The sequence below is a fragment of the Telopea speciosissima genome, chromosome 1 (assembly GCF_018873765.1).
Source record: "Telopea speciosissima isolate NSW1024214 ecotype Mountain lineage chromosome 1, Tspe_v1, whole genome shotgun sequence".
Taxonomy (NCBI): Eukaryota; Viridiplantae; Streptophyta; class Magnoliopsida; order Proteales; family Proteaceae; genus Telopea; species Telopea speciosissima.
Window position 1 is genome coordinate 78,898,362 of NC_057916.1, and position 244,453 is coordinate 79,142,814.

General features: G+C 39.0%; 15 protein-coding genes, 3 long non-coding RNA genes, 1 other non-coding gene and 1 pseudogene across 23 annotated transcripts; 12 read left to right on the plus strand and 8 right to left on the minus strand.

Moving 5' to 3' along the window:
• The first annotated feature begins 4,589 nt into the window (after nt 1-4,589).
• Nucleotides 4,590-17,983, plus strand: LOC122661010. Its single transcript, XR_006332815.1, has 3 exons — nt 4,590-4,600; nt 10,745-10,749; nt 17,754-17,983. It is a non-coding gene; the product is annotated as an uncharacterized LOC122661010 (long non-coding RNA).
• On the plus strand, nt 4,729-5,502 carry LOC122661004 (dehydration-responsive element-binding protein 1B-like). The gene has a single exon (XM_043856295.1). The coding sequence runs from the start codon at nt 4,754-4,756 to the stop codon at nt 5,462-5,464; it is 711 nt and encodes a 236-aa protein (XP_043712230.1). The 5' UTR covers nt 4,729-4,753; the 3' UTR covers nt 5,465-5,502.
• Nucleotides 17,984-25,089: 7,106 nt separating the features above from the next.
• On the plus strand, nt 25,090-25,704 carry LOC122655189 (ethylene-responsive transcription factor ERF025-like). The gene has a single exon (XM_043849407.1). It carries the CDS (start codon nt 25,090-25,092, stop codon nt 25,702-25,704), a length of 615 nt encoding a protein of 204 aa, XP_043705342.1.
• Nucleotides 25,705-36,788: 11,084 nt separating this feature from the next.
• LOC122660780 (dehydration-responsive element-binding protein 1B-like) lies at nt 36,789-50,177 on the plus strand. Of its 2 annotated transcripts, XM_043856016.1 has the most exons (3): nt 36,789-37,363; nt 38,282-38,289; nt 49,945-50,177. In XM_043856016.1, the coding sequence occupies exons 1-3, from the start codon at nt 36,825-36,827 to the stop codon at nt 50,115-50,117; spliced, it is 720 nt and encodes a 239-aa protein (XP_043711951.1). In that variant the 5' UTR covers nt 36,789-36,824; the 3' UTR covers nt 50,118-50,177. The 2 variants fall into 2 exon arrangements, with proteins under 2 accessions (XP_043711951.1, XP_043711956.1); XM_043856021.1 differs by lacking the exon at nt 38,282-38,289 and having other exon boundaries at nt 36,789-37,345; nt 49,958-50,177.
• A 784-nt stretch (nt 50,178-50,961) lies between these two features.
• LOC122649080 (flap endonuclease GEN-like 1) lies at nt 50,962-59,925 on the minus strand. The gene is made up of 8 exons (XM_043842443.1): nt 59,664-59,925; nt 59,373-59,549; nt 58,902-59,072; nt 56,205-56,386; nt 55,827-56,076; nt 55,487-55,622; nt 53,141-53,613; nt 50,962-51,444 (listed from the first exon to the last, which is right to left on the minus strand). The coding sequence occupies exons 1-8, from the start codon at nt 59,856-59,858 to the stop codon at nt 51,181-51,183; spliced, it is 1,848 nt and encodes a 615-aa protein (XP_043698378.1). The 5' UTR covers nt 59,859-59,925; the 3' UTR covers nt 50,962-51,180.
• Nucleotides 59,926-64,487: 4,562 nt separating this feature from the next.
• Nucleotides 64,488-67,270, minus strand: LOC122655196. Its single transcript, XM_043849414.1, has 4 exons — nt 66,750-67,270; nt 65,926-66,694; nt 64,847-65,812; nt 64,488-64,697 (listed from the first exon to the last, which is right to left on the minus strand). Exons 1-4 carry the CDS (start codon nt 67,268-67,270, stop codon nt 64,488-64,490), a joined length of 2,466 nt encoding a protein of 821 aa, XP_043705349.1.
• Nucleotides 67,271-83,967: 16,697 nt separating this feature from the next.
• LOC122658833 (UDP-galactose/UDP-glucose transporter 2-like) lies at nt 83,968-86,587 on the plus strand. The gene is made up of 7 exons (XM_043853964.1): nt 83,968-84,290; nt 84,608-84,636; nt 84,745-84,946; nt 85,074-85,316; nt 85,429-85,530; nt 86,127-86,234; nt 86,336-86,587. Exons 1-7 carry the CDS (start codon nt 84,165-84,167, stop codon nt 86,579-86,581), a joined length of 1,056 nt encoding a protein of 351 aa, XP_043709899.1. The 5' UTR covers nt 83,968-84,164; the 3' UTR covers nt 86,582-86,587.
• Nucleotides 86,588-90,462: 3,875 nt separating this feature from the next.
• Nucleotides 90,463-107,515, minus strand: LOC122648962 (post-GPI attachment to proteins factor 3-like). Its single transcript, XM_043842293.1, has 6 exons — nt 107,499-107,515; nt 107,271-107,458; nt 92,433-92,694; nt 92,150-92,346; nt 91,375-91,562; nt 90,463-90,904 (listed from the first exon to the last, which is right to left on the minus strand). Exons 2-6 carry the CDS (start codon nt 107,417-107,419, stop codon nt 90,618-90,620), a joined length of 1,083 nt encoding a protein of 360 aa, XP_043698228.1. The 5' UTR covers nt 107,420-107,458; nt 107,499-107,515; the 3' UTR covers nt 90,463-90,617.
• A 4,294-nt stretch (nt 107,516-111,809) lies between these two features.
• Nucleotides 111,810-112,973, plus strand: LOC122655203 (probable aspartic protease At2g35615). Its single transcript, XM_043849420.1, has one exon. The coding sequence runs from the start codon at nt 111,810-111,812 to the stop codon at nt 112,971-112,973; it is 1,164 nt and encodes a 387-aa protein (XP_043705355.1).
• Nucleotides 112,974-119,914: 6,941 nt separating this feature from the next.
• On the plus strand, nt 119,915-121,144 carry LOC122655207 (putative F-box protein At5g55150). Its single transcript, XM_043849423.1, has one exon. The coding sequence runs from the start codon at nt 119,953-119,955 to the stop codon at nt 121,111-121,113; it is 1,161 nt and encodes a 386-aa protein (XP_043705358.1). The 5' UTR covers nt 119,915-119,952; the 3' UTR covers nt 121,114-121,144.
• A 6,688-nt stretch (nt 121,145-127,832) lies between these two features.
• LOC122664445 (ABC transporter B family member 28-like) lies at nt 127,833-135,750 on the plus strand. The gene is made up of 17 exons (XM_043860259.1): nt 127,833-128,262; nt 128,697-128,884; nt 129,744-129,767; nt 131,161-131,262; nt 131,538-131,628; nt 132,107-132,207; nt 132,383-132,433; nt 132,520-132,648; nt 132,840-132,902; nt 132,984-133,263; nt 134,205-134,353; nt 134,444-134,533; nt 134,716-134,850; nt 134,991-135,047; nt 135,127-135,183; nt 135,263-135,534; nt 135,654-135,750. The coding sequence occupies exons 1-16, from the start codon at nt 127,851-127,853 to the stop codon at nt 135,497-135,499; spliced, it is 2,166 nt and encodes a 721-aa protein (XP_043716194.1). The 5' UTR covers nt 127,833-127,850; the 3' UTR covers nt 135,500-135,534; nt 135,654-135,750.
• Nucleotides 135,751-138,284: 2,534 nt separating this feature from the next.
• On the minus strand, nt 138,285-139,508 carry LOC122655214 (F-box protein At2g26160-like). The gene has a single exon (XM_043849427.1). The coding sequence runs from the start codon at nt 139,506-139,508 to the stop codon at nt 138,285-138,287; it is 1,224 nt and encodes a 407-aa protein (XP_043705362.1).
• Nucleotides 139,509-140,297: 789 nt separating this feature from the next.
• LOC122664464 lies at nt 140,298-147,026 on the plus strand. The gene is made up of 3 exons (XR_006333339.1): nt 140,298-140,458; nt 141,718-141,724; nt 147,016-147,026. It is a non-coding gene; the product is annotated as an uncharacterized LOC122664464 (long non-coding RNA).
• A 10,657-nt stretch (nt 147,027-157,683) lies between these two features.
• Nucleotides 157,684-162,765, minus strand: LOC122655218 (annotated as a pseudogene).
• An 822-nt stretch (nt 162,766-163,587) lies between these two features.
• LOC122664454 (ABC transporter B family member 28-like) lies at nt 163,588-169,829 on the plus strand. Of its 2 annotated transcripts, none has more exons than XM_043860280.1 (15): nt 163,588-163,627; nt 165,017-165,118; nt 165,396-165,486; nt 165,971-166,071; nt 166,247-166,297; nt 166,384-166,512; nt 166,702-166,764; nt 166,846-167,125; nt 168,070-168,218; nt 168,309-168,398; nt 168,581-168,715; nt 168,856-168,912; nt 168,992-169,048; nt 169,128-169,399; nt 169,520-169,829. In XM_043860280.1, the coding sequence occupies exons 1-14, from the start codon at nt 163,604-163,606 to the stop codon at nt 169,362-169,364; spliced, it is 1,566 nt and encodes a 521-aa protein (XP_043716215.1). In that variant the 5' UTR covers nt 163,588-163,603; the 3' UTR covers nt 169,365-169,399; nt 169,520-169,829. The 2 variants fall into 2 exon arrangements, with proteins under 2 accessions (XP_043716215.1, XP_043716207.1); XM_043860272.1 differs by having other exon boundaries at nt 169,128-169,382; nt 169,519-169,829.
• Nucleotides 169,830-172,113: 2,284 nt separating this feature from the next.
• On the minus strand, nt 172,114-173,209 carry LOC122655222 (putative F-box protein At5g55150). Its single transcript, XM_043849434.1, has one exon. The coding sequence runs from the start codon at nt 173,131-173,133 to the stop codon at nt 172,114-172,116; it is 1,020 nt and encodes a 339-aa protein (XP_043705369.1). The 5' UTR covers nt 173,134-173,209.
• Nucleotides 173,210-180,635: 7,426 nt separating this feature from the next.
• LOC122669031 lies at nt 180,636-218,631 on the plus strand. 2 transcript variants are annotated; one of them, XM_043865650.1, is made up of 9 exons: nt 180,636-180,745; nt 181,295-181,446; nt 185,886-185,973; nt 188,850-189,078; nt 189,397-189,450; nt 207,178-207,275; nt 214,808-214,933; nt 216,057-216,146; nt 218,197-218,631. In XM_043865650.1, the coding sequence occupies exons 1-9, from the start codon at nt 180,686-180,688 to the stop codon at nt 218,323-218,325; spliced, it is 1,026 nt and encodes a 341-aa protein (XP_043721585.1). In that variant the 5' UTR covers nt 180,636-180,685; the 3' UTR covers nt 218,326-218,631. The 2 variants fall into 2 exon arrangements, with proteins under 2 accessions (XP_043721585.1, XP_043721592.1); XM_043865657.1 differs by lacking the exon at nt 189,397-189,450.
• Nucleotides 217,768-232,867, minus strand: LOC122669043. Its single transcript, XR_006333956.1, has 3 exons — nt 232,839-232,867; nt 232,155-232,156; nt 217,768-217,881 (listed from the first exon to the last, which is right to left on the minus strand). It is a non-coding gene; the product is annotated as an uncharacterized LOC122669043 (long non-coding RNA).
• On the plus strand, nt 223,188-223,259 carry TRNAG-UCC. The gene has a single exon. It is a non-coding gene; the product is annotated as a tRNA-Gly (tRNA).
• On the minus strand, nt 224,714-229,854 carry LOC122669017 (calcium-dependent protein kinase 26-like). 2 transcript variants are annotated; one of them, XM_043865637.1, is made up of 5 exons: nt 229,698-229,854; nt 228,193-229,060; nt 227,797-228,093; nt 225,148-225,567; nt 224,714-225,066 (listed from the first exon to the last, which is right to left on the minus strand). In XM_043865637.1, the coding sequence occupies exons 2-5, from the start codon at nt 228,779-228,781 to the stop codon at nt 224,795-224,797; spliced, it is 1,578 nt and encodes a 525-aa protein (XP_043721572.1). In that variant the 5' UTR covers nt 228,782-229,060; nt 229,698-229,854; the 3' UTR covers nt 224,714-224,794. The 2 variants fall into 2 exon arrangements, with proteins under 2 accessions (XP_043721572.1, XP_043721564.1); XM_043865629.1 differs by lacking the exon at nt 229,698-229,854 and having other exon boundaries at nt 228,193-229,103.
• Nucleotides 232,868-244,453: the final 11,586 nt, after the last annotated feature.

Consider the following 244,453-nt stretch of genomic DNA (forward strand, 5'->3'; position numbering starts at 1 on the left):
AGACAGCCTGGGGCCGCGGCTTCTTACCGTTATTACTAATAGCTAATCCGATCCTCCCTTCCCTTTTGAACCTGCTGATGAAATCCCTTCCAGAGGGGTAGTGGCGGTTTAAGGAGCATGTCTTTCTATTTGGGTAGTTGTGGGTAGAGTGGAAGGTCCGGGGTGGATTCTAAAACGTAGATAGTAGCAGTTTTGTTGGTTGGTTCATTAATGGGTACAATGAACGGGTGTAAAGATATGGTTAAGTATCAAATTTTATTATTTTATTTTTTGATAATTCATGTGTTATTTTATTCTCCCTTGTGTTTTGAGTCATCCAATATTTTTAATAGATTGAGTTTCAATGAATTCTTAGATTCCAACTTTTTTTTTCTTTTTTTTCTTTTTTTTGGTAGAATAAATTCCAACTTTTCACATGGAGAACAATTATGTATCTGTAGCTTTTTAAAATTATTATTATTATTTTATTTATTTATTATGTATGGGAAAGAGATCATTGTCGGTTGTGTGGCTCCTATGCTGAGATATAGGAGTGCATTCATTTATCCCGTGAAATAAAAAATACATCTTTGTTGATGACCATGCGGGTATGCGGGTACTCTCATTGGACCCCGCATTGGTACGAAACCATACAACGAGGCAATGATCTCATGCCCATTATGTACTTAACAAAAGGGTTGTGATGTTTGCCTGTCCATAAATTAGGCACCAGTTGGGTTGCCTATGGCTCAAAATAGACCCACAAGCAGGTAATCCACTCAAAAAACAAAAATCCCTTGTGAAAACATGTTCTTTTTAAGGAAAAATGAAATACTTTCAAAACAAGAAAAGAAAAAGTATATATAATAATACAAAAATGATTGATTGTATCTCTCTCTCATCAAATTCAAAGATTCTTTTCTTTTCTTTTATTTTCTTGACTTCCTAACATATGAAGTTAATTAATTATAAAAAGAATCACGTGTCAATTTATATGCCAAATTGATCATCAATTTGGACCAATAGCAAGAAATTTAGAATGTTAATTAATTATATGGGAGTTAAATAATAAATTAAAAAATTTAATAAGAGAAGCAGTAAGGAAGTAGCCACAAAAGTTATAGGCCCCACCCCAATTAAACTAAGAGAAGCAAGTAAAATTAATGTAAAAAATGCATTACCCTCTCTCATCTGACTATCTGAGGGTATTTTTGGCTTGAGTCTTTGGCATTTGATTTGTCAATTCAATTAATTTAAGATTTAGAAGAAGTTGTGAAGGAGTTTAGATCAGTTCCTTGTACATGAAGGCTTCACATATGTTTTTGTGATAACATGTGTTATTTTGTTTTCACAAATGCTTCATTATTTGTAGAAGAAAAAGAACATATATCGTCACAAAATCATACATAAAACATAGTAACACAAAAAACATGAACAATCATTGATTTGTGTGTTTATCTCTTTCCCCAATTTTATTTATTTAATTTTTTGTTTGAATTTTTTTTGGGCTATACATACGAGGAGCTGATCTGAACTTATGGAAAACCAGTTGAATTTTTCCTTAAGATTTGCTGATATTGTCAATTTTTTATTTTTCATTAAAAACAAAAGGAATGAACACAATGCCCTTGTAAGATAAACTAGAGAGCAGCCCAAGTTATCGTACAAGAACCATTCTTGTATGACTTGAGTCGTATAGATGGAATCCAAGAGAAATGGGTCCCACTTCTCTTGAATTCCATATATGGGGCTTGGACCCATACAAGAATGCTTCTTGTATGAGAACCTAAACCAACCTCAATAAACTAGTGGGTAACATCAATGAGAACATGGATCATCTGAATGTACATCTTAGAATTAATCACATGTTTATTTTTGTTTCCATAAATACCCTTATTCCCCTTGTAAATGACAAAAATATGATAGATAGGTGGTTGCCTCTCATATGTACATGCAAAGGAATCGAACTCAATCAATGATGGCTTAGGAGTTAAGATACAACATCATAGAGGGGAGCTGGGCTTCGGTGCCCAGGGGGCATCCAAGGGCTGGACTGTGCTGCACACATCTCGATGCATACCCAGTCAACCATTGGGATGTGTGCGTCAGAGCCCAATAGCTGGATGCATGGTTCTAAGTATCAGTATCGTATCGTCCATATTGGGCGATACGTACCAGTACATACCAATTTTGCAAGTCACCACTATCGATATCGTGTTGATACCATTTCAATAGCACAATACGGACAAAAGGTAAAATGGTCAAAAAACTCATTTTTTTAAAAAAATTTTGAGGTAGTTTTGTCTAATCCAAACTATATCCAAATCATATCAATTTTATGTATTATTGATACTCGTTCTAATACCGTGCACTAAAACCATGGCTGAATGCCTATTGGACAATCCTAGGGTGTAGAAGAACTCAATCCTCCCAGAAGGGGTCTTGTACGATACATGAATTTGAGCACGTTTAGAACGCGTTTACGCGTATAATTCCCCCGCACGGATTGAGAAAACACCAAACCCAGGAGGTGGCAACGCAGGGCAACTCCCCAAAGGAATTTCTCTTTTCAATCATCCAAGACTATTTTATTAACTGACTTGACATGGGGTCCAGAGGCCTAAAAAGGCGACACATCTTGCATATCTTCTTCAATTCCCATTATTTTTTCATAAAATCTTATCCGGTTGTTTTTTTATAAATAAAATCTTATCCCTTCGTGCGAGTGGAGACCGGGTTTCCATTTCACCCAAAACAAAAAAGGAGTCTGGGTTTCCTGCGACCTCCTTTCCATCCTTCCTACAGTTAGGGAGTGGACTTTCCCTTCCTGTGGGCAATTGGCACCTATGATCTAATCATATACTTAATGTTCAAAATTCTCTATAGTGCATTAATCTAACGGTGCATTACGATGCGGCCCCGCAAGCTCAACACGTGGATGATGCAACATTCAACGATGCCAAACTCAAAAAGAAAAAATAAAATAAAATGCAATCGAGCTTGTACCATTGGATGTTGTATTATCTAGATGTCGAGCTCACAAGACCGCACCGCAGTGCACCGCTAGATTTGTACATTGCAGAGGATTTTTTTCCTTAATCGACTCGCTTCAATTTAGATGAAGGTATGATGGATAGAAGTCAGAATCAAATTTGTTTATGAAATACCTCCAATAACTCAAATCGAAACTAGCGCTCCTATGTGTCTCTCTCTCCTCCTTTGTGTGAAAAGACAACCCTACCCATCGTTTTGGGAAAGAGAAAGAAATATACAAGAAGTGCTGGTGTAAACCGCACTCCCCGATAGAGAACCACTTCCCTAAAGAAATATGATGTTGTTGGATTTGAACAATGGCATCTAAGCTTAAATTGTAACTTAAGAAATAAAAAACAGTTTAAATTAATTTACATGATATAAATTTACTATAAAACACTAATGAGCATAAATAAAAGGTCAAAGATTTCATATACGGTAGTGCAAGCATTTACGGTCGTGTCCTCTCTCACAAAGAATTGGAAAAGTCACAAACCCCCCACCCATATTTAATGCCTCGAAACTCCCACCCTCTCACATACAGTACTTACACAGTCGTGTATGAAAACTGTCCCCTAAATAAAATACCAGGACCAACTAATTTTTCAATTGATGTAGTCTGTATAATTGGTTCAATAGTGTACAAGTTCTAATTGATATTAATCAATTCAAAACTAAATCACACCATTCAATTAAACGGTTACATTTTTTAAAACTAGAATCAAAACGATTAGTAAACGATTTCCATTTAAATGAACTCCTTATGGGAGGAAGAACGCTACCTGGGCTTATGTGGTGCACTACCCTACGCTTAAACAAAGGGACATGTTAAATGACCGTCGCATCCCCATGAAAAGGTAAAATTTCTCGTTTACATGTCGTTGTGTCTAGGGGCAGGGGTAGCGTATTACAGGTGCCGAGGTAACGTTCTCATTCCCACTCATTACACATTGAAATTGCCTTAGTCAATGTCATTTCCACTCGATCGATTCCGGTCTGAGTTTATATGAAAGGTACCAACTACCAACATCATTTGACCCCTCTCTCTCTCTCTCTCTCTCTCCAAAAGTTCAATCCAATCCAATTTCAATCCTACCCAAACATGTCATACAAGCCCACGTCATTCCAAAAAGAAACACGTGTAAAAAATCCAAAGGCGGCAAACTATTTTTTTATTTTGGAATTGGAGGGTTTTAATAAGGGAGGGGATGGGGATAGGCCTCAAGGTGGTTTGAACTCATGCAATTCAGATCATTTATGACGCAATTACCCGTAGCAATCTATGCGTAATGGTCTGTGCGGCATAGATTGGGCAGCATGTGCAATGACCGCCTTACACCCGCTCGGGCAAGGCATTTGGGCAAGGATAAAGAGATCTTTACGTGCATGACTCAGTCTGTGCCGCTCAAGCCGCTATGAGCAATGCACCGTAGAGAATCTGGATCTTGACCTTTTATTTGAGGAGTTGGTCGTTGCCAACTGAACTGACCCTTGGCGGCAAACTATTGCGTCCAATCCGTGGGAACACAACCTGTCTACTCTGTTGTCTTTCTCTCTTCCTCGGTCTTCACCTCACTCTCCCAATTCCGTTTGCGCGTCTGAACCGTAGTCATCATCAGTTAACATTCAATTCAGTCCCCACCCCGACTCTTATATATACTTTTCAGACCCGTAAAATGATAAACCCCAAATCAAGTACTTACCAATTACGAACTTATTTCCTTCTCACTCTCAACTAAAAATGGAAATCTTCTCATTATGGAGTTCAGATTCTCTTTCACTTGACCTGCCGAGGACGCCTTCGACGTCTTATAGCAACACCACCACTGCCCGGCCAACCACCTCCTTCGATGAAGAAGTCTTATTAGCTTCGAGTCTACCAAAACGACGTGCCGGACGGAAAAAGTTCAGGGAAACCCGACACCCAATATACAGGGGAGTTCGGCGGAGGAACTCTGATAGGTGGGTCTGCGAGGTGAGAGAGCCCAAGAAGAAATCTAGGATTTGGCTTGGTACCTTTCCCACTGCGGAAATGGCTGCAAGGGCTCACGATGTTGCTGCAATGACACTCAGGGGGCGCTCTGCTTGTCTCAATTTCGCGGACTCTGTGTCAAGATTACGGCTGCCGGAAACTGCGGATGCAAAAGATATACAGAGAGCGGCTGCTGAGGCTGCAGAGGCGTTTCGGCCTACGAAGACTCATGAGGAAATGTGTTGCAATGAAACGAGGGTGGAGAAGAATGAGACGACTTCACCGGATACTACGACTACTACCAGTACTTCCTTTAGTACAACCTCCTTGTTTCTCATGGACGAAGAGGAGGTGGATTATGGAATGCCGAGATTGCTTGAAGACATGGCATTACTCTCTCCAACTCATCTTGGAGGTGGCTTCTATTGGGACGATGTGGAATTTGATGCTGACATGGCCTTATGGAGTCACTCCATTTGACTTGATTTGATTTATTTATTTATTTTTTCTTTTGTTATTGTAAACATTAATCAAGGAGAGCCCAGATGATTTTTCCCCTTTTCAGAAAATTTTGGGAGAGTCATTTTACTATCAATTCGCCTAATTTGTTCTTTTGACTTACTCATTTGTTTCTGACCAAAAAAAAAAAATAAAGACTTACTCATTTGTTGATAGAATAGTATTTGACAATATGCACTTAAACCCATTTTGATTTGATAAAAGTGTGCTATGGCACCTGTGAATATGTATTGTAATAGATTAAGTTTCCTTTTGCCCATGATAAATCTATGTTCTGTTTTTTTTTAATTTTTTTTTCGTCCTTTACTTGACATTCAAAGGTGATTTGACGTTATAGTTGAATTCTTAAAACTAATACATAAATCTCTTTACCTAATTAATGTGATTTGACTTTGGGATTGGATTTTTGGAAGAGTGACTATCATCATTAATTCTCATCCTTACCTACGAAGTTTTGAAATATTTTTGAACGCGAATCATGTGCTTGTTGTACAAGTACTATTCAAGGCTCTCCTGGGTCTTGGCCAATCACATGGAATCTCTGTCAGTAAATTTGTCAATAAATTGGTGATAACTCTTAATTAACAACTCGGTTTGGGATGTTCCAAATTTGAAATTTGAGATTTGAGATAACGAAAAGAACTATAACTTTGATGAAGAAAGATTTCTCTAATTCTCAGTGGAGGATATTCGAATTTGTGTCGCAAGTGATGGCAATTGCAAGGGCATGAAAGTAACTTGGATGAAGTAAAGGATAGAGTGACTTACTTCTCTTCTAGGATGCAAATCAACTTTACTGGTAACCTACAACTATTATAGGGTATAGGTGAAAAACAAAACGCATACTCTTCTCGGAAAGAGAAAAACTTCTTCAATGTTTCATTGTTGAACTCTTCTAGATTCAAAGGAAATAATACATCATGGTTCTAACAAATGCTCAAAGCAAATTTTCATTCATCAAATTCTAGTTCGTTACAAACAAGATAGATAGACATTTTATATAGCAAAAGAAATCTTAAAAGTTCCTATGATACCTTAGCCATTGATTTTCAAATCAGGTTCCAATGGTTGAGATTGCATCTTGATTTTGGAAAACTCTAAAGCTTTTTCTCCATTTTCTTGTTTGTTCCTTCAACCATAAATACTATGTCTTGATTCTTGTTTCTAAGTGTTTTGGTTATTGTTTTGAGGAGTTTTGATGTTGTCTTCAAGAGTCTTAATGTTGTCTTCAAGAAAGTGGGTGTCACATAGGGATGTAAATGGATAACCGAAATCCAAATCCGAATCTGCATCCGTGTCCGTTTAGGGGCATCCGTATTTGTTTAGAGATATCCGGGAAATAATCCGAATACTCCGATTAAAATCCGTCCGAAAAAAAATCCGAATACTTAATAATAAAAAATTAAATAAATAATGATTTTGACGGTTTTGAAGATTCAATAGGTTCTAGAATATGATGAAAAGAGAATCATGATCTAAGAGATATGGATTGAGAGTGAATTGTATCACTAGGGGAGGAAGGTCCGGGTTACACAAGGCGGAGATGTAAGCGGATGGTCAAAAATCCGAATCCGATCCGCATCCGAATCCATTTAGAGGTATCCGAATTGGCGGGGAATATCGACTCCGATCACATCCGATCCGTATCCGATCCGAATCCGATCCGTTTACATCCCTAGTGTCACATCATCATCCACTAAAAAGCTTTTTACATCATCAATCCACTAGGGTACATCAAGAGACATTGTAGAGATTCTCCACTAAAAAGGTTCTTTTTGATCCAGTGTTCTTGGATTTGAATTGGTCTTAGTTAAGAACCAGTTTTGTTTGGGCTAGTTTTGTGACAAGATCTTCAAGATGTGGACTAAGCCTACATCATTATGTGTTGTCACTTGTCAGTCCAATTGGACATCGCTACTCCTCAAGATGATGGCTCAAAGGTGCTAATTGGTGTAGCGGGTAAGGGATTCTAAGCCAGGTTTGGGATTGAATCCCGCCTTAGTTGTAGGTTGGACATATATATGTTTTATCTTATCAAGCAAAAAAAAATTAAAAAATTCTTAGAAAATGACAATGAATGTCCACCGATGGAACTTAAGTTTACCATATTAAATGTCAGAGAGTTATAGAGATAGAATCTCACATCCCTTGAAGGTTTTTAATATACCTTGAGCCATCTCGAGCTAATAGCAACTCCCATCCCCACCTGAAAAAAAAAATAAAGATAAAATAAAAAGAAGAAAGGGAGGGGGGGTGATAGGAAAACAAAATTTACTTCTCCAATAGGTTATTGGCTATGTGACTCACATTTTACTTGAAATTAGCATTTTAGTCCTAATAGAAATTTACTAAGCTATTTCGTTAAGATTTAGTATTTTTTTTCCATATGTTTTTACTTTTTTAATTTGTTATTTGATTTTGATATATTGAGGTAATAATCCCACATCCGCAGTGGGTGCTCAGACTATCAAGTATAAATGCCACAAGAGGCCATCCCATTTTGAACCGATTAGTTTTAAGATGGAAGTTTAATATGGTGTGAGAGCGAGTACGTTGGGCCTCTGTCAATGATGGGCCCTACTCCGCCCACAAAGACAGAGCCCAGGAGATGTTAATCTATTGTTAGTGGTTGACGGGAAAAGTCATTTTTACCCTTATCAGCTATTCAATTGAAAATTGTGATACTGAAATTACCATCTTACCCTTTCAATGTTTTATAAGCGACTTCCAGAACCTCGACCTCTCTCAAACCCTTTCCCTCACTCAGACCCCTATTGAACGCCAAAGGTACTATCTTCTTCACCGGCGTTGGCAAATCCAGTTTCGTTGCTCAGAAGATCTCTCAGAACCTCATCTCTCTCGGCGTTCGATCGAATTTCTTGTCCCCTCTCGATGCTCTCCATGGAGATATCAGCAGTTTATCCAATTCAGATCTCTAGGTTCTCTTTAGTAAGTCTGGGAACACTGAGGAGCTCCTTAAGTTGGTTCCCTGCGCCAAGGCGAAAGGAGTATTCTTGATCTCCATTACATCTTCAGAGGGGAATTTGTTGGTCAGTCTTTGTGATTTTAATGTACATTTACCTTTGGAGAGAGAATTGTGCCCATTTGATCCGCCACCGCTGACTTCTACTGCGATTCAGATGGTTTTTGGGGACACCGTGGCTATTGATCTGATGGCTGCAAGGAATTTAAGCAAGGATGAGTATGTGACGAATCATCCAGCTGGGAAGATCGGCCAGTGCTTAATCGTCAAGGTAAGAATGGCTTGCGTTCAAGTGACGATAAGATTTAGCCTTCTTCCTACTTTTGCTCTTCCTTTCTGTTTTATTTTAAGAGTGTAAAGTTAGATCTGGTGGAATTCATTTGAGAATTGATTATGCAATAACGTTGCTTTCCTTCAATTACTAGCTTTTTCTAATGCTTCATTAGTATTTTAGATATGAGCTCCTTTGGTTTAATCACAATATATAGTATTAAACCCGGTTGTTTGGCTGTCCTCGCTGTCCATTTCTACCTTTGTCGGAGAGAGGGGTTTTAACAAGGGTTTATGGGAAGGGTTGGGAGTTTTTTAATGGCCAACGGTAGGATCACAAGCATTGAGGCCTGAGGGTTCCATTCAAGGTTTGCTTCGTCTTCTCAGACGACTAAAAATCACCACAGCAGCAAAGTGGAGGATGGAAGATTTGTTCAACGATAAAAAAACAGAAGGGTACCCTATACTAAGGCCGAAAGGTAAATCAATCATTTCACTACCTTTAAAGGATAGTTTGGGCATTTACATTTTTTTTAACCCATGACATCCACTAAATGGTGACTTTAAAGGGAAAATTATCACCCCAGTACTATTGGGGTGCTGTCGCATCGTGCGGCGCAGCACGCCCATGTGTGCAGTGGACCTCACCGTGCACACATGGGCGTCGCGCGCACCTGCGCCTACAGCTCCCGATAATCTTGGGGGCGATAAAGGTTCGACTTTAAAGTTAAGCGGATGGTGGCTACTTGTAATAAGTCGTAAAATGCAAGGGGTGCTCAAATAATTTTGGGTAATTTACACATACCACCCCTGAGGTTTGACGACGAAAGGATATTTTCACCCCCCAGTTTTGGAAAATGCTGCGTACCCCCTGAGGTTTGCAAACGGTAACAAATAAGCCCATTCCGTCAACTCATGACTAACACTGTTAAAAATTAGACTTGAATTGACGGAATTGCCCTTTTAAGAAGAACCCAAAAAAATAAGAGATGAATGGACAAAATTACCCTTACAAAGAAAAAAAAAAAAAAAAAACCTGCAACTCATCGATTGGGGAAGATGAGTTGCAGGTTTCAAAACCCTTTCAACCCTTAAGGGGCTTGCAGAATTTCAAATTCCTTCCAAACCCATCAATTAATGATGAACAACTTAAGCATTTTAGGCATTAGTCTAGATCAGCTTAAATACGAAAGCTGAGGCATGCTTTGATATTAGAGGGCAACCACAGAGACAAAGGGTTTACAACCATAAGGGTTTTTCTTTTGTTTCTGTAATTATGATTAAGAGAAAAAAAAGGAGTGGGTTTTAAACTGGAAAACCCTAGGCAATTGTGTTTCAAAACACTTTTCAACCGTTTAGAAGTTTAGGGTTTGAAATTGGGGAAAAATCCCAAATCCCCTTTCGCACCTGCAACTCGTCTTCATCCCCAATCGTAATAGAAACTGTTCATATGACTCTGTTGTTCCATCAATACTTGTGGATATCTCGTCATCCACTACCAACTGGGGAGGGGCAAGAGCGAGATCCAAATCGAAATTTCCATCCATCTCCATCATCGGATGTTCATGTTCATCGCCAGTAGTACTCCACATTCTCTCCTCAGACTTCCATGATGCTGTTGTCGCCATGAAATACGATATATCCAACTTAATTGCAGGGTATATACAGAGAGAGAAAGAAAAAGAGAGAAATTAAATGGATAGTGGAGAATCAATTCAAAGAGATAGAAGAGAGAGATGGGTTTTACAGTTGCAGGTGATTAAAAATAGATGTTAAGTTGTTTATATTTATAGGAACTTCTAGATAGATTTGAAGGGTAATAAGAGCTTCAACGTTGTTGGGTTTGGGAGTTGGGCGCGCTGTCCACCACCACCACCACCACGATGCAGAACCAGAATCATTCCATGGACTCACGCTCGAGCTCTTCTTCTTCTTTGTACTATTCGGATGCCATTGCTTTGTACGGGCATCAAAGGAAAGACAGGGAGTGATGGTGAACAAATCAGAGTTTAGGGTTAGGGTTTGAGGGTGGAGCAGAGAGTGATGGTGAAGATGGTGATGATTCGGTTCAGGCAAAGAGGTTGAAGAGGAGTGATTGAGTGGCAAACGTCGAATCAATGGGGCGCTGGGATGGTTGCAACTCATCTTCCCCAATCGATTTTGGGGAAGATGAGTTGCAGGTTTTGTTTTGTTTTGTTTTTTTTTTTTTTGGGTTCTTCTTAGAAGGGCAATTCCTTCAGTTCAAGTCTAATTTTTAACAGTGTTAGTTATGAACTGAAGGAATGGGCTTATTTGCTACCGTTTGCAAACCTTAGGGGGGTACGTAGAATTTTCCAAAACTGGGGGTGAAAATATCCTTTCGTCAAACCTCAGGGGTGGTATGTGTAAATTACCCAATAATTTTTTGAAAAATTAGGGTATAAGCAATCGCGCCATAATGCTGGGGTTGTATAAATAATTTTCCCTGACACTTTTTTCACAGCTCTCTGTCTCTCTATATCCTTTGATTACAATTCTCGTGGAACCTGCAACTCCGAGTCGCTCATTACGGCAAATCATGGCACTCATCAAAAGAAAAAATACTTTCAATTGGAAAGTCGATGGTCTGGCATTCACCAAAAAACAAAAAAAAAAGATGATGGTCTGGCTATAGATAGTGATAGAACAATCATGGTGTGTTCAGCTCGCTTCAACGGTGCTTAATTTTTTTCCCCCTCTCTCTCTCTCATTTGTTAACACTTAGGGCAAATACTATCTGAATTCTCAATTGGTTCGTGCCTTTTTCATCCCCTTATTTTTTTTCCAAAGCATTAATTATTCTCATTCAGCGTACCAATTTGGTTCAATTTTTAAAACTCTAACTTGGTGTCCCTCTGTCGTATTTGCTTTTGTGATCAATTAATCTCTCGTTAGTTCTCTCTGTATTGTAGTTGACTTCCATCGATTTACCGTCTTAGGGTTTTAATTCCGATCAAGAGGTTCTGAACCGACCTTTCAGTTTTATTCGATATTAGGGTTTTTTTTTACTCAATTGGCAGGGTTTGATTTTACTGGGTACAAGCTCTGATTCGTGCTTTGTTTTGCACTTTTGCAGTAGAAAGACGACGCTATATTGGAAGGTGATACTTTTAGTTGCTTTTGAGCATGAGTTGTGGATTTTGTGACGTAGTATTTATGGGTCTCTCGGATTTGGTTAGCTTGATTCGCTAGACATGGACCAAATTTGGTTTTTTGTAATGATTTGGGAGTTACAGTTGCCTCCTTAGTCTGTTAACAATGACTATTCTCAGAGTTTCAATGTTTTCTCTTCTCTTATTACTTTGCTACTTATTAGTAGTTGCGGAAGCGGGGACTGACAGTACGGTTGAGAACCAGCCAGTCGAGGATCCTCGTCGAAAACTGTTTCAGCGAATGCAGTTTTAAGTATGATGAATGGGGGATCCCTACGGTGAGGGTTAGAAGTATTCTATCTCTTATTCTACATTGTGATTTGTTTTGTATGATTGCTACACATTTTCCTGTTTATGTCTTTGCTTGATGTGTATTGTCTTGTTCAATCATCAGTTAAGTGAAATGAGAAAGGAAATAAATTTTCTGAATGTCATTATGGTTTAGGTTATGAACTATACCCATTTGTGAAGAGATTTTAGAGCTTCCACTATGTGAAGTACTGAAGTCATACATAATGCAATATGAAACTATGAACGGCCTACATTAAACCTTAGATAAAAAACTAACTATAAAAATCCAATACGTTGAAAATAATACTAGAGGAGATTGAATTTTTTGTATGTGTAAGAGAACGCTACCTGATTGCGTGGCCCCTGCGCCAACATTGGGCCAATTAGATTGTGTGCGCAAGCATCATGGGGGACAAGATTTCTACCTTTCCATTGGGGCGGGGTGGTCATTTTTTGCCCCCTATGTCTAGGTGTTGGGGCTACGTGACCAGTTAGTGTTCTTTCCCCCTTTTTTAATCTATTAGGGGGATGTAGATCCTTTTGTGCTCAGAGTACTATCCATTGTGGGTGTATTGAGCAAATAAACCCCTAGGTTGCTAATTAGAATTTGGAGATACAAATATAATGTTAAATGAATTATTTTAATCCTATAAAAATCTTTGAGTGTGTTGCAAAATGTAGAACTGCATTATTCATTAGATATCCCAGTTCTCGTCTCCAATTTTTTTAATCGAACTTTATAATATCATTAAGTATATTTTGTGTGTGCGTGTGTGTGTGGTTTTGGAGAGAGGAATGAGGAGGTGGTCTCAATTTTAGATTTTGTTGTGGCTTTTGATTTATCCATTATAAACACTTACTTTGAAAAGAGAGATGAGCATTTAGTTACCTTCAAAAGTGGACATCATAGTAGCCAAATAGATTTCTTCCTAACTAGAAGGTCCGATAGATTGTTATGTAAGGATTGTAAGGTGATATCCAAGGTTTAAAATCTTGTTTCGTTTCAGTGTTTCGGTTTGATCGAAATTTCTGAGATACAGAAATTTTGTCGAAATATGGTATTTTTTCTGAGTTTTGCTTGGCCATTTGTGGGTGTAAAATTCCAAAATGACCGAGGTTTCCGAAATTTCTGAAACGAGATCGACCGAAATTACCGAGATTTCCAAAACGAGATGATCGAAATTTCCAAAATTTTCGAAATATTGCATTTTTTCAGTTCGATGTTGCATTTATTTTCGACTCGACCGAAATACTCGAAATATTCAAAATTTCGACCGAAACGAAACGAGATTTTGAACTATGGTGATACCAGGGGAGAGCCTAACCACACAATATAGATTAGTGGTCATGGATGTGTGTCTAACTATGCAGAATTGTAAGAAGGGTAAAGCTTATTTGCCCTAGGATAAGGTGGTGGAGCTTAAAAGGAGATGCTTTGCAATCATTTACTAATGAAGTGGACAAACAAGGAAAGTGGGACTTTAATGTAGGACTAGATTAGGGTTAACCTACCCCAAATAAACTCCCAAATCAAAGTAACAACAAAGCCAGAATTTAGAAGTTTTAGAATTCAAACCAAACCAGCGTGTAGAACAGTGTCAAACTCAGGTCGAGTGAAGATGGAGGTGAAGAGAATCATTCTCTCCAAATTTCAGCCATTTCCGGTGGCTAAAGGCTGAGATATGAAGACAACTCAAAATTAGAAGGTTATGGAATAACTTGCAATCCAGCACTGGGAGTGGGCTCCAAAGGAGATCGAGTTTCAGTTTTGATGGGATGAAGCTTTGCTGTAAGAATTCTGATGGCCAGAAGTGGAGATCTGAGGAAATCTGAGTTGGCCTTGCAAATAGAAAGGTTTGACTCAGAATTAGAAGGTGATGGCCTGCAGAGCAATCCAGCACTGAGAGTGGGCTCCAAAGGGGATCGAGTTTCAGTTTTGATGGGATGAAGCTTTGCTGTATGAATTCTGATGGCCAGAAGTGGAGATCTGAGGAAATTTGAGTTGGCCTTGCAAATAGAAGGATTGACTTAGAATTAGAAGGTGATGGCCTGCAGAGCAATCCAGCCAACAGAAGGGGCTGGAATTGGGTTCGAGTGGAGCCCCAACAGCAGTGGAGAATGCGTCCAATTCTTAGTCTGTTCTGATCACTGGATGTGGAGTTATGAGACACAGAAGCTGCAGCACTAAATCAGATCGCAGGGAGTAGCAGAAGTCTTCAATTGATGAGTAACAGCAACAGCAGCCTTTGGAATTGATTGGAGCCTTCATAGGATCTTCTCAGCACTTGCAGCAATCGCAGTATAACAGCAAAACAAGGGGATCAAATGGAGTGGAAGAGAAGATAAGAGAAGGTAAAGGGCGATAAGGAGATTCGGCTCTTACCAGCCAGGCCTCTCAGCCCTTCATGTCACACAATTGGACAATGATATTCTTTCTCAAAGCAACTAACTCAATTCAGTAAAATCGTGGGGGGTTGGGGGGGGGTGCCTCTATGGGCTCTACGTTATAAAGGCTCAAATATTGAGCTCCAAAATAGAAACTAAAAATTAGAAAGTCCCTTATATGGCTGAGACTGGGATTACAAGTAATGAAACTAAAATAGAAACTCTAAGTTGCAAGGTTCTAAAATAGAAACTATAAAATAGAAACCAACTCTAATTAAAAATAGAAACTTAAGCCTACTTTCTAAATCTGAAATTAGAAACTAAACTAAACTTTTAAATCCCCACGCATAGACAAAATCGACTCTTCTTAAAAAAAAAAAAATGGGAGTTTTACTTTACAAAATTTTAACCAGATTTGCTCATATGTTTTTGAAACAAGTTGAAGCATGGTCTTTAAAACATTAAATTGATGTTTTTTTAGTGCAAATTGACGGTACTAAGCATTGATTGTTATTGTAGATTCCTCCAAAAGTTAATAACCTTCGTGCTCAGGGTTGTTTGATTCCTGTTTTCCACTTCAGAAGATATACCTTCCAAAATCAGATGGTAAAATAATATTAGATTCTATCTTCATACCATCACTCTTATTTTAAGTGTAGAAAGTCTTTGCAGAGTGATGAAGCTCATTTATGGATAAAATCAATTGTCAAAATGTTCTTATATTTGAACCTTTTGGTTTCAACAGTTCTTCAAGTACTTTGGAAACCCCTTTTTCTTGATCACTCACGAAGGCGTGACTTAAGCGAAAATTAAAGTGCGTATACAGATTCAATTGCAGGTTCAATATGAGAAGTTTGTTGAGGTTTCTTTTTTTTTTTTTACTTGCTTTATATTTGTCGGAGGGATGTCTAGTGGATGCCGATCCAGATATTTTGGCTGTATCAACTTAGTGTTATCTGTCCACACGTCTTGTACCCCATTAGTGATGGACTAACGAGGGCCATGAAAGAGTAAAAGCTTTATGGTTAAAGGCTTGAGAGGAAGAGGTTCAACTCGATGGTTTCTCGAATCTAAGTATTAGACAGAACTCTATGAGTGGATGTTGAGGTGGCATATATGTTGATCCATTTTGATATCATTCTCACTTCTCAGTTGACATGTACAAGAAACTATGTATCACAAACCATCCTAACATTCTTGAGGTTGGGGGGTATTGCTACTTAGCGCCCCCCCCCCCCCTCTCCTTTTTGGTATGTAGGGGATGAAAGCTTAGTTGATCATAAATGATCTGATGGGTCTATAATATTCGAAAAATGATTTTCCTCTCAGTACATCTAATAAGTATTTGCTCTCTCTCTTGGTTCAGTGGAAGTTTGCGTTTATTCCATCCGGTAGCCCTATGTTTCTTCAAGCTCATGAAGATTGTGACGTTGTATCCAGTCATTTTCAGGTAGGAGCATTTGAAACAGTTATATCTAATGTACTTTGTTTTTGTCTTTCATTTTATTCCTTGTGACCTGATATGGTTTTGATCATGTCTTCAGATAATAGATTATGGAAATTGGAAGCAACATCTTGGACTAGAGCACTCTGACAGCCATCCTAACAGTTCTCATTCATTGTCATTTGTTTATACCGGCCGAAGCCCGCTGGGATACCCAATTGGAGATGGACCGGACTTTTAAGTTTTGTCAAGTTCTCTCTCGCTCTTTATCTCTCTGTCTCTGGTTTCTCTATCGTGTCACTATTCTATCTTCTGTTTTGACATTTTCTCAAATGCATGCATATGAAGCCCTCTTCACATATTTGTCTATTAGATCTAGCTTCATATTCTGTTCTGTTAGTTCCATATCCTATATTCTCTGTTCTGCGATTTTGTTTGTACTAGTCTCTACCCGGATTTTTTTTGGTTTGGAATTTTGTCTACAGTAGCAGTTGAGGTGACTAAACCCTGTTATGTGTTGAGTACTTGAATATGAATGTCCCTGCTCAACAGTAATAAATTTGGTAAATATGAATGAAAGGAATTGCTGCAGATCTGTTTCGTTCAGCTGCCAGCGTCTATAAATTCTGTACAGAGCTTTTGAGACCAGAGCATAATTTGTCTATTGATTTTAATTCTTGTCTGGTGAATGATTTCTGAATAACATCCTTGCAGAACTTTCTCCCACATGAAAATATATAGTACATATATGTTGCTGGCCGTTGCCATTGCAAGTTGGTAAGGTAGCTATGGTCTTTCTGTATAGCATATTGTAAAGCATAGTTTACTCTGCTCTGTTTTATTTTTGCATGCTTGTGGTAGTGCATGGCTATGCCTGTTTATTTGTATTATATGTTTCAAATCAAGTTAAAACACACTGAATTTTTAGTCTTGTGAGATCTGGACGTTGATATTTGTTGGAATGCTCCATGCTGGACTAGAACCCTTATTACGCCGGACCTGTTACAGGAACCTTGTTAAATTGAGAATATTTTTTGGATAATGTAACGATATGGAGTCCCAACTCCCATGGGTACAGGAAAGATCTAAAACCTAGATTTTTATCCTACTTGATTACTTGAAAAAATTTCAAGGATCTAAGGTAAGCCATTTTTTTTTTTCAAAAATAGTAATGTATTCTGAAACTTGCTCTGTTGATTTTCTTATTATGGGGGAGAGAACCACTGGGAAAGGATAAATGAGTGAATGGTAAAGTTTGGCTTTGGAGAAATTTTCTAATTATTTGTTTAAAGTCCCCACCCCAAAACCCCACACCACCAAACCCCAGACAAATTAAAAAAAGAAAAAAATGTGAGTTTTTTCAGATTTTCAACCAGATTTGCTCACCTGCTTTTGAAACATGTTACGCATGGTCTTTAAAACATTAAGTTGATGTTTTTTTAGTGCAAATTGACAGTGCTAAGTATTGATTGTTATTGTAGATTCCTCGAAGAGAGAAAAACCTTGGTGGTTTTATTCCTGTTTTCCACTTCAGAAGAGATACCTTCCAAAATCAGATGGTAAAAAAATATTAGATTCTATCTTCATACCTTCACTCTTATTTTAAGTGTAGAAAGTCTTTGCAGAGTGATGAAGCTCATTTATGGATAAAATCAATTGTCAAATTGTTCTTATATTCGAAACTTTTGGTTTGAACAGTTCTTGGAGTACTTTGGAGAGCCCTTTTTCTTGAACATTCACAAAGGCGAGACTTTAGCCAAAATTAAAGTGCGTATACAGATGAAATTGCAGGTTCCAGATGAGAAGTTTGTTAAGGTATCTTTTTTTTAAAACTTGCTTTTTATTTGTTGGAGGGATGTCTAGTGGATGCCGATCCAGATATTTTGGCTGTATTAACTTAGTGTTATCTGTCCACACGTCTTGTACCCCATTGGTGGTGGACTCATGAAGAGTAAAATCTCTACTAATAGAATTAACTGAAGACTTGAGAGGAAGAAGTTCAACTCGATGGTTTCTCGGATCTAAGTAGTAGACAGAACTCTATGAGTGGATGTTGAGGTGTCATATATATTGATCCATTTTGGTATCTTTCTCACTTCTCAGTAGACACGTACAAGAAACTATGTATCACAAACCATCATAACATTCTTGAGGTGGGGGTATTGCTACTTAGACCCCTCTCTCCTTTTTGGTAGGTAGGGGATGAAAGCGTAGTTTATCATAAATGGTTGCACAACAAATGATCTGATGGGTCTATAATATTTGAAAAACGATTTTCCTCTCAGTACATCTAAATAAGTATTTGCTCTCTCTGTTCAGTGGAAATTTGTATTTATTCCTTCACCTGGTCCTACATTTCTTGGAAGTTATTGAAGATTCTGACATTGTATCCAGTTATTTTGAGGGAGGTCCATTTGAAACTGTTATACTTTGTGTTCGTCTTTCATCCTATTCCTTGTCAACTGATATGGTTTTGATCCTGTCTTCAGATAATAGAATATGGATGTTGGAAGAGATATCTTGGAATAGATCACTCTGACAGTAAATCTGAAAGGACTTATGATGCAGGGACAATTGCTTGTATAGGCCGAAGCCCGCTGGGAAACCCAGATGGAGATGGATCAGGCACAAAGTTTCGTCGAGTTCTCTATCTTTCTGTCTCTTGTCTCACTCTCGCCTCACTTGTATCTTCTATTCTGACTTTCTCTTCCTTTTTCCTGTCTAGAATATTTGGCGTTTATATACAATGTGATGCATTAAATCATGCCTTTACATTAAAAAAAAAAACCTAAAAAAGGTTGAAGTACAACAACTCAGCCTTATCCCAATTAAATGAGGCCGGTTACATGGAAAATTATCCTCAGGTTCTTTGCTCGGTATAGTTCCTTAGTGTCTCTAATAAGAGAGGGGGGGTGGCAGTATGTTCGGGCAGGGGGTAAGGTGGTCATTTTTACCCCCTATGAGAGGAACTAGACAAACTGTATCGGGCAGGGAACCTGAGAGGATAAAGATCCTCGGTTACATGGATCCTTTCAAAACAAAGTAAAGAAAATATACAAATAAGAGTAAAAATGAAAAAATGGGATAAGAAAAGTGAGTAATGAAAAATGAAAAATGAAAAATGAAAAATAAGAGGAAAGAGGATCCAACTCGAACATTCCTAGCAAAGAATATTTTCCCTTTGAACCTCCATCCCTTACAAGTCCTATGAATACTTATAAGCTGTTTTTCACTCTTGTAGGTGAACAATGTGGGAATAAATATGATTCTATACCTTTGTGCATTCTACAAAGCAACATTTGAGTTGTTCGAGGTTACAAACTAAAACAACAAAACTTGAGAAAATGTTTTAAAAACAATTTTAAAACTTTGACGTCAAACATCTTAAATAAAACATTTAATACACCCCTAGCACACACAAAAAACATCAATTGTCAAATTCTTCTCTTTTTTTTTTTTTAAATTAAAAAAAAAATTTGTGACATTTTTTTGGGTAAATTACACGTCACCCCTGGTTTTCAAATGAAACTCAAATCACCCTTTGGTTTTTGAAAATACTCATCTGTCCCCCTCTACAAAAACGGTGTTAGTTTGCTATTAGTTATTGGTGTGAAAGGATTATTTTACCCTTGTACTAAAACATTAGAATTAAATTGATAAGGGTAAATTTGGAATTTTTAGTTACAATGGTAGAATCATAAATCAAAACTGGTAAAGGGTAGTTTAGGGATTTAACTTTATTTAAGTGGCTGACATCATCACTTAATAGCATAAAACTAACGGTAGGGACTAATTTGTCATATTGGGGTCTAATACAGGGGGTGATCTAAGTATTTTCAAAAACCAGGGGATGATTTGAGTTTCGTTTGAATCCTAGGGGTGACGTGTAATTCCCCCACACTTCAAGCCTCAAACAACGATTTCTTGACCAGAAAGCCCGAACCCCCCCTCCCCCCCGCCCCCTTTCAATAATGGCTGTGGTGTACATGCCATCTTCGATCCTACTGAGGACTCCTCGATGAAATAAGTTATGGTTTTGGAGGTCATTACTAGGATTAAATTTGATTGCAGATGCATGAAATCTCGGTTTCTAGGTGGAGATTTTGCTATAAGTTTTTTTGTGTTATGTTCCACCCCCTCCCCCATTTGATTTTTGTTTTGAGTTATGTTTTCCCCTTGGTGGCCGATCCTCGCCGGCATTTTGAAGCCTGACAGCCAAACTCTAATGTCTTCTCTAAGGATCATCGCATGGCATATATATATAGGGGTGTTGTTCTCTGTGCCGCAGCGAAGGCTGTGCCCAAGCACATGGGGGTGGGCACAATGACCACCTTGCCCCCTTGAGTGGCAGGCCCATGTGCCTGGGCGCAACCTGCGCTGGGGCACAGAGAACATTATATATATACACACACACATTCACTATAAGCTATTACCATGTGTGTTGGTGGCGTTGAAGAGCTATGACACATGATATGAATTTTAAGACAAACCAACAGAACCTACAACTATTACAAATTACAAAGGAAAGGCTAAGACAAATCAATAGAATCTACAACTACCAAAGGGGAGGGGGAGGGGGAGGAGGAGGGGGAGAAAGGAAAGGGAAAGGGTGCCTTTTTTTTAATGGCACAAATATGAACTTTACTTCACCTTTAATACAACCGCGTTACTTTGCTTGGATGTTTGCAAACTTGTTCACTCCTTCATCACATAGTCAGGCAGACCCTAAAGCTATATACTTTAATTAATACATATAAAAAGAAAAACTTATCCTTGGGAAAATGGCATAGAACCACTTTTTAGCAGATTTCGTTTAACCATGACACCTTTTTCTTTTTAGGGCTCTTTTTTCAACTTGACTTTGAAGGGAGAGAGATGCAAGATAATGGGCACCAATAAGAATAAACCCATCCCACTTTCCATCATTTCTATGGGAGTTGGGTTCTTACACATCCACATATGAACTATATTGCTCCTACTAGTCCTCTTGTAGCTAGGAATGAATATTGTAAATAGTAGAAGTGTAGATGAAGTGATTAGTCTCATCTCCCCTACCCCCGGCCCCTATATTAAACACAGGCTCGGCCTGGTCCTGTTCGGGCTCAGGGCAAGTTAGGGTGGGTTCGGACTGGTCGGGTTTTTTGACACTCCTAGTCGTCAGTCCATAGGATTATTGTGCCTGACGGATGTACTGCCAGATCCCCTATTAGTTGCCAGCCTTTCTCTGTTCTTCGGATGCAAATTCTCTAAGTAAACCCACAATGATGGGTTTCTATTGTTTCTGTTTAAATAAGGGGCGTACCCTGTACACGAGGCTTCTATCACTGCGGGGTCTGGGGAGGGTCATAATGTACGCAGCCTTACCTCTGTTTTCACAGAGAGACTGTTATTTCTAGACTCGAACCTATGAGCACTTGTTTCTGTCTAAATGACCAAGCTAAATTGGGTTGGATTGCAGTAGATCACATCTTCTCATCCTTAGTTATTGTCATTGAGGTCCAAGTAATCAAGTTGGGATTGAAGATGGCTCTCCTTGTCAGAGTTAGAATGGTATGTATCCACTTTGACTCCTAAGCTCTTGTCCATTAAATTAGAGAGAAATCTAGTGATCCATCGATTGATCTATGGTAATCAGTGACATAAGGTCAGTAAGTACAAGTTTTGAGTTTTGTGAATTTCGGTAGTTTTGTAGAGGTTTTAACTCTCATTCTCATGGATTTTAATCCTCTCCAATTCTCTAAACTGCGTAGTGCGAAAGTTCGGGGTGGAGATGTTTATATCTGGCAGCTTGGACATTCAACGGTTCGAGCTCATTGACTTCTGTTTTTTTTTTTTTTCTTTCCTTGATCGAGCTCAGCACTAATGGATGTCCGAGCTGCCTCGTGTCAACATCTCTATTCCGGATCGCACTGCACAATTTTAGGGAATTGGAGAGGGTTATTTTTTTTTACAAAAAAAAAAAAGATTCCTATTCTCATGGGTTAGTAAATTGGCCTTAAGCTTCCCCGGTTGAGGTTTTGAGACATCGCATTTCTAGCAGAGTTCATCCCTTTTAGTAAAAATTTTTGCAAAGCGGATTTGCACTAAAAAACAAAGCTAGTCCTCTTGTATTTAATGTAGCAAATATTTGGCTTTCAAGAAAACAATGGGAAATAGGATCCTCAACCCTCTCTATCAATTTCCGTCTCTAAGTAAAAATAGAAAAAAAGATGTATCCATTGCCCGAAGTTACAGGGTCTACGGAGGATCATAATGTACCCAATCTTACCTTTATTTTTCATAGAAAAAATGTTTTCTAACTCAAACCTGCGAACACTAGATCATAATGAAACAATCTTAACCGTTGCACCAAGGTCCGAACCTTTGGGTAAAATTCAAGCTAATTAATAAGGTGAACTAATAAAACTTTTGAAGTCCCACCCTCCCTCCATGTATATTTCAAAGCCTCGAAGTTCAATAAGATATCATTAAAAAGGTACCAGAGATCGAGAGACATGCAAAGCGTATCTTATTAAAATTCAGGGGAGACAAAGAAGATGAGTGCCACAGCCCACAGCCACCGACACCATGAGTGTTTGTATTGTTACTTAATAATCCACACTCACAGAATTCAGATTTGAATGGAATGTATAGCTACCACCTAAATGTTAGCTAAGTTTTATCCAAACAAACAGGATTAAATTGCTTCACTCCCCCTAATTTCTGTTTAGCGAAACTAAACATCCTTAATTTTCTTTTTCTCTGGGAATCCATTTTCCTTGTATGTCCAACCAAGTCATTTTGGAACATTTCCACTTTATAATGGGAAGCTGAGAGTTGGACACATATGGCCCTATCCACCAAAGTCAAAGAAGAGTCACCAGACTTGCTTTGGATCACCAACCCCACATAAGGGGGCAAGCTTTTGAAGAATCTCCAAAAGAAGAAAGATCTGATTCTTCTATCCAAAAGAATATTCCACGAACTGGTGCAACTATTCATGCATGTGGGTTTACTCACCAGATCTTTATCCCCTCAAGGTCCCTGTCCGGTCTAGTTCCCTAGTTCCTCTAACAAGGGGGGGGGGGGGGGGCTGCAATGACCGCCCTACCCCTGTTCGAAGACTTTGCCTGGGTGAGATCCAGTCCCCCCTTATTAGAGGCATTGGGGAACTAGGCCGGATAGAGAATTGGAGGAGATAATTTTTCGATTGACCACTGGATCAAAGTTTGAATTATAATAAGTCTAGGGGTGCAAGTTTGCTCTAGCCTACCTTGAGCCCGAACAGGGCATGGGTTGAGATACCTAGCCTTGAGGATGGGTCAGGGTTGGAAATTTTCAGTTCTGAGTCAAGGCCTGGCCAAGTCAGAGTTGAGGCCTCTGGCTGAGCCCGACCCGGCCTGGCCCAACCCGACTTGACCATATCTTCTTCTTATTCTTCTTGTTCTATCTTCTTGTTCTTTTTTCTTTTCTTTTTCTTCCTCGTGTTCTTTGTTCTTTTTTTTTTTTATAGTAACTTCTTTGTTCTTTTTTCTTCTTCCTAGCTTGGCCAACCCATGCATCTCCCTTCCCCCCCATGGTCAGGGTCAATCGATGGCCGCCTAACCTGACCCTAAGGGCGGGTCAGGGTTGGGCTTGGGTTTTAAAGACCCAGCCCAACCCGAACTTATTGCAGCACTAATGGTAACTATTCAAATTGTATGCTAATCCTCATTGTTGAACTAAGCTAGGCGAAATTGACTACAAAGGGCGTACCCAGTGCAACCTTGCCATTGTGTCCAAATTCAAAATTGACTATCTTAAAAAATTAATTAAGGGACTCTTACCCTTACGTACATATAGAAAACATCCCTTCCAAGTCTAATCAAATAGAGGGATTGTATTCAAATTTTGAAGCCAAAATCAATCATGAGTGCAATATGTATGCATTGAATCAGGCTACAGTTACCGACACCGTATAACAATGGAAGGTTATATTTTCGAAAATCACAAGATAAATTTGAGCCATCTATGTTTACCGACACCGTATAACATAGCCTGGCAACGATTCCCCTCCCTTATTATTATTAGTGGTACGTCTAGGCGTCACCATGCCTAATGAAAATATAACATTTCACTAGTTGCCATTTGATGGTACATGGATTAGTCATTGTGATAGAGGACCGGCATATAATTCTAGTCCAAAGTAAACAAGAAAAGTTGTTCAAATTATAAATCAAAGTTACCATCAAATGGAGATAAATATAGAATAAAAAAAATAGCATTTTATGCAATTTTAGCTACTTTCGCTACTCATTTTAAGTTGAAATTGTTCCAATGAGATGTTTGCCGGCCTAATGTTCTCTCATATGACAAATAATGAATAACTAAGCATAAGAAAAAAATATATATATTAAAGGGAACATGACGATAATTGTGACATGGCTTTTGTGTCACGTGACACTTTAAAGCATACTTAACAATTTTTTAGGGTAACAAAACTGTTTCTGTGGGATCTCCGTTTCTGTGATATATATATACATATTGAGAGAGCTTAGTAAAAGGTTTGGATACTTGACCATACCCCTCTCCCTCCCTTCCTGTCTTCTTCTTCTTCTTCTTCTTCGCCCAAAGCCTCAAAACCCAGACAATGCAGTCCGCAATTGGCCACACTTTCACCTTTTCAATCGTTTCTCCTCCTTAGAATTACATCATACCCGACACCATGCTCAGTGTACCTTCCCCTTCTCAGCTCCTTAATTCCCTTATCCTTTGCACTCGATCTCCCTGTTCTACCCTCATTACTAATCATCCATCCTACATGGTCGGTCTACCCTCCCAGGAGATCAACCACCACCACCACTCCCCTGAGCTCCTCCTCATCACCACCACTTCCACCACCACCACCAACCTAGTCCTTCACTACCTCAAAGCCTGCCCCTCCTTAGAGTAGGCCTAGGCTTAGGAGTGGTAGACCCAATTGCAATTGAGTCAATTGACAGGTTTCACGGTCTTCCCCCTGTTTCCCCCATCACAATTCTCACGTGTGAGTCACAACAACCACCACCATATATAGCTGATGACCATGACCTTCTCTTCTTCTTCTTCTTCCTCCCTTCGTGGATCATCCACCACACAACACTCCTCCACAGGTAAGCACCCAATCTACAGAGGAATCCGAAGCCGTAGCGGAAAGTGGGTATCAGAAATCTGTGAGCCACGTAAGAGTACCCGCATATGGCTCGGCACTTTCCCTACTCCCGAAATGGCCGCTGCTGCCTATGATGTCGCTGTCCTCGCTCTTAAGGGTGCCGATGCCATTCTCAACTTCCCTGACTGCGTACCTTTCTACGCTATTCCTGCCTCTGCTTCAACCTCCGATATACGTATTGCAGCCATAGCTGCTGCCGCTGCTAGGATGCCGAAGCCCGTTACCTTCGAAAGCCCAGTAATAAGAAGCAAGAACGCCTCAGAGGTTCTCCTCCATCGCACTGTAACAACTCCTACACCTTTACTATCACCTGGAGAAGAAGAAGAAGAAGAAGAATTCATGGATGAAGAGGCACTGTTTGACATGCCCAACTTGATTGACAACATGGCTGAGGGAATGCTGATGAGCCCACCAAGAATTAACTCGCCGTATTTTGATGACGACTCCAATGGATGTTTAGATTTAGATACTCTCTGGAATTACTATTAGGGCATGCATACTCAATGCACGAGGTTTCTGTCACTGCAAGGTCTGAAGAGGATCATAATGTACGCAGCTTTACCCCTACTTTTACAGAGAGATTGTTTTTAGATTCAAACCCGTCAACACTTGATCAAAATGAAGCAATCTTTACCATTGCACCAAAGCCCGCTCTCTTCCAAAAAAAATTTGATGTTTTTTTTTTTCAACTTCTTCGGAATTCTGGTTAGTTATGCTCTTGTAGTGTATATTTAGCAGCCAATGGAGTTGTCTCTATAGTATTCCTTTCTTCTTGTTCGTAATTTCTTATAGAGCAAAGCAAAGCTTTCATGGGATTGTCCGTGTAAGGGAGTTATAGCTGTGTTCCCCCCCGAATCGACATCCTCTACTTCCGCCTGCCCCTACTTCCATGTGCGGCGTCCTACACACAACGAGGTGAGTAAAGACCGCCTTAACCCCGCTCGGGCAAGGTGCTTGGGCAGGGGTAAGGTGGTCTTTGCGCATCCCATTGTGTGTAGGACGCACATGAAAGTAGGGGCAGGCGGAAGTAGAGGATCCAGACTCGTTCCCCCGACCCCCTAGGGCGCTCACTTGTCTTGTATTTGCTCCTCTTTGTATAGTGTGTGTTTTCCTCTTTGCAATAAAGTAAAAATATTACAAAAAATAATAATAATAATAATAATAATAATAAAAATAATAAAAGCTAAGACCGTAATGGGAAAGTTTCAAACATTCCAAAATGGAACTCTCTAGAGTCTAGACTTTACAATAGGATTTAGGGTTTTACGCAATTCACTTGTTTCTTTAATAATATATATATCTTGTCTTCTTGTGTTATGTCCTCCTGGTTTTGAACTTTTGAGCCTGAGTAGGTTCCACAGCCATGGCATTATCTTCCAATGCACTAATGATTTCAGGAATAAATATAGTTTTTAGAGAAGAGACACTTCAACAAGTTATGATCACCATGAACACCTCTAAGTACCAACTTGTATTTATTTATTTTTTTTTTTTTTTTTTTTTTTTTTTTTTTCATTTTAGATTTTCATTATAGAGCTTAAAGAGTTGCAGAGAATATGAATGGTGTTTTACTTCAACGTTAATTAGACCAAGGTAAATTTGCTTCCTTCTTTGGTAAGCCAAAAGGATTTAATGGTCTTTTAATTAGAAAGCACAAGGGATACAAAAGATGAAAAAAAAGTAATGTGAAGCCCTTCATTAATTTCTGTTATGTGGCATCCAAGTGGATCAATCTAAGCAATTGAAAGCGTTGGAAGGTCTAACTTAAAGCCTTAGTGCATTAAGTGGAGTGAGATCTTTAAGTATATTAACGCAGAGGACTTAAATAATAGAAAGAACTAAGAAACCATGTGCTCTTAAATCATTTTGAAGGATTCAATCCAAAATCTTAAGACATTAAGTAAAGAGAACTCATCAAATATATAAAAGCACCAAGGACTTGAATAAACCGATGAAAAACTTATTAACTCTATAATTCCAATACGAAGAATCTCATCGGAGACACCAAATGTTGTACATTTCATACTTAGAGCCAGAATTTAGTAGCATGACCCACCATATGTTGCACATTTCTCATATTTTCTTACCAGTCCAAAATTTTTCAATCATTTTGTTAGGTACTTGATCAATACACCAAAAACTCCAAAGCTGATGGAACACGTTAAATCAAGCCTTTTAACCTATCCCATACTAGGTTGGCTCAATCTAGCGCTCATACACTAGAGTGGGTCTCATTAGTCATATAATAGACCGCCACGCTTCCGCAGCCATCATCCTTGGTGGCTCTCACAATAGGTAGCTTTCACTCTGGCGGTAGATAGCCCTTTCGAAGTGGCTCCACTTTGCTCCAGAGTTTTTGCCTGGTGACAAGTAACCCTTTCTTGACGGCGTTCACTCTACTATAGGTAGCCCTTTCTGTGACTCGAACCCGTGATGTGGTGTCTGGCTCTGATACCAAATGTTAGGTATTTGACCGATCACCAAAAGCTCCAAAGTTGATGGAACACATTAAATCAAATCCTTTAACCTATCCCATACTAGGCTGACCCAATCTAACACTTATACACTAGAGTGAGCCTCATTAGGCGCATAACACATTTTTCATTGCTTTTAATACAACAAATGCTAGATCATATATGTTTAGGCTCAAATCTAATACTTGAATAGAAGAGGCTAATATTACTTTTCAGAGAAATTTGGGTGGCCTTAAATAATTCGCCACATGGTAGAAATCAAGAGGCATGAATTAACTTTGAAGACAAATAAAGGTGATGTATGCATGGTTGGTTACAATGCATTTTAAACATTGTTTTTTTTTTTGTCGTTTTCTGAATTGATCCCGATCATACATAAAAAAAAAAAAAAAGGGTAAAAAACACTAGAAGGTTTAAATGCATTTTGCCCTTTTTTTTTTTAAAAGAAAAATCACACTTTAAAAAGCATAATTGTTATATCTAAAAAATTAATGTAGTCTTATAAAAAATTATAACTTACATATTAAATATTAATATTTAGTTGGCAAGGGTTGGGCATGGGTGTCATTCACAAGGGGGGAGAGAAGCAAACACATTGTTGGGCAGTCCAGCAATATGCCCAGCCTTTTTCCAATTTAATTAATAAAACATTAGTTGGTTCCACAATTTAATTCCATTTTCAATTTTTTTTGTTATTTTCAAAATGTTTGATTGTATTTCTTATCATTCCATTCAAATTCTAAGTCATTTTAAATATATAGTACGAGACAATTTTTTTTGCCTTTTTGTTTTAAGTTACTATGGTTGAAGGTCAACCTTTCCCTTTCCTTTTTTTTTTTTTTTTTTTTTTTTTTTGTGTTTTAAAAATAGTTTCAAGGTGACAAGCATTATGTCAAAAAGAAATGTTGTTAAAAATGGACCCCAAAAAACAAAGGTGAGCATTGAAAATTTTTTATGGGATGCTCTGACCCCATCAAGTTGAATGGTTTATGAAATAATTGCCAAAGAGCACTCATTACAGTCTCTCCTTCATCATCTTCAAATTTTTATATTGCCAAAAGCTATCTAATTGAAATTCTGCCAAATCATTGTACTGAAGCAGTAAGTAATCACTGTATCAAATTTCAGAATTAGTCTCTAAGAGGCATTTTCTACCAAAAAAGAAAGTCTCTAAGAGGCATTTTAAAAGTTAGAGATCATGTCAAGGCATTAACATAAACAAAAATACAGTAGAGTTAGATGTAGCTTTTTTTTTTTTTTTTTTGTTAAAGATGAACAAGGAATATATTAGAAAAGAAAAAAAAAAAACAGTATTTGACGTCCAGGCATGTCCAGACAGATACAAGAACAAAAGGGACTAGCAAGGAATCCTACACTCCAAAGGAGAGGAGAGAACCCCACCCTACTGAAATCTACATCTTGATCTCCCTAGAACATCCTCAAGCAAGAGAGCATTAACCACTGAAGGGAAAACCGACAAAACAGGGGAATAAGAGCCACTTTTGGGAGCACACTTGGCAAGGTAGTCAGCCACCGGGTTAGCTTCCCGGAATCAGTGCGAAAATTTCCAAGTTAGATGTAGTTGGATATAGCGAAAATCTCAAATAGTGGAACACCTTCACAGTGTTTCGCTGCAAGAGCAATGGACCTAAGGGTGTCAAAACCAAACCAAAACTGAACCGATCCGTTTAAATCTAAACCATGAAAATGTTTAATAAATAGTTCGATTATGGATTTCAAATTAGCTATAATTTCAAAAATTGCACTGAGCCACTGAGTGAATGATCCAAATAATTAAGTATAAAATTTTGATCAGTACAGAAAACAAGTGTAGTTTAGTATTTCATCCTATTGGTATCCTGTTTCGTTATTTTCTCTTTACTCTCTACTCCCAAGGATTGGCCCTTGTAACCCCCAAGGATCAATTCATCTCAAAAAATGATGATGGGTATCAACCCATTTGTTTGAATGTGTCTTGTTTCCTCTATTGGTCTGTCAAACAAACTCTAGTTGATGGTCAAGCATCTAGAAGCATCTAGAAACATCGATACATACAATAGCATTTCTAATAGGCAGCCCAAAATGGGTCCATATGTTGGCCACTTCAGTAAGAGTAAATTTGTGGAAAATTTCGCCCTAAGGGTACTCAACATGTGCTAAAATAAAGCCTTCTTTCGTGGCTTTTCTGACGTAAAAAAAACATAGACCATTGATGTTTCTACAACTTTCTCATAATAAAATTATTTTTGCCAAAGCCACTTTATATTTTTGTCCTTTTAATAACCCAATCTAATCCCTGGTTAATGATTAGCAATAACATAAATATTGATGAATTTCTGCTCAAGGCAACTTTACCATGTGATAAAAACCATCTTTCATGGCTTTCGACCACTAATGTTAATGTTAGATTTTTTTTTTTTTTCTTTCTTTTCAAAATGAGGTAACTCTCCTAAAATACTATTATTTTCAATTCTCAAGATATTTTAGTGAAGAAGATTCTTTAGTTTCAATTAGATCACTTGAAAAAATCTCTAAAGACCACTATGTTATCCTTCTTTTACTATCATTAGAATTTTCTTATGGGGTGAAGGGGGGTGTTGGGGCCTTGGGGGGACAGGTTAATTTTGTTCAAGTTACCCTAGCTAGGGTTTCAATGTCCAATGGTGAGACTTGACTCTTGTATTTCAAGTCTTTTCACAAATATTTGTTTTTTCTCTCAATATTTTTAATTTGTCTAGTCGCGTGGAACCTGTATCGGATATGGGAGCACGTGAAATTACCACCCTATTTCTTTGAAAATAAAAAATCCCATCATTATTGATGCTTTGCATGTTTTCTCATTGACCCCCTATATCGACCAAATAACGATCTCATACCCTCTTTTAATATATTTTTTTGGTAAAATAAATTGGGAACTTTTTCATGCACGGTCATAAGATATGCCAAATATGGGGGATTTTCGGATTTGTAAAGTAAATTGAGAAGGCTTTCATGTATGATCGTAAGAGGAGGTGTGGATTACGATGTGTCAAATAGGGAAGATTTGTCTTTTCTGCCCTTCTTGTGAGAGGGGGACAAGTCCGTACATAGACCTTTTGCCAAAGTAATTAATTAATGTAATATATATATATATATGCTTACATTATTTTAAACAATCGGGGAAAACCGACAGATCCATTAATATATTAATAAGCCAAATTAAGACCCACCCCCTCTCTCTCTCTCTCTCTCTCTCTCTCTCTCTTGTTTTGCTCACTCTTTAATTAGTAGACACAATGAATAATTTATAATATATTATCATAAAAAAAATAGATACAACCATTGCGGTGGGCGACCTGGGACTGGGAGCTAGGGTTTCTTTAAAAACTACTCTCGATCTGCTTCCCTTAGTGAAGATAGTTATTATAAAAAAAAAAAAGAAAAGAGGATAACCTAAGAATGATTATGGTTTTTGAAACTTTCCAATTTCCATAATGGGGCATTATGGGAAAGGTGAGAAACCCACCTAGCAAAAACATTATAACTCTAATTACATTCCTGGTTTTTATAATACCAATTGAGAGAGAAAGAGAAGCTTCAGAGAAGCTTCATTGAATGGCTTTAAACATCCATTGCTTTGCTTGGTGTGCATAAAGAAGAAATACACTCCCCCCCGCCCCTCCTTCCCCCAAAAAAAAAAAAAAAAAAAAAACAAAAAAGGGAAAAGAGAAATAAAGGCAGGTAGAAGAAGAAGAAGAAGGGGACAAGCATTCATGTTCTGTCGGATTTCTTAATGAACATCATTCATTTTCTATTGATCCGAGGGTCCAGTGATGAACCCTACTGCTAGCATAGCTACTAGAGTGTATTATATATAATAGAGCATGGTTTAATGATTTCCATTACAAGTGGTTTTGGTTTGTGAATAAATAATATTATGGGAAAAAGTTCTTTGTTCGGGAGTGTGGCCTATTCCCATGAGTCTATCTCTCTCTTTCCCATATGAAAAGACACCTCTGCCCCCTTGTTTTAAGGAGGAGAGAGATAGACACATGGGAGTACTGGCATAGGCCACACTCCCGCAAAGAAAACTGCTAACGTAATATTATATAAAAAATCCCTAACCCTTCGTTTGGTTGCAAGGAGAATGAAAGGGAAGGGAAGGAAAAATTTTCAAACCTCAAAAAGAAACTTTTGTAATCATTATCCTATGTGATTGTATAAACTACTTATATTTTTTGTCATATTTAGTAATGATACATTTTATATGAAATATTTATTTGAAGTTAGTGATATTGTCACATGGGTAATGATTACAAAAATTTCTTTTTCAAGTATGAAATTTTCACTTCCCTTCTCTCTAATTCCCCTTGCAACCAAATGGAACATAAAGGAAAAGAAGAGATCCAAAAAGAGCAAATAGAAACCTAACAAAACAACAAAATATTGAAGTGTCAAACACCCAACCCCACATATGGCACGATATAATCCAGTTTAGGATGAGGTCCACATGGTTTTAAAACGCGTCATACCAAATAAGGAGACCACAACATATATCTATATTCTATGGCACATCCCAGGTGATGTGGGACTATTCCCTGGTTCCTTGGTTCTATATTCACGTTTTTACTATAACACTTCCCTGGCTCTGATACCACATCCGTGGTTCTACAAATATAACAATGCTAACCATATATCAAAGGCTAACCAAACCCGATCATGAGCCAGAATTATCTTTATAGGTTTTGGGTAGAAGGTTAATTCTGTTCTTACCTCCAAAATTTAATGATTGTTTCACACGAAAGCTGCTATAATATCGAAGATCTAATTTGATCAACTAGTGACAACCAACCCATATATACGAAACACTTCAAAAATAATCTTCAGATCTAATAGCCAAAATCATCGGATTGAATTTATTGTTCATTAGAGATAGTAGTTCTCATTGAGAATGAAAGAATAATTTTGATGAACATAGAAGCAACTTTTCATTTTTATTTTTTTATCACGTCACATCCATTTAATGATATGGATCATATTTTATGGGATTTTGTTATCTATGTCTTGGGATTGAATCTTGCCTTTCACCTTGGTGTTTTGATTAATTTTGGATCATATTAGTTATTGTTTGGGATGAAAAGTTTAAGTCATCTCATTAAGAGAAGCATCTCATTGGCACAATTTCAGTTTAAAATAAATAGAGAAAGTAGCTTAAATTATAAAAGACGTTATTTTGTATTTTATATTCATCGCCGTTTGATGACATTTTGGCAAATTTACTAAAATTTTGAGTCAGAATTTGAACAACTTTCATTGCTTATTGTGGACTAAAACTAGACCATTGTGATGTATGTGATGCCCTCTATCACATAAATTAACTTATGTATTATTAAATGGAAAATAGTGAAGCATTATATTTCACTAGGCATAGTGATCATAGAAGGACCTTTTTTTTTTTTTGACATTATGCTTAATGAGACGCTTGTCTAGTCTTTTATCATATGGACTAACCATTGTATTGGCATGTGACAAATAGTGACTTGTTATATTTCATTAGACATAGTGATGGCCCTAAAGGGGAAAACCCCCCCCCCCCCCCAAAAAAAAATGTGAGGGAGAATGTTCTCTGTGCCGCTCTCAGGGGGGCAGGGTGATCATTGCACCCACCCCCACGTGCCTGGGCACAGCCTGTGCTGCGGCACAGAGAACAGTGCCCCAAAATTTAATTAATAAAGTAATTTGGTAGAGAATAGAATGTGTTGGATATAGTACTAAAATAAGAACATAGTGGCCTAGTGGGTTATATAAATTTGTTTAACCCTAATATGAACCTTTCAGGTCTCTTATAAGGTCTCTTTCAATATAATGGAAAATAACCCACCACCTTTAATTTATATCAAAGCAATACTTTCTGTCCAAAATGAAAACAACAACCACGAACTCCACAACTTAAAAAAAAAAAAAAAAAGATGTAAAGGAAAAATTAATTAAAAGGGTGAGGAGGGATCACTGGTTGGCATTTTAGAAACAATATTTAAGAATGTAAAGGGGGGTGTTTCGTACTATATAAGAGGTAGATTACGACTTTCTTTAAAACCCCGCAATGGATGGAGTCTCGTGCATTGGATACACTTTTTGAAATATAATTGTTTTTAGTAAACTTTTAAGTATAATTGTTAAGTATGTGTTAACTTTGCATTACAACCCTATCATATTCGTGTTGGATTAATCACTTAAGAGATTTATACTTATTGTCAAGGAAATTTCTGCTAATCCATCTTTTAACTTATGGGAAAAGAATCGTCAAAAATGGCAATATATTATTTCTCTCTTAGATTGGGTTTTTTTTTTTATTATTCTCTCTCTCTCTCTCTCTCATTCATTCTTTGACCATGTGGGTCCCATGTGAATGAATGAATGAATATTGATACCATTCTTTGCACTCCCATTGGTGTTGTATATAAATTTTCCCTCCACCCTCTCCTCAACACAGTACATACACTGGCATCGTGGGGAGCCTTCCCCCTTAACTTAAGTTTGCCCAAATTCCTTTTTAAGTTTGAAAATTTTCCCTATCCTTACCTTCAATTTCTCTTGCAACCAAAAGGGGAGCCTACACAAATCCATTTTAAGAATGTATTGGCACTGCCATTTTTGGAACCATGACTCGATCTCCTCATATATCTAGTTATCTATCAAGAAAGCTAAATGGGGTAGAGAGAAATGCTAGTCCACAAGCCCAGTGAAAGAAGGGGTTAAATTCTGGGTTGGTTAAGACAGGCCCACACAGCAAAACTATATGGTGGCCCATTATGCCCCAAATCTCATTGGAACCCAAAAACGTAAATCTCAAACTGGACTTTTAAATAAAAAAATATCATTTGTGACATTAAATCCATTTTAAGCTCTTTCTTGCCCTGGAACATTGAATATACTAATGATCATGTCATGTTCAGTTATGTTAGAACTTGGAATTTTTGTAATGGTTCTCTCTCTTTTTTGGTAAAATTGTTATGGGCTCTTCTTGTTCGTTGTTTTTAATTGAAAACATATAAAAGATGGGCAAGAGATCTCTACTTGGTCGCACAGTAATCTCTATACAAGCGTCTAGGCCAATGGGTGAGCACACCTGGATATCTATTCAGGGGCAGAGGTGTCATCTCACTGTGCCTAATGAGATGGTGTAGGAGACACCCTCAAGTAGAGATTTTTTCCCACCCCTAAAAGATTTACCAAAAAAATGGAGCATATTAGTGTATGCAGTAGTTTAAATGTTGCTAGTGTGAAAACCGTTGTACCAAAACGCACAGCTAAACTACACGTTAGCACATTGTCTTAGATCAATTTAATGAAAGAATATATTTGAGATAAAATAAAATATTTAAAGAATACTTCGAATAAAACAAATGGTTCATAAATAGGCTTAAACTTATTGATCATTACCCGTATATTTAATTAATGTATCGGATCAATTTAAAACCTTCAAATATCAGTTGTACCGACACGGGATTAGAATTGACACCCCTAACTAGGTGCCAGTGTGACATCGATTATTTCAAATGGAGGAAGAGACAGATAGTCACCAAACAAAAATATCGTAGTCTTGAATAGTACATGAATTATAGTACGTTTAAAACGTGTTTACACGAACAACTGCCCTTGCACACAGGAAAGGACAGGAACAGCCAACCCAGGACTGTCAGGAGGTGGCAACGCCCGTCAACTCCCCAAACTCCTCACTCACCGTGGGGAATTAGCGGTTTATGTTATTAACTGTCAAGCCCCCCGTGTTTTGATTGTGTTGAATCTTTTACGTGGGGTTTACCGTTTACGTGGGGTCAAGAGGCCTAACAAAACCCAAAAAAATAAAAGCAAAAAACGAACCGGCATGAAATATCATGTTAGTTTTTAAAAAGTTTTTATGTGCCATGTCACATCATCTCTGTCCTCATCTTTCATCGTCTTCTTCAATTATTTTTTTGATAAAATCTTATCCGTTGGTACAAGTGGAGAGTGGAGACTGGGCAAGGCGTTCAGACAGGGGTAAGACCACTATGGGTAACACACCATATATGTGTGTTGTTCAGGCCAATCGTATACTTCATGCTTAATGTAAGTGAATTGATTCAGTTCTGGTAAATCAGTTTGCTTCAATTCAGATGAAGGTATGAAGGGTAGAAATCATAATCAAATTATTTATAAAACGATCAAATCAAATCAAAATTAATTAATAAATAGTTCCGATTAAATGGTTTTTATTGGTTTTGATATCAATTTTTTGCTAATTGGAGTTGATTGTTTTGGGATCCAATTCGAAGTGAATCTATTTTTTAAATTTAATAATAAAAAAATAAAATAAAAAACTCTGTCTGAAAATATGACCTACGTGTCAATGCTCTCGTATGTCTATCTTTATCCTCTTTGTGTAAAAAAACACCTCACCTTTGACCTTTGTTTCAGGGAACAGAAAGATAGACATAGGAAGCACTAGTGTACACTCTATTCCCGAGCAGAGAACCACTTCTCTAAACAAATATGATGTTAGTTGGATTTGAACAAAAGCCATTAGGCATAAATTGTGACTTAAGAAATATAAAAATAGTTTAGATTAATTTATGTAGTGGTATAAATGCATTATAAAACACTAATGAGGTATATAAAATACAAAGACCAACTAATTTTTTTAATCGATTGAGTATGATAATTGGTTAAATAATTGAAATTGCCTTAGTCGATGTCGATGTCGATGTGGAGTTGCCTCGGACGATTCCGGTCTGCAGTTTTATACCAATTAACTCAGTAAACATCATTTGGCCCCTCTCTCTGTCCAAAAGTCCAATCTTATAAAATTCCAGTTCTTCCCCACTGCTGACTGTCCTAACGTATGTCATAGAAGCCCACGTCATACCAGAAAGGAACACGTGTGAGAAATCCAATGGGCTAGAAAACACAGCCTGTCATTTACTCACTTACCTTACCTCTCTCCTTCCTCGGTCCTCAGTCAGTCTCACTCTCACTCTCACGCGTCTAAACCGTAGCCATCATCAGTTAAAATTCAATTCAGTCCCCAACCCGACTCTTATATATACTTTTCAGAGCCGCAAAATCAAATACTTACCCAAAACGAACTTATTTCCTTCTCACTCTCAAGCAAAAATGGAAATCTTCTCATTATGGAGTTCAAATTCTCTGTCACTTGACCCGCCGGGGACGCCTTCCAAGTCTTATAGCAACACCACCATTGCCCGGCCAGGGCCAGCCACCTCCTCCGACGAAGAGTTCTTATTAGCTTCGAGTCTACCAAAACGACGTGCCGGACGGAAAAAGTTCAGGGAAACCCGACACCCAATATACAGGGGTGTTCGGCGGAGGAACTCTGATAGGTGGGTGTGCGAGGTGAGAGAGCCCAAGAAGAAATCCAGGATTTGGCTTGGTACTTTTCCCACTGCGGAAATGGCTGCAAGGGCTCACGATGTTGCTGCAATGGCACTCAGGGGCCGCTCTGCCTGTCTCAATTTCGCGGATTCTGCGTCACGTTTACGGTTGCCGGAAACTGCGGATGCAAAGGATATACAGAGAGCGGCTGCTAAGGCTGCAGAGTCGTTTCGGCCTGCGGAGACTCGTGAGGAAATGTGTTGCAATGAAACGAGGGTGAAGAAGAATGAGACGACTTCACCGGATACTACTACTACTACCAGATCTTCCTTTAGTACAACAACAACAACAACCTTGTTTCCCATGGACGAAGAGGAGGAAGAGGAGGTCTATGGAATGCCGAGATTGCTTGAAGACATGGCATTACTCTCTCCAACTCATCTTGGATCAGGTGGCTTCCATTGGGATGACGTGGAATTTGATGATGACATGGCCTTATGGAGTCACTCCATTTGAACCTTTTTTTTTTTTTTTTTCTTGGGTTCTTACAAAAACATTAACAGAGTCGGGATGATTTTTTATTTTTGGGGGGCGGGTCCATTTTGCTATCAAATTAGCTTGATATGTTCAGTAATTTGACTACTCATTTGTTGATACAATAGAATAGTGTTTGACAATGTGCAGTTCCAGCTAAACCCCAAAAAGAGGAGATGTTTTAGATAGTAGTGTATCCTAGCTTGTATAACTCTACTTCCAAACAATCTAATTTTATGTTTGGAAAAAAAATGTGCACATAAGGGGGCCATGGCAGCTCTGTATATGTATTGCAATGGATCAAGTTTCCTTTCACCAACGTTGAAAGAAGAACCTCTCACTAGATTTGGTATGATTTCTATTTCAATTTCAAATCGATTTCATTAAAATTGTCAATCAACAAATTTTTGGTCAAGAAATTAAAATTGTTTTGATTGCATCAATCTAAAATATTTCAATAATAAGAAATCCATTTGATAGTTTGATTTTTGAGAATAAATTCTCTATATTTCTTTGAGAGAATAATCTAATTTTATATTCCATAAAAAAATGTGCAGTTTAGTGAAGGAGGTGACAGGGGTAATGGTGGTGGTGGTGATGACGATGGTGGTGGTAGCGAGGTGGTGCCAGTTGCATGGTAGTGGACTAGTGGTGAGACCATTAGGAGAAGAAGGGTCGGTGGTATTTTATTTTTAATATGAAATTACTACTTTGCCTACCAAATTAATCATGTGTTCGTTAAAGAGCAAAAGTGAAATCAATTTCAAATTAGAAATTGAAACAACTCCTCAGCTATTTCAGAATTTCTATTCCATTTAAAGATTTTTTCATTGGAATAAGGTGCAAAATCAAACCAAACAATTTCTGAAGTAAAAATCACCCCGTTAAAAAGAAATAGAAGTCATACCAAATCAAGCCGACCCACAGGATCTAACCCTGCCATTAGACAAAATGGAAAATATTTCAGACCTTTGTAGATGGGGTTGCATTTTAATGATGACATTCACTATTCTAGGAATCCAATCATAACGTCAAATGACATTGGATGAAGAGATTGATGATGATTTCTTTAGAGCATCACAGACGCTCGCACCCTGCCACAGATGATGTGTTGTTTTGAGAGAGGATATGAGCCGGTTGATAATGCCATGCGTTGGTCGCTACTCCATGTCTCTAAACTCTAAACACTTCCCTTTTAATGTGACTCCATTGCTAGAACCACAAGATCTGGTGGAACTTAGGCTGCTTCAAAGGGATTGCACATCGTATAAGTGCTCAGTTCAGGCCCTCAAGAATGGCTGCTATTTGATTTCACTGGCCCTCTTCATGGATCCCAGTTGGTTCCCATATACAAAGCTAATTTCAAGAGAAGTTCAGATGTTATGTGCAATAGTCCCACATCGGTCCCATAAGGGATTGGATGTGGGCATATATGATATTGGGTTCCCTCCCCTTGTAGACTGGTTTATGAGGATGAGTTCTTCCAATCGTAACATTGGTGCTTTCATTGACCCGTCCTTTACGATTGGCTACTTGGGAGGGGCGACCTGGTGCCAGAGTGCGAGCCACTAGGAACGGACTACCTACTGCAGAGAAAAGGTCCTGGAGCAGAGTGGAGCCGTCTAGAAAGGACTACCTGATCCAGAGTGGGCCGACGAGGACGTCGGCCGTTAAAGGGTGGAGTAATGTTATGTGCAATAGTCCCACATCGGTCCCATAAGGGATTGGATGTGGGCATATATGATATTGGGTTCCCTCCCCTTGTAGACCGGTTTATGAGGGTGAGTTCTTCCAAGCGTAACATCAGACTTGCTTAACAACAAAATTATACAAATTCAACCCGAAGCCCAGAAAGCAATTTCGTAGAAAACAGAAACACGCGGATGCGCACTCCTGCAAAGAAAACGCCTTACAAACAAGTTAGTCCTTTCAAGTGACCAGAGTATTCATCTTCTACGACTATACTACCTTAACCTCGTCAATCACATAATTCTCTTGCTCTACCCAATTTGCTCGACTAGAGACACAAAGTTTTTTTTCTTTTCTAATGGAATAGAAAAATATTTTGATTCCAAGACGATTTCTAAATTTAAAAAGCAAAATCTTCTAGACACAACCCTTCCAAGCGCAAAGAAAATTTGAAGATCCAAGAAAATCGCACAAGATTTGTATGATTTTTTTTTTTTCTGTTCTTTTCTAGACAACCAAACACAACCCGAATGGTAATTTTGCACACTACTGCATTTAGACGAAAAAACCATGCGACCAAGCAGTAATCTCTTTCCTTTAATTTTTTTAAAAAAACCGGACTCGTAATAGTGCATGTAAGTCTTAAATGGTACATGAATTAGAGCACATTTAGAACGTGTATACGCGTATAACTCCCCAGCACAGGACATGACAGGTTAGGAACAGCAGACACATGAGGTGGCAACACCCGGCAGCTCCCCAAACTCCTCTTCCAATCATCTTTCCTGGACTAAACTCACTGATAGTTGGGAATTAGCGGTCTTTGTTGTCAACTGTCAAAACCCCGTGTTTTGTTTATCCTTTTCATGGGGTCAGAGGCCAAAAGAGGGATCCATATCCTATATTGCCAAGCTGCCCGGCAGGATCGTGCTGTCCAGACACGGTGCTGCCTGCAATGACCGCCTTACCCCCACTCGGACAAGGCATTTGGACAGGGATAAGGCGGACATTGAGCGCAGCACCGTATCTGGGTAGCATAGTCCTGCCGGCAGCTCGGCAGTAGAAGATCCAAATTGCCAAAAGAGGCGGCATATCCTGATAGATTGTTAACTCTTGTCTTTTATATGCCACGTCACATCACCTCTTTCCTTTCTCCCATCATCTTCTTCAATTATTTTTTGATAAAAATCATGGGGACTCAAAACCTTATCCGTTTGTGCAAGTGGAGACTGGGTTTTCCCTACGAACCTCTCTGTAAGTACCGTGGTCCTCGGGACGAGGGTTCCTCACCCTTGTGGCGACAAGGATTGACTTCGATGAATAACGGCGTATCGTTCCGATATATCATCATGGGGATTAGGATCATGCTTTATAAAGAAATGGAGTCACCACCTAGGATTAGGGCCTAGGACCGAATGGGTGTAGCCCCATCCGGGGTTAGCGGAAAGGGTTACGTGATTCCATATGGTCTGGTCAGAGATTCAGGATAAGTAGTCAGGTTACGAGGGTGAGAAGGTGTTAGGCATCCACCTCGCCCGGATAAATCGATTTTTCTACTAGATGCTGGTTTTCGAATATTCTCCTTTGATAATATATTCTATACTAACATGTAAGGCTAAGTTATGATGCACTAATCATGACAAAGAAGGAAAAATCATTTATTATGTACACTAAAACGAGATAGTTTAATTGTCTACATTATGCCAAAAATAATGAGAGAGAAAGAGACAGATACCTGTCTAGAAATACAAGAAATAAATGAAAGTGCACCGAGGGCGAAATATGTGATGTCCCACGACTCAGGTGGAGACGGACGATCGACTTGTCTCTCTCTTGTCGGACAGAATGAGGCTATACGAGATGAGTTTTGTCACTCAGACTTCGGGCAGAGTAACGGCTGTATAGGATATTCTCGTTATCTGTATACAGACAGAATAAAGGCTGTGAAGGGGGTTTTTCATTATCCGTACATTGACGGGATAACAATACCTAAGAGCAGAATCGCTTTATGTTTGGATGGGTAATCGAAGGATCTACCCAGGTCGAAGAACTCCACTCACTCACATACTCATGAGGAAAAGACGAGGGAAAAGAGGGTGAAAAGGGGGCAAAACAAGCCCTGGAGGGTCTCCTTACCCGAGAAAAGCTTGAGAAATGAGGGAGGGGGACCCTCCTATTTATAGGGAGGGGGGACCCTCACACTTGGCCGGATAAGCCCTCCATGGCGTCGTGGGTGACATCAATAGGCTGATGTCACACCCCTTCATGGCGCCGTAGAAATCAAGTACATGTCCCCACGGTGTCGTGGGAAGGAGCCCACTGCGCCGTGGGGGAGGGTGCGCAGTACCTCCTTCAGCGTTTAGTAAAAGGGTCTGATAAGCCATTTTAGGGATGTTTAGGGTGATTTGGTTCAGATGTAGGGACAAGAGTCCTTTAGAGAGACACCGATGTCTGTCCGTGTTCTGTAGTCATCATCGCCGGGGGGTGACAAAATTCAGTTCCTACACTCTCCTTTCCATCCTCCATTCCCTCCTATAGTTTTGGAATGGACTTTTCCTTCTTGTGAAAACAGCCGGTCATTTAACTCACTTGCCAAAAAGGGAAAGGGGGAGTGAAGTCAGGAGGACCGAGGAGAGGAGAGTCCTCATCACCTCACTCTCCCTTTCCCTTTCTGGAAAAAAGGAAAAGAAATTAAAAGAGAGTCTGTGCGCGTCTAAAACGTAAGCTATCATTATCAGTCCCGACTTGTTTGCAAGGAAACAAGGGTGGAGGAGAATGGGACGACTTCACCAGATAGTACGAACTTCTCAAGCATTTCCTTGTCCTTGGGGAGCCGACTTGCGTCAAGCCACTCCTTGGCAGGCACGGCCGAGGTCAGGACGGAGTCCTCGGGGAAAAGACACCAGCTCGATCAAACTGGGACGTTATTGACCGAGGCCCTCCCCAAGACAAGCCGAGCAACATCGGGAGGCGAGGGGACCCTAGGGAGGTTTCCAGTAGTGAGGTTGATGGATATTTTTGGCCATTTCCCATCCCTCGACGGGCTCTTCTTGCCCCTCTGACCTTTCCCCTTCCTCGGTGACCCCGCCGGGTCCTTGCACTTCTCGGCCTCAAGGCCGACCACAGTGTCTGCTAGGCTCGGCAGCACAGAGTTCCCTTAGGCACCTTTGAAGACTCGCCCCGAGACTTCTTCTCGATAGTCTTTCTTTTCCTCTCCGCGATGGTCTCGACCCTGAGCCGAGCGGTGTCCATTGGGGGAATGTGGCCGACCACTGCAAGAAAAACAGCGTGTTAGAAACATGCCAAAAGAGAGAAAAGACCAAGTAAACGGGTAGGCTCGGATGCCCTAGCCAACCATAGCAGACTGAAAACAGCTCAGCTCAGACTCCTACCAGGGGTCATATGCCACCTTTGAACGAACCCCTCGTCTCGGAGCTGGAGGACATCGAAAGGCCGATGCTAGCGAATTAGGTCGAGCGAGGTCAGCTCGTTCTCGGTCAGGGTCAAGGCCCTGTTGACATAACCCAAGTGGATCTCCTTCCACTTAGCCTGGAAGGGGCAGTTCTGGATGGAAGCAAAGAAGAATCGAGGCTTCCAATTCTTATTTGAGGTCGGCATCCCGACCAGAAACTTGTGGCCGCTCAGGGCCGCGTTTTCCCAGTGCGGCGGGTGAAATAGTACCACCCCTTCTCTGGCGACTTCTTCAGGAAATAGAGCCGAGAAAAAAGAGCCACGCTCGCAGCTCGGCCTATCTCACAAAAAAGGACGTGGAAGCTGTACATGGACAGCCATGATTTCGGCACCAGCTGACCTGGAGGCAGGTGGAAATGGTCCAAGATCTGATCTACCAGGTCAAGCACGGGAAGCCTAAAGGCATACCTGAAGGGCATCTCGTACAAGGCCACCTCGCCAGGCCGAATGTAGCAAGCCATCTCCCTAGGGTTAGGAGCTCGGAGCTTGACGTCCTCGGAGATGGCATAAGTTGCCTTGACGCGTTCGAGGTCGGCATCAGTGACTGTGCTCTGGACGGTGCTGACACTCCCTTCTTCAGGCTAGGGAGCTTCAGCGGATGAGCTGACTGAGTGACCCCATCTCGGGAAGAACTCTCCTCACCCGACTCCTCGTCATCTGTCGAAGATGATCCAGAGCCCTCGGCTCAGTCTTCAGGGATTGGCAAGGGCTCAAGGCCGGACTCCATGGGCAGGGGAAGCTCGGCGACGTCGGCCTGACGTGGCTCCACTACGATAGGCTCGTCCGAGGTCGAGCCCAACAGGTCTATTGTAGGGGAGCGAGCAGGGAGCTCTCGGCTTGGACTTGTACCCTCAGCCGCCCCAGCGAACACCTCGCCCACGTGACAACTACCAAATGACATAATGGGCAGAGGGGGACTTACTAGTTGAAGAAGCTTCGGAGATGAGCTGAGCACGAACTAGAAAGCTGAGAGCGTCGAGCACTGGATGAGCTGAAGAATCTGAGCTAGTCGAGCACTCAAAAGCTTGAAATAATGAAGAATGAATGAAGAAGAGTCGCCCATTTATAGCCTCCGGGCCGAAGTGATCTGACGGTCAAGGAGAGTTTAGCATAATTCAACGATCCAGATTAAAAGACGATTCGAATTCCTGTGCACCATTATGAGGTCGAGTGACGTGGCACTGACACCCCAACTGTCAGACCGTACAATGTCAAATCGATGAAGGAAAAGAGCTTAGACTCGGCCTCAGAGGAGAATCGCCAGCAAAAGGAAAAGTCCTACTCATCATGGCCGAACCGACCCTTGATGAGTGGAGGGCCTGTGATGAGTCATAAATCACCCAACCAACCGGAGGTCGCCAGGTGGATGTGCTGAGACCAAGGCCTTGTGCTTAGCCGAGCACGAGCCAGATCGGGCCGAACAGTTTACCCGGAAGGAAGCAACACTTCATTTTCGACCTGGCCGAGCATATAGGCCCACCACTCAGCCCGTCGAGGACCAGGCCGAGCACCCGGTGTGCGGCTTCATAACTCATTCCAAGCGAGTAAATGATCTCCTCAGCATGGCCGAGGCTCAAGCCAGCTGAGCCACGAGCCAAGTCCATACAAGTCGGCCCAAGATCGGTCGCCATGATTCAACCGAGCTCCAGCGTGGTCTGGGAAACACCCAGCCACATATGCCAAGGCCACGACCGTTGGAGGCCGAGCCCTCCTCCACAGAAGCTATCATAACAACCCATCGGGGATCATGATGCCACATCAGCACCACCCGAGTATCGCGAGATAAGGATCAAGCCACGATCCCGTCACGATACCAAATCACACTCCAATAAGGACTCTTACCTTGGTGAGAGTCTGACCATGAAAATAACACTCCACTCCGCCCCGCGCGGAAGAGCCCTACCAACAGAGGACTCTTACCATACAAGGACTCCTCCAACCGCCTCACCTCATTTTATAAATACTCAGGTATGGAGCTCAAACGCTCATCTCACTTTTTACTAACTGTTACGCTGTTGCACTAGAGACCTGACTTGAGCGTTGGAGAATCCTTGGCCAGAGCCACACCGGCTCTCTCGTGCTCACTCTGTTTTTTGCAAGCTCATCCGTAGGCAAACCGGGGGACGGAGGTTTTCACACGCAACAATTAGTACAACAAGCTTGTTTCTCATGGATGAAGAGGAGGAGGTGGTCTATGGAATGCCCAGATTGTTTGAAGACATGGCATTAATCACTCTCTCCAATTCATCTTGGATCAGCTGGCTTCCATTGGGATGACGTGGAATTTGATGCTGACATGGCCTTATGGAGTTACTCCATTTGATTTTTCAGTTTTTTAATTATTTTATTCTTATAAACATTAACAGAGTCAGGATGGTTTTTCTTTTTGGAGTTCGGGTTCATTTTGCTATCAAATTCGCTTGATATGTTCATTTGACTTTTTACTCATTTTTTGATAGAACAGTGTTTGATAATGTGCTGTTAAACCCTTTTTCTTTTTGAATTGATAAAAGTGTTTTTATTAAGGAAAAAAAAATTTTTGACATAAGGGTGCCATGGCAGCTCTTTGTATGTATTGTAATGGATCAAGTTTCCTTCACCCATTATGAAAAAACAACCTCTGGCTAGATTTCTATTCAATTTTGGATTGATTTCATGAAAATAGTCAACAAACAGATTTTTTGTCAAGAAATTAAAGTTGTTTTGGTTTCATCAATCTGAAATATTTCATGAATAGGAAATCCATTTGGTAGTTTGATTTTTTAGAATAAACTCTCCATATTTCTTTGAGAGAGAGAGCAGTGGTAGTAGGGGTAGGGGCAGGGCCAGGAAGGGGGTCGTAGTGATGGTGGAGGAGGTAGCAGACTGGCAGTGGTGGTGGTGATGGTAGAGAGGTGGTGGTGGATGTGGCGGGAAGATGGTGATGATGGTGGCAGTGGCGAGGAGGAGGTGGCAATGGTGGTAGTGGTGGTGAGACCATAAGAAGAAGAAGAGTGCTGTTTTATTTTTAACACGAAATTATTGTATTGCCCATCAAATTAACCATGTGTTTATTAAAGAGAGGCCAGATTTTGTATGAGTTCTATTTCAATTTTGGAATGATTTCATGAATAGTCAACAAATAGATTTTTGGTCAAGAAGTTTAAATTGTTTTGTTTGCATCAATCTACAGTATTTTAAGAATAAGAAATCCAAATGATAGTCAATTACTGAGAATAAATTCTCTATATTGCATTGGGACAGCAGTGTTGGCGGGGGCAGGGCCAAGAAGATGGTGGTGGCGAGATGGTGGCAGAGTCAGAGGTGGAGGTGTTAGTGGTGGTGGGGGCATGATGGTCATGAAACCAAAGAAGAAGAAGAATAGTTTATTTGTATCATGCATTGTTTTGCTTTCAATTTGTGTTTTGTTTTTTTCGAAACTTCTTTTTGGTGTTTCTCAAAACCGTGCCACTATCATTTCTATTATTCAATTTGTTAAAAAACAAAAACAAACAAAAACACACAAAACAAACCAAACAACACATTCTAGAACTGTTCCATTTCTGCCCCTAGAAACTGGAGGAAAAAAAAATCATAAATAATTTTTTAGAAGATTATCATACAGATCCTTAGTTTCCTATGGGGTTTGCAAGTATTGTAAACGTGAATTTTCTCATAAACAAAAAAAAAAAAAAAAAAAAAACCCATTGTCTGATCATCTTATCCCTGTCCTTGTTAAATTATTATTCAAACCCCATAAAATAAAAAAACCTCAACCATATTGATGCCCGTCCATCTTTACGACCTCACTGATACCACGTTGATGCAAGCCATTTCCACGAGGCAACAGTCTCTTGATGAAACAAAAAAAAATTGTAATGATACGTGCAAGTCTTATCCAGTATATGAATTATAACACGTTTAGAACGAGTTTACGCGTATAACTCCCTCGGATAGGACATGAACAACCTACCAAGGTGGTGCCAACTCCCGCAACTCCCCAGACTTCTATTCCAAATCCAAGATTACTCACTCACAGTTGTGGATTAGCGGTTTTGGTTTTTTAAATGTCAAATCCCGTGTTTCTTTATGTTAAATCTTTTTCGTGGGGTTTTATCCAGGAATATATATATATATATATATATATATATATATATATATATATATATATATATATATATATAATTTTTAAAAAATTAATTCTTGTCTTTGTGTGTCATGTCACATTTCATCTTTTGTTTTTTTTTTGTGACCTTTTCCCTCTGCATCGAGTTCCTCTCCAAGGATTGCCCGAGGCATCCAACAGCTAGGTTGTACGGCACACATCCTGATGTCTTCCCTGACTGACACACATCAAGATGTGTGTGGATGCCCCTGAACACTCTTTTGATCCTCTCCTTCCACCCCTCCTACAGTTTGGGAGTGGAGTTCCCCTTCCCATGTTTGCCACTTATGACCTTAATGATTAATACTTAAGGGTTTTAATTGGTTCAACTCAAAGTAATCAATTTGTGTCCCCTCTTCTTGTATCCATCTTGCTTTGTAAGTCAACTGTTCCGTAACTTTGTTCCGTTGTTAATAAACTATTTTTATCAAAAAATAAAAATGATGAAGGATAGAGAATCAAAGCGTTTATAAAAAGGTTTCAATAACCCAAACAAAAATAATTAATAAAATTTTCCAATAGGATAGTTTCGATTAAATGGTTTTTATTGGCTTCAGTTTCAATTTTATTTTTAATTCAAATTAATTAATAGTTCTAGGCCAAATTAAAAATGAACCAATTTTAAAACCTAATAAATAAATTTGATGTTGTTGGACTTCAACCACTGACATCTAGACCTAAATTGTGGTTGAAGAAATAAAAGAACAGTTGAAATTAATTTACATGACATAAATCAAGTATCAAAACTATGATTTTTCTAATCGGTTTTAATCAGATCAAAACTGAAATACACCATTTAATAAATGGTCACATTTTTTTAAAATCGAGTCGTAAAAGATTTATCGATTTCGATTTAAATGATGTACTTTGATCTATCAAAAACAATTTTTATTTACAATTCCCTTTTATTTTGTAATAAGATATTTTTAGGGAAAAAGATCTCTACTTAATGGTGTTTCGTACGCCCTCCCACAAGGCACAGTGAAATGATGCCTCTGCCCCTGATAGATATTCAGACGTGCTCCCCCACTGGCCCAGATGTTTGTGTAGAGACCATGCAATCAAGTAGAGATCTCTTGCCAATATTTCTATTTACAATTCATGCTCTTGTAGACTCAATCAATATACATAAAAGAGGGTTTAATTGCTCATAAAAAAATAGTGAAAAAAAAAGGTTTAATTGAAATTGGGTTGGTCAATTTCAAGTCTGACTCAGTCTTGAAAAACAAATAATTTCTACTGGGCCTTTATCTTTTTTTTAGGTTCGTTAGGGTTCTTATTGGTTGGAACTTCCAGTTATTTTGGTAGGAATCTGATATCTTTATTTCCGTCTCAACAAATGATTTTTTTCTACAAGGGATTGTGATGTCTTTCTATGGTATTGCAGGTCTGTTCATTAGCTTCTATTTGTGGTGCACAATATCGTGGAATGTAGGTAGTGGTTATGATCGATTCGATAGAAAAGAAGGAATAGTGTGTATTTTTCGTTGGGGTTTTCCTGAAAAAAATCGTCGCATCTTCCTTCAATTCTTTATGAAAGATATACAGTCGATCAGAATCGAAGTTTATGAGTCTTTATCCTTGTCGTATTCTTTATATGGAAATCAGAGGCCACGGAGCCGTTCCCTTGACTCGTACTGATGAGAACATCGATTCTGCTATGATTTGTTTTTTTTTGGTAATGATTCTACTATGAATTTTACAATCCACATCATTTGAAGGATCAGGATCCTCTCCAATGAGGAGATCGCCCAATAAGTATCCAACCAAGCATCCAACGATTGAGCTGTTTGACACACATCCCGGTGTAAGCCCAGTTAGCGCGCCCAAGACGTTGGATGCTCAATGGGCGATGCCCGCATTGATGGACGGTGCCTCATTTGACCCATTTATCCTTATTAATCCACTACAATTCCAGTCCTACGGTCCCACCCTCACAGTGCAAACTCCAAACCTGTTTTATATGTCTACGTCATCCCAGATACGGACAGGAACACGTGTGAATAATCCAATGGCTGTGTAGAGTGTATCAGGCCAAGGAAACATTCATATGCGCGACAAATTCTGTTTCCAATCCGTGGGGAGTCAAAGTCGGATCTTAATCACCTCCAGTTTACTGACCGGCCCAGTTTCCCAGTTCCTCTAACAAAGGCGGGCTGAAATGACCTCTCTACCCATGCCCAAACACCCTACCCGGGTGGGGTCCACCATCCCCCTATTAGAGGAACTGGGGAACTGGGCCGATCACCAAACTGGAGGTGATAATTTTCCGTCAAAGTCACTACCTCCTCTCCTCTGAGTCTCCCCCCTAATTACTCAGTCTTTACACCTCACTCACTCTCAGTTTTTCCCTGTCGGGGAAAGAACTGAAAGAGAATCCGTGTGCGCGTCAAAAACGAAAGCCCAGCGCTTAAACATTCAATTCAATCCCCTTCATATATATATATATATATATATATACCTTTTGATCGAGAGCCGCAAAATCATAAATTCAAACAAACCCAAAGCACTCACTCTCAAGTCTCAACCAAAAAATGGACATCTTCTCATTATGGAGTTCAGATTCTCTGTCACTTGATCTGCCGGGGACTACTTCAACGTCTAACAACATCACCACCACCACCACCACTACCCAGCCAGCCGCCTCCTCCGATGAAGAGGTCTTATTAGCTTCGAGTCTCCCGAAACGACGTGCCGGACGGAAAAAGTTCAGAGAAACCCGACACCCAATATACAGGGGAGTTCGACGGAGGAACTCTGATAGGTGGGTCTGCGAGGTGAGAGAGCCCAAGAAGAAATCTAGGATTTGGCTTGGAACGTTTCCCACTGCGGAAATGGCTGCAAGGGCTCACGATGTTGCTGCAATGACACTCAGGGGGCGCTCTGCCTGTCTCAATTTTGCCGATTCTGTGTCACGATTACGGTTGCCGGAAACTGCGGATGCAAAAGATATACAGAGAGCGGCTGCTGAGGCTGCCGAGGCGTTTCGGGCTGCGGAGACTCATGAGGAAATGAGTTGCAATGAAAGGAGGGTGGAGGAGAAAGAGACGACTTCACTAGATACTACTATAAGTAGAACAACCTTGTTTCTCATGGACGAAGAGGAGGAGGACTATGGAATGCCGAGATTGCTTGAAGACATGGCATTACTCTCTCCAACTCATCTTGAAGGTGGCTTCTATTGGGACGACGTGGAATTTGATGCTGACATGGCCTTATGGAGTCACTCCATTTGATTTTTTTTTTTTTTTAATATTCTTTTGTTCTTATAAACATTAACAAACAGAGTCATTATCATTTTTCTTTTGGGGAAGCAGATCCACTTTGGCTATCAATTCGCTTGATTTTTTCATTTGACTTGCTCATTTGTTGATAGAATAGAGGACAAAATTTTGCAGGAATGTTCCTACTACCTTGCTTCCACTCAAAGAAACAGAATCTAGAAAGGTATTTTTTAAAATACTAGAACCTAGAAAGGTATTTATGAATCTAAAAGAGAAGTGAATTATTTGTTTCTTTTGGCTGCAAGGCCGGGTAGCAAGAACATTCCTGCAACTTGGGTGACAGCAAAAAAATATTTCATATAATAGTGTTTGACTATGTGCATTTAAGTACTTAATCCCTTTCTGAATTGATATAAGTGTTTTCATAAATAAAAACAAAAAAAGGGACAAAAGGGTGCTATGGCAGCTCTGTTCATGTGCTGTAATGGATCAAGTTTCCTTTCATCCATAGAATCTAACAAGTCAGGAAAAAATATTTCAGACCTTCAGATTGGATAAAAATTAATAATGACATTCACTAGAATCCAATCATAACGTCAAATCTTGAATGAAAAGATCTTTCTTCACCCACCCTGAGTGACAGAAAACTCTCCTATTGTAATTGTCTGATAATTATGGGACTCAAATAGTGAAAGGGCATTTTGGACCTTGAACATATAGGAGACAGGTAATTATGAGTGCTCCGGACGACATGTATTGGTACTTCGCTATGACAAACAGCAGATACAACACATAACACCATTCCATACAAAGGATAGAAGGAAAAAAAAAAATAAGGATATTAACATCTTCCCTATCTCATGAATTTTTCTCAGTTTATTAGAAAACAATCTCTCTCATAAATTTCCCTTTGGTTAATTACAAAAGAACTTCCCTCCACAGCTGGTCCTCTTACACAAAATGCAATTCTAGGCTAGAAAGACATAATTTACATTTAAGACTATCGTCCCTTGAACTAGCATTCTTAATTACATAAGGGTGATGTGAAACTGTTTAATGCATTAAGGGTCATGTCCTATTCAAACTCCAGGCGACGCCTTACAGACTTATTAGATAAGTTAGACCTAGACATCTTTCTCTCTCCTTCCAAAATTTCTGCTCCTCCATCAGAAGCAGAAATTTTGGATGGGTCTTCCCCCTGTTTTGACTGAACCAATACTTTCGTTGAGCGGTAAAACTCGGTAATACTGAGCTGAACACCACTTGATTTTGAATCAACCTTCCCTCCACCAGATTGCAAGCTGGATTTCTTTTTCCTTGATTTTGACTCTTTCATCACCTATAAAAGAATTCACAAAAACACACAAAAAAATATAATAATCATTATGTAACACATCAGTCTAGCATAGAAACATCTATATGATGACAGAATTAGCAATAGTACTGGCAATACTCCAATAGCCTGAATGCTGCTGAACTCTTAACATTACGGAAGCATTTGTTAATAGCAATAAAGATATAAAGAGGACCATTTCTCTTTCAAGCCAAAAGACATGGAATTTCCATTTCTCTTTCAAGCCAAAAGACATGGAATTTTTGCATAAATGAAAACATAACTAGCATACTGGAACTTTCTCCACATTTTCAGAAAGAAAAAAAAAAGAGAAACAAACATACAGATTCAGATTGATAAAGAATCTGTTGAGTGCGCTAATTTAATGATTTAAATTGTCAAATCAGGTTAATTTCCTTTATTTCCATTAAAGAAATGTGCCAGTTCTAGGCCACTAGGATAGCAGTTGTACACTTGGACCAAACTGTATGAAAGGTAAATAATTATCCTGATCATTTGTGAACCACAAAATCCCAAAGATGGACCCAGCCAAAAACTTGCACTTATCTAATTATCCCTCTTTGACTAATAGAAAAATATAAATGCTTAAAATGGCTGCTCCATTGTGACCAAGTGTTAGCGGGTTCGAGTGGAAACAGCCTCTCTGCGAAAACAGGGGTAAGGCTGCATACGTTATGACCCTCCCCAGACAATGCGGGAGTCCCATGCACTGGGTATGCCCTCTTTTATAAATGCTTAAAAAGGTACTCAAAAAATACATAAACCACCAGTACCCTACATCAGATGACTAGGATAATTGGCAAATTTCTGAGCCCCCCACTACCAATATAAGGACTTGTGAGTTCTGGTACAGTGAGTATTCACATGTAGAGCCCCAATGTCCCAGAGCGAGTATGACACAATTACTGCAAATGGTTCTGTTAACTTTTAAATAATAGAAAGCAAAGAACCCAAAATGAAGGGCAGCATCTTGGCCTTTCAAACCACCTGCATCATACTACCTTTTTAACTTTCTGTGGTTCAGGTACAGATATCACAACTTGCTTAATCGGGATGGATGGGATGGCAATGCCCATTACAAAAGTCCAAACCAGCTAATCTGCCTGGAACCAACCCAAACAGCCTTTTGCTGAAGAAACCTGCTTAGCATACCGTATCTTTTAACCCTTTTTTGCCTTGATGATTAAAAAAAATTAATTAAAGAATATAACAGTACAAGAAGGCCAAGAAGAGAAAAACTCATCCCAAATAACCAAATCCCAACAAACCAACAAGAGAAAAGAAGAAAGGGGGGCAAAAACAACAATACTATTTCAGAAAAGCAAGCTGTCCCCAACACATAATCTATGATAAACAGGTCCTTACTTGGCCAAATAATTGACGGTTTTAACAGGACAGGACTTTTTCCTTTTTCTCCCCCAGCCCCCCAACCCTGGGCAAGCACACAAGTTGATAGATTACCAAAGTGTTATTCAAATGAAAAAACAAGAGGCCAACATACATAATCAGGTACTGCACCGCATAAGCGGGCCAGGTCTTTTTGGTAAACTGGATGAGGAAATATTGACTTGCCCAGTACCAGGATGAGTAACAGAACATGACATGTTTAAATCTCTTAGTTAGCAGTCTCAAGCGACTTTTAGCCAGCAAGTAGGAAAAAAGTATAGATGAAGTAGCATACCTTCTCCTGCAAGAATGTCTCAACTTTTTCTGGAAATGCAGCCTGAACAAGCTCCATATTTTCATCAGTCATCAGAAACCAACAGTCATTAGCAACCAAAATCTCTGGGACATCAGGCTCATCCTCAACAGACTCACTCAGTCCATCCAACTCTACTGTTTCCTGGTCAGACTGTTCAGTTGGGACCATATGGATACAACTGCCCACAGCAACGTCAGCCTTCTTCCATTTGACCACATAAAATGGTTGGCCATATCTTATCTTCTCACGTTGAATAGAATTGAATTCATATTGTCCATACAACAACAAGCCTTCTGCCAGACTCGATGCCATATCTCTCAAGAAAATAGTGGATAGCAACGGAAGCATCCTCTGCCGTATGTATGATGGCTCCCAATGTTGGTGGTAACCTAGGAAGTCAACGAGTGTCTCAGTCCTGGGGTTTTCCCACTTTAAAGAAGGGCCCTCGTTTTCTGCAGAATAAGCAGAGGATGTGAACTATTAAAATTTATTAAGAATTTGAAGGCACTGTCTGAGTTGGATACTATCTGCACAACCTCTAAGAAATCTAAAGGGATCCATCAAAGTAACCAAAAAATAAAATATACATAAACCAATAAAAACTCAATCTGACCATTATCCAGGGCAGTTTGGTTTGCATTTTTAAGTTTGACAAACTGGTCACAATTGTGACATAGAGGCTTTGTAGAACTTTTGAAAATTTTAATATATCATATCACCCCTCCTAGGTGTTATATGCTTCAAACAGCCCTAGCTTTAAGCCTCAAGGTGAGGTGAAAAAGAAAAAGGTCCTTCGGCATAGGACTCTCCTATGAAGAGTCATGAACCTCAGCCTCAAGCCATGAACAAATAAAAGCTGTAACCTTCAGTGTCTAATCAAAAGAATGCTCTAGAATACTTGTTCTTTATTTATAAACTGAAGTGATATGGAAATAGAAATACCATAAGATGTCAACTTAAAAAATTCATAATATGTCTCATATAAAAGGCCATAGGCCTTTCTCAAACATTGGCAGACAAAGGTTTGTCATTCAGCTTCTCAGTGAAGTGCAACAAAATCTGGATTGATCTTAAAGTGAATTGACTTTAGGGGAAAAGTGATAATATACTTATGATAAGCTTAAGATAACTCATTATTCTGGTATTAGGGTGGACTGACTTGACCTAAAGGAATAATCTTTATGGTAAGCTTGAGGTAACTCATTCTCCCCGTCATCCATTGCACATTCCTATTCTGCCTTCTCATTTTTGCTGTGCCTCCAATTATGGGTATAATTATTGGGAAAATGGTACGAAGAATAAACCAAAAAGGGCATGGAAGGCTATCGATGATCTAGTCCAGAAGTATAGGAAAGACACTGAAGGATCCAAAACCAAAACAAACACTAGATACAAGTTTTGTCATGTCACTATTACTGCAGGTGTATGTAAATGTTCGTGCAGTTCTTGTACATTATCCCTCTTTTTTTACCCACATTGTACTTTGTCTTCTCCATCTTTCAATGATTATATTATCAAAGAGGGTTCTCTGACCAAGCAGAGCATAGGAGAGCGCACCAATGAGGTGCGACAAAATGGTGTCATACATAGGAGGGTAGCTCATATGAGGAGGAAAGAGATAGAGACAAAGATCCTAGTGTACCCTGCTCCGGCGGTTCAGAGAACCTTTTTCCCTTATATTATTTAACATTTCAAGGTTTATGGCATCATGTATCACCTCATCAGGCCTAATCAACTCAACTATACTTTAACCTTGGAGGATACTTCCAATTAGCTTCAGACATAATGCTTTCTATTTTTTCTGTAGATGCAGCAGCTACATAATCAATCAAAAACAACATATTCCCCCCCCCCCCCCAAGGTGGGTAACCCAAAAATCAATTGACGAGAATCACAGCAAAGTCTTCTCCATCATCTAAGACAGTAGTTACTCAAAGGTAAAAAGACAAGGCAAGGTATCAATGAGCTAAAAATTAATCAGGGAGTCAAAATTGTATGCTAAACCACAGTCAGAGCACTGATTAGAAACTTTGGACCTATTATTGCATAGGTGGTGCTGACTAAAAGAAGAATAAAAGAGTATGATTCTCACACTCTTGGATAAAAGCAATCAATTTATCATACATTTGAAAAGCTGGCAAGCTAAAATAATGCAGCATAAAAAAAAAATAAAGTTTCTGAATGCATAAGAATATTTTAAAAAATTCAGAATCCAGTCCACAGTTGAAAAAATAGAAACATTATCCATTCACAGAGAAATGCATGCAAGTATCCATCAGGACTATTTTGGCGAAATCCAACTTCTTATTTCAATCAGAGATATACCTGTGAAATTTCCATGCTGGTCACTTAAATACATTTCAATGATCTCATTGTTTGGAAAATTCTGCTCAATGGAAATTTTTCTGCAAACTTTGATTTGCCAATTTTCATGTTTCTTCAGTTCCTTGCTTTTCCGATCCTGCAATTCAAACCCCAAAAAGAGTTTTTAGAGGCATATAATCAAGAACTTAAGTGTGCACTGCAATGTTGAGATGTCCCATGGCAAGGACCTAGAAGTATTGTAAGATGCAACTAGCTGTAGTGAGTTAGATGTATCAACCAGCAGAAGTAAGCTAGTCATTTCAAACTCAACATAAAGAGTGATATCAGAGCTAAGATGTACCATATCACAAGAAGAGCATTCACATTTGAATCCCACTGGTTTTTGAATGCAATTCTCATTACCAGTAGCAGTGCAATACTCGCAAGCAAGCTTGAGATGAGATCTTTTGCTGCCTGGGTGCCCACAGTATGAACAATGAGGAGATTTCATCTTAGAAGAGCTCTTATTTGTACTCGGTCCGTAGCAATCACCAGTAGTTTTATTACCATCCTGAGACAATGGTATCTCCGCCTTGCCTGCTTCACGTAACCTGTACTAGACATATAAGTGTTTCTTACTACAATAAGCTAAATGAAGCTGAGTTACTATTGTAAAGAAGAAACATGAAAGCAGGTACTACATCTACAATACACACTAAAACCAAAAAAAAAATCATACTTGTTCAAAATTTCATCCTCAGGGTACATCTGAACAAAGTGTAGAGCTGTATCAAGCCCAATTCCTTGCACCCCTTTTAAGTCATGGTCATTTCCAACCAAAAGAGAGATGGCTACCAACTGTTTCCTCTTCAGCCCAAGACCAGCTTCAATATCTGACATATAGTAGCATTCAAATGGTTCCTTCATAAAATGTGATGCTCATGCCTGTTAGGGAGGTGAAAAACCAATTGAACTAGCAACTGTATCTGTGCATAATCATAACGGAAGACAATGGAAAGAGTAAAAAGAAGTCACTTGTGAACCGAGGCAAATAAAAGGGAAAGATGGGAGCAACGGTAATAAACCAAGAGAACAAAAAATCACAAATATGACAATGCCAGAAAGATGACACTAAGCTGCTTCGTTGAAACATTCCCATCATTCCTGGAGTTCCATGTAATGTGGGATCATCCATCGACAAGAGCTTCAAGATCTCAAGAATGCATCCCTAGAAAGTTCTCAAACTATCAGAGAAGATTATCGATTTCTATCCTGAGATTTTTTTATTTATTTATTTATTTTTTTTGGGGAGGGGGGGTAATGGCGTATAGAGGTTTGAAGCGTGGGGCCACCTTGTTCTATTTCTTCACTTTCCTTTTCCACAGACTAACGAAATACATTTATCCTTTTGTTTTACTGCCTCCACAATCCACAGTACTCATGTCTTATTGTATTCATGAGATGTACTGGATCAGGTATGGAAGGGATATTTCCGTCATCCATCTACACTAAAGTTTGATACCAGTATGATGCTTGACAACCACTGGATATCCCACATCTGACGTAGGACTACGGTTCTACAAAGAATCAGTATTTTAGTCCATATAAAGTGTAACCAATCCCAAAACACCCTGGAATAGCAATTAGATAGGCAAAGTTAGGAGAGGGAAAACTCACGCTTCAAGTGAGAAAAGGATTAAAACTAAAGTTAATCAATGTTTATAGCAAAACTAGGGTCATGACTTCCGTAGGGTGATGGGTGGAATATGCTAGGGTTTGGACAGTTCCCCCTTCCCTATTGCACTGTAGTGAACTCCATTACAAGTAAACAGAAGATAGGATGTATAGCTAGAACACTCAAGAGACTAGGTTATATCATGTGGTTACAGCTTAGGGCTTGGAAGGAGACTAATTAGGATAGTAATGGCAGGTTATGGATTGTAAGTAGTTAATGGTTTGGTGGAGAAAATATGGCAAAAACAGGACTGGTAAAGAGATGTACATACTACATACCAAGGAATCCACCAAGGGTCAAAGGCTCCAAATTCAAGTAATTGGACTCCACAGAGCAGCACTCAACTTGAAAGAAAACAAAAACTTAGTCAAATTTGTGCTTGAGGCACATTGATTCAAAAAGTTGCCCGCAAGGGCATAAAAAGGAAAATTACTTGCTGAAAACAACCACCGAAGGTACTTTTAGAAGCTAGACAAGTAGAAAACACTACTTTAGACCCCTAAAGCCCATAATACTTTAGACCTATAAACCTAAGTCATAACCAGGATGCCAAGGCTCATAAAACTATTAAAACCCCACGTGAAATTAACAAACTCTATCTAGTGACAACAAATGCCAACCCCAAAAACTGCTTTTGTGGGGCCCACATCTAAAAGCTCCAAAAAGACCTACTGCAACCACCCAAGGCACTTTTAGAAGCAATAGAAATAATAAAAAAAACACTATTTAGACCAGTATTTTTAGAATATTCTCCCTCTTATAAAAGAAGGCTAAGCCAAATGTACCTTGAAACAACAAATAGGGAAACGAAGTGAGACCAAATGGATGGTCCATGAACTCGAAATGGAAAAATAAATGCATAAGATCAGCTGATCAAAGCGCCCCCCCCCTTCAATATAAAGCACACATGAGGAGATAAGCATAATGTCTTTCCTCTCCTCTGCATCATTTTCCCTATGCTTCTCAGAGACAGAGAAGCTTTGACTTCTAACCGAATATCCCTTTATGAGCCGGAATATAGAACTTAGCATACCAATCTAGAGGAGAAAGCTTCAGTAGGAACATTTTTCTCAATGAATTGATTTAACTATTTAATCATGTCATCAAATTTCTAAACTCGTTGAGGGTTGGTCAATTGACCACTTCTGGTTTGTGTCAAAGAAAAGCATAATACATTGCAGGTAAGCTAACAATCCTCAATTATTTTTATTGGCATAGAGTAATGGTTATAATGTATGGGAAAATAATTTCTAAAGGAAAAAAAAAATTCATCAGCCAGTTCCCCCCAATACAAGTATGTACTAGGGAAGAGGCAACAACTTAATTTTAAAGATGCATCAGTTCCAAGAAAAATCAGCATTACCTAAAGCAAATTATGAAGCAGTAAGTGGAAGAAGAATTGATAATAAACTTCGATTTTTAACCCCGGATACAAACTGCTTTTCATCCCATGTATGTTATGGTGTGGCATAACCAATTTGACAGGGTGATCAAACAGAAAAGAAAGGTAAGGTCATTACTTTTATTTCTGATATTTTGATTGAAAAATATAAAAGGTATACACCCCTTCCTAGGATATTTTGCTTCTCATTTGCTACATTAAGAACAGAAACAGCCTCTAGTGACAGTCAAAACGCATAATCAATCTCTCCTAGTTTATTCTAATAGAAGATAGAATAACAGATCAAGTCTGGCACTTACTTTGGAATTAGGCCGCAGGCATTTTACCACACACTTGGCCCCAAAGAGGAAAGCATCACTGTCAGCCGTGATGCAAGCATCTACATGACCATCACTATTTAATTGAGCGCAGAGTGCTTCAGCTTCAGATTTTGCTGTTAGTACCGGCATTCCAAGGAGTTGGAGCAGTTCCTAAAACATCAAAACCAGCAGTGAAAGATAGTTACAATATATATTCCAAAATAAGAGAGACAATTAAACTAGTATCCTCTGCTTAGCATTAGTTAAAACCAATGATTCTAACCTAGATTTAATACTCCATGGTCAAAATTTGCACTTACACTAGTCATTTAGGGAAAAGAAAACTGAATTTGATACAAAGACCACGATTTCTAATCTTGAGAAAAAAAAAAGAAATTGAATTGCATAAGAGGGGTCGAGGGTTAAGGGTGGGGGTGGGGGAGGAAGAAAAGTTCCGGTTGAATTGCTCACCACGCACTCCCGAACGGATTTCGTAAAAGTCCGATTCCTTTCAACAGAAACTCCTTCCTCTGAATTCGGAATAGCCGTTACATCAATGCCGGAAGAACGGCAGAAGCGTTCGATTCTCGCCCGTGATTTCAACGGAGAAGGAATCCCGTCAACTACAAAGACCGGAAACGCTCCAAGCTGCAAACCCCACAAAGAAAGATAAAGATTATTTTTCTTCTCAGTGTCTAGAGACTGAAAACAAAAACGGAAGAGAGAATGCATCACAAGTAGCGAATTGGGGAAGCAGAGAACCTTGGAAAAGAGATTAATGGTTCTAAAGAAAGTGACTCTGAGATGAGGATTCCTTGCGTTCTTCCCAATGGCAGTCTCATGTTGAACGATCCAGAAAGAGAGGTCTACTGCCACTTTCTTGTTTCTCAGGAAATCGAAATCTTCGTTTCGCGCGTAGGGTTTTAGTAAATCCCAAAAGTTACCCCCAACGCCCATGCCTACTTTAATCCACTGCACGCCCAGAAGAACACTACGGATTCTCTAATTCTAACAAAAGAATAGTTCTTTCGACACTATTCCTGTGCGATCTCACCTCTGTCAATGCAATAACACACAACCAATACCATCACCATCACCATCACCACCACCACCACCACCACCGTTACCGGAAAGTCGAACCAGAGCTCCACTACTCTTCCTGCTTTAGCCTCTGCTATCTTGCGCGCGTACCTCAGCGGCCCAAAATAATGAGTAATAACTTAACGTTGAGTAAAAGCTAACCAAATTTAGGAATTTTATGTAGGCGATGATCAATGACCATCTGGCATGGCCAGTGTCCAGTATGATATCTCAGCCATAGAGTGGGTACTGATTCGTCATAATGGACCCAACGAGATGAAGGGAAACGGCATCGAACTAATTGAAAAGTGTTCTGGAAATGAAGCTCTGACAGTCATGGTTTTAGTGCACGGTATCGAAACGGATATCGACAACACAGAAAATTGATACGATATTGATACGGTATTGGTCTGGATCGGCTGTGTCGGACAAAATAACCCCTTGATTTCTTTAAAAATTGAGTTTTTTTTTATCATTTTACCCCTTGTTCGTACCGTGCTATTGATACAGTATCGTCACTATATCGGTATCGGTGACTAGTAAAACCGGTACATATCGCCTGATACGGGTGATACGATACCGACACTTAGAACCATGTTGACAGTACTGGAACAATTTCAGTAGAGATGCTTTTACCTTTCATCTGATTGGTACCACAATGCTAATCCCAGTTACGAGGCGTAGAGGATCTGTGGTGGGCTGCATCGGGCTCCTTTACGGCACAGGGGTGTGCTGGACATCTTCTAGCATAGTACCAAAGCTCGCCACGTGGACGAGCTCCCATTTGGACAACATGGATCAAGCTGGAAATCCAGATTTCAAAAATTAAGAAATCCTCTTGTTCATCGTATGTGCACCATGCTCAACTGTGTTTCATTGATCCGCATCATCCAAATGGGAGCTCGTCCACATGGTGAGCTCTGGTGCCGCTCCAGAAGATGTTCGACTAGTGCACCGTAAAGGAGATCGATCCTGATGGGCTCAGCCCAGAATGTATTAACGTTTCCTTCACTATTATCTGACCCTGAGGCTGGAATCTGTGAAGGATGAATTTTTTTTTTAGTTAATGAAGGATGAATGTTATTGTTAACTTCAACTTTCTATTCTGGTTTACCCAGAAGAAAAAAAACAATTAGTATGAGGTCCAAAATACTCTTCCCCAATCCAATTAGAAGATCAAATCTCATAATTGAAGAAATTCTCTCTTCACCATGGATGAAAAGAAATTGAGTCCCAATTGTAAATCTCGTCGGGCAAGGACAAATATGATTTTTTTTTTTTTAAATATGAATTTTTATCCTCTCAAGTGTGGTGCACTACCCAACACACCTCACTTTTACATCGACGATGACCATGAGACTAAGACAATGAACTTTAAAAGTGCATTGCCCAATGCACCATCGGATGCACAAATGAGATGCAATGCACTCGAGAGGATAAAGATCCGAACAAGTATAGGTTTGGCACGAATCCGAAGATAACTAAAGGATCTAAGAATTGTGCTTTAAATTTTGGGTAAAATACACGTAACCCCCTGTAATGCACCCAATATTCCTCGTACCCCCCTAAGTTTCTGATAAGTCTACGTACCACCCCTCAATATTCCACGTACCACCCCTGCTTTACCCCCTAATGCCATTTACGTCCACACCAAGTGTTAAATGCTAAAAAATGACCAAACTACCTTTTCTTCTATCTTTTCTAAAATTTTGAAAAGACCTAGTTACCCTGACCTATTTGCTAAAATTTGAAAATACCAAAATGCCCTCATCTTCCCCAAATCATTATCTTCTTTTACATACCCAATACCACCACCACCACCACCCACCATTAACACCATCACCATCGTGAAGCCCCACCTCCAGCACCACCGCCACCCACCACCATTAATACCACCAACCATCTTCTTCCCCAGATCGTTTCTCCAAAACATGAAACCCTAAACCCATTTTAGGGTTTCAAAACCCCACTGCCGCCTTTAGCAGCGGCCAAACCCGAGGCTCGGCCGCCAAATAGTGTTGATCTCAGGTAGCATTGAATGGTGAAGATGATATGGGAAAAATATGTCAATCCCACCATTGAGTAGTGCCAAGCTCACCATGGAGCTCTCCTGTAACCGTGGCAGATTGAGTATTCTCCATTAGAAAATATACTGAAATAATGACAGCAATACGTTGAAAACAAAAGAACTGAGAAACAGAACCGCAGTGAATGAGAAAGAGAAAAAGAAAGAGAAAGAGAAAGAGAAATAACCAAAGTGTAGAATATGAGTCTAGATTGAGTTACAATAGGATATCAATTAGAATTAGAGAGATGGAAGGCATGACGTAGAGATCCCTTCCGGTGGATCCCGCTAATAACAATTGGTACGAAATAGCAAGGGAACACATACATTAATAAAAGAGCAAATTACTCAGACCTCCCCTGGTCTTACTGACAATTCAGTGAACCACCCCTGCCCTTCTGACAACTACTCAGACCTCCCCTGATTTCCAAAATGGGCTTCACTTAGCCCCAGTCCATTAACAACGTTAAAAATATGCATTCACTGACCAAATTACCCTTAGTTATATAGCACCATTACACTTTCCTATTCTCATTGTCCACACCATCTGAATCGAGCAAAGGAGAGACAATAGGGGTTGAAGAAGAAGCGGGCGACTGGAAGTTCTTCTCCGACGATTGAAATTGATCTCAGTCCATCACCGACCGACAGGTAATCAGTCCGGCGACCTTGTTCTTACCTCCGGCGACTGCAACTTCACCTACATTGCTGCTTCACTCCCTTCTACTACCCTGTTGCTATTCATTCCATCTGAACTTCAACCCATATAGCTAAGAATCACCCCAACTTCAAGCTTGAACATTCTATTTTACCAATACATGCAGTCCATCACATTCCAGCAAGCTCCATTCCATTTTGTGAAGTCTGATTTAAAAAATCATGTTTGCATTTTCCTTATTAGTTATGAAACTAGGGGTTTTTTTTATCCGAAATTGATTTTTGAACATGTAAAATTCCTTTCAAATTGCAACATAGTGATGTTGAACTAGTACATCATCTGAGTTGCATGATTTATGCAGGTATGATGTCAAGAGCCAGTGTGAATGATAGCAGGTGTAGGCAAGGGAAATGTATAAACATCAAATGCAAATGTCAAAAAAGGGTTGCTGTGAAGATCTCTGAGTCAGCTAAAAACCCAAACAAGCTTTACTATGTATGTCCTGATGACATTTGTGGGTTTTTTTCATTGTGTATGCCCGTGGATTCACCAGGGGAATATGGTTTGACTATGGATGCTCGAGAGGAAAATGGTGTTACTAGGAATGCACCAAGAAATGTGGGAGAAGTTAGTCTAGAAGATTTCAAAAGTCTGAAGAGCAGAGTGAAGAAGCTGGAGATGTTTAATGAAACACTACAAATTTTTTGGAAGATCATGATAGTTTTGTTTGTTGTTATGGTTGTGGTCATTATTGTAAAAATTTGAAATAGGGAAGATTGGAACCTTGAACAAACTTTTGTTCATTGTCAGCTTTGTTAACTTTTTGTGGTTTAAAGGATGTAAGAACCCCTAATTTCTTAATGCAATGGTTCCTTGTTTGTGGTTAAAGAGTTACTCTTAGCTTTGTTTCTGAAATATGTGGCATGAATGGTGAGATCCAATGACATTAATCAATGGTTTATCTCATTAAAAAAAGAGATATTATTGGCTGCCATCAGTAAACATGGGATTCCATTTATAGAGCTACAGACCTCCTCGGATTTTGATCTATACTTATCACTCCCTTGCTGTATTCCTAAATTTTAGATGGCAGCAACCCAATTTAGATATAATATCAAACCCTTACTGCCCATGCAGAATCCCAGGTTACTTCTCCTCACGGACTCTCAAATCTGATTTTCTATATTTAAATACCATGCAAGAAGATTACCATTAAGGTCTGGAATCTTGCTGAAAAAATAAAAACTCCAGCAAAGAAACTTGCTAGACAGGCTGCACTAGTGTTCAAAGCTGCATATACTTCAATAACATGTGGCATCCAAATTCTAAAGATCCATGTGGCAGCAGCAACTCATGCACTACTTCTCCTTTTTATTTTAAAACAAACACCTGTTGTTCATGTGAATGTCCTACTCCAACTCAAATACATCCAAGCAGTGATAGTAACAATGGTATTGGACAATGAAGACCTGTGAAATACACATAAACTCCATACTGTTCCATTACTTCTCAAACACAAAGAAAACATCAAATTGTTTTGCACACGTCATCTATACTGTTCCATAAACAACCATAGAAGCCCAATAGTTTCACCAAATTAACTCAATAACAAAATAACAAAAAAACACAACGCAACAAGGTGGGTTGGCAGCAGTAGCAGGACCATCACCACCACAACAGAACAGCACCACCACCATCATAACAGCAATAGCACTATCACCATCATAAAAAGAATAAGAAGAAGAACCAGCAAGAACAACACCATCATCCTAACAAGAAGACATCAAGATCGGAAGTCGAATGGTCCAGGTTCATGAGGACCATGGGCAGCTTTCTCAACCCTCCTTGCCTTCTTCTTGGCTAACTTGGTAGCTATTTTTGCTAATCTATGCTCTTGCGCTGTGACAACTGGGGTTGTAGTAGATGCCATTGACCTTGTCACCCTTTGAGATGAGCTGGTTTCACAATATTGTTTATTACTCTTCTGCTTTCCCTGTAAAAATCCATTCTTAATAAGTTTCAACAACAAAATTCTAAGAGCTCAAATTCTAATCTACTGGAGCTCTTTGGTAGCCCCTGTTATATTACATACATAAAAACATAACCTGTCAGAGTATGTTTAAAAACTTTTAGGAATAATACCTTGGACCTTGATCTCTTCCTAGAAGAAGAACCCTTCTCAACTACTGGAGCTCTTTGACAACCCCTCCTATTGTGCCCTGTTTCCTTACAGAAATCACATTTGATACTTTTTTTGGACTTCCTAATATCTTGAGAGGATTGTTCACCAGGTTCCTTTCTTCTACTCTTGTGTGGTCTACCAGGTAACCTCCTCAATGGTGGAGGCTGCAAGACAAGATTGCCATCATTATCATCATCCAATAGGAGGCTTACATCTGGTAATGGGTGTATCATGGTCTGATGTGCTTCTATATATGTTTCTATTGTAAAATATACATCACAGTAATCTTCTATCTTTTTTCTCTTAAAATTAATTGATGCTGCACCATGTTTGCAAGGTAGTCCTGTAGCACCCCACACTCCACAATCACAATAACTATTCTCCAAATTGACTACAAACTTGTACCTCCCATCTTGTACCTCAAACTGATTTGTGGATGCAAGATAAACTGTACAAAATCTGGACTCACTTTGTACTATGTCCAATCTCTTCTTCATTTGTGGTGTCACCCTACCCACAAATGAGACACCCATTTCATATCTCTTATGTAACCTACCCATCAATCTCAACCTTATCTCATCAATCAAGGTAAGGATTGGTTTGCTTCTTGACTGTCCTATCCATTGGTTGAAAGACTCTGTCATATTGTTAGTGACATGGTCACTCTTAATCCTATGGCCAAATGCATGTCTAGCCCATGCTGATACTGGATTTTTCATCAACCAGTCATGGGCTTCCTTATTGAGAGACTTCATGCCATTCATTGACCTCTGGAACTGAATGGGATTGTAGGCTCTGACAGCAGCCCAAAAATGGCTCTTTAATAGTGCACCAGGATAATTCACTTTAAAGTTGTTGTACAGATGTCTGGAACAATGCCTGTGCTTGGCATATAGAAATATCTGTGCTATTGCTTGGGAGAGTCCCTATGAAACAACAAAATGAAGTTGATCAAAATTTATGTGATATCTAGTACAAGTCATAAACAAATTAGTTTCCAAAATTGATCTAAAAGCAAAGCAAATCTTACTCATCATACCTTTTGTTTATCAGTCATGAATGTGATAGGCAACTCCATTTCTGTATAAATTGAATCATGCAAGTGTTGTAAGAAGAAGATCCAGCTATCCTTGCATTTAGATTCAACAACACCAAAAGCAACAGGGAATAATCCATTATTCCCATCAACTGAAATTGCGGCCAATAACACACCACCATATGGTCCTTTATGGTGGCAGCCATCTAGGCCTATAAATGGCCTACACCCATTCAAGAATCCCTTCTTGCATGCTTCAAAGCAAATAAGCAGGCGCTTGAATACTCTTATTTCTTTCAATAGCACTGTTCTCAATTCAGATTCTATCACATAATTGCTCCCTGCATTTTTTTCTAATAACTTATTTCCATACTTTGGCAAAAGTGCATATGACTCAACATGTGATCCTTCAATCCACTCCCTTGCACGAAACCGAGCCCTATAATATTGCATTTTGTGAGGCTCAAGTTGCCATTTGTCTTTCAACAACTGCTTCATTGTCTCTTTTTTCAAATCTGGGTCACTCCTCAATTTGTCCTCAAGTTTTTTGGCCATCCATGTTGATGTTGCATTATTATTTGTGCTAACTCTGACACAAGTGTGCTCTGAGATATATGTTTTAATCATATAAGGGTCCACCTCATCAATAGGTGAAGCATGGCACCTCCACATACACCCATCACCTTTACAAATTACAGTAACCCTTGACTTTTCATTTTTTTGTCTCAGAAATTCAAATCCCTCTTGAATAGAATAATCAGCAAGAGCAGCCCTGAATGCATAAACATCAGTAAAAATTTGTCCAACTTGTAAGCTAATTCTTTCACCCTCCTGATTTACCCCCTTTAATCCTTCCTCTGTAATCAGACAACTCATCCTTACGTTCTACCTCCCCTGATTTACTATGTTCAGAATCTCCATCACTCTCACCATCACTACTATCTGTAGATGTTTCAATTTCATCCTCAGAACCCTCTTTCCATTCTTCATCATCTGGATTAGACATTTCAAAGCCCTCATCATCAGTAGCATCCTTGGTACTTGAATCATCTTCTCCACCCCCTTGAGCACTACTCTCCTGTATAGTAGCAGTTTGGCTACTTGAATCAACATGTCCACCCCCTTTAGCATTAGTATCCCCTATAGTGGTTGTACTCGACTTGACACCTTTACCACACCAACACCTCCAAAGACACTTGCTAGCAGATCGAACATGCTCAAAATCAGCAGAGAGATCACTAAGTTTAGCACAACTTCTACTTGATGATCTGATAGTAGAAGGAGTCTCAGTATTTGCACCAACTGTGCCAATACTCTTACTATTAAACCTCACAATATTATTACCCATGGTAGTGGCACCACCTCTCCTAACAGTAGACTTTTTAGGTCTTATGGTGCTAAGACCACCTCACTTTTGAATATCAGTTCTGGCTGTCTCCATAGTTGATAGAAACTCATCCTCTCTAATCGCAAACCGCTTACCTCATCCCTACCTACCACATCATCAGGATATCCATTAATGGTCCAAGTATTTGTTATTTCCTCACTAGCTTGCACATTGTATACAATTACTTCAACTGCATCCAATTGTTCAGCCACACAAAACATTTTTAAAACATCCATATCACACATCACTTCCATCTCTTGAATCATATCAGGTAACATGAATTTCATCTGGAAAGTCACTATTTTCCCCTTGGGGATATGTCTCAAGACTGAACTGTAGACATCATATACCATATCAAGGTATCCATATTTATCTGGGTCTACATATCTCTCTGTAGTCCTCCCATAGTAATGATAAACTATTTTGCATACAGTACCCATATTGTTTCAAACTAGTACTCAAATAGTGGCCTGTAATGGTTAAGATATACATATAACTCATCATAAATTACAGACATGATAGATTTTTGCGAATGCACAGTTAATTCACAATATTTTACTTGCACTAAAAATACACATGGATTAATAGCATCACATAGCATAAAAATGGGGGGGTGGGGGGATTTAACTTACGGCTGAGCTATTGGATTAATGACATTACATTAATATCATAACAGAGCATGACAGAGCATAAAAATGGGGTGGGAAGGGGGACTTTTACGGTTAATTTTTTATTCCATAACAGAGTATGGCATAGCATACTAATGGTGTGGGGGATTTAATTTACAATAAAGGGCTGAGCTATTATGGATGAGCTAAAAAATGATACGGGAAAGAGAAATTGATTTGTTTTTTTTTTGGTAGAAGGGAAGAGAAATTGATTCGATAAATCATAACAGAGCATAAAAATGGGGGTTTTTTACCTTACAGTAAGGGGCTAAGCTTGGGTTCTTGATTCAGGGATGAGTATCAACTCAAAACCAATGAGTGCTTCGATTGGGGTTTTCAGTCTGACAAGAGAGGGATGAGTATCAGTACATAGTAGCATAAATGAATGAATAAGATAGATTCATAAGGAGAACAAAATACCTTGGGGTTTTTGGCCAGAGAAGATGAGAATGGTTCAGTCCGAGAAGATGATTATCATTTCATGCCACCGTAAATCACTGAAATTGATGGGGTTTTTGGCTAGAGAAGATGACAATGTTTCAGTCCCAGAAGATGATGATGCTTCAGTCCGAGAAGGTGATCCACCCCTAAACCTCAGCGCACGATGGGAGGTGAGTGAATCGATCCATTGCAGGTTAGGGTTTCTGTTTCGTTGAGAGCTTGTGAAAGTTAGAGATGACGATGGGTTTGCTCTTTAGGTTATCTATTCATTAAGGGGTAATAGGGTAAATTCATATTAGGTAAAAACTTGTTTTTTTAGTTTTTGAGCAATTATCCGTTACCTATCGTTAAAAAACTAACGGACTAGGGCTAAGTGAAGCCTATTTTGGAAATCAGGGGAGGTCTGAGTAGTTGTCAGAAGGGCAGGGGTGGTTCACTGAATTGTTAGTAAGACCAGGGGAGGTCTGAGTAATTTGCTCTTAATAAAAACAAGGTAAAAATTGCAGATAAAGAAAGGATATGGTTAATGGTTTTTTAGAGATACCCGCGTAGTAGAATGGTTTTATGTGAATCTTCTTCTGCAACCACCAATCAAACCAGAGGGCCGGCCGCTGCTAAAGGCGGCAGTGGGGTTTTGAAACCCTAAAATGGGTTTAGGGTTTCATGTTTTGGAGAAACGATCTGGGGAAGAAGATGGTTGGTGGTATTAATGGTGGTGGGTGGCGGTGGTGCTGGAGGTGGGGCTTCACGGTGGTGATGGTGTTAATGGTGGGTGGTGGTGGTGGTGGGATTGGGTATGTAAAAGAAGATAATGATTTGGGGAAGATGAGGGCATTTTGGTATTTTTAAATTTTAGCAAATAGGTCAGGGCAATTAGGTCTTTTCAAATTTTAGAAAAGATAGAAGAAAGGGTAGTTTGGTCATTTCTTAGCATTTAACACTTGGTGTGGACTTAAATGGCATTTGGGGGATAAAGCAGGGGTGGTACGTGGACTTCTCATAAGTTTAGGGGGGTACGAGGAATATTGGGTGCATTACAGGGGGGTACGTGTATTTTACCCTTAAATTTTCTGAGACAGCACCCAATAAATTGATAACTAGGCCTCAAATGCGGAGATTGGGTTCCAAATTTCTCTCGGGACACCTAAGCCCAACCTACGCTGGATTGATTATCACTCTCAGCATGCAAGAGGTTCATATGGTTGCCACAATCACATCGAAGGAAAAGATGAAAGATGAAAGAAATGCATATGAGGGTTGTCTAGAATCTAGATAGAATAAAAACATTTGGGAGAAGGTTCTCTAAGCAAGCAGTGAGCAAGATAAAAGAAAACATTTCATGTGAGAAGTAGAGAGTGTGAGCTAGTGTACCTTCCATAGTGAGCTCAAAGAATCCTATCCCAAAACCTTTTGCTGAGAATTAAAGTTTAGAAGCAAACTTTTTCGAAAGGGAAAAGCCAAAAAAGTATCTTTGAGCAGTTAGTAGAGGGGTGTTAACTGGTCGGTTTCGATGGGGCCTAATTGGTCCTCACCAATTTAGAGCCTCGCACCATTACCATATTATTTTGTTAATCAGGCTTGATAGGACAAGAATGGACACGTTTATATTTGCTCAATCAGTTACAGGTTATAATCGAGCTATAATGGGTCTAGGATGAGCCAACAGAACCTACAACTACCAAGGAAAGGGGGAGAGGGAAAGAGTGCCTTTTTAAAGCCACAAGTGTGACCACGAGAGTCGAACCCTTGACTTCGGGGGGGGGGGGGGAGATATGCACTCCAACTACCAAGCCTTCAACCAACCAAACTAGGATATACCAAACGATTACTAGTCGACTCTCACCTTCACCAACAGATTACAAAGTCACGAATAAGAACTTGTTATCACAGAGGCTGTATGTAAATGATATTGGAAATAATTTCACATTGAAAATTTTTGGGACTTTGGATACCCTCATATATTAATTGGGTCTCTCAATCTAATAGCTTAAGTTTTTGGATTTGATACTTCAATGTAGTATCAATGCTGGTCAAGAATCAAGAGCCGTGGATCCGTGACCCTTCATTAGCTTGAGCAACTAAATTGTACGTGTATATATAACTTGAGAATGCAAAGTACAAACTTTCATTTACAGACAAAATTCATTTTTGGGACCAAAGAACAGCTCAACTTGTATGGAGTATTAACATCAGTGAGCGAACCCTCCAAAATTTAAACCATTCTTTGGTATCCACAATCAGGGGCCATCCGCCCATCTACCAGTCAGAATATGAAAAATTGAATAATCGTCTTAGATAAGACTGTAAATTGGTTTGGTTTTGGGTAATCGGTCTGGTTTTAATTGGTTTAGATTCTAAGGATTTAAGGGTTTAGAATCAAAACCGACCCATTTATCCAATCAGTTTCAAACTTTGAGATCCATGACCCTAACAAGAAGCATACAGGCTTGTGAGTGCCCACCTCTCTCTCTCTCACACATGGAGCCCAGTCGGGATGAAAATTTGCTGCTACCGGGGTTGCAGGAATGTTCCTGCTACCTGATTCACAGCAGAAGAAATGGATTTGGATCCTCCCCGGCGCAGCTGCCTTGTCCTGCCATGCTGCACAGACACAAGGCTGTGTGCTAAGACCGCCTTACCCTTGCCCGAGCGCCTTGCCCGAGTGGGGGTAGGGCAGTCTTTGCATGTGGCCCTGTGTTTGCGCAGCACAGCAGGACAGGGCAGCTGTGCCGTAGAGGATCTGGATCCTATTGGCTGTCAACAGCGTAGCAAAAACATTCCTGCTACACCCACCAAAAATTTTTCTCTTACCTGAGCCTGGAGGACTGGAAATCTTCACCTCAGAAACTGCCCAAAGGCCTTGCCCGAATGCGGGTAGGGCGGTCTTTGCATGTGGCCCTGTGTCTGCGCAACACGGCAGGATGGGGCAGCTGCGCCATAAAGGATCTGGATCCTATTCGCTGTCAGCAGGGTAGCAACATTCCTGCTACACCCACCAAAATTTTTTCCCTTACCTGGAGCCTGGAGGACTGGAAATCTTCACCTCAGAAACTTCCAGCTGTCTCTTTCATTTTTACCATTTTCATTTCAAATCCCTGCCTTTAAGTACTTCCTCTTTCAACTTATCTCTACTCCACTTTGGAAAATATCATCTCACTCTTAACTTTCAAAACCTTCACTTTCTGGAAGCTCCACTCTCTTAGGTTTGTTCTTCCTCTGTGCTTTCTGTTGCAGATCATTAAAGCTTCTATGTTTGCAAAAAGAGTTCTGAAGCCCCCCGAAATGTGAATTGATGGCGGTTTTATGTTCTTTCTCTTTCACAACTGATCCCTCTTTCATAAACGCTCCCTGCAATTCTGACCAGTCTCCAAATCGATAATCTTGGGCTCTCAGCCTTTCCTACCTACTCCGAATTTCTGTTCCAGCTGCCAGCTCTTTATTGCCTCTTTCGTCTTCTCCCCTTCTTCTTCTCCCCAGCTCCACATTCCTGCCGATCCGAAACACCATTACCGTTTTGGTAGGTTTTAGAGAGGTTCGTTCTGGTTTTCCAAAGCCATGGCTTCCTTAATTTCTAGTCCAGAAACCGATTCAAGACGGAGGAATCAGCCATTTCTAATCGAACGGAGGCCCCACATGCTTAAGGAATTTCTAATAGACGACTTCAGTTCATGTTCATCCAACGGTTTCCCTTCCTTCCCTCGCCGAGCATGTTGTACAACTGTTCGAAATCTGGTCCCAATGGATCTCAAAGTTAGAGATTACGCTAAGAAATTTCTCAGAAACCGTTCCAAGGCGGCTTCCAAGACGATCTCTGCATTTCATAAAGCATCAGAGGTTGTGATTAACGTTATCAAACACCTCCCCTTCTCCTCCATCAAGATTCCGTCACAAACACAGAGCAGAACGAAACAGGAAATCCGGCCAAGGAGTCTTTCAAGGAGGTTCAGACTAATTTGCTGGAAGAAAAGGGACTTCAAGGTATGGGCGATGGTTAAAGACATTATAAGGTGGAATTCGTTCAGAGATTTAATCGAAGAGAAGCAGAAGCAACCGCTAGATATCTCTTCTTCTCCTCTCCAGATCAGTAGCATCGCCGTCATCGCCACTGCCACCGCCACCTCTAGTGTCAGCAGCAGCGATGGTAACAGTAACATTAACAGTTGGTCTGATTGTGATTTCACATCGGAATATTTACAGTCATCTGGCTGTAGCTCTGAGTACCTAGATGAAAAAGAGGGTGAAGAAGGTAAAGAATGCTCGGTAGAGGAGAAGATGACCTGCAACAAAGGACGCAATACGGTCGGTGAGGATTCAATGGAGACAACGACCTACTCCGTTGTCCCAAAGGTGAGCTTCCTATTATTTAATGCTTCACCATTCGTAAAATTAAGATATATTATTTATACTCTTAGTTGGTGAGGGTTTCTTGGAGCTTGATGGGTTAGTTTCAAAAGTATTCAGTTTTCAGATTCGATTTGCAGAGTTCCATGTATTGGCCCTCTAGAAATTCATAATTTAATCATGTTTTAACTTGCTAAGGTTGGCCATTTTCACTGAAACTAGAGAAATTCCCTCCCGCACTACTCTGGTACGATACCCTCGCTTTCTGTGTTTTGAATTTTGATGTGGTTCACGTGTGGAGTATTTCTCATCTTTGGTAAAAGGGATTTGATGTTTATGGAGCTACCAAAATTAAAATTTTTTTTTGCACTTGTCCAACGCCAATGGGACCCGTTTTACCTAAATATTCCCTACTTTTATTTACCATTTTTAATTGACGAAAGAAGTTTCTATTATCTTGCTTGGTTGCTCTCAACTTCTGAAGCTTCAAATTAACACCACGGTTTTCTGGATTCCTGTGATTTTTCAATTCAGTTTTCCCTGTTTTTTAATTTCTTTTCAAGTTCTTCTTTTCTTAATTTCTTTCCCAAGTTGTTTAAGTTCTAATGGTCATCTACTATTTGAATTTAAAACAAAAAACAGGGAGAGTATCCGTACAAAGAAAAAGAGCAGTTTAGCCCAGTATCTGTACTTGATTATCCAGATGAAGAAGAAGAAGATGACGATGGAGATACAGAGGCGGCAGCGGTGGCGGCGGCGTCCTTCCACAAGAGCCTTGCCAACATGGAGAGTATGTGTCTTAGATTGGAGCTGGTGGAAACAAAGATGGCAGAAAAAAGGGCAATGGAGCTGCTTAAGCTAATGAAAGCAACAAGCCCATTTGAAAGCTGCAAAACAGGAATTCTGGATCGTGTGTTGATGGATTTTTTAAGAGAAAAAATCACGCCAAACAGCAGAGATGGTTATATTAAAACCACAGTATCGGAGAGCAATGGAAGTGATTACAAGGAGGTAGTGAAGGTGGCCAGAGATTGGATGAGTGGGAACCGGTTGTGTTTGGGGTTGGAGTACAATAGTGAAGTACATGCTAGAGAAATGGAGAGTGAAGGAGGGAGATGGAAGAAGTTTGAGAAGGAAGAAGGAGAACTAGCGGCAGAAGTGGAGAGTGGAGTGTTGCATTCTTTGGTAGACGAGCTGTTGATTGATCTATTCTTGTCTTGAGAAGATCTACAAACCTAAAATCGTCAACCATTCTTCATTTCATTGATAATATTTTTGATTGGATAACAAACTCGATTGGGGTGATTCTCGTCATTTGAAATTGAAACATGGAGCCAAAATGATAAAAAAAACAACCACTAGAAACAAGTAGAGAGAAGTTTAACGGGAGCACCTGTACCCATTACTTTTTTGCAGCTTTTTTCTTTGTATCAAATCTTTGTGGCCACTGTATTGACTTTGACATAACAATGATAGGAGAGAGAGAGAGAGAATGTTTTGGACCCGGTTTCACTTTACCACCCATGGGCCATGGCATGGCATAAGGAGAGAATCTGTTCACCATGAAGATCTGGAACCTTTGATTAGGTTAGAGGTGGGATTTAATAATGGAGAAGAGATTTTCTTTCTTGTCACTATGCCTAGTGAAGTATAATGCTTCAGTATTTGCCACATGGTAGTACATGGGCATCTGGTTTCTCTCCCTTGCGGGTAGGGATGTAAATAGATAATCAAAAATTTGAATCCGATTCCATTTAGGGATATATGTATTCGTTTAGAGATATTGGGAAAAAAATACTAATACTCCGATAAAAATCAGTTCGAAAAAAAATTTTGAATACTTAATAATAAAAAATTGAGTAAATAATGATCATGAGGGTTTTTGAAGATTCAACAGGTTCTAGAATATGAGAGAAAGATAATCATGATCTAAGAGATATGGATTGAGAGGTCCACTAGGGGGAGGAAGGTCCGAGTTATACAAAGCAGAGATGTAAATGGATGGTCGAAAATCTGAATCTGATCTGCGTCTGAATCCGTTTAGAGGTATCCATATTCGGCCAGGGAATATCCAAATCAGATCACATCCGATCCGTATCTGAGCCGAATCCAATCTGTTTACATCCCTGCTTACAGGTAACCCTCCCTCTCCATCTCACACCATCCATAGGGTGTGGACCCCACACCCCCAAGGTAGCCCTCAAATCGATGGATGGTGTGAGATGGGGTGAGGTAGTTACATGCACAGGAAGGGATCCAGACTTGTCCATGTGATAGAGGACAAGACAAGTATCTCACTAGTACAATTTCAATTTAAATTGAGTAGAGGAAATATTATTTTGATAATTTTACCATTTTGTATTTTGTATTTTGTATTCATATTCATCAATGGTATTTTGATAATTTTACTAAGACTTTGGATCACAGTTTGAGCAACTTTCCATGCTTACTTTGGACTAAAATTTAGCCTGAAATATATGTAGGGTCCTCTATCACATGGACTAAATCATGTATTATCAAATGGCAAATAGTGAAACGTTATACTTCATTAAGCATAGTAATGCCTAAAAGAACCATAACATAAGAGTTCAATCACAAAGTCATATCACAACAAAGAAAAGAGAACCCATGGAAGAAGAAAAACTTAATCATTATATTTTAAGGAGACAGTTTTCCTTCATTCAATTCCTTGACTGAGGGATTCATATAGTATGTAGAGGGCATCAGGAACTGTGGGGGTATTATCAAACTTTGTATAATAGGGGCCGAGCATTTATGACCCTAGATGAATGTACTTTTCCTTCCTTCGTGGTGAAAAAGTTTCGTCTATGTGATGTGATGTGATGTTAAGGTTGGACTCTTCATTCACATAAACCTTTACAAGATTCCCAAGTTTATTGAACCAAAAACTCTAGAAAAACACAGATTTTGATAAATTTTTGCTTATGCTTTCCGGATTCTAATGGGAGAGGGTTCGTCTAAGGTCTTCCCATTCCAAACCTTCATACAAAGAGAGGGGAGAGACCATTTGGGAGGGATTTATGACATATCTCCCACTCACATGACCAGCGATATGTGAGGGCCTGCAATTTTGTTTTTTGGATTGGCATTGGGGCAATCTTATGCCCGATTCTAATTTATAAGGTTTGTGCCCTGATGATTGGAAAATGAGTTACGTGTCAGGTGGGTCCCACATGTTATCCATTTCACCATATTCAATCTAGTTGATTAAGGAATTTTCCGTGTTGGAAATGTGTCACTCCAATGGTTGCTGAAGCATTTCTACCAAAAAAAATGGTTGCTGAAGCATCTCTGGGCCGGATAGTTGATATGAGTCAAGAGATCTCTCCACGAGAAAATGGGCTCAGGGCCCAAAAAAGGCTTAATCCATTTGCCAAAGGGCCAAATCAAAGGTAGAATGTCTTTAACTGGGATAAGCCTAACCCAGTTTAGACAAGGACCGCCCACACCCACTCCGAGCTCTCAATTGTGGGCTTTAGGTGCAATCAAAGCTTGACTTCTTTTTATTCATTAATATGTTGGCCCAAAACAATCTTGCGCAGGCCCATAAGACCCCAAACTTAATCATCATGGACCTCAGGCCTGCTACAAAATAGTTTTGATCTAATGGGCTTGGACTGAGTGGGAGCCAATCCAAGCAAGGCCCATTGGGTTATGAAATAAAAGAATGCACAATTCCTTATATTATGTGCTTGTTTGGCTAAGTTTCTCGGACTTTTATTTGTCTTTTGGTAATCAACTTCTACCGGATCATGTGGGTGTGACTAATGAAATATTTCGTTTGAAATCTTTGTTACCAGAAACAAAGGCAGAGTTGTTCTTTGGACTTCTCGATCTTTGAAGTGCAGTCTAAATCTCTTTTCAATGAATTTAACCTGAATTATTCTCTTTCCTAACTATTCCTTAATTGGAATTTGTCAAATATTTCTACAATATCATCTTTTTGCGGTAAAATTTACTAATATAAATAGCCCATATGAAATGTTCTCCTTTTAATGGGTCAATCAAGATATGCACGGTTCTAAGTATTGATATTGGATCGGGTGACCGTGTCTGATTCTGATATCTGTCCGATCTGAAGTCTATGCAATGGTTCTTATTAGAGCTAAACTTGTTTTACAATTAAAAATTTTATTAAAATTGAGGGCAAAACCGTTTGATTCAGCCGAGTATGATGGATCAAGGTTTCAGCCGAGACCGACCCATTACTGATAAATTTAAATAAAACCTGTCTTATATATGTGCCTTGCACCATGCACTAAAGTCCCGGTCACATAAACATATCTCACTAGAAAAACAAAGCAGAGTCCGGATCCTCTACTTCCGTCTGCCCCTACTTCCGTGTGCGTCCTATACACAACGGGGCGTGCAAAGACTGCCTTACCCCTGTCCGAACGGGGGTAAGGCAATCTTTGTGCACCTCGTTGTGTGCAAGGCACACATGAAAGTAGAGGCAAGCGGAAGTAAAGGATGTCGATTCAACAAAGCAAGGTCCTCTCTCACAACCTTACCACATGAGCATGTATTTATCTTGATCCTCTTCCAAACCCTCTTTCGATCACAAAGCTCATATCCTTTCCTCTTAATTCTTTCCCTAAAACTTCATTGGATTTCCGTCATCTGATTCTCTCTGTATTTTTTCCAATCTCATATTATTTTTCTTCTAATCCCATTAGATTCATATGAGTGGTGGGTCAAGTTCAATTGATGGTGGTTTGTGGGTCTAAGCCTTTGTTTGTCCATTGCATTGAATAGACATGGTCACTTAATAAGAAAAATAATGTAATGTAACGAGGAATAGTATAAGACTTATCTGTTTCGTAGAACAATTTGTGCGTCATACAAATATTCTTGTAGGAGTTGAAATAGGAATTGACAACATCAGTATATGACCTCTTGTATCATAGCAACAAATAGTAGTGGAGTTGAGTAGTATAATATATTATTCTTAAGGTTTCTAAACGCCCTAATTTGTGCAGACCGGATTGACATACTTTCACACCTCAAAGATAAAACAACTCTCAATCACATACGGTGCACACCGAAATGTGATGACGTAGGGATGTCCAAATGTAATACTCACTAACTAATTGACACAGACACTAACGATGGTGACGAAAACAATTTCAAAAAAAAAAAAACTAAAGAAAAAGGCAAGACCTCCTCTCTTTATATAGGGAAGGAAGAGACACAACCAAAGGGTGTCTCCAAAAGACACACCCAAGAGAAGGAGTGTCTCCAAAAGACATACCCAACAAAAATCAAATGTATTTTGAATATTTAATTTTAAAACATTAAAAATTCCGACACAATTTACTTGTTAAAGCTTCAATTTTCATTGTTCTTTCTCTTTTCTAAACACAAGGTGGATACATATATAATTGGAAAATGTTCTCTACGCAAAATGCACCGAGACACATGGGGGTAGGCGAAATGACCGCCCCACCCTCCTAAATGATCGAAAACGAAATGATCGTCTTGTCTTGCGCCCCCATCTGCTCTTGGGCAAAGAACATCACCCCTATATATATTATGGGAGAAAGTTCTCTAGGGGATTGTGCACCCTTTGCCTAGATACAAAAGAGGCAAAATGATCGCCCACCCCCATGAAAAACGGTAATGATTGTCCTGTTGATGCTATCGTGTGTGTGCAAGGGCCACGTTTTCTCATAGAAAACTCTCGTTCATATACTATATATAACTTATTTGGTGGAAGACTTGCTCCAAATGTAGGTATTGTCAAAGTTAAAAGGATTTGCAAAATGAGACAAGATCCAAGGCTTACTAATTAGGTAAATGGTAATAAATAACCTAAAAATACAAAATTATTTCATAATACATAATTTACCATTGACTCGCCTTCACTTACCACAATTAGAGAGTTGCCCATAAACTTTGACATGTTCCCATAGACGATCAATTCTCCTTTTTTGGTACAACATATACGATCAATTCAATATTTCATATAAAAACAAAAATTATCACCTACGGTATGGCTCCTAGTGCCTCTAATAAGAGAGGGTGGACCCCCATCTAGGTAGTATATTCGGGCAAAGGAAAGGTGGTCATTTCCATCTCCTATGAGAGGAATTGTAAGAATCGTACCAAATAGAGACTTGTAGGAGATAAAGATCCGCCAACCATCTCATATGAATGAGAAATCTCAAGGGAAAAAACACAAAAAGAATCGAAAACTCATGTGAGGCCAAGGGAGGATATAGAGGGACCAAGGGTGTAATAGTCATCTTCTTCTATACTTCTATTCCATACCCCACATGTGTATTTATGTGAACCTTAGAAAGGGAAACTTCTTAAAATCTTAGGACCACACCATCCTCCCAAGTCACAACCCTACTCCCATTCACCAATTGAATCATTTTATTATATAAAAATTCCTATTTGTTGACGTTTGACATCAATTAACAACCTTATAATAATTTTAAAATTATAATAATTTTTTATAATAATAAATAATTAGTTTAAGGATTAATAATAATTATTATTATTATTTATATAGGTGATAAAGATCCTCAACAACCTAATTGCAACGTTAAGTTGTTATTCTCCTAATGTTATCCAAGACGACAACACGCATGGTAGTGTCCTATTCTCCTAATTTTGTATTTTATATTTTATTTATGGGTTAACCCAAATAAACAACTCTTTATCATATTATTTTACTGTTCTTATGCCCCTTTCAAACTTTCCTTCTTTTATTTATTTATTTATATTTTTAATTTCTCTGAAAGTCAATAATTCTTATTTTTTTTTGTGAAGTGAGTGTAAATTACGAACAAGGAACAACTACGTTGCTTACTCATTGCTTCAAGGAAAGCCACATGTTAAGTCTGACTACAGCTGGTTCAGTAAAACTTGGTTATGGTCTTGGCTTCTAGAAGAAGGAAGAATAAGGTCACGTGTTAAAAATGGTTCCTTTTCCATTTGGCTTATTAACTTTTACCCATGGTTTTAGTGCACAGTATCGGAATGGGTATCGGTAATATGTAAAATCGATACGATATTGATACGGTATTGGCCTGGATTGATTATATTAGACAAAATTATCCCTGAATTTTTTTTAAAAATGAGGTTTCTGATCACTTTACCCCTTGTTCATACCGTAAATATCGGCACGTTATCAGTAGCGGCGACTAGCAAAACTGGTATACGATACCGATACTTAGAACCATGTCCTTACCAATCCTTGTATTGAGACTTGAGAGGGAATGAGCCCAGTGAAGGACTATATGTGTGGGCTTGGGGCCCATCTCACAATTCAGAAATCATTGGATGACGACAGAAAGAGAAACCAGACGACGAGTCACATGATTGGTTCACAATTCTTACCTAGATCTGGACTGGAGCATCAATTTAAGGTTATGGACCCGGCCATTGGTTCACATTTATTGGAATGTATCAGGCACTTTTACTTTCCACCATCTGAAAACTGGAAGCTTTCGTTCAGGCCCAGGACTAGGCCCATCCTTAGAATTTAATTTTTTATTTACATTTTTCTTTGACAAAAAGTTTCCCCAAGACGTTATCATACAGGAAAAAAAATGTCACCCGGTCGTGCGTCACCTACTCCTAGACACAACTGGGCACAAAATGATTGATTCACCCCTATCTTTCCATGAGGACAGGACGATCATTTTGAAGCATGACTGGGTGGCATTCCTTGTCCCTTGGTATGTTTATCAATCTTTCGTAAATTTTTTTTCAAGTTTTTTTTTTTTTTTGTTTTTTTTGTTTTTTGTTTTTTTTGGGGGGGGGGGTGTGGATTAAGTTTTCCTCCACCCATAGAGGACTGTTCACCCATCCCCTCCTAGGGTTTTTGTACATTCCAAAATACCCTCCTGATTCCCATTCTCATCTTCTCTCTCCCATTTACTGTGGGTGGAGGGAAACTCGATCCCTTTTTTTTTAAATTATTTTCTCTCTTTCAAAACAATGTGGGACCATGTAAATAACATCATTTTTCACACCACCATTGATGTGGCATGAGAGATTCCTACCACTAACTCTGTGGTGGGGAATCCTCTCTCATTATTTATTTAGAATTAATGTTGTTTCTATTTTTTCAGACACTGACATTTAAAAGCTTTCCAATAAACATAATTTAGAACTAACAATCATATTATTCCCATAATCAACAACTCACAGTTGAGAGATCATGAGTTCAAGTCCTGTTGGGGTTCTATCTATCAAAAATATAAAATTATTATCAGGGAAAACTGGAAAAGGCTGGGCATGCCGCCAGCTTGTGTCATTCTCTTTCATCCCTTTATGAAAAAGACTCATTTGCCCTCTTATATCCAATTTTATAATTCATTGAAAACTGACGGCATACCCAACCCTCTTCCTCCCTATAATATCTACGTCTATGATTATATTTGGTGACACTTACTTCAGATACCACCAGGACTCTCTACGAAATCATTGAATTATCTCCTAATAAAATAAATGAAGTGGGACCCACCTCATGAAAAGGATCCTCGGCTACCAGGTGGCATCAAAGTGACATTTGAAACGTTATAAGGGAATAATTTGAGGGATAGCGTTTCCTCTTTTTCACGCAATTCTCACTAGCAATGGGCGTTTTACTTCAATGTCTTCCCCGCGAAAGAAAGAATACTTCAGGTAAAAAAAGTTGGTTTTTTTGTTTTTTTGTTTTTTTTGGTAAAGATAAAAAAAAAAAGTTGGTTAGTTCCGATAAGAATATAGAAAAGGAGGGAATGTTATGATGTAGCACATAGCCATTATACTACCTGTTATTTTTGTTATAAAAGAAAAGAAATGTTTCTTAAATAATGTTTCACCCAAAAAATTTTGTTTCTTAATCAGGTCCAAGTATCCAAACACAGAGGCTGTGTTTTGTATGTATTTTTTTCATAATAGATTTTAGGTTTAGAATGGATTATGAAACTTGATCCTTCTCTATTTTCTTGGTTTAGAGGATCGTTCTGGATTTAGAATCTATTTCAAAAATACATACCAAACACAGCCTATAATATTTCTTACATAATTTCTTTTCAATTTACATAACTTGTTCTAAGTCGTCAAATAGATTTGCAAGAAATCGAAGAAAGAATAATGTCAACTATTCATATAATTATACCAACGGCCAAGTTTTCCATCAATGAGGTGGAAAAGAGAATCTCATCAAAACTGATGATTTGAGGTCATGATTGAATTCCTGAAAAAATATATCTCTTCACTAGTTATGTTTGGAAGTCAAGAAAATAAAATTTCAAAAAAAAAAATGAATTTGATGAGAAAGATAGACACATAAGTAAATCTATATCATCAATTATTTTTTTATCTTATTATATTTGTTTTTTGGGAGAAAGAACACCACTTGGTCACGGAGCGCACGCTGTCCCTACGCCAAATACAGGGAGCACGAAATGACTGTCGTATATACCCTGGTCATTTCCATCATTCCAAAAAGGTATGGTGGTCATTTCGTGTGCACCCTTGTGTCTAGGCGCTGGGGTGGCATGCACTACGTGACCAAGTGGCCATCCTTTTTTCTTTTCTTTTCATATGCCTTAGATGTTTTTTGTTTTCCTCAAAAGTTAGTATGTCATTCATAAGGTTGGAGGATCTGACCATATGAATGCACATTCTAACTTTTTAGAAATAAAAAATAAAAAACTATGGCACATAAACTAGGGATTTAAACGGATATTTGAATATTCGATTCGCATCCATATTCGTTTAGGGGTGTTTGAATTTTTATTCGAATAATCCAAAAAAAATTATTTGATCTGAATAGATATCCAACTAATAATAAAAAAATTAAGTAACTAATGATCTTGAGGGTTTTTGAAGACTCAACAAGTTTTAAAGAATGAAAATTACAATTAAAGGAAATGGATTGAGAATGAATCATATTTGTTGGGGGGAGGAAGGTCTAGATAGTTGAAAATCCAAATTTGATTCGTATTCCTATCCGTATAGAGATACCACATTCGGGCAAGGAATATTTGGATCCGATCACATCTAATCGGCTTACATCTCAAGTATAAACCTATCACCTGTTTTTTTTTAATAAGAGCATTTCATTAATGTGGGAACAACGTTCCCGAAACATCCGCAAACAACAAAGAGGAGATGAAAGGGGGAGGGATTGAAAGCCAGCACTTGTACTGTTGAGAACCCGCAGCCGAGGAGGCTAGCAGATCAGCTACACTGTTGGCCTCACGGAAAGCATGCACAAACAGAATACCATCAAAGAAAGAGCAAAGAGATCAACAATCTAAAATTATATCCGAGATCCTCCAAGGCGCCTCCCTGGTATGCCCAATGAGAAGATTGATGAGAAGTAAGTTGTCACTCTCAATGATAATGTGTCTCAAATTGAAATTTCGGGCTAGTGACATAGCTCTCCTATCAACTAAAGCTTCCGCCACTAGTGCAAAATTCCATCCAACGTCCTCCAAAAAAGCACAAATAAACCTTGCAAGACTATCGCAACAAACTCACCTTGGACAAATACTGGTGCTATTTTCATTCTTTTTGTCAATTAGGGCCACTGAAATATTTGAATATTGAATAGTTAAGAAAAATGAATTTTTTGGGCTAATCCTCACCGTCAATGACTCTAGATCAAAGTTCAACCACAGTTTCTCCCGCCCCATTTTTTTTTTTTTTTTTTTTTTTTTTGGAATTGGAGAGCTTTAATAGGGGGGATAGGGGATGGGGATAGGCCCCAATGTGGTTTGAACTCATGACCTCTTATTTGAGGAGTTGAGTTTGCCAACTGAGCTGACCCCTTAGGGTTCACCCCCTCTCTTAAACCACATTTGCATATTGGTTTTAAGATTAAAAAATATAGAAATTGACGGTCCAGATCAAACCAAGATGGTTTGAGATATAATAATGGTATAGGTTTGATGTATATGATACAGATAATATGATTGCTATTGACGTATCACGCGATAAATAAGTAAACGTAAATTATAATAATAAATTAAACCATAAATGAAGAGAGCAATTAAATCGTGACCTCTCCAGTTCTCCTCCAGTTTCCACCCTAATTCCCTCCCTCACTTCCCCCTATTAAAATTCCTATTTAACTTCCCTCGCAGCAGACTCTTTCTCTGTCAGCCAAATCTCTCTCTCTCTCTCTCTTTTTCTGGGAAAAAGCCATTACTTTTCTCTCTCTCTCTCTCCACAGAATAGGAAAAAAACCATTACTTCCTCGAATAGTTTTCTTGTTTCTTGAATCAAAAGAGCTGTTTCAGTTATATGGTTCGACATGGAACGGAAGCAGAAGCAACATATTCAACCTTCAAACAAGCTCGGATCCTAATTCTGTCATCTTCGGGATTGTTTATACGATTTACAGGAAGGTAGGGGAGGAGTCAATAGAGGTAGGGATGAAAAAGGAGGAACAAGCTCGGTCCCTCTTCGGGATTTCTCTTTCTGATAAACCCAAGTGGAAGCAATTCTTGCTCTGTTCTTCTGGTTTTTTCTTCGGTTACCTCGTTAATGGAGTCTGCGAGGTTTGTTTGTTCAACTTTCAACGCTTTCTATTTTTCTGTCAAATTTTCCGACCCTATGTTTTTTGGACAGTTTGACTGATACGTGGTTGTTTTAGGACTTTTCTTTGCCCTCTCAACCCTATTTTTAAGCAAACTATGTTCTTTTCTCTTCGGCTATATCCCAAATTTTTACGCTTTTATTCTCGAAGCGTTGAAGAGAGGAATCGAATCGTTCTTTAGTCGCTAATTTACTGTTCTTCGTTCCTCCTTCCCCTTTTCGCATCTGAGTTTTGAGTTTTTTGGTTGTTGTTTCTTATTAAATTCTCTCTCTGTTCCAGGAATACGTTTACAACCGTCTACAGTTCAGGTTTGTAAATTTATATCTTCTGAATTCTGCATTTAATCCATCAAGTCACGATTTGGAAACGACTGATCCCTGAAATGGACTTGGGCGGTGTTGTTGCTGTTGTTTCAGTTATGGATGGTACTTCACATTCGTACAGGGCTTCGTCTATCTGGCATTGTTATACTTACAGGGCTTTACCACCAAACAGATGGTGAACCCATGGAAGACCTATGTGAAGCTCTCCGCAGTTCTAATGGGATCTCATGGATTAACCAAGGGTTCTTTGGCTTTTCTCAACTACCCTGCTCAGCTCATGTTCAAATCCACAAAGGTCTGGTCGCTTTCAATTGGGATTTTCTAAACCAAAGTTGAAATTTTTATTTATTTTTATTTTTTTCTTTTTTAAATCTGTTTCTTCTGATTCTTGGTGGTGTTTGTTAATGGCTTTGGGAGTACAGGTGCTTCCGGTGATGGTAATGGGTGCTTTCATTCCAGGTCTTAGACGAAAGTATTCACCTCTGGAATACTTTTCTGCTGTGCTTCTTGTAGTGGGTCTGATCCTCTTCACCTTAGCCGATGCTAATTCCTCTCCTAACTTCAGTGTGATCGGTGTTATAATGGTGATTGGTGCTTTGGTCATGGATGCCTTCCTGGGTAATTTGCAGGAGGCAATATTTACCTTGAATCCCGAAACTACACAGGTGGTGCACGTTTCTTCTCATAATTTCAGCGTTCTGTGTTTTTAACGTGAAGAGAGAGAGATGGTTCCTAACGGTCTATCTGACTGTTCTTGTTTCATCATGTTTCTGACAGATGGAGATGCTTTTCTGCTCAACTGTAGTTGGGTTGCCTTTCTTGATTCCACCCATGGTTTTGACAGGGGAATTGTTCAAAGCCTGGAATTCATGCTGGCAGGTAAGGAAGATTGAAAGCAATTAACCATTTAGGACCTGTCATTGTATAAAATGAGGTTAGATCTATATATCTCATCGGAGAAATCAAAGTTTTGTAGTTTATTAGGGACCCAGCTTCTGTGTAGAATCAGAAATTTAATTCAATAAAGTAGGGGCCCTTTTTGGCTGTTTCACTTAATTCAAGGGAATTGTTAAGAGACCCTGAACCTGAATGGTAGGATTACCTGGCCTGGGGGCTTTAAAAAAGAAAGACCCACTACACCTTAGAGTTCATATTCCTTATCCTTTGTGGGGATTAGTTGCTTCAGTGTATTATTAAGAGCACACCCCTGTTTACTCTGTTTTTTTTTTTTTTTTAATATAAAGTTTAAGAAACGCCACCGGGTCGCACAGTGCATGCCACCACTACACCCTGACACAAGGGTATGCGAAATGACTGCCACACCCCCTGGAACCCGGAAATGATCAGGGGTGCGGCTGTCATTTTCCATGCCCGGGTGGTATTCTTTCTCCTATAAAGTAATCTTAAACTCTTCAATGGTTAATAGACTCCCCCCCTCACCCCATTTTTCTTTTGTTTGGTTGATGTTGATGCAGCATCCATATGTATATGGAGTGCTAGTGTTTGAAGCAATGGCAACCTTCGTTGGTCAAGTCTCAGTATTATCTCTCATTGCCATTTTTGGTGCTGCTACCACAGCCATGGTACAGTTGCATTCTCCTGCTCTTATACCTTAATCTGATTTTTGGGTTTTGCCATTAAAATATTTCTAAGTTGTTTGCTTCTGTCTCTTTCTTAAACGCAGGTGACGACTGCTAGAAAGGCTGTGACTCTACTGTTATCATACCTGATATTCACAAAGCCTTTAACTGAACAACATGGGACAGGGCTGTTGCTCATAGCTATGGGCATCATAATGAAGCTTTTGCCTGAGAACAACACCAAAGCTACTGCTTCCCCAGCCATTCCCAAGATGGGGAAGTATTCCTTCAAAGAAGGGGACCCTTCAAATAACAATCAAGAGGATGAAGAAAAGAGGTCTTTAGTATGAGAAACAGAAATAGACATTTTTCTTTTCTTTTGTTGTAATTTCTTAATTCTTCTGCATTTTTTCCTAATCTGAAAAATAATACAGGAAAAAAAAAAACAGGGTAAAAATTGGCAAGATTTGTGTCACCTTTTCTTGTTGCTTGTAATTGTAAATACAGGCATAGGTCCTATCTGTTTGTCGGAAGAGGGGTGGGGGATTCTTAATTATACCCTGATTTTATACCAAGAAGGAATTTTTCTAGGTGGTTTAAATATTTTTCATGTGGCAAAATGGGAGTATATATGATTGAATTGCAAACCCCATCAAGAGCCTTTAGCCTCCTCTTCTATAAAGGGATTGTAAGCTTCTTAGCAATTACTCAAATATCATCCATACATACGAATTGATATGTAATTCCTATAAAGGGATTGAGCGTTCCCATTGACGTGCATCTAGCAGAAATTGAATCTACGAATTTACCAATTATAAGTTAGACGCTTTAACCATTCAATCATGAATGCTTAACAAGGATCATCGTACATTGTGAAAAATCAAATTCCAATTGAAATGAAATCTCTAGAAAGAAGCAACGAAAGAACATCAATTCAAATCATGGATCTTTGAATTGAGAGAGATCATGAATTTTCACTATTTCTTAGATTCATGGATCAAATTTGATTCAGTGGGATCTTTCACTAACATATTTTCTACCAAAACCGTTTTATGAAACTCTTCAACTCCCGAATTTGGAGTATCCTACTTTCTTACGATCACAGGGTTCAACAAGCAATAGATATTTCATGATCAAAAGTGTAATACTACTTGTAGTAGTGGTCCTTCTATATCGTATTAAGAATTCAAATATGATCAAAAGAAAAAATCTCTATTTGATGGGCCTTCTTCCTATACCTATGAATTCCATTGGACCAGTATTGATACATTGGAAGAATCTTGTGGGTCTTCCAATATCAATAGGTTGATTGTTTTCAGTTAAGACAAAAGTAAAGTGGCAAATTATAGTTCAAAAAATTTATAAGGGTGGAGATTTTTTTATCAGGAGAGTTGCACCTCCCCAATGTGCACGTAGAAGCATCAACATGGATGGGATTTTCACCTTTCATGTAGGGTGGGACTGGTCATTTTGCCCTATCTTGTGTCTTAAGTGCAAGAGTCATGCTCTCGGACATTCCTTGTTTCCAATTTAGAAATATCAAAAGAATGTATGCCAATACATGAACGGCTATAATTGAACTTGACTTTTGAAATTTGAGAAATGACCAATCTATACCATGCCATTCCCAGTCCCGGATTCTCTCCTGTAAATAGTAACCACCCCCAACGGCCCAACCCATCTCACCCATGGATGGTGTGAGATGGGTTGGGGTAGTTTCCTCAGGGTTGAAGAACCTGATTCCACGACCAGCTTCCAAGTTCCAAGATAGAGCATAAAAATGAAAGGTACATGTATTTGTACCAAATCAAGAATGGAAGAAGAAGAAGAAGAGAGAGATGGAGTTTTGAAATTTGAAGTTTCTACTTTCAGCTGCATCGTTTCAAGTAGTTAACTTAATAATAATATCTGCACGACTGTCGATAAAGAAATAAATAACGTAGAGTGATTAAATGGCATTGCATTAATGTGTAGATAGAAAACCAAGAAGAAGAAGAAGATATAGAGACCCTAGTGGGTACTTTTGAAACTTTAAAAAGAAGAAATGCCCACAGGTACATGGTAAACGAGGAACCAGCATTAAACACAACAAAGGGTTGCAGGTTGTGCGGCGGCAGCAGAGGCCATGTGCATCATGTGGGGCCCACTATACCACATGGTCTTTGCAACATCGCACAATATGTTACAGCACCGTACTGTAACAGGAGAGGATAAAAATTCGATTGAACATGTCATGGACAGATATGGACTTACAAACTTCATCGACGGAGACACACTGCCTGATTTAGGCAGCAGAAGATGCAAATGTGCGGCTCAACTTTCGAAAGTTGAGACTCCTTAATAAATACAATATGATTATATTTGCTTGCTTGGCTCTCTTTCTCTTGATCCTAGGCATTGGTATCCTCTATCCATATCTCCGAAATTCTATATATCCTCCGTATAGAGAAAATGTTGAGTTGAGGTGGGGAGGATGCCACGCTATACATAGTAGAGGATGAAATGATCACCCCACCTCCATGAAAGGTAGAAATTCCGCCCTTGAGATACCAGTGTGTGCTCTTATTGATTGCTGCTCATGCATGACCCCTGCGCTCCCTCACAGAGAATTCTCCCATTGATATAATATCGATACATATTGAGTGTATCAATCAAAAATAGATTAACCCAAATCAAACGTAACGACCCAATAGATTTGAGGGATTTGGCTCCTCTCCAGCACACCCCCTGAGTTGGACGACATCCAGCGCGACAGCAAATGCCAACACATCTGCAAGCACGAGATCGAACGGCGAGGACGGATGTACGTCTGAGCGTGGTGCACATGCGATGGAAAGAAGTTGAATCCAAAGATGCAGTGACCGTTTGATCCCGTGCTTGCACAAGTATCAGCATCTGCCGCTACGCTGGGAGTCGTCGAGCTTGGGGTGCTCTAAAGAGGAAGATTTGAGACCGATAGACACATTACTTAAAGCTCCTCTCTCTCTTCTTTAGTCATCAATCCTCTATGTGAGAAAAACATTGAACTTTGCGGCTTTGAGGGATGAAGAACTTAAGGAAAAGGATTTCCACTGTTACGGTTCTCTCTCTCTCTTTCCCCTTTAGTCATTAATCTTCCATGTGAGAAAAACATATAAGAGGGAGATTTTGTTGGGATTGGTATGTTATATGTAAGATTTCCTTTTGGATGGGCTAGCATAGCACCCTTTTGGTTTTTCAAAACTAGATTAATAAGTGTCGATTGCTGCGGAGTTGATTAGCTCAGTCTAATAGTGAAAACAGTTGGTCTGCATGCAGGCATATGCATGCAAAATGACCCGCAGATCGGTGATTTTCCTTGTAATCTGCAAGGGAATAGTAATGAAACTTGTACCTGAGAAACATGGTCAATAGAAACGGATTTCAGGTTTGTTTTCGGCCTTTGACCCTCTCTGGAAGGGTCGCCGGACTGTTCCAAGAGTTTGCTGGTACTCATCACGGTCAGAGACTGACTGCTGTTGGGTCGATTAGAAAAGGTCAAAAAAAAAAACCACTGGTTTGCATAACGGACACCCCAGTTTCATGGTTTCCAGGCACCGGATCATCAGAGTAATGGTCACCAGAGCAAGGAGAATCTATGGATGTTTTCTCCATGGGTCAGCGGTAGCCCTTTTCCGCCACCTAAAATTGCGTTTTCTTATTTAAAAAAACCCAACCCCATAAATCGGGAGTAGAATAGGGACTTCAGCTACCTTCGTACATCTCTATTTCTGATCAAAGTATCCCTGTCTAAGGAACGCCGGAGCATGTGGAGCATTCACCGGATGGTATAGAGAGTCGCCGCTCTATTTGGCCACCTGTACCCCCTGAAAGCTATCAGTGTTAGTTAGATGTTAGTTGTGAAATATAAAAGACTGTTAGCGTTAAGTCTGTTACCAAGATCAGAGAATATTGTTAGAAAGTTTTGCTCAGATTAGTTAGAAAATTCTTGTAATAGCTCTGTGCCTCTATAAAAGCGGTGAGACTGTATTCTAAAGCAGAATGCTTTCCAGTGGGTAAATTGTCGCTTCGCCGCATGGATCAGTTGATTTGCAAAAGCCTGAAATCTGAATATAAACTTTCTGTCAAGATACAAAGTATTCCAGAAAACGTACCATCTCTCAAAAACACAATATCCACACAGAATCTATGATTCCAAAGGTTTCTCACAATAAAAATTCTCTTACAACCATTTGCTTGAAAATGCTGGAAGGGGCAAAAGGAAAAATATTCTTACCCAGTTAAAAAAAACAGAGAAAAAATATGTTCTAATTATTACAACAAAGCAAAGATGTCACCATGGCATAACAGGATACCATTCAGTGTTGATCTCTCATCACTGAATGCATCAGGTCAGGACAGCATTACCTATTTTGCCTTCTTCACGAGGTCCATAGTTCTGTACTCGGCATCATCTCTGATGAAGCTCCACCAAAGGTAGCTAAGGGGGATGGTGGAGGCATGCCATAGGGAATGGGCATCCAGGTGTCCCCAATAGGGAGGGAAATCATATATCTCCAATAACATGGCAAGCCCTCCTCCCACGACGACTACCCACAGCTTCCACCGCGAAGGATGGCGTGTGATTCCTGCCCAGATCGCCCACAGTAGAAGCTGGGCTACACCCATTACAATGCAGACCTTCATGTTCAGTCCTGCGAGATTCCCAGAAATTATCACGTCTACTTAACAGTATAAGAATAAAACATAATTAATATATTTTCCCAAGATAAACAGTCCATTTACTGAGAAGTTCAGTAGACTCGGGATCTGGATTTAAGCAATCATCCATTGATTGCAGTGGGCAGAAAATTTCAATCATTTTAGATAAAGAAGAATATTGGTACAATGCACACTACAAGTTGCAAACATGTGACAGGGACAAAGTAGCTGACAGATATCTGTCTCACTAGACAGGAATATGATCCATACATAATGGTATTTCCAGCTCTGAAAAACTTGCAGCTTCCTAATAGATGGTATGAGAACCACATGCATCATCCCAAAGATGCGAAGAGACCTTGTAAGTGTTGCACCAATTTTAGATTTCAAGACTCGAACTAAATTCCTTTAATAGCACATCTTCCAATATCTCAGAGCTTCAGCAGTAGCAGAAAATACTCACCGTAGTCAAATTTATAAAAGTTGAGATATAGTATGTGGGTTGTCACAAATGCAATTAGTGGAGCAGCAATCATCACTCTGGAAGACTCGTCCCTCACACTAAAAGTTCGTAGGATAGCCAGGATAAGTGTGTACCCTAGTAATGCCACCACGGAAGAGTAATCTAACTTTTCAGTTAGATCCACGTCTCTGTGCATGATAAAATATTCATCAAGGATGGAAAAAAAATAAAAGAAATAAAGAAAAACTCATAAACCAATGTCAATTCCTTGGCATCTCCTACCCATAGGAATGTATTAGAGTAGCAATTTTGATGGCTAAAACATGCAAATGCATATGGATAGCCCTTCAATGCAGTTGATTGAAGATGTTGAAGTGTGGAGGATAGAATCAATCAATCCACATTGAAATCAAAATCTTTGCTTTACTAAATATTGTTTTATAGAGAGCCAATGAGGTATCCAATTGTTTGGCTCGGAACAGCATACAAGGAAAAAATCCCACATCCTACTACTTTGGCTTCTCCTTCCAAATAAAAAAAGGGCTTATTCAGTGCACGAGGCTCCTGCCACTGCCAGGTCTGGGGAGGGTCAACTCATAATGTACACAGCCTTACCCCGCTTAGTGGAGAGGCTGTTTCTGACTCGAACCCATGACCACTAGATTGCAATGGAGCAACCTTACCGTTGTGCCGAGACCTGCCCTCTTTTGGCTTATCCTTCCAAATAGCGTACACAATTTGGGTTGGGGGAGAATGAGTAAAAAACGAACCTTACCGACTGTGAAAAACAGCACTCCAGAACCAGGAGTTCATTGACAGGAGTCCATAAATATGCCACAAGCCAGTATATTCATAGTATGTTTTCTTACTGTGTCTCAGAGGCAACTTGTAATACAACAGGATAAAAAAGGACACCCAACCATGAAACTGCACTGCAAGGTTCAAAGCAGAAAATGCCACAGAAGCAGGCTCCTAAAAACACCAAACAGATGGGCAATCAAGAAATCATTCCAGCCCCCTAGGTAGTAGTCAGATAATAACCTAGAAGCATGACAAACCTGTAACCCAAAGATACGGTTGAAGGGCCATTTCCCATGATATTTAACCGGTCTCTGGCCAGCCATCTCCCTTTCTTTCTCTCTATTAACCATGCAGTAATACCGACAGTCACTCTGGCAATCCCACTGCTTCCACTGCCTGTATAGCGGTTCCTGCATGTACCAGGAGCCATCAACAGGGACACCACTGGATGAAAATCTGCAGTGCTGAAAGCATTTGTCTGCCACACAACCAGTCTTCTCACACTGCACTACACAAGCCCTGGCATGCAAAGATACATTACCACATCAACACTATCATCATAAGCCCGAGAAACAATCCGATCATCACATGCAAATCCAGCTTATGGAGCCAGACAAAAGAACATAGAAATGTTTAATGAACAATACACAAATGCACATCAGTAATGAAATTGAGTAAACCTTTTTTCAAAATAAAGGCTTTCATGGCCAAAATATCAGCTCATAAACAAATAAATATTTACCAAGACAGGTAAATAAACAAATATACTTGCGTATTTAAATGAAGGGTTTTCTTCCACATCACTACGGAGAGTAAATTATATTGTTTCACTATTCTTATATTCTTCACTAAATTTTTTTGTTGAATTAGAGTAGAGGGTCAAAATTGGAAATTCACTTTCTTATTAAATCGTGTAGAGAAACAGTATCCAAAGGTTAAAACAGGATAAAAAGAAGAAAACCCTTCATGCCCTCCTCCCTCGCCGGTTCCGGGGCTGCTCCCCTGCCCTCTAAAATGTACGACCAATCGAAATCATCACCCCCAAAATGCTGTCCGGCTGTCTTACATCTCTCTTCTTTCTTCAAACGCTCTATATTTCGCCGAGGCATTCGTTTTTATTATTAAAAAAAAACAATGTATGAAACTCAAACTCATCGTGTAATCACACCCAAAAAACTCATATTAAAAAACCACAACAGAACAAGCCCATCTCGATTTAGGATCTAGAATACATAACTACTCACATCTGAAGGTGGGGGATTACAGAAAACTTGACGCTTTGCTTGAGCAAGCTGGTAATTTGGAGCAGCAGCCATGGAGATAGGTTTTCTGCTTCAGAAAATGGCGAGATGAAAAGCCAAGGCAGAGTGGGGCAGAGACGGGAGACCGGTGCGCGACGGGGCTCACGACAACCTTAAAGTTAGAGACAGAGAGGGCAGAGGGCGGAGGAGGAGCCGGAGCTGGGGCAATTTCAGATCAACTTCTGTTACGGTTTGATTCCAGCAGAGATACTGACCGTATATTCCTGCAGCGGGAGGTCGATGCTACTGGGTCGGGGAAGGTGCGACTGGGAGAAGGAGGAGAGGAATCTGCCGGAGAGGGAGGGGGTGAAGAGGGAATTTGGATCAGCTCCCCATCCAGCCATCTTATTGTTCAATACAAGCTGAAATTAATCGCACCGAACCTGTACCTAATTCACTCCCTTGGTTCGCCGGAAGGTACTCACTCCCCTTGCCTTCCCCTCACATTCACCTTCACCCTCCCTCTCCCGCTCACACTTCCCACACTCACTTCAACCTCCCTCTCCCTCTACCGCCGATCACAGGAGAATCGTACGCATCTCCGCCTCCCCACCGGTCTACGAAGTTCTCCACTAATCATTTCTTTTTGTCTATTTTACCCCTACGACTCCATTTTTCCATAAGATTCTATACAGGGTGAAGTTACAAATTGTGCCCCTCTATTCTAAATCAGACAAAACGCTTCTGAGGATAAATAAAAAGATAGTGAAACCAATTGAATTACTCTCCATCGTGACATATAGGAGGACCATTAAATGAATTAATCACAAACAAACAGATCCAACAAAGAGTACATCCCAGAGTATACGAAGCTACATGGTGGGTGGGTGGGTGGGTGGGTGGGTGGGTGGGTGGAAGAAGATCGCACAATCACTTGGCCACACAACCACTCAATAACAATTCACTATTCCATTGTTCAAATCTATTCTCACGTTAGTTACAATGCAAGTATTTAAGGGCGAAAACAAAAAAACCAAAGACTCAACGACTCCCTGTTAGACTCTAAAATTGAAACTGAAGTAACCTGCTATCTATCTCCTACGTTTCCTACCCATATTAAAAGTTCTTCTTACATAATTATCCCAATAAAAATAAATAAAAATCCTAAAAGTACCTACTAGACTACCATTTTTGGACCTGGTTCCCAAACGGGTTTGAGTCGGTCCAAAGTAATGCACCTACATAAATTCCCCCGGTGTTGAGAAAAGTAAGAAAACTCATCCATGAGTTTTGTAGAACGGAAGAATTAAAAGCTCACAAGCGGGGGCCATCTGTTCCATGTCTGCAACTTGAAGAAAATCCAAAATATGAAGCTTTGGGGGATGCATTCATGTCTGGGAAATCATGGGGAAGAACGAACTCATGATATGGAATAGCTTTGACTACACTGGATACCGACATTACCTGATCCACAATCTTCTCATCTTATTTTGCCACTATTTGCTGTTCTGGTTGAGGGCTTGAGGCTGCATCACTGGTGCTGTCTTTCTTGGCTTTGAGCACACTTCATCAACTAACCCATGAAGAATGAATTTCTGACGCATGTGAAAAGAATGTAGGGAGCACAAGTTTCTGTCACAATCAACGATGCCTTTTCATTCTTCCAACCATGCATAACACAATTTAATGCGCTGAGAACCAAACACTTCACAGTATGCACTGTCAAAATACTGAGAAATGGAGAATTCAACGCATATATAATCCTTAGACTTAATAATGATTTGGTTGGTCTTCGACAACATATCCACAACAGATCATGATACAAAATTGTAGCTTTGCCCTTCATCAATAAATAACATAGCAAGCTTTCCATTGGGCACTTGAACTCTGAACTAGAACACAAAAGAATCCATGGCCAGGGTTGTATTCGAAATCGGTATGGGTCCACACAAATAAGAGGGTACTCAAATCGTGAAGCTAATGGGTTGATAATAACAATGGCAGAATTGTAAATAATGTGAAAGGCGCAATTGGGTGGCAGTTCCGTAATTTAGAATTTAATTAGAAAAACACAAGAGGGTTCTAAAGTATAATGGGAGGGGCAAACTTGGAGGTGAAAAAAAAATGTCAAATTATAATGAGGATAGAGGTTGGGGGCAATTCTGGAAAACAAAAAAGTGTAAGAGTAATAAGTACAAGTAGAAAACGGAAGTGCACGCTAGCAGCGAAGGAAACTACATGTCGCTAACGTGCCCCAGCAAGAAAAGGCCTACTCTAATCATAAGGGTGGTCTATGATCAGCAGCAAGAAAAGCTGATCGTAGACCACCCTATATAAACGGGCTACCGCGGCACTAAGACTGGTAATCTTTCCCCCCGATGCTTGGGTGTACCGTTGCTGTTCCCATTCTCATGCTTCTGCGGTCGTTGGACCAATGGTTCAATAGTCCACTCCCTCTTGAATGCCCGGAGAGATTAAAAAAAAAAGATAATGGAGACTTATCGCAAGAGAGATTGGACTATTGGAGAGGTAAATGAGTCTCCTTCAAACTCTGGAGTTTCAGCGGAGAAACCAGCAGGAGGTTGACTCTGACAAGGGAAACTCCAGCTCACGACGATTGGAACACCGAGAAGGAGGGAGTCAAACCATGGTTACAGCTTCTGAAACCAGGTATGCTTTCTTCTTCTGGTTCGATACCTCTCGCACTATCTGCTCTTCTTCTTCTTCTTCTTTTGGTTCAATACCTCTAGCTCTCTGGGAATTGCGTAAGGGGTCGAAGGGGGTGTGTAAGTATGTTTGGGGTTTCAGCGGTAGTAGTAGGTTGGGAAAGGTTTTTGACTCTTTTTTCTTTTTGGATGGTGTGTTCGCTTGTCACAGCAGGAAAATCAAAAGGAGGTGTGGTATTGTTGGGGGAAAGGAAAGGGATAGTACAGAGGCAGGAGAATTGGTCACTGTTGATCTAATATTACAATAATCAGAGCAATATTCGTCAATAACCCAAGGTTGTCCTCTTCTCCTGATTGAGAATATTTCAAGAATTTCGTGTGTGTGTGTATAAAGGGTGTACCCAGTGCACGAGGCTCCTGCCACTGCAGGGCCTGGGAGGGTCATAATGTACAGAGCCTTACCCCTGCTTCGCAGAGAGGCTGTTTCCAGACTCGAACCCATGCCACTTGATCACAATGGAGCAAACTTACTGTTGCACCAAGGACCGCCCTCATATATATACATATATATATATATATGTGTGTATGTGTGTGTGTGTGTGTGTTTGTGGTTAATGGGTTCCCTTGGTTAATCTAATATGTAAAACAAGGGATTTTTTTATCTGATGAAGACTACTTTGCTGTGATGCTGATATGATTCATGGTTCCTACAAAATCATTGCAGGCGGTACTATGTTTTTCAAGGTTCTAGATTTGAAAAAGGGTTCTAAAAGATTTGATCATCCCACCAGTAGATTGAAGCAATATTTTGGGATTGTGTTCTTCTATTCCCAAGTCACATATCATTAAAATTTTGGTCAAATCTGTTGTACTGATTGGAAGTTCTGGGCTTCCATATTTTGTTCGATCTTGAGTTTCTATATTTCTATTTTAGCCCATATGACGCAGGTGGAAGGTTTAGATCTGTAATAGAGAGATCAGATCTAGTTCATAGGAAGGTTTCAAGATCAGATTCTGATCTTGGATGAAGAGAGAAGAAGAGACGGGGGGATGAGAGGAAGTATCGTGAGAGAGGATGACCTCAGGGCAGCTTGTGGATTTCATAGCTCGTATCCCTTAAGAGAACTACTCCCAGGGAGTGGGGGGCCTCTGTTACGGGTAAAATATCTCCACCACTCATAACAAGACACGTGGATACACAAAATGGGAAACATGATCCACCGGATCTCCGGCCCGACTTTCCCAAAATGTAAACCTTCGAAGAACTAAATACCAAGGCAGGGAAACGCACTCCAAATAGGAAATCAAGAAGTCCCACGCTTCTAGCTCCTAACTAAGGGAAGGAATCCTAGTGGATCTACAAGATATAGAAGCTTCCCTCAAACAGACTCTCCAAGAATAACCCCTACTCCTAAAAGGAAGCTACTAATTTGGAAAGAGTGCGTATCGGAGAAGGGCTCTCTCCCCCTACTCAAGCTACTGGTCAGCCAATATAAATAGAACCTCCCTCACAGGGCAAGGGATGATACAATTACCACACTACACTCTTGTGATATTGCTCTGTTATTCCCTTCAGTTGCGAGGAAGCTCATTTAACCATCGGAGAGTCTTTGCCGGACACAGCTCCGGCCCTCTCACGGTGTCTTCTTCTTTGTTTTCCACAGGAACCTCACATAGCACAGCTCATATCTGCGGAAAGTCAGTTTTCTGTTGCAACAGAAGCTAAATATCTTTCCTAGCACCCATAAAATGTGGTCTATTTTACCTGAAAGAGACCTAAACTAACAGGAAAAGGTGACTAACATCTCACACAACCAGGTCTTTTCAAATTTAGAAGAAAAATTGGACCAAAATTAGAAGAAAATTATATTACTGACCCAGCCATTTAGATATGACCACATTTGACCCATCCTATCACATTGATGTACTCCATGCATAGAAACTTTCTCTTTAACCTGACAGATATTCTCCTCCATCAAATCCACTTGTTCGAGAGATAAAAAAGAAAAGTTGTTTCCATGTCTGGGGTCCCACAGACTTTGCATGCAGATAAAACTGGTATGTTCCATGAGCAAGTACATAGTATCCAACTCCCTTCTAATAGTACCATAACCATTGAACTTATACGGAGCTTTTTTGGTTTCTCCACCATCAGCCTTGAAGGTATTGAGCTCCAGCATATCATTATCAGACTGCATGTTTAACAGTAGGATCTCGCTCTTACACCAATTTGATGCAGCACAATCCACAAACGTAATGGCCAAACTAGAAGTAGGTTCGTAAGCAAAATAACATAAATTATTGAAAGGAAATATGAGTACTGAACTGAATTAATGAAAAAAATTTATCTGGAAAGTAGAAACCGGAGTGGAAAAGGAAAAACAATCAGCAGAAAAGAACAGCGGAGGTTGAAGAAAAAAAATCGATCAGAGAGTAGAAACTGGAGAAGAAAAAAGACTACCATCAGCTGATAAGAACAGTGGAGGCTGACGAAAAGAGAGAAAATAGAACATTATTCACCATGAACAGCATAGTAGGTATGGCCATCAAACATTAGGATAGAAGACAAACATTACCATTCTGTATATCTAAAACAAAAGTCCAAGTCATAAACTGAAATAAATCTGACCCGACCCCACCCCCAATATTTATATTTGATTTAAACCAATAGACACCTACTGTGAACCTATTAAGAAACCTATCTTAAATAAGTAAAATTTGTATGGACGCTAAGCAGCTTCCCTAATACCGAAAGACTCTTGTTGCAACTCATATGACCAGACCTCTTTAAAAGTAAAGAAACTAACAAGTTTACCCCAATCATTAATCATAATCATACTATTGTATTCCCATGCATAAAAGGTGATCTCTTTACGTTGACAAAAACAAAAACCAAAGACTCAACGACTCCCTGTTAGAATCTAAAACTGAAACTGAAATAACTTGCTATCTCCTACATATCCTACCCAAATTAAAAGTTCTCCTTACATAATTATCCCAATAAAATAAATAAAAATCCTAAATATCTACTAGACTAAAACCCATATTTGGACCCGGTTCTCGGTTTGGGTTCCCAAACGGGTTTGGGTCGGTCCAAAGTAGTGCACCTGCATCACTACTATATGATTTACTTTAGGCAACAGTGTCATGATTTTTAAGTTTTTAACTGTTAACTTTTGAGAGGCTTTTTGTTTAAATTGAACAAAAAATAGATACATTCACTAGAATGAGTGATGAAAATGGAAAAGTACCCTTCAATAAATCTTTTTTTTACAAAATGAAGCTTAGAAGTGCCACCCAAAGATTCCGTGGGCCGGCAGAAGCCAACGGACATGGTGTCCTGATGCAGATCGATTGATAGAGGATGGGAGAGCGATCACAGGGAGTGGTTTGTGATTTTTTTTTAAAAAACCTGGTTCAATAATGAACCAGACCGAACCAAAAACAGACTCAGATCTGGACCAAACCAGCCCAACCCGCAGGATCTTATTTTCATCCTCTTCTTTCTGCTGGCAGAATACTGCATCACCCAGTCCTGCATTATGTCCATCTCAAAAGGTCCATGAGACGCTGATCATCTGTCAAATTTAGCAATCCAACTCAATCTTATCTCCTTGTATTACTATCTGTCCAGTACTTTTTCAACCTTTTTCCGTCAGATCCCCTTTCAACCCTCTGTCAAAATTCTGAATTCCATCTTTTCTTCTTCAAAAATTTATTCTACATCTTGGCAACACCATGTGAATTGATAGTGGCATGCACTACCTGTCCACAACATTGTTCTAAATCAAGTTTCGACCGAGATAACTCGATTTCGCAAGAAACTGAGACGAAACTATACCACTATACTACATTGTACCTGGTTTTGACCAGGTTTCGCCCATTTCAACCCAAATTACGGCGTTTTAGACTGTTTCGACCAATTTCGGTCCAAACTGGTTGAACCAGTTGCTAAAAGTACCTCATCTCAATTGAAATATCCCATATTTTGAACATTTCGACCAAGAGCTCTGAAGTATCACAGGTTTCAACTCCAACAACCTTATTTTGGCTAAAAACTGCCTTTTTTGCTCAAAATTGTTTATTCTTCACTTGGAGTTTGGATTTATCATCTCCAAACAACACATCTACACCTTGGATTAGAAGATTCAAGCTTGAAGGTAAACCCCAAATCCTTTTCTTTTTGTACATATACTAGTAAACATAGTAGATTTGTTTCAAGTTTTTATGTGCAATAGAATGACCTGATCCACCGACCACGGAGTCGGATTATTTATTTGTTTTGAATTATTTTTTTAGTTTTCTGTTTTAGAAAATGCATTTTCCTTCTACAAATTTTGGAAAAGTAGGGGTTATATATGATGGATGGAGTTCAATTTCATATATGTTAGACAATATTGGCTGATCTACGGCTTGACATCAAGGATGACACAGATAAGGAAGCCAACAGTAAAGATGAAGATGAGGCAAACTTTGTAAGGAAACTCACTAGAGGTAGAAGCAAGTACAAGGGCAAGCTCCTACTCAAATGCTTCAACTGTAGAGCAGTGGGATACTTTGCATCCAAGTGTCCCCACAAGAAAAAGAACCCCAGTGATGATGATGAAGAACCAAAGGAGAAAAGAAGAAATTGCCAAACTTGAGAGACAAGCTAGAGAAAAGAAGTCTTGTCACAAAGGACTGACACTTCAGATGTTGACTCAGTAGATGAGTCTGACAGTGGTTACAGTGAAGCTTTTTCGTGGCCTATCAAGAACAAGACAAGAAAAAGGAGGACAGTGACAAAGATTTTGGATGAGGATATATATATATCATAGTTGTCATGGCGTCCTGGCGCTGGAGAAGCCTGCATGGCGACCTACGCCATGGCATCCTTCTTTGATTTCTTCTTCCTATCTCTCTTTCCCTCTTCGATTTCTGCCTTCCCTATTCGATTTCTTCTTTATTTCTTCTTTATTTCTTCTTTCCTATCTCTCTTTCCCTCTTCGATTTCTTCTTCCTGTCTCTCTGTCTCTGTTTTGCAACTAAGAAGTCGCCAGATCTGATTCCAGGAATTAAATACTCCTTGCTTAGTTGATTTCTGTGATGAGTTCTTGCTGGAATTGATAGAACATGATGTGGCGATGCTTTGCTTGAAGGTTTAGACTGGACCGAGAAGAGTTGAAGGAGTTATCTCCTTCGTACTTTGCCTTTTCTGTCCCAAGCTGAAGTCATAAGGTTGAAGATAACCATAAATCCGATCGAGGGTTATTACAAACCCTTCTTTTTTCCTTTTTCCTAAAGTACCCTTCTCTTCTTTTATTCCCCTTTGTCCATACTTTACACATCCCTCCAAGTTTACCCTTAGTCATTAAATCAAAACCCTTTTATGCCCTTTCTTAGATTCTGCTTAATTACAAGATTGCCATCCTTAAAACTTGAGAAACAATAGAGAAAAAATAAAACATGGCTTGAATATACATCTATTAAACCATTAAAAATAGAGAAAATAAAAAATAAAACATGGTCGACATGCTCGCCATGGCAGGCGACATGTAGATATATCGAAATGACACCCCTCCACCGACTTGGATCGCCGTGACAACTATGATATATATATATATATATATATATATATATATATATGTACACTGAATTATTGATAATGGCATATTCCACACAACCTTTATTATTAGAACACATATAAGTAAAACAACTTAAATAAGCAATAGAAATGAAAAGACATCAAAATATAAACCATTTCATAAATCATACATCTAACATTCTTTGTTACATAGAGTTAAATATATTTTGAGTCAACATTCATGATTCAACAATATAAACCAACAACTACCAAGTCACCCCTATCCCTCCAAATGTGGTTGTTGAGCAATAAATCCTCTTGTTCCAAGCTTGTTTGGGTAAGTTTTGGAGCAAATAGGAGATTTGGGGAGGGGGGGGGTCTTCAGAAACTGGCGAAAACAATCGAGTCCACCAAGGTCAGGTCGAAATTTCGATCGAGAATAGTCAAGTCGTGGTATTTATAGAAGGCAGTTTGTAACATTGCAACCGATACAAAATTCCAGTGAGATACCAAAAATTAGAACGAAACATTGTTGTTTTCCTGTTTCGTGTGTGGTTCGACTCAGTTGTAGAAAAAAACAAGTACCGAGATCTTGCGAGACCTCGAACTATGAGGCATAGTACATTGCAGCTTCTACCAGTTGCACTCAAGTCCTGTGGATGAAAAAGATGATTAAGGACTTGAACGTAGAACAAAGTAAGCTAGTGACAATCTACTGTGACAATACAAGTGCAATCAACATTTCCAAGAACCCAATGATGCACTCTACGACCAAGTACATAGCTATCAGGTACCATTTATTAAGAGAAAAGGTCAATGCATGGGAGATCACGTTGGAGTTCATAAATCATAACCACAACAGAGAAGATTGCAGCCATTTTTACTAAACCATTACCCAGGGGGACCTTTGAGAGACTCAGGGAGAAGCTGGGTGTGGTTACCATTCCCAAGCACTGATGAGTGTATGGACATAGGGGGAGCTTACATATTCCCTCATAGGATTGGGAAGATGCAGTGGGCACTCCAATAGGGAAACTTCTCTGTAGGGGAAGTTTATGTTAGCCTTTGGTATTGTGCCAAAGGGGGAGAGAGGTCACTGTTGAGAATGTGTTGCCAAAAATACCAAAGGGGGAGATTGTTAGACATACGGCATTGTGGCAGTGTACAGTGTACAGTGTTCAGAGTGTATGTGTCGTCATTGTGGGCAGCAATACAGTGATTGAGGTCTTTCAGCAGTGATTTAGGTGCAGGCCTGTTTGGAGTGATTTGACAGCTCAGGGGCATTTTGGTTTAGTTGCAAAAGTGCTGGAATGGGCCTGGGAGTGGTTGGAGTATGCAGTTCATTGTTGGTAAGGTGATCTGACAAATACACTAAGTGTGGGCCCCACACATGGTTGGTGCAAAGAGATGAAGTGGCAAGTGGCAATCTATCTATGCCACATGGTAGCCAGCCACATGGCAGGTGATAGCACATGTGGCACCAAGGTGGACAGGTGGGCACCGTGGCTGCAGCCACAGCAGCACACCCATGCACACATGGTTGCTCCATGACTACCTATATGCACACCAAGGCAGCCTAGAGACCTCACAGCAGGCACATGGCAAGGCCCATGAAAGCACATGTGGGTGCCTTGCATGCAGGCCATTGGGGCCACAGCAACGTGGGTCAAGGCCAGGGGCATGGCCCTCATGGCGTGGCACAAGCAAGTGGCAGCCCCCCCCCACGTGCTGGGCGGCATGCCTGCGGAGGCCCCCGCATGCGGGTGTGCCATATCAGGCAATGCCACAATACTAGCAGGTCTTATGGCCACAAGGTCTAAGTTCGAAAAAAATTCTAAGTCCTTGGATTCAATTAAATGTCAAGGAGAAGAGCCAAGATACATAGCTCTTGGGAAGTTGGGGTTCTGAGAATGTGTTTTGTAATTTTTTATTCAGTTCTAGAATGTTTCGAAGCGTTGAATCGAAATAATTCCAATTGAAAGGGGCAGAGCGGATCGGACATTAATGATGCTTGCGCTAGATCTGTGGTTGGTCAGGAGTATGGGGTGCTATGGAACAGCGCTTCACTGAGAAAAAGCGGCAGAGTGAGATTCTGTTTCGGTGTCGCTGGGTGGTGCGCATAGATGCAGTCGTGTGCAGCCATTTACGAAGACATAAAGGGTGTGATTCACAAAAATTCAGTGTGTTGCGGGTATAGGTTGCGGTCATAGTTATCAAGGCGGGAAGGCGGCCATGGCGTTTTAGATGGTCAAAATTCAAGGCGACACCGCCATGGCGGCAAGGCGCCTGCCATGGCGCCCAAGGCGTCCAAGGCGACCAAGGAGCCTGGACGCCATGGCGACGCCTTGATAACTATGGTTGCGGTCGACTAAGATACCTTCGAAACGCCTAGATTTCGTCTGCAAGTGAGTGACAGATCTGAGGTCATCCGATGGCCAATATTTGGCCCGCGTTTTGGGTTAAGATCAGACTGCCCAAATTCTAACCGCCCGGACTCGTTACGCTGCGAACTGTAACTCCAACTGCCCATTTTGCCCCTAGTTCTTATTTTGGCCATAACTTGAATATTTTAGCTCAAAATTGAGTGGTTCAAGTTGGTGTGTGCTCACAAGGATGAGAAGAACACTGTTAGATAGTTGTTTTTGTCTGAAGAGAAGCCCAAATTCCCAAAATTTGAAGAGAAGCTTGCATTGCATGTTGGGGACATTGGGATCATTCCAAATTGATTGGTGAGCATTGTTTTGGCTAGTCTAGAGCCATTGGAGGTGAAATTGAGGATAGAAGTGCGATGTTCTTCAAGTGATTAATCCACTTTGGTCATCTCTAATCCCTTTGTTGAATTTGACCATGTATAAGTGATTTGAGTTGTAATACCTAGTTATGGACTGTAATTGAGTGGGAGGTTATATGTTAATCTTTATCATTGTAAGGGACCTTGGAGTGGGTGCTCACAAGGTGTTTGATAATTTGTCTAGTTGTAGCTAGACACTCATAGTAGTGGCTGTGGCTAGTGAGGGTTGGAGCACTTGTCTTTGTATGATCAAGGACAGAAGGGGAGGATTCCTAGCTGTTGTTGCAGTTGATATTCAATAGTCTATTGAGCATGTATGAAACCCTAAGGGGGTATTGCTCCATGGATGTAGGCAACTCGCCGAACCAAGTAAAAGTTGTGTGTTGTGGTTGTGTGTCTTGTATTCGAGTGTATTTGGTTTTGCAGGATGGGCATGCATCTCCTGGTAGGTCTGGCCATTTTTGGTTGAAGGCGAAAGTGCATGCGAACTGTAACTGGTAAAATTGAACAGCTCCAGCCAATGGTGAACACAGAATATTGCAATTCAGTGCACTCTGACAATGTTGGCTCAGGGAATCTAGTTTGGTGATAAAAATTTGAATACACTGATTCACCCCCTGCCTCTCAGTGTGTTGAACACAGTTCAACAAATATAGGGAACCGTCTCCCATAAGTGGTGTAAACTACCATCAGCAGATTGCACAATTTTTTTTTATTTTTTTTTTTTTGGGGGGAGGGGGGGGGGAGGGGGTGTGGGAGTGGAAGTTTCTTCTAATCAAGCCGCTAGCCTTTGAAGGAAGCTTGTCTCCTTACCTCTATGCAAAACTCAGGAACCTCCTGTCTACAAATATCATTTAATGAATGACTTACAAACTATTTTTTTCATCTCTCAATCAGTAACTGAACCAAAAACAACAATATTTCTGAGCAATGGCATAAACAGAAATGGAATCTAACCTATTATCAAGAAAATTAAGAGAAACAATAAGGATTTTTGCAGGACAGATCAACCTGTTTTCCCCAAATATAGTCAGCTAGTAAGAACACATAATTACATAAAGGCAACGACTATTGTCAATTAACAACCCCCCCCCAAGGCAAATTGACATCTGCTTGGATCACTTTGTAAGGCTCTACTGTAGCACACTCATCCATAACGTGAAAATAAAGATATCTGCTTCAATTCCGCTCTATGAATCTCCTCTTTTTCCGGTGAAAAGGCTATATTGCTGAATCTCATTCCATCCATATGTACAACTCTTCAGTTTGCATATTCAGTCAATTAATCAGCATACTCCACATGACAGCATCAGAATGCTGGATATGGATATCTACTTGAGATTTGACTACGACTCCATGCCTTGGCACCACTCTTCCCATCCATACAGAAAAAATCATTCTGTTTGCACCTGTGGTAAGAATAGAAACAATAATCCGCATGCCAGCAGCAGGGGTTTGAAATTTTACACCATTACTAGAATCAGTTATTCACTTATTCTTGAGATCCCCCTGAAGATTCCTTGATACGAGCCCCTAGCTCAAAGGTCTTCAAGACATGCAATCGAAGTGGAATTTGAGGCCAACAGAGTCAGAGATTGATGTTATGGTGGAACTTACTGTGCAAGTGTAAATTAAACCATCTTTTCAGATAGCTTATATAGATAAATATAGCCAAATATATCATATGGGTATTAAGCCAAAGAGTCAATTTGTGACTCTAAACAAATATATCACTTTGTAGCATCTATTCGGATAATCATACAAAGTTTTAAATAATTGTTACTTGTTTACACCTCCAATATTCAGAATCAGATCAGGTTCTCAACATCGTAATATAACTTGGTTCTGCTAGTAACTGAAAATCATAACACAAAACATACACAGAAAATGAACCATAGAAGATCCAGTCAGATTCACTCTTATCTGTACACAAAACTTGATCCTAAGTCTCAGAAAGCCCCATAGAAGTCACTGTATGTAGAATGTTCAAGCAATCGAGTTATGCCAAAAATACAACTTAAAAACACAATCATATGATACAGAAACATCATTAAAGATTCCTCATTCAGGAAGAAGTTAAGCAGACATGAAATGTATATTCAGTGATGTTATGTGATTTTTCAACCACATAAAGTGGACACACCAACACAAGCAAAGCCACTGTATCACTATTCCTATACGTTCAGCTAGCAACAAATCATAACAAGCGGAATGAACTTCAATGCCATGAAAAAAGGCCAAAGAATCAGTAAAACTGGTCGCTTCAGTTTCTTCTATTTCGCTTCACTTCATAATATAACCACCCACCTCTATTTTCCCTGGTTGTCTGATGCCCTAATGGTGCCAGCCAGTTGATCATCATTTAAAAGTCGGTTGACTTACCCCTCCATGTCATGTTGTATTCAGATCTTGAGAATGTTCTGAACATCAATGAATTTCAGCTTCAACTAGCTTATTTAAAGGTATCCAAACTAAACTTCATGGTTCTCATCGCAATCCGGCCGTTCAATGAATGGCGAAAACTATGACTTCCTTTGCTTAATGTAACCCATATTCTAACTCAAAAGTCAAAAACACACAAAAATTAAGAGCAATGACCAGGTTTTTACAGGTTTTATTCCCCTCTCACGCAACAAGTGTAGAGTTTGTTCGTTGATTTAGCTTGAAGTCCAGTATTCATAACAAATCTGAAACCCAAACCAGGTTCCGAGCAAGTACAGCACAAGAGTGACAAAACCAAACTAACTGAATCCAAAACTCACAAAACTAAATTATAAGCCATCAAGTGGGGAAAAAAATAAATACACGCACACACACTCACACACAAAGTCTACCTGTAAACTGGATCTGAGTCACCAGCGCTAGCGTTGAGAACTCCAATGAAACAATAAAACGCCGCGAAAAACACAATCCTGAAACGATCTGCCATCATAATCAAAAAGATATCTCGAAAACTAGAGAATCCAGAACACCAGAAGCGCATCAACAGCAGTAGAATGTGGCAAAAGATGAAGAGTGATTATTTTCTACGACATCAAGACCTAGTCAGCTGTAGTAAAAACTTCTCCGATTCCACTGTAATAGTAGAAGGGGGGGGGGGGGGAAAGGGTTTCATTTTAGGAATTGAATAAAGAACGAAGAAGAACTTGAAAAGAGCAAGAGACTCGAAGCCCTAAGAACGCAGATTAAGAAGAGGAACAATGGGGAGTTTTGTTCGCTTGGCATCAAATCAAAAGTTTCGTTCGAGGTTTGGGTTTCGAGCCCATGAGAAAAGCTGTGCTGTGCAGTTCAGCATCAGAGGTGTTTAGAGCTTCCTAGTACCCTGGACCAAAGGATAAGCCAACAATTGCACTTGCCAGTACGCGTGTCCTTTGGATTTTTGGCTCCACAAGAAAGCATCTCAGAGTGTTTGATTGACCTAATGTGGTTATTGGCCGGACCGGATTCCGATTCAATAAAGATTCGGACCAACCAGTGTCGATAAGAATTTAATTCAAATCTCAAACTCAATTGAAGGCACCATCTAGGGGTGTCAAACGGTCGGTTTGGCTTGGTTTCGATCAGGCAATGAGAGAGACCAAAACCAAACCGTTAGGGGACTTTCATTTTTGGTCAATTTCGATTTACCAGTTTCGTTTTAGTACCAGTTTAGATCAGCTTTTTTTCGGACTTGAACCATAATGAAACCTTATATTCTTAAACCTATAGTGACGAAAGATTTGGTAAAAGCACTTTAAATCATCTTCTCTAAGTCAAACAAGAAAATAACCAATTAGGAATAAGGAAATTAATTTGATATGTTCATGTTATAATCGGAACATAGATGAATAAATTGTAAAGGGAAGATAACCAATATCGAAATCGTAAATTGTAAGCAAAAGATCGATAAATAATATTGAGATTAATAGATAAATAGTGTTATAAATTAAATCATTGTTTATCATTGCAAGGGGAAGATAATTAATATTGAAATCAATAGGTAACTAATCACTGAGAAGATAGCAAATAATGATATCTCAAAACGAACCTTATTATCATATCATTCATTTAACTACCCAACTAATTTTGTATACTAAACAAGGAAATCAATGGAAGCATTGTTGCAAATCAATTTCTCTATTCATAATCTCATACTCATAGATTTGTAACAATTCCCCTTACAATCATAAATATTTTGCATTAATATTGAAATCAATGGATAATCAATTCATCTATTCATAAACTCATACTCAACGATTTTTCCATTGGTTTCATTCGATTTGGATACCGGTCAATTTGTTGCGGTTCAATTTTCAACTGGTCACGTCATACCCCAATTCGATAAGGATTGGTTTGGTTCAGTCTAGATTTTTTTGATCGATTTAACCAATTTAAGATTGAAACCCAAAACATTAATATATCTCCAGATACAGCTAAACTTTGTGTGGTTGAAGCTTAATTACCAACTATTTCATTATGCGAACCTTAGCTCTCACCAAAGAGGAAATGTTGTAAATAGAAAAATAATAATATAAGAGATAGACTTATATATCGTCTTAAATGGCTACCAATTTGATTCACTACAAGTAAGAATGCATCACAATCAATCATGAACCTTCAAACACATCACTCTTCAAACATGTGACTTTGCCACCAAGAAACTATGTAGTTATTAGGAGAAACGGCAAGGTTGAGTTGTGCCACCAGTCACTCTTGGCACCCAGATATATTTGTGTTATGAACTTGTTAATCTATACTCAAATTTCAACCGTCAACAATGACTTGCTCCATTGCACTCCTTACACTCATCTTTGTAATGTCCTTATCTTCCATCTTGTCATCTCCTCAAGAGACCAAGATTGATGGGTTTACAATCAGACTCATCCACCGTCACTCTCCTTCTCCTTCTCCTTGATCATCAATCTATAATCCCAACTCCACGGCCTCTGATCGAATCCGCGAGTTGATTAACATCACCTTGTAACGCCATCGGTACTTGTATGGTTTCCGAGCAACCGGAACATCAGAAGTGTTAGCACTTTTGAAAGAGAGTGATAGGGAAGACAAAGGATCTTTATCAAGTGAAGCTAGATCTATAAGATTCCCCTATTCTAATTAACCAGATTCTAGTTGTTATTGGCTTAAAACAGAATCTCACAACAGATTTTTCACAAGAAGAGAGATTGTCACTGCCCCCATTTGGTTGTGAATGGCGTTGCTGTAACACACACACACAATTGAATTTAGATACTCTGCGGCATGGGGTTGTGCAGTCATCATACTGCGCATAACTCTCAGGTCGTCACCTCAGCACATATGCCCATTTGATGGTTGGGCATCGAGCTCTTTTCAAATTTGAATTATGAGTGGCATTTTTTAGGAACTCGATGCCCAATCATTGGATATGCATCTATGCTGAGGTGGTGGCCTGGGAGTTGTGCGCAGCACGGTGGCTGCACAACCCTAGGTCGTAGAGGATCCAAATCCCATGCAAACACATACACACTCTCACTCTTAGAGGTGATGACCTCGAGTCCGAGCCCACCTAAAGCCTGCCAAAAAAATTTAGGGCTTGGACAGGACTTTTCAGCAGGTGGGCTGGGCTAAGGTTGGGATTTCCAAGCCTAAGGTCAAACTGGGCTAAGGCTTTGGGTTGAGATCAGCCCGACTGATAACATTATAATGCCTAAAACTGTCAATTTAGAACTGGAATCGAAAACCGAAAATTAAAATCAAATCGATTCAATTTTGGATTTAAATTCTGGAATATTTTCTCGTTTGGTTCAGTTTTGGTTTCAAGGCTAAAACTATCGGCTGTAACTGAGCCGAATTACACATGGGTCTTTCAATGCTTTAATCAACATGGATGATAAGCTCTATTCTTTTTTAATGTTCTGAAAAAATTTGATGGAATATGAGCATAACAAATAAGGATTCTTTTGTTGGTGAAGATGTAAAAAGTTTATCAAAACACCTAAAATAGGACCCGAATCAAATTCAAAACGGACCAAAATAAAATAGTGAATCGAATAAAAATTGAACCGAGCCATTCGTTTGGGTTTCAAAAAGATCCTCCTAATCAATTATGATTCAGTTTCGATTTAAATTTTCACATGTTGTATCTTGAATAGAATTAAAATCAAACCGAATAATCAGAACTGAACTGATTGACATCTTGAGGACTATTCACACGGCAACCCATATCAGAGGAACATGAGAAAGAACCTTACAACTCAAGGTTTTTTGTTTTTTTTTTTCTATCTTCTCCTAATCTCATGTATACAAACATACCTAAAAAATATTTCGTATCAGAAATAGTCGTGTGGCTAGGTATCACGGAATCCCCTTCACGTTTCTCACATAAACCCCAAAAGGGCAAGAGATATAATAAGAGATGTCACATAAGGAAAGTGAGATGTGATAATGTGAAACAGTCATTCCTATCAATGGTATTAAAAATCAGGAATTTGATTGGTGAATTGGCCGACTCAGATCAGAATCGGCTGACACCGTTCCCGGTTCCACCACTCCTTTTTTTTGCTAAAGGTCAGCAAAATTGTATTAAAAACAAAAAATTATGTTACAAAGCGGTTCCACCGCTCCTAATTGTTGCTTCCTGAATCAGAATTGGATCGATTGATTCTTACTCTATTTCATCATAATCCATCTTGAATCGTCCCGATTTCTAATTCCTAAACCGATTTGATTTTTGCCATGATTTAGTTTAGATTTTTTATTCCAAAACCAATTCAGATCAATTCAAATCCAATTCGGATCAAAATCCTCTCTCATCGATTCCGTTTTCAATTCTCAGTTTTAAAACCTTGTTCCCATCTAGCTTCATCACTTAAAATGTTTGTGGGCCCCAATCTTTTAATGTTCGGAGGAAACCAACAATGTGAGCATTGATGGTATTAAATGGATTGAAATGCATGAGTCAAAGATATCTTGGCATTGGTTCCTCCGGATACTTTTTGAATTCTAATTTCAAATTACCTTACGGAGAAAGTTTTTATACACGGCTGTGTATGTGAGAGGGTGAGAGTTTTAAAGCATTAATTAATGGGTGGAGGTTTATGATTTGTCCAACTCTTTGTGATAGGGGACACGAATGTGCATGCTTACATGGCCGTGTATAAAAACTTCCCCCTTACCTTTATATATATTTCATATTTGTGTTATGAGTTTGCTAATCTCTGCTCAAATTTCAACCTTCAACAATGGCTTGCTCTATTGCACTCCTTGTACTCATCTCTCTAATGTCCTTCTCTACCATCTTCTCATCTCCTCAAGAAACCAAGATTAATGGGTTTACCACTAGACTCATCCACCGTCACTCTCCTCGATCACCAATCTACAACCCCAACCTCACAACCTCTGGTCGAATCCGCGAAATGGTTAACCTCACCTTGTCACGCCATAACCACTTGAATGGCTTCAGGACAACCGGAGCAACACCTAATGAGGCCATGGCTCCGGTTGGATTTGCTAGTGGGTCTTACATAATGCAATATTCCATCGGCACTCCACCTACCCCAACTTGGGGCTTTGTGGACACAGCTAGTGCAATTATTTGGCTCCAATGTCAACCTTGCAAGAAATGTTACAATCAAAAGGATCCCATTTTTTATTCCCGTAATTCTTCTAGTTACAGAAAGATTGGATGTGATGAGGACGAATGCGAGTACTCACATCGATTACATTGCTCGGAAGATGATCATTTTTGTCAGTATGGTATGTATTATGAAGATAGGACCTACTCAAATGGCCATCTCTCTGCTGAAACCCTAACTTTCAGAGATCAACAATCCAAGGCAGGCAAGATTATTTTATTACACATACTCTTTGGTTGTGGACATGATAATAGTGATGGATTGAAACTTTATGACACTCCAGCAGGGGTTGTTGGCTTTAACAATGAAAAATTATCTCTTATTTCACAAACTGGTTTCAATGGATTCTCCCATTGCTTCATACCCAAAGATAGTTCTCTTGATAGCCCACTACACATGGGTGATTTAGCAATATTTGAAGGCGGTAGGACTCCAATTTTGAGTGTTGGTTTCCCAGATTACTACTATGTAGGCTTGCATTGCATTAGTGTGGGCAACGACTGTCTTCCTGTCCCATCAGGGACTTTTAATGTGACGATGGAACGAAAAGGTGGGTTTGTTGTCGATTCGGGTACATTATTGACACAACTCAGAATAAATGTGTACGAACTTTTAAAAGAGAAAGTGATACAAATGACAAAGGGTCTTCGTCAAGTGAAGGGCACACCTGGATTACTTGAACTTTGCTATCGAGGAACTATTGCGGAGATTGAGAAGAAAACACCACCTATAACATTCCATTTCACCGGAGTAGCCTTGACGATGAGTGGATTAAATGCTTGGATTCCTAATGGCCGAGGACAAGCGTGCCTAGCTATGCTGCCTGGAGATAACGCATTTCTTATATCTATCTTGGGCAGCTATCAACTGCAAAATATTAATGTTGGTTACAATGTGAGATCGCGATTTATTTCTTTTAAGCCCATGGACTGCACCAAACTGTAGGGCTTCTATGTACCTTTTTTTTCAGTAATAAGAAAATCCGTTCATTAGAATTTCCCCGAATACACAAGGTTAGTTTCTTGAACAACTAGCTCATGAAGTCAAGGAATGGAATGCGGTCAATCTACCTTATACGAACTTGATAGGCCCTTCCTTGACAAGCTATCCACAATACCATTTCGTGTTACAGGCTCATGATCTAATTTGACAAAACCATCATAGTTACAGGCTCATTAATGTAACCAATTGGGGTTATATCAAACAGAATTCATAAAACTAAAAAAGCTTGATTGAGACCTGGGAGAAAATTATTCAAAGTCGCATATTTCGTTCATCTGTGAATGTTTGGGCCTTAAGTAGCAAATAATGTGAGGCTAAAAATATTAATGTTGGTTACAATGTGAGATCGCGATTTATTTCTTTTAAGCCCATGGACTGCACCAAACTGTAGGGCTTCTATGTACCTTTTTTTTCAGTAATAAGAAAATCCGTTCATTAGAATTTCCCCGAATACACAAGGTTAGTTTCTTGAACAACTAGCTCATGAAGTCAAGGAATGGAATGCGGTCAATCTACCTTATACGAACTTGATAGGGCCTTCCTTGACAAGCTATCCACAATACCATTTCGTGTTACAGGCTCATGATCTAATTTGACAAAACCATCATAGTTACAGGCTCATTAATGTAACCAATTGGGGTTATATCAAACAGAATTCATAAAACTAAAAAAGCTTGATTGAGACCTGGGAGAAAATTATTCAAAGTCGCATATTTCGTTCATCTGTGAATGTTTGGGCCTTAAGTAGCAAATAATGTGAGGCTAAAAATGTTGGTTTATTGTAGACTTGCTGGCATTGTTGGAACACGGGTAGAACTAATTTTGAACCATCTGTTTTCTAGATGGGACCCACACGATAACCTCTCAAGTCTACAGTTACAAAATCCATTCAAATGTCAGGAATATAAGAATTGATAAAATCACATCTTTAAAGTATTCCATGCACACACACACACACACACAATAAAAAGTTAACAATTTGATTCACTTTATTTACTGAATTTCTCAGAAACGCCATTGAAACTGTGTAATACCCCGAAATTTCGAGTTTTTAAAATTTATATAAATAGGGATAATTTTGTAATTTAGGCGTGAACAATGATATATTGAATTTCAAAATTTAAATAAGCAATTTTAATTGAATTTTAGGATGAACAGTGAATTGATTTGAATGGCCATGAAACATGTGAGGAATGAAATTGGAATCTGATTGGGTTCATTGAACCATAGGTTGGACCCATGGTTGGACCGGTTGATCCAAAGGGTGGTCTGGAGGTGGGGGAAGAAGACCTTCACCAGCCAAGTGTGGAAGATCCACCATGAGAAACCCGAAATGGGTGGCACTGGAAAGTGGCGGAGCTCAACCAACCTAGGAGGAAGGTGGGAAGACTGCCGTTACGCACCGACTTGGGGTTTCCAAGTCATCCGTGAGGTAAAACCCTCATTTCTTGTTTGGTTTTGTTTAAAAACGTTTAGGTTTGAGTTTAGCACTTGCAAAAGGCGTTTTGGGATCCAATGCACGCTTGTATGGTGCCGATTTTGAAGGAAAAGCAGAAGAGTTGGGGATTCAAGCTTAGGGTTGATGTTTGAAACTCTAAGAGGTTGAAATATGGGATGGAAGAGTGGATTCGAGTTGTCTTGACTCAATTCACACTATAGATCATATCATTGTAGTGGATTTGACCCTAGGAAGTGGTAGGAGACGTTAAACGAATGTTGGGAACAAAAACCCCTCGAGAAAACCCCAAAAATTCCAATCTCGAGCTGGTTCTGTACACTAGCCAGATCTCTAGTAGAGGTGTCTGGCAAGTCCGAAAGAATGAAATCTTTGAAAAGTAAAACAGAACAAATGGGCAAAATGCTATTGGATTTGGTATCGGTGAGCCCGGTAGCTGCAAGCAAGCCCAATAGATGTGTCGGCGTGTCTAGTACATCCATGTATTGGGGAAATTGGTTATTTTGATCAGTACGGTCCAATGGGGATGCAACCCTAAGTTTATACAAGAGTAGTAATATACTTTTGATGGCCCCTTGTTTTCCAGATGGCGAGGGGGTTACTGGAAACCCCAGAACCTTTGGTGGGGCAGTTTGTCGATTTCCCAATATGATGAGTGGATTTACCTTGGAGTCCTCTTCAATTTGTAAAATGATGAGTGGTGTTTTGCATCGAATGGATGAGTACTACTTTAATTGTGATTAATGAAAAATGAATTTGTGTTTTATGTTTCGAGATTGCGTGAGTTTATATGAATTAAATGTCATGTACTATGATTATGAATGAATGATGATGAAATGATTTGCTTGTGGCTGAATAAATTATGTGATTCCCTCACTTTGTGGAGTGAGATGTGGGATACCTCATGTGGACGAGGACGATTGCATGAGAGATGATGATCATAGGCGCGTACCTCACCTAGTGGAGGTAAGGATGGGGTGGAAGGATATGGTAGTGTGAGATACCTCTCTTTGGAGAATGGGATGATGGATACCTCACTTTGGAGAGTGGGATGCCTCGCTTTGTGGAGTGAGTTGTTGGATTACCTCATGTGGACTGGGGGGGGGGGGGATACATGGGATGATAGGGAAACCAAAGCCACATACCACACTGTAGACACTGAATTTTGTCACCCCCCAGACGATGATGACAACAGGACACTGACAAACATCGATATCTCTCTCAAGAATGACTTTTGCCCCTACACACAAACCGTATCACCCTCACATCTGTAAAAATGATTTAACCGACCCTTCTACCAAATGCTGAAGGAGGTATTCCTCACCTTCCTCGACCTAGGCCCAATTGGGGGGTGTCTTGTTGGACCGAGTGGCGTTATTTCTCCCTTCTGTCCAAAACAGACTCTAACCACGACTGGATTAAACAATCATGTCTAGTCAAATACAAGATGTAAAAAATAAAAAAAAATCCATTTGTATACTAAACCTCACGACTGTGATTTTACGAAGAGAGAAATCTCAATATGCAGGAGCTGGTTTTGGTCCAAAATATGGTTCAATAATAAACCAAACCAACCCAGGTCCTGTATTATGATTGTACGAGAGATTGTATCCAAACACATGGTCCTTGGGCTTCAGCCAAGCATTGGTGATGATGTTGTTTTGTATACTATGTGATTTTGTATTTGCCACACCCACACAAAGAACCAAACAGTTCAATACTTTTTTTTTGGTGAAAGCAGTTTAGTACTTCATGTAACAGTTTAGTTGAGTTTAGTAAATATAATTTAGGACACAAATTTTGACATTGGAGTTGATTCTACTCTCAGCCCCACACTGTACCACTAGCGATCCACACACAAACCAAAAGCACCACTAGGTCTAAAGAGGTACGATAACAAAAACACGTCTTCCATGGACCATAAAGCAAAGAAGCAGAGTTTATGGATCCGATCATCATCACGTGAGTCAATGAGACCTATCTTCGATTCTCCCTCAGATCGACGATGATTCCTTGAGGGCCCATTTGTTTAGCGGTGACCATGGGATGGGATTGTTAAGTAGATGGGACCCATGTGCTAGTGGGGTAAAGGATAGGGAAAATAAAACAAGGGGAAATTTCACTTCACCGTAACTTTTCCAATCCAAGATCTTGTTTGGTTATTTTGTGCGATGGGGGGAACGTTCTAGAGACTAAAACAAGAGAGGTCGGAGAGAGAAGGGGCATGAAAGATCGACGCAGAGAGGTGGATTATTGCAGATTTCAAGGGGTATTCTATTCTCATTGCAACTTGCAGGCTTGGTGTCGATGATGACTCACAACGAAGGGGGTTCACGACTTGGGGGTTGTAGCGACGATGTGCGACCAACGACTAGACGAGATACACAGACCTGCAGACTTCTAGTTGCAAGATGCGAGGTGGTGCGAGCGAGTGAGCGAGAGGCTGGGGGTTATAGGGGCTAGAATCCTGGGGATTCAGGGTTATCGTGAGAGTTGGATGTTGCAGTTTGAGACGTTGGGAGAGGTGGATCCACTGCCCATAAATCCAATGGCCCTTCCCTTTTTTTTTTTTTTTTTTTTAAATTTTTTTTTTTTTTTAACATGCAGCGGCAAGAAGTGAGGATTGAGGAAGGAGTGAGTGAGGTAAGAAGGCGGAAAGGGGGAGGATGGAGGTTGCATAGAGGGATTATGGTTGGGGGTGTAGAGAGGGCAGCGGTTCCATGGGGTTGAGTGGGGTGCTGTTGTTGCATGGTTTGGAGCAAGGGCATGGTTGCAGAGAGAATGTGCCGTCACCAACAGCTTTCCTTGGGATTTTTAACAAAGTCCTACTAATTTGGTGGGACTTTGCAATGGGGTGAGGGTGGGAAAAACCATAGACCACATAGGCCGACACTAAATTCTGACAACCAAAAGTTATCGAATTCGTTTTCCACTCCCATAAAACCCTCTTAATGGGATGGGAAAGTTCATAAAACTATACCATCCCACCAAAATTCCTATAAACAAACGGAGCCTGAGAGAAAGTCGAAAATAGAAGAGGTGGCTTAAGAACAAACATGTGTCAATCGAAAACCAAAGTAATCCCCCCTCTGCTTGGCAACGATGAATCTCGACTTTCTTCTCACACTTGAACAAACAAAGACGATCACAATCGAAGCCACCTAATAAAAGTTGTAGAGCATTCCGCTTTTCCTTTATTTTGGAATCTATGAAACTTAATAGAAAGTGGAAACGGAAGGAAACAAAAGACAAACGACAAATGTGTTGTTTGTATATACAAGTAGGGATTATTATCAGAAGAATCCACGGCCTAATAACTCCCTCAACGCATATCTTCAAAATGGACGGTCCTGAACCTCTCCAATTCCTAACTTAAATTATCAGTTTTTGTTTTGTAGTTAAAGAGCAGAGTTATCTCATAGTTACCTAAGAATCATGTTTCCTAGTCCAATTTGAAGTGCTATTTTGTTTCTATTTAAAACCAAGGCAAAGGGATTCTGATCTGGATCGATTGCTCTGTAACATATCTGAGGGAATCAGTGGTGAAAAACCATTACAGGCAAAGGGATTCTAATCTGAATCGAAGGGTGGGAAACTTGGGATTTCTTTACTGTTCATGATCTGTTTTCTGAGCCAAAAAAAAAAAAAAAAAAAAGTACGGTTATCCCTATCTATCAATGGAGTGTGTTATTACTTATTGGAAACTTTATTATTCTTTGATTTAAGACTTGCGGCTCCCCTGTTCCTGTTCTGTGTCCCAGTTTTAGGAAGAGTTTTGTGTGTTCAGCGGATCTGCTAATCAAATCCTACCATTGTTTTGCGGATTCAGAGGATACCCTGAGAGCAAAACCGGCTGTCACCTTACAGCCAGTTTTCAGTTTCGATTTCTAGTTTCATTGGACGGTTAAGATTAACCTATCAGAATAAGGTCGCAATACCTTGGTGGTGTAACCACCCGCCCCCCTTTATATGACCTTTTCTCACGAGTCCCTTCCAACGACCCTGTTTTCCTCCTCGCCAACGGGCCCTTCTTAACCCTACCTTAGTAGAGTACTCTCTTCCCCTCTGTTCCTCAACTCCCTCCTACGTCCGTCAGAAGCAGCGGGGCACCACAGTGGATCGTTAGCGACACCGACGGTCGACTCTGTAACTTAGACAGCGGCACAGAGAGAAAAAAAAGAAAGAAAAAGGTGAGAAATCAGATAACGTCTCTCGATCGATCTCAACATCCTTCCTTTTTCTGGTTTTCTTTCTCCATCTTAAAATCCTTCCTTTTTCTAGTTTTCTTTCTCCATCTCAAAATCCTATCTTTTTCTTTTTTACTTTCGTATGTTTCAATGTTATCTTCAAGAGTTTTTGCATTCATTCTACTCTGAAACGATTACAAGGCTTGTTGTTGGGTTATTTGCTTCATAATTCCAAAGGATTTGAGCTTTTAACTCGGGAGGGAGGAAAGAGAAAGGAAGGACTTCCTTCCCTGAACGGAGACTCTTTCTGGTTTTCTCTCTCCATCTCAAAATCCTTCCTTTTTCTACTTCCTCTCCTCTCTATCGTATCTGAAATCTCATCCCTGGTAGAGATACTTCTAATAATTTGATGAATTATTCACGTCTTTCAACAGTGTGATTCACTCTTGTTCTAATTCTGCTAATTAATAATTAACAAGTAACCATGAACATCCTTATGTCCGCTAGAAGAAGGAGGAGCAGGCTCCCAGTCCAATCTTCATCTGGGTTTAGTTAGTTAATTAAGTAATTTACTTGCTGTTTTGATTCCTAGTTTAAATAGGATTTATTTCAGTTTTTGTTTGTAGTTAAAACCCGAGTTATCTCATAGTTTGGGTGGGAATCATGTTTCCTCTTCCAAATTGAAATGCTATTTTGTTTCTATTTAAGCAATATAAAACCCCAGGATCAAATTGCTGTGCAAAATAGCTGAGGGGATGAATGGTGAAAAACCATTACAGGCAAACGGATTCTGATCTGGATCGAAGGGTGGGAAAACTGGGATTTCTTTGCTGTTCATACTCTTCTGATTTGAGTTGGTTTAATATCTCTAATCCTGTTCCTGTTATTGATCTTGAAACGCTTTTATTAGAAGCATTATTATTCTCTTATTTAAGACTTGCCGCTCCCCTGGTCTATGTCCCGGTTTCAGAGAGTTTTGTGAGTTCAGGCAGATCTGCTAATCAATTTTGAGGTTATCTGTCTGAGTTGGGTTTGTCTTGGGATCTTGTCTGGGTTGTTGTCCTGCGATTGACGAGTCTTTGAAACTTCTCCATATATGGGTTGAAGGTCGAAACTTTTCCTATGATATTTGTTTGGCATGTTTATGTTTGCTTTTCTCCATTTATGTTTTTGTTTTCTATAATGCAAGATTGCTTTTATTTGCTGTTATTAACTTTTCTCTCATTGTTTTTATAGTTCTATACTTTCAACAGTCTATTTGCACGGGACAAGGAAGGGTATGGCGAACTGGTCCGAGCTTTGTAATGACATTTTAGGACTGATTGTGGATCAGTTTTCGGCAATCGAAGATATTGCTCATTTTGGTGAGGTTTGCCGGTCATGGAGATCAGTTTCAGTCGAGAAGTGGGACTTCTCTATTGCTGCTCCCTGGCTGATGCTTGCAGAGAAGGAAGACAGTGACAACCGTGGCTTCTACAGTCTCTCCACCCAAAAGGTTTACCACTTGAACTTGCCAGAGGCCCGTGGCAGGAAGTGTTGGTCCTCTTGGGGTTGGTTGATAACTTTGGGGCTTGATTTGGAGATTAACTTATTAAACCCTTTTTCTCGTTCTCGAGTTCAAATTCGGCTTCCACCTCAACCAACACTCCCCGAACAATACAGAGTTGAAGTTAATCCAGAATTTATCCGCCGAGCTTTTATACAGAAAGCGATATTGTCCTCAAGACCATCTCGTTCTTCAGCTAAAACAACCCATTCTTCTTGTGAAGAAGAAGAAGAAGATGATGAAAAATGCGTGGTTATGGCGATAATCGGAGATTACATGAAATTAGCATTCTTGAGATTGGGAGATGAAGTTTGGACTCCTGTAGACAGTCATATAGGCATTGCTAATGTCGTCTACCTCAATGGTCAATTCTATGCCATCAATAACAAAGGGGAATTGTTGATTGTTGACATTTCCAGTCATCAACCAAAGACGATTGAGTTGGCTAAACCACCAGAGGACTTAAACACTTATGCGTATTTTTATCTCGTGGAGTTAGTAGGAGAACTCTTTATGCTTGCACGAGATGTTTTTGAGGGCGATGAATCGAAGAAATTCGGGGATTACATTCATGAAACAGAAGGTTTTGATGTTTACAAGTTCAATTATGATAACAGGAAGTGGACGCAGGTGACGAAGAGCCTAGACAATCATGCGCTGTTTGTGGGTGATAATTCCTCCTTTGCAGTGTTGCCCTCTAACCATTTACATTTAGGATGCGAACCCAATTGTATCTACTTCACTGATGATGATACATTTGGTCTTAGGAAAGGAAGAGGTGGTAAAGACATGGGAGTGTTTCGGATGGAGACTGAGGAAGTGGATGATCACTATGTTGGCCCCGACATCCTTTCTCGTATTTGTACATCTCTTTGGATTTGTCCCCCTCGGTAGGAGAGAGGAGGTTGTGGCTGGATTTGTTGCCTAATGATAACTTAAGTTGCGCCATGTATCTTAGGTTTTTTTCTTGCATTGTTTCAAAGTGGTTCTTTTTCTTACATATATGAGTATTATTTGAAGAAATAAAATTATTTCTTTTCATGAATCTTTAGTGGTATTGATTAGGTTGTATCATATAAAGAACGCTAATTGATTGCGCTGTGCGGCGTGCCTCCGCATCTTGACACAGAGGGGTGTAAAATGACCAATGCATTCCTAGTGATTCCCAACTTTTCAAGGTGCGTTGGTAATTTGGATCAGAATCGTCTACGGCCTGTTGCCCGTAGCAGCCTCCTAATGAGGCGTGGTGCAATGACCGCTTTACCTTGCCCAAGCAGTCTGTGATATTTTTCCAAGTTTGGTATGTCCGTGATATTTCATATACTTATGGGGGGTGTCTGTGAAATTTGTCCTAAAATCTAATACCGGCCTGTCAACTAATGAATACTTTTATGTTGTGTTTGATATGGTTTCTAGGTCGATTTTGCATTCTCGGATAATACAAATAGTTGTTTTTATCGTCCAAGAATGTAAAATCTACCTTGAATGCATACCAAAAGACAGCCTTAGTTTATGTGGAATCCATAGCATGTTTTGAACTTGAGATGCATGTGGAAATAGGTTCTGGTTTGGGGTTATTTTTGTGTGATTTTTGGTGGGTAGAAACCCTATTTTAGTCCCCAAAACCTAGTTTGGTAACTGCTCAGTTTTCCCTGAACAGGTCCAATTGGTACGAGAACCAGTCAGCCCGGTAAGAGTTAGTGGCTATTGTGCTCCAATTGGTTGAGCCGGTTGTATCGATTGGAGGGCGGTCAGACCAGTTGTCCGACTGATTGCCCTGGAAAGTATGTTATTGAGGATTTTTGATTGGGGATCTTTTGAGGACTAATTATAGACTGTTTTTAAGGTTCAAACCGATTTTTATTGAACTTTAAGGGTAAAATAGTCCGACCCAGGCTTATACGGGTTGATCTGATCGGTATCATTTTGGTATCGGCCGAGATTGATAGCAATTACTAAAACCGTGCACCCAATACCCGGTCCCAGTACGCATGCATACAAAGCAAGCACTCCATGAAATTGGAATTGAAATTGAAAAGAGGCAGGTGGTCCGTTGCTTGAAATTTAGGCCCTTTGAGGCATCTTTATCCTTTAACGTCTCTCTCTCAGATTGGCCATTGGATGGAAGAAATTAAACAACACAATTACCTGCAAGTCTGCAACCAATTAATATCTGCTACTCGCCCATTCCACTACTCGTAGTTGGAACTTAGGTTTATTGATTTACATGAAGCAGTGCATGGTTTTCTAATGGCTTCTAACCAAAAAAAAAAAGAGGTTTTCTAATGGTTAAAGTGAGTTTCACAGTTTTACGTAGCTCATTTACGGAGTGCGTGCAGGTTGTACGATCAGATAACAGCGTACTATAAGTTTGGCGAAGCTGAAGTGTTATATTCGATCTTCTAGCAATGGTCTGGGTGGGACTCTCCTCCAATTTGCATGTGGTAGGGTTCGATCCTAGTATGATCGTGGATAAAATTGTTTGTTCATTTCTAGTATGACCGTAGATAGAGTTATTTGGAGGATAAGAACCCGTGCCGTCAACACCTTGAAAGGGGATGTTCTTAAGATGCTGTTTTGACTATGTTTAGACTTCTTTCTTTACTAATTTATTTTTTTATTGTCTTTTACTTATGTTTACTTTTTTTTTTTAAACTTCCTTCTACTTCTAGTATTTTTATTACTGTCATAGGTTCTATCTTTTGGATCCATGTAGCCGACCCTATTTAGTTGGGATAAGGTTATGATTGTTGTTTTCGAATTGTTTAAACCAAAATCTCGATTAAATGGTTCGATTTTAATTTTAAGAATTGAAATTGTTTGAACCGATGATTGCGAGCTAACTAAAACCAATTCGAATCGGTATGTTATTGCATCGGTTTTGCATATTAAATCAATCACAAAAATCTGGGAAGTCCTGGGATTCTATATGTATGCTCTCTATTGTTTTGTAGAGGAGTTATACCATTTAAGTTGAGTTTTTATTTCTAATCACAATTTGGGTGTAGATGTCATGGTTCAAGCCCATCAGCATCAAGATTTCCTTATTGGGCTTCTAAAATAGGTTTGTATCCAATTGGACCCCAAACTATTAACTTGAACCAAAAACAATAAGCGAAACCGAAACCGATAAAAACCATTTAGCCAGAACCGTTTCGTAATTGGTTTCGATTTGGGATATTGGAACTGTTTAATAACCATCCGATTCTGGTTCTACCCTTCAAACTTTGAACCGAACAAATTCGTACCCTTACTTGCAACTTCCTTGTTGGTTAGGGTTTGGTATTACCTTTACATGGTTAGGATTGTCAATAGGTTGGTTTCGGTTGGGCCTAATTGGCCCCATCATTAGTTGGTCGGTTATTGATCCATACTAGGGCAACAAATGGGCTAATTGTGTTCTGTTTGCAGGCTGCAACGTCTTTTTTAGCTCATCAGTTGTTGGCACTTCTTCTGATTTAGCACTAGGTCAAACAAACAAACCGTAACCAGAATATGGGTGAATCTTTTTTTTGGTTAAAGAATATGGGTGAATCCAGACTGCAAAATAATGAATCTAGCAATTCCTATTACCATTCAACTCAATGAAGATACGCTAAGACATTTAAAACAGAACAAATGGGCTAATTGTGTTCCTTTCCTGTTTTGATTCATAATGGCAATCCCGTCTGTGGACGGTCCGTCATCATTCAATACATTAACGAGGTTTAGAACAACCCATCTCCTTTACTCTCCTCTGTTCCCCTCCTCCGAGCTCAATAGAAGTCTTTGGCTGAATTAATCGACATGAAGGTTAGATCTAACTCTCTCTCTCTCTTTATAATTAGTTTTTATTTCTTGTGTTTTGAGCAATGCTTTAAGGTAAAGGTGCCCAGGTCTGCACAACTAGTTGGACAAGAGCTCAAACGCTTATGTTTGTTGATTCAGATAAGCCGGTTATTTGTTTAGATATTCTTTAATTGACGTTTATACTATTAAATTGATCGAGAAGTATGTACTGTTATGTTGATTAAACAGAAATTTGCGAGGAGGGTAATGGTTAGGATTTTTAAGATTAAACAGAGATGCCTTTTGCTTGAGAGTGAGTACAGGGTTGCAGGCCCTCATTAACAGAACAAAGAAACAGAGAGAGAAATGAGTTGTTAGTAATGAGCATTGATTGACACGAGAATCTCCGGCGAATTGGCCACAGATCAAATGTCACACTCACATTTAATCATACACCCTGCCATGTAATAGCATTCCCTTGATCCCATGTATGTATTCAAAATTGGGGGATATCCCAGGATCAGAGTTTAAAAAAAGGGGCACCCATTTCTTTTGATTAACTTTGCTACAAGGCTACGTAATTACAGCAGAAACAACAATGATAAAGATGACAAAAACCATGTACAACCACTCACTGATCTACTACACTCAAAGATTACACAATTCTAACACTAGAAATAAAAAGAAAGAAGATAATCCACAACAATGGAACTCAACAGGCTTCCAGCTCCCGTAAATTCAAAGGAGAAAAAGAATAGGACAGAACAAAGCTTACCAAAACCAAAATGCTGTTCAAGGCGAATCCCAATGACGAGCAGAGTGAACATATTCACAAGCAGATGAATAACACCCGCATGCAACCAGATACAAGAGACAAGTCTGCATACTTGATGCCCATTACTGCTAATCTTTTCATCAAGTAAAAGCATGTCAAATTTGCGATTCCCAATAGGGTTATCAAGGAAAATAATGTCAAATTTAAGATTCCAAGCACAAATTGCCAAGCTAGGAGGAGCAATTAGGGAAAGAAACCCTCCATACCATGATTTTTGAAATGATCGACGAAAGCTTTCTGGTTTGAAATCCGGTTTTTGCAGATTGGACATTTATACACAATCGCTTCGTGTTCTTGTTCAACGTGAATTTGAAAGGTATTATCAGAATCGCTGACAAATTTGCATGACGGGCATATGATAGCATCTGAGTGTTTGTCTCTGACGTGGTCGCAAAGTCCATCAACAATCTCTTTCTTCGCCTCGCAGAAACAATAGAACGGCCCTTCCGCCTTCTTGAGCTCAAGACGCCTATGTCTTCCTTTAACCATTTCTTGGAAGACGTAATCTGTAGTACGGTTTCAGGGTTCGGGAAGAAGAAGAGGAGAAGAAACAAGAATAGGTTCATGGAAAGTGAGTGAGTGAGTGAGTGAGCGGGAAGGAGATACTGAAAAAACCGTCAGAAAACAGGTGGGACAAGGGTGTTAGTTGGGCGGTTCGGGTTTTCAATTTCGGTGTGAGTTTTAGGAAACCGTGTCCAAACCGTTAGTCCGTTAAGGGTTTTTTGTTTGGATTCGGGTTCGATTCGTTTTGCATTATCGGGCTGGGTTCGGGTCGACTCAGATTGAAACCAAGTATGGATTTTTTCGGTAGGAATTAGGGTTAGGGTGTTGGGTTAAGGGTTCGGTTCGGGTGTGGTCCTATCGGTCAGACTCATCAGTGATCCATCCGTTTAACCCAAACTGAGCCAAAACCATATGGTACCCTTAACCATAAACCGACCCGACCCAAAGGGCTCGGTTTGGTTTAGGGTTTGACACCATCTGGTGAGCTTTGCTTCAAAGTGGTTAATTGGTCATTTCGCTTTCAAAATGCTTTTAGGCTCCTGTTCAATTGCCCTTTTTTATATTGAGAAATTTTCATCGACACCCCCTCTGATGGATCGTTAAATTAATGCCACCCTTATAATGATCAATATATCAATTTTGATTAAAAAACTAACGAGGTTAATTGACTGCAATTAAAATGACTAAAACACTCTAAATCCACTAGCATCTTTTAGACCATTGGATGAAATGGAAGGCATCCCAACCATTCAACCACTCCTGCTCTCTCTCACAACCTATCCACTCTTGTGCCCACCTGCTTGCAAGCTTGCAACTGACCGGTGCCATTGCACCTCTCATCCTTCCTCTCGCACCGGCTTCCTCTCTCCCCTCCCTCCACCGTCACCAGAAATCTGGGATACGTTCAAGGGCAAACCTCCATTGTTGGGTCCAACTTCCCAGAACCGACAAGATGCTCGATGACAACCGTGGTCCGTGTTACCGAGAAACGGGGTTTTTCTCTCTTTCTCACTACAACCCATCCAAGACGCACTAGCCCCATCTCTGCGGATCATCTCTCCCACAAATAAATTAGCTCCAAGTTCCACTTTGTTGATTTTCCTTGCGTATAGTTTCCTCTTACAAAGTGTACAAATGTTTGGATTTAAAGACAACTCACACATACATCTATTGCCATATTCGGTTTGATGAAGCTAAGTTTTTCTACCCAGAATTTGCAAACCCAACACCTACACCAGCACGATCAACGGTTACTATTGAAATGGATCCAATACCGACCACATTACCTTGTTCATCACCCACTTCATGTCAGAAAAAATAACATGGACAGTAAGTATAAGATTAGAAACATAATAATCAAATAATAAATACAAGACTTATCTGATTGGTATGACAGATAGTATCGCATCACATCAACAATATACGTTATTTCAAAGAGTTGAACAAAACTAGAAGATTAGGCGACCATTTATATTATTCTTTCAATGTCTTTCAATTCTATTACTTCTCTTTATCCATTCAAATAAGTCAAGGACTCACATGCATATTCTGAGCAAATAAAAGAGAAACTCTATCTACAATCTTATACTCATCTAAAAACCTTAAGCTTGTTAGAAAAAATAACATGGACAGTAAGTATAAGATTAGAAATACACTAACCAAATAATAAATACAATATTTATCTGATTGGTATGGCAGATGGTATCGTACCGTGTCAACAATACACGTCCTCTTGTGTAACTTTAACAATAAATGGTACGAGTTGAATCACATCAAACGATATTTTCCTTAAGATTTTTAGATGTCTCAATTTTGTAATCCGGGTTGACCATGTATCTATACCCTCAAGATAAAACAATTATCTAATCACATAGATTGTAGTTCCAAATATGATTACAAAGGACATCCAAAGACTGTATTCATTAACTCATCGACATTGATCAACTATGGTGAAAAATAAAACATCAACCAAAAATGCTTTTAAAGATGTTTAGATGCCCCAATTTTTCAACTATGATCACAATGACAACACGAATCAAACGGCACTAAACGCACAAAAAAATTGGTAAATTTTCAAGTGCTTTGGGAAGAAAAAAATTTGCGAGAGGTTCTTTTTTAAATGGTAAATTTTCATTAATTTTTATGACTCTAAGAGAATAAGGAATATATCACCTGTGGCTGTGGGTGAGGTAGTTTTTTTGGATGAAAGTGTATTTATCCCTCTCAAACAAAGGATTAATTTTTTTCTTCACCGTGGAGACTGATATAGCCGATTCAGGTCAATCTTGCCGAGTGGATCGGATACCACCGATTCCAATACCTTGAACCGTGTTTCCGACAGTGTTTCCGACAATATGTAATCGTTAGCGGTTGAGTGTGAAGTTGTCTTATGCAGAGTGGCGTGCGGACTGGGATGTTAGCTTTCCAACATCCCGAAACTCGGGAAAGCGAGACGAATTCTCCGCTTCAAACTCTTCCAATTTAGAGCTAATTGCTTCTCTTTGGCCTCAGTATAGCTTCGTCCATGGCGTCTGCAACTCTTCACCTCCCGGCCAATCTCAATCTCTACCCAATTCCAAAAAGCTATCATCGGAGAATCCACAAAGCTCAACTTTCTCTATCACGGCCTTGGAGCATCTCCCGCCAACTGTCATCGAAGCTCTTCTCCTCAGGTCTCCCCGCTTCGCCAAGAACATCATTCAATGGCGTTTGCTCTGCTGCTTACGTATCAGCTCCAGCTTCTGAACCCAGTGTCAGCGAAAATAGTCCCAAACTTGAGGGTGTGGACTCGCCGCCCACAGCTGCTCAGTCTTCGACTGCCATAAGTTGGAGTCTTGTTTGGAGTCTTTTGCTTCGCCACAAGTTAAGGCTTGCTGTTTCAATTGTCACACTTGTAGGTTGCACTACTTGCACTCTTTCGATGCCCATCTTTTCAGGTAGGAATTTGTTGAATCCTTGCTCAATTCTTCTCGTTCGCTTTGAGGGTTTATTGATCCTACTACATAGAACTTGTGAATATTTATTTGGTGTCATGCTTTAGAAATGGAGAGTTCTTTCCTAGCAAGGTTGTGTAATACTCAAAATGAATTTGTATAGGAATCGAAATACAGGGCACGGAAATTTCATGAGGAACTTTTCTGATACTTAGTTCAAAAAGAAATTGAATGTTCCCTGAGCTCCCATCCCCTCTTTCTGGTTTTGGGTTTTCATATTTGTAAATTTACTAGAAAAATGTCCCTCAAATTATTGGTAATTGGAAAACAGCTTCACAATTTAATCAATGAATGTCTGTTCAGTTGGTAACAACATATAGATATACTCTTCTTTTTTTTTTTTTTTTTTTGATATATATATTTTCATATTTCTACAGGGAGATTTTTTGAAGTACTCATAGGGGTAAGGCCAGAGCCTTTATGGAAACTGCTTAGTAAGGTTGGAGTTTTGTACATGTTGGAGCCGATTTTTACAGTTATTTTCGTAATAAACATGAGCAACATATGGGAGAAGGTTATGGCAGCCTTAAGAGGTCATGTCTTCAGAAGGATATTGATTCAGAAGGTAAATCTTTCTTTTATGAGGAAGTCTAACTCTTAACATGATACATATTTTTGCAGTTAAGTAGTTTGTTGTAGTCGGTGTTGCCTTAATATGGGGTGCGTGTCTATATGTCATTATCTGACATGGAAGCAAAGTTTTGGACTTGTTATATCCTAGGGATTGGATTCTTGGACTTGGATATATGTAAACAATGTGGAAGATATTAATTCATTCCATACATTATTATGCATTGTGATTTGTACAGGATCAAACATTAAATGTCTCATGAATTTTATGTTTGGACCATATCTATCACCTGTGGATAAGAACTTGGATGGAAGAAACTTTTTTATTTTTGCTACTAAGAGACTTTTATATTGGAATATATGGAAGCTATAATATAATAACCTATGATATATGTTAGTTTGTTGTAAAAATTGGGGTAAAGGAAAAGAAAAGGAAAAAGAAACTTGGGAGTGGAATTCCATAATGCACAGGGTTTCAGAATTTGAGATGTATTTGACAAGGGTCCTTTCATCCATTTTGAAGAGACCATGCAACAGAGGTTTGCATTACTATTGCCTTTTTGTTTGGATTTATCTTTTTTTCTTGTTCCCTTTCTTCTGAACTTATCTGGTCTGTGAGAAGTGATTTGGCTGCAACTTCCCCGGATTTTTTTTACATGAAAAATTTATAGTCAGCTATTATTCAGAATTTTAACTAGTATTTATTTTGTTATTATTTAAGATACGGGATCCTTATTCAGTGCTGTGCGAAGAATTGCATTAAGTTTGAAGGCCATTTGTTCATTGATTGAAGTCTTTCGCACACATATATTTATTTGGTTTTTCTGAAAGCTGACTATGTTCTTTTACTGCAGATGGAGTTTTTTGATCGACACAAGGTATGAATATCTTCATTATCTTTTCAAGGTTTTCCAATTCAACCAATGGTGCAAAAGTTGTACAGCTGAGATAAATGGTTGCAATATGCCGTATAAATTCATTTATTAACTCCCAAGAATCAGCTGCTGCAAATGTCAAGCCTGGCTTGTGGAGGTGCATTACCTTAATTCAATTCATGAAAATAGTATTGGATATGGAGTTTAATGCAGTTCAGAAGTTTTTCAGGAGGAAACACCATCATATTTGGTCGATTTTGGATCTGCGGTAACAAGAGCTTGCCAAACAAGTTTTCGTCAACACAATTTTCTCATGGCCTAGAGCTTCAGTCTTGCTCTAAAAGAAACATATTTAAACCAGTTGATTAATTTTTCAATTATAATAATAAACCTTGTATCCCGACTCCACAATGCTATGACTATATATCACCAGCTAAATGTTCTTTGAAGTGTGGGCCAAATTGAACTAGGCACGCTGATTTCACCCAACTGGTAACCTTAAAATTTTCAACTTGCAGTCCAATATATTCCTCTACCAACATAAGCTGTTACTTTATTGACTTAATATAAACACTTTGTTTAGCTATTAGCAGCCTCTACAGTATCAATTGTATGGATCCATAAACATGCATTTGGCTTACCATGGCTGTAGAACTTTACTGATCTCCACATGAGGAAAACCTTAAAGCATGCTTTCCCCTTAGAGTTACCTCTATACTTTGGTACAGTTTTGGTAAAATAGTATCTGAATCGATGATGATCTACTTGTGTTAACAGGGTGGTTGGCGCCCGGCAACCAAAATACCATAACATGCTAAAAACCACTACTTCCCCCCCCCCTCCCCTATGTTTTTCAAATGTATGCTTGGATGGTAAGCTGGTTGAGCTTGAGATTGGGGAAAAAAAGAAGGTAAAACTAACATGTAGGGGCATCCTAACACACAATGTTCGGGCAAAGAAAGATTAGAATTGTTTAACTGTACAGATAAACATTTGAATGTTACGTATCAGTTAGGTATTGAAATTTAGAAAGGAACAGCGGAGCTGACTGAAATAATAAAAAAGAACTAAACCAAAATGATAATTGTTACACTGCCTTTACTGGTGCATTTTTGTACAATTTGAGTCTTGGGGTAAGAGACATCAATCTGTTAGTCTTCTCAAAATTATGGATAAAGTGTACAGTATATATTCCCTTCATCAGTGATCTGAATTCATTACACTGAGTACTAGAAAGGTTCCCAGGTTGCTCTTTGCTGCACGTCATGATCCACACAGTTCTTTTCCATCTCCTCTTTTCTGTCCTCTATGATGTTGACTTCTGTTTCCTCGTATGCATGCTATCATTCTGGTCTAACTGATGTTTGTTAATTATTTGCTTTGTGGCCTTGTGCAGGTTGGTGAGTTGAATGGTTTGATAACATCTGATTTGAGTTCTCTTAAAGATATTGTTAGTGAAAACATTTCAAGGGATCGTGGTTTTAGAGCACTTTCCGAGGCAAGCTACTCTATACCTGTTATTTTTATAAGGATTGGATATCTTCTCTGCAAAGTAACAAAGTTTCCCAACTTCTTTTTCGTTCACTACAGTACTGGCATGGTCTGTTTACGTTACTGTGCGACTTCTTTATCTTGTGAAGTCAATTACCCCTTCACAAAATTTGCCATGCTGTATTCAATATCATTTCTAGGAGTATAAGATTTGTGTGACCCCAATCTTTTCTTCCATCCAGTTTTATATTTGATCACTTGACTCTTTCTTTGATCTTGCAGGTTGTGGGAACGTTAAGCATACTGTTTGTACTCTCTCCCCAGCTAGCTCCGATTCTGGGGCTACTGATGCTCTCGGTGTCCTTATTAGTTGGTAAGATTTCTCTTTCAAATTATTGGGTTGAAGTGCCCACTGGTTCTTTACATTTAAGTGGTTGATGAGAATCATCAGTTCACTATATTAGCATGATAAAAGTGGGTTTTTTTTAAAGCTTTTTTGTCCTGTTCTGAAACTTTTATGGATATCCTATACCTCTGGATTTATTTGCTTACTTTTCGGAAAGGGTTCTAGTAATGAATGCTGAAGTCTTTGGTTTTCATAACCTGTATCTCACTCAACCGATGGACATCATTTGATTTAGATTTCAAATGAATCATAGTTGTTTTCTCCATGCAGAAAAAGTAACAGATATTTGGTATTGACATATTTTGGTAAATTAGCAAGTCATTTTTTAATTTTCTTCTAAAAAAGGTTCAAATGCTTGCTTTACTCTAGTTTGAAAATTATGCTAGTATTTGTTGGTTCAACCTTGTTGCTTGTGCTACTCATATTATTATGTTTCATCCACTAGCTCTATACAAACGGTCAACCATACCTGTCTTCAAAGCTCATGGAAAGACACAAGCATCCATGTCCGATTGTGCAACTGAAACATTTTCAGCTATTCGTACTGTAAGCTTTACTTGAATGTTTTTTTCTTCCATCAATTTTTGCAATTTCTCTATCAGTGCCTAGAAATATTTGTTTACATGTCTTCGTCAAGGTTGGAATATTTCATTGGTTGAATGTAACAAATCTAACTACTCTACTTCTTTATTGTTGACTTTGACACTAATAATTTGTACAGGTTAGATCTTTTGGTGGTGAGAAGCGTCAGATGTCAATGTTTGGTAATCAGGTAAGTTTTGGATCTTCATAAAAAAATTACTGATGTATTAATGTCTTTTGGAACCTCTAATTTTCTTCATTTGTGATGTTTGGCAGGTTCTTGCTTACCAGACTAGTGGCATAAGGCTAGGAATTTCCAAATCTGCAAATGAATCCCTGACTAGAGTTGTAGTTTATATTTCTTTGATGGCTTTATACTGTCTTGGAGGAAGCAAAGTGAAGGCGGTAAGCATGATCATCGTACCTTTAAGGATCTTTACTATGGTTTTGTATAGTACATTCTGATCATGTACTAAAGCATTTGCTGTCTTCAAATTAATATGTATTCTGTGTCATTCCAAACCCATCCTGTCACAGAATTATTTCTGAATTTTTTCTAGGGTAAAAGTTTTTTACTGTAAAAGTTGGGTTTACAGGGTGAACTCTCTATTGGAACCGTGGCTTCTTTTATTGGATATACTTTCACATTAACTTTTGCTGTGAGTCATTTTGCCCCTTGGTCATGCTAATTAAGCCATTTATTTCCTACATTCCCCTATCTCATGCAATAAGTGTTTCAGGTTCAAGGGTTGGTTAACACATTTGGTGACCTTCGTGGAACTCTTGCTGCTATTGAACGGATTAATTCTGTTCTATCTGGGACTGAAATTGATGAGTCCCTTGCTTTTGGTTTAGAAAGAGAACTCCAAAAGAAAGAAGTGGACGATGGTAGTCTCAGAATATTCCATGGCAATGGTTCCGCTGAGAAAAATCAAGCTCTAAATATGCAGTACATGACAGCCTTGAAATCATCTAGTAGTGGGTGTAGTCTAGCTTGGTCTGGTGACATTTGTTTAGAAGGTATCTATGGTGGGGATTTCAAAATGATCTTTCAGCAGCCTCTTTACTCATTTTATTATTTTTTGATTGTCTGTATATTTTATTCTCCCTTTTTTATAGATAAACAATTCTTTCAGTTCCATTAGTTTGCTTTACCCAGCCTTGAGGTGGCACTCTTTGTACTTTTGTGTTCTCTTTCTAGTTATATATGTTCTCTCCCCATCCCCATCCCCACTCCTCCCCCCCCCCAAAAAAAAAAAAAGAAAAAAAGAGGAAAAAAAATTCCTGGTTTTTTCATTGTACCTACAATCATTTTTCCCTCCTTATAATGTTAGATCAAGGATAAAAGGGGGGGGGGGAATCCATTTCCTTTTGAATCAATCTTATTTCAGATTATCTAAAAATGCTGAATCATTTTAGTCCCTCTCCCTGTCTCGGCTTAGTCACTGTTGATTCAAGTGAGCCGGCTAATCATGCAAAAGTTTGTAAGACGTGATCAGTTCCTTTAGCTCTAAAACTAGCTAAATCATTCGACTTCCGGGCAATATAGAAATGAGAAATACCTTGATTTGGCTTCAAAGTTCTCACCATGCTTTCTTGTGGCCTCCTGACCTGCTGCTTATAATTGATATAATCTATGAAATGTTAGGCTGCTCCCTGGACCTTTCTGCAGCTGTTCACATTTAGGTTTTGTATTGTCCATGTATATACTATGTCAATTCTGGGATCCAGTGGTGAAGATATGTGGTTCATCATGTCCTTGAACCAGCTTGACATTTTGTTTTTTCTCTCTGGTTTTATATGACTTAAGCAACTTAAGCATTTTCCTTGGTTTTACCTTTTTGAGGAATCATTTATCTATAGTGTACATGTCCATTTATTCTTACATTGATATTGTATGTGGTTATTTGCAACTGTTAATTCCACCGTTTACTGCTAATGCCCCTTGTTTTGTATGACAGATGTGTATTTCTCTTATCCTTTGAGACATGACGTGGAAATCCTGAATGGTCTTAACTTAAAACTAAAATGTGGGACTGTAACAGCTCTTGTGGGTCCGAGTGGTGCAGGAAAAAGCACAATTGTACAGCTATTGGCACGCTTTTATGAGGTGTATTTTTTTTTCTTTGTAAATTCCATTTTCCTCTTCATGAGGTGGGTGAAACAGTAATCTGTATTAATCACTGTATTACGTTTGCAGCCAACTAGAGGTCGTATTACGGTGGCAGGAGAGGATGTTCGAACATTTGACAAGAGTGAATGGGCTCGGGTTGTCTCTATAGTAAATCAGGTATGTCACACAGTTGACTTAGCATACAACATTTTGTGGTCAATGGTGTTATGCAAATATTCTCACCTTCTATGTGTACTCTTTTTCTGTGTCTTCTTCTCTTTTGATAGCTTGTTGGATGACCGCTGCAAATGGTCCTTTCATTATTAACATCTTGCCGTGTCTATGGAAAACCATGGCAGGAACCTGTCCTATTCTCAGTATCTGTTGGAGAAAATATTGCATATGGATTACCAGATGATAATGTTTGCAAGGATGATGTGATTAGAGCAGCCAAAGCTGCAAATGCTCATGAATTCATAATTTCTCTTCCACAGGTTGGTGTCTCTAAAACAGTGTAGGAGAGCTTACACTTTAGAAAGCTCTCATGTAGTCTTTTTCCTCTCCCAACCCCATCCCTCCCTTGTTGCATCACTGACAAGTTCTACTGTGTACTGAAAATTTTCTCTGATTAAAGGGTTATGACACATTAGTTGGTGAACGTGGAAGCCTGCTGAGTGGTGGACAGAGGCAGGTAATGAAGTTAATTTTACTGGGTGAGGGGTTATACATGATTAGGGTTATATGCGGTACTTAGCCACTTCAATTTGCAGAGGATTGCTATTGCCAGGGCTCTGCTAAAAAATGCTCCATTTCTGATTCTTGATGAGGTATGCTCTCAGAGACTATTTCTGTCCTTACGAATGTTCTCCACGTCTCATGGATTGTCCTGATGCTTCTTTGCTTCAGGCTACCAGTGCTTTAGACACAGTGAGTGAAGGCTTGGTCCAGGAAGCTCTTAACCACCTGATGAAGGGGAGGACCACATTGGTTATTGCTCATAGATTAAGCACAGTCCAGAATGCACACCAAATTGCTGTTTGTTCGGCAGGGAAGATTGCAGAGCTAGGGACCCATTTTGAGTTGTTGGCTCAGAAGGGTCTATATGCATCACTGGTTGGATCTCAAAGGCTTGCATTCGAGTGATTTGACCAGGAACGAAAGATAGCAGTTCATTTTCTAGCTACTTTATTTAAAATGGAGAGAAGATGTAAAAACTGGATCTTTTCTTGTACATTTCTTGGTTATACTGGTTCCAGTTCTTAGTATTTTCTTTCTGAGTTTTTGTTTCTGTTTCACCCAGATGCTCAAGTATGCTGTGGTTTGAAAGCAGAAGCCCTGAGTGGAGGTTGCTTGAGGGGACTGTTTCAGCTGTTATATTAAAATCAATCTACAAGGTTTAATGTTGTAATTTATAGTTTTATCTAAGTTCATGGTTGGTGTACTCGAACTTGCAAATTTTTCTAATTGTTTTGGGCAAAACTCAATTTCAGGTTCCTGCAAGCTGGAGGCACTGATTGTGGGTTAGAGTGGAGGTTTTGTTGCAGATTTGCTGGCGAAAATGCCAATATGTTAAGCAAATTTTTTATTTCTTGCTAATTTTTTTTGTTGTCATGTAAAGAAAACCAAATGCCAATTATTTTCCTTCTCGCTGCAAAACCCAAACTTTAACCCAATTTTGTGCAACTTCCCCCCCCCCCCTCCTTTTCTTTGGGGTTTAATATATTTTTAGTTCACCCCCCAAAAAAATTCATGTTTTGATTTACCATGTAGGCAAAGTTGTGCCTTCTAGACTTCGCAAGAGATTCTTTGTACCCAAAACCGTACATTAGTTGTGCACATAAACAAACCAAAGAAGAGCACAGCTATTGTGACAGGCAACAAATAACGAGGTTTTGATTTGAATTGGTGATGTAGTGTTTGATTCTGATATCAGATGTTAGGTATTTGATCGATATGTCAAAAGCTCCAAAACTAATTGAACATGTTAAATTAAGTCTTTTAACACATCTTTTACTAGGTTGGCCCAATCTATTGTCCAAACACTAAATCGGCCCCATTAGGCACATAACAAAACATAGATCAGTCATCTCATATGAAGCAAGTATATGGTTGAAGGAGCAAACCAATCATATCCAGATAGTAACCAATTATCTTTTGGAACTGGCGATTCTTCTCATGATCAGCCCATGTTTCCAAATACACCATTCTGATTTCCCTGAGGATGAAGAAGATAACTTGGACAAGATAATTCAGGTTTCATAAACTCTCCAACTGGAAATGGTTGCTCGTGTTGGGGAGAGAAACTATCCTTAAACGGTTACCTATGGAGGAGGGAATTTACATTTCTTGTAGTTCTGCTATGTCTCTACTTTTAGATGCGGTTAATAAAACTACCGGTAATATGTAAATCTTAAACCTGATTATTAGAGGCGGTAAATAAAATCCATTGCTATTGCTTAATCTATAGAGATGATGATCTAAAACTGCCACTATTTCTATATTTTTAGAGGCTAATATCTAAATCTTAAACCTGATTATTACACGCGGTACTAAAAACCGTCGCTAACGTTAAATTATAGAGTTGTTAATTTGAAATTGCCTCTAATGCTTAACATTTAGAGGTGGTAATTTAAAATAGCTGCTAAGGCCTGTTTAACATTTAGAGGTGTTGTAAAACACCCAATTTTATCACCCCGGAGTCGGGTATGACAATAATGTAGGTGTCTCAAGATGAGGTGGGATTTTCTTGCATGGCTTTGGAAGTTTTCTGTGACCTCAAGCATCATTTGAAATCATTGAGAAGAATTTAATGAGAATGATCTAGAAAATGATCAAAACAATCTTAAAGTTGGTTTAATTCATGATAATTCAAATGATTCAAAATAATTCAACTTGATTATTATTTTATGAAATATTACATCTTTAGCTCTATGGAACCCGTTTTTTCTGACCATTTCCAATTAGTATGATCTCTACTGTTAATTTATCCCGTGAAATCAGATTGTGCAAACTTAATTAAGTGCGCCTAACACCTTACAAATTTGCCTTTCATCCATAACATTTGAGTTTAATTACAAGATTTATTATTTCTTTTTATTTTTGAGGTCTGCAAATTCTCCTGCCCATCTTTTAGCTTCATTTGCAATCTCGTCTTAATATGTATTCTCTTTGTAAATAGATGGATATGCCCCTTACTTTTGTTTAGGGCTCGTAGAGGAAGAAAATTTGAGATTTGAAATGAGAGGACGATGGGGTTGAATAGGTTTTTTTTGTCTAAATGGTAAACGGTTCTGAATCCAAGGACCGATTTGTTAAACCCGATCGGTCCAGCTTGGGTTGAGAATGCATTCAACACTTTTAACTCGTTGAAATTTTCAAAGTTTAACCGTTGGATGTTTAGCTTTACAGGTATCAAGTTGAGGAACTAGGGCTGGAAGATGGGTGCTATAGACAAGGCCGTAGAAGATCTGAATTCATAATTCTGATTTGGACTAGGATTGAGCACGCCGTCGGCTCCAAGTAATCTAACAGGAGGCAGACACATAGAAGAAAGGATAATCATGGATAAGGGGGTCATTTCACAAGAATGGGAGAGAAAGGGATACATGGTTTGTGCTATATGCCATACCAAATAAGACAATAAAACTAGAGATAATGGAGTCGCTTTATTTCTTTAGATCTTTTCAAGATGGAATGGCCACACATAAGTGGAGATTTTTGTCTTTAAACAAATCAAGATGACATTCATTGAATCACCTCATTAGAGAGCTTTATTTCTGTAAATATTTTCAAAGATGGAATTGCCACACATAAATAGATAACTAGCTAGAATCAAGAATCAAGAAGCTGGATTCCTGGACTCTTCTCTTCATATTTAACAAAAACCAAGATGACATACATTGAATCACCTCATTCATTCTCATTATAATTAGATGCCTAGATGACCTTCCACTCTTGTAATAGAAGATGATGCTACTGGAAAAGTTCTAGTATTGTATTTTTTTTTAATACAGTCCTTGATCGAAGGGCAAATCCAAAGAGGTGCACAAACACGAGTAAAGATGTCAGGGCCAACATAGTGATCATCAAATTCCTCAGTATCCATCCGAAACACTCCCATGTCATGACCAGCTCCATCTTTCATAAGACCATATAAGTCGATATCAGTGAAGTAGATACAATTGGGTTCACATCCTAAATGGTTTTTAGACGGGAAGATGGTGAAGGAGTCGTTAAAACCCACAAACAGAGCACGATTGTCTAGGCTGTTCTTCACCTGCGTCCATTTCCTGTTATCAAAATTGAACTTGTAAACATCAAAACCATCTGTTTCATGAATGCCATTGTTGTTTGTCGCGGATGCACAGTCCACATAAATTTCCTGTGCAACAAGAAAGAGTTCTCCAACCGACTCCACAAGATATAAATACCCACCAATGTTTATACCCTCTCCATGTTTAGCAAACTCAATAGTCTTTGGATGAGGACTGGAAATATCAACAATCAACAATTCCCCTCCATAAGTGATGGCATAGAATTGACCATTGAAGTAAACGACATCATAAATACCATTATCACTCTCTACAGGAGTCCAAACTTCATCTCCCAATCTCAAGAAGGCTAATTTCCTGAATTCAGAACATATTGCCATAACCACACATTTGTCATCATCTTCACAAGGGATTGTTTTAGCTGAAGAACAAGATGGTCTTGAGGACAATATCACTTTCTGTATAAAAACCCGACGGATAATTTCTGGGCTTACATTAGGGGAGTATTGACCAGGGAGTGTTGGTTGAGGTGGAAGCCGAATTTGTTCCCGAGAAAAGGGGTTTAATAAGTGAAACTCCAAATCAAGCCCCAAAGTTATCAACCAACTGCAGGACGACCAACACTTCCTGCCGCGGGCCTCGGGCAAGTTCAATTGGTAAACCTTTTGGGTGGAGAGACTATAGAAGCCACGGCTGTCACTGTCTTCCTTCTCTGCAAGCATTAGCCAGGGATCAGCAATAGTAGAGAAATGCAATTTCTTGACTGAAACTGATCGCCATGGCCTACAAACCGCACCAAAATGAACAACATCTTCGACTGCCGAAAACTGATCCACAATAAGTCCTAGAACGTCATTACAAAGTTCGGACCAGTTCCCCATACCCTTTCCTTGTCTCGTGCAATTAGGGTAGTGACAAATAGATAGTTGAACGTATAGAACTATAGAAACCAATAAGAGCAAAGTTAATAACAGAAAATAAAAGAAATCTTGCATTACAGAAAACAAAACAAAAATAGAGAAGATGTTTCATCCCAAAACTTTCAACTTTATTATTTTTATTGCTAAGCCACAAACAGAAGCAAGCACATGAATATATTCAATACCACAAGGCCAAAATTGTTTATAAATTGAAACCCATAAATGAAGATGTTTCCAAGCCTCGTCAATCTAAACTCAATCCTGGGAACTCAAAAACCCTACCAACAATTATGCTATTCTTTATTATAATTATTATTTTCCTGTTTGATGAAAGTCATTTTGTTATACTTAGTAAGCAGAAAAGATGGATACTATAGTGCGAAGGAGAAGGATCAAAGGATGGACGACCATATCCATATTGTTGCAGTTATCGTCTGCCATTGCCGTCGTTGAGGTTCTCTCCCTGCGCTCTACTGAAAGAACTACTTCGATGAGTGGCAAAACAAAAAATTTGACGCACCTTAGTTTGAAACTAATCCTGGGTCCATGAAGGTAGTATTAACATTTGTACTACTTGGATGAGGAAAACGGAAGCACTTGAAGCTGCCCAATCTGGTCCACAGTTTGTTCAAAACGGAAACGGGAAAAAAAACTGTGTTTGGTATGGCTTGTTTAGAACACCTCAAAATTTGAACTGGACAGTCTAAAATCCAGTCAAACTTTTCGAGAACAGCAAAAATTCAAAAACGGAAATTACAGGTTTTAATTGTTTAGATTTGAAAAAATACAGTACGAAAAATACAGCAATATACACACATAAATTCACCATTTTGTGTAGGCTCTTAAGTCTCAACTAACTACATAGTACAATCAAACATCCATTCCAATCTTAGAATCAATTATAGGACAGAGTTTTTTAAATAAAAGATATCGAGCAACAATCAATTTTCAAGCTACAATCATTATTCTTAAACAATTATCAATCAACAATGAAGTAGCCAGAAGAATGTAGAAAACATGTAAAAAACTGCGATGCGGCATACAGATTGCAGATCTTCTGAAATTCGAGGACTACTTTTAAAGGAATCCAAAAGGATCCTACATGGTTTAATCATTAAATGAAGTGCAAGCTGCTGCTACCACTATTACAGCAGCATGCAAGTACATTATTTAAGAATCTAAAACCCTCAAAAAGATGGAAATGAAGGCCCTCTAAGGCTGGCAACGGTTTCATCCATATCACTGGACCTGTATTGATGGTCATATTCAGTCCACTAACACAACCATAGTTGTTGAAACCAGACCCACTCCAGCAGCAATGGATATCACAAAGGGAGGGAGCATAAAAACAAAAAAGAAGCCCAAGATTGCAAAAATTAGGAAAAGAAAACAGAGGCCAATTCTGTCCAGCTGCTAGGATTTTTAATGAAGTTTGAACCTACAACAAGGGCATCCTTCCACAAAGCCCAAACGCCTGTGGACCCATCCTTGTCTATCCCTCGAATAAAAGCAAGGGAGTAGTGGAAAATTACTGAAGATTGAAGTACTAGTGAATATAATGACCTAGCTTTGTTCAAAGAAAAGAAGAACAAGTTTGATCCATTAGTGATCCTATCCCAAAGTCAAAGGTTTTTTAATTTTTAAGGCCAAGTATTTGTATCTTGAAATTTGCAATAGAGGGCTAATATGAGTTCCATCCTTTGATTGGCAGAGAGTTGAAAGATAACCTCCCAGACAGATCTCAAGACAAACCCAACTCAGACAGATAACCCCAAAATTGACTGAAAACTAAATCCTCTGGGACTCAACCCAAACTTTAAGAATCAAACACAGGTACAGGGAATAAGAACTCTTCAAAAACATGGAAGCAATTTGATGGTTAGATTCAAAGTAATTTAAAAAAAAAATAGTAATCTCTAAGTTTGAGATCCAGGAAACAGAGAAGACAAAATAATTCAAATTAGACCAGCAGAATAACGTGAAACTTGGATCACACCACAGTTTTAATACCTTAATCCAATAACCAAAGTATTATAGACATCAGATTGTTGAATTAAGATTAATTTTAAAAACAAAATTCTGGATCGAGAAAACTCAGAAAACAGTGATTTATAAGTAGCAGGGGGGGATTCAGGCCTCAGATGGGCCCAAATTTTGGTCGTAGTGTTAGTCCTAGGGTTCCTTCTGAATCCCCAAAACAGTGGTAGGATCTGATTAGCAGATCTTCGTGAACCCAGAAAACTCTATTTCTGAAACTGGGACACAGAACAGGGAAGCCGCAAGTCTTAAATCAGAGAATAATAAAGCTTCAAATAACATGGTTTGAATATCAGTAACAGTAACAGGAACAAGAAAAGATATCTTAGACCTCTTTCCCTCAGCGTTGCAGAGCAAACAACATCTTCAATTGCAAAAATACTGAGTCTGAGCCTGGGCTCTTACGATGCTTAAATAATAACAAAATAGCACTCCTAATTGGAATATAACTCTGATTTTAACTACAAACAGAAACTGAAACAAATCCTATTTAAACTAGGAATCAAGACAGCAACTAAATTACTTAATAAAACTAACTAAGCCCACTTTCATTCCTCTTTCCTCTCTCCCAGCTTAAGAGCTCAGATCCGTTGGAATTATGAAACCAAAAACCCAACAAAAAGCCTCACAAACGTTTCAGAGTGGAATTAATGCAAAACCTCTTGAAGACTCCTTTGAAAACCAGAAAAGAAAAGATTTTTTTTGAGACGGAGATAGAAAACCAGAAAAAAGAAAGGATTTTGAGATGGAGAAGGAGAAAGAGAAAGAGAGAGAATTTTTTTATTTCTGACCTTTCCGCTGTGCCGCTGTCTAAGTTGCAGAGTCGACCATCGGTGTCGCTCACGATCCACTCTGCTGCGCCGCTGCTTCTCACGGATATAAGAGGGAGTCGAGGGACTGAGGGAGAGAAGCTTGTTGGGAAAGAAAGGTATAATATAGAGGTAGGATCTGATTAGTCCTAGGGTTCCTTCTGAATCCCCAAAACAATGGTAGGATCTGATAAGCAGATCTTCGTGAACCCACAAAAATCTATTTCTGAAAATGGGACACAGAACAGGGAAGCCGCAAGTCTTAAACAAGATAAGATATCTTAGACCTCTTTCTTCAATTGCAAAAATCCTGAGTCTGAGTCTGGGCTCTTACGATGCTTAAATAATAACAAAATAGCACTCCTAATTGGAATATAACTCTGATTTTAACTACAAACAGAAACTGAAACAATGGTATGATGCGCACAGGGCAGCACCGCCCCAGTACTGGGCGCGATAATTTTCCTAATATAGAGTCCGTAATCCAGATCCGTGCGACCTCTAAACGCAACGTTTCAATATCAGCCGCTGATTACATATTATAAAATCCTAACCGTTCAGGGTGCTAACTCATAACCGGCTAATAGAAACCCTTAACCGGCTAGTGGAGCAGACGAATTAAAAAACAAAAAAACTTTTCGGACATCGAAGGGTTTACATCTCTGCGAAAACCCTTTTCCGGCGAACATCTCCTTCTCCGACCGTTATTGAACATCGAAATCTCTGCTGAAGGTGGGTAAAACCATTTTTTCGGCGATTCTTCTTTCTTCTCCAAGCTTCTCAATCTCGATATATTAAGGTTAAAATCTTGAGGGAAAATTTCACGGACATCCTCTAAAAGTATCCAATATCTCAGAAACTTACCGTATTTGGTCAAAATATCATAGACACCCCAAACGTTAAGCGCACTTAGTATCCAAAGGTGAAATATCCATTTTATCCCTTAGTTATTTAAATAAAAAGACAAAACTGTCATTTCATCTTCTTCCCTCTATGGCTGCGGCTCCGGCGACCATCACTTGCTCCGGCTACGGTGACCATGGAATCAATGCATGCAACTGCCCCATTTGCAGAGGGAGTCTCTTGACAGTAGCCGTTGCTGTCTTGTTCTAGTGGTGTGGCTATTTACGGCGCATGTTATGTTTGCATTGCAGGTTCCGGCACCAGCTCCAGCGTCGTCATCGGATGGGCCTATGATGCCGGACGATTCGCATAAGTGTGTGAATTCGCTGCAAACGTCGCTTCTCAGTCGCAACATCCATATTCCATAGCCCAACGCGACATGTGACATAATCCTTTGTTTCTGCGAGATTTGGCATCATCACATCACCTCCTTAGTTGTCCCGCTGCGTTTAACGCCACGCCCACTGCCTCCGTTAGGAACTTGGAGCGGAATTGCAAAAACTCCCCCTATTTGGCTTCAGTAGGTGCCTTGAAGCCCTCGAGAGGGTTAGTAATCTCTCTCTCTCTCTCTCTCTCTCTCTCTCTCTCTCTCACACACACACACACACACACACACACACACACACACACGGGGACATTTCCCCACAAGAGGATTTCCGATAAGGATTACTTCCCCTGTTTTTATCAATTTGATTCGTTGCAATTTTCTACAAAATTATTACTTGTTTTAGTCGGTGTTTTTCATTCAAATATAGTATTAAAAATCAAAATATGATGAAAGGATTCTCTCTCTCTCTCTCTCTCTCTCTCTCCACTTATTCATTTTTTATTTTTTAAATTTTGAATTCTTGCCGATGGGAAGAACAGAACAAAGTTTCTGGTGGGTGGAGCAAGAAAAATTAGGAAATGGCCGAAAAATTATTTGCTCTATATGTATTCTACAGTCTAGTCTCCACTCTTTTTGTGTTTTCCTTTTGTTGTGATAAAATTGGTAAATTCTGTTTGTGTTCCTCTCTGTCTATCGCCAATCTGCAACCTTTACTTTCGTTTTCATCTGGCCGATGGCAATGGTAGATGGGCAGAGTATTATGTGTTTGTTTCCTTTTTTTGTTTCATATAGCATAAGACTTTTTTGGACTACGCCATACGTTGGTGGGTTACGGTTTTAATTTGTAGAGTTAGGGTTTTTATGGGGTTGGATTGCTGAGAGCATAGTCGGGCGGGGGAGACTGGAGAGGGGCAATCAAAAGAAAGTTACAATTGGATGTCTACCTACAATAGATTGGGAATTATTAGTCTGGCACATGAAATTGGGAAGGTGGTGTTCAGATCACTAAGTCCTAACCTTCTAAAGTCTTTGAACTCCATTTTGATGAACTATGGGTCACTGAAACGTGTAAAAGAGAGACGGCCATCTCCTTCACACACACACAGAGACAGAGAGAGAGAGAGAGAGAGAGAGAGAGAGAGAGATCCAACTAAACTGACAACAGATGCCATCTCCTCAAAATCATGTAAAGATTGATATGGTTGGCAGGTTTGGAAAAGAGAAAGGAAGCCGTTGGCTTCTCATTAGGAGCTCACATGGGTTCTGTTTGATAGGAGGAGGATTCTCTCATTCAATTACAGGATTCTCTCAATAAAATAAACTATTAGTGAGTGTTCTCCCTAATACCTGAACCAAATTACCTGATTAAAATCACAGACAAAACATGTAAGTTCTGAAAATCTAGTCCAATCAACATAGAATACACCATCCACTTTCAGCATCTATGACAACAAACCAATTTAAAATAATTAGTTCGAATGCCAGATGCACCCATGAAATGCAGTCACCTGAAAATGAGATCAACCGACTCATCCTCCTTAATGTAGATGACCAGAACATCACTGGTACTCACATCAACAGAAAATCCCACAGCTTTCATCTCATGTAAAATCTTGGCACCCACATCCACAAGCTTCTTATTTGCTAGGACTGTCAAAAGGGCAGTATATGTGCTTAGACCAGGTCCCAACTCCACATTGGTCATAGAGTTATAAAGCTTCATTACTGAGTCCACTTGTCCAGACTCCAGAGGCAGAATACATTTCTAAGTGACAAGAATAGGGGTTTCCAAGCCATCCAACGAATCAAAACATCAATTGCCCACATGATACGAAAATGGTCCATGTGAAATGGTTTCCTCACTCTGTGTGTGTGAGAAATTATATCCATGTTCCCTAAAGTTCTTAATAAGTCCTCCTAGGAAAAGGCAGGGTGCTCATGAAGGATATCCTGTGTCAAAATTCTGAATGTAGTCCTTATTTTTCTTTTTTTGTTTTGGTTAGGCAACAAGAGTATGGGAGTAAAGGTTCACAGAAAGAGAAATGAAAAAATTAGCTTCTTGTACCCTCTCTTTCCCATCTGTGCTGGAAATGCAACTATCAAGAAAATATACCAATTGGGGCTTGCATTGCATGATACAAGTTAAAAAGGGAAATTCCACAAGGTATTTCCTGCTAAATACAGTGCTTTCATAACTTTTGTGATCACAGGTCTAATTCTCCATTCTATTTTTTGTTGCTGCAAGCAGTTCAATATAAACTACCCTGTAGTCTAGTATACTATTAATGAAGCCAGTCTAATTCCTGGACTGATTAATGCCAAAGCCAACAATAGTTTATCTAACTGCTACACTAGTCATTCATTGAAAAATCTCATTAAGAAAGCTAAATTAATAGAGACAAAGGATGAATTTGCTTGCTTTTTGTGAAATCTATTATTATGGAAGTAAAGCCATAAACTCAACAGATTTTACTTGATATTATTCTGCCTTTATTCATTTATTTATTTTTTTATAATTGATCAGATGGCTTCTAATAAGAGTATGATTACTTCACTATATTTTAGCTTCGCCGCATCTCTCTTTATATAGAAGTTTTTGAGAGATGGGTTTGATGATACATGGATAAGTACATGGGGTGTTAGTACGTTGCTGGCTTGATGATCTTGAAGAGTCCAGATTACATGCGTTGAGCTTGGAAGAGTTTGAAGTGAACTCATCAACTGAAGCTAATGTGTTTCCTTGCTTTTGGATAAGGGCTGATGTAGGAGTGCCGTTAGTGATAGCCTTTGCTGAGATTGAGGTGGATGAGATTGGTTTGATACGGTTGGCATCCTTATCGCTTACACGCCCCCTCAAGTGCAAGGGAGGATAAACCTTGAGCTTGGATAGAAGTTAGTGAAACCGTTGGTTGGTTAAAGCCTCTGTAAATATATCAGCTAATTGATCCTTGGTAGAGATAAAACGCACAGTAAGGTCCCCTTTGGCAACCTTGTCACAAACAAAGTGGAAATCAATTTTTATGTGTTTGGTACAGGCATGGAACACTGGATTTGCAGTTAAGTATGTAGCCCCGACGCTATCCCACCACAAAGTCGGGGCATGGGCCAGATAGAATCCAAGTTCTCGAAGTAGAGATTGCAACCATGTGAGTTTGGCCGTTGCATTGGCCACAGCCCTATACTCTGATTTAGTGCTCAATCGAGCAACTGTAGCCTGTTTACGAGAGCTCCAAGAGATAAGATTGGTGCCATGATAAATAGTAAAATCGCCTGTGGACTTACAGTCATCAGGGCAGTCGGCCCAGTCAGCGTCTGAGTCAGTAGAGAGATGCATGGCGGGCTGTTTCTGAAAATGGAGCCCATAATTTAGAGTAGACTTCAAGTAGCGAAGAATCTGTTTTACTGCAGACCAATGGTCAAGGGTAAGCCGGTGCATAAATTGGCAGACCTTGTTAACAACAAATGCTATATCAGGCCATGTTATGGTAGCATATTGTAGTCCTCCAACAACACTACGATATAAGGTGGGGTCATCCATTGGTGTGCCAGTAGTTTTAGATAAGCTCTGGGAGGATGACATGGGAGTGGAAATTGGCTTATAGCCCATCATTTTAGTACAATCGAGAAGATCTACTATGTATTGGTGCTGAGAAAGCATAATACCATTGTGATCCCGATGAACACTAATGCCCAAAAAATATTATAGAGTACCCAAATCTTTGATGGCAAAGGTGGCGGCAAGATTGGCAAGGAACCTGGAGATAGATTCTGCGTTGTTGCCGATGAGAACGATATCGTCAACATAAGCCAATAGATGAATTATAACCCCATTAGCGTTGTAGATGAACACGGATGTATAGGTTTTTGGATCCAACAAAACCAAACTCCAGTAGAAAAGTGCTTAGACGATCAAACCAGGTCAGTGGGGTTTGTTTAAGCCCGTATAGAGATTTGTGAAGCCTGCAATCATGAAGCGGCCGTTGGGAGTCCACAAAGCCAGGAGATTGGGTCGTGAATACTTCCTCTTATAACAGGCCATGAAGGAAGGCATTCTAGACATCAAACTGCTTGAGAGCCCAACATTTGGTAAGAGCCAATGATAAGACTAACCTGATGATAGTCGGTGTTACAACCAGATTGAAAGTTTCGGAGTAATCAAGCCCCACCTGTTAGTGAAAGCCCTTGGCTACTAAACGGGCCTTGTAGCGTTCAATGGAGCCATCGGCAAGACACGTAACACTTACAACCCACTACATTCATTTTGGGGTTTGGGGGTACATGAGTCCATGTGCGATTATGAATTAGGGCATTGACAAAGTCATTTGTAGGTCAGAAAAAATAGTGGTTAAGAATATTACAATTGTCCACGAGGATATTCATTCTTCATGTGGGTAGATCAGTTTAGACTATGTGAATGTGGAAATGGACAATGTAAAGTTAGAACTTCAAAAAGCGATAAAAACAAAGGTCGGATAGTAGCATTGTCATATTCGCGTCCAATTATATTTTGATGGATTCAGATAATATCTTATTAATTCTCAAAGGATTCAAATAGTAATTTTTTGAATTCAAATTCTCCTAAGGCTATGTTTGATTGCAAGGGAAATCAAAGGGAAGGGAAGTGAAAATTTTCAAACCTAAAAAATAAATTTTTGTAATCATTACCCCATGTGATTGTATAAACTACTTAAATTTCTTTCCATATTTAGTAATGATACATTTTACATATAATTTTTATATTATTTTTTAAACCAAAGGAAAATGGATGCAAAGTAAAGTGCAATTAAATAACCAAATATGGAATGATTTGGAGTTAGTAATATAGTCACATGGAATAGATTACAAAAATTCTATTATAAGTTTGAAAGTTGCACTTCCCTTCCCTTCAATTCCCCTTATAATCAACTGAAGCCTAAATGGTTTTTTTAAAAAAAAAGGATTCTCCTAAATGGATATGAATGCCGATTGATTACGAATTTTTTACTATCCATGGACATCTTTACCATTTTGTTAATGAGGGTTAGAGTTGAGACAGACACAAAGACATATTTCAGATATTTTATTACCGTTGGATTACTAAACAAATCGGATAATAATTGTTCGGATAGGGGGATTATCATATTCGTATCCGATTAGTTTTCGAACAGATTCAGATTCTCCTAAACAGATATGAACGTAGTTCGAATACGAATTTTTGAATATCTGTTGACATCCTTACGTGATGAGTTGGGTAAGGGTGGGTTGTGGGATGTTCTAAAGAGTGGGACTATAGCAATGACTAAATGTGAGATCCGAGCTACGCCATCAAATAGAAACAACGAAGACGTCGGAAGATCTTAGTTTGTTTTTTTTTTTTGGGGAGGTTGGGGGGAGGGGGGTAAACGGATTTTCATCCAATCAAGTGTGGTGCACCACACTTAAGAAGCCAATCGTAAAAACATGGGCAATGGCGTCTTTTTATCCTTTCAAGTGTTGAGTGGTCGGTTGGATTCTTAAGTGTGCACTTGAGAGGATAAATATCCGGGGTAAACTAGAAAGTACTGAGATCACAAATACGTATTTTAATAGTTCAATTAGTCTTACTTACGACTTAAGGATATCAATTGTTACGGTTCCCGACTTAAGGATATCAATTGTTACGGTTCCAAGATACTAATATGGTTTCAATATGGTATGCTATACATATACCCTGTACCGTTGTCATATTGAATACCGACTCGGTATAGGTATCTCATACCGATATCATACCGAATTTAATCAGTACAGTTTAATATAGATAATTTGGTACAAAAATGGTTTTGGTATTCGATACTTGATACTCATTGACACCCTTAGCTTATGTTATCCATGATTCCATTATTGTATTAAGAGTAAATAACATGCACCCCCCCCCCCCCCCCAGTATTTTGAAACAATATCAAACCACCTCCCCTAGTTTTACTATTTCAAACAAAACCCCTACTGGCTCACGGTGTTAGTAAACTGTTAGTTTTGTAAGTAAAAAGACCATTTTACCCTTTTCCATCAATGACTTAATTCAATTACCATTTTACCCTGTTTACATCTTCTCCTCCAAACCAAAAATCCCTAAATCGATTTAAGGTTTTGCTGCACACCACCTCCGACTAAGGTTGCAGAAGACCAAACCATCGCTGGCGGACATCTCCCCGACCCAGCCACCCTCCGACGAAGGTTAGTCTCTCCACCGCCGTGTACTCGCCCCTTTCATGGTTTATCAACTTTTCTGCACTGATGCACTCCATGGTTCCGTTAAGCATGTTACTCTCTCTCTCTCTCCCTTCCTGATTGATCTCTTTTATCATCTATACCCAGTTCTTAAACTCTTATTATCATTAGATTATGACGTTGGAGAAGAACAAAAACAAAAGAAAGAAAGGGGAAAGTTGTATGTTCTCTTTCTCTCTCTCCTCTGTTCTCTTCCCCTGCTTAACTCCACCTGTTTGTTCTCTTGCTTTATTCGATAAGTAGATAGAGGTCAGAGAGACATAAAGACAGTGATGGCAACTCAGTTCCTAGACGATTTCAAATGCCTGATTTCCTTGGAGATATGTTAGACCCGGTGATTCTATTGTTAGGCCACACCTTCAATCAACCTTCTATACAGTGGTGGTTGGATTCTGGCAAGGAATGAGAAATACGCACTCAGACTGCAAAAAGAACTCAAGAAGCATCTGGGTTCTCCGGACGAACCCAGACTCCGCACAGTCTTCTATAGTGCGGAGCCTTGGCTTTACCCTATTCGTCTTTTTTATTTTTTTCCCTTTCAGATTTCTTTCAATTTCTTCCGAATCTACCTAATCTCGAGCTAGATTCCTTACTGATGCTTTCTTTCGATCATCAAATAGATTCTCGCTCAAGTTCTATCATCCTCTCCCGATTGATTCCAATTTCAGCTCTTAACCTTCCGTAATTCTGATTCTAGGGTTAGGGTTTCAAAAATTTTGGATCTCACCCTGTTCGCCGCCGATCTATCCATCCTTTGACGGTCGATCGAACTATCATTGTCGCTTTTTTTTGTTCCCCTTTCTTACTTTTGTCGTCCGATTGGCTCTAATTTTTCAGAGTATTTCGATCTTCTTGAATTTTGAGGGTTTCCCTAGAATCCAAGAAGCCGCTCTCTCGGTCCTTTCCAATCTCAGTCTAGATGACGATAACAAGGTGGGTTTGGTCACTGAGGGTGCCATTCAGCGTGTGGTTGGAGTTTTGCAGAGTGAGGGTGGGACACCCAACTACAGGGCTCTTGCAGTCACCATGCTGACGAGTTTGGCCGTGGTGGAAGTGAACAAGGCCACCATTGGTTCCTACCCTTTTCTGCACATTTTCAGTGGTGACTGTGGTCAGATCGCCGGAGAAGAAAGAGATAGGTGGAGGAAGATGACAATGGAAAGTTGGTTTTGGGAGAGATGGGTTTGGGCTATGGTTCTCTCTCATAAGGGTAAAAAGTTCAATGCCAATTACTGAAGGGTAAAATAGGATTTTAGAAAAGTTTAACTACAACTAACGTTTTACACTTAATGGTAGGAGCTTATTTGTAAGTCGTTTAAATTCCAGGTGGGTGCACGTAAAGAGTGAAACTATTTCGGGTGGTTTGATATTGTTTCAAAATATTGGGGGGGTGCATGTAATTTACTCTTGTATTAATCATGATTCAAGCACGGCTCCAGCTTCTAAGTTTTGGAATCAAAATCGGCTGAGCCCAATCTTGATTCCTATCATTCTGGGGCAACTAATTCATGCTAGATTTCTAGGGTTTAGGTCAATTATGGTCAATTTCTACTGAATTTGAATCGATTGGGTATATCTTATTGCCGATTTTGCATATTTAACTTTGGGTTCAAATAAGAAACTTCCATGGATTTAGACTGATTAAGCCAGAGTCAACCTAAACCCTAAAAGTCAAGTAAGATTTTGAATCGACTGTTATCGGTGATCTGATTGCTTCACATCTCCAGGAAAGACTCGGGAGCATGGATTTAGGAATCGGTATCGGATATGGTATTGGTCTCAATCGATACCTATGATTGGACGGATTTATCGTGGTTTTTTTTTTATTTTTATAATTAGACTTTCTATTTAACTTTTTACCCTTGATTGATTTATATTGATCCATCGATATGGGATTGACCAGATAATCAGCTTCTATCTATACTAATTCTAATCAGCTAATCCAATACCAATTCCTCAAACCATGTATAGGTTTATTGCCATTCTATCGATGGCGACTTTCATCTCTTAAGCTTAATTCATTCAAGTTCTCTTTCTCCCTGTGGTGTCATTTTCATTACATTTTCAGTTGTAAAGAATTTCATTCATATCTATACTTCCTACCAAAAGTTATTGACTTTCTAGTGGGGTTTACAAGGTTCATTCTCTCACGTGGCCATTCCATAGGATTGAAACTTAACAAGTGACTAAGGAACTCGAGCATCCACCTGTACACAAAATTTTGGCCCCACCAAATCTATCATGTGATAAATATGAGGATTTCTGGCAAAACCTTCTTACGAGAGCCATGTGTTTCCGTGAATGTCCATAATTTGGGGTGGTTGGGCCAGTGACATGCGGTATCAGAATTAAACCCAAAGACATCATAGATGTGGGTTCCGCAGTGTGTCCCCCTAGCGTGAGCAAAGATTGAATGGTGCAGTATAATGTGGGTCCCACATGATGGTGTAGGTTCCCTTGACAAGAGTCCCAAGGATTGAGTGGGGACGATTGCCCAATTTGGCTCTCCTCCAGCTGTGGTGGGAGCTAGAGGGTCCAGTCCAACAAAATAAGGGGTTTTTGGTCATTTCACAAGTGGGACTCAAGTGGCCCCCCTTAAATGACCATACCCCCGAATCGTTATCACCGCCAATTTCTACCCGCTCCAATTCCCTCCAATTCTTCACATAGGAGCGGAAATGACCACCTTATCCCTTGCCCGAACACACTGCCCAAGGTGGGGTAGGATGGTCATTTCTGCTCCTATGTGAGGGATTGGAGGGAATTGGAGCGGGCAGCGAATTGGAGGTGATAAAAATTCCCATACCCCCACCTTTTTGCTGGGCTGGACCTCCAGCTCCCACCACGGCTGGAGGAGAGCCAGATCTGAGATTGCCACGGCCTCACAACTCCCTCTTCCCAAATCCCTTATCGCACACCTGGGGGAAAGGTCTGGCTTATAAAGCGGGATGATTCTTCTCCGTAATAGATACATCTAGGGATCCAAGGGGGTCGGGTTGGGCTGGGCTTTTTAAAACCCCCGCCTAACCCTAAGTCCCCTTAGCTGGGCTCAGGCCCGGCCTGACCTCAACTTAGGGCCTAGAAAATCCAACCCTCTGACCCGCCCTCAGGGTCGGGCCGGGCTGACCATGATCATGGAGTAAGAGAAGGGAGAGATGCATGGACTAGACTAAGTTTGCTGGGTTAGAGAGAAATTTACATAAAATATATTATTACTTATTAGCTACATATATATTATAAAACAAAATATGTGTGACATTTAAAATTTATAATATATATATATATATAAATAGTATATCAATATGTGTGACATTTTGAAAATATGATGAGACCCGTCTGTACCACCATAAACCCCAAAACAACCCAACCCAACCGGTTTAATCTCACTAAAACTAGGGTGTGTCAAGATCGGGAAGGTCGCTGAGATGAAATAAAAGTTAAATGTAAAATGTATCATTACTAAATATGGTATGAAATTTAAGTAGTTTATACAATCACATGGGGTAATTGTTACAAAAATTTCTTTTTAAGGTTTGAAAATTTTCACTTCCCTTCCCGTTAGTTCTCCTTGCAATCAAACGGAGCCCAAGTGAAATATATTTTACAGGAAATACAAATATTTCCTTTACTTCTCTTCCATTTCCCCACTTCCCTTGCAAACACGGTCACAAAAATTATGCTTGTGTAGATTGGCATGCATGTATATACCTTATGGGAAAAAGTTTTCTGCCCGGGAGTGTGGCCTACGCCAGCACTCCCATGAGTCTATCTCTCTCCTCCCCATGTGAAAAGACACCTCTGCCCCCTTGTTTTAAGGAGGAGAGAGATAGACACATGGGAGTGCTGGCGGAGGCCACACTCCCGTACAAAAAACTGCTGATATGTGCCGGCAAACTAAAGCCTAACTGTTTTCCCAGCTGCCCCCCTTCAATATGGATATCCAGTGACAAGGGTCACCTATTAGACTAGTTTATTCACATGAAAATGAAATAGGAATCAATCCTATTACCCTAGATAGCTGTTTAAGGTTTCACTAGGAGGAAATCTTAAGAGCCTTGCAAATCAAGTTCTACCACCTTCCTCACCATTGCAGAGGGGTAAAAGAGAGAGAGAAAATGAGTGTGGGTCCCATCCTAATTGAGTCCACCAATCCGGGTAGGCAGATACACCAGGATCAGGCCCCTCTCGTTCGAGACCAACGCCCAGGGAGTGTCCGGTGAGGCATCCAACAATGCTGGGCTGTTGGCGCGTGGGGATGTGTGCCTGTGTGGGGGCTCGGTGCGCCCAACAACCCAGCACCATTGGATGCCTCAACGGACATTCCTTGGGCGCGGGGCTCGTAGGAGAGGAGCCAAATCTGATCCACCAACCCATAGACCTAACAAGGAAGCTAAGCAACCTTTGAAATTAATATACGAAGCAACACTGGAGATTAGTGATATCAGTGAATTGTGGTGAACACTGGAGTAGGTAGAATTTTTATGTTGGGGAGATATTTTTGTTGTATTATTATTTTATAAAAGCACTTTTTGAGTCAAAGTATTAGTTCAAAAATCACTTTTTCAATGTGAGTCAAAGTTTCAAAATTGTGTCTTTTGTTCATTCCCTCCTTTTTGCTTCCCTCCAAATTTTTGGTTTGAACTTGTTGTGCTCTCTTGTGTGTAAGAAGCAATATTGAGCTCAAGTATAGTCCCACATTGGTTGTGGGAGAGTTACTTGAGGGATATATATATATGATTGTTTCCTTAAGGTGTGAGCCCTTTGGAGAGGTGGTCACCCTACTCTCTAGTGTGTGGGGGGTCCTTGGGGTGCTTTTGAATCACGTGCCAAGCCAAGCCGGGCTGTGGCCGAGGCCGAGGTCGGGGTGTGGGCAAAACCTTATTTTTAGGTAGTATAAGTTTTGCACCATTGAGTTTTAATTTTCATATTAAAACTCGATTTGGTTCACTCATGATTCATCTATACGGTTGAACCATACATACCTATTCGTACATGTATACGAATAGATACACCCCTTCCCTGTACATGAAGGATACACGTACTGTCTCACTTGTATCCATACAGATATGTCCCTTCATGAAGGGTACTCTAGCATTATACATACACCATGTCATGCCTGCCATTTGATATACACAACAGAATTCGTTTTCTGTCTCTGCAACTGTTCATTCTAGAGACAGTTTAACCTTACTGTATCTTCTATAAACAGAGGGCTAGTATAGCCGTTTGGTATCCTTAGTACTCATATCAGGTTCTGCAACCTATACGTTTAAGAGTTGTTTCATCTTGGAGGGTTAGGAGCAAGGTCAATCCCGTTGCAGAAGTGGGGGTATCTAAAACCTTAAGGAGAGTATCTATCAGATACGACTCAACTCATCCTGTTCGTGTTGTAGAAGTCTTCCTCTCTGGTTCGTGTCTCAGTACTGATATCAGGTATTTTACTTATTACTGTATTACAACTTAGTCTTACAGTATATGCCTTGTATAACATTTTTTCAATTGTGTTTGGTATGTATTCTAAGTTGATAATTCATTCCAAGATATCATACCAAACATAGCTTTAATTTCAAAATGTACACTACAATTTTAGTGTTGAGATCTTCAGGAGGTGGGGTGCATGGAAAATGTTGAGGTGAAGAAGATGAGATGAAAAAAAATACTTCACATAAATGGTGGGTCCAGATCTTCAGATCGTGAATGGAAGACTAAGGTTGTGTTTGGTATGATTTCTTGGAATGTATTATTGCCCTAGAATGCATACCAAACGTAGTCTTCGTTTCTTTTTCCATCTTTTTGTTTGTTGATTGGATCTTTTCATCTAACATGAAAAAATAACCGAGATTCTCTTGACTCATTGGGTTTTGCATCTTTCATCTTACTTTCACTTTTCTTTTTATTTTCCATTATTCATTTGTCTCTTTTCCATTCTTCATCTCATCTTCAATCCCTCCTTTCCCATCTTTTCATTCCCTTATTTTGTTTAGAGCTTAGTTTTACCTACTTTGTTTTGTTGTATCTGTGTAACCGACCCCATTAAGTTGGGATAAGACTGAGTTTGTTGTTGTTGTTTGAAAAAATAGAAACTTTCCTTGGTTTTTCCCCAATACCAAAGAAAATAGAAATTGATGGCGTTGCTTGAGTCCTCGAGTTGATGCCTACATGGCTCCATTTGGTTGCAAGAAAATTAATTGGAGGAAAAATTTTAAACTTTAAAAAAAAAAAATTTGTGATCATTACCAAACATGATCATATGCTAATGTTCAATTATTTTTTGCTTGAGAAAGTATTCTAATTTCTCATTCTATCCAAGCTAATTGAGTGTGCCAAACGGTGGGTTATATTCAATCCTTATGATTGACTAATTGGTCAAGTACAATTAGGGCTGCAAGTTTGGCCCTGTCGGCCCGAACCCGCCCTAAGCCCGAACAGGGCCTGGGCTAAGATTTCTAGCCCTGAGGGCGGGTTAGGGCCAAAAATTCCTGGCCCTGAGTCAAGGTCGGATCGGCTCAGAGTTGAGACCTCGGGCTCAGCTCAACCCTGATTTTGGCCCTGAAGAAAATTCTTTATTTATTACATAATAGAAAGTTATTATACATATACATAAGTATCTAACAAACTTGGTATTTTGTGGCGCATGAAAGCTAATTCCTATCAGGAGGTCTTGGGTTCGAGCCTCCTCTTTCACATATTCCCTACATTTGTTATTTTAATTTGCTTATTGCAGGGCCAGGGTCAAGGCAGGCTTGGGCTAGGCTTGGCCCATCAGGGTCAGGATATTTAGGCCCTGACTCAGGTTCAGGGCGGGCCTAGGCTCAGCTAAGGCCTAAGGGGACTCAGGGTTGGGGTAGGGTTTTAAAAAGCCCGGCCCAACCCGACACTGTTGCAGCCTTAAGTACAATAGTTAAGCCATCTTTAGTCTGTATTTCGGTGTAGAATAGAATAATTGGCCCTCAATCAATTCTTAATGGATTTTAATTTTTATGCTGAGGCTTTATCAAACAACAGTTTTTCTTGCATATGTTGATAAAAACTAGCAATAATCAGTTGTTAGTGGGTGAGTCCCCAAACTTCACCCAAGAGGTCTGCATTTTTATTTTTATTTTTGGTAAACAGAGGTCTGCATTTTAGGGGGAAATAAATGATAAACAAGGACCAAGTTTCCCTTCACCCATGGGGATTTCGGACTTTGTACAATAAGGAGCAGAGGGAATAATGACACTCCAATAGCCAAATTCTCTTCACCCATGGAGAAGGAAAAACTTTCACCTAAGAATAACAGTAGTAAATAAAAAACTAGAAGTTTAGAACAATAACAATGAAGAATGCTATAGGTTTAAAATGTCAAAAAAAAAAACAATTATGATGTACTCCCCTTTGTATATTTTTGTCTATACACATGAGTAGCAGGAAACAATACCTAAGACAGTACAATAACCATCATGTACAAAGTCCAGGGAGATGAACGAAACAAAAAAAATTTAGAGGGGGGAAGGGAGTCCATACACTTCAAATCATGTGCATATACACAGCGAAGACCAAGATTTTTACAAATCAGATGAAAAGATGATGAGCCACTTGAGACATCAGTTACTCCCACAATCCCATTTTGAAGTAGGGACACAGCTAAGGTAACAACACCAGTGACATTCCTGATACGCATTAACCCCTCGAAACAACATTACCAGCCCAACAGTGAAACTGCAAGTTTTAACAACAAAACAATTTAAGGTAGTCTTAATTGTAACTGCTGATGTAAATGAAAAAAGTTCCAAAGCATCAACATAATAATTCATTTCAAATTTTAGGTTATGGACTATGCTTGTGACCCAATTTCACAAGCTGTAGCATTCCCACCACCATAGGAGTCATCGTCAGCCTTCTTAGCATACGATCTCCGGTACATGGAATCAACTTCAGTGAGATAGAATGTACCTGGAGATAAAAGGCTTGTATCCTTGTTTGTCAGAGTCCTTGGATCTATATCGATGCATCATTAGCTTCAATACTTCCACAAATTTTTCAGGGGGGATCTGCATGATGAGCACAAAATATTTTACTGAACTGTATAGGTCAACAACATTATGAAATTTCAATGGTCCTGCATCCTCAAGCTAATGGTAGTCGAAGATAAGTTTCTCCTCTCAGAAGTAGAGAAACATTAGGCCAATTATAAATCCATCAATCATTTACCAAATAGAAACAAAAAAAATCTATCATGGATATATCAATCTTCTTCGCATGCAAAGGTAATGACCTCTTGACATTTTTCTGACTGGTTGGGTTTTATTGCTTTCACTCGTATGGTTTATTACCTAGAGGAGAAGAAAGGGGGAGGGGGAGAGGAGAAACCAAATGGCCGAACAAATTGAACAAACCAATAATTGAACCAGGATTCTATTGCATAAAAATCTGAGCTTACTTATGTCATTTAAATTTTGTGAGTAAATTCAAAGAAGCTAATTTCTACATGAAAGTAAGAACATTAAAATGCTTATATATCTCGTACTCAGTGCAGATGCTAACAGGTAACTATGCACATAAGCTTCCAACAAAAGTCCATTTGTTTGTATATGCATATGATGTTTGAATTGATAATATACAATATCCATCTTCCAATGTGTCAAGTGATGCGAATGGCAAGCATCACGAACAAATAAAACGCCATAATAATAAAATATTCATCCAACAAGAAAAATACCTCATGTCTTAACTTCAACTTATCAGAGATAGTCATCACTGTAGCAATGTTTGACAAGGTAAAGGGATCTTGACAATCCCGAAGTTGAAATGAAAATATTGTAGCAGTTAGGCCTCTCCCATAAGAGAACATTATTACCTGTTTACCCACCTGTAAGTAAAATGAAACAGTCAAAATAACAGAAGGTACCTTTATTACGGACAGGTAGAAACCATGAAAAAATGTCAAAAGTCAAGATATTTACCAGTGAACTGTGTTTGTTTTGAATAAGAGACACAAATGCTGCATAAAGAGATGAGGTGTACATGTTTCCCGCTTGCTTTGGAAGCAAAGTGGTTGGTTGCACCTTAGTGTTATACAGGTGCTTCGCAACTTGCTTTGATGCCTGTAGATGTATAAATCACAGAATACTCAGCACATAACTCCAGCTCAAGTAGCCAGACAATGGGAAATCACAATTTTGCATAAATCAGTGTTGGATGCTGACGTAATCTCTTCGAGATCATGATTCTGGTAGCTCTCTTCACCAGACAAAACTGAAAATGATACCTTGTTATAAGGAGAATGGAACACAAAATAGTCTGCCTCAAATATCGAAAATGGCTTTTCTTCCAATTTTCCAAACCTACAAAAAGGAAGATGATAGTGTAAATAGTCACCAAAGAAGAGTTCTCCACCACATCACGGGAAAGTTACCTGTCACATAAACGCTTGTAGCAAGAATCGAGAGCCATGAGATAACACGTCTGTGAAAGCTTCCCATCCACAACCTGTAAATGTAACACATGAAAGAAAAAGTGGCAACTAATGAATAAGCTTGGGATATACACAAGTTAATTATAAACCTAATGTGAATTGGCTTCAAAGTCCGAAGCAAAATATATTGTTTATTGAATGTTACATAAAGATCAAGCAGGTATTTGCCTAGACATTGTAAGCTTTTAGAGTTTCTGACATCACAAGAATTAGGCATCCATGAATATTAATTAAATTCACAGAAATGCCAACCCAATGTGATTCAGGAAAATTTGATGATTTGTCAGAAAGATACAGCATGAAACCACTAAAGTTCAGGTATGCATTTGTGTGGACTAGAAAGATAAAGTTCCCAATATAAATTGGTACTTGGACACAAGCGTCCCCTTCTCCTTATATCATGCTGAACATTTTCTCTATCCAATTCAAACCGAAGCAGATCTCAACTTACAGTGAACTCATTTGATCATTAATAGATAGAATGTAGCATGAAGCCAAGATGGTCTATAACTGTAACATAGTTAACAGGTTTCGTTTGGTTATACATGGCCATCTTGAAACTTTGTTGAATAGAAAATTTTGGTTGGTGGGAAAAAAAAATAATAACACATAATTTTCACGAAAATAATGGCAGCCAAACTTCTAAACAGGGAAAACTGTCCGGAAAAAAAAAATGTTCCCGATTTGAGGGACAATCAAATGCAGACACATCAAAATAGTCCATCCAATATACTATAATTTAGAATTCAAAATGATTGTACAACATGGCAACCAAAACATAGATCAGGAAGCATACCGGGTATTCACTTGCAAGACTCTTACCTTGTAGGGTTTACGTTTTTCACCCAAGACAAGTTTAGGTCCATCACCAAAAATGAAATTAAAATCATCCTAATTATGGCCTCTATCTTATACCATATCATCAGCCTACTAATTTCATTTAGGCTAAATAAAGAATGGTTTAATGAAGATTTACTGAGATTCCCTATTTCATATCATCAGGAGTGTATAATCTGCAGCTTAAAAGATTAATTTTGTTTCTCTGCATGAACCTCCATCAATAACACTCTAGGAATTTCTACAAACTCAAAACTTAACCATTAGTAAGAAAGGGAAGGCAAACTAATAGGGTATACCCTGATGAGAATATGATTCTTGATTGCGAATGCTAAAGAAACGTACAAAGGGAAAGAATCTAGCCGTACTGTCGTGCACACAGTAAAATGCGTTGATACCTATCGCTGAAAACCACAAAATTAAACAAAAAAAATCAAGAATCAATATATACCTCAATGTGACCCACAATGGCGAAGATACGTTCGTATATCCGTAAAGGTTTCCACACAGTTTGCAACCGGACATCTATTCTTACTCTCCTTGTGTTCTTCGACATGTACAATAAGAGAATTGTCGTCGATAAACCCTGTCCTGCAAATAGGGCACACGATTGTTCGTTGATGAACCATACCCATGTGGGTAACGAGCGCTTTTGTGTCATCAGGTTTCTTGCCGCAATAACAATGAGAACCCTGTAGAGCTTTTTTTTCCCGTTCCCGTTCTTTTTTTCCCTTTCCCATTGCTTCTTGCCCATAGAAATCAAAGAACACAGAGAGTGAGAATCTCAGAGATGGTCAGTGACAATGTGAGAGAGAGGTGGAAGAAGAAGAGAAGAAAGCGATTCTCGAAAACGATTTTGAAACCTAGAGAGCGGGAAGAAGAGGAGAAGGGTGCGGAGGTTCTATAGGATTTGGGAAAAACGATTTGAAACCTATCCCTCGACTGAGAGTGAGTGAAATGATTTGTGTTTGAACCGGTCCGACCGTGAGCGGTTTGGCGAAAATAGTCCCAAACGTGAGGGTTTGAATTCGCCGCCCACAGCTGCTCAGTCTTCGACTGCCATAAGTTGGAGTAGGGGTGTCGAGAAAGTCCGGTCGAAATGAACCCGGCCCGAATCTAACCCTGATTTTTCAGTTCGAAGGATAGATTAAGGTTTAGAAATAGCCTGACCCTGACAGGATCGGATCGGGATCAGATTTAGACATCGGATTGAGCCCGGCCCGACTCTATCTGACCTTGTATAATTTTTTTATTTGGTAAACAAGTCTTTATTGAATAAAAGACATGCAAAAACTCATGGAGAAAATGAGGAACACAACTCACTCATTCATGGAGTGGATAATTTATAAGTATATATATATATATACTTTTAAGGTTGGGGTTTTCTGATCGGTTCACCTCATATAGGAATCTTTTGAGGGATGTCTTTTGCACCGTAGGATCTGACCACATTAATCTAATGTGTTGATTTAGAATAATAAATATACGGTATTATCTAATACCGTTATATTTCTATAAAAAAAATAAAAAATCTAATACGATTATATGATTCGGATCCTTATACGAGACTCATTCCAACTCTTCAGCCTCGTAAAGGTTCAGCCATGGTGTCGACTGCAATGCCTTCAACTCTTTATTATTGGCCTCTGTCTATCTTTGACCTCGAGAGGAATCGCCACTGCAACCATTTACAGCTTCCTCCTCAAGTCTCTAATCTTCCATTCATCCCGAGCACATTCTCACCTTCTCAAGTCTCTAATCTCCCATTCTCCCTTCAAAAGTTCAGACCGAGGAAAGCCCCAGTTTGCAACTTCCAAGTCCTGCGGCAAAACCACTTGAGCTCTCGTCTGCGAGCCATTTCGTATATGATCTCTCTCTTTCTCTCTCCCTTGATGCAAACAATGAAATTCTGGATTTCTTTTTCCTTTTCGTACTGAACAATTTGGGGATTTGGTGATGATTGATGAACGGATCCGTTTTCTTGCTAATTTTGTTAATTCCATGTGGACTTCCTCTTTTTCTTTTCTAATTTGATGTCCTAATCGTCCTCTGTTGTGCCCTAATCGCAGAAAAATCGATATCTACCTTGAATCAACCACCAACCTGAGAACGCAGAGAGGACTCTGCTGCACCCAGGTCCGGTTGCAGGTGTGACTCTCTCTCTCTCTCCCTCCTTATGGACTTTTTCTAGTGGTGGCTGGAATGCTCTGATTTAAGTCTGCAATATTGAGTTCAGTTGCTTGTATGCTTGCAAGTCTGCAGTTGGATGGCTATGTGAGTGTCTGATTTGCTGGATGGCCTGGTGAATTCTTACGAACTTTGTAGGCTCAGATTGTTGATTTGAAAGAAACAAGTTGGATGGAAATAATGCCTGTAACATTATAAGATTGTATGGGACTGTAACTACAAAGGATATTACTGTATAAATATACCAGCTTGTTGAATCTGTTTTGTTTTTCTTTCTTTCCAACTCAAAATTCATCTCTTTACATGATGACAATGTCAGTTATTTTTCCATTTTGAGGCATGAACATCTGAGCTAACTTTTGAAATCTGAGCCTTAAAAGAGTTTGGATCCTGGTTGTATGCTACCATACCATCCATTTCATACTGCTAGATTGCTTCCACCGAGTTAAATCATCTTTAATTGTTTGTAAATAATATTTTTAACAAGGGATAACCTTGATATCAAACCAAGCCACATCATTGACTAAAAATACAAATGCTTTTTTTATACTGAGCCAGCGAGATAGTCGAATCATTTGACCAAGTATAGTATAAACTGTATGGCAATATTCAGTAGGAATGATACTTCCTAAATCATTCTATAGTCTCTTCTTTCGCTTAATAAAATTGTTATAATTAAGGATAAGGAAGTAACAATAAGAGACAAAAGATAGCTGATTCATTTGACCAAGTTCCTAGACCTTGTTTCGGTGCTAATTAATTGCTGTCTTTGACATTCTTTGTCTCGTTTGTGTTATTCACCTGAGGAACAGGTCCTCAGGAATTACAGATAGAATCCATGCCAAGGCAGGGTGTTTTTTATGGAAAGACTGCATAGTTTTCAAAGTTATTTAGGCCTGTCATTAATATGACTTGTAAATGACAAATACCACTATAAAGAATGCATTTAGCTATCTAAATAGTGCTAAGCTGGTTTCCATGGGTATATACGTATTGAGGTGATTGATGGAAGTTTTGCACTTTTTTTTGGCTAGGTACATCTTTTAAACGGCTTAGATTCTAAATTCTCTCTCAATAACCAAAATTTCATCTACATCATATGTTCAAGTTACAGCAAGCATTCGGTTGAGATCATAGAACCACTGTTGTAAGTACTTCTCGTAGTTGATAGATATAATTAGGAAGAGACAAGGCTCACTAGTGCACAGCCAACCATATCAAGGTCTTGAAAGCTGACTATGTTCTTTTACTGCAGATGGAGTTTTTTGATCGACACAAGGTATGAATATCTTCATTATCTTTTCAAGGTTTTCCAATTCAACCGATGGTGCAAAAGTTGTACAGTTGAGATAAACGGTTAGAATATACCGTATTAAATCATTTATTAACTGCCAAGAAACGGCTGCTGCAAATGTCAAGCCTGGCTTGTGGAGGTGCATTACCTTAATTCAATTCATGAAAATAGTATTGGATCTGGAGTTTAATGCAGTTCAGACATATTTGGTCGATTTTGGTTCTGCGGTTACAAGAGCTTGCCAAACAAGTTTTCGTGAACACAATTTTCTCATGGCCTAGAGCTTCAGTCTTGCTCTAAAAGAAACATATTAAAACCAGTCGATTAATTTGTCAATTATAATAATAAACTTTGTATCCCGACTCCACAATGCTATGGCTATATATCACCAGCTAAATGTTCTTTGAAGTGTGGGCCAAATTGAACCAGGCACGCTGATATCACCAAACTGCTGATCTTAAAATTTTTCAACTTGCAGTCCAATATATTCCTCTACCAACAGAAGCAGTTACTTTATTGACTTAATATAAACAATTTGTTTAGCTATTAGCAGCCCCTACAGTACCAATTTTATGGATCCATAAACATGCATTTGGCTTACCATGGCTGTAGAACTTTACTGATCTCCATATAAGGAAAACCTTAAAGCATGCTTTACCCTTAGAGTTACCTCTATACTTTGGGACAGTTTTGGTTAAATAGTATCTGAATCGATGATGATCTACTTGTGTTAACAGGGTGGTTGGCACCCGGCAACCAAAATACCATAACATGCTAAAAACCACTACTTTCCCCCCGCCCTCCCCCATGTTTTTCAAATGTATGCTTCGATGGTAAGCTGTGTTGAGCCTGAGATTGGAAATAAAAAAATAAAAGTAAAAGAAAGGTAAAACTAACATATAGGGGCATCCTGACACACAATGTTCAGGCAAAGAAAGATTAGAATTGTTTAACTGTGCAGATAAACATTCTAATGTTACGTATCAGTTATGTATTGAAATTAAGAAAGGAACAGCGGAGCTGACTGAATTAATAAAAAAGAACTAAACCAAAATGATAGTTATTACATACTGCCTTTACTGGTGCATTTTTTTACAATTTGAGTCTTGGGGTAAGAGACATCAATCTGTTAGTCTTCTCAAAATTATGGATAAAGTGTACAGTATATTTTCCCTTCATCAGTAATCTGAATTCATTACACTGAGTACTAGAAAGGTTCCCAGGTTGCTCTTTGCTGCACATCATGATCCACGCAGTTCTTTTCCATCTCCTCTTTTCTGTCCTCTAAGATGTGGACTTCTGTTTCCTGGTATGCATGCTATCATTCTGGTCTAACTGATGTTTGTTAATTATTTGCTTTGTGGCATTATGCAGGTTGGTGAGTTGAATGGTTTGATAACGTCTGATTTGAGTTCTCTTAAAGATATTGTTAGTGAAAACATTTCAAGGGATCGTGGTTTTAGAGCACTTTCCGAGGCAAGCTACTCTATACCTGTTATTTTTATATGGATTGGATATCTTCTCTGCAAAGTAACAAAGTTTCCCAACTTATTTTTCGTTCACTACACTACTGGCATGGTCTGTTTACGTTACTGTGCGGCTTCTTTTATCTTGTGAAGTCAATTACCCCTTCACAAAATTTGCCATGCTGTATTCAATATCATTTCTAGGAGTATAAGATTTGTGTGACCTCAATCTTTTCTGCCATCCAGTTTTATATTTGATCACTTTGACTCTTTCTTTGATCTTGCAGGTTGTGGGAACGTTAAGCATACTGTTTGTACTCTCTCCCCAGCTGGCTCCAATTCTGGGGCTACTGATGCTCTCGGTGTCCTTATTAGTTGGTAAGATTTCTCTTTCAAATTATTGGGTTAAAGTGCCCACTGGTTCTTTAAATTTAAGTGGTTGATGAGAATCATCAGTTCACTATATTAGCATGATAAAAGTGTGGTTTTTTTTTTATAGCTTTTTTGTCCTCTTGTGGAACTTTTATGGATATCCTACTATACCTCTGGATTTATTTGCTTACTCTTCGGAAAGGGTTCTAGTAATGAATGCTGAAGTCTTTGGTTTTCATAACCTGTATCTCACTCAACTGATGGACATCATTTGATTTTGATTTCAAATGAATCGTAGTTGTTTTCTCCATGCAGAAAAAGTAACAGATATTTAGTATTCACATATTTTGGTAAATTAGCAAGTCATTTTTTAATTTTCTTCTAAAAAAGGTTCAAATGCTTGCTTTACTCTAGTTTGAAAATTATGCTAGTATTTGTTGGTTCAACCTTGTTGCTTGTGCTACTCATATTATTATGTTTCATCCACTAGCTCTATACAAACAGTCAACCATACCTGTCTTCAAAGCTCATGGAAAGACACAAGCATCCATGTTCGATTGTGCAACTGAAACATTTTCAGCTATTCGTACTGTAAGCTTTACTTGAATGTTTTTTTCTTCCATCAATTTTTGCAATTTCTCTATCAGTGCCTAGAAATATTTGTTTACATGTCTTCGTCAAGGTTGGAATATTTCATTGGTTCAATATAACAAATCTAACTACTCTACTTCTTTATTGTTGACTTTGACACTAATGATTTGTACAGGTTAGATCTTTTGGTGGTGAGAAGCGTCAGATGTCAATGTTTGGTAATCAGGTAAGTTTTGGATCTTCATAAAAAAATTACTGATGTATTAATCTCTTTTGGAACCTCTAATTTTCTTCATTTGTGATGTTTGGCAGGTTCTTGCTTACCAGACTAGTGGCATAAGGCGGGGAATTTCCAAATCTGCAAATGAATCCCTGACTAGAGTTGTAGTTTATATTTCTTTGATGGCTTTATACTGTCTTGGAGGAAGCAAAGTGAAGGCGGTAAGCATGATCATCGTACCTTTAAGGATCTTTACTATGGTTTTGTATAGTACATTCTGATCATGTACTAAAGCATTTGCTGTCTTCAGATTAATATGTACTCTCAGTCATTCCAAACCCATCCTGTCAAAATTTTTTCTGAATATTTTCTAGGGTAAAAGTTTTTTACTGTAAAAGTTGGGTTTACAGGGTGAACTCTCTATTGGAACCGTGGCTTCTTTTATTGGATATACTTTCACATTAACTTTTGCTGTGAGTCATTTTGCCCCTTGGTCATGCTAATTAAGCCATTTATTTCCTACATTCCCCTATCTCATGCAATAAGTATTTCAGGTTCAAGGGTTGGTTAACACATTTGGTGACCTTCGTGGAACTCTTGCTGCTATTGAACGGATTAATTCTGTTCTATCTGGGACTGAAATTTATGAGTCCCTTGCTTTTGGTTTAGAAAGAGAACTCCAAAAGAATGAAGTGGATGATGGTAGTCTCAGAATATTCCTTGGCAATGGTTCCACTGAGAAAAATCAAGCTCTAAATATGCAGTACATGACAGCCTTGAAATCATCTAGTAGTGGGTGTAGTCTAGCTTGGTCTGGTGACATTTGTTTAGAAGGTATCTATGGTGGGGATTTCAAAATGATCTTTCAGCAGCCTCTTTACTCATTTTATTATTTTTTGATTGTTTGTATATTTTATTCTCCCTTTTTTATAGATAAACAATTCTTTCAGTTCCATTATTTTGCCTTACCCAGCCTTGAGGTGGCACTCTTCGTACTTATCTGTTCTCTTTCTAGTTATATATGTTCTCTGCCCATCCCCATCCCCACTCCCCCCCCCCCCCAAAAAAAAAAAAGACAGGAAAAAAAATTCCTGGTTTTTTCATTGTACCTACAATCATTTTTCCCTCCTTATAATGTTCGATAAAGGATAAAAAGGGGAAGGGGGGGGGGGGGAAATCCATTTCCTTTTGAATCAATCTTATTTCAGATTATCTAAAAATGCTGAATCATTTTAGTCCCCCTCCCTGTCTTGGCTTAGTCACTGTTGATTCAAGTGAGCCGGCTTATCATGCAAAAGTTTGTAAGACATGATCAGTTCCTTTAGCTCTAAAACTAGCTAAATCATTCGACTTCCGGGCAATATAGAAATGAGAAATACCTTGATTTGGCTTCAAAGTTCTCACCATGCTTTCTTGTGGCCTCCTGACCTGCTGCTTATAATTGATATAATCTATGAAATGTTAAGCTGCTCCCTGGACCTTTCTGCAGCTGTTCACATTTAGGTTTTGTATTGTCCATGAATATACTATGTCAATTCTGGGATCCGGTGGTGAAGATATGTGGTTCATCATGTCCTTGAACCAGCTTGACATTTTGTTTTTTCTCTCTGGTTTTATATGACTTAAGCAACTTAAGCATTTTCCTTGGTTTTACCTTTTTGAGGAATCATTTATCTATAGTGTACATGTCCATTTATTCTTACATTGATATTGTATGTGGCTATTCGCAACAGTTAATTCCACCGTTTACTGCTAATGCCCCTTGTTTTGTATGACAGATGTGTATTTCTCTTATCCTTTGAGACATGACGTGAAAATCCTGAATGGTCTTAACTTAAAACTAAAATGTGGGACTGTAACAGCTCTTGTGGGTCCGAGTGGTGCAGGAAAAAGCACAATTGTACAGCTATTGGCACGCTTTTATGAGGTGTATTTTTTTTTCTTTGTAAATTCCATTTTCCTCTTTATGAGGTGGGTGAAACAGTAATCTGTATTAATCACTGTATTACGTTTGCAGCCAACTAGAGGTCGTATTACGGTGGCAGGAGAGGATGTTCAAACATTTGACAAGAGTGAATGGGCTCGGGTTGTCTCTATAGTAAATCAGGTATGTCACACAGTTGACTTAGCATACAACATTTTGTGGTCAATGGTGTTATGCAAATATTCTCACCTTTTATGTGTACTCTTTTTCTGTGTCTTCTTCTCTTTTGATAGCTTGTTGGATGACCGCTGCAAATGGTCCTTTCATTATTAACATCTTGCCGTGTCTATGGAAAACCATGGCAGGAACCTGTCCTATTCTCAGTATCTGTTAGAGAAAATATTGCATATGGATTACCAGATGATAATGTTTGCAAGGATGATGTGATTAGAGCCGCCAAAGCTGCAAATGCTCATGAATTCATAATTTCTCTTCCACAGGTTGGTGTCTCTAAAACAGTGTAGGAGATCTTACACTTTAGAAAGCTCTCATGTAGTATTTTTCCTCTCCCAACCCCTCCCCTCCCTTGTTGCAGCACTGACAAGTTCTACTGTGTACTGAAAATTTTCTCTGATTAAAGGATTATGACACATTAGTTGGTGAACGTGGAAGCCTGCTGAGTGGTGGACAGAGGCAGGTAATGAAGTTAATTTTACTGGGTGAGGGGTTATACATGATTAGGGTTCTATGCGGTACTTAGCCACTTCAATTTGCAGAGGATTGCTATTGCCAGGGCTCTGCTAAAAAATGCTCCATTTCTGATTCTTGATGAGGTATGCTCTCAGAGACTATTTCTGTCCTTACGAATGTTCTCCACGTCTCATGGATTGTCCTGATGCTTCTCTGCTTCAGGCTACCAGTGCTTTAGACACAGTGAGTGAAGGCTTGGTCCAGGAAGCTCTTAACCACCTGATGAAGGGGAGGACCACATTGGTTATTGCTCATAGATTAAGCACAGTCCAGAATGCACACCAAATTGCTGTTTGTTCGGCAGGGAAGATTGCAGAGCTAGGGACCCATTTTGAGTTGTTGGCTCAGAAGGGTCTATATGCATCACTGGTTGGATCTCAAAGGCATGCATTCGAGTGATTTGACCAGGAACGAAAGATAGCAGTTCATTTTCTTAGCTACTTTATTTAAAATGGAGAGAAGATGTAAAAACTGGATCTTTTCTTGTACATTTCTTGGTTATACTGGTTCCAGTTCTTAGTATTTTCGTTCTGAGTTTTTGTTTCTGTTTCACACAGATGCTCAAGTATGCTGTGGTTTGAAAGCAGAAGCCCTGAGTGGAGGTTGCTTGAGGGGACTGTTTCAGCTGTTATATTAAAATCAATCTACAAGGTTTAATGTTGTAATTTATAGTTTTATCTAAGTTCATGGTTGGAATACTCGAACTTGCAAATTTTTCTAATTGTTTTGGGCAAAAATCAATTTCAGGTTCCTGCAAGCTGGAGGCACTGATTGTGGGTTAGAGTGGAGGTTTTGTTGCAGATTTGCTGGCGAAAATGCCAATATGTTAAGCAAATTTTTTGTTTCTTTCTAATTTTTGTTGGTGTCACTGTCATGTAAAGAAATCCAAATGCCAAGTATTTTCCTTGTCGCTGCAAAACCCAAACTTCAACCCAATTTTGTGCCACTTCCCCCCCCCCCCCCCTTCTTAGGGGTTTAATATAATTTTAGTTCACCCCCCAAAAAAAAGAATGCATATAGACAAACCAAAGAAGAGCGCAGCTATTGTGACAGACAACAAATAACGAGGTTTTTACTCGAATTGGTGATGTAGTGTCTGGTTCTGATATCAAATGTTAGGTGGTTGATCGATACGTCAAAGGTTCCAAAGTTAATTTAACATGTTAAATTAAGTCTTTTAACACATCTTATACTAGGCTGACCCAATTTAGTGTCAAAACACTAGGTTGGCCCCATTAGGCACACAACAAAAAATAAATCTGTCATCTCAAATAAAGCAAGTATATGGTTGAAGGAGCAAACCAATCATATCTAGATAGTAACCAATTATCTTTTGGAACTTGTCGATTCTTCTCATGATCAGCCCATGTTTCCAAATACACCGTTCTGATTTCCCTGAGGATGAAGATGATAATTTGGACAAGATAATTCAGGTTTCATAAACTCTCCAAGTGGAAATGGTTGCTTGTGTTGGGGAGGGAAACTATCCTCAAACGGTTACATTTGGAGGAGGGGATTTACATTTCTTGTAGTTCTGCTATGTCTCTACTTTTAGATGCGGTTTATAAAACCACTGGTAATATGTAAATCTTAAACCTGACTATTAGAGGCAGTAAATAAAATCCATCGCTATTGCTTAATCCATAGAGGTGATGATCTGAAACTGCCACTTTGTCGATATTTTTAGAGGCTAATATCTAAATCTTAAACCTGATTATTAGACGCGGTACTAAAAACCGTCGCTAATGTTAAATTATAGAGTTGTTAATTTGAAATTGCCTCTAATGCTTAACATTTAGAGATGGTAATTAAAAATTGTTGCTAAGGCCTGTTTAACATTTAGAGGTGTTGTGAAACACCCAATTTTATCACCCCGGAGTCGGGTATGGCAATAAAGTAGGTGTCTCAAGATGAGGTGGGATTTTCTTGTATGGCTTTGGAAGTTTTCTGTGACCTCAAGCATCATTTGAAATCATTGAGAAGAATTTAATGAGAATGATCTAGAAAATGATCAAAACAATCTTAAAGTTGGTTTAATTCATGATAATTTAAATGATTCAAAATAATTCAACTTGATTATTATTTTATAAAATATTACATCTTTAGCCCTATGGAACCCATTTTTTTTGACTATTTCCAATTAGTATGATCTCTACTGTTAATTTATCCCGTGAAATCAAATTGTGCAAACTTAATTAATTGCGCCTGACACCTTTCGAATTTGCCTTTCATCCATAACATTTGAGCTTAATTACAAGTTTTATTATTATATTTTTTAAGGTTTGCAAATTCTCATGCCCATCTTGTAGCTTCATTTGCAATCTCGCCTTAATATTTATTCTCTTTGTAAATAGATGGGTATGCCCCTTACTTTTATTTAGGGCTCGCAAAGGAAGAAGATTTGGGATTTGAAATGAGAGGACGATGGGATTGAATAGGTTTCTTTTGTTTAAATGGTAAACGATTCTAAATCCAATGACCAGTTTGTTAAACCCGACAGGTCCGGCTTGGGTTGAGAATGCATTTAACGCTTTTAACTCATTGAAAATATCAAAGTTTAACCATTGGACGTTTAATTTTACACGTACCAAGCTGAGGAGCCAGGGTCGGAAGATGGGTGCTATAGCCAAGGGCGTAGAAGATCTGAATTCATAATTCTGATTTGGACTAGGATTGAGCACGCCGTTGGCTCCAAGTAATCTAACAGGAGGCAGACACATAAAAGAAAGGATAACCATGAGTAAGGGGGTCATTTCACAAGAATGGGTGAGACACAGACACATGGTTTGTGCCATATGCCATACCAAATAAGACAATAAAACTAGAGATAATGGAGTCGCTTTATTTCTTTAGATCTTTTCAAGATGGAATGGCCACACATAAGTGGAGATTTTTGTCTTTAAACAAATCAAAATGACATTTATTGAATCACCTCATTAGAGAGCTTTATTTCTGTAAATATTTTCAAAGATGGAATAGCCACACATAAATAGATAACTATCTAGAATCAAGAAGCAGAAGGCTGGATTCCTAGATTCTTCTCTTCATAATTAACAAAAACCAAGATGACATACATTGAATCACCTCATTCATTCTCATAATAATTTGATGCCTAGATGTCCTCCTACTCTTGTAATAGAAGATGATGCTACTGGAAAAGTTCTAGTGCAGTATTTTTTTTAATACAGTCCTCGATCGAAGGGCAAATCCAAAGAGGCGCACAAACACGAGTAAAGATATCGGGGCCAACATAATGATCATCAAATTCCTCAGTCTCCATCCGAAACACTCCCATGTCATGACCAGCTCCATCTTTCATAAGACCATATAAGTCGATATCAGTGAAGTAGATACAGTTGGATTCGCATCCTAAATGGTTTTTAGACGGGAAGATGCTGAAGGAGTCACTAAAACCCACAAACAGAGCACGATTGTCCAGGCTGCTCTTCACCTGTGTCCATTTCCTGTTGTCAAAATTGAACTTGTAAACATCAAAACCAACTGTTTCATGAATGCCATTTTTGTTTTCCGGAGTTTCAGTTTCCACATCAATTTCCTGTGCAACAATAAAGAGTTCTCCAACTGACACCACAAGATGTAACTCCGCACAAATGTTTATACCCTCTCCACGTTCAGCAAACTCAATAGTCTTTGGATGAGGACTGGAAATATCAACAATCAACAATACCCCTCCGTAAGTGATGGCATAGAATTGACCATTGAAGTAAACGACATCGTAAATACCATTATCACTGTCTAAAGGAGTCCAAACTTCATCTCCCAATCTCAAGAAGGCTAATTTCCTGTATTCGGAAAATATTGCCATAACCACGCATTTGTCATCATCTTCACAAAGGGTTGTTTTAGTTGAAGAACGAGATGGTCTTGAGGACAATATCACTTTTTGTATAAAAACCCGACGGATAATTTCTGGGCCTACATTAGGAGAGTATTGACGAGGGAGTGTTGGTTGAGGTGGAAGCCGAATTTGTTCCCGAGAAAAGGGGTTTAATAAGTGAAACTCCAAATCAAGCCCCAAAGTTATCAACCAACCGCAGGACGACCAACACTTCCTGCCGCGGGCCTCGGGCAAGTTCAAGTGGTAAACCTTTTGGGTGGAGAGACTATAGAAGCCATGGTTGTCACTGTCTTCCTTCTCTGCAAGCATTAGCCAGGGATCAGCAATAGTAGAGAAATGCAATTTCTCGACTGAAACTGATCGCCATGGCCTACAAACCGCACCAAAATGAACAACATCTTCGACTGCCGAAAACCTGATCCACAATAAGTCCTAGAATGTCATTACAAAGTTCGGACCAGTTCCCCATATCCTTTCCTTGTCTCGTGCAATTAGGGTAGTGACAAATAGATTGTTGAACGTATAGAACTATAAAAACCAATAACAGAAAAGTTAATAACAGAAAATAAAAGAAATCTTGCATTACAGAAAACAAAACAAAAATGGAGAAAAGCAAACATAAACTTGCCTAACAAATATCATCCCAAAACTTTCAACTTTATTATTTTTATTTGCTAAGCCACAAACAGAAGCAAGCACATGCATATATTTTCAAAACCAAAAGGCCAAAATTGTTTCTAAATTGCAACCCATAAATGAAGATCTTTCAAAGCCTCATCAATCTAAACTCAATCCTTGGAACTCAAAAACCCTACCAACAATTATGCTATTCTTTATTATTATTATTATTATTATTTTCCTGTTTGATGAAAGACATTTTGTTATACTTAGTAAGCAGAGAAGATGGATACTATAGTGAGAAGGAGAAGGATCAAAGGATGGACGACCATATCCATATTGTTGCAGTTATCGTCTGCCATTGCCGTCGTTGAGGTTCTCTCACTGCGCTCTACTGAAAGAACTACTTCGATGAGTGGCAAAACAAAAAATTTGACGCGCCTTAGTTTGAAACTTATCCTGGGTCCATGAAGGTCATATTAACATTTGTACTTATACTTGGATGAGGAAAACGGAAGCGCTTGAAGCCGCCCAATCTGGTCCATAGTTTGTTAAAAACGGAAAAGGGAAAAAAACTGTGTTCGGTACGGCTTGTTTAGAACACCTCAAAATTTGAACTGGACAGTCTAAAATCCAGTCAAACATTTTGAGAACAGCAAAAATTCAAAAATGGAAATTACAGGTTTTAATCGTTTAGATTTGAAAAAATACAGAAATATACACTCATAAATTCACCATTTTGTGTAGGCTCTTAAGTCTCAACTAACTACATAGTACAATCAAACATCCATTCCGATCTTAGAATCAATTATAGGACAGAGTTTGTTTAAATAAAAGATATCGAGCAACAATCAATTTTCAAGCTACAATCATTATTCTTAAACAATTATCAATCAACAATGAAGTAGCCATAAAAATGTAAAAAACATGAGAAAAACTGCGATGCGGCATACAGATTGCAGATCTTCTGAAATTCTAGGACTACTTTTAAAGGAATCCAAAAGGATCCTACATGGTTTAATCATTAAATGAAGTGCAAGCTGCTGCTACCACTGTTACAGCAGAATGCAAGTACATTATTTAAGAATCTAAAACCCTCAAAAAGATGGAAATGAAGGCCCTCTAAGGCTGGCAACGGTTTCATCCATATCACTGGACCTGTATTGATGGTCATATTCACTCCACTAACACACCCATAGTTGTTGAAACCAAACCCCCTCCAGCAGTAATGGATATCACAAAGGGAGGGAGCATAAAAACATAAAAAGAAGCCCAAGATTGCAAAAATTAGGAAAAGAAAACAGAGGCCAAATCAGTCCAGCTGCTAGGATTTTTAATGAAGTTTGAACCTACAACAAGGGCATCCTTCCACAAAGCCCAAACGCCTGCGGACCCATCCTTGTCTATCCCACAAATAAAAGCAAGGGAGTAGTGGAAAATTACTGAAGATTGAAGAACTAATGAATATAATGACCTAATTTTGTTCTGAACTGATGAGTCAAAATCTATTTGCATTTGCAGGTAGGATAATAAGATGTCGGCAGTTACACCAGATGAAGATATCTTTCACTCTGTTGGACTACTACGATCAAGTAGTCCAAGTGAGATGACACATTATGACTGCAGGGAAGATCATAGTTTAGAGTTGGGGGACCAGAACAGGGGTGAAGAAGCTTTCATTAAGCTGAAGCAATATCTTCCCAATTACAGAACCGGGGAAGAGTGGATGAATCATTTCAATTGAAATGGGATTGTTCAAAGAAAAGAAGAACAAGTTTTATCCATTAGTGATCCTATCCCAAAGTCAAAGGTTTTTTAATTTTTAAGGCCAAGTATTTGTATCTTGAAATTTGCAATAGAGGGCTAATATGAATTCTATCCACTGATTGGCGGAGAGTTGAAAGATAACCTACCAGACAGATCTCAAGACAAACCCCACTCAGATATAACCCCAAAATTGACTGAAAACTAAATCCTCTGGGACTCAACCCAAACTTTAAGAATCAAACACAGGTATAGGGAATAAGACCTCTTCAAAAATATGGAAGCAATTTGATGATTAGATTCAAAGTAATTAAAAAAAATAGTAATCTCTCAGTTTGAGATCCAGGAAACAGAGAAGACAAAAAATAATTCAAATTAGACCAGTAGAATAACCTGAAACTTGGATCACACGACAGTTTTAATACCTTAATCCAATAACCAAAGTATTATAGACATCAGACGGTTGAATTAAGATTAATTTTAAAAACAAAATTCTGGACCGAGAGAACTCAGAAAACAGTGATTTATAAGTAGCAGGGGGATTCAGGCCTCAGATGGGCCCAAATTTGGTCGTAGTGTTAGTCCAAGGGTTCCTTCTGAATCCCCAAAACAATGGTAGGATCTGATTAGCAGATCTTCGTGAACCCACAAAACTCTATTGCTGAAACTGTGACACAGGACAGGGGAGCCGCAAGTCTTAAATCAGAGAATAATAGAGCTTCTAATAACATGGTTTGAATATCAGTAACAGGAACAAGATAAGATTTATTAGACCGGAATAACAGTACCTATTTTGAGTGGAAAACAGAGCATGAACAGCAAAAAAAAATCCCTGATTCCCTCAGCTACGTTGCAGAGCAAACAACATATTCAATTGCAAAAATCGTGAGTCTGAGCCTTGGCTCTTACGATGCTTAAATAATAACAAAATAGCACTCCTAATTGGAATAGGAAACATGACTCTGACATAACTCTGATTTTAACTACAAACAAAAACTGAAACAAATCCTATTTAAACTAGGAATCAAGACAGCAACTAAATTACTTAATAAAACTAACTAAGCCCACTTTCATTCCTCTTTCCTCTCTCCCAAGTTAAGAGCTCAGATCCATTGGAATTATGAAGCCAAAAACCCAACAACAAGCCTCACAGAGTGGAATTAATGCAAAACCTCTTGAAGACTCCATTGAAAACCAGAAAAGAAAGGATTTTATTGAGACGGAGATAGAAAACCAGAAAAAAGAAAGGATTTTGAGATGGAGAAAGAGAAAGAGAGAGAACTTTTTTATTTCTGACCTTTCCGCTGTGCCGCTGTCTAAGTTGCAGAGTCGACCATCGGTGTCGCTCACGATCCAATGTGCTGCGCCGCTGCTTCTCACGGACGTAAGAGGGAGTCGAGGGAGGGGTAAGGCGATCTTTGCACGCAGCACCGTCTTTGGGCAGCCCAGACGGTGATGCGTGCAAAGACCGCGAGCCCAGACAATGTCTTGCGTGCAAAGATCGCCTTACCCTGCCCAAACGCCTTGTCCGAGTGCGGGTAAGGCGGTCTGCGCACAGTACTGTGTCTGGGCAGCACGGTCCTGCCAGGCAGCGGATCCTCTACTGCAGAGCTGCCCAGACACGGTACTGCATGCAAAGATCGCCTTACCCCTGCCCAAACACCTTGCCCGAGTGGGGGTAAGGCGGTCTGCGCGCAGCACTGTGTCTGGGCAACACGGTCCTGTTGGGCAGCTAGGCAGTACGGTCCTATCGGGCAGCTAGACAGTAGAGGATCTAGATCTGATCCAAATCCGTTGAGGGACGGAGGGAGAGGAGCTCGTTGGGAATAAGAGGTATAATATTGGGATTTGGCTCCTATCCAGCCGTGGCGGGAGCTGGACAGTGCGGCAACCCCCCTAAGATGCTAACACCTGGTCCTTAGTAGCATCCAACGGTCATCTGGGATTCTTCTATTGTTTTAGCCCATTTGACTCCTCACCCTCTCGTTTGACGAACCCGACCCGATTAATTCTCAAAATCCAGCTTTTCTTTTCACTCATTAGACAAACATCTTCCTCTTAGTCACCCTTTCTGTTCTTGGTATAGGGGATCTGGTGACAACGAGGACAGGAGCAGGTAATGTGATGGGAACTTCTTCTCTCTCTCCATTGAGGCATCAATTGGAGTTGGATTAAGTGACTACCAATATAAAATCACATGGTGATTGTGTACATGCTCTTCTTGAAGGGGTTGCTCATGTGAGGGTGTGGATTTGCATGGTGACACATTATTGGCCTATTCATATTTTCACGCTAGAAAAGCAAATTCATACAATTTGAAAATGATCAGACTGTATTTAAGACAAAATTTAAGCATTTGGGCATAACCAAACCCAGTTCCATGGAAATTACCAAACTATGCATCAACTGAGTACAACATATGTATTAAATAAAAAAATCCAGTGCATGTGATACCAGAGGTATCAAATGTTTAGAAAATTGAAGACGTTGAATCCAAAATCCTAGTGGGACCTGGCTCTCCTCCAATGTGGCGGGAGCTGGAGAATCTAGCCCACCAAAATCAGGGGATTTTGATCATTTCATAGGGGGTCCACCTATGAAATGACCCAAACACCCTTGTTTTTTGTTGAGTTGTATCCTCCAACTCTCGTCACAGTTAGAGTCGAACACCGTTGAGTTTAGTCCTCCTCAAGATATAATCCACATTCACCATTTCCCAGTCTTTGACTGCTTTGGTATTCCGTTGCAGGGAAAATATTCTATTGAGATTTTTATTTATGAAACCGTGTTAAGGCCCTGTTGTAGTATAAAATTCTCGAAGCTTTTGTTTGAGACTAAGAAACCTGACTAGCAAAAGCTTAATCAACATTCCAGTGCCATGATGGTAGCAGATTTCTTCAAATGGTCATATGTTGATGAGGAATCTCCTATTGCTACTGAGATCTTCCCCTGCGGTCTGGTCCGAACTCACACACAAGAGAACCACAAGACAGAGCGAATGAGTGGCCTGGAGCTGGCTTGGGGGGGTGCACTCTCCGATCCCTAAGTCAGATCTCAAAGGAATTGAATAGCAGTTAACTAGGCCAGAGACCGAAAAATAGTCTCAAAGCTTCAGGATGAATCTAATAGACCAATAAAAAGGAGAATTGGGTTGAATTCTCTTGAGTCACCTCCTTCTGAGCGTGGTTTCCTTCCTTATATGGTGTCATTGGAAATGTCCTTTTTGTCCTTTGAGTCACGTATTCCTTAGATAGGCTAGAGATCAGAGCAGGAACTGTTAACCGAATTTATCAGTGACTGAGCTGGTGTTGTCAATGATCGTGCTCCTTGTAGACTACGTGTAAAGTTCCTTGCGCATAATTTTGGCATGAGGCTAGGGTTGGAGGTCCAACAGGATTGCTGGCTGTATTCCATGAGCCGTGTTCCAGCTTGGCTCATTACACGTGTCGTAGTATTAATGGAGATGAAATTCTATATATATCATCTCCTTCTGACAGTACTGAAGAAGAAGAGGAGAGGAATAACTCAACAGTAGATTTCTTCAGTTGTTTTGGATTCTACTCTGTTTCTGATGTAGTTGAGGAAGAAGAGAGAGAGAGATGTCGAGGCCCAGCAAGAGAGCTCGTCTTCATGACAAGGATGATGAGGCACCTGGTCCTTCTCTTGGCCTGACTCTTTAACACCCTTTGAATTGAAATTACACAACATGTTAACCTGCAAGAAATTCTGAACAAACTACCAAAGGTGATGATGATGTTGGAGTTTCATTAGAACTTCTTCAGATGTTGAGGTTAGAGCATGCAACAATGTTCATGAAGAGGTGGAGGAAGAAGCTGAGGCACCTGGTCAGGGGTATGTAATGGCTCTGTGGTAGTGAAAGCTGTTTGGGATTGTTTCTGCAACTATTTCAGTACTGTTGGGTTTTTGAAATGAGGTGCTGTTCTATTCTATTGGTCCTTCTCTTATATAGCCTGAGTTAAAATTTCTCAACTAATTACAATGGTTATAGAGGTTTTAGCTTTTTGATGATAATTGGTGTCAAAACCAAGCACAAGCAGGTTAGTTGAATCTACATACATTCTAATCTAACCTTTAATTTGTTCTTCTTTTAGCTTTTTGATGATAATTGGTGTCAAAACCAAGCACAAGCAGGTTAGTTGAATCTACATACATTCTAATCTAACCTTTAATTTGTTCTTATCTCTATGAGAAGAAAAATAAATTGTTACCTTTTGTATGTTTGGTATTGGTAGGGATGTCAAAACCTAATCCAAACCGATAAAACCAAATTGAACCGATCAAAACCGATATGAGCTTATTGGATCATATTTCGGACTGGGGTTTTGAGACACTGAAACCAAACAGGAGATCACACCAAATTCGATAAGACACCAAAATGAACTTAAAATACCAGATCAAACTGATCCAAACCGATTGATTGACATCCCTAGGTGTTGCCCTCAACTTGATCTACAAGTGACAAACGCCATTTCGAATGAACAAAATTTTGCAGCTACACTTGTAACATGAATGTTCCTACTTCTTGTTACAAGGTTGGCTGCCAAGGAAATGGAATCTTAAAGGGTATTTTAGAAAGTCCCAAAACTTAGGATGGTATTTATGAACCCCAAGGGGAAGTGAATTATTCCATTTCTTTGACTGTCAGTCTTGTAACAGGAATATTCTAGCAATTTTTTTTTTTCTTCAATTCAAATAACTAGTACTTATGGAATCTTTTAGCTAGTGGAAACTCGAAAGTACTTGGAATCGGAACCAATAAGGTATCTGCATCGATAGTTAAAATTAGGATCCAATCTTTATCCCCTGAATTTACCTGCCCCTCAATTTCCTCAGTTCTTTTTTTTTTTTTTTTGGTAAAATCAATTTTCTCAGTTCCACCTAATAGGGGGGGGGGGCAGAAATGACCACCCTACACTTTGCCTGGGTGAGATCCACCTCCCTCTATTAGAGGAAATTGAGGAAATTGACAGGCAGGTAAATTGAGGCGATAATTTTCGGTTTCCATCAGAAACCTGCACTAATAGCTTCTCACTCTATTTTACCAATTTCCATGGAAAAAAAGATTCCGAAATAACGGCTTCGATCGGGCCTGGGTCTCTGTCCATGGTATGGTGGACCCTAATCTATTTCTCAGGACAGGGTCTACAGCGTTAGTGGTGGACCCTAATCTATTTCATCACGAATTCACGAGACTCATGAGTATGACTCGCGAGTCACGAACTCGTAGGAATCAACTTGTAACTTGAAACTGTTACTATATGAACTAATCAGACGGTTGTTATAGTTCATCTTAATCTGCTTTAAATACTGCGAAACGATAAAAAAAAATTTGAAGCAAATTTTGAAAAGTCCTGAGCTTTCGCTCGCTTCTTTATGTAATTTTTTACTTAGTTTGCATTTTTCAATCTGGGTTCTGTGATTCTGTGAACCTCAATAAAACAGCTTCAAACGAATCTCCATGGCAGGAATGAAACGACTAGGCCAGTCGGATTCGAACCTCGACACAAACGATTCGGCTGTAAGTTTTATTACTCTTATTCGATCTTCCACTCCGTTATGTTCCGTAAACCCTAATTCTGCCCCTACTCTGTTTGATCTTGGTCTTTGCTGAGATACACTTCGGAGCTTCAATAGTTGTTAGAAGTTTAGGGTTTAAGTTTGGTTGTTCTTATTGGTGCGAGTTTTTCGTTCCTTTGCTTACTTCGTCTTGGGAATTCCGAATAGAATACCTTTGCTTAATGCTTCTTAGGAACGATAATGGAATGCCAATGCTCCTTTTACTTATAGATTGCCACGAAGGGATTTTTGATAACATGAAGTTTGGAGTGAAGTCATGTGAGACTTAATGCAATTGTCTTTTTCATAAGCATACTGGTACTGGGACGTCAATTGCTTGGTACTGCCCTTCTGCAGTGCTGCTTTCTCGGATTAGAATATGGCATTTTTCTTTTCTGTTTGGAGAAGCACTTCTGCTGTGTCGTTTTATAGCTTTTTTATTTTCCTATTGTAATTCTTATTAATACATGTGTGAAGTGTGAACATCCCGTCCTTTTCCATTCTGATGCAGTTCTGCAGTAAGAGAATAATGGCAGCATCCCCTTTTGATGATCGCAGGGCAGAACCATCTCAGCAGCATCCAATGGCAGAACGCCAATTGGATGCTCACCGAGCAGCATCAGCTCAGCAGCATGTGAGAGCTCTCAATACCCAGTTCGCCAGGTTATTATCGCAACTTTTTCGATGGATTATTTCAACAACCTATGTTCTGAGACATATTCTGTAGTAACTTTGCTGTTTGCATATAGGGGAATGAAATCATGAGTAGGCTTACTACTAAGTCAAATCCATTTTTTTATTCAGTGGATGCAGCCTGATATTGGAATTTTTTTTCCTAGTCAAATTAGGAGATTATTAACCTTTTAGGAAAATGGAAGGCAAACATGAATAAATAGATACTCTTCCTTTTCCCCTTTCACAGTTTAGCTATTTTGTTAAAGTTCCAAAACTGATTAGTTCGTTCATCCAATTCTATGGTTACAAATGTGTACAGAAATCTAGACATAGATTCTTGTGTAAACGTAATCATATATACCAGAAAAAATATGCTTGCAGGGGAACTTTAAATTGGTTATGCATTTACTCATATATTGTATCTTATCGATAAAATCTTAACTCAACTAAGCGTTTTTCCAACTAAATGGGGTCAGCCACATGGGTTCTGTTCCACCATTCCACTTTATTTAAAGTCATGTTAGTTGTCAAGTATATGCCATTCATATATTTTCTCACTACTTCTTCCCATGTCGCTTTTAGTCTACCTGTTAGTCTTTTAACTCCTTAATATGCATCATACAACTACTCCATGCCACTGCACTCAATGGCTGCCATTGCAAAGGCCCATGTTACATTAAATGACACCCCTTCATCTTGTCTTCTATTTTGGGCACTCCTAGATCACCTCGAATGTTTTCATTCTTGTTTTAACTTGTCTAGTTTTACCACTAACCCATGTCAACAACCTCATCCCATCTACACTTGTATTATTAATGTGTTGTTTCTTTGTCACCCAATATTCAATTTCATAAAACATTGCTGGTCTTATAGTTGTTCTGTGGAATTATCTTTTAGTCTCTCACATAATACTCCAGAAGCACTTCCCCGCTTTACCTACTCTGCTTTAATTCTATACTTAAAAAAAATCTGCAAAATTTTTTAATCAATTAAGTCAATCACATTATTAATGATGATTTTGATATGACTTTGGACTTTTATTTGAATCTAAAAATATAGCAATTGTCTCTGATGGAGAAATGCATTTAAAAATGAATTAATAGATTGCGTAAATGAGACAGTAATGTAGTCCTAGATTGGTTGATAATTCAATTAGGATCCAATAACCAGGATCTGCTATGAACTGGTAAATCGGGTAGGCCAAAATTGGGATTTTTGGTCAAATTAGTGTTAGGGTTTAATGGAATCTAGGGTTTGAGGGTAGGTTTAGGCTAAGTTGATCTAGGGAAGTCTATCAGTGAAGGGTACGTTAAATTTTAATGGGGGTAAAGTGTGCTGGAATTGAATTGCAGCAATTTAGGGTTAGGTTTCTGGGTTTATGGAAAGAGAATGATGATGGAATCCAGGGTTTAGGGTTGTCTGTTGGGGCTATAACCAAGATCGAGTTTCTCACTAGGTGTGAGGGAGATTCGGTCCAAGTTTGGGTGGATTTTGATGGCTGGTTTGGTCTGTGGAGGTTCTAGGGTTTTTGGATGATGTCCAAAGATGGGGGAATGCTAGGCTTTGGTGATTTTTTGGATTAGAAGAAGAGTTGGGGTTGGGAATGATTCAACTTACTGTTGTAGAAAGAACTTCTTGAACAGCAGCTTGAATAGTTGAAGATGTCCTGGAACTGTTGTAGAGAATGTCCAGCAACTAGGAAGTGGCTTCAAGAGATCGAGGAGGGCAGAGCTGGGGGTTGTTGAGGAATTTGGTAGAAGGGGGATGGAAATTAAGTAGCTATCTCATGATTCAGCAATGCTCAAACACAATCTTTGTATTCATTCAATTGTGGGCTCAACTGAGCAATTACAACTATTTATAGCCACAATGGCTGAACATAGAAACTAAAATCAAACTCAAACTAGGACTCAAAGTAGAACTAGAATTCATACTAAAACTAGGATTCCCAACTAGGATTCAAAGCTAAATCCCAATTAGGATTACAACTCTAAATAGAACTCAAATAAAAGACTTAAGTAAAAATTAAATAAACTCTAAACCTAATCCCACGATTTAGTGCTGGTGTAGGGAATCCCTGCTCCTACCCTACACCTACACTGCTGCTGGTGTAGGGAAGAATCACCTATGGCTGGTTTTAGACAGCTGATTTACATCAGACAGTTAGTGGTATACTCAATTTAAAATTGTTTCCTAATATGATTCATGAATTATTTTATAACTTTATGTAAATCATATTATGCTATTGTGAATGTCTAGTAAGCTGTACTAACATGCTACTGGAGGAAACTATTTATAGGAAAAAGCGTTGCATCAAAATCGATCATATTTGATTATTACTATATAGCTTACTAAAAGTTTCTAACTATTCAAATGCTGTTTCGAACCTGGTTTCGATCAGGCCCGAAACCGAGACGTGCTGGATCTCGTTTCGAGGTTTTGACACTGGACCTCTCTGGGTTGAAACCTAGCGCCAAAACTTGGGTTTTGACCCTGGATTGCATTTCGGCCAGGCCCAAAACCGGGACAACTCGGAGATTTCGGTCAGTTTCGACCGAGATTTAGTTCCATGGATGCTGCAATAATCAAATGAGTAATGCAATAATTAATTAGCAATCAGAAAATACAATGTAAAAGGGCCAAAAATATTGAATCAACAACGATACCATACTGCCGTTGTTGCATCCTGGAGCATTGCAGGGTTGCAACTTTGAACAATGGAATCAGAAATGCACTGCTGAGATCGAGGATTTAAAACTCTGTATTTCAGATTGGAACGGAGGAAACGGATCCTGATCTGATCCAGCCAACACGACGTGATACTGGCCAATCCTGGAAGGAAGAGTGGTGGCGCAGGCCTTTATCAGATGGATTGCTGCTGGCTGATCCCAATACAGATCAGCTGATGTTTTAAATTCTTGATGTTCAAGTGCATGGCTGAGATACAACACAAGAAAGAGTGAACAGAGCTAAAAGGGTTTGCAGTGACACTGGAATGTGTGACAGTGTAATTTGCTACTTTACCCTGTTTGAATTTGTTTTTCACTGTTGGAAGTTCCACCCTACAGTGTAAACTTATACCTGCAGTATGGTACTGCCATTGGTAGCGTAGTCTCACCCTTGTAAGAATGAGAAGTTTTTGTCACTTCAGATGATGAAGTAAAGAAATAAAGAAGTTTATGTACAACAAGGAAGACTAGATTGTATGATTTAATATTGGTTGTTTTATATTATGGCACATAGTGTGTCTAATTCAGATAATGGAATTTGACTAGATTGTATAATTTAATATTGGTTGAAAGATATTATGGTATGCAGTGTTTCTAATTCAGATTAATGTATTTTGCATTGTACAGTGTTCAGAAGAGAGCTTCTTGAATCTTGAGGTCCAGATTTTGACCTTCATGTGGCTATTTTGCAGCATGAGTTTCTGTAGTGTATTTAAGCTTGGTGCATTTAATTTGCATAGTTGTATGATGATTCTTTGAGACGTCTCTTGCTTCTACAAAAGTTGGTGTGGCTATCAAATAACAAAAAATGTTAAATTATACTGATTGAAAATTGTTTGGAAGAAAACAACACTTCAAAGGAAGTATAGAGTTTAGGTAGTAAACTGAAAACATGCCTGCATTTTCTTGTCAAATAAGGATCAAACTGGAAATAAGAATTGGTGCTTAAAAAGTTGTCGAGTGACCAACTTTTATTTCCCTAACTCCAGTGAAGCTTCTTTGTAAGGCTGCATTTGTGGAAAGGATAGAGTATTTGTAATAACCTTTAATGACTCAAAAACTGAATTCTATTAAATGAGACTTGATACCTTTTTAAACTTGACACTGGTCTTGACCAATACACCATACTCCTCATTCCTTTAAAAAAAAAAACAGAAGAAAATGCTTGATCATAGAATTTAATGAGGGTGTTGGGAGTAGGATTGGGTCCCATAGGGTGCTGTTTGTTTACTGGATGACTTGGTGTATCCTTGATGCAATATTCCACTACTCGAACTGTAGCAAATCATTTGAAATAATAGAATAATCAAAACTTAAACAAAGGATTCGGTTCTTATAAATTTGAGAAGAATCAGAAGATAATATTAAGGGTCTAACTGGAAGACAATTGTAGGAGGAATTTTGCAAGTCTGCAAAAAATTTCTATTACTCCTGCCTGTCTGTGTATGAAATGTTATGCTAATCATCTAGATTTTCTCTCAAGTCTCAATATTCCTTTCAATGAACAGACCGAGGATTTATCAAGTACTTGTTTCTATTACATGCTACTTCCTCCTTATGTTATGAAAATGATTGGTGTTTTGCACTCTTCAATCTTACATACTTTGTAATGCAAATGTCTCTCTACGCACCTCCCTCCCAAAGAAAAACAAAACATGATTTTTTTTCTGTATTAATGATGTTTTTCTATATGAGCAGTTGGGTGCAGTCTCAGATGCAAGATCACCCAAATGAGCTTTGGGGAGATGGTTTACAAGATTACTTGACTTATGCATCACAAATTAGGGTAAACTCTCAATCACTTCTGTAACAAATGAAGGCTTCATGTATTTCTTGTGCACATTTAACTGTTAATATTTTAAAGTTATGTGCTTTATTGTTTTTGCTACTTGCTGTTATGTTATCTCAATTCGTAACTGAAAATGCTAATTTGTTATATTATTTTAGGTTTCTATAGAGTTTTTGTATGATTGAAGATTTGAAGATGGAAAATACCATTTTAGTTGATATTGGTTTATTGATAAAACTAACAATGATAAAGGTACTTCTATTTTGGATCACTGTAATAGGTTTCATGGACAACCAGGCTAGATATCTTGTTTAGTGGTTAAGTTTAACCACCGGGTAGGAACTTTGGTTGTGTCAACTATCAAATTAAATCAACATCCCCCATGCTGAACCAGTTGGTACTAGATAGCTCAATCCCAAAACGTATAAAGAGGCCGAAACCATAGCCTCCTGATTCAGCATGGAATCTGAAGGTCATTGATGCAGTAGCACCCTCATGGAATTGTGAGCCACGATAGAATTGGAATTGAATGAATGCAAAATTCACGAGTTTTACGTAAGCTGTGAAGCTGTTACGTGACTGGCGGTGGTCTACTGATGCCCTCTCTTCTTCCGTTGTTCGGTCAACCCTAACCTGGTCTTCTCTTCCAGGTTTTGTTTCTCCATATTCTTCTTATTCTTCTATTCTTCGTCTCTTTCTTATTCCTGCTGTCAGTTTGAATTTCTTTCAAGCTCATCACTTATCTGTTTCTGGGTGACCTAGCAGCCCCCACATATTTGGATCGAACTCTATTGATCCATCTCTTTTCTTCCTGAGATTTGGTATGTTGGGTATACTCCTTAGAAAGACTCAGCCTGCAAAATGTGGGATTAATACCTTGCGTTGGATTGTGAGTTCTATAGCCAAGTTCAGAACAGGTCTGGTGACTTCCACTAGATTTGATTTTAGTGCTTTCCTGTTTAATATTTAGTTGTTCTTTTGGGTGTCTTTAGTTGAACTCAAGAGGGCTGGGAGTTGCGATTCAGCCCCTGAAATTTCAGGTCATTTGGAATTGGACTCCATATTGGTGAGTTCTCTCACCTGCAACCAAGGAAGCTTACAACTGGTTTCTTTTTAATTTGGCAAGTATTAGAGAAGAAAAGTGTTTCGAGTAATTATATGGACATAGTTAAAGATATGTATAATGGTGTAGTGACTGGTGTAAGAACTGTGGGGGTGGGGAGGGTAGTGAATTACCAATTACAACTACATTATATAAAGGATCAGCTTTAAGCCCATATTTGTTTGCACTAATAATAGATGAGCTGACTAGAGTCATTCAAGATCAGATCCCTTGGTGTATGCTTTTTGCTGATGATATTATTTTGGTGGATGAAACAAAAGCAGGGATACGTACGAAGTTGGAATTATGGAGATTTAACCTTGGAATCAAAAGGTTTTAAGAGAAGTAGAACAAAAGCAGAGTATGTGGTGTGTAACTATAGTAACAATAGGATTGAAAGGGAGGTGGTGAAAATTGATTATAGGGAGATACTGCAAAGTGAATTTTAGATACTTGGGTTCAGTCATAATTGAAGAAGGAGAAATAGAGGATGATGTTGCACAAAGAATTAGAATTGGTTGGATGAAGTGGAAGGGTGCATTCTGAGTGTTGTGCAATCGATTTATTCCTTAAAAAAAAGTTATAGAAGTTATACAACCAACTATGATGTATGGAGGTGAATATTGGTAGGTGAAAAAGAAACAGCATTTAAACAAACTTAATCTAGCTGAGGTGAGGATGTTGAGATGGATGAGTGGTAAAATGAGAAAAGATAAAATAAGAATGAACAAATTTAGAGCTAGTTTAGGAGTAGCTTCGATACATGATAAATTGCGCAAAAGTCATTTGAGGTGGTATATATCCATGTGTAACGGAGGCCTTTGAGTGCTCCAGCCCAAAGAGGTGATTTGTTTCAGATTGAAGGAGCTAAAAGGGCCAGGGGTTGGCCTAACTAGCAATTAGTATGGCTTCGAACAGAGGTGATTGTAGAAAAATCATCCATGTAGCCACCTCATTTAGTTGGGATGAGTCTGAGTTGAGTTGAAGAACACATTCTTCTTTATTTGCACATCAGGACAGGAAGATGAATGGCCAAGTTTATGGTGAGGTCACATGCATCATGGGCTACCGGCTACCGGCTACCTGAGATATCGGTTCTGCATAGTCGAAATGAGGAATAATAGACTCTCACCTCTGTAGGGTTGCTTTCCTAGCAGCTTCTTCTCATTATCAGTGCTTGTGTTTTAGGTTTTGTAGTACTGAATTCTTAGTATGCGAAGCCCCAATACTCTATAGGGGAAAACGCCTTACTTTATAGGGGTGCTCCTGCGCCCCACAAAGAAAACTACTGCGCTACTGCCCTTTACTTACTCTAAAGGGCGCGACACGGCAGGTTGGCTTGACGTTGAGTCTGTAAGTACCAGCTGTGTATCTGTAGTGAGAAGGCTTTCAGTATACTACACTAACAACCAAATATAGATTCTTAATGACCTGGTTGATTATCGATTTTTAAGTTTAAATGCAATTATTGAAAATTAATCCACCGGAATGAGCTTCTTGCTAGATGCTACATATGGTCTAAACACTTTCTATGTATCAAAGATAAGCCCCTTAGCATCCTAGCAAATATGTGTTTTTTTTTTTGGTGCATGATGTTATAATTTAACAGGTTTATTAAAATGTATCTGAATATGTTTAAATATGTTGTTGTTAAATGTAATTCTTTCTGATAGTGCTAATGAAGTTCTACCCATATGCCTGTGATACCGAGTTTGATTTCATTCATTGATTTCCATTTTTTATTATTCTTATATTTTTTCACTCATCACAGGAGAAGTTCCATGATGTTGTTAATTGGCTTAAAGCAAATGCTGCCAAAGCAGAAAGTGTATCCATAGCTTCACACAACTCTGAGAAAAAAGCAGTACCTGAAGTTAAGAGTGATGCAATTAAACCACTACATGAGAAAAGTGTATTTGGTTTAGCAGGTTCAACTTCAAGCTTTACAAGTTCATGGAACTCTACTTTACTATCCAACAATCAGTCTCCAGTCCTATTCGGTACGTATTAATTCTGTGGACTTGGATAAGTGTCAGAAATGGTTTAGGAAGTAAAATTCAATACCCCCAAGATGGCCCCTATAACAGATTGAATTGAGAGAAAAATTAATGTTTAAATGTTAAATTAGGGAAACTAGTAGAAAATAACTGAGGGAGTTTAGAAATTGAGAGTTGCACTGGAAGACATTTGCATGTTTTTGAATTGTAAAGCTTTTCTAGGAAGTTGAGGAGCTTTTCTTCATATACTTTTACTGGACAAAGTTTATATGGATTTTTTTGTATGAGTACTGAGCATCCATTTTTCCACATTGTTATCAGGGTTTCAAACTTCAGTTCCATCAAACCATGAAGCTACAGATGATGCAGATGGTGGTGAGACTAAGAAGCTGTTGCCTTTTGTTTGCATAATTGGAAGTTCTTTATAGCTGATATTTCATTACCCATAATTCTTTCATGCTTTTATTTTGGCATGTGCATAAGAATGGTGGCATGTTATCTTTGATTATATCTCCATTTTCTGAAATGTTAATATGAATCACCAGACATAGTTCATTTTATAAACAAACTGGCCGTAAAATTGACGTCGTTCATAATTCACAAACATCTATTCAACAGTATGTAAAGGGTGCTCTCACATGTTCAATATTTGGTGAGGCGTGGGTAGAGGAAGGTTTTAATTTTGCTGTCGGTTAACAAAGCTTTACAATTTTCATATCTCATGAGCATCAAAACAATCAATTCGCTTTTGTATCTTTAACAATGGAGCTAATACATGAGTTGCTTGTACAGAACTAGGTATGGGATTGCACAACCTCATTTTGGTACCAATGCATCCCATCCTTATCTTGGTGCTGGAGTTCCTTTATATCAAACATATGGTTGTCACCAGGGTTTTAAGTATCGGTAGGTATCATATTGTATCGGCCGATATGTATCGGTATCAGTGGGTATCGATACGGTACTTATTTTTCAAAAAAGGGTTGTATCTATCAATACGGGGCCTATACAGTCTGATATGGTCCGACAGTAAGATACACCTTTAAACCTGCAAAACAGAAACCGTGAGTGAAATATGAAACTTTGAGCAACCAAAGGCCTTTGAAACTTGTTTTTCTCTTTGATATGGGTTGGAGGAAATCATAACACAAAAAACGACTGTAATCTTTACCATTTCAACAAGTTTTGGGTCTTACAGTGTTCAAATCATAGTTCGAAATAGATTTGGGTAAAAAAGTAAAGTTGCAGATCTTTTTTTTTTTCCCCCTGGTGCGCAGATCTCTTTGTTTTGTTGTTATGCATCACTAGATTAGGTAAAAACGACTCAAATCCTTTCATCAAGCTGATATATATTTACATAGTGCATAATAAGGTGTTTTATGCTTCAAAATTGTATTTTATATGTATCATAAGCACACTTATGCATTTCTTGACCATTTCTATGCGTATCTTTAGCATATCTTGCATCTGTATGATACGATACATCTCTTAAAATCACCCCTCTGATACGATACCGGATACTTAAATCCTTATTGTCACTAGGAAATACTCAACTGATGAAAGTATCTGCTAGAGACTAAAGTCATTTTTGCAAGTTTGTTGCTGGTTTTTTAGGCTGACAGAATGGAATGGAGGGCTTTTCTCTCATCATTTTTTGAGATTACATTGGTTCTTTGGTTTCTTCGTTTCTCAGACAAAACTAAGGGTTTAAAAGTTTGATTCTGTGTGAAAATTCTTCCCCGTGAAGTGGACATAATCTGTCAAATACTTCTAGTTAGTTGAAATTCATTGAAGCATTGTTGAAGTTATAGAAAGTTGGAAATATAATGGAAATGATGGAATGAAATTTATAAATGATTGATTACATTTCATATGTAAAATGACCTTTTGAGCTAGTGAATTTGAGGACTGGTCCACGTGGCTGATCTTGAATTCTCCGGGATGCCTCTTCCCTATTCTGGACAGTTTTTAAGTATTTAACAATTCTTTCAAGGATCTATAGCGGGTAAGAAACTACTTACTGGGATAGTAAGGATGAAAAAGCCTACTCAAAAGTAAAGGGAAAAGATCTCTCTTAGAGAGTTTTGGAGTTCCCTAAAGAAAGGGTTAGCAGAGGTTTTGATATCAAGAAAGCAGCAGAAAGGGCACATTAAGTTGAGAAAAAATTTGAAAGTCCTTTTCAATGAAGCCATGGCTATATTGTAAGCTTCATAAAGAGGCTGAACGAGAGAGATTTAGCTCAAGCAACCTGTAATGGTGTGTTGCTGGCAAGAGTCAGCTCTGTGCAATCCAGAATTGCTAACCTGGTGCACAATTAAAGGAATGAAATGAGTCAAATGACCTGTGAGGTTGAACTGGATGTCCTAGCTAAGCTGCTGGCGCAAGTCTTACTGGAAGCAAATGTCTGAAATAATGAATTGGCATGTTCAGTTTTGGACAAATTATTCTGAGGCTGTGCCCTTTGACCTTTGAGTTTCCAAAGGGAAAAGGGTTCAACTGAAACCATGTTCGAGGCCATGGTAGCAGCATAATTGAAGGGGGAAGTGATGCAGATCAGCCTCAAGAGCGTCAGAACCAACACCAGACACTTAACACCAACCCAAGCAAGATGAACGACTAATTTGCTATGAGACCCACCACCCTTGGTTGGCTACTGTACTGGTTCACATCATTCCCTAGGTACACTAAAAAGTACCAAAGAAAAAGAGAAAGAAGACACAACAACTCACTGAGTTGACTCAGTTTGAACATTGAAGGGTGTTCTGGTTCACCGAAAGCCAGAACCGTGTGGACTTGTTTAGGATAATTTTATCCTATTTTATTGGTTATTTATTTATTTGTAAAGGTTGGAATATTCCTTATAGATTCCAGTCCTATCATTAGTTGGTTTTTCCTTTTTCTTTTGATTTCTTAGTGATTAGGAAACCCCCTTTCCAGTGAACAGAAGTAAGGTTTGAGGTCTTGGTTTCGGACCTGGTTTCGGTCAGGCCTGACACCAAGTAGGTGTATTTTTTTTTCGGCCCCTAGTTTTGGTGGCCATATGACCTAATTAGGCCATGAAAGTTGCGGGACAGCCTATTTTAGGCCCTATAAACATAATGGAACCCTTAAATTTTTAAAAACCTAAATCAATATGGTAGTTTGTCTTTGGATATGTGGTTGGTAGTCTACAACAACAACAGCAGCAACAACAACAACAACAACAACAACAACTCAGCCATATCCCAACTAAATAGCGTCGGCTACATGGATCCTAGTGAAGACAAAATATTAATAGTAAAAGTAAAAGAAAATGAACACATCAACAACAACTACAAAGCAGTCTTATACACACTAGCTGGGGACTGGGGTTGGCTACACGGATCCTTGCCCTCCAATTAGCTCTATTCTACGTCATACTTGAAACAAGACCTAAACTATGCAGGTCTTTCCTTACCACCTCTCCTAGGGTCATTTTAGGCCTACCTCGAGCTCCTTTAGTAATTTGATCTGGATCAGGTCACTCCTCCGAACTGGAGCACCCGAAGGTCTCCGTTGAGCATGTCCATGCCACCTTAAGCAACTTTCTCGTAGTTTATTCTTGAATTGGGGCTCCTCCCAATCTAGCTCTAATTTGATCATTTATTCTTTTATCCTTCCTGGTTTTGCCACTCATCCATCTCAACATCCTCATCTTCGCTACACTTAGCTTATTTATATGATGCTTCTTAACTGCCCAACACTCTGCACCATATATATAGCCGGTCTTATGAATGTCTTGTAAAAATTTCCTTTAAGCTTTAAAGGAATCCGTCAATCACATAACACTCCGGATGCACCTCTCCACTTCATCCATCCTACTTTAATCCTCTGTGAGACATCATCTTCTATATCACCTTCCTTACTGATGATTGATCAGAGATACCTAAAATGGCCACTTTGTGGAATCTCCATTTCCTCAACTTTCACCCCCTCATTATCCATCCCAGAGTTGTTAAAGTTACATACCATATACTCCGTCTTCGTTCTACTTATCTTAGAATTTTTTGATTCCAAGGTTGATCTCCATAACTCTTGTTTGGAATCAATTCCAGCTTTTGTCTCATCCAACAAAACAATGTCATCAGCAAAAAAGCATGCACCAAGGAACCTCTCCTTGGATGCCTTTGGTTAATTCATCCATGATATGCGGAAACATATAAGGGCTTAAAGTTTATCCTTGATGTAACCCAACTGTAATTGGGAATTCACTACCTTGGCCCCTCACGGTTCTTACACTAGTCACAACTCCATCATACATATCTTTAATTATGTCCACATATTTACTTAGAACATTTCTCCTCCGTAGCACATGCCAAATTAAATCTCTAGGAACTCTGCCATAAGCTTTCTCTAGGTCAATAAAGACCATATAGAGATCCTTCTTGCTCTGTCTACATCTTTCCATGAGTCTCCTAAGTAGGTTGATAACTTCTGTTGTGGATCTTCCTAGCATAAAACCAAATTGGTTCTCCGAAATAGTAGTCTCCTTTCTAAGGTGTGTTTTAATATTCCTCTCCCATAATTTCATAGTATGACTCATTAATTTTATGCCTCTATAGTTGTTGCAACTTTGGATGTCGCCTTTATTTTGTAAATCGGGACCACAATTCTTCTCCTCCATTCATATTGCATTCTCTCAGTATACATAATCTTATTAAACAACTTAGTTAACCATGATAAGCCACGGATTCCTAAGCTCTTCCACACTTCTATTGGGACTCCATCTAGGCCTTGGCTATTTTCATCTTTCTTAGTACTTCTTTTACTTCAGAAACCCTAATTTTATGTATATACCTTCGATAGGTGGCTTGATGTGTAGAGTCTTGTACCGGTCATAGTACAAGATCTCGTAGAAATTTTGGTTTTGTGAAGTCTCGAGACATGATGGTAGGCAATACAGGATTTGTACAAGATCTCGGTATCTCATCGTCTTTAAAGCATCGACCAGTACGATACGGACCGATACATATCGGTATCGGTCGATACCGATACGATACATATCGATATGTCTCTTTTTTTTCTTAAAAAAAAAAAATGAACTGTCTCGAATTGTATCGAAATGTATTGACTGATACGTATCGATACCATCGATACGTCCAGTAAAGGGTTCTATGGATGGTTTAATACGTATCGATATGTATTGATACGTATCAGCCGATTCGGTTTGATACATTATCAATACGTGTCGATATGTATAGATACGTATCGGCCGGATACATTACTGATACATATCGATACCTTCGATACATTACATAAAAAAGCCATTTTCACTCACAGACTCGATACAACTCCTAATCTAACGAAAAAATGAATGAAAACTCTCAACCAAAAGTCTAAAATCTTGCATTTAATCTTTGTTTTTCACACTTTTAAACTAAAAAATAAATCAAGGAGTGCTACAACATCATCCTTTGCATCATCCAATACTCTTCATGGCTATAGACGATTACAACATGTAAGAAACCTCATCTTTTATAACAATTTCAATTTAATGCACTTGTTTGGTTATACATTATTCACCATTTTAGTGTTTATGCATGACACTTGTTATATATTGCTTAGTTATATATTTTTTTGTTACAAAAGTGTATTTCCATGTGTATCTTAGCCATTTCTATGCGTATTTGTATTGTTCGATACGTATCTCCGGAATGATACGATACGCCTCTTAAAATCACCCGACCGATATGATACCCGATACCGATACTTTAAACCTTGCTCATCGAGCTCTCGGGTTATATTTCAATCTTGGTTCAACTCTATTCTACAAAAGGGCATTGTCTCGGTAAGATTTCAACCTCACCTCGAAATCTCTCCTGTCGCTCTGCTGTGAAGGAAAACACCTCCAAGTGAGGGTTTTGGTGTTTTTTTTAGCAAATCTCACATCAACTGAAGATTAAAGCTTGAAGATTCAAGATTGAAGCTTCAACATCAAGAGAGGGAGCTACATTGCATTTCAAGAAAATCAAGTTTCAACATCATTTAATCTCTGTTTCTTTCCAAGTTTTTGACAATTATTAACAAACCATCAAACCATCACCATGTATGATTATGAATATGATGCTTAATGCTTGCATGGTTTATGGTTTGATGTTTTTTAATTTCTAGTGCTTAATTAATTTGTTTTACACCTTTACTTTAATTATTGTTGAAGTGTTGAAGATTGGTTCGGTTCGGTTCTCTTTGTAAAGTGTGTAATGTAACTAGGTACATTAGAGTGTCTAGATTCATTATGTGTTAATTATGTGATTGTACAATCATACCATATTTGTAATATTCTCAAGATTATAAATAAAGTGGTGGCCTTTGTCTCATTAACAAGCCAAATCATTCTCTCTTTCTCTTAACTTGGTCTCATAGCGTATTAGCGTAATCCCTTTAGGGATTTTTTTTCAGAGTCTGCTATCACTACCGCCACTGCCACCGCCACCGCCACCGCCGAGGCTTCGGCCAATTGCTTCAGCGTGGTTAACTGAACTTGTGTTAATGCATGTCGCACCATGTTAACCATTGCTGACCACTATCCACCACCATGCTACCTGCTGTTGCCGCCCTACCGTGTACCGTCGCCGCCACCACCGGTGCCCTTTTTGCCCTCCTTTAGGGCATCTTTTTTGCGCCGATCACATCGGTCTCCCATTGCCACCGCCTACCACCACTAGCCACCCTCCTCCGGCCACCACCTACCACCGCCGATGGTTTCTATAACCTTTTAAGGCCCTGCTTGCTTGCTTAAGGGCGTCAATATGGGTTTGGAATCGGGAACTATCCCAAAACCGTCCCGTTAAAACCCGGAACCGACCCGTCCCAGAACTAAATGGGATGGTTCTGGGAGCTGGTTTTGGGACCGATTATTAAATGGGATGGGGTTCCCAACGGGTCCAAAACCGAAAGCCTAGCAAGGAACCGATTAGAACTGTAACCGTTAGGACCTATTTAACATGCCTAAATTACTTATATGATTAGTTAATACTTAATAGTTATAACTTATATAGGAGTTATATTGTAATTATAAAGAAAACTAAGGGTTATCAATTATTTTGAGTTTAGTTGAGTGTTAGTATTCTTAAGAATTGATGTTTGATTATTTTATGTTTAGGAATATAATCAATTATTTGTATGCTTGGGAAATTTATTTGTATACTTAGGAATTTTGTAATATTTGACTGTTTGAGATTTTGAGTGCTTAGAACCATTAAGGAACCGAAACCAGACCGTCCCCTTATTAAGTGGGACTGGATCCTAGTTTTGGGACCATGCAGTAAACGGGGACGGTTCAGGGATTGACCTCCTTGGGACCGGAACCAGGAAGGAATCGTCCCATTTGACACCCTTATGGTTGCTGCCACGTCTTCCTGGGCCTCTCCAGCCCCTGCCGGTACATCTCCAGCCCCTGCCGGTGCAACTCCAGCCCCTGATGGTGCCTTTTTTGGCCCTATATTTGCCTCTACAACTGCTGTGACTTCTCTTTGATGCATCTTTGAGGTGTTTCTGCCCTCTTTATGGTTCTCTATCTCTCCCAATCTTGTGAGTAGAGCCTTCTTTCCAACTTCTAGTGCATTTGTTGGGTTTTTCATGGAGGGATCTAGTACATCTGTTGCTATTGGGAGCGATGATCTAAGTCACCATATTGCTCCTCACCATCATCCTACTCTCCAACTTGGCCCCACTAAGTTGAGTGGACAAATTACTTAGCTTGGTCTCGTGCATGCCTCCTTACCATTCGTGGTAATCATTTTTTGGGGTATATTAATGGTGACACCCCTATGCCCACGGAAACTCTGGCCATGGATAACTGGGTAGCAAACGATGCCCTGGTCATGTCGTTCCTTTTGAACTCCATGGAGTCATCCATTAGTTCCAGTTTTGTCCTCCTTAGTTCAGCCAAGGAGTTATGGGATGTTGCGAAGCACTCTTAAGGTGAAGTTAGATGCCCAAATATATGAAATTTGTCGTCAAGCTTACGAAACTAAACAAAAGGATCTTTTTGTGTCTGCCTATTATTCTGCCCTGACGACATTATGGCAGCAATTGGACTTCCATCCTGTCACTATGACTAGCCCCGTTGATGCTGCTACATTTGCAAAGGAACGTGAAATGGAACAAGTTTATGCTTTCCTCACTGACCTTAATCCAGTGTATGATCAGATATGCATTCAAGTTCTCAGCAGGCGTACCTTTCCTACTTTACTTGAAGGCTATAATTTGATTCAGCATGAGGATCATCGTCAATCTGTTGTGATGCCTCTTACTGCACCTGCTCGGTCTGCTCTTGTTACTACACACAAACTTCTTTACCTGTGGACAGTGCTGGTTCAATCAGTAAAACTAATTCTACACGTCCTTTAGTACAATGTGACTATTGTGGCCGCCTTGTCATACTAGGGAGACTTGCTGGAAATTACATGGTTGTCCCAAGGGGGGCGGAAAAGGAGGGAGAGCTGGTTTTGCTCGTCCTAAGGCTTGGGCTAACTTGATCGAAACTCCCGAGGTTACTGGTACTTCATCTATGTCTGCAGTACAATTTGTGACTCAACTCAAACGTATGATGTCTCAAATGGGTACTGCTTCTTCTACTGTGGTACCTTCCACTTCACCTACCTCCCATCTTGCCCAGTCAAGTATATTTCTGGCCTCCTCCCAATATAGCTCTTCATGGCTTCTGATTCTGAGCCTTTGACCATATGATCGACTCCTCGGACTTGTTTTCTTCTTATCTCCCTTGTTCGGGTTAAGGATAAGGTATGAGTGGCTGATGGTTCTTTTTCAGCTATTTTTGGTAAAGGCTCTATTTCTTGTACCCCAACCATTTCCCTGTCCTCTGTTTTGTATGTCCCTACTCTCTGTGCCAACTTACTTTCTATTAAGGGACTAAAACTCGGAACTCGACCCCAACTCGACCTTGTGAAATACCGAGATCTCGGTCGAGTTGGTGCATTTTTTTTTTTGAACTCGAAACCTCAACTCGGTGGGTTTTAGATTTCGTTTGGGTATGAAACTTGGTATTCAGTCTATTTTAGGCCATTTATATACAATGACATTATCAAATTTTGCAAAAACAAAGTCCAAATAGGAGTTCAACTTAGCACCCTAAGTTGGTAGGCGACGACGTACTAAAATACCCTACTCTACACATAATTTAGTAATAGAAAGCATTAAAGCAAGCAAAACATTCAATTAATGGCTAAATAACTTAAATAAGCAGTAGAAATTTTAAAGTGTACAATACATTAATATGTTTAACAATGTTACATTACATAAAATGTGTTTGAGTAAGGAATTCAGTCCCAAAACTACCCACATAGAATTCCCATGTCATACTGTTGTTGTAGTGTTGCACATAGTTTGCCACATCATTCAAAGAAGTGTTGTGATCAACATATGTCAAATCCCCTATCCTAGGGTACATGGGAGGCGGAGCAGGCGGTTGCCATGAGGCGTGAGATCTACTACTACTGTTGAGTCATGTATGGGTGTGGCTAGTCTGGGACTGGGAATATGAGATGAATCTTGAAGATGTGTAGCTGCATCCTTCAAATGTGCAGCTGAATCAAGTCTCCTACAAGTTACAACTGCAAATCTAGAGCCAAAATGACTCACAGCCTTCAAATGGGGGAAGAACGCAGCCTCTGGACAAAACTCGATCGAGTTCTGTTGAGATATATCGAGTTAGGTGACTTTTTAAGTGGTAGATGGGTCGAGATCTGGGTCGACCCGAGATCTCGACCGAGAATGTACACTTTGTAAACTCGTATGGCAACTTGACTCGACTTCTCCAAAAAACGAGATCTCGATCGAGATCTTGCGAGTTCTCGAACTATGCTTTCTATACATCGTCTTATCACTGATCTTAATTGTTTCGTTCACTTTTTTCTCTACCCATTATGTTTTTGAGGACCTAGTGACTAGGGCAACGATTGGATATGGTAGAGTGCGGGATGGTCTTTACTGTTTAGATCTTGGTCTCACTACAGCTCCCTCACCAATGTCAGCTCATATTTACTCGAGAAGCCAGTGCTCTCTAATAGCTTCATCATGAACACCGCCATCTTGGTCATCCCTCTTTTTATATTTTGCGTTGTTTGTTTCCTAGTGTGGTTAAACAATGTAACTTGGATCATTTTAATTGTGATGTTTGTGAACTTGTCAAGCACACACGCTCTTCCTATTTTCCAAGTGATAATAAAAGTTTGATCCCATTTTCTGTTATTCACTTTGACCTATGGGGTCCTTCTTGGACAATTGCTTGGGGTTGGTATAATTGATTAATTACTTCTATTGATAATTGTACTAGGCTAACCTGGGTCTACCTTCGTCGCACCAAGTTTGAGGCTTTTTCCTGCTTCCAGTCCTTCCATAAAATGATCCAAACACAGTTTCATGCATAGATTAAGGTTCTCCAAAGCGACAATGGGACGCAGTACCTTGATGGCGCTTTCGTCCAGTACCTTGATACCCATGGCATCCTCTCTCAGACCTCCTGTGTTCGCACACCGGAACAAAATGGTATTCCAGAACGCAAGATTTGCCATCTCCTGGAGGTCACACGCTCTCTAATTTTTACCATGCATGTCCCAAAGTATTATTGAAGTGATGTTGTTCTTACTGCTGCCTTTCTTATAAATCGGGCCAGTGTTCTCGACTTTAAGACTCTTGTGAGTCAGCTTCTTGATCCCACTACTGCCTCTCACCTTCCTCCTCGTGTGTTTGGATGCGTTTGCTTTGCTCATAACTCAACTCCCTCCCGGTCAAAGCTTGACCCCCGGGCCTTCAAATGCAACTTCCTTGGGTATTCTACTTCTCAAAAGGGTTATAAGTGTTATCATCCTCTCTCTTGCAAGCTTTTTATTACCATGGATGTTACTTTCCACGAGGATGAATCTTATTACCAGTCTTCTCTTTAGGGGGGAGACTCTAGAAGAAGAGAATCCTTCATCTCTGTTCATCATAGACACTATTCGACTTCAGGGGGAGCAAAAAGATATTGTTCAGGGGGAGGAAACTAATGAGATCTGTGCTGCCACTAAACACAAGGATCTTATTACCTATCACAAAAAGGAAAAGATTATCCCTAACATACTTTGTCCACCTACGCTCCCTGAGCTGGTCTCACCAACTCAAGAACCAGGTAATACATCTTCCTCTGATGTTGTCCTATTGCCCTAAGGAAAGGAGTTAAAACTTGTACTAAACATCCTATTTCTAACTTTGTCTCCTATGAATCTTTATCTCCCTCCTATCGTGCCTTTGTTTCTTCGTTGTCTTCTGTGTTTATTCCAATGGGTTGGAAGCAGGCTATTGCTGACCCAAAATGGAAGAATGCTATGGTAGAAGAAATGCGGGCCTTGAAGAAGAATGATACTTGAGAGCTTGTACCTTCTTCTAATGGGAAGAAACTAGTTGGCTGCAAATGGGTGTTCACTGTAAAACAAAATGCAGATGGGACCATTGCTTGTTATAAGGCCAGATTAGTTGCCAAGGGATTCACACACACCTATAGCATCGATTACCAGGAGACCCTTTGCTCCAGTTGCAAAATTGAACTTTGTTCGAGCCTTATTATCTTGTGCTGCAAATCTTGGATGGAGTCTCCTACAGCTGGATGTAAATAATGCCGATCTTGAGGAGGAAATCTACATGGATATCCCTGCTGGTTTTGACTGACCTACTACAACTGGCAAAGTCTGTCAACTCCGAAAGTCACTCTATGGGTTGAAGCAATCTCCTCGTGCATGGTTTGGGAGATTTCAGAAAGCAATGATCAAGTTTGGCTACAAGTAGAGTAATGATGATTATACCTTATTTGTCAAACACAAGGACGGGAAAGTCACTACGCTAATTGTATATGTGGATGACATAGTAATTACCGTAGATGATGAATCAAAAATTTCATCCCTGAAAACTCAGTTGGCAGCTGAATTTGAAAGTAAGGATCTAGGACATCTAAAGTACTTCTTAGGGATTGAAGTAGCCTGATCCAACAAAGGGATCTTCATATCCCAACGAAAATATGTCTTAGACCTTCTTGAAGAAACATGGATGCTTGGGTGTAAACCTATTGGCGCTCCCATTGAACTCAATCACCAACTGGGCAGCCTAGGTGGTAACTCTGTCGACAAAGAGAGGTACCAACGCCTTGTTGGAAGACTTATCTATCTCTCCCACACCAGACTAGACATTGCCTATATTGTGTGGGTCATTAGCAGATTTCATGATCCGAAGACCACTCACCTTGAAGTAGTATATAGGATTCTTCGGTACTTAAAGTCAGCCCCAGGGAAAGGAATTCTGTTCTCAAACAATGGAAGTCTAAAGTTGGATTCCTTTACTGATGCTGACTGGGCTGGCTCTGTTGATGGCCGGCGATCTACTTCAGGTTACTGTACATTCCTTTGAGGGAATTTGGTGACATGGAGGAGCAAGAAACAATCTATAGTTTCCAGATCCAGTGCTGAGGCAGAATACAAGGCGATGGCATAGGAGGTTTGTGAACTCATGTGGTTAAAGAAACTCCTCCAAGATTTAAAAATAGCTCATGAAGGGCCTATGAGACTCTACTGTGACAACAAGGCTGCAATCAGTATAGCTCATAACCCTGTTCAGCATGATAGAACAAAACATGTTGAAAGTGACCATCACTTCATCAAGGAGAAGATTGAAGATGGTCTGATTTGCAGTCCATTTGTTACTATTGAGAACTAACTGGTCAATGTGTTCACTAAAGGCTTAACAGTTAAAACCTTCCATCCTATTGTTTCCAAGTTGGGCATGTGTGATATCTATCCACCAACTTGAGGGGGAGTGTTGAAGTGTTGAAGATTGGTTCGGTTCGGCTCTCTTGGTAAAGTGTGTAATGTAACTAGGTACATTAGAGTGTCTAGATTCATTATGCACATGTTTAATGTGTTAAGTTGTGATTGTGCAATCATACCCTATTTGTAATATTCTCCAGATTATAAATAAAGTGGTGGCCTCTATCTCATCGACAAGCCAAATCATTCTCTCTTTCTCTCAACTATTATGTGTTGTAAATATTGTGTGGAATAGTCTAGGGTAGAGCTCACATATGTCGTAGACTATAAATCTAGGGTCCGAAGTCAAAGTACCATTTTGGGTTTGAATTTTGTAAAAACTAATGTTTCCATTGTGTTTAGAAGGCCTAAAATATGGTGGATGTAAAGTTTCAGGACCTATCTTGGCCATATGGCCATTGAAACCCGCCACTGAGTTAATAAAGGAAAAAATATACCAACTCGCCGAGATCTCGGCATAACTCAGTTTCGTGGCTTGGCGAAACCAGGGTGAAACCGAGACCTAAAATTTTGGTACCGCTCCTCTATAACTCAGATTAGCAATTGCATTAATTAGGCTGTAAAAATAACGGTTCCATGTCTCCTCGATGTCCTCATTCCTTACTAGGACTGTACCATCTTCACCTTTAATGCATTGATCAAAATCTCTACTCATCCTTTCCCTCATTTTAGCTGTCTTATAGAGAACTCATCATTACCAATAATATATTCATTTTCAATCTGTCATACCAAGCTCTTGGAGCTTGCTTGAGTCCGTACAAATCTTTCTTGAGTTTGAATACATGAGAAGGAAAAGAAGAATTTTCAAAACCAGGAGGTTGAGAAACAAAAACTTCTTCAGCAATAAAACCATTTAAGAAAGCACTCTTGACATCCATTTGATAAAGCTTGAAATTTTTATGACAAGCGAAGGCTAGTAGCATTCTTATAGCTTCTAATCGAGCAACAGGGGTATACGTCTCATCAAAGTCAATTCCCTCTTGTTGATTATACCCTTGGGCAATATCGAAGAGGGATCTTTTCTAAAGTGAATTAATTCGGACTTTATACTCTTTCAGTTCTTGGGCTCTAAGGAGAAGGAGATGAAGAAAGTGAATGAGAGGAAGAAAGGGGAACCAGGGGGGTTGCTTGCTTTAGTTTAATGGACCCCCTCAAATGGTAGATCCTATTCTTGTTTTCTGCCATAGTTCCCCTCTCTCCCTAAGCTAAGAAGCATACGGTCTGAGAACATTAGCTGGTTGAAGCTTTTGTAAATTCTTTGTGGGACTTGTATTGTTTTGGATAAAGTTGGGCAAAAAATGACGAAGTTAGAAGTTAGAGTGTTATTTGGCTGAAACATTGAATAATGGTTCCACTGCTAGTGGAAACGTTACTTAGCTAAAGGTCCAAGTGAAACAAGTAAATCTTTTGAACCATGGAGATAAAAGTACTTAACAAAGTTGTAGAGTTTTACACCTTTAGAAACCAGGTTAGGTCCTTACGAAAGTCTAAGGCTCTTTGGTATAATTTCTATTTGTATTTAGGGAGGGTGTTTCCTACCTGGTAGCACATGCTACGAGGGCAGACGATGTGAGATAACATAGAGGGGGGGTAAATAGGTTATCACTAGTGAAATACAGTTCTCTTTAGAATTCTTTCGATTCGGTAGTAATTTAAACAAAGTAAATAAACATAAATGCACAAAACAAGAAGACACAAGATTTATAGTGGTTCGGCTAACCTAGCCTACATCTACTCCTCTCAATCTTGAGAGAATTTCACTAGTCCCTTTCTTTCAATACAATAGGTGGGAAGAACACCTTTACAATATTTTTACTAGGATAAGAGGATCCTAATCTTTTGAGGATAAGAGAATCCCTTGCACACCTAAGTACAGTCTAGGCTAATGCAAGAACACCTTGCTCATCTAGTGTACTAAACTCAAAAGTAAGAACAAAAACAATTACAAATGAAAGAGAATAAGAATTACCTAGGCAAGGAGTGTGACATGTACTCCTTGCAAGTGATGAATGATATGCAATGACGCTTATGCCTGTGACATTCTTCTAAGATGTAAGCTTCAATAAAGGTCTTGAAAGATTAAGTCACTCTTGACTCAGCTTTGAAATAAACTTTTTGACTTCACACTAGTAGAGTACTTGAAATGACTTTTCTTCTCACAATAAAGCTTCTTTTTGGATTGTAGTGAGTTGTGACAAGTATTGACATGTTCACTATTTATAGAACTCATTTAATGCTCTAAAAACATGTGCCGAATTAGCTCTAACGGATCTATTTTTGTTCATATGGTCGACCTAAAGACCTCATCCGATCGACTGGGAAAAGTAGCCGTTGGAGAATATAGCCGTTAGAGGCATGAGCTGGCCCATCCGGTTGATGTGCGGTCTACCGGAAGATCGTCCGGCACGATCCGGTCGACCAGGCAGATTAATGGGTACATACCATCAGAGGTACTACCAAACCCGGTAAAAAATGCCCTGAGATCCGGTCCACCAGATGATCAACTGGCAGACTGTTTTGGTATTTTTTGACAGTCTAGCATTTGGGGTTTTGTTCCAGTGGTTTTCCAACTTATTCTAGTGTCAAGAGGGATTCTATAAATAACCTGCTAAGGTCTTCTATATGATGCATATGTTTTCTCCATTAATTGTATGCAATGTGTATGTCTATTGTGCACACTAGTAACTTCAAGATGACTCCATGCCTTCTTTGCTTCAAATGTCTTTTCTTCAAAGGTACATCCTCATATTTCTTCAAGGTGTTCAACGTCTTGATTCTTGTTCTTCAATATCTTGATACATTATGATCTGTATTCTTTTACGCTCCTTTCTCTTCAAGTCTTGTCTTTCTTTAAAGCCATAGCAATCCTGTCATACTTAAAACCTTCTTAAGCAAACATTAGCTTATATGTTTGTTATCATCAAAACATTCATGGAAGGAGGGAAGTGTTTTCCCAGCAGGCGAGAGCCATTGAGCGCCCCTATCAATTCAATCTATGAGGGGGCAGAGAGATAATTTCATTGGGCGGGGGGAGGAGAGAGATAGAGGGGGTTGGTGCTAGTGTAGGCTATGCCCTCGGGCAGGAAGCATTCTCCCTTGTATTTATTACCTATTTATGAGAATAAATTATGAGTCATAAATAATAATATTTTGGTTATTACTAGACAGAATGGTTTATAAAATGAAAAATAGATTTGGTATGCTTGTGTGCGGAATATATTATGTAACCCTTAAACTTGGGGTTATCTTTGCAAGAAGTCGGTAAAAGGTGGATTTTCATACTCCTAACTTCCCAAGATAATCAAGCACAAGAACAATTCACACACAGCCAAGAGCAAGAGGATAATTGGTTATATTTTTGATGGTGAGCCCCAAGTTATGAAAGAAGTTTTATTTGTTGTAAAAGGAAAAGAACAACTGAAAAGTGTTTGAACATCTGAATACTGAAATCAACTGCAATGTTCGAACATCCGAATTTTGAAATCAATTGCAATATTCGAAATTTTGAAAGAATAAATACATTTTTACAAGCCTCAATCCACTACAGAGTATTGACCGCCTTTTAGTTAAGTTTAAAATGCAAAAGAAAACACGTAGAGAAATTATTCCTGAATTACAGGTTATTGAAACAGATAAGAAAGTGATGCAGTTAAGATTGTCTAATTGGGTCAATTGGGCCTCAGAAGATTTTATTTTGGTCCATGGTTGGTTTCTATGGACCTTAGGCTTCTTATTTTTGGGTTTAACGATGTAATGTGCCTAATTTATAAGCCTCTAAAGTGGGGATAGTGTTAGTACATGGGATTAGTAGTTAAATTGAGTGTTTGAGTTTGATTAGGATACTTAATAGCTAGATTGAATTCTGTTTTGAGTTTATTTACTTTATTGAGTGTATTAGAGTGATTAGGAGTTCTTTTATGAGTCAAATTTGGAAATTTAGAACGTCTATATATACGTAATACATCCCCCATAAATTAGAGATGATTTGAATAAAGAATGAGTTTCTCAAAGAGTTTTGGTGCTGTTGAGCAGTGCATACGGGATTGGTGTCCCAAATCTGATTTCTTCTTTTCTTCTTTCTTCTTTCTCCCAAGGAAGATTGATCTCATCTCTCTTCCCTCCCCTTCCATTAATCTTTGTTTCTTCCCTTGACAACGCAGTCGCTTCCTTTATCTCAGATTTAATTACAGATTTGATTATTGGGTCTTCTTGCATCTGAGATCCTTAATCTGAATTTTCAGATTGCATCAGAAAGACTATTAATATCTAGTTTCAAACAATTCTCTGTGGTGGAAGCCTCCCAATGACCATGAATTGGGGCAAAATAGTTTATTTCCATCATAATTGTCAAGGCGACACCTAGGCATCCAGGCGTCTTGTTGGTGTCTCCTTGACATTCAGCCCCCCTCCAATGCGTTGGGCCATTTAGATGCCCTGACAACTATGATTCACATAAGAAAATGAACTGAAAAGGGCAGACCGGAAGGAGAGCAGTAGTAGAGAGGAAGAGAGTAGAGGAGGCGACCAGGAAAGATGGTAGAGAAGAGGGAGAAAGACATGCTGAGAAGAGGGGATAGACATGCTGAGCAGAGGGGCAGCGAGGTTGGTGAACAGAGTTTAAGGCTGGAGGGTACTGAATACTCAGTGTTGGTGACATGATTGCTTCTCAACCCGGCACAAGATTGCTGCTCAATTCGGCAGCGGGTACTTATTGCCTGGCGAGGACCAAGCACACGAGAGGAGGGAGGGGTTAGAGAGGGAATGAATGGGTTTTGATACATTTTTATTAATCATAAAGTTAAGTGACCAAAATGCCTTCAATTTGAGGGTTATGTAAACATGCTTGTCAATAGTTAGCACATAAGCAAAAATAAATGGTTTGTGGCCATAAATCATAAACAACTCCTCAGCTGTTTATGACTTTTGAATTATATTTTTGAGAAATAAGAGTTAGAAATCATACCAAATGCCTTTAAAAATAGAAATGCGTCAGATAAATATAAATATTAACCATACCAATTTGAACCTAATTTAATGATGCTATAGGGTATGATCTCATCTCTTTCTTGTTTTTCCTGCATTCAACATATGGCCCAATCAATGATGAGTATTTTTTTCCCTTTACTGTGGAATATCAAACCAGTAATCTCAACATTTTGAGCCCAATTTGTTTATGTACTCATATTTTATTAAGAAATTTCCAATAAAAGTTTAGAATGTTAGTTTACTGTTCATTGGCATACTGAATGCTCTTCTTTTGGATTCCCAGAAAATGATATAGAGCAGCCAAGCAGTCCATCTGTGAAGAAGACTGAGGAGAAGGGTACTGTTGCTGTACATGAAGTCAAATGCAAACTATTTGTAAAGGTGCTTATGTTGGAAATCTTGTTTCTGTATATTTAATCAACACCTATGTATCATGAACTCCTCCTTAGCTTGTAGTTAGCAGGCCCCATGCTGTTGATTTACTGAAAAACTCCATTAGGTTGCTTCTTAATTTTTTCTGGTGTGACCTGATTGTGTGAAAAAAAGTCTTATATTTTGAATGTAGAACTAGGGCTGTAAACGGATCAGATTCGGCTCGGATAGTGCTATATCTGCATCCGCATCCGATTAGCTATCGGACGGATTCGGATAGTGCTAAACGGATACGGACACGGATACGGATCGGATATTTTATCCGTTTACATGTAAATATAGCTATTCGGATAGCTATAGTCTATCCGTATCCGCATCCGTTTAGCTTTCGGACGGATTCGGATAGTGCTAAACGAATACGGACACGGATACAGAAACGGATTTCGGTTATTCATTTACACTCCTATTTAGAACCTGGAAAAGAAAAATCTTTTACAGCATTAGATTCAAGTCCGTCTGGATTTGTCTGCTGTTTTATCCTTTATCTGAGATTCATCTGAAAAAGTCAATAGGGAAGGCCTTCTGCATATGAGAAAAAAGAGGGTTGCCAAAAGAACAAAACCCTAATCTTGCTTGAATAAAAAATAACAAATGGAGAAGGGCAGCGGCTTGGTTTGGTTAGAGGGAAAGAGGGGGAAAAAAGAGTGTTGAAAGAAAACCCTAATTTTGCATTAAAAAAAAAGAAAAGAAAACCCTAATCAACTAATGCCAATCCGTTTAATTAACTAATATGAATTAAACTTTATCAAAAAAAAAAAAAAACTAATGTGAATTAAAGAGACTAATTAATGGATTAAAAAAAACTAATTAAATAATCTAACTAATGTAGGACAGGATTGAAGACTACACTGACTCCAAACAGGATCTGAAATCAGGGAAAAATTGATTCAGTTTGATGGGTTAAGGCTAAGTTGATTTGGTAGATTAACGGGTAAGTCTAAGGTCAGGGTTAAGGTGAGGGAATGGGTCTGATCGATAGGGAATAAAAAAAGGCTAAGGAAACAAATCTGCAGCAGGGCAGTTGTCTCTGCCAATTGGTTCTGCAGACTGGGAAACTGGGTTTAATGGAACTTTGGAGATTTCCTGTGGAAGGTGATCTGCAGGTCAGATGGGGCTAAGGATGGGATCGAGTGGAGGTCTTAGAGGGGGGAAGGTTTGCTGAAAAGCTTGAAGAAAACTAATGGCTGGATAGGGCAGGAGAGAGAGGGAATAGAATTAGAAGGTTAGTAAAAAATAGAAGGTAACCTGGGAATGAAGGTCTAGGCAGCAGCAATGGAGTTCGGTTGCAGGGGAGAGACTTCTGAAGGCTTGAAGACTTGCATGGAATGAAACTCAGCAACAAGAAAGAACCTCCTGGGCTTCCCACCGCAAGGAGTCAGCAAGAACCAACACCAGCTCCTCTCTCCAAGGATTGAACTCCAAGGAACAGCTTCATGGAAGCAAAACTTGCATAACAGCAGAGAGATATTTTTTTGAATCAAATCGTGGGCTTCTTGCCCTCCCCCCCCCCCCCCCCTTGGGTTGCTTTTATTAACTGATGAAAAGAGGTAAAGGGTTCAAGATTGGAAAGTCTCAAAATTAGAAACTTCCAATTTTGGACCTTATTTGAGATACAAGACACTATCAGCCCAAATAACTCATGGCTGATGTGAGATTGACTTTTCTACTAACAACTTAAATAAATAAAAGGACTTAACTAATCTATGGGACCACCACTTAAATTAGACCGGCTGAACCAACCGGTTCATTGGTTTATTACAGGACTCAAGAACTAAAACATAAAATAGCCCAGTTAAATCGTGGTCAGCAGTAGCCTACTCAAAATCGTAGCTGGCTGCCAAGGTAGGCAGCAGCCTTCTTCTTCTTCTTCCTTGAATACACCCTTGTATCTGCATCACTAACTACTTGAACTAATTAAAGAAAGCTAATTAAATAATCTAGCTACTTGGATCCATTTGGGGTCCTCTACCATGCTTGATCATGTAGACATTTTTTTATGCTGTATTATTTACCTTCAGATTGGTTTCAACTATCAAATAAACTTGAGTAAACTCAGACCTCCCCTGACCTTTCCGACAATTCAGGGAACCTCCCCTACCCTTCTGACAACTACTGAGACCTCGCCTACTTTTCAAACTTGACTTCACTTAGCCCAAGTCCGTTAACGGTATTAGTAAAATACCTGCTGTGACCAAAATGCCCTTACACCTTTCCTTTTCTTCTTCTTCTTCTTCTTCTTCCTCCTGCCACTGCCACAGCCAGTACTGCCGCCACAGCCACCCCGCCTCCATGTTCTCCCTGCCCCAACTTACCTCTCCATCTGCAAACTCCATCCCACACATTCTCTGGCCACATGAGGAGAGGAAATTGCTTAAACCAGAGATCAACCCCATCACCACGGTTATGACGAGAAGCTTAAGGGTGAAGTGAGAGAAGGGATGACGGTGATGTAGTGTTTTGCTGGAATTAAAGAGGCGGGGTAGGTAGATGGGGAGGAGGAGAGGGAAACCAGCGGATTGGACCCAAGTGGAAACCCGCCTGCTTGAACCACCATGAATGGAGTAGAATCTGGAAAGCAAGCTTGAAGATAGGGAACCTACGAACACAGATTGGAGTATAATCTAATATTTGATTGGAGTAAGTAAGGTTTGTTAGATTAACAATTGGGTTTTGCCAAGTAACATGAGTGCCGTGAGTTGTAATCTCTCCTACCATTGACAAGAACATACAGATTCAATCCACAACAACACTGGGAATATCACAAAATCACTGATTAGGTTTATCGCCGGATCAATTTTTTAAAATTCTTTGGATGTTTGAAAATCCAAATCGGAAAATTTAATTATAACCCCATTCCTTTTATGCTTACGGATTGGTCCATCGTTGTGAGATAGTTTTAATGGTGAATAGCAGAACACCTGGCACCGTAACACTATGAGACTTATATAACTGAGGATCATTGATCTTTGTTACTGCTATTGGATTAGAATCTGTCATCTTCAAGATTCATCTCTATATGATTTTCTGCAATTCGCGAATTGGAAAGATCTCAATCCAAGCGTGTGTAGGTGTTTTACTGATCTACAGTCGACGTTTATTCCTTTGGTTCCTCCCTTTCTCTCGCTCGCTCCTGCAGTCCATCCCTGTCTCTTCTGTTCGACAATTTTTTTTCTTCCATTTTTTCCCCTCCCCATTATTCAGGTTCTTTCACATGTCTCGTATATCTTCAAAACCCTTCTCTCAAAGTTTATTGAAACCCTAATCTGGACCGATCCACCGTTTGGAATCTGAATACAGAAAGCTTCAATTGGTTAAATTTTGCGTATTTCACTTGGTGTTCGTTACGCTTTCTGAAAGTCCGTACCTCCTCATCCCCTGCCTTACACCTGGTGGTGGATTCACCCACACTTTACCCCTTGGCTGTTCTACCTCTATTATTGTCTTGCCTTCTTTCTCTCTGTAACCCGGTTTTTTATCAGGACTTTGTTCTTGATCCAAGCCCGTTTCTGTTAAGATTCGTCGACATTGATCTACCATTTTAGTTTCATTTATCGTTGAACTTTGGAGGTGTTGTGGGCAGGGTTTTGATCATTTTTTGGCTGGGTTCAAGACATGGGCGTTAAATCTTATTAACTTTTAGGGTTTCTGTTTCAATTATAGTGTTTTCCTTGTTTCTCTTTCCTATCATTTTTTGTGGCGTTCCAGGACAATGATGGAGCGATGCCTGTCTTTTCTTAGGCTGCTCCAATAGGTTTACGCTTATGATTAGGAGCTTAACGGCTTCATGGAGATTGCTGAATCAGGAATTTGATGTTAGACGCAGCAAATATTTAACATTCATGAAATATTTCTTGATGTTCTAAACGTAATAGCACTTGCCCCTGACCCTAAATCTGTTCCTTACTGTGGAATTGGGGATTGGAGGTTGTAGGTGGTTGTCGGAGGTTGCAGCGGTGGAGCAGAAAGAAATAAAGAAGAAGGAAATGGTGGGTCCCACATCTTTATGTTAAAAATTAAAAAACACATTAAGGGCAATAGGGTAACTTCCTAAACGAAAAATAGGTATATTTGTCAGGTTTGCTTCGTTTTTTAAATTTAGCCGTTAAAATACTAACAGACTGGGGTTAAGTGAAGTCAAGTTTGAAAAGTAGGGGAGGTCTGAGTAGTTGTCAGAAGGGAAGGGGAGGTTCCCTGAATTGTCAGAAAGTTCAGGGGAGGTCTGAGTAATTTGCTCAATACACCTCTTTAAAGTCTTCTTTTGACTTGAAATCCCAGTTATACATATATTGCATATAAATGTATAGCCGTATTTTTTATCTAGAGAAGTCGTATTAAACATGTATCATATCATTGCCGTATGCGTTTTATTCCACCAGATTTTTTAAAAGTATTACTGCCGTCTAGTTCGTTTAATTGCCATATGTATCCGTACCCATTCAATTGTCGTTCCCGAACTTACTAAGGGCCTAGCTCAGCCCAGCCTAGGTTAGGTTGGAATATCTCAGCTGGGGCCCAGCCCTATCCCTTATTGACCCTGATTTTATGGCTGGGCCGGGTTGGTCCTGATTGACTCTGTCAGACCCTAATGTTTGCCATTTCAGGGCTGGGCTGGCCCTGATTGATCCTAGCTGTCCCTGCATTTTTTTGCCATTTTGTGTCCCTATATACACTTTAAAAAAAGGGAAGAAAAATGAGATCACCAACACCACTAATTCATAAAATATTTATCTGTTATAATAAATCAAGAAAACATAGACCCCATAATATATCAATAACATGTAAATATAGACATTAAAAGGAAAAATAGTTCAAAACAAACTTCAAAGTCTTTCAAACCCACCCAATAACCCCCTTCACCCCCACCTCCAAAAAAAAAAAAAATTTGATAAATAATCTTCAATCATCCATGAAGTCAATTTCCATGATGCTTGAATCCTAAATTCCTGAAAAATACCAACCAAAAAGAGAAAAAAAAATCTATTAAGAATTATTTATGGCTACAAGCCCTTACCTGAAAAGGCCAAATAGGGTAGCAGATGTTATAATGCATCAAATCAAATTTATAGCATCACCACAATAATCAGGAATAGCTGAAAATATAATTAATGCAATTGAAAAACTTGTAAAGATAATCTTCATTTATAGTGTTAGTATTATTAATATGATTAAATGATACAAGGAAACTTAAAAATTTGTTACCCGATTCAATCTTCTTAAGTTCGTCTAAAATCTCTTCTACATTAATAGGTGTTGGTGTCCTTTGTAGCCAATTTTTGTGAACAAACCAAGGACTCTACAATCTTTGGCATCAATAAGCTATGGAACTGATCTAGAATGAAAAATCCCATCACCAGTGTTAAAAGCAAACTCTGAAGCAACACTTTGGGACAGGGATTGCTAAAACATCTTGATCCATCTTACTTAGAATGAGAGCTATTGACCTTCCACTAGTTCAAGATGCCCAAATCATCTGTATTGATCATTCTCAACACCTTCCAACAAATAACGATCCAACTTTGATTGTACTTGGAAACGCTCCTCTTTCTTCCAATTCTTGAAGAAATTCCCTTTTCAAAAATTTACTAACATTCTTTGTTGAAGCATCTATAGAAGTGGGAGTTAAATCACCTCCTATTGCACTAGGAGTCAACTTATGCATCTGGTAATACTGTAAAAGGTGGTCCATGATATTCCAAACCCTTTCAATCTTCATAGTAGCCTCAGATTCATGATATATTATTGAATAACAATACTTCACATACTTCATCTTAGAACGTGAAGTAAAAGCAATAGCCAACATGATGTTAACTTTATCTGTGCTATCCCAATATTTTTTGAACTTTACCTTCATTGTGACATATGAAGAAAAATAGCATCTCCACTTCTTGACCAATTGTTCAAGTGATTCAATCACATAGACCTCTTGAAAATAGATATTTACTGTAACATAAAGAGACCCAAACAACCTTGTAATGACATTGTAAAGCATCGCCACTTCTTGACCAATTGTTCAAGTGATTCAATCACATAGACCTCTTGAAAATAGATATTTACCGTAACATAAAGAGACCCAAACAACCTTGTAATGACATTGTAAAAAAAAACTCTAAAAACTTGAATAAGACTTGCTTTCTCCCAACTCTTGATCAGTTGGGACCCCATCCTTGCAAATCCATCCTAAAGTTTAGGCCTCTATTTTCTAGGCATTCAAAAGCTTTTTGAAGCTCTATAGCCATTTGTTACATAAGATATGTAGAATTCCAATGAGTAGGAACATTTAAATATAGAGCTTTCTTACGTACAATTTCAATATTTAAGACCCTTTTGGACAATTAAAATATGTGCACAAACCTCATATGAAAGAACTCACATGAAATAGCAAATAACTTTCTTTTTTCTCATCCAGATACAATGCAAAGCAATCTTTTGCCATAATGGTATGTGACTAAGCATTGAACTTAGGTTGCAAAGCCTTACAAAATCTTTTATACCCCTCCCGTTCCCCAATTATGAAAGCTAACTCATCCATGATAATCATGCAAGAAGCTCCTTTTGGCAAAATTTTGGGTCAAACTTCCAAGATGAGATAGAAGTGACAGTTTTACCATTACTCTACACAATTGCAAAATTCAAGAGCTTATGTTTCTTATCTTTATCACTAAAGGGCAAGGTTCAAGAATTCGGTGCCTATGCTGGTTTCGACCAGCCATAAACTGAGATATACCAGGTTTCGACCATATCTTGGTCGAAACCTGGTACTTTTCCCAAGCCAAATCTAAACCGAGTTTTCAAGGTCCAGAAGTTGTGGTTTTGCGCTGATTTTTGCTGTGATGCCTAGTTTTGGCATTTGAAACCCATCCATGCATTAGTTTCGCAAAAAGAACACTCAAAATGGTACTTGTGGTTTTGACCCAATTTGGTAGTGTATACTGTTCTTGGAAACCTGGGCTCGAAACCAAAACATACACTTATTTATGCCAAATATCATTTAAGTAAATGAAATCGTTTACTTAAGATATTATTCATAAATAAGCAAATACCCCATATTTGAATCGAATAAAAAATAGTTAAAAAATCAAACAAAAGGATAAAAAGTCAACCCCCTAGTTCAGAAACAAAAATTGTTTTTTCGGCAGTAGGTGCAATTTTCAACTTTTAAATGCTGGATTTTTTCTCGAATCTAAAAATTCCATAAATTTTAATATGATAAAACATTGCTAAAAACCAAAAGAGCAGTCAATATTCATTTGATGTCTAAAATTTATTTCATTCGCAAGCTTATTTTTGTTGCAATAGTGTTGCTATGCTTAGTAGTGATCCTTATTGTTTTGGGGTTCGTAGTTGTCATTTATTATGTCACTATTCAAGTGTTTGACAAGTTACAGATTATGTCAATTTGCTTATGTGGCTGGTTGCTTATTATCCATGCAAATGATAGATTGTATTCAGTGGTTAACCTTGCTTCTTTTCATGTACTCCAGTCAATTGATCCTTTAGATAAAGATGCTTGGAAAGATAAAGGCATGGGTTATCTTTCCATTAAATGCAAAGAGGGTGCAAGCAAAGCTACGAAAGAATCCAAACCGACTATTGTTGTTCGGAATGATGTATGTTTCTTTTTTGACTTTATTTTATCCCCTGATAATTTGAAATCTTGATCGTACATTCAAGCTTCATTTATTCCTGTGCTCTTGTTTGTCTTCTTTTCCCTGGACCAAAATATATGGTGAATGGAATTGTAAAGTACTGTATGAAGGTCATATTTTTATACCCTAATATTTATACGTTCCTGAAACACTTGGTACCTTGGCTCCTTGTGAGAGTAGGTGTAGAATTCATGAGGGTCCATGGGGTGTATGGCTGCCAAAATGTATTATGGTTGACTAGGATATCATATCATTGGGGGAAAAAGAAAACAAGATCAATATAGAAAGTTGTATCAGATGGGCACTAAACCATGATCCCCTAGCTCAATTGATTGGTGTATTTTATTTCAATTATCACTTCTTTTCAAGTACAGTGTGCCCATCCTCCAAAAAAAGGACGACAATCCTCAGCCTGGTTTTGATTGGTTTGTAAGCATAAGTTATAAGCACAATGTTACTCTGTTTCAATTGCTTAGTTTTTGGTCCAATCGTGTGAGAGTCTGTTCAAGCAATGACAGATCTGATACTTCTACTACCAAATAGTCAAGAAAATCCTTTAATTTGGTACAGTGTTGATCTATTGCCCTAAAGCTGTGTCATCTGTTTCTGGCACTAAAAGAAATTTCAGCAGGGAAGATGGTTGTGCTTATGATATTTAGCCTTATTCTTTAAAGGGAGTTCCTGTTCATGAACCATGCTTCCACCACTCCCTGGTGAGAGAAAGGGGAGGGTGTATTGGCTGCAGAAATGTACCTCTCATGGCCTATCCACAGAAATGCTCCGTTTTGGTAAAGCATTCTCATGTTATGTTCATATGACCCATCTGACTACCTGAGAATTGAGCTTCAATCTTTTGAAATAAACATTAAAGTGATCATTTAGCAAACTTTAGAGAGATAAGCAGCTAGTCTCACTTTCGCATATGGTTATCTATACACTTGATCTGGAAGCCCTTTCATGTGGCTTTATGAGTATAACACTCTTATATAAATATTAGCTCCATTTTTTTACTTATTGGATAACTTGAGAATTCCACTTCAATTTTTGAGCATTCAGTTTGCATCTCCCTGATGTTTGGTTGCAGGTTGGCAGGGTGGTGCTCAATGCTTTATTGTATTCAGGCATCAAAACAATCTTGCAGAAGAACTCTGTTGTTGCAATATTCCACACTTCGGTGAGGCATCTTCAAGCTGAATATTTGCAATAATTGTTTTGTGGACCCCGAGTGGTGATTTAAATATGGGAAAATTTATTTGTAGCCAAGGTTGGTTACAACAAGATTGCAACCTTACTTTTTTGCCCTTTTAGAATAACACACTTTTGTTTCTCTAATGAGGGTAAATCCTGTCATTTCACATGAAAACTGCATTAAATGACTTACTTTTTGAAAACACGACAAGGGGCAAAAAATTAAGGTTACAACTTAGTTGACACTTTGGTGATAACAAGTTGTTCCCTTATATATATATATATATATATATATGTGTGTGTGTGTGTGTGTGTGTGTGTAACCAACCCGGTTACAACACATTGTTGTAGCTGGACTTATTTTAGCACACCACACTAATCCTTTATAGGTGATGAGGGTTATTTTTGTAATTTCCCCCTCTTCTCCGTCTCCCTCTTCCTCTTCCCTTTTTCTCCGACTCCCTCTCCCTGCCCTCCACTCCGCTCTCTCCGCAACTCCCCGCCCCTTGCATCTATGTCCTTTGTTCTTTAGAACCAGTGGTTCCCTTGTACTGTAGCCTAAAGCTGGTCGCTATGAGAGTCTAGTGAAGCTGATAGCCGCGACTGAATCCTTGGGTTAAGAAACTGATAAGAAAGAAAATTTCTCCTCAATGGAGTGTGAGAATTCAGTTGGTGTTGAAGTAGATCCCCCTCTAAGATTTGGGTTAAGGATAGCATTCCAAGCGACCACACAATGGCCACAGCAGCAGAGTTGCCGCACCTTTGTAGATGCGAAGATCTAACCAAGGTGCACATCCTACGTCACCCAGCCCAGATTCCCTTCAAGAAGCTTGCATCAATTGCAACTGCTTGGAAATGGCAATTTGTTTGACGCCCCATTCTAATGCTTAGTTACGAATTCAACCAGGTTTCTATTAATAGTCTCATTCAGATATTCCTCCCCAATATAGCATAATCATCCACTTCCGCTACTTTCTTTTGACTTTGAATCGTCATCCTCCTTGGTGGTTGCCCAAGGCCCTCAGCAATTATCAATTTCTTAAATTGGGTGGAGCAACACGAATTGAGAATACCCCTCCCCCCCAAAAAAAAAAAAAGAAAAAAAAAAGGAGAAACCACGACTTCAAGTGATGGGATAAGTTGTCAGAATCAATTCCCAAATTTCCTTTGGGAATCTTTCATCCCAGTGATTGTCCTCCTTATCAACTGGCGCTGGCAACTTTAGGCATTGATGTTCTGCTGCTAATGCAAGCGGCCCACCACATTCATCTACTGATTCTTGGATCTAGAGCTAGAGCCGGAGCTGGATGCTACCCTCTTGGAGAAAAGCGTCAAACTCTCCTTGTTCAAGGGTGGTGGCAGATAAAAGGGAGGCCTTATGCCCTCCCCCTGCAACTTCTCACCACACCCTCCCTGCCCAACTCCCCATCTACGCTGCCCTGCCCCACCCCAGCCCACTGTCCTCTGCCCCACCCTTTCCCTGCCCCTGCCTCCCACCAGCAGGACCTCTCTCTCTCTCTCCCTTTTTGTGACCTTCTTGGTTACAAACAGACGCATATATGGGATATGGGATTTTCTTATTGACACTCCCTAAGGTGTCAATAGATTTGTAATCTTACTTTTTTCCCCTTGTCCTTATTCCCAAAAATTATTTAATGCAAGGGCAAAAAAGGGTTTTCTAAAAGTTGTAAGTCATTTTAATGCAGCATTTAATGCAGTTCCTATGTGAAAAGATTGCATAAAATGCTTTTGGGATAAAACAAGGGTCAATTAAATGAAGGTGTCAAGGTCTAAATACACCAATAGAGGGATGTCATTTAGACACTCCCTATATATGACCAATATTAATATCAAATTTTTTGTACGTTCTCACATTTTTTTTTGTTGGGATGTACTGATATGCATTATTGGAGGATTGAATTGGTGATGGTCTCTTTTGGCCCTCCTACAATGACAAGCATTTTGGGTAGTCATTTTTTTGCATTTACATGGTATTACTTTCATGAGCTCACACTTGTTTTTCTCCACTTTTACAGGATGAGAATGGTGGAAACAATGGTGGGAATGATGGTGTTATAGCACGTACCTACTTAATGAGGACGAAAACAGAGGAAGAGAGGAATAAACTGGCAGCAGCAATTCAAGAATATGCTCCAGCTTCTTGAAATAAACAAATTGATATATTCACACTTGTCAGCTATGAGACAGGCAATTTCTTCCTTGGTGATTGGTAAATCTTTTTTATTATTTTTATTCATGCCAATTTTGGAAAGGGGTAGCTTTTTTGAAACTGAATGAGTCAATCCTATAGCTCAAACAAGTGAGGTTATGATCTTCGCAAGTGAATCATGGTATGTATACGAGGCTTCTGTACTTGTATTATAAAATAGAGGGAATGAAAGTAGTTGAGAATGTATGATTACAAAACCAAATGTTACAATGGACCATTAGTTTGCTTTGAATCTTAGGAAGTCTATGCATTGAATTTTTCTTTAATAATAATAAAACAAATATGATATTTGTTTTAGCAAAGTTTTTCTAGAGATGCACCCTTGCAGTATTTCTGCAATGTGAAAGGTTGTTTTGTATGTCAAATTCATGGCCATTATAGTTGTCTGCTCTTTTTAGTTTTCGTCCTTGTATTTTTGTATTTCAGCTGCCAAACTAGGGCAAGACTGATGGCTATTCTGACTTTGATACGTGAAATTTTATTGTCAAACTTAATCATATGGACCATGATGCCTTAATTATTTCTCCTAAAATCACTCAGCTGCCAAACTAGGGCAAGGCTGATGGCTTTTATTGTCAAACTTAATCATATGGACCATGATGCCTTAATTATTTCTCCTAAAATCACCATGGAGCAAAGTGTAAAAACATCGAAGTGGGTAATGGGATTGGTCTCCATTGATTCGTGATCCAAATTGTCGAAGAATCAGTCGTACTCGGCCAGTATCAGAATTACTCGATTGGGCTGACTCGATTTAACTCAATATGTGCAGTGCATATTAGGATTGATAGTGCTGGCTGAAGATGACCTGGGAAGAGATGGTGAGAAAAATTATGGATTGGCCAAAGGATTAGCAACAAACGTAATATTAAACAGGATTGTATAATGAAACAAGAGTTGATAACAATGCACATTTTTTCTTTTTTCTTTTTTCAGACAGGAAAGATTGAGGAGTCTTTGGAGCAGCATTTGGATGTATTGTCTTCCATCAGTGAATTCTTTACGGCGAGTTGAGATTCAAATTTAATGGTGGACGGTTGGTTTATTCTTCCTTCGGAACTTTCAAAGATTGAAGTGTTGCTGGTGACAATTATGAAATTGTTGCTGCCAAAGATTGAAGTGTTGCTGGTGACAATTATGAAATTGTTGCTGCCAGTAGACGATGAGTACCTATGTTCTTGGAGCGGGATTGGTTTCTAAGACAACTTCCAACTTTAGTCCTTTGACTAGTTAATCCCAGTAAAGCACCTAGATGTTGGTTTTTTTTCCCCCTTTTTTGAAACGAGGCCATTGCTTCTTTTTATGTTGGGAGTAATGGGAACTAACAAGCACTAACTGTAGCCGGGGCTGGCGCTCGATCATCCCAAGTCTCATGTGCTAACTCTCACTGATCTTTTGCTGCACTGTCTCTTCCATATGATCTGTGCTATCTCTTTGCCTGCCTAGGGTCTTCCATCGCTGCAAATTATTGACGCCTACCAAAGGATGAATGGATTGAGGCTCCACTCCTACATACCTCAGAAATGTCTGAATGAAGCATCTACTCCAGCTTTGCTGTCGGACCCTGATTGCAGACAAAAAATCTAGAGAAAAAGGATAAAGCTAGTGAATGAAATTCAATATCAGGCGGTATGAGAACCATGTTATCCAACAGATTAAAGGCATCATAGAGAGGGAATGAGAAATAGATTGGCGATGGGAGTGAGGAGGGACGAAACAAGGGAGCCCGTCGTCTCAAGCCCAAGCGAATAAGTGGTCATGTTGGCAATTCGATTTCGCCTACACAACCATGAAGCTTGGTCCAACAAGGCCTGTTCTCTCGCTCAAGCCTCGTAGCATTCATATTCCAAGCACCAAGTATTCCCTTCCTGCTCAGATGCGTCAATCCGCCTATTTGTACCATTTCCTTCGCGTAGAGAACTCTAGGAGTTCTTGGTAGGAGGGAACTAATACTTTTGGAGTAAGAATTGTCACAGCGGATAGAACTATAGCCCTTCTCAGATGGTTTTTTTATTATTATTATTTTCTCACCCACTCTAAATATGCCATATATTGGATGTGATCATTAATGGCAGGGGAAATGATAAAGAAGGAGCACCTTTGTCCCAACGCCGCCTCCAGACATTGCTATCCAACCTCGATTCTGACAAAGCCGCACTTTCTCCGGCGAGTGGCAAACTACAATGAGATGGGGTTGCCTTCTGGCTTCTCCAGTCTATCCCATGTAACCACCTTTTGGTGGAATTGCCGTGTTCGTACAAAGTGAGGCCAAAATCCCGTATGTATCCACGATAACCACCCTACCATCAAAGGAAGTTATGTGTTGGTTTTTAGTAACCAATTCTATCTGAGCTTTTTTTTTTTTGATAGGTGAGGAGGAGGGAAAATGTGAATCAGGAGGCTTGAACCCATGACCCCTTGGATAGCAATGGATTTTTAATTTTTATGCACAAGCAGCTACCAAATGTGCTAGGTACTAGTTCACAATTTCTGAGCTTTGTCGAGACACACTTAAGTTGTGCTCAATGAACAAGATGAATGAGACTCAGAATACTTCTCAAAATAGTAAAAACCAAAGGCAAACCAAGGAGAAAGATGAGAGAGGATTGAACACTAAGAATTACTCTTAAAAGTGTCTAGGACATCATATATTTATAGAGGAGAGATATCGATTGGACATACCTTTCCAAAAGGGCTGAAGAGGTGTGTCTGTCAGAGAGAGAGAAGACGCAGAAAAAGAGCCATTGCTAAAGTTTGGTCCGTTATGGTTGACATTCAATGGAAAAACGTTGACGTCCATGGGAGTACTCTCATCCGATAACGGATAAAACATCAAACGGAGGACAATACATGTTGGAATTGTTCTATTCGATGACAAATTATGATGTTGAGAATAACTTAAGTTTTTCCAGATCTACGTACAACCGTTAGTAAAAACGAAAACACACACATTAGCACATCACAATGCCTAGCCTAGTGCATATGTGGAAATAAACCCCCCCCCCCCTGGCCTCCCCTAAAGACAAGAGAGTATAGTGAATCTTTATTCTGATGAATCCTATCCTTGTAGCTTCCATTATATTATATAAGTTTTACGTCACTCTCTTCCAAAACCAATGTAGAATTAAAGATTTTCTTGTTTGTTTTTTGAAAAACAATATCGAAGATTTGGGGTTCAATATTTGTAGAAGACAAAACAGAGTAAACCCTGAAAATTGGTATTTTGAAACTTATTTTTATAAAGACACTTGATATAACATATCTCCATGACATCAGCTAACTACATAATAAACTGAGATTGGTTGATGAAATTGCAACTTCTGCATTTTGTTTTACTAGTGGTTGGTGTGGGAGGACTCATTTCCCTTTGGTTGATAGATTTTGTTGCTAACAGTTTGGAGGGAGATCTTTCATATCTTTTGAGATCCATCCTACAATATGGGGTCAAAAAGCCAAAATAAGTGATTTTAGCCCTTCTAAAAAGAAAACAGATTCTTGAACCTCTTTCACGCTCATGTCACGTCGAGGTATTGTAGAAGAAAAAACTGCAAAATCGATTGAAGAAGAATACTTACCTAAAGGGTATGATCCATAACAATAAACCCCTCCTCGTCGTTGCATAATATTAAAGAATTTTTTCAACAAATAGAAGGGAAAAAAGTATTTTCATACCCTAGTGGCTCCATTATTAATGTGCCCATAATATTTTTTTTTCTCTCTTTTTAGAGTGAGAAAGATTGGTCAAAGTTTCCCTTGTCCACATGGTGAAGGTTCACCACGCCATCCTTGGGTTCACAAACCCTATAGGGTTTTAGTATGTTCCCCAAAATACCCTCCTGATACCTTCCTGCATGCATTTGAAGCCCTGTAGTGAAGGGATTCCCATTTACCCTGGCTTAAGGAAAACTAGGTCTAGAAAGATATATTATATTTGGAAAATGATTTTTGTGGGAGAACATGGCACTTGTGCCAGACACATGAGGGGTGAAATGACCACCCCGCTCCCATGAAATGCAAAGTGATGCCCATGTTGATGCTTCATCTTGCGCTTTCATTGGTCACCATGAGCATAGAGGGGCCACGCTTCCCCCATTTTATTTAACCCCCTCAACCCTTGCGAAGTCTAGATTTGTTTCCAAGGGCTCATTACAATCGAGGCTCCTCCAGAATGCTAGTCAGCACCTTTGGTGGGCCATGAATTTTTGCTACATGGAATAGTAATGTGACAATTCCAACCCTCAATATCTAATGAATAGTATAGATTGGGGCATATATAAGATTCTATACCAAAATTTAATAAAGAAAAATCTACCGAGTGCACAAGGCTTCTACCACTGTAGGGTTTGGAAGGGCTCATAATGTATGCAACCTTACTCCCACTTTATGGAGAGACTGTTTTTGAATTTGAACTCATGATCCCAGGTCACAAACAATCGTATCATTGTGTCGAGGCCGGCCCTCAAATTTCAATGATTCCTCTCATATACATGTCCATGCAACCCCTCCCCAACCGTCCTCACTCTTGTGTGCCCTTTTGGTAGTGGCACATCTTCCAATGCTTTGTTTTGCCTCTTGATCAACTCATATTGGACTACAACTTGACAAATGTATACAGGACCTTGAGATATATCTATCACAAAATTTGAGCCCTAACCACGCTGCAACATGCCATTAAGATTCAAGAGTACATACTTTAGCAGGCACACTTGATATCCATCAACTATCCTAAAATTGGAGACTAAAATAGAAACATATATAAAATTATATATAATAATATTTGTCTCTAAGTACTCATCAGCGTTTGTAGTCCAACGGTTAGGATAATTGCCTTCCAAGCAATAGACCCGGGTTCGACTCCCGGCAGACGCATTTAAACTTCTAATTCTTTTTTTGGGGGGGGCGGGAGTGTGGGGGCGTGCTTGGTGAATCCTCCTTGTAAGTAGGGGTGTAAATGAATATCCAAAATTCTAATTCTTTTTTTTGGGGGGGGGGGGGGGGCGGGAGTGTGGGGGCGTGCTTGGTGAATCCTCCTTGTAAGTAGGGGTGTAAATGAATATCCAAAATCCGTTTTCATAGCCGTGTTCGTATTCGTTTACCACTATCTAAATCCGTCATACAGATATGCTATAGCTATCTGAAAAGCTATATTTACATGTAAACGGATAAACTATCCGTGTCCATATCCGTTTAACACTATCCGAATCCGTCCGATAGCTAATCGGATGCGGATGCGGATGCGGATATAGCACTATCCAAGCCAAATCCGATCCGTTTACAGCCCTACTTGTAAGTGACTTTCATCCAACTTAAAAAATTAAGTAAAAGGAACCAATAGGATTAGCCTCGGAAAGATTTCAAATGGAAGGATAAAGATTCCACCATAAAATTCTTCTAATAGTGGGTGGTGGAGGTCCACCTGGGCAGGGGTAGGATGGTCATTTCAACCCTTCCTTGTTAGAAGAACTGGGTAACTGGGCCGGGCATAGGTGGTATTACTGGCCCACATAAATTTCGTTGCTTTTGTATGTGTTTATTTTATTTCATGTGCTCATTGTTCGTACATATACATTTTTTGTGTATTGTACACAATTAATTGAGTGAATATAGTTTTATATGTTGTACACAATTCCGTAAGATGCTCACGTAGAAAACACAACTAATCATCATTAATATATACACCTATTGATAATCGAAAAATTTTCACTGCTTCATCATGCCATGTGACAAACTATATTTGCATTAAAACTTACATGCCAACAGGGCACTAGTTGGACCAATCAGAAAAATTGCAAAGTAATATAAAATAAAAGGAAATAAATACAAGCTGTCAGTGTATACTTCCCTCTTACAATCCTTCTCCTCTCTTCTCATTAAATATGTGGGTTTTCTTCAATCCTCATTAAATGTGCTGCTCTACCATACTCTATTTTCCATTAGCTTGGCATGTAAAATGCCAATATAAACTGGCAGCATATAAAATTAGAATCACTCTCTTGCCATAAAAAAAACCCTTCTCCCATAAATTAAAAAATCAAAACGGTATAAAAAAATTACAACTTCAGCACCATAATGTTAAATGAAGTAATCTAGAGTGCAGAATTAGAAGGGTGTGTGTGTGAATTTGAGAACTTAGAACTCTCAAGCTCCACTGCAAATGGTATGGATGGCACAACCCCATCTGTGCCAAGATATGCTGTTTCACTGCGCCAAGAAGCAACAGCTAACAATTTCTCTTCACATGAAGAGAAACACATCATAACTCTTCACAACACCTCAAATAAAGCCTTCCTGAAACTAGCTGTTACTTGTGCCAGAGAGTTCAGCTGCTCCAACTCATCTTCGCAAGTTAACATATTACGTTAGATCAAATACATGATAAGGGAGACCTCTCCCTCACTCACAAATCAACAAACGAGCGAGGAGCTAAGTGATGGTGCACTTGGGAGGTGTGTACATGATGCCCAGCGAATAACTGACTCAGTCACCATGAGATCAAGCTGTGTATGTTCCCCAAGCCCAATTGTGTGGTTTCTCCTACTGCGAATACCCAACACCCGAGAGGTGGATGTCCCTAATACTACTCTCCGAATCTCAACCGGTTTGTGATCCATCTCTGCCATCTCATGCCCCAAGCAACCAGAAGAATCTAACATGAAGGGCTTCCCCAAGCTTGCCCCTGCACAACCCAGAAAAGATGATAGTTATTAACAGAGTTTCAGCAGGAATGGAGGATAAGGAATGCTAGAAATTCAAATACCTCCCAGAACCGCATCAACTTCTGATACATTGGCTGTGAAACGCAATGCATTATTCCTTTGCTCCACCACAGGACTTGGACTAAAGAAGGTAAAACTTGGCAAGGACTGAACAGGGGAGAAGAACTCCATGCCATTTGATTCACAACAGCTACCGAAAGAAAAGCCACCAGACACAGGACAGGGTCTGGCAGAATCAAGCAATAAAGAAGAGAATGATGATTTGCATGTGAACGCTGGCGAATTGCCTGGTTGGGCATCACCAGGCAGAGGTGAACCAGAGGTAAAGCTTAAGTCCCGATTCCTTGTGACAAATTGGGTGGAAAATGAGCTGCCACCTAAGTCCAAGTTCCTACAACCAAGGCAATCACGTTCATATGATTCTTCAGCCACATGCTCAAAATCTTTTATCCATGTATGATCTGCAAAAGGTTCACAACCAATACTTAAAACAAAACTTGGCAAAAAGAAAAGCATTGAAGAGTTTCTCAAACAATGGTTAGGGTTCAGAGTAGCCAAAACCAAACCCAGTATATTGAAACAAGTTGAATTTATGAAGCTGGAGGTCATGAATATGTTCTACTGGCGCTCAGTTGCTTTCTCTATGCTACAGGACAGTGGACTATGTTAAGACTAGAGCCTCCCTGGGTTGTCATGGCAAGGCATTCTTCCAGGGTCATTGGATGGATGCTGAAAGATAATTATGGATCATGGAGATTCTCCCAATCTCATCAGATCATGGTTTGAGGAATCGGAATCGGTATTGGCAAAGGCTGATACCGATTCCTGGTTGATCCCGTATCACTGGATCGGTACGGACCAAGGGTAAAAAGGTAAAAAAAAATCCGATTTTTGAAGAAAAACAAGGCTAGTTCAGTCTGATCCGGATTGGTGTCAGATCAGTATTGGCGAGATCAATACCGTATCTGATACCAATTCCTAAATCCCTGCATCAGATATGCATTCCTTTTCACTTCATCCTTGACCCTCCAGTGGAAGCCTTAATTGGCTAATGCGCCAGAAGATGCAAAGTGGGTTTTCCACTCCACTGTAGCTCATGTTTGTATATTTGTGCTTATCCTTGTTTTGTGGGCTTTGTACTATATCTACTATATTCTGATTCCCTGCTAATAATTTTTTTTATAGATTACCAAGAATATAAAAAAATAAAATCACGACAAAAGCTCAGCCAGCTAAGTCGGCACCACCAGCACATCCATTTTCTGTGGCGCTCCATTACTCATTGCAAACAATGCAATATAGTCAAAACATTTAGTCCAGAATGAAGAATAGTTGATTGCACAGCATGCAGAAAGGACTCTAATGAATATTTATTCCATAATTCCCAAAGTGAGTAAAAATAACCAAGACGAAATAGGTTGATCACTTAATCTGTTGCTAGCCAAAACTAAATGACTAATTGAGAATATAAAAGTACAAGTGTACAACCAGCAATTATGAAATAAAGTTAACAGTCTTCAATGTTTGAAACGGTGAAAGGGGGAGGGCAATGATAAAATCAAGGACAAGGAAAACTGCTTAGAGCTGGAGGTTAGATAAGGGTAAGAACAAGTTCGACTTTGCCGTTTGACACTCTGATGTTTATATTTAAATATCAGAAATTGCATGTCATTAAAAGCAGTCCTATCGCTGTTTAATTTGATGAAACATGCCTCAACAAAGGCAGCATAGACTCACTAATAGCTCCTTTCATGCACTATATGTTGTTCGTATTTATTTGAATGATATATTAAATGTTTCAGGGGGAAAAAAAAAAGGAACTCTAAAATTTCCCAATGTGCAGATCAGACAAACAAAACAGTATCCAATCAACTTGGAGTTTGGCATATAGAATCTTTCATGTGGGAACCACCTAACGAGTAAAGTTTGGCCCCAAACAGCCAACCCTTCCACGGGTAAGGTTCATGAGATTCCAAGCAACAGGAAAGTAAGAATGTAAGATACACTACTGATACACATTGACACCTAACCTAAGATGGTTAAAGATCCTTATGGAAGTGCTCACTGCTCATGGCAGGAGAATGTGTCAACAATAAGCCACATAATGAAGAAATACAAAAAGAGATTTCCTTCAGGCTCCATTTGTTTCATCATAAAATATGTTCTTGAAAATTTATCCCTATTTAGAAATTTTATTTTACATTTTTCTGGCATTTGTCTTTTTTTGGTTGGACATGTCAAGGAGACTTATTTGCGGCATAGTTGAGTGAGGGAAAAAATCCAACAATATGATGGAGGTGAGTCCCCATGGGTGCCAAGTGTATTAAATGATCAAGATAACACTACTACTTTGGGAAAACAGTGTCCTGAAATTTAAAATGGAAGTTGTTTTCCAACTTTTCCATTGCATTTCAGTACAATATTTCTCTTTTCTTAATCCTTATGCAATTTTGTATTGGTTTTCAACACATCCCATAAAAAAATAACGTTGAACAAAATGGACAACTAAGAGTATGAAAACCAAGTTTTATCCTAAAGTAAACCTTATAAGCAACCAAGACCCTTAAATTTTAAAGTAAATAATCAGAACCTGACATTCACAGTATCTATGGCACTGAGAAATATCCTACCTTAATAAACAGTGACACAGTCATAAATAAGAAAAACAACCAATGAGACATGCTACATACCAAGAACCTGTGCTGCAGTGAGCCTCTTAGCAGGATCTGTACAGAGCATTCCACTGATTAAGTCCTTGGCAGATGCAGATATGCCATCCCAAGGATCCGATGGGAACCGTAAATTAGATGCCCTAACAGCATCAAAGATCCTTGATTTGGTCTTGCCCCAAAAAGGCGGCACCCCACTAAGGAGGATGTAAAGGATAACCCCAGCACTCCAAACATCAGCTGCTTGGTTGTAGCCCCCTGCCAGTACTTCTGGAGCTATATAAAATGGACTCCCTACGGTTCCATACAAACTCTGGCCTGTTGAGGAACAGGACCTCAATGACTAAAACATTAAAAATAGAATGTTTCAAAAGTTTGATATAATCAAACAAACAAAAGAAAAATCGAAAATAATACCTGGCTTGATATAGGTTGCAAGACCAAAATCTGCCAATTTAATTGGTGAGGATGGGGCCGTTGTGGCCAACAGAATGTTTTCTGGCTTCAAATCTCTATGAACAACACCCTTGTCATGACAATACATAACCACTTGCATAAGATGACTGAAAAGAACCCTAGCCTCAGACTCAGAGAACCTCCCATGCTTCTCCAAGCGGTGGAAAAGCTCCCCACCGGCACAAAGCTCCATTACCAAATGCACATAATCCTCCTCTTCATAAACTGCTTTAAGATCCACAACATTTGGATGCCCAGATAACCTAGTCATTATTTCAATCTCAAGCTTGACACTTCGGACATCATCTAGTGTGATCAATCTTTCCTTAGCAATGGATTTGCACGCAAACACCTCTCCAGTGAATTTATTCGAGCATACACGGATAACACCAAATTGCCCCCAACCCAATTCCTCTCCCAAAACATATTGATCTTCTAATCTTGAGGTCTGACTTGAATCTAAGATAGTCTGAGACAGACCCAAAACTTTGTAGCAGCTGCAGGGTTGTGTTTTTGTCGTACTGATGCTGTTGCTCTTGGCAACAGCCATAAGAATATCACAGAACTCTCTCTATGATAAAATCGCAGCTATGTACTGCTGCGATCCAATGACCCTCTCCCTGTTCCTGGAGTTCTTCCTCATAACAATGATAACATGTCTTCAAGGTCAAAATATTTAAAGGAAGAGTCTCAGATGTAGTAGTTGAAGCTCGAGAACAATGTTTATAAAGTGTATGCGGACAGGATGATTGTAGAAGCTAGAACCTTGAATAATCAAAGATCAGAATTTTAACAGAGCTTTGCAATTCTTCTTTCCGTGTTTCATCACCTGGTGTTGAAATTTCAAACCAAAAATATTGTGTTTCAATAGTCAGAGAAAAAAACTGATATCCCAAAATTCTGTCTTCCAATATATATTTTTTAGGCCAACCAGACGAAGTCAAAAGACAAAAACAATAATAAAAATGAAGCTTTAAGAAGCAGTTCAGAAATTTCCTTCCGGGCCAAGGATCCCCCACCCCTACTCTGATTCTTACCAACGTCCTAAATTTCACTTCAACAAAAATAGGAGCAGAACCCAATAATGTAACAACCTGCTAAAGTCCAAACTGGTGTAAAAATATCAAATTTCATTGAAAACCCCCACAAACCCAACAAGAAAGACCCAAATTATACCCAAAAATCTGCACGGATCATCAAATAGAACATGAAACGAATGATAGAACCCTAGATCACTTTCAACCAACTAAAACAACAACCACTTGTCAGCCAACTAACTATCTGCAAGAAAACCAATTCATTTAAAAAAAAAAAACCCACGAGAAAACACACTAGAATTCTCTTCCAAACGGATTGAGAATTCAATAACAGAACTAGAAACTTAACCAAGCCCACATTTTGAATTGAGATCATAAGATCAAAGACCAAAACAAAAGAGAAACGAAGACCGGAATATATAAACTGACCTGAAGGAGCAGAGATTCAAAGGGAAGGAGAAGGTAGGAGAGAAGGAGAGAACTCCACTGTAGAAGAAGTACATTGGAGCTCTGCGTCTGCCCGAGCGACCATTCTCCACCGTTTTCCGTTGGTCAAGCTCTTCTTTGTTTCAGTCTCTCCCCGGACGCGAAAACTGGGTTTAATTAGGATTTAATATATTCTCCTCTTTCATTCTTTCTCCCAATATTATATTATTAAAATGTTCAAAAGTACAAAGGAAATTCGTTGGGAATATAATTGCGGAAAGTTGAGAAGCCTGTGTTGACGGCGATCATTGGGGGGTTAAATGCAATTAATAATAATTTATAGAGTTCTTTGTCAGTAACTATTTAGAATCTTTTACTGGATCAGGAGTTTTTTCAAATTATTGTAGAATCTTCTGGGGTTGTTTTTTAAACGCAGATAGGACAGGTTGCTCAACGGAAAACAAGGAAAAGTAAAAATTGAGAAATCTGATGTCACGAGTCACCACGACTCATGGCTGCTTTCTGGCCGTTGAATAGTTTGACTTTGATTGTTGAAATCAATGTGGACCGCCCGTTGGATTTCTGGGCCCCACAAAAAAAATAGTAGGTGCCAGCAGGCAGTACACGTGGTTTTGGAATTTTCATTTTAAATAAGATTTTTATGATTTTTTAGGCCCACATAAAGAAGGGCCCACATAGCGAAGTGGGAGTGGATTCGTGGAGTTTTTAGCCCAAACCATTCATAGTGCTATATAGCTTTATTCATTTTACAACGTGGATTCCTATTTTGACCATTCTAATAAGACCACGACCAATCTTTGTTTGCGAGGTTTGATGTGCTAGAACTTTATTTATCAATATTACTATTGAGTCAATATATGAATTAATAATTATTTCGTGCGCTCTATGTCTGGGCACAAAGGCAGCGTACCACACATGTTCAAATAGCATTGTTTTTTCCTATAAATATTATTTGTCACCACTCTTTGTATAATGTTACAACATCATCACCGTAAAGCAACAAGGAATTAGGGCTTTGAGGGAAGGATGAGATCAACCATCATTGAGATCTCGATACAATCTCAAGTCAACTTGATCAAGTTTTGGCTAGCTGGATTGGTCCAACTTGAGCACAACAATGATTCGAGGTTTGTTTCAATTGCATTTTAAGGGAGGGTTGCCTTATTTATCTGGGATATATCTAGGTTAAACTTCCTCAATTAAATCAAGAAGTATGACTTTCTTAATAAAGTCAACTTATTTTCCTAATAATTTCTCTTTCATTTATTATCTTAATCCATCTATCCTAGGTACTTATTAATATTAACTAGTCAACTTATGGTGTATCTCATACAAAAGTCTATGCAGGGCAAGAAACACATGTGAATTGTTTGACTTTGTAATGTTGTGTGTTGCTCAAGGAGTGTAGACTCCAAGTTTTCCTTCAGTTATATTGAACTAAGAATCTCTTCACCTTCTGCATTTGTTGCTATTGAATGAAATTCTTCGGATACTTAAATGTAGTTTAAGCATTTTGTAATGTACACAATAGAGGAGAGATTCTAACCATTGATTGATTGATTGAGAGTTACTTCACAACAAGGTGAAAAGAAAGTTTTTTCCATTTAGAAAATCGTTTTGGTGGAAATGTTTTTTCCTCACCCAAGATGAAGAAAGAATCTCTTCATTAACGGTGATTTGACACTTTGATCGGATTATGGAATAGATTAATTTTCACTTCCATTGTTGGTCCAAAATATCTTTCCTTAGGGAGTATTGTTATTAGTCTTGACTGATTCCGATATTAATATATATCAATCGTATCAAATTGCATCAGATGATTTTATCTTCACTTTTATTAAAACAATCAATTTTTGAACAACTTAATATTTACTATGAACCATTACATTGATACGAGGTAGGCCATATCCGATACCGATATTTAAAATCATGGTGAGCTCACGTATAGATTAATAAGTTTTCTCTTCACCTTAGGGCTTAGGTGATCACTGTTGGTAAAAGGTAACTCTGTCCTTTCTCCCGACCAAAATACCTAGATCAAATGAATGGGTTTCCAAATATTGGGTAAATTGGACCGGGTATGTCAGCATGAAGGGTTACGAAGGGCCCGTGTACTTGACCTACCAACCTACCACCAACCTTGGGGTGCCGTGGTGGTGGTGTTGTGTATACTCATCACATCCTTTTCAACCTTATCCATATGGTGGGTATGTTTTCTTTGTTTATTTTTAGAGAAAAAGATAAACACCCTCTCACATCCCACATGTGGATCTCATACATTCTTGTTCCCCATTAAAAACCACCTCTACTGGACTATTCAATTCCTAACAAGGAGATGGTTATTGGGTTTCTCCCATGATTTTTCATCTAGGACTGAAGACATGAGAAAGTTAGTCAACCTTAAGTGGATCAAGATGTGGGCTTAGGTGCAATGATAACTCCTCCAAAACATATCCCCCCATCCCTATCCTTCCCAAACTTTTTTTTTGAGTGATAAAAATACACATTTCTACTTCGCATTATAAAGAAGGGTTAGAGTTTCTGTTCACACATGGTGATGAGAGAGGTATTTCTTCACTATTCTTTCATTATAATTATACCATCGGATTGCGTTAGGGAGGGATAATTTTGATTTCGTATATGAGGGATGGAATTGTAATGATGAAAAATACTTCTATTATGAGATCACATAACCAGTAGAGAAAGAATCTCCGGGTGAAAGAAGACTTGGCCAGTAAATAAATAGTTATAATAGAATAATTAACAAACATATTCTTTGAATGGTCCACATGTGAAAGGTCTTCATGTTTGGTCTGACCAGTTGTGCTGCATGGAAATGTGATGAGGCAATCTTAATCATGGGATGGATAGAGAGGTATATTCTAGGTTGCTAATGTGTAAAAAATTTCTGACCCATATTCTGTCATCCTCTTTTTTTTTATGGGGACCGTCTAAATGACACATATGTATGTATATTTAGAATTTGTAACATTCTTGTGATTCTTTCAGTGTTTTATTCACAAAAGCTTATCAAGTTAAGATAAAAGAGAGTTTTCAAAATAATTTGAAAATGACTTATCAGTATCAAAAGTTATCATTGTTCTGCACTTTTTTCGAGTTCACATGTGAAATGACAAAATTTATCCTCATTGAAAAAAAATATGTTATACTAGATAACTAGAAAGACAACCAAAAAAAAAAAGTACAAATTCTTTGAAATAGGGTGTCAATAAGATTTTTTTTTTTTTTAATACTTTCTCTTATACTTTCAGTCATATATATATTTGTTCTCAACCATTTTCCAAATACTTTCATTATCTCTTTTAGATTTCCAAAGTTTTATTTTGCCACATGGCTAAATCTAGTCCTATTGAAAGTTGAAACACGACATTACGCAAATCAAATTAAGTTATACTTGTCCATAAAATTTGAGCCCCATTGAACTTGTACATGACATGTAAGTTGTACATGAAATTCTTTCATGTGAACTGTGAAAGGAAAAAAATAACTAAAAAATGACTTGACTTCGAAGTTTAGAATTTAACCTAGATATAAAAAGAATAATCTGAATTTGGACAAAATAACATTAAGCAAGCATGCATACCTAAAGTCAAGTATTGAGTTTGTTATTAAAAAAAAATAGTATGAAAAGAAGGAATCAAGAATTCAGTCATAATGTTTTTGTGGAGAGGAAAAAAGTGAGAACTTCCCACTTGTTGTTTCTCAACACCAACAATGATTTGAGAATTTATATTTTAATGCACATTAAGTAATTAGGATTCATTCATTCTCCCTACGGTACTACATTGATCATTGGGGGGGGGGCAACTGTAAGGATTCGACGGTTCATTCGAAGTTCGAAATTTAGAGAGAATGGAAAAAGAAAAAATGAAACGATAGACATTTCTGTTTGAGTTTTTTTTTTTTTTACATTAGGTTTAAAAAGTATTAAAATCATATAATACGTTAATTATACGCGCTTAATATTCAAACGCTTATTCACCAAAAAAAAAAATATTCGAACGCTTAAAAAGCGTGTATTTTAGTAAAAATACGAACATATGCGGAGAAAAAAGTTTTTTTTGATTTAAACGTTCAGATACGCATATAATACGCGTACTTACTAACTAAGGTTGTGCGTCCCCTTATCAGTCGTATAAACCTGATAGCTGGACCATACGGTGTTTCTATAACAACAGTTGAATTTTCAACAATTATAATTTTGTGATTCTTCCCATGCTCTTTCAAACCATTTATGAGGTTTTTGACCATATTTTGTAATGTTTGCTTGCAAACATCTTGGTCCTTGGATTTTTTGGATCTTCAGTGTAGGATCAAACACTTGCTAATCCCCTAAAAGACTCCTTGCGAGGGAAGATCATTCGTAAGTACAGATTGCTCCGCAGTATATCGCATGCGGGGAGACTCGAACTCGCGACCACCTGCTCTGATGCCAATTGTAGGATCAAGCGCTTGCCAATCCCCTAAAAGATGCTTTGCGAGGGAAGGTGTAACTTTATTTTTTTATTACAAACCAGCCAACGCGTATCACTCTGCCCAAGCAGGGGTCTGGGCGGGCGTTGGATTCCCCAATATTCAGTACTTTGAATAAACAAATTCATAGCGTTATCCTCAACATATGTTTATAAATTAAAAGCCATGAGAAATGCAATAGTATAGATTATTTCCAATTCAATCTTATGAGAACAAACCCCTATGGATTTTAAGAAATACGAATCTTCAGATTTACCATTAAGAAATCATCTATACTGATTAGGTATACCCCAACATTAACTTAAACTGATATCGTACGCATTGAACGTACAATCATTCTCAATGTCACAGTCTGTGTAAGTCCCATAACACAATGGTTTTGAATTTACTTCTTCTACAGTAAATTGGGTAGTTACTATTCCCTTACTATTTCTCATAGTAAACTCCATATTAGACTCCATCCTGAGGCACACTACCATTATTAGTATTAGAATAATAGAGAGAAAAAAATTTACTGCCAAATAAATTGTATTATTTATATTATTAAAGAGTTGATACTCTAAAAATTATTTTCAGTTTAAATCATCTCCCCTGAGTTTAACACATACTTGATGAATAATTGTGAAGTGGAGACGTCTGTGAAGTGGAGACAACATCAGATAACCAATTTTTTTAAAATCCAAAAATGTCCTTTAGTAATGCTAGTCTAGTCTGATTATGGAGAGATCTAGATGCTTAATTTATGAGAAGAACAACACAGAATCATTATAACATTAATCAGAGCTTCATTCACCTGTAGTGATCTGGGTATGCTGGAAAGTCACAAAAGTCCTAAAATCAGTAGCAGACTGGATCTTGACATACCCATAAATTTGTTGAATCACGCGGGGGAGACTCGAACTCGCGACCACCTGCTCTGATACCAATTGTAGGATCAAGCGCTTGCCAATTCCCTAAAAGACGCCTTGCGAGGGAAGGTGTAATTTTATTTTCTTATTGCAAATCAGCTAACGCGCATCGCTCCACTCAAGCGGGGGTCTGGGCTGGCGTTGGATTCCCCAACATTCAGCACTTTGAACAAATAAATTCATAGCATTGTCCTCAACATATGTTTATAAATTAAAAATCATGGAAAATGTAATAATATAGATTGTTTCCAATCCAATTTTATGAGATTAAACCCCTATGGGTTTTAAGAAATACGAATCTTCAAATTTATCATTAAGAAATCATTTATATTGATTATGTATACCCCAACATTGACTTAAACTGGTATCGTACGTATGGAATGTACAATCATTCTCAATGTCATCGTCTGTATAAATGCCATAACACAATAGTCTTGAATTTACTTTTTCTACAGTAAATTGGGTAGTTACTATTCCCTTGCTATTTGCCATAGTAAACTCCATATTAGACTCCATCCTGAGGCACACTACCATCGTTAGTATTAGAATAATAGAGAAAGAGAAATTTGCTGTCAAATAAAGTGCAGTATTTGTATTATAAAATAGTTGGTCATCTAAAGATCATTTTCAGTTCAAACTACCTCCCCTGAGTTTAACACATACTTGATGAATAACTGTGAAGTGGGGACGTCTGTAAGTGGGGACGACATCAGATAGCCAATTTTTTTAAAATCCAAAAAGATCCGTTGGTAAAGCTAGTCTGATCTGATTATGGAGAAAGCTAGATGCTTAATTTCATGAGAATAACAACACAGACTCACTACAACATTAATCAGAGCTTCATTCACCTGTCGTGATCGGGGTATGCTGGAAGGCCACCAAAGTTCTGAAACCAGTAACAGACTGGATCTAGACATACCCATAAAACAGACACAAAAATTTATTGTCAAACTGGATCTAGATATGGTTCTTGGAGACACCAAACAAAAAGAAAATCTACAAATACAGAAAATGACTAAATAAAGACGGGTTCTTGGAGGACACCAAACAGAAAGGGGAGAAAAAAAAAGAAAACAAAACATAAACAAAACTGAAACATACCTAGATCGAAGACGACCTAGTGGGAGAGGCGAGGAGAAGCAAGGAGCGACGACGAAGAAAAGAGAGAGAGAGATAAAAAGAAGAAAAATTAAAACTAAGGTTTTATGAACCAATCACAAGTAGGGAGTTATGGTCTCCTGAGTAGAAGGAGAGGGAACACCAAAGGGATGCTCCCCGGTAGGATCACTTCTCCCTATTGCAGTCATAATGTTTTTGTGGAGGGGAAAAAAGAGAGGATTTTCCACTTGTTTCTCACCACCAATATTGACTTGAGAATTTCTACATACACATCAAGTAATTATGATTCATTCCTTCTCCCTACGGTACTACATTGATCATTGGGGGGCAGCTGCTAGGGTTCGACGGTTCGTTCGAAGTTCGAAGTTCAGAGAGAATGGAAAAAGAAAGAGTGAAACAATAGATATTTCTGTTTGGGTTTTTTTTTTGTAATTTAACATTAGGTTTAAAAAGTATTAAAATCGTCCAATACGCTAATTGTACGTGTTTAATACTCTAATGCTTAAAAAACACATTCTTTAGTAAAAATACTGAAATATGCAGGGACGAAAGTTTTTTTTGATTTAAACGTTCGGGTACACGTATTATACGCGTACTTACTAATAAAGGTTGTGCGCCCCCTTATCAATCGAATAAACCTGATAGCTGGATCATCCGATGTTTTTATAACAACAGTTAAATTTTCAATAATTATAATTTTGTGATTCTTCCCATGCTCTTTCAAACCATTTATGAGGTTTTGACCTTATTTTGTGATGTTTGCTTGCAAACATCTTGGTCCTTGGATTTTTTGGATCTTCAGCGTAGGATCAAGTGTTTGTCAATCCCCAAAAGACGTCTTGCAAGGGAAGACCACTCGTAAGTACAGTCTACTCCGTAGTATGTCGCACGCGGTGATACTTGAACTTGCGACCACCTGCTCTGATAACAATTGTAGGATCAAGCGCTTGCCAATCCCCTAAAAGACGTTTTACGAGGGAAGGTGCAACTTTATTTTCTTATTGCAAATCAGCCAACGCGTATCGCTCTGCCCAAGCCGGAGTCTGGGCAGGCATTAGCTTTCCCAACATTCAGCACTTTTAATAAACAAATTCATAACATTATCCTCAACATATGTTTATAAATTAAAAGCCATGAGAAATGCAATAATATAGATTGTTTCCAATCCAATCTTATGTGAATAAACCCCTATGGATTTTAAGAAATACGAATCTTTAAATTTACCATTAATAAATCATCTATACTGATTAGGTATACCCCAACATTGACTTAAACTGGTATCATACGCATGAAACATACAATCATTCTCAATGTCACCATCTGTGTAAGTCTCATAACACAATGGTCTTGAATTTACTTTTCTACAATAAATTGGGTAGTTACTATTCCCTTACTATTTGCCATAGTAAACTCCATATTAGACTCCATTAAGAAACACACTACCATCGTTAGTATTAAAATAATAGAGAAAGAGAAATTTGCCGTCAAATAAAGTGCAGTATTTGTATTATCAAATAGTTGGAACTCTAAATATCATTTTCAGTTTAAACCACCTCCCCTGAATTTAACACATACTTGATGAATAACTGTGAAGTGGAGACGTCTATAAAGTGGGGACGACATCAGAAAACCAATTTTTTTAAAACCCAAAAATGTCCGTTGATAAAGCTAGTCTAGTCTAATTATGGAGAGAGCTAGATGCTTAATTTCATAAAAATAACAACACATAATTACTACAACATTAATCAGAGCTTCATTCACCTGTTGTGATCGGGGTATGCTGAAAGGACACCAAAGTCCTGAAACCAGTAACAGATTGGATCTAGACATACCCATAAAACAAATACAAAAATTTGTTGTCAAACTGGATCTAGACATGGTTTTTGGAGACACCAAACAGAAAGAAAATCTACAGATACAAAAAATGACTAACTAAAGTCGGGTTCTTGGAGGACACCAAACAGAAAGGAAAAAAAAGAAAAGAAAACAAAACATAAATAAAGCTGAAATATACCTAGATCGAAGATGACCTGGAAGGAGAGGCGAGGAGCGGCGACGAAGAAACAAGAAAGAGAGATAAAAGGAAGAAAAACTAAAAACTAGGGTTTCACGAACCAATCGCAGGTAGGGAGGTATGGTCTCCTGAGTAGAAGCAGAAGGAGCACCAAAGGGATGCTCCCTGGTAGGATCTCTTCTCTGTACTACAGTCATAATGTTTTTGTGGAGGGGAAAAAATTGAGGATTTTCCACTTGTTTTTCACCACCAACATTGACTTAAGAATTTCTACTTTAATTCACATCAAGTAATTAGGATTCATTCCTTCTCCCTACGGTACTACATTGATCATTGGGGGGTAGCTGCTAGGGTTGGACGGTTTGTTCGAAGTTTAAAGTTTAGAGAGAATGAAAAAAAAAAAAGTGAAATGATAGATATTTCTGTTTGGGTTTTTTTATTATTATTTAACATTAGGTTTAAAAATTATTAAAATCGTCCAATACGCTAATTATACGCATTTAATACTTGAACACTTAAAAAGCGTATTTTTTAATAAAAATACTGAAGTATGCGGGGACAGAAGTTTTTTTGATTTAAACGTTCATGTACGCGTATAATATGCGTATTATATGCGTACTTACTAACTAAGGTTGTGCACCGCCTTATCAGTCGTATAATCCTGATAGCTGGACCATCCGGTGTTTTTATAACAACAGCTGAATTTTCAACAATTATAATTTTACGATTCTTTCCATGCTCTTTTAAACCATTTATGAGGTTTTTGATCATATTTTGTAATGTTTTCTTGCAAACATTTTGGTCCTTGGATTTTCTAGATCTTTAGTGTAGATCAAGCGCTTGCCAATCCTCCAAAAGATGCCTTGCGAGGGAAGATCACTTGTAAATACAGTTTGCTCCGCAGTATGTCGCACGCGGGAAAACTCGAACTCGCGATCACCTGGTCTGATACCAATTGTAGGATCAAGCGCTTGCCAATCCCCTAAAAGACGCTTTGCGAGGGGAGGTGCAACTTTATTTTCTTATTGTAGGATCAACCAACGTGCATCGCTCTGCTCAAGCTGGGGTCCGGACGGACGTTGGATTCCCAACATTCAGCACTTTGAATAAATAAATTCATAGCATTATCCTCAACATATGTTTGTAAATTAAAAATCATGGGAAATACAATAATATAAATTATTTTCAATCCAATCTTATGAGAATAAATCCCTATGGATTTTAAGAAATACGAATATTCAGATTTCCCATTAAGAAATCATCTATACTGATTAGGTATACCCCAACATTAACTTAAACTGGTATCATACATATGGAACGTACAATCATTCTCAATGTCACCGTCTGTGTAAATCTCATAACACAATGGTCTTGAATTTACTTCTTCTACAGTAAATTGGGTAATTACTATTCCCTTACTATTTACCATAGTAAACTCAATATTAGACTTCATCCTGAGGCACACTACCGGCGTTAGTATTAGAATAATAGAGAAAGAAATTTGCTACCAAATAAAGTGTAGTATTTATATTATCAAATAGTTGGTACTTTAAATATCGTTTTCAGTTTAAACCACCTCCCTTGAGTTTAACACATACTTGATGAATAACTGTGAAGTGGGGACGTCTGCAAAGTGGGGACGACATCAGATAGTAAATTTTTTTAAAATCCAAAAATGTCCGTTGGTAAAACTAGTTTAGTCTGATTATGGAGAGAGCTAGATGATTAATTTCATGAGAATAACAACACAGAATCACTACAACATTAATCAGAGCTTCATTCACCTGTCGTGATCGGGGTATGCTGAAAGACCACCAAAGTCCTGAAACCAGTAATAGACTGGATCTAGACATACCCTTAAAACAAACACAAAAATTTGTTATCAAATTGGATCTAGACATGGTTCTTGGAGACACCAAATAGAAAAAAATTCTACAGATATAGAAAATGACTAACTAAAGGCGGGTTCTTGGAGGACACCAAACAGAAAGGGAAAAAAAATATAAAATAAAACATAAATAAAACTGAAACATACCTAAATCGAAGACGACCTGGAGAGAGAGGCGAGGAGCAGCGACGAAGAAACGAGAGAGAGAGAGAGAGAGAGAGAGAGATAAAAGGAAGAAAAACTAAACATTAGGGTTTCACGAACCAATCACAGGTAGGGAGGTATGGTCTCCTGAGTAGAAGGAGAGGGAGTACCAAAGGGATGCTCCCTGGTAGGATCTCTTCTCCGTACTGCAGTCATAATGTTTTTGTGGAGGAAAAAAAAGTGAGGATTTTCCATTTGTTTCTCACCACCAACATTGACTTGAGAATTTTTACTTTAATGCACATCAAGTAATTATGATTCATTTTTTTTCGTACGGTACTACATTGATCATTGGGGGGGCAGCTGCTAGGGTTCGATGGTTTGTTCGAAGTTCGAATTTTGAAGTACAGAGAGAATGGAAAAAGGAAAAGTGAAACGATAGATATTTCTGTTTAGGTTATTTATTTATTTATTTAACATTAGGTTTAAAAAGTATTAAAATAGTACAATACACTAATTATACGTGTTTAATACTCGAACGCTTAAAAAGTGCATTTTTTAGTAAAAATACAAAAATATGTAGGGATGAAAGTTTTTTTGATTTAAACGTTCGGGTACGCGTATAATACTAACTAAGGTTATGCGTCCCCTTATTAGTCGTATAAACCTAATAGCTGGGCCATCCGATGTTTCTATAACAACAGCTGAATTTTTAACAATTATAATTTTGTGATTCTTCCCATGATCTTTCAAACCATTTATGAGATTTTTGACCATATTTTGTAGATGTGATTCTACCCATGCTCTTCCCCATGTTCTTGCAAACATCTTGGTCCTTGGATATTCTAGATCTTCAGTGTAGGAAGTACAGTCTGCTCTGTAGTATGTCGTACGCGGGGAGATTCGAACTCGCGACCACCTGCTCTGATACCAATTGTAGGATCAAGCGCTTGCCAATCCCCTAAAAGACGTCTTGCGAGGGAAGGTGTAACTTTATTTTCTTATTGCAAACCAGCCAATGCGCATCGCTCTGCCCAAGCTGGGGTCTGGGCGGACGTTGGATTCCCCAACATTCAGCACTTTGAATAAATAAATTCATAGTATTATCCTCAACATATATTTGTAGATTAAAAGGCATGAGAAATACAATAATATAGATTGTTTTCAATCCAATCTTATGAGAACAAACCACTATGGGTTTTAAGAAATACAAATCTTCAGATTTACCATTAAGAAATAATCTATACTGATTAGGTATACCCCAACATTGACTTAAACTGGTATCGTACGCATGGAACCTATAATCATTCTCAATGTCGCCATCTGTGTAAGTCTCATAACACAATGGTCATGAATTTACTTCTTCTACAGTAAATTGGGTAGTTACTATTTCTTTACTATTTGCCTTAGTAAACTCCATGTTAGACTCCATCCTGAGGCACACTACCATTATTAGTATTAGAATAATAGAGAAAGAAAAATTTTCTGCCAAATAAAGTGCAGTATTTGTATTATTAAAGAGTTGGTACTCTAAAGATTGTTTTCAGTTTAGACCACCTCCCCTGAGTTTAACACATACTTGATGAATAACTATGGAGTGGGGAAGTCTGTGAAGTGGGGATGACATCAGATAGCCAATTTATTTAAAACCCTAAAATGTTCATTGGTAAAGTTCGCCTGGTCTAATTATGGAGAGAGCTAGATGTTTAATTTCATGAGAATAACAACACAGAATCATGACAATATTAATCAGAGCTTCATTCATCTATTGTGATTGGGGTATGCTGGAAGGCCACCAAAGTCCTGAAACCAGTAACAGACTGGATCTAAACATACCCATAAAACAAACACAAAAATTTATTGTCAAACTGGATTTAAACATGGTTCTTGAAGACACTAAACAGAAAGAAAATCTACAGATACAAAAAATGACTAACTAAAGGCGGGTTCTTGGAGGACACCAAACAGAAAGGAAAAAAAATAAAAGAAAATAAAACATAAACAAAACTGAAACATACCTAGATCGAATACGACCTGGAGGGAGAGGCGAGGAGCGGCGATGAAGAAACGTGAGAGAGAGAGATAGAAGGAAGAAAAACTAAAAACTAGGGGCCAGAGAGTAAGACATACTTGATGAATAACTGTGAAGTGGGGATGACATCAGATAGCCAATTTTTTTAAAACCCAAAAATGTCCGTTGGTAAAGCTAGTCTGGGCTGATTATGGAGAGAGTTAGATGCTTAATTTCATGAGAATAACAACACAGAATCACTATAACATTAATCAAAGCTTTATTCACCTGTCGTGACCGGGGTATGCTAGAAGGCCACCAAAGTCCTAAAACCAGTAACAGACTGGATCTAAACATACCCATGAAACAAACACAAAAACTTGTTGTCAAACTGGATCTAGACATGGTTCTTGGAGACACCAAACAGAAAGAAAATCTGCAGATACAGAAAATGATTAACTAAAGCCAGGTTCTTGGAGAACACCAAACAGAAAGGAAAAAAAGAAAAAGAAAAAAAAACATAAACAAAACTGAAACATACCTAGATCGAAGACGACCTGGAGGGAGAGGCGAGGAGCGGCGACGAAGAAACGAGAGAGAGAGAGATAAAAGGAAGAAAAACTAAAAACTAGGGTTTCACGAACCAATCGCAGGTAGGGAGTATGGTCTCCTGGCTAGAAGGAGAGGGAACGCCAAAGGGATGCTCCCTGGTAGAATCTTTTCTCCGTACTGCAGCTAGCAAAGAATCAGGACCGTCGGACGAATTAATGGACAACATCTTCCCAATGCAAAACGAAGAACAAACCTATCCATAGAAAAGTCAAAACTTTAACTAAAAAAATTCAGAAAAATCAAACTTGTAACTGAGGTCGATTTAGAACCTCCTGATCGAGAAAAAAAAATAAAATCCTATGATGGAAAATCACTAAAATTTAACTATCATACAAAGATAACTAACAAGAGATTGATAAATCACAAGAGCTTGGATAGCGAAATCGATAACCCTAAACTACAATACAGAGGGATCTAATAATATATAGAACATACTAAGTTAGGGTTTCAAAAATATGGTTTTTAAAAGGAAGGGGCCCATTAAATTTTTATTTTTTTTTTGAAGAAGGAAAGGAATATAAATATAAGGAAGAGATTTACATCCTAAAGTAACGGTGACCAATTGCATCTTTAAGCAGGAGGTCAGTCAAAGGACCAGGAAGACTATCAATACACAAGTGTAACTCTTGGGAGCTACTGGTAAAACTAGCCAAAAAATCTGCACAAAAATTTATCCCACGAACATGGAATTGGAACACAATCCGTCTGAAAGAGTCTCAAAGGTCCCAAATGGAGTGAAGGATATCCAAGGCATGCCAGGGAGCAATCATGTTGCCATTGATGATGTTGATTACCAGAAGAGAGTCTGAGTGACAGAGGATATGATCCAACCAGAGACTGAGGGCTTTGTGAAGTTCAACTTTGATGGTCGTAAGCTCCATCCGAAGAATGCACTTGTCGGGAGAACCTCCAGCCACAACAAAGAGGGGCTGGCCAATGTGATCTCGACCGATGGAACCATAACCAGAAGAGAGATGCCGGACAGACCCATCACAATTTATAGTCGTCCAACCTCGAGGTGGAGCAATCCAAGAGTAAGGTTTTTTCGGGCAAGTAGAGAAGGACATGGGCAATCGCTATCTGAAAAAAAAAGCCCTGGAGACAGGGGAGTCAGGGACATCTTGCATATACTTAAAAAAGCGCAACTTGGTATCATGAACTATGATGAGGACGATGGAGGAATGGTGGCGAGCCTGATTTTGAAAAGCACGCTGATTTTGTTTAGCCCATATCCTATAGATGAGCGTAGAGAACAGAACTGCTTGATTTTTGCAATGAGCAAGTTGCCCGAAAAGTGCCTAGATGCCCATTGAAGACTGCCATGCTAAGATGTGCCAGAGGGTTGCCGGTATCCACACATCATCAGAATCTGCACCCAGACCTCGGAGGAGTAGGTATAGGAAAAAAATAAATGATCGAAGGTCTCATCATGAGAGTTACAAAGGAGACAAGTACGCTCGATAAGAAGACTCCAGGAAGCAACCTTGGTGCATAAGGTAAGAGCCTCTCTAGCCGCCAACCATGTGATGAAGGAGAACCAGCGGTGAG

Bases quoted from the DNA above. Each gene is read 5' to 3' on its own strand.
- LOC122661004 (XM_043856295.1), top strand. From the start codon at position 4,754: ATGGAAATCTTCTCATTATGGAGTTCAGATTCTCTTTCACTTGACCTG.
- LOC122655189 (XM_043849407.1), top strand. From the start codon at position 25,090: ATGACCTTCTCTTCTTCTTCTTCTTCCTCCCTTCGTGGATCATCCACC.
- LOC122660780 (XM_043856016.1), top strand. From the start codon at position 36,825: ATGGAAATCTTCTCATTATGGAGTTCAAATTCTCTGTCACTTGACCCG.
- LOC122649080 (XM_043842443.1), bottom strand. From the start codon at position 59,858: ATGGGCGTTGGGGGTAACTTTTGGGATTTACTAAAACCCTACGCGCGA. The intron at 53,614-55,486 runs GTATATCTCTGA...CTTATTCTGCAG, and splicing joins CCAGCATGGAAATTTCACAG to AAAACGAGGGCCCTTCTTTA. The intron at 51,445-53,140 runs GTATGCTACTTC...ATTCTTTTATAG, and splicing joins AGACATTCTTGCAGGAGAAG to GTGATGAAAGAGTCAAAATC.
- LOC122655196 (XM_043849414.1), bottom strand. From the start codon at position 67,270: ATGGGTAATAATATTGTGAGGTTTAATAGTAAGAGTATTGGCACAGTT. The intron at 66,695-66,749 runs GTGAAAGAATTA...TTATGCATTCAG, and splicing joins AAAGGGGGTAAATCAGGAGG to GGCTGCTCTTGCTGATTATT. The intron at 65,813-65,925 runs GTATGATGAGTA...GTTGTTTCATAG, and splicing joins TCATGACTGATAAACAAAAG to GGACTCTCCCAAGCAATAGC.
- LOC122658833 (XM_043853964.1), top strand. From the start codon at position 84,165: ATGAAAAAGGAGGAACAAGCTCGGTCCCTCTTCGGGATTTCTCTTTCT. The intron at 84,291-84,607 runs GTTTGTTTGTTC...TCTCTGTTCCAG, and splicing joins TCGTTAATGGAGTCTGCGAG to GAATACGTTTACAACCGTCT. The intron at 85,531-86,126 runs GTAAGGAAGATT...ATGTTGATGCAG, and splicing joins CCTGGAATTCATGCTGGCAG to CATCCATATGTATATGGAGT.
- LOC122648962 (XM_043842293.1), bottom strand. From the start codon at position 107,419: ATGCGCTTCTGGTGTTCTGGATTCTCTAGTTTTCGAGATATCTTTTTG. The intron at 92,695-107,270 runs GTAGACTTTGTG...TTTGCATGCCAG, and splicing joins GACTCAGATCCAGTTTACAG to GGCTTGTGTAGTGCAGTGTG. The intron at 91,563-92,149 runs GTAAGGTTCGTT...TATCATGCACAG, and splicing joins AGTGCTGTTTTTCACAGTCG to AGACGTGGATCTAACTGAAA.
- LOC122655203 (XM_043849420.1), top strand. From the start codon at position 111,810: ATGGTTAACCTCACCTTGTCACGCCATAACCACTTGAATGGCTTCAGG.
- LOC122655207 (XM_043849423.1), top strand. From the start codon at position 119,953: ATGGCGAACTGGTCCGAGCTTTGTAATGACATTTTAGGACTGATTGTG.
- LOC122664445 (XM_043860259.1), top strand. From the start codon at position 127,851: ATGGCGTCTGCAACTCTTCACCTCCCGGCCAATCTCAATCTCTACCCA. The intron at 132,649-132,839 runs GTAAGCATGATC...TTGGGTTTACAG, and splicing joins GAGGAAGCAAAGTGAAGGCG to GGTGAACTCTCTATTGGAAC. The intron at 132,903-132,983 runs GTGAGTCATTTT...TAAGTGTTTCAG, and splicing joins CTTTCACATTAACTTTTGCT to GTTCAAGGGTTGGTTAACAC.
- LOC122655214 (XM_043849427.1), bottom strand. From the start codon at position 139,508: ATGGGGAACTGGTCCGAACTTTGTAATGACGTTCTAGGACTTATTGTG.
- LOC122664454 (XM_043860280.1), top strand. From the start codon at position 163,604: ATGGAGTTTTTTGATCGACACAAG. The intron at 166,513-166,701 runs GTAAGCATGATC...TTGGGTTTACAG, and splicing joins GAGGAAGCAAAGTGAAGGCG to GGTGAACTCTCTATTGGAAC. The intron at 168,716-168,855 runs GTTGGTGTCTCT...CTCTGATTAAAG, and splicing joins TCATAATTTCTCTTCCACAG to GATTATGACACATTAGTTGG.
- LOC122655222 (XM_043849434.1), bottom strand. From the start codon at position 173,133: ATGCTTGCAGAGAAGGAAGACAGTGACAACCATGGCTTCTATAGTCTC.
- LOC122669031 (XM_043865650.1), top strand. From the start codon at position 180,686: ATGGCAGGAATGAAACGACTAGGCCAGTCGGATTCGAACCTCGACACA. The intron at 189,079-189,396 runs GTACGTATTAAT...CATTGTTATCAG, and splicing joins TCAGTCTCCAGTCCTATTCG to GGTTTCAAACTTCAGTTCCA. The intron at 189,451-207,177 runs GTGAGACTAAGA...TTGGATTCCCAG, and splicing joins TACAGATGATGCAGATGGTG to AAAATGATATAGAGCAGCCA.
- LOC122669017 (XM_043865637.1), bottom strand. From the start codon at position 228,781: ATGGCTGTTGCCAAGAGCAACAGCATCAGTACGACAAAAACACAACCC. The intron at 225,568-227,796 runs GTATGTAGCATG...AACCTTTTGCAG, and splicing joins CACTGCAGCACAGGTTCTTG to ATCATACATGGATAAAAGAT. The intron at 225,067-225,147 runs GTATTTGAATTT...TGGGTTGTGCAG, and splicing joins AGTTGATGCGGTTCTGGGAG to GGGCAAGCTTGGGGAAGCCC.